This window comes from Marmota flaviventris, chromosome 1, assembly GCF_047511675.1.
Source record: "Marmota flaviventris isolate mMarFla1 chromosome 1, mMarFla1.hap1, whole genome shotgun sequence".
Taxonomy (NCBI): domain Eukaryota; kingdom Metazoa; phylum Chordata; class Mammalia; order Rodentia; family Sciuridae; genus Marmota; species Marmota flaviventris.
The window spans coordinates 66889373-67177730 of record NC_092498.1 but is presented as its reverse complement, the minus strand read 5'-3'; the positions used below and the strand labels follow the sequence as shown (position 1 = coordinate 67177730).

The following is a 288358-nucleotide window of genomic DNA, read 5'->3' as shown; positions in this document are numbered from 1 at the left end:
AATGTGAATGGGGTAGTTTCCTAATTTCTCTTTCTGATGGTTTATCATTGATGTATAGAAATGCATTTGATTTATGGGTGTTGATTTTATATTTTGCTATTTTTCTGAATTCATTTATTAATTCTAGAAATTTTTTTGAAATCTCCAAGTAAAGAATCAAGTCATCAGTGAACAGTGATAGTTTCAGTTCTTCTTTTTATTTTTGTATTCCTTTAATTTCTTTTGTCTATCTAATTTCTCTGGCTAGAGTATCAAGGACTATATTGAATAAGAGTGGTGAGATAGGGCATGCCTCATAGAAATAGAAAAGGTAATTATGAAATTCATTTGGAAAAATTAGAAGAGTGAAATAGGAAGCATCATAATACCAGACCAGAGAAATAGTAACAAAAATGGCATGGTATTGGCACCAAAAATAGACATGTAGGCCAATGGTACAAAATAGAAGACCCAGAGACAAACCCACATAAATAATTACAGTTATCTCATACTAGACAAAGGTGCTGAAAACATACACTGTTGAAAAGATAGCCTCTTCAACAAATGGTGCTGGGAAAATTAGAAATCCATATGCAGCCAAATGAAATTAATCCACTGTCTCTCACCATGTACACAGCTCAACTCAAAGTGAATCAAGGACCTAGGAATTAGACCAGAGACCCTGAATCTAATAAAAGAAAAAGTAGGCCCAAATCTTCATCATCTCAGATTAGGTCCTGACTTCCTTAACCAGACTCCTAAAGCACAAGAAGTAAAATCAAGAATTAATAAATGGGATGGATTCAAACTAAAAAGCTCTTTCTCAGCAAAGGAAACAATCAATAACTGAAGGGAGGGAGAGAAGAAGAGGGAACATGGGGATAGGAAAGATGGTGGAATGAAATGAACAACATTACCCTAGGTACATGTATGACTGCACATGTGGACAACTCTGCATCATGTATAACCAGAGAGAAGAAAAGTTGTGCCCCATTTGTGTAGAATGAATTGATATACATTCTGCATCATGTATAACTAATTAGAACAAATAAAAATTTCAAAATAAAAATATATAAATAAAAATTTTTAAAAAGAAACTTAGATTCAACTTTCATTAAATTCAACTTTCGTGACTCATGTCCTATTTGTAGCCAATCCTCATTAAGACTGTTGCCTCTCTCCTGCATAAACAACTACTTACTGCACTAGGGTAAATACCCTGGACATTGCATTCAGTTTGATGTCTCATACTCACTCACCATCACATCCAGATATCCTGACCCTATTTGTGCTCTAAAACCCAGTGGCAAACTCTTCCTCCACAAGGATGCTCACAGCCTCTGCTTGGACTTTGTGTTTCACACAAGGTCATCCTGTTTATTCCACCAGAATGACTTTCTCATTCTACTTGAGTTCTTAACATCCCTCACCAGGCTGCATGTCCCAGAGAGCATATACCTTGTGTTCTGTGTTCTGTGCCACCTCAAGGCTGTAGAGCTGAATTGTTTAGAGAGAGCAAAAGAGAAGAGGAAGGACTACAAATCCTGAGAACATAGCTTGATCTGTTTTCCACTGAAAAATTAAGACTGGTGATTCTCAAAAAGAAATTACACAGATTTTGTGGTTTTTAAAAGCATAACCAATATAAAATTTTGTATTTGGAAAAGGAAACAAACATTGTTTTCTTGATACAAACCACTCAAAATGAAGCTGAACAAAATCTTCTTGGATAAGTATGTGGATCTTGTGGTGAGAAGAAAAGGACATGACTCTTTTGTATTTATCTAAATGAAACAGGGCATTCAAAATGTTTCCATAGAGGATAGGCATTTAGAAGCTACCTGGTTTGCTGGATTTATTTGACTCAATGATTATAGACATTATAAGACAGTTAGATGATCCTTTTTAGTGAAAGATAACACATCTCCAATTTCTTAAATTATAACATGTAGATTAGAATATCTAGGATGTATTCTAGAAATATATATATATATATATATATATATATATATATATAGAATATTTATAATATTATATATATACTATTTTAGTCTATACAGTAGTATATGTGTATAAGAATAATATATATATATATATATATATATATATATATATGTACTATATAGTGTATATGGTATTATGTATATAAATTAAAATACTTCCTTACATAGATGGCATAAAAATCTATGATTAGCTAGTTAGAAAATTATTTTCTTATTATTATTTTATGATTTTTTTGGAAATGCATTTAAGATAGTCAAACAAATCAGAAATGAATAGAGTGGGAAATTACAATACCTTTAGTACCTAGGCATCCTTGCAAATTATTTTGAGCCTCTTGGATGTATCTCCTTCCACATATAAAAATCTACAGCAAAAAGGTCATATATAAATGATCAGCTTCAGGTAAGAAATAGTTGCCAAAAATCTTTAAAGCTATAATATTTCCTTGGAACCATCAAATTTTTTTTTTATCTTTTTTTTATTTATTTATTTTTATTGTCGGTTGTTCAAAACATTACATAGTTCTTGATATATCATCTTTCACACTTTGCTTCAAGTGGGTTATGAACTCCCATTTTTAGCCCATATACAGATTGCAGAATCACATCAATTACACATCCATTGATTTACATATTGCCATACTAGTGACTGTCATGTTCTGCTACCTTTCCTATCCTCTACTATCCCCCCTCCCCTCCCCTCCCCACCCCTCTTCTCTCTCTACCCCCTCTACTGACCTTCATTTCTCCCCCTTGTATTATTTTTCCCTTTCCCCTCATTTCCTCTTGTATGTTCTTTTGTATAACCCTGAGGGTCTCCTTCCATTTCCATGCAATTTCCCTTTTCTCTCCCTTTCCCTCCCACCTCTCATCTCTGTTTAATGTTAATCTTCTTCTCATGCTCTTCGTCCCTACTCTGTTCTTAGTTACTCTCCTTATATCAAAGAAGACATTTGGCATTTGTTTTTTTAGGGATTGGCTAGCTTCACTTAGCATAATCTGCTCTAGTGCCATCCATTTCCCTGCAAATTCTATGATTTTGTCATTTTTTAATGCAGAGTAATACTCCATTGTGTATAAATGCCACATTTTTTTTAATCCATTCGTCTATTGAAGGACATCTGGGTTGGTTCCACAGTCTTGCTATTGTGAATTGAGCTGCTATGAACATCGATGTAGCAGTGTCCCTGTAGCATGCTCTTTTTAGGTCTTTAGGGAATAGACCAAGAAGGGGAATAGCTGGGTCAAATGGTGGCTCCATTCCCAGCTTTCCAAGAAATCTCCAGACTGCTTTCCAAATTGGCCACACCAATTTGCAGTCCCACCAGCAATGTACAAGAGTACCCTTTTCCCCACATCCTCGCCAGCACTTGTTGTTGTTTGACTTCATAATGGCTGCCAATCTTACTGGAGTGAGATGGTATCTTAGGGTGGTTTTGATTTGCATTTCTCTGACTGCTAGAGATGGTGAGCATTTTTTCATGTACTTGTTGATTGATTGTATGTCCTCCTCTGAGAAGTGTCTGTTCAGGTCCTTGGCCCATTTGTTGATTGGGTTGTTTGTTATCTTATTGTTTAATTTTTTGAGTTCTTTGTATACTCTGGATATTAGGGCTCTATCTGAAGTGTGAGGAGTAAAGATTTGTTCCCAGGATGTAGGCTCTCTATTTACCTCTCTTATTGTTTCTTTAGCTGAGAAAAAACTTTTTAGTTTGAGTAAGTCCCATTTGTTGATTCTAGTTATTAACTTTTGTGCTATGGGTGTCCTATTGAGGAATTTGGAGCCCGACCCCACAGAATGTAGATCGTAGCCAACTTTTTCTTCTATCTGACGCAGAGTCTCTGATTTGATATCAAGCTCCTTGATCCATTTTGAATTAACTTTTGTGCATGGCGAGAGAAAGGGATTCAGTTTCATTTTGTTGCATATGGATTTCCAGTTTTCCCAGCACCATTTGTTGAAGATGCTATCCTTCCTCCATTGCATGCTTTTAGCCCCTTTATCAAATATAAGATAGTTGTAGTTTTGTGGATTGGTTTCTGTGTCCTCTATTCTGTACCATTGGTCCACCCGCCTGTTTTGGTACCAGTACCATGCTGTTTTTGTTACTATTGCTCTGTAGTATAGTTTGAAGTCTGGTATCGCTATACCGCCTGATTCACACTTCCTGCTTAGCATTGTTTTTGCTATTCTAGGTCTTTTATTTTTCCATATGAATTTCATGATTGCTTTCTCTATTTCTACAAGAAATGCCGTTGGGATTTTGATTGGCATTGCATTAAACCTATAGAGAACTTTTGGTAATATCGCCATTTTGATGATGTTAGGAACCATCAATTTTAAGAATTTTTCTTAAGGAAAACTTCCCAGTAAAATTTGAACATAAACTTAGCTACAATATGGCTGGAGTTGAGGCTCAGCTGTGGGGTGCTGGCCTAGCACGTTTGAGGCCCTGGGTTCGTTCCTCAGCACCACATAAAAATAAATAAATAAAATAAAGATATTGTGCTCAACTACAACTAAAAATAAATAAATATATTTTTTAAAAAAACTTAGCTACAATAATAAAACTACTGTTATATAGCTAAAAATTGTCTAATGTCTAACAATACCACACTGAATAATTATATCCATAAAATTGCATATCATATAGTTTTTTAAAATGATTTAAAATACAAATTTATAAGGAATTGATTATATATTTTTGAGTGAAAACCTACTACATGTCAGTATACATAAGCATATTTTTTTTATATTTTAGGAAATTGCACACACACAGAGAAAAAGAGACGAGAGGTGGGGGGGGGGGCTTGTTTAGTATGAATTAAAATATCATTGTATATTGAGGACTACAAGTGATTTTATTTTTTTTATTTTCCTCAAAATCATCTTTTTAAAACTTTTATCCATTCTTTTAACAAATATTCACTAATTCTATGTTTTTCCTGGCTCAGAGAACAAAATTCATTTATTTCCTTTACATAAAAATAGTATATCAAGGCCTTAATAGTCTTGCTAGCTGAGTACACATCTCATCTCTTATATATAATTAACCAAATAGGCAACTGAAAAAAACATTCTGGAATTCTCCACATTCTACCTTGAGTGAGTTAAGCCTTGAAAAACTTCAAAATTAAGTACAAAGCAAATCTTTTTAATTTGATATTTAAAAATAAGAAATTTCAGGGTAAATAATAAAGCAAAAAACTTTTTCTCTGTCCAAAAAATTGTGAGATGTATTAATTTGAGCTTTAGATACATGGTGAACCATTTAGAAAATCAATATCCCCCTTCTGCCATTGTATTGAAAGCAAAGGGATAAAAATACTATATCCTCATTTCTAGCATGAAAAATTCCAATTTGTAGAAAAGTATGATTGTATCTAGCTAGTTCAATTGGAAACACAATAAGTTAGATTTACCACATCTATTTCTATATTTACTTTGTATGATTAAAAAGATTAATTTGAAATATATAGTGATTACTGAATAGGAGGATAATTACTAACTACTGATGTCTTATTTTATTTTATTTTTATTTTTTATTTATTTTTTTTTTTTTTGTGCAGGGGTTACTGGGCATTGAACCCAAGGGTGCTTTACCACTGAGCTAGATTTTTATTTTTTATTTTGAGACAGGATCCCACTTGGGCCTCACTTATTACTGAGGCTGGCCTTGAACTTCCAGTCTTCCCTCCTCAGCCTCCCATGTTGCTGGGATTATTATCTTAATATTTTTTATAATCTCAGACACGTTCAAAACAAGTAGCTTCATTCTATACCACTTCATTCCTTTAAATTGGTTTAAGAGTTTGTGTCATTATGTTAATCAGTTTTATGTCTCTGTGACGAAAATACCCAGCAAGAGCAATTTAAAGGAGGAAAAGTTTATTTGGGGCTTTCTGTCTTAGATGGTTCAGTTCACAGTTGGCAGGCTCTATCACTTTGAACTGGAAGTGAAACAGGACTTCAGGGTTGAATGGTGACTACCTTGGAAAGTTTTCACCTCAAGGTGTCCAGGAAGCAGAGAAACAAAGCAAGGAGAGGGAAGAGCCACCTGCACAAGTATAGCCCAAAGGCACACCCACAGTGACCCAGATCTTCCAGCCATGCCCCACCTGCCTACACTTGTCACCTAGTTAATCCATTTAAACTAGAATGGACTAATTAGGTTACAACTCTCACAACATCATTTCACCGCTGATCATACCTGCATTAAACAGAAGTTTTGAGGGACATCTCATATGCAAACCATATCATGCAAACCATATCAGTCATCAGATAGTTAGAAATTCTGTGTTAACTTGCAATAAGAGAGCCTGACTTCATGAAAAACAACTAAATCCTCCTTATGATAGATCATCTGACCAGAAGAAGACAAATCTAGAAAAGTTCACTTCAAATCTAGAAAAGTTAATAAATATTTATTTTTTCTCTAGTATATGTAAATATTACATTTCTTTGAGTTTTTATTGATCATTCTGTATTTATTATACTTTTGGAATATAATAAAATAAACTTTGAAAACATTTCTCTATTTCATGGACTAGAATAAAAATTTTCTCATAAGACTATGCATCTCTTTAACATAAAATCATGAGGACTCTTTTTGAAGTATTATTTTTTCCCCAACAGTAATGTTAGGATGATATCTTGTCATGCTCCTATCTGTAATATTGCATTTCATGCACACCAAGCTTTTACAGCTCACCCAGCCATTAGTAAAGAGTACAAGAACCTCTTTAAATTGATATTTTCTTTTATATTTACTTGTTCTTTTTATTTTTTTAGTTTTACATGACAGTAGAATCTATTTTAATATATTTATACAAACACAAAATATATCTTATTCTAATTACGATCCCAATCTTATGGATGTACACGGTATTGAGATTCACTGTGGTATATTCATATATGCACATAGGAAAGTTATGTCTTTCCTATTTCTATCTCCCTGCCTTTTCTATTTTCTACAACCATTTGATTGATGCAAATTCTATTGCTACTGATGATTAATCAGCCTGGCCCTGGTGCAACACAGATATGTGGAAATAAACAAAATCTGTCCAGTTCTACCATTTCTATGATGTTAATAAAAAGCATACCCACCATGATGGCCATTCACCCTTTGGGTTGGGGAAACATACAAAATCATGTTCTATATTTATTAGTTACAGGAGTGTTTTTTATTGTATCATAGTTGAAAACATAAATCTATTTACTTCATGAGTCTGTATGAGAACTAGCCTAACTTAACAGTTGTCTGTGGTATACTGCCATGTACGGTTATAATGATAAAGGGTCCATCATATAAGTTTCTAGTTATCAGCAGAAACTAAATATTTTAAATGTAAAATAATGAATTTCATTTCATGCATATTCTCATCATAGCTAAACAAAAGCCAGAGAAACTAGAATTTGTTTAGAAAATGTGTTATAACATTAGAAACCTGTATGAATCCAACGTCTGCTTTGCGTCTAGTAAGAAGTAGTTTTGGAAATGATCCATTCATAGGTGAAGTCAAAACTCAGAACTATTGAATCCCTTTGCTTTTGCAGTCTTGCAGTAGAGATAGCTAATTATCTACTAAAATATGTGATTTTTCCACTTACCATGAAGTGTTGCTATAGGAAATTTCTGTCTAGCCTCATTCCACCTGTAGAGGCTATTTGACTAGTCTGTCTCAATGCAACCCAGTATTTGTGCACTATTTAGAAGATAAAAACTTTTAAGACAGGAATACCCTATCCATTTTTCCTTTTCATTCTATGAGATGGATGTACTGAACTATAAACTTCAGGGGATAAAGGAGACACAGATAGAAACCTGATGTTTTAAATATTCACAAAGAAGAAAGCTGCTGCAAAACCAAGAAGAATAGCATCAAATTGATTATAAGCAATAATTAATTGTATTAAGGCAGAGACATTTTTATATTATTTTTAAGTGATCATGAATATGGTTCTCTATATAATATTCAACTAATGATTTGAGGCAGAGAAAAGGTATAGTATGGGGGGAAAATGAAAGAATAAACATAGGTGTGACTGAGTTTTTGTTAATGTGTGAACAAAGTGCCATACTAAACAATGTTTAGCTAATGCTGAGTGAGTAGCAAAAAACATGCATTTTCTAGTCCACATCTAGCACTATTATTTTAGACAACTTCTCTGTTACTTTAGACAATTGGAAGTGGAGGGAGGTGTGCACTCATTTTCTTACCTGCAAAATAAGAAATTCCATCAAATGAACATCATAATTACTTCAACCATAATATTCTATATGTCCATTAGCACATGACAGGAGGTACTATATGCAAAGAGTCCTAGGTATTGCCCACCAGATTTCCAGGGCTTTCCCTACCTCTAGATGGCTTCAGGTGTTCAGAAAAAAACATTTAAATTCTCTGGACTTCAGTTATCCCATCTATAAAATTGGAAAAAAAAAAAAAAAAAGTAAACTCTAGGTTTTCTTCAAGCTCTAATATTTCAACAATTCTATAAACTAAACTGTTGTTTGTGTGTGCAGTTAATGGAAATGAAAATACCACAGCGTACTTGTAAGTAAAGAACATAGTTTTCTTTATGAAGTGTTATCAAGAAGTGAAGAAAATAAATTTTGATACATAAATAATTTTTAAGAGACCATGACATTTTGGCCAGTCCTTTCCTCACTTATCATCATAGTATAAGGAAACTCTCCCTGAGTAGCAGGCCGACACAGCAGAAGCACAAATTTATAGTCAGCTCCCAGCCCCTTGCCCAGGGTCACATTCTTTGTGGATGACTTACTCCAAGAACAGTATCTGCCCTGGGAGACGGAAGCACAAGGCAATGCCTCCGCTTCTGTGAGGCAGACAGGGAGGGTCACCCACGCCCCATGATGACTAAGCCAAAGGCAAGGAGATGAACATTTTTCTCAAGTTAAGTTGTAAGAAGCCAGTTAATTCTGTCAGTGCTTTTGTAACAGCTCATGTAGTCCATACACAGAAAGGTTAATTCATCTTTAGAAAACATAGTCAGTGGGAAAGAAAACAATATAGGAAATGGCCAACTGTGTTTGTGTGTGTGTGTTTGCACACTGCTATAGTTGTGTATATTAATATATTAATTTGCACTGCATTGGAATGGTGAGTTTTCTATGTTTCACCACACATCCACTTTAGCTAATTTTTCCCATTAAAGTCATTTTAAATTTAAATACAAAATTCCAATTTTATCTCTAGCTACTTAGAGCTTTATTTAAATAAAACATCAAATTACTGTCAAAAGGAAACAAGGAAATGTTCAGATTCTCAGGAGGTGAAAGTGGTAGCAAATTAAATTTCTGAGAGATAAAGATTTTCAGATGTTATTTTAGTTTTAAGAGTGTGTATTCTAGAAATGGGGATGTGTTTAAGATAATTGGACTAGTAATGTACACATCTTGAGAACAGACAGCTAAATTTGATTGGGGATTTCTAAACCTCACTGCAACCTTTAGCAGTTTTATTATCTGTAATGATTATTGTGTTTGCCTGTGTGCCCTTCCTTCAGAAAAGACTTGCTTAATGTCTATTAACCTATGTGTGATGATGAATTTAATTGGTATAAAATAATCTAGGTTGGAATTCTATAATTACAGACTATAGCTGTAATCAAAGCAGAATTTGACATTTTAAGTCAATGCTGCTTCTTCACATTTTTGTGGTGCTCATAGCATTGATTGTTAAGTTTATTTTAATATGGATTTTTCCTCTTTATTCCTAGAGAAGTGCATAACATTATTTAACACTTTGTATAACACATCTTGATTATTTGTACTTATTCATATGTATGTTTCATGTGAATGAACTATGTGATTAAGTTACCACATATTTAGTTATATATTCTATATTTACTTATATTTTGAGAGCATTAAAATCGGTAAAAACTAATACTGGTGCCCATCAACTGAGAACATTTTACAGCTATCTCAGATAGTATGACATAAGCTTCAGGAATACATGGTTTGATGCCAGACGAAACTATATATTCAAATCCTGGCCAATATGCAAACTTTAGCATATGATCTATCCTTTCAAGGATTTTTTTTTTAGCTGTATAGTGATATTTAATCTTAACCTTTAAAAAGACACAATTTCTTTTTCAAGTAATATGCTATTATTAGAATTTCTAGCTTCCTCCACTTTTGCATTTGAGTTTAATTTTAATCATACTCTTTGTTGAGTTGCTTTTATTCCTCCCTCACCATTCCTCTTCCCCATCTATCTATCTAACATGGGCCTCTACTGTCAAAATGATATTGCCTGGTAAATCAATAGATAGTTTGCGTATGGATTCAACATTTTTTGCCCAAGGCTTCAATAGAGTCCATGCTAGCTTTGTCTTTTTCTGTGCTGGGGTCATGACATTGGAGCATATGTCTGTTTGAAAAGATCTGAAGCAAAGGCCCTTTGGAATCTCCTTTCACTTTATACCTGACCCCGACCCTTATTATTATTATTTTTTTAAATTTCCTCTGATGCTTGACTTTTTCATTGCTCTGACACACTTTTCTGTTAAACTCTTTGTCCTGTGGATTGTGCAACATGATTCTCTAGATTTGGGTCTTGGCCTCTGTGACCTGAACCAACTGATTCTACCATGGGTTTAAGTGATCACTCTGGTTGGATCAAAGAAGTAAAGAGAACTCCTTTTATTCTGTCAACACCATTTTGACAGTTGTCTTTCAAATAACACTATCTCTTTTTTAGGCAAGAATAAAATATCAATTTCAAATTTTTAATATTTGTTAGAGTTTATAGAGCCCATATATATTTATTATTTTCAAACAGGTACTTTTATTATACTAATTTCACACACCAGAAAGTTAAATCTAAGGACTTTTAATTACTTAGTTACTCAGTAAACTTGAGACAGAACTAAGATTATAATTTCAAGCTTTTTGAAATCAGAAACCACTATTTTGGTTCTCCCAATAATCATATGACTAATATTAATCATTCATAAAGGATAAATAAAAAATAAGAAAACACAGAATGCCAATAAACACTAATGTTTTTTGTGGGGAGAAGTGTAATGAGAAACAACATATTGATAAATTGAACATGAATTTGTGATTAGAACTTTGTCTAGAGAGAAAAGTAATGGACCCCGAAACACTGCCACCCTTCTGTATTTTTATTGAAATATTTCTAAGCTGATTTGTTGACATAGGGCAAGACACCAGGGTCACTAAAAGAATGAATTGTGTAGGTACTTAGTCACAACACATGGTATCCAGATCTGACTCAGAACATCCAGCATACAATGCCACTTGTTAATGTAAAAAATGATATTTAAAAGATTTGATGAAATAAATTATACTTTCATAATGTTTTTATTACTAGCATTAGAAGCAAGCATATATTCTTTTGGATGGGGGACTTTCCTAACAATTTGTGAATGACATATCAGATAGGATATTTAAGTCTGGTTAATCTGAAATTTTGTATCAGCAAAACTGGAATAGCATGGATGAGAAATTCCTATAAGCCTATTGTGTAGGAGGCCTTAAATGTTTTCCTTAATTCTCTATGAATAATCTGTAATTTAAAGCACTTTGTAATATTTTTATTGATTTTTCTTCCACTGATTTTTGTTTGAGATGATTGAACTATACTGCTAGGTATAACACAAGGTATTTTGCATGTATTATGATAAAACTTTGCAAATCTACTACTAGATATATTTCCCCAATGATATGCATATACTTAGATCATACATAAATGGAGAGACTTCTACAAAGTCTAGAATAGCTCTCCTGTGAGTTAACACATCTATGTAGATGCATATGTTGTGACTCTTTAATACTTCTGTTAGAAATCTTATTTTTAAATTGATATTTTAATCTATTTAATTAACTTTACTTAAATATATTGCATCTGTGAAGTTAAAACCATATATATTTACTGTATGAAAGAAAGTAACCATAGAAATGATAATACATTGCTGAGCAAACTAAAATGTTTTCCATCTTAATGCAAATGGGCTAATAATATGACCTAGGTATGGATAAAGTATTTACAATTCAAATGTATAAAAACTGATCAGTGTTCACTCTGAGCTCTAATTCTAAGCATAGTCAGAAAAGTCAACACAACCAATTCATCTATTTAGTGATGGGAAGCTCTTCATGTCCCCAAAGACACTTAGCTTTCTTTTTCTTCCATTTTTCCTCTGAATTTAGAGAACAATTTATATCTACAGACTCTTTCTCCTAGGGTCCTTCACCACACAAGCTTAGGTGTACAGAGGATGTGGACTTTTAACATGTACACCCCATGTTTGCTACCACCCAAGGTAAGAATGTAGTCCATTTTATATTTAAGAGTTTTACAGTTATGCTTGATTAAGAAGCAAACAGGACACTTTCCAATACATTTTCATAAACATTCCAGAATCTATATTTTCTGCTTTTCAAATTCAAGTGTATGTTAGAATACTTGAATAACATTAAAATGTCTCACTCTATTAAGAAATTATTGAATTGAAATCTAGAATACAATCTAGGAATTCCATATTTTAAACAAGCATTCTGAGTAATAAGTTGCTTTAAAATACACACAATTTGAACAGACCAATATCAATGGATGAAATAGAAGAAGCAATCAAAAGACTACCAACCAAGAAAAGCCCAGGACCAGATGGGTATACAGCAGAGTTTTACAAAACCTTTAAAGAAGAATTAATACCAATACTTTTCAAGTTATTTCAGGAAATAGAAAAAGAGGGAGCTCTTCCAAATTCATTCTATGAGGCCAACATCACCCTGATTCCGAAACCAGACAAAGACACCACAAAGAAAGAAAACTACAGACCAATATCTCTAATGAAAGTAGATGCAAAAATCCTCAATAAAATTCTGGCGAATCGGATACAAAAACACATCAAAAAAAATGTGCACAATAATCAAGTAGGATTCATCCCTGGGATGCAAGGATGTTTCAATATACGGAAATCAATAAATGTTATTCACCACATCAATAGACTTAAAGATATGAACCATATGATCATCTCCATAGACGCAGAAAAAGCATTCGACAAAGTATAGCATCCCTTTATGTTCAAAACATTAGAAAAACTAGGGATAACAGGAACTTATCTCAACATTGTAAAAGCTATCTATGCTAAGCCTCAGGCTAGCATCATTCTGAGTGGAGAAAAATTGAAGGCATTCCCTCTAAAATCTGGAACAAGACAGGGATGCCCTCTCTCACCACTTCTATTCAATATAGTTCTCGAAACACTGGCCAGAGCAATTAGACAGACGAAAGAAATTAAAGGCATAAAAATAGGAAAAGAAGAACTTAAATTATCACTATTTGCGGAAGACATGATTCTATACCTAGAAGACCCAAAAGGGTCTACAAAGAAACTATTAGAGCTAATAAATGAATTCAGCAAAGTGGCAGGATATAAAATCAACATGCATAAATCAAAGGCATTTCTGTATATCAGCGACAAAACTTCTAAAATGGAAATGAGGAAAAATACCCCATTCACAATATCCTCAAAAAAAATAAAATACTTGGGAATCAACCTAACAAAACAGGTGAAAGATTTATACAATGAAAACTACAGAACCCTAAAGAGAGAAATAGAAGAAAATCTTAGAAGATGGAAAAATATACCCTGTTCATGGATAGGCAGAACTAACATCATCAAAATGGCGATATTACCAAAAGTTCTCTATAGGTTTAATGCAATGCCAATCAAAATCCCAATGGCATTTCTTGTAGAAATAGATAAAGTAATCATGAAATTCATATGGAAAAATAAAAGACCCATAATAGCAAAAGCAACTCTAAGCAGGAAGTGTGAATCAGGCGGTATAGTGATACCAGATTTCAAACAGTACCACAGAGCAATAGTAACAAAAACAGCATGGTACTGGTACCAAAACAGGCAGGTGGACCAATGGTACAGAATAGAGGACACAGAGATTAATCCACAAAGTTACAACTATCTTATATTTGATAAAGGGGCTAAAAGCATGCAATGGAGGAAGGACAGCATCTTCAACAAATGGTGCTGGGAAAACTGGAAATCCATATGCAACAAAATGAAACTGAATCCCCTTCTCTCGCCATGCACAAAAGCTAACTCAAAATGAATCAAGGAGCTTGATATCAAATCAGAGACTCTGCATCTGATAGAAGAAAAAGTTGGCTCGGATTTACATATTGTGGGGTCGGGCTCCAAATTCCTTAATAGGACACCCATAGCACAAGAGTTAATAACAAGAATCAACAAATGGGACTTACTTAAACTAAAAAGTTTTTTCTCAGCAAGAGAAACAATAACAGAGGTAAATAGGAAGCCTACATCATGGGAACAAAATTTTACTCCTCACACTTCAGATAGAGCCCTAATATCCAGAGTATACAAAGAACTCAAAAAATTAAACAATAAGATAACAAACAACCCAATCAACAAATGGGCCAATGACCTGAACAGACACTTCTCAGAGGAGGACATACAATCAATCAACAAGTACATGAAAAAATGCTCACCATCTCTAGCAGTCAGAGAAATGCAAATCAAAACCACCCTAAGATACCATCTCACTCCAGTAAGATTGGCAGCCATTATGAAGTCAAACAACAACAAGTGCTGGCGAGGATGTGGGAAAAAGGGTACTCTTGTACATTGCTGGTGGGACTGCAAATTGGTGCGGCCAATTTGGAAAGCAGTATGGAGATTCCTGGGAAAGATGGGAATGGAACCATCATTTGACCCAGCTATTGCCCTTCTCGGACTATTCCCTGAAGACCTTAAAAGAGCGTACTACAGGGATACTGCCACATCGATGTTCATAGCAGCACAATTCACAATAGCTAAACTGTGGAACCAACCCAGATGCCCTTCAATAGATGAATGGATAAAAAAAAATGTGGCATTTATACACCATGGAGTATTATGCAGCACTAAAAAAATGGCAAAATCATGGAATTTGCAGGAAAATGGATGGCGCTAGAGCAGATTATGCTAAGTGAAGCTAGCCAATCCCTAAAAAACAAATGCCAAATGTCTTCTTTGATATAATGAGAGCAACTAAGAACAGAGCAGGGAGGAAGAGCAGGAAGAAAAGATTAACATTAAACAGATACATGAGGTGGGAGGGAAAGGAAGAGAAAAGGGAAATTGCATGGAAATGGAAGGAGACCCTCATTGTTATACAAAATTACATATAAGAGGTTGTGACGGGAATGGGAAAAAAACAAGGAGAGAAATGAATGACAGTAGAGGGGGTAGAGAGAGAAGATGGGAGGGGAGGGGAGGGGGGGATAGTAGAGGATAGGAAAGGTAGCAGAATACAACAGTTACTAATATGGCATTATGTAAAAATGTGGATGTGTAACCGATGTGATTCTGCAATCTGTATTTGGGGTAAAAATGGGAGTTCATAACCCACTTGAATCTAATGTATGAAATATGATATGTCAAGAGTTTTGTAATGTTTTGAACAACCAATAAAAAAAATCTCATATTATAGTCCCTAATTGCAGATGATACATAAAATTTCAGTACATTATTCTCCAAAACAGTTAAACAACCCTGAGTTGCTCATGAGAGGAACACAACATTCCAACTTATATGTATATTAACCTTTATCTAAAAGAAGTGGACAATATAATTAATTATTTTTGTTAACATGGATTGAAGATTATACTATTTATAAACACAAATGGAACACGAAGAAAAGTAAACAGAGGTGACACATTTGCTACATGTAAAAACTCTTTGAGCTGCCCTCTGTAAAGGAAAAATCTATGATAATCTCATCAGATATGGCAAGAAATAATTTAGAAAACAAAAACTGCCCAAGACTAGTTGAAATATTGAGTCACATTAAAGACATTTAATGGTATGTTTTTACTGAAAAATTTAAAAGTACATCAAGATAATGCCTTAAGTAGCTATTTTATTTACATTTTATGAGTGTTTTACAATTAGTACAATTTATTAATACTGTAAAATATATACCTCACTTGCAAATATAGAAACATCTATAGGGTTATGTGTAGATAACTTTTATAATAAGATATGTCCATAGACAATGTATCTGATGATTTTCTGACCTCTTTTCTATTTAGTTAAAGGAAATATTTCTTGACAAAGTTTCCACATTTTTCTGAAACTCAATCAAAGCAAAATAATTGAATTTCTTTTCTCTCCAATAAGCATTTTTTGTTTCCTTAGGACCCCTACCCAGATGGCATTACTCAGACACTCAGCTGCAATCAAGAGGTAACTTCCTCTTGCGTGGACATATCTATGAATAGCAAGATGGTTATTCAACTAATGACTGTTTTTAAAGAATGCAGTGCAGTGAATGCTGCAATTGATTGCTAGAAATGGTAAGGTCATAGAGTAGTAATAACTAATGATACCATAGCAACTTAATGACAATTTTGTGGCAGGCATTTTGCTAAAAGTACATTAAAAGCAGTTACTATTTCAATTTACAAGTCAGGAAATGCCCACTTAAGGAAACTAATTGGTTGGCAGTCAAAAAAGTTTTCCTAAGAGAGAGTATTTTTACTAATCCTTGGTAAACAAATGAATATTTGCTAAACCCACTTTGCAAAGGGTATTACTATACAAAAATATACCACAGCAAAAGGGCCCTTCTGGTTTCTGGGACTTGGAAGGCTACCCTTCTGTCCTCTATTCGACTGGCTAAGTCTCACACATTTTTTATGATACCAACTTTTCTTCACTTATCATTCTTTGTTGCACATTAGATTAAGTACTCAGAACACATATTTTAATTACTCACTTTATTATTTGTCTATGATCACCCATCCCTATTTTTGCTAAACTATAAGATATGTGATAGCAAGAACCATATCTTTCTCACTCTATCTTTTCAGAGCCCAGAAGTATTAATGTAAATATATACTAGGTAATATATATATATATATATATATATATATATATATATATATATATATATATATATATAATGAATTAGTAAGTGATTATATTTGTCTGATTTAGTAACAAGCATATGCAACTATCAACTAATGGTACTCTAGACAGAATAAAAATAAGTGATATTGGAAGGGGGTAAGGTTTTAAGCTTCTAAGTAATTAACACCTGGAGGATAGTAAAGAAATTATGTACAGATTATATAACTTTTTTGAAATACAGTTACATAGTATATGCAATTTTATAAATATATTAAACTTTCTTTTTTTCAAATATAAATTATTTTAATGTAGGATATTAAAAACCTCTCATTGGTTAAATAATCTTGTGGCTATATGTTGAATTAAAAATTGTGAAATTGTTAACATTTATATAAAATGCTTAGGGCTAAACATTACTAAAACTTTAAGTGGATTATCTCATTTAATGACCATGAAATTTAGAGTAAATTCAAGTGTGTTGAAGTCTTAAGCTTGTCTAATTTGGGTGTGGGAATCTTTTTAAATGAAATAATGCAATAGTATGAATATCAAATTATGTTCAAAAACAAATATTTGCTTAGAATGAGAAAAGAAATTCTAATAATTTATAAGTACAGAAAAGAACCAATATCAAAGACATTATAAAGTCCAGGAAAATCGTAAATCTCATTACTTAGCACAATTCCAACTATTTTTGCTCCAACTTTTGTCTGTCTCACTGAATTGATATTAGAACTGATAATGCCAAAGCTCTGATGGGTAAAACTATCAATGCATTAGTATAAATTAAGGCCATGCTAGCAATCACTGTGTTGTGTATCATCATGCACTTACAAAGGGACAATTTAATTTCAGAATGTTCTTGGGGAGTTCATATATATATATATATATATATATATATATATATATATATATAATTTTTGGTAAATTTCAACCTTTAAGTACATGTCTTTTTAATATTTCATGTGATAAAATGGAAAGTATATATAAAATACTACTGCTACCCAACAAATGTTGTTTTTCTCAAGAAAAATACTCTTATTTTACAAGTTAATTAGTATTTTTTTTCATTTTAGAAAACACTTTTACTTGAAAGAACAACTGACAAACTATGCTTTTTCAGAGTAGGATATTTGGCTGATACTTTTTCAAACTGAAGTAAGCTTATTACTTCAATGAAAACACCATATGTTGTCAATGAAAAAATTACAGGTTTCCAGCAAAAATTAAGACTGGAAAAATTGTAATACTGTGAGCTTGACAGTTTTTCTAGTGATATCTGTGGTAATCTGAATGTAATTCAATTGATGCATGTAGTTCTTTGTTATTGAATACTGAAACACATTGGCATTTGGAAATCTTCATCAGTCAATGAACCAATATTTTTCAGATAAAAATGTTATAATAACATGCATTATAAAAATAGTTTCCAATTTCCCATTGCCATCAACATCATTGTACTATTATGTTAAGTTTGCTTGCCATCTCAAAGAAGATTAACCATAATTATTTGACAAGGCTATTAATGTAATTTGCAAAAATGTAAAATAGTCCTACTCTTAGTATTAGATGTTTTATTTATTTTGGAAGTTTTTTTAATTAAAATATCAATTTATATTAACATGTATTCGGTTTCTTATTGCTATTTTCAAATAAATTCATTAATAAATACAATTCTTAATCTTCTCCATTTTACTTTTTTTCTATGGTAAATACAACCCACAAAAACAAGAGTCATGAGGATCTTCAGTAATTTTTTTAGTATAAAGGGGTCCTAAGACTAAGGGTAGGAGAACCATTACAATAAAGAGTAGGGCGGTTGGAATGTTTGCAACGCTTTTGTTCTTTCTTTCTTTGATCCCAGCATTTTAAAGGGTAAAGAAGTAAATAGTTAAGTACAAATGACTTGGAAACAGAATAGATAAACTGTTCCAGAATTCTTGCTGCTTCATATTTCTGGCTTCGTGATAATAGGGGGCAATATACCAATGCTTCTAATTCTATTTTATTTCTAAAACAGGAATAATAATAAAACCTATTTCCTAAGGTCTTTCTAGATTGTATGTAACATGAACACCCTGAAGCCTAATGCTTTAAATATAGGGGAAAAAAATTGGTAGAATTTCCTATACATTCACTGATAATGCTAAATTTTATTTGACCTTAGCTGTGGCAAAATTAAATAGACATAATGACCTTTCCTAAATTATCAAAAACAAAATACAAAATTTAAATAAGCTTGACAGAGGAAAGGTTAATTTTTCCTGTTATTTTTGTAGGATGTGTTAAAATGATTGTCTTATAAAGAAGTAAAATATAATAGGAAAATATATATGCATATACATAGCCTGACTAGTTCTTACAGTTTGATATTGTAGAAATATTTATTTTAAGTTATAAAAATAGGGATTAAACTAAAAGAATTAAGAGAATTTGATAAAGGAACACTCTCTTCATTTCTTCCAAATAAAATTAAATAACATATTATTCTTTATGTGGCATTTGTTTCTTTTCTACCCTAAGAAATGATGTTAGAGATGTCACCCTAAATACAATAAGCAATATAATATAAAACATTTATTAAAATGTGCACAGATCTAAAGAGTGTTTTCTAATGATGTCAGTATTGGAATGTGTAAAAGGTCCTTGGTGCCATCAATTTGCAACATCAAATTAGCGATTTTACTCTGAAAATAGGCACATGTTTGTTAGAGAAAGAAAGTGCCAACTAACCAAAACAATATGTGTATTCTATTCTTTTCCCATTTGATGTTTGACAAAATGAAATGGTACCTACCCAAACCACAATATCAGGTTATGTATCCAAGTGGATTTTGTTTATTTGAATCAATATACAGGATTGTGCACGTTTATGGGTTTATATTACCATAGCCACAGATGGTAGCCACTGAATACATGACATTTTTACATAGATGCACATGTTTTCAATGATGCTAAGTTTAATAATTTATGTATTTTTTATATAGCCCATGAGACTGAAAGGCAGCCAAAGAGACCCACATCTAGAAATGTTGCTGATGTAAACTAAATTAAGTTTAGCATAATACTGTACAAATAAAATGAGAAAATAAAACCCATGTATCAAATGCAATTTTAGTACTAGTCAAATACTGCATGCAGGTCACAAAGGTGAAAGACATCATGCACTTACATTAAGTGATTAAAGAGAGAACAGCTTCTGTTTAATGCCCTAGCATACTGTTCCCTCTTGCCCTCTTAAAAGACTGCATAGCACTGAAGAGGACCCTCTTTACCCATTAGGAAAGAAACACAGACTGTGGCAGATGCAGGATAACAAGTCACACACTGAATAATTAGAAAGCAGCTCCTCGGAGATACATAATGTAAGAGGTGATTACTTAAGAAAACAATGAAATTGTCTATAGTTTTAATAATAATAAAGCCCTTTCCTAAAACTTATTAGAAAGCAGTTTTTCTTGAAATTAATATTTAGCTCACTTAATTTACATAAATGAAGACTATCACTTTAGATTTTAAAAGATTTTGCTTTCAAATTAATGCTGATTATTAAAGCTCAGTATCTGTTTAGAAGCTTTCAGCATTTGTAGAAAGTATCCAAAACCCTAGTAATTCTTTTTTACATGATACTATTACAAATAGAAAAAAAATTAATTCTTTGTATGTGTTTATAAATTAAACACTACCTTCATTAGTAAACTCCCTACTGACAAAGTAGGTTTTAAGAAAATGGCCATAACCCCTATTTTTAAATATATTAATTGCATATTATTTAAAATATGTCAATTGCAGTTTGTACAAGCTAGTGCTGTACATTGCTTAATATCTGGAAAAATTGATTTTGTAATAATACTAGTAACTAAATCTAAGTGCATTTTAATATATTTTGTTCTGCACTGATAATTCATAACTTTTAGAATAAGTCTGCAAGAAAAGGAAGCCATTCTGTTAATATTAGGCAAAAATAAATTTTCTTACAGGCAATATTTTAGCCAAAATTATTATTTGTTTAATGTACTATGTAAAATATTATTACATTAACAGATATATATTACATTTAACAGGAATTTTATTAAAAATTTAGTGACATGATTGTAACTGCTATAAATTGAATATAAAATACTAAAATTAAATAGTTAAGAGTTGTGGTTTGAAAATAATAATATAAATTAATAAATTAGATTTTAAAAGAAAATTTTTTTCATCAGAGCTGAAATTTTAATACCAAATAGTTATACGGTTTATAAATCAAGAAAAGTTCATTGATTTTAATAATATAGAATTCTGATATTGAAAAAATAAATTGTTCTCACATGTCTAATTAAACAAACACACCCAAACATGCATTCACACACATTCACCTGCTTTTTTCTTTTTCTGAACTAAGGTTTTATCAATGCTGAGAAGTAGAAGACATATGTAGGTATCATATTTCTTAGAAGAAGAATGTATCAGCTTTGGTTTTCTGAAAAATGCTTCAGGAAAAGAATTAATTTAACAGGTTCACAACGCTGTTCTGAGGCTGGAGGTTTTTCAGCGATGGGATGTAAGACGTATTACCACAAAATATGGCACCTTAACACCTAGAGAAGCTGCGAAAACAGGTTATAAAACCTGGTAAATTCACGTTCTAAAGTCCACTCATTCTTGTCCCCTGAAACAGATCGCAAAACCCTCATTTGAGAGGCACCCTCCCTATACCCAAAGGAAAGAAACATTCTTACCTCTGAAGACAGACAGACCCAGAAAAATCTGAATGAAGGCCTTACCAAGTGCCACCCCACCCCAATTTATTACCATTGGATCATTTTCATTTGTCCAAGCATAGTTCTTCACATTTCTCCACCTCTATGGAGAATACCACCAAAAAGATTGGCACAGAGTAGAGGAGACATAGAGAAGAAGCGTAATTAACAAATGCTTGGAATTGGGGTCCCTTTATCTATATACTTTATTTCTAAGAACATATTTAGCTTATTGAATTAATTTTTCAGAAATTCCTTAAGCTTTCCTTTGAACCTATTCATCTTTAGGTCACAGAGCATTGATGATTTCTCTGATAGAAACCAAATTGAGCTATAGAGAATCAGGAACCCACTACTTAATCTCCCATAGTACCATGTGCTTATGTTCCGAAATTTATCACAGTTCTATTTTATATTCAGGTGAGAGTTAATTTAATATTTACATACCACTTTTGCCGCAGTCTGGCTGGGCACAAAATCACGAGCCATCACACAGCTTGTAGATTCAAACAGCAACTCTTTATTCCCGAACTCACACCAGCCGTCTACAATCACGTTCTGGGGAAATCCACGTTCTCTGCCCAAATCCACACCCACTGGGCTTCTGTCTCCCCAAAAATACTGTCTGAATCCCGTGAGAACTCAAGGGGAACTCAGGCAGCAGGATACGCCTTATTCCCAGCAGGAATAACCTTAAACCTGGAACCACCCTAAACCTGGATAGTCCTAAACCGGGAATGCCCTAAACCCGGATCATCCTAAACCGGGAACACCCCAAACCCTTGAGCAAGGTCACATACATGCAATGTCACTGCAAAATGTCCTATTTCCACAAGTCCTTCCACTAAGCAACATGGGGTACGCCGGCAAGGAAATTGTCATACCTACTTGGCTAATGGCTCCCAGCACACTTTATCTTCAGCATTTACAACATTGTTTGGCTGAGTATGCACTCAATGTGTATTTAATGAATAAATGCATCAATGAAGTAATGAATTAAAGTAGAGGTGATTATAATAAAACATTTTATCACAATCCTACTGAAAACCCTACTAAGTAATAAGTAATAGCCCACAGATCACGTATATACTTATATCTTACAGTATTGGCAGACCAAGCAAATCAAACAGTGGACTTTGAGTAGATTAACATAGTAACTTTTGACTTATTGCCCCTTGTCTCTCTAGAACAGATAAACCAGTTCCCATTTCTAAATATGATACATTCAATGTAATATTTAATTCCACTGAACATTATAATTTTAATCCTACTGAACATTTTTGTATTCATTGTAAATATGTTAATCAATTATTTTAACTGTTTCTAATTTAAAACAAAATATAGTCTGTGATAGATTTGTATTCATTTCAGACTTACCTAGTTATCTAGAATCCTTCCTATTCCTTTCCTATGGGAAATCTCCTAATGATCCTAAAATATTTGTGCACATATGGGTGGTTTTCAATCAATTTTAGAATATCAAATAGTGATGATTTGAGGAATCCTCTAAAAGCAAGTTAAGAAACTAAAGAAAGCATATTTTAATAGCTATGATAATTTTAAAAGAACACTTCATTTTTAAAATAATTGTGTTATGACCACATAGTAGTTAGCCAATATTTCAATAGAAAAAAAGAAATCAAGAATAATCGATAGATTATTTTCCCAAGTGTAGAGACCCATATTGTGTTATCATAAGGAAGATTTGTGATGATATTATTTAATTAGTATTTGCTGAGAGAGGCTATTAGGCATAATGGAATCTGCAGAAAATAAAGGCTGTTTATAGCCTCCCATTAGCTAATGGGACCTTGGACAAACAATTCTGACCCTCAGGTTTTTCATCAGTAAATGAGGATCTTAGATTAATAAATTTAAAATCCAAAGTTACACAGTTCTCCATGATGGTCCTAGACTCTATCATTCCAATAGTGATAAATTTTTCAATGGCAAATTTGTGGAATTATTACAAATAATTTGCAATAATGTAAATTTTAATAATAACCAAGACAAATTTGAGACTTATAACCCAGGGTAGGTATTTTCTTCTTGACTTAAAGAACATGTGTTTTAATGAAACTTGATAGAAATAAAAATGTAGAATTTGCATGTATAATATTTAGAGCATAAGAGATAAAAGCTTAGTTGATTATTTATAGTTGAACAACTCACAGTATATTGCAGTATATTAAGTAACCTGAATTTTAGAGATTTTACTGGTTGACAGTTTGATATGAAAATATATTTAGGAATAAAGAAATTAATCATTGAGAAATGTCAAAACAAAGGTGGACTAAGGGGGGTAAAAAAGTAGGAAATCAATAAATAATAATTCTTTTAGCTCTTAAAAGCTTTTAAGTAATTGATTGGTAAGAAAGAGCATCTAATCAGCAATGATGCATGATGATGAGTTCCATCTATCCCCAACTGTCTTGTATGCTCCCCCAATCTCTTCTGAGGCTTCAAACTCTACAAAAACAAGTCGTGTTCTATTTACAACAGACACAGTTTACCATCAATCTTATCAAGAGATATTGTCTGAGTTCATTCTATCAAAGAAATGTCATTCTCAAACTATTATATATACTAATTTCAACCAATATATTGTGTTGCTATTGCTTATTAAGTTGAAAAATTGGTTATATGCAATGTAGTAGCTTTAATCTGGGTTTAAATAAGACTAACAAGTATGTAAAAGGTCCACTTGTTCTTACATTTGATAGAGATGTCCAAAGGGTTTATACTTGTCTTCCTTCAACTCTCAAAGTCAGAAACTGAATTACTCTCTTTCAATCAACATACCTAGACTATTTGTAATGATGTATTAATATTTTATTTTGCTATTTTAAGCTTTATTTATTTTTTAAATATTTTTTTAGTTGTTGTTGGACCTTTATTTTATTTATTTGTATATGGTGCTGAGAATCGAACCCAGTGTGTCACGCATGCTAGGCAAGCGCACTACCACTGAACCACAACCCTAGCCCTTAAGCTTTATTTAAATAAACACATGTGAGTAAGAGGATTCAGCTAATAGATCCTTGACTTGCTTACATTTTTTCCACCCTTCTCTTCTCACATTTCACATGTCATTGCAGGGCGAGACCTGATGGAGTAGGTGAACATACTAAAGCTTATCATCTTCTCAAAGCTAACACTGCTGCTTATCCAAACTTGAATTTCCAATTTGGGCATTTTGTATAAAGGGTTTGCTGAATTCATAGTTTGGACCAATGCCAAAGGAGCAAATTTGACCTAACCTGAGGCAAATCCAAATTTTACTATCACAGAATGAAATTTCTGGAAGACAAGGAAAAAATGTGAGCATTATTTAGAATTTTTCTTACTAAAATGTTGAATAGCTAATTTGTAGAAATTTGACATTATAATACATTCACTTTTTGGCACTTTTCATGGCTCTTTTGTTCCAATAGTTACTCTATTGTAAAGCTTCAGTATCGAATGGATGCTCAAATATCATACTTGATGATTGCTATGACAATCTTATACCTTTAAGAATGTTTATTTTTATTCTTAATGCAATGATTAACTAAGGCAGGAAATGTAATGATTTATTTTTACATATGCATATGTGAAATTTTTAATTAAGCTGTATTTTACAACTAGAATAATAAAGGTAAGTGTACTTATGCAAATTAAATGCTTGTGATTTTTTTATAACTAATAAGGAGTTAATGAACTTTCTTTAATAAATTAACAAATGAAAGTTTGAAAATTGAAACAATATTCAGGATTCTCAGCATATTTTATAAACAAATGCAAATGAGATTTTGAAAGGTAGATACTCCTGAACTTCATAGAAGTCAGTGAAAGAAATAAACATGTTTCATCTAATTTTGTCAGTGGGAACTACAGTTATTGGTGCTATAAGAAATCTGTATTTCTTCCTATAGTAAATAACTAAGATAAAAACTTACTTCCATATTAGCTTTAGAATTTGAAGACTAGTAGAGATGATATGTTATTGAACCAATCTATAAATTTTAACAGTTAAAATACTAATAATCCAAAAATGAATGTGATTTCTCTAATTTATCCTTTTATTTATATTTGTATATACCTACTGCTTCAAAAATTACTTGAAATAAAAATGTCTTTAATCATTGGATCCAGATATATGGCAACATAGCAATGGAATTGGCATGCAAGTGTTTAACATTTCTAAGCAGAGACTCAATGTTCTAACACAGTGGCACAGGTAATGACTTCTTTAACAAGATGTATAAAGCTTAAGAAGTAAAACCAAGAATCAATAAGTGAGATGCCATCACATTAAAAAAGCTTCTGCACAGCAAAGGAAACCATAAAGAACTTACAGAATAGGCTATCTTTGCCAGCTACTCCTCCAACAAGGGATTAATATCCAGAATATATAAAGAACTCAAAAAGCTTAACAGGAAAAAGACAAATAATCCAATCAATAAATGGGCAAATTAACTAAACAGAAACTTCTCAAAAGAAGAATCACAAATAGCCAACAAGTATATGAAGAAAAAAAATGTTCACTGTCCCTGGAAATCAGGGAAATGCAAATCAAAATTACACTGAGATTCCATCTCACTTCAGTTAGAATGGTGTTTAAGAATAAAAATAATAATAAATTCTGGAGAGCATGTAGGGGAAAAGGTACACTTATATGTTGTTGGTAGGACTGCAAATTAGTACAACCACATTGGAAAGAAGTATGGATATTTCTTGAAAGACTAGGAATGGAACTACCATATGACCCAGCTATTCCACTCCTCATTATGTATCCAAAAGAACTAAAATCAGCCTACTACAGTGATACAGACACATCAATGTTTACAGCAGTCAAACTCACAATAGCTTTGTTTTGGAATCAGCCCAGATGCCTGTCAACAATTGAATTGGATTAAGAAAATGTGGTGTATATACACCATGTAGTTTTACTCAGCCATAAAGAAGAATGAAATTATGGCACTTGCCAGTAATGGATAGAACTGGAGAACATTATGATAAGTGAATAAGCCAGAATCAGAAAATCAAGAGTCTTTTTTATTTTTCATATGTGGAAGCAAGAGCAAAGTAAGGGATAAGGGAGGTGGGGCTAGATCTCCTGAAGATAGAGGGAAGATCTGTGGAGTAGAAAGATATTGAGGGTGAGGGAGGAGGGACAGGAAAGGGGAGGAAATGCAGAACGAATTTGAGAAAATTATGCTATGTGTATGTATAGATATACCACAAAGAATTCTACCTTTATGTGTATCTATAAAGCAAAAATTAAAAAAATATAAATGAAAGGAAGACCAGTAGAGTATGGAAAGGGAAACAGATTGGAGGAAGGGAGGGAAATAAGAGTCAATGAGAACTTAAATGGAACAAATTAAATTCCGTGATGTATGATTATGTCAACACAAACACCAACTATTATGCATAATTATTATTTCCTAATAAAACGTTATTTAAAAATGACATTTCTCAATTTTGACCTGGATTTTAACATTCATTTAATACACACTTTATTTAATGTCTTTCCTGAAATAAAATGATTAACAGGGTCTTTACATCAGATATCATAAGAAACACTTGTACTCTAAAAGAATACAACTTTTATTCTTTCTACAACTGGTTTCAGCAATCAACTATTTCTCTACAATCAACTGTTAGATGTATTATGTATTTTGTCACTAAAATGTATAGTATTTTGACATCTATTAAAGTAGACTTTTCAACATGAAAACTTTTATTATATCTTGTCAGCAAATCTTGTATAAATAGATGACAAGAAAGTTATAAAACCTATTCTATTTTCTGGAGTTTGGCTAATGGAGATGAAAACTTCCCATTATTTTTCTGTTTATGAGCAATAATTCTGTCACATATCACATTAACCACTTTCTAAACATGTAACTAAAGGATGTGAAAAAATTAAGACTGTGATCTCAAAATTAATACAGCCGTCATCATATTTGTTCTATTGTCTGTGAAAAGTACATAACAATCACAGAATTTTTATTCCATAAATATTTCTTTAAAATAGATTCTATATGGCTACTTTTATATGAGGTCAAGAAATTTGTAGTCAAGAAACTAAAGCAAAGACAGAGTTTATTGAAGATGATGACAATCTATTATTGACACAATCATTGATCATAAAAAAAATTCAGAGCAACACAAATAGTGTAGATCCAGGTATTTAGGAAATAGTGTACTTGAATCAAACATTGGTACTAAAGCCAAACATTAATAACTATACATTATATCCAGTTTTTCCCTCCTCCAGTCCAGCCCAATGTCAAGAGGCACCCACATTCTGTTGAGGAAATGAATCTAGACAACTTTCTGGCCATCTTCTTCCAAGTGGTAAATATCTATGCATTCAAGGATTTCACCTTCATCTGTAGGCCCTTGAGACATTAATACCTACATAGATGAAATAAGAGAAAAATTAAAAAATCTCATCCTGTGCTTACATCCACCTTTCTAATTCATTGGCCTTCTCACTGAATAATCAGTGTTTTGTCCCTGGAACTCTGAAATTTATTTTAGAGATAATTCATAGGAAAGAACAACATTCTACATATGATGTTCAACAATAAAATTTGCAACAGGCAATAGTGTTGTGATGCACAATTTTTCTGGAAGAGAATTCTGTTTTTTCTTTCATCCTTTAACATGTTCAGAATCAAGCTCAATTTGATGAAGAGTTTTTATATAAAGCATGTATTTGGAAACAGGAAGACAATGATTTTCAGCCAATGAAGAGAGAAGGAGAAGAAGGAGTAGAAACAGAGGCACGAGGCAGTCAAATGCACACCACTTGGTCCTGATGAGGGAAAAGTCCATTAGGTAATTGTCCATAGATGGAAGCCCCAACCTCACCCTGTACCAACCTGAGCTCATCACATCCACTTTTTGGTTGCCTGAGGGAGGCCCTGAGATATCATTTTTTATAGAACTTTAGTACTGATGGAACTCAGCTAAAGAGACAGGGCTAGGAGCATGACAAGAAGCTGGTAACTTGGCACCCCAGGACCCTGTCATATCATTTCTGCTGTGAAACTATTCAAGCACCAGATAATCATTGCAGGAAAGAAGCAAAAGGAAGGACAAACTGTCCTAAAATTTGATAATCTTTTATTCCAAAGAGACTAAACACTACTTAAAGAGAAAACTTAAATTAACCTACCTAAGATAAGTCAAGGAAAAGGAAAAAGAAAATAAACAGGCAAAAGAGAATAGGAAATAGGAATGATGGGGAAAAGAGAAAAAATAAAAGGAAACCTTTTTTTTTTTTTTTTTTTTTTTTGGTATTTGGTGGTGCTGGGAATTGAACCAAGTGCCCTGCACATGCTAGCTGAGTACCCTGCCACTGAACCACATCTCCATCCGAGAAAACATTTTTTTTAATTGACAAATCAAAATTATAGACATTTATGGTATATAATAAGATGTTTCAACATATGTATACATTGTAGCATGATTGAATCAAACTAATTGATACAGCTATCACCTGACTCCTTGCATTTTTTGATAGGAACATTTAAAATATACTCTTAATAATTTTGAAATATATAATAAAGATACCCCTAATTTATAATGGGGCTACATCCCAGTTATCCAATAATAAGTTGAAAATATTATAAATAAAAAATCCATTTAATATACCTAAACTACCAAACATCATAGATTAGTCATACAGTGCCTTTTGGTCATTTAACCTGGTGATGATGGTTGATGGAGCTCTGTTCACTACTGCTGTCCAACGCCTCAGGAACATAAGGGACAGTGTACTACTAGTCTAAGAAAAAACCATAATTGATAATTTAAAGTATGGTTCTATTGAATGCATACAGCTTTTTTTTTCACCATTGTAAAGTTGAAAATTTGTAAGATGAAGCATCATTAAGTCAGGAACTGTCTGTACATATATAATTAACTATGATTACCATATTGTAACTAAATGAAGAGACAACCCACAGACCAGGAGAAAGTATATGCAAACCATTCACTGATAAGGGACTAAAATCCCTTATATAACTCTGTTAAAAAATCTGATTAAAAAAAAATAGGTCAGTGACCTGAACAGACATTTCTTAAAAGAAGACAGATGAGGAACAAATGATATGAACAAAATGCTCACCATTTCTAAACATCAAGAAAATGCAAAATAAAAGCATGTTGAAATAATATCTCACACCTGTTAGAATGGCTATTGTCAAAAAGGAAGTTTCTGGGCTGGGGCTGGGGCTCAGTGGTAGAGCGCTTGCCTAGCATGTGTGAGGCACTGAATTTGATACTCAGCACTGCATATAAATAAATAAAATAAAGGCCCATCAACAACTAAAAAATATTTTTAAAAAAGGTAGCTTCTTTGGTTTAATATTTGGCTGCTGCTGTTACATCTTATTAGAATATTTCAAAATGTCTGTGAATTATTTCAAAATCTAGAGAGTGCCAAGGAAAGTTGTAGTGTTGTGTTAAAGTTCTGACTGAATTTAAAAAGAATAAAATCAGGAGGGACATTAGGGAAAGGGGTGTAAGAAGGCCATTTCCCAAGGCTAGAAGGAAAAAAGAATGTCTGATGGAGAAACCCTGGTTCCAATTGTCTCTTTACCTCTAAAATTCTCTATTCAGGACACTTAACTCCCTCCTTAGCCTCAGAGTAAACAAGAATCTTCTCCTTGAGATTGATAATAAGCAACAATGTGGAAGGAAGCACACCACACCCATCCTTGCAGGAGTCCGTCTCTCACTCTCCCTCTTGGGAAAGAACTGAGAATACCCTCTCCACTAAAATGCGATTACCTAGTATCTTTAGGTTGTATTGACTGGCTTTGGTCTGGAGGCCAATACACTAGGTAAAAAATATTTCCAGGAAAAAATATTGTGTAAGTCTAACTAAATCAATAAATGACATTGAAAGGCTATTATTAGGTGGCGCACAGCCTGTTTTTTACCATATTAGATCAATAGCTACAATTTAAAAAATCTATTCATTCAAGTACTTCGGAGTTATGTGTCATAAATTTCAAATGCCTTTGGCAAGTTGGAAAACTCACCACTTTCAGACAATAAAAGTGTAAAAGGTCAATTAAGTAATAATCTATTCTGCTGTGGCAAGATTCTCTTCCCTGACAATGCCAAACTCTGAATTCATTTTTTTCAGAGTTCAAACATTTTCAAAAGTGTCCCTTATTATAAGTACATTACAAAACATAAGTATTTATTCTTAAATTTGTCTTCTCTTTTTAAGTTAGACTACAGAGGACATGTAATTTTTATCTATTTCTCATGATTGATCCTTCCCCTCATTGAGTGGGCCATTACTTGTATTGGATGCTTATTACTCTGCAATAATCTCCAAGAAGGAGTTCTGCTTCCAATTTTTCACACATTTGAAACACAGTATGGGTAGGATAGGCTTCTTAAAATGAGGAGAACTGATACCACTAATCACTACTATATTTGATGTTTTATTTTAATTTTTCCCCAATGTCTTTCTTCTCTTCAATCTATAAAGCCCTAGATTTTTGGCAAGGCATCTGAACACTACCATGCTATTATTCATATCACTTTTTCAGTCTTCTTTCCTATGCTTCAATTTTAGAGATCATTTTTCCAGAAAAAAAATTGGTGATTTTCATATTTTGCATAATATACTACCCTCATCCCCATCAAGACTGCATGTGGCACATGCTTTTCTCATGTAGCAGCCTCACTTTGCAACCTTTCCCACTCACCTGCACACTTTCCAGGGTTTGGATCCTGATTATCCTGCAAGGCTGTACTCAAGGGCCATCTTAACTATATTCTATCCATAACTTAACCATACACTCTCTTCTGCACCATCTCAGCTTATGTCTTTATTCTCTCAATACCATTCAAACTCTATGTTTAATCTTTCCTGAAATACCCCTTTAGTCTCCAAAACAAATAGCAATGCTTCAATTCTAGTTAAACCTGACACTTCTTGCAAACAGCCTATGAAAACAAACAGCTGAATATATAACATATATTATATAAACAAATCCATATTTCCAAATAAATGAGGATGGATAGTACAGTGAAGGGAAGATGACTTGTTGACCACCACACCCACACTCTTCTAGCTATCTATTGCCAACCTCGGCTCACTCCTCATTACACCTTCTCCATATTCACATCAGCTACTGCCATTAATTACACATCACTGAAAAAAGACTAGCAATAGATGACCTTTCACATGCTAAATCTCCTACCCATTTTCTGCTTCTCAGAGCCCATAGTTCTGTCCTCCTTCATTTTACCATAATGAAGTATCCTCACTTGTATTAAGAGTAATTTTTTTTTTTTTTTAATTTTAGGTAGTAGACCTCACCTTCTTTTGCTTATGCAAGGGTATCATCTAGAATTTCTTACTCAATTCTCCAGAATATATCCTTCTTTCTCTAGTATATGTTTTCCATCAGTACAAAAAGAGTATAACTGGTTTATGGGAAAAAGAAAACCCTTCTCAGTTTCTGTAGGTGACAATCACTGACATCATATTCTTTCCATATAGCCTCTAAAAGAAGAACAAGGAGTACACAGGATACCTCTCTTACCTCACACCTAGAACTTCACTAGGAGCCAGAAAGTATCACAATCTGTAAAGTTCATGTAATTGAAGAAATAGATACCCCAAAATGAGTATGGCTAGATCTAGAATCCACACAGGGCTAAGAGTGACAGGAGGCTGAGTGAAAAGGAGAAGGCTGCAATCCTGTTGACTGACAAGGTTAAATAGTTCAAGAGGCATTAAAAGGGACACTACAATGCTAAACACCATAATATACATGAAAATCTATGCTCCAGTAGAACGACTAACTTTAAAAATAGAAACTACTGTGATACAAAAAAAGGTTACTACTAAAAGGAGAGGACTTGAACACATATTCTTGATGCCAGAGACATCAAGTGGACCCCAAAAAATATTGTTAAAGGAGACTTAGTAATAATCTTATGGAAGTACACAGGATAGCAAAAAGTGCCTTAGCCTCAAATGCACAAAACAGTCGTGAAAATTGAATATATATTTGGTCCCTTAAACCCACAAATTTTTCGTAAAATAGAAATATTACAAACAACACTTTCTTCTTTTTTTTCCCCATGCCCTCTTTTTTTCAGAATTTTTTATTGGCAACTTTTTTCTTAATATGACAGTGGAATGCAACACTTTCTTCAGGGATATAATAGATTTATAAACTGATACAACTGAAAACTAACCACAAACAATAAAAATAAGAACAATGTCTCTTTCTCCTGGATTAAGGAAAAAATCCTCTCTATTACTATATAGAAAAAGAGGAATTGAGATTTTTAATGAAATTGTTGAGTTTCTGAAAAATAATGATAATTAAAACTACATATAGGACCCAGAGGCTATATTTAAAGAAATATTCATAATTTAACTTTATGTATTTATATTGTCTCCTTTAATAACATTTGTACTTCCTTCCTTTTAGAATTGTCTACCCCTCTTTCCAGAATTGTAAATTTAAAAATAGTAAAATAGAGATGTTTTTTAAAATATATGAATTATCACAGACTTTTGATGTAGATGTTCTTTTAGCAAAGTCAAGAATAAAATTTTGGAAGCAAAACGTTGTTTGACATAAGAAAGATAATGTTATTAAAGGATCAAGCAAAAAGAATGTGATTTGTTAATGCTCTTATAATATAACAATTCATTATTATTTGATGAATTTAAATTAAATTAAAAATCTTAAACTATTTTATAAATATTATTTGCAAATGATAATTCTAAAGAAAGTGCATCTGTGCTTCAAGGGTCAGAATGTTTGTTGAAACTAAATAAATCTATAAGAAGTTATTCCATGTTACTTTGTAACTTATAAGTGCTGTAGTATTTCCAAACTTTAAATTGGGTGCTCTACATAATTGCATTTATTCTTCTGACTAGTAAAATTTGGTCTATTTCAGCAGTAACTTGTAAAAGTAATGGTACAGATTAGAAGTGCCCTACTGGCCCACAAATGCACAAAGCAAATCTAATTAAATGGTAAACATTTGATTTTTAAGGCACATTAAGATTTTTATAATAACTCTAATAATAACAATAGTTATTATTATAGGGTTCCACTAAAGATTTAGCAACCTAGCCTTATTTGAACCTGTGACATTGACTTAGTTACTAAGTTATTTAAGTTTACATGAAACCTGTTCTTCTGATCAGCAGAGGTTGCATAGTTTGGATCTTGAATGCTTCACAAAGCCCCATGTGTTAAATCGTGGCCCTCAGCCTGTGGCACTATGGTGGAAGATATTTAGATCACTGGGGACCTGACATTCAAGTGACTGTTGGACCCTTGTCTCTTCCTTCCCCTTCTCTCTTCTCACTTGAGGTTTCCTATGAGGTTGGCGGTTTTCCTCTATCAAGTACTCCTGCCATGCTGTGCTTCTTCGTCACAGGCACAAAAGCAGAGGGGGCAATGGCTCATGAACTAGTCTTCAGATCTAAATCTATGAGTCAAAAACAAGCCTTCTCTCTTTGTAAGTTGACTATCTCAGGTAACTTGTTTAACGAAGTGACTTTAAGTGACAGAAAACTAACACAGAAGCCATTTCCCACTAAATCCATCTTGACTTTGTTGTTATAAGAAATCATGGTAGGTTTTTTTTTTTTTTTTTTTTTGCAATACCACAAAATTAATTATATCTGAGAATCATAGAACCTAACACACTTGTTATATTCCTATTTCTGAGTGAACTAGAGGAAAAGAAGACAGGAAAAATATGCATAGAATGAAAATAACCATAGCTACTTTATCTTATATTTTATTTTTAATGGAAAAAAATAGTATCATCTCACAAAGAAATAGTAGACATGCAAATGCAGTAGGAAAGGAAATCATGAATTTTCTCCTGTTTGTGGAAACTTAGGATTTAAGTGTGTCCAAAACAAACCTCACTGTATAAAGAAAGAAATTCTATCTAATGCATTTATGTGGAAGGCATTTTGATAATATCTATATAAATCTGTGGGTTATCTTGGAAAATCTTCCTTGGTTATCAGGGATCCTGATTTCTTTGTGGCTAAGCAGCTGCTGATGACCTTGAAGTAAAGGTCTTGAATGCCTTCCTGCTGTCTTTATGGACCTGTTCCTTGCCAGTCACTACACAAAGGAATAGTTTAATTCCACTTGGAATATAGGTATGTTTGGCTTTCGGGAAATAAGAGTACTGTTGATTAGTTACAAACCAGAACAAATAAGCCACAAGAGGGCATATTTTTCTTCATTTCATCACCCTTATACAAATAAGGCTTGCCTCAATTAGGTGTCATATGAATCCACTCTCTACCCCCCTTTTCCTAGAAGAATACACTCTGTGTAAAATACGCTTTATGGACAGAATTATGGTATGAGATATTAAGAAAAGCAAACTTAAAGATGATTTCTATATACATTCTGTATAGGAAAGATGTTTATTGTTCCCTCAAATTCTTCCTTGGAGATTGTTTATCGATGTAAGTATGTTGTTACAAATAAAAATAAAGAGTCATTTACCTGACTTTAAATTCTCTCCTTTTGCTATAGCTATGTGGACTCTTATGTTGGGCATGGAAATTCTTTCCAGCTTCTAGTGAATGTTCAGTCAAGAAGGTTTTTCTTTTCTGAGGTCTCAGGATTTGGGCCAAAGGGGCTGGGCTGTGTTTTTATTTTTATTTTGAAGTACATTCCTGCTGAATTTAATTATTCACCACACCCCAACCCAGCTAAGTAAATATAACCCTAAGATTCTGGCTTGGAAAGGTTTTGAAAAATAGCTGATTTTTTTTTAAGACTATAACAGGGTGAAGTATTCTAAAGAGAGAGGGCATCAAGGCAGGAGACAGAGGAGCTGGGGGATCATTCTATCTACTGAAGTCCTGGTTTCCTTACTAGAAGTCTCTTCACTGGAAGGGCTCTGTGAAACTCCTGTGAATGTTTATGATTATTTATGATATGTTACTAGAGTTTAAAACTTGAAGACATGAAGTAAAGTTTGGACAGTTTTTCATTTCAATTAACTAACCATAAATTATCTTCTATCTTTATCTGATGATGAGAAGCAGGAAAGCATTTACTTCTGAGAGTTGCATGTGTGTGTAATTAATACTGAAGGAAAAGATAAAAGTCAGGTGTGCTCTTTTCCACCACTAACACATCTAAAGATCTTACAATGTAAATATCTATGATCCAGTTCTGAGCAGATTACCATGATCAAATGAAGCAGATGGAAAAAAATACCTGAAGTTTATAAGGGGAAAATACCTGATAGAAGATTAGGAGATGGGGGAGCTGCTTGAACTCATGTTATCACTTGTTCCACTTAGACACAAAAGAGCATATGTCCCAGTTTTCCATCTTATCTGTCAGTACTGATATGTTAATGTGTGAGAAAACATTCACAAAGTCATATTTATTATAAAACAGGTTTATAATACATACCAGTTGTGACTAGTTTTATAGAAGTAAACACTAAAAGTCTTGTTTTTTCAAACTTCATTTGCTTTATTTGTTTCTGTGCATAAACTACTCAGTCCCTTTTATCAAATTCACCAAATTTCTATTTGGTTTGTTGAATGTAAACCAGAAAGAAATAGAACTGTGGGTTTGTTTGAAAGAGAACCACAGTCTAGTAGCTTCTGCTCTCAGAAAATCCTGAGACCCTGCTAGGTTTAAATTCTGAACCCAGTAATTATCTTCTTCTGTATTTTGGGTACAGGTAGGTATATGTGGAGTCGGAGAAGTCTAGAGTGTGCCTATTGTACCCTTACTCATCCCTGCCAACCTCCCCATGACTCCAAACATAGACTGATGTTTCCTGAAATTCTACAATTAGAACTGTATTCTTTGCATTCTTTTGGTATCAAGATGTAATTGTTTGAGCCAGGAATGGTGGCAAATGCCTATAATTCCAGCAACTCAGAAGGCTGAGGCGGGAGGAGCAAGGCCAGCCTCAGCAAATTAGCAATGCCCTAAGTAACTTAATGAGACCCCACCTCAAAATAAATAATATTATAAAATAAAAAGCACTCAGGATTTAAGTTAGGTATAAAACACCACTGGGCTCAATCCCACTACCAGAAAAAAAAAAAAAAAGGAAATCTTTGAGAAATAGTGTATTTCACATTATCTAACATATACCTATTATTATATCATGAGAATGACTTAGATTCCTTCTGGGCTCCATGTGGAGATGGGAGAAAGGTACTAAGTCACAGAGAAATAGCCAGGATTTTTCTTATATATATAATTACACACACACACACACACACACACACACGTTTATATATGTGTTTATATGAGTGTGTGTGTGTGTGTGTGTGTGTGTGTGTGTGTATACTTGTTGAATCTGAAGAGTCACCCTTGGAAACAAATTACACAGTACACCCTACATTTTAGAAAAGCAATGTAAAACAGAGTTTGTTTCTACTGGATTTTATTGTAAAGATTCAGAGAGCTATTAGCCCTGTAAGTCAGACTACCAAATTGCTTTTGGTGACAGTATATCCCAAACTCTTAAAAAAGATTGCTAAAACCTTCCTTATGAGATACAGTGCAGATATTAGAAATTCAGAAAACAATTCAATGACAATATCATCATAATAGCCACTGTTTTTACTAACTAACTAACCTATAAATACGTGTTCAACATCTAGCATATTCAAGATATTCAAGGAAATGCACTGAGAATCACAAAGCCAGGACACAGCTGAGACCATTCATCCTAACTTTGGGCTCTGTAGTTAATTCTGCCTGCTTCGTGCTCAGAGTAATTAAAAAGAAGGAAAGCACAGAACCCATGTTCCAGATGTTGTCTTATGGTACATTCAGGAGGCCCTAGTAAACTCAGTCTAAATTTGAAATGAGGGCACTTCAAACAAAATCAGTTCAATACAAATTCATGGGCATTGTATTAGGGTCTGGGGAAATACACATGAACAGCCAACACTTTTGCATGGGATGCAGACACATGCATAACTAATTATGATATAACATGAAAAAGGCTTATAATAGTACTAAAGTAAAAGTGCTTTAGGAAAACAGGAGGGAATGATTAATACTGTAGGGGCTCTCTGGAAAGAGTTGAAATGGTAGCAAGGGGGAAATGTCCTTTGATTTGAGTATATTAAACTGTGATTTAGACAAGAGGAGAAAAGGGAAAATCCAAAGTTAACAACAATTCTAATTAAACAAAGTATTCTAGCCAATACACTGAAAAAATGTTAAAAAATTAATAAATAATTTTAAAAATGAAAAACTACTTACATGTGCAAAGCAATGCTGTGGAAGACACAGGTGTTGTGTCCTCATAATGCACTTGTAATTTGGATTGAGGGTCAATGACATAAATAAAACAATAAAAATAGAGAAAAATTCAAAAAATATTTCAAGGGTATGATTAATTAAAAACAAGTAGTATAAAATTGAGTATGAAATTTTCAACACAAAGTTGACATAGGTTGAAATAGTCTGTAAGGACTTCAGTTTTCCTGTAGGCAGAGGAAAATTATGGGGTTGGTTGATTGACAGTCAAAACCAATGTTATAGAGATGGGGGCAGCAAGAGACACAGGAAAGAAGCCTGGTTAGGAAACTTAGGCTGGCTCTGCCACCAGCCATCTGTAACTTAAAATGATTCATTGGCGTCTGTGGCCCTCAGCTCTCTGTTGCAGATGGGAGGTTGAATTGAGACTCCTCCACCCCTCCCAGTTCTTCCGTTGTTGCCTTTGCCTGCTCACCACCCTCAAACCAACATACCCTTGTCATTTACTAAGGCTGCTCTGGGACCTTACACCTCATGCTTCTAAATCAAGCTGACACATGCAGGACCCCGTAGCTGCTTCTTCTCTGTGGATCTACAATCAGCTTTATGTCATGACTCAGGACAAGGTGTGTGACTATAGAACTGGCATTCCAATCACAGAAATATTTATCATGCAACTAATAAGGGAAAACTTTCAGGACTAAATTGCACAGATGCCTTTCCATATTCCTGAGAAGGTCCAGATCAGTTTTTTTCTGTCACGTTTTGCAAAATCTGTAACAGTAAGCTACTTCTGCACTATTATCCTATGAAAGGATCTCACCTCCAAATTGTGTAAGTTCCAGGTTTCACAAAAAGTAAACCTGTTCTCTGTCCCCAAAATACTTGCAAGTTTTGTACTGTATGATCAAGGTGTGAAAAAAATTTACAAAGGAAACTCCAGAAAACAAGATCTTCAGAAACAAGAATACACAGCACACCCTGTAGGCCTCGTGTGAAGAAGGGGTAAGTGGGGAGAAAAGCCTACACATCGCTCTTTTTTTCTCCGCTTCTTCCTTCAGAGATGCCAGCCCATTAAGGGAAGGTTGATTTCTGTCTCTCAACCCATGCCTGCATTTTTAAAACCATTAACTATAGGCTTGGGTTTTACATAGTGGAACCCAGATACTCCAAATAAGACTTAGAATTTTCAGGGTGATGTTTGTGGCAGAACGTTCTCACTGTTTCTTCTGTACGAAGTTTAAAGAAATTTCATGTTATAGAAAAGGGAATATACAGGTCATTAAATCAGCCCAGGCGCAGGCTGAGACGTCAGAGGTTACTTTACTGACAGAGTGCCGAATCCCAAAACATCCCCCAGTGCGTCCGCAATCCACGCAACTAAAAGCCTGAGCGCAGACAGGGATGGACTTGTGCATTCTCTGGAGCACTTGCGCGCGCTAAGGGAAGGGGGGCCAAGGGGTGGGGGTGGAGATCGGAAGGGGAGAGGTAATCCCCAGCGTTTTAAGCATCCCTTTTTTTAGAAAGACTGAGTCTCTCCCAGGACAGCTGCTGCGGTCACACCACAAACTTAAAAGCCGCCCTCCTGCTTGGAGCGTGCCTTTCCTTGCCACCCTCGGGTAGCCAAAACTCCAGCTGGTGCCTCACTCTGCCTGTCCCGGCCAGGCGCTCAGGGGCAGCAGCGCCCCCTGCCTCCCCGCCAGGCCTCTGCGGCCGCTGCCTCAGCGCTCTGCCTGGGCCGCCGGCGGCTCCGCGGCTCAGCCTGGGCTGAGGCTCAGAGGAACTCCAGTTAGTGCCTCAGGTCGCAGCGTGGCTCGTCCTCATTCTGCCACCTTTTTCCCCTCTCCTGAAACAGCATCAGGAAAAGAGAGAAGGTGAGGAGAGTTCACAGCAGGTATGTCTGGTTTCGGGTCACCTGCTACTCTGGTGGGAGGGTGCGCTGTAGACCGCGATGATAAACAGGGAAGGATTTGGGGGTGACTGTGGTTTCAAAGTGAAGGTGCGAAGCGGCTGGGAGATAAAGAACCGTCCTGAAATAGAGAAAGCGCTGGGTAGCGGACAGGGAATGTGCGCGCAGGGTAACTGACTAGGTGAGCAGCCAGCGGACCGACTGCCGGTAAGCACGGAGCCGCCGCCAGCGCTGCCACATCGCCGCAGCCACTGTCGGAGAGGACTCTTTCAGAGCCTTCGCCTAACAGCACTGCACAAAGTTTTCGGCTCGGAGCGCGCCCCGAACTTTGCTCTCACCCTAGGTGCTTAGTCTTTCCCGATCCCCTTCCCAGCCAAAGCAGTGGAGGACCCTTATGAAAGTGTCCTGTTTCGGCAAATGCAGGTTCATCTGAAGACAAGTTGGCGGGGACTGTCGGGGAAGACTTGACCAAAGGTCATCTGAGCTGTAGCTCGCTTCTTTTCCCTTTGTACTGGGAGAAGGGTAGAGGAGTGCATGGTGGTTGTTTTTGTTGTGGCACTTTGGGGGAGGGACGGGCAACGCCTTTTTCCTTGCAAGTGAATCGAGACGCCGGGTCTATTGGAAGTGTGCGTCCTAGTAGCTCCAGAGGGAAAGTTGGAATCAGATACTAGCCACAAAGCTGGCTGGCTGTGAAATGCGGTTATGACAAAATGCTCTTTTGCTGGGGTGAGGGATTCCTTTGTAGCCCTTGGTGTGGCTTGTTCTGCAAAGGCCGAGATTTGACTCCCGCTGGGCGTTTAACCCGGAGTACCCCCACCCCCACTCCCGCTTTGGCTTCCTCACAACGCACCCGGAGCTGAAGCCTTAACTGACTGCACTGGCATCGCACCGTCAGTTTTCAGCACTCGTTCTACTTCTGTCCTGACTTGTGTTCAACCTCGTGGACTAAGTTACTTTGCTCGCGTCACTAGGAGGGGACTTGACAGGAGGAGGAGACACCGCGCTTTAACTGGGCGGTCTGGAATCCCAGGATTGGATGCCAGACACACGCTTGGCAGCTGGGGCCGCTGACCTCAGGGATTCCGCGTTGTGTGCATGGGAGTTAAATGGACCAACTTTTCGTCACTTGACTTCGAGTGAAGCCCTAATAAAAAGCGGTATCCTAAGTGAACACTTCTCTTTTCCCCCAAATTCACTCCCCACCCATTTTGCCAGTGCTATTGGGTTCAGCAAAAGAAAGGGCGGGAGACAGAAAGTCTCAGGTTTTGGCGGAAATGGGGTCTCCTGGATGTGTGCGCAAGTGTTTGGGGGACGGAGGAAGGAGGAGGAGGATTCCCTAACCTGGAAGAAAGGGAGTAGGCAGAGGTAGGGGAGACAGTTTGCGACCCCTCCCGAGTCTCGTGCTGCTGCTATTGTGTAACTATGGCAACCGCCAGGGCAAGGGCGGTCAGAGCCTTCCGGATTCTGCACGTGGAAAGAAAAATGTGTTGGGTGGGGGACAGAGAGAGGCACATGTCATCACTCTAGCGATGCCTTCCCTTTTCCTGCTTCTTCTCTGAGGGCAGATTGCAAAGAGGATGAGCAGGAAGAATCAGGGTTGGAAGTGGTGAGTCGCAACCAGCAGTTGCTTTAACTCCTTCCAGTCTTGGAGTCGCTAGACAGGCCCCAGCAGCTGAAATTGGCTAGGGGAGCCATTGCTGACAAACTACAAAGTGATGGCCCATGTCGGGGAGATGGGAAGAGACCTTGGCCTTTGGAAGGGAAAGGCCAGGAAATACAGGAAGATGATGTGTGATGAGATAAGAATAGGATCAGGAGGTAGCTGAGAGACAATTACATGGTACTGATTTGGATTGCCAACATTTCAAATGGAATTTGCCCACTGATGAAATGGAAAATTGTTGGAGAAAGGAAGGGACATTTATCAAACACCTATTGTGCCCCATGTGCTTTGTACATTATCATGATTAATACTCAACAATATTATGAAAATGCTATTATTCTTGTCTTCCTCATGAAAAAAAAAAGAAGAGAAACCAAGAGCAATAGGTACTGACCTATTTTGGCTTTTATGTTCTTAACAAAGAATTATAATTCTTAAAAATTATATTCATAGGAAAATGGACTAAGTAGCTATCATCCTCATTTTAGAGATGAGAATAATGAAATGCAAAGTTGTTGATGTTGGAACCCAAAAATAAATTGCAAAGGATGGAGCTGATAGAGGAATTCTTTTGCTTGGATGTGTGTCTCCATTCAGGGACATCAGGAAATTTTCCATGGCCCCACTTAAAGCCAGGGCCTTTCTAAGGTCAGTTCTGATGCTATATCTGTGTTGTAATCATTTATATGTGAAAAACACAGAAGAATGTGGTTGGATTTAGGCACAGAGCACATCAAGTGTGTAGAACTAGAATGTCTCTATTTAATCTATATTTATATCCAGGTCTTACTGTATTTTGTAGGAATTATTGATGGTTTTAACAATGTTTGTAAAGGACAAAAGAAAAAAACAAGAACTATAACGTATCCATTTGCAATCCCGTGACTGAGAAAGTTGTCTGAGCTACAGTTCTCAATCTACTCATTGTTCTCATGACCTGCGTATTATAAAAGTTACTTCATATTTTGGCACCACTGGTTCACCTTTGTAAGAGCCTGCTATCCATTAAGAAGAATAGTAAAGATTAGACTCCAGTTACCTTCCTGCTGACTTGCTGAGGGGGAAAGTTAAGGAAAAATGTCTGGCAATGCAAATGTTTTAAAATCATCAGAAAGATATAATCAACGTAAGCAGAAATTGAGGGTAAAAGGTTGAGAAATAAGTGCTGTGGCTTTTCTATTGTCTTTCACACAGAATTGCTTTCATAGGTAATTCTTACCTAATTAATTTGCTTTGTGTTTTGCATAAAGCAAAGATGTGCACACACATACACACACACACACACACACAAAAAAAAAAAACAACACTGAATTTTTGGTCTCTTCTTTATGTGTGGGGAGGGCTGTAAGTATGGGAATGTGAATTATTTTTGATGCCAGCAAATTCAGGAAAATAAACAATTACAAAGGCAAAGGAAGCACATCTACTTTTTGGCAGGCTAATAGATTGAACTAAAGGTTTGAACTTGAGTTGCTGAGCTAAATTACTCTCAAATCTTTTCGTGCCCCAAACTAGGAAGAATATTATTAGAAGCTGAAGTTAAGGTAGGAAGCTTTATGCTACACAATTCTTCTTTATTCTAGGCACTCTTTCGTTTACCTGGGCATATCAAAAAGGATTTTCACAGACCAGGAGGTGCCTCAGAAGATAACATCTGGAATAAACAGGCATCTCTATGGTCTGATTTACTGCATGAATAGAGTTATGGTGCTAAGTTTTATTTTTGTTATTTTATATATACAGATATAAAATATAGAAAATATTATATATATATATATATATATATATGGAATATCAACTATTCAATCTGAAGAAGAAAGTATTCCAGGTGCTACTTTAATGACTAATAGTATGTCTTCAGACTGTTTGCTAAAGCTTCATTGTTTTGGATAAAATAAATGTTGAATCTAAATTTCACTCTTCTGTCTGAGAGGTTTCATGTTTTGATAATGTATGCTCCTTGGGAATATCCTTGTGAATTAATAAATAATCTCATTAATAATCAAGTTTAACATAGCACTATTTTGAAAAGTTCTTCTTATTTTTTTTTCCATAAACACTTCTAACACCAGATAAGATAATAGGTATTTCTAAACTCTATCACATAATCCTTGAGAGAGAAAAAAGAAATATTCACATTTATAGAATAAGTAGCAATAGCAATAATAGCAATGGACTATGGGCAATATTATACATCCCCACCTCAAAATATGGTTTAAAAATTTTTCCTTCCCCCTGGAAACCTGAGCTAAAAATCCCTTGTTATTGTTTATCTGTCATTTCTTTTAAGCTAGTAGTCAAAGCTTTCAATCATTTTTACTTGCTAACAGTTTTGGTGTTTATAATTAGATCATAAGAACCAAGAGGGAAAAAAATTTGTCTTCTCTAACTTTTTATACCTTCAAGTTAGTGTAATGTTAAATATATACTAGATACCATTGAATCTAACTCATTATTTAAATAAATAGTTATTTTGAACCATTTTGTTTGTTCCCTATAAAATAACATACTAAAGATCTTTGGTTCATGGTTTTGGGGTGATTTAACAAGGAAATAGTTTTGTTTGATTTGAATTCTATCTTTTCATTTGAAAAGTGATGAGAAACTGAAGGGTTTATGATAATGCATAACCTATAGGAATGGTGTAATAATCATGAAAGCCAGGATATATAAAAATACTCAGTGAAAATATCACTTGCTATAAAAAAGTTATTAATTTTTCATACTTTTGGAAAGGCTAAAATTAATAAACGGGTATCTACTCCATCTATGGACATGCTAGTTCACCTTAATATTAAGTACTATATACTAATTTTTCAAAAAAACCTAAAGAAAAAGAGAAATTTACTGTAAATGAAAAACACACTGATATACAACTGCAATAATTTTGAAGTTCGCTTTGAGATACACTTTAATTATTGGACACATGTAATATAAATTATTAATCACAGATACATACTTAAGTGCTTTTAAAAAGTTAGTGTAGGAAATGAAATATGTTGCTTATGCTTGAATTTTAATGTTTTTGATGACTGTTAATCTATAATTATCAGCATTGGATCATTTATTTCCATGTTAATAGTAATATTTAATAATCTTTATAGTCATGAATCAGGATATCTTCAACCAGCTTTCTAATCACTCACTAGCAATTTTATTCATTTGCTCCCTCTTTGGTAATGAGCTAAGCTACAATTGGAGGTAATAAATTACAAATTTTAACCTCAAATAGAAATATATAAGTAAAGCCAGTTACATGACCTTCAGAAGAAGCTGTATTTGTGTGAATGTAAATCTATCTACCTTATCATAGTGACAATGTCATCCTTTAAAGATATGGTGTCTTCAGGAATTAGGCATGACTTCCTGTGTATTCCTTATTCATTCTATAGAATATTATGCATAACAACCTTGTCATCTTATATTTTAAAACCAATGATTTGTAGTGAATTCAGTTAGTGAGTTTTCACTAGCAAATCACAAAACAAATGGAAATTTTTGCTGTTTTTCTAATCTGACAGAATTAAGCTACATTAGTCAAGCTTCTTAGTAGAAATATAGCGCTATTATTATATCAAAAAGTGGTGTAGACATATGAAGATGACATTATTAATCTACCACCAAGTGAATGCCTGTTTTTCTATATTAATTTAATTGTGCATTTACAAGGTTTACTCTTTAATCCATCTTTTACATATTTCTAAACTTTTTAAGGATCATGGTGCTATGTTTGTTCCAGAAACTAACTGCTATCTAAGTAAATGCATTAAGCATATATAGTTTCAAATATAATGCAAACAGAAATTAGAATTAAAATTCTTATTAGCAATATTCTCTGAATTTGCCTCAGTATATAGATTGAGAAATACTATAATTCATATATGTATCATCAGCACATATCAACTATTAAAAATATTTTTCAGAAAAGATAGTTTCTCCTTAAGTTGATTTTAAAAAGGCCCATAGATATCTTTCTTCCCACATACATACTTTCGAGTTGGACTCATGCGTATGATGGAATAACCTCAAGTTACATCTAAATAAACTCATTTTCTTTGATGGCATGTATACGATTAGTATTAAGCTTTTACTCCTCTTCTGTTATCATGAAGACCAGTCTATACAAATTAAATTCAGGCATTCTGGACTTTTGATTTTGTTGTTGTTGTTGTTTCCAAATAAATAATTGATCCTCCTCTAAAGTGATTGCTTTATGGAAGAAAGATATGTCTTCTAAGGCAAAAAGTAATCTACTACAAAATGAACACTACTATTTGAAGATACTGTCATTTGCATAATGTCACACTGTATTTCAAGACAATTATTTGGAGCTCAGAATTCTGTTTATTGGTAATACTAAATACTTTGTCAGTAGAAGTCGATACTAATTAGTTTTCTTGTTGAATGGGATATATGTAAATTTTAAAAATACTTTATTTTTTTAAGAGAGAGAGAGAGAATTTTTAATATTTATTTTTTAGTTTTCGGCAGACACAACAACTTTGTTTGTATGTGGTGCTGAGGATCGAACCCGGGCCGCACACATGCCAGGCAAGTGCGCTACCATTTGAGCCACATCCCCATCCCCGATTTAAAAATACGTTATAGTGATAATTTTCATTACAGTAATAGTTCATGACCATTACTGGAAAAACAAAGAATGCTAACATGCATAAAGTGGAGAAGGGTTCATAAACATTTATCCACAAGTCTACTGCACATATAGATGTATGTCAAGTATTTTCAGCCATAAATTTATAACAAATATAGATTTCACATTGACAACTATCACCCAGATCTTGCTTTATAATGCCATTCTCCAATAGAAATAATCAAGCATCTTAGGAGGAATCAACCAATTCTAGGACTGGGACAAGAAACTTATAGGAAGAGCCTGGAGCATCTTGAAATGTCAAAATATAGAAGTACCACACACAGAGAGAGAAGGAGGGAGGGAGGGAGAGAGAGAGAGAGAGAGAGAGAGAGAGAGAGAGAGAGAGAGAGAGAGAGAGAGTATGTGCATATGTGTGTATATATATGTGTGCATAGTATGTGTGTGTATGTATGTTTATGTGTGTGTGTATATACGAATGTATCACTTCACATATTATTTGTATTGTTCTGTTTTCTTAATTTCTACATTTCCACCCCCTCAGCAGAATTGAGTTTTACTGTTCTTCAGATAGGTCCCCTTACAGTTGGAGCAAAAGTCCTTATGTTTTACCTTTGCTATCTAAGCTTTTATACATGGCATTGTCTCACTTTTTATTATTAACTCATATTTACAATCATTCAATAAAGACCTGGCTCTGTGTTTTACATTGAGCTGGAGTTTCTACTGAATTCATGCTTTACTGTGGTATTTGTTGAATGTTTTTTTTTTTTTTCTCTTCTGCTTTTAGTTTGTGTGAGTCATGACATAAAAACACATTTCAAAAACTTATTTGGGAAAAGTCAGAGAACCTGGTTCCAGAATGTGTGACTAATGGGCCTCCTTTTTGGTCAGAGCCCACTGAATTTCCTGAAATAATGAGTGTCTGAAAAAGACTGAGATCAAAATGACTAATATGCTCTGGTCTTTCGTTGGAATCTTAGATTCAGATTTTTATTTTTATTTCACAAAAGAAATTAAAAATTTCTTCTGAAATTTTCTTTAAAAATGCCCATAACATTTAGTTCAATGAAAAAGAGGAATAAAGCAATGTAATATTCAGGCTGACGTTTTTTAAAATACATATTTAATTTGCATAACCAATACATGCAGTTCACATTTTACAAAGATTGTCATGCTTTCTCTCTCTATTTTTATCTCCTGTCATATATTTTCAAGTAATTAATTTCTTATGAATACTTAATTATAACCAGAGTATGGCTTTAAAAAATATTCTTGTAAATGAAAATAATCATTTCAAATCTTGTAAATTTTGAGATGTGACTTTACATATCAAAGGACAAATTCTTTAGATACTAATAAATTTATAGATTTATTAATCTTATCCTTAATGTATTTTCCAATTTAAAATTCATTCTTTTGTCCACATTATCTTCTGTCTTGCCTCCACGCATTTCTATATTTTCCTATCATAATTCAATCAGTGCTTTAAAAATGGCTTTTCAAGCAGGTTAGTATATAATAAAATTAGCTAGACTATTCTGTATACAAAAGTATCCAAATGATTTAAAAAAAAGTGTCAGTAAGATATTTGTAATTTTAAAGTGGGAGTTTAATACAAATCAAGAAATTCTTTTTTTGTTGTTGTTTTGTTTTGGGATTTAACCCAGGGACTCTTTACCACAAAGCCACATTCCCAACCCTATTTTGAGGCTGGGTTAAGTTTCTGAGAGCCTCACTAAGTTGTTAAGGCTGACTTTGTACTAGTAGTGATCCTCCTGCCTCAGCCTCCCTAATCGTTGGGATTACAGGCATGTGCGGCTTCACCCTTCGAAAAAGTTCTTGTATTAACTTTTAAAGTTAAGACCTTTATCACCTGTCAAGTAGCTGGTCAAAGAACTCATATTGAACACACAGATGAGCAAATAGTATATGCCTTTTTTGGGGTTGATTCACATTTTGTAGAGCTGTGGGGATTGTTGTCTTAGACTTCACTGTGATGAGATTTGGCAGAGAGCATTCATTGTTCAGGTTTTTAAAAGGGCAAGTTTTTGGCAGGAATAACTCTCATAGAAAGGGAATGTTGTGCTTACACATGTGTACTCAATAAACCTTCAGAGAATTTGGGCTAAGATATTACAGGATTCCTTACCCGCCCTGCCCCAGTCTCTGGATGTTGATTGCTTTAAAGCCTTCTTTTGTTGTGTCACTATCACATGGGTCTTTTTATATTTCAGGAAACGGTACTTTGATTCATGTTTCAAATGTTATTAGTGTACAGTGAACAGTCATTTCATATCCTGTGCACTTTTACTCTGGGATTATTAAAAATAACAATTGCATTGAAGCCTCTTTCCCCTAGTATTTAGCAGTCATACAACCATCATTGCCCTGACAGCCAACAAGCATCCTTTTGTATAAATGTTATCCTATTATTTCTGATAATCAGAAGTGAAGTCTTGGGATTTCTCTTTTGCCTTTACTTAATATGCACAAGCCAGTTTAAGTGTGTGTACTTTAAATAGATAGTGTATTGAGTAGAGAAAGGATAAGAAGTTTTAAATTCCCAACTCAGTAAACAAAATGAACCAGCGTCAGCCACGAGGGCCTGCAGCTGCCATGCTCTTTCTATGTGATGATTTCTTCTTTTAATTGGAACAATTTTTTGTCTTTCATTGCCAGCATCTCTCCCAGCTCTTAACCAAAGCCCCCACTCATCCCTCACACTTTAACCATTCCCACATACACCCCAGAATCTTATCTGAAAAAGTACTTTTTCACTTGAAGGCTGTTTACCTTTCCATAGATCTTTTCCAGTAGTCTAGTAACTATTACCTTCTTTCCCACTTCTTCTAATACCAGAAAACAAAGTTTCTCAAGGATAAGGACCAAAGGATTGTTATTTGACATCTTTCTCTACATTCCCATAAATATTTTACCTCGTAATGCACATGATAGATGCACAATTTCTAATTCTTGCATTGAAGTCATTCCATTTAGAATCCGCTACCTCTTTCTTTGTCCTCATGACTACTTTGGATATGGAATTCCAAAGTTGAATTTACACATATTTTACTTCATCACAAAACTTATTTCACACATGTATTTTCCATACATTCCTATTATTCTTGAAGACTTTCTCTCTCAAATTCCTCTTTCATTTTTTTAAATTCAAATATTTATTGAGCGAGTGCCTGCCACATGCTGGGTGTAATAAAAGTCACTGATGAAACATGAATAAAAATACAGTTGCTGCTCTGAAATAGACAATTGTAAAATAGTTCATTATCACCATGGGTCAACTCTCATCCCCATGTGGTATTAAATCCAACTGAACAAAAGGTCCTATTAATGGTGTTGGTCTTTTCTCTCTCTAGCCTATTCAGTAGTTACACTATCTTCATTCTCACTTTCTACATTTTTCTATGTAGAGATATGCCCAGAGTATTGCCTCTAACCTGACTTGTCTCTCAGGTCCTAGTTATGTCATCCCAACACTGCACACCCTATATCACCTGAGACTAGTCCTGATTGCTTAACAATTTAGGTACAAAGGCAGTCACTCACTTTGGTAACTGAAAGTTTTAAAGTCTTTAATTAGACTTTGAACTGGGATTTGATGTGTGGGAGGGAATGTGGTACAATGTTAAAACTTTGGGCTATGAAAAAGTTGACAGCCTGGGTTCAAATCCCAGTTCTGTCACCTCTTAGGTATGTCATTCAGACAGGTTATTTGACCTGTCTATATCTCAATTTACCATTGTTTTACTGAGGTTCATGAAAGTGTTAACCTTATAAGGTTTGAGGGATAATTATATTAGTACAGACATACCAAATGCTGGCTGGCCCATTACAGTAACTGTTGTTAGCATCTCTCTTATACAGGCTACGCATGTTCCACACAGGTCAGATTCCCACTCCGTCTGCACACTGTTCTTTCTTCTTGTTCTTTTTCTAGTTAGTTCATTCAGAGAACAATTAGTTGGTGGCCTACTTCAAGTAAATTGTTGTCCAATAGAAGGGTATTTAAGATTGATTATTAATCTCTCTTTCTCTCCTCCCCTGGTCTCTCCCTTTTACTTGCCCAGGGTGTGTTTAAAGAGACAATTTGCCAGGTACAGTGGTGCATGTCTGTAGTCCAAACAGCTCAGGAGGCTGAGGAAAGAGGATCATAAGTTCATAGCTGGCCTCAGCAATTTAATGAGGCCCTTAGCAACTTAGTGAGACCCTGTCTCAAAATTAAAAGGGCTGGGGATGTGGTGCAGTTGTTAAGTGCCTCTGGATTCAATCCCTGGTATCACTCAATAAATAATAAAATTTTGGAGCACACTGAGACTGACCATGTCATAGTCAGGTAAGGGAGAAGCCTGGACAGAGAAACCACTCCATACAAGTTGTCTCAGAAGAAACAGTCACTTTTAGATATTAGAAAGAAAGTAATAAAGTGCTTAGGCTCCCACATCTAAATTCAGAGTCTTATTTCCTGGCCTCCCATTTGTTCTCCTTTGATCTGCTGGGTTTGTCAATATACCTATTTCCTTGTTGCTTTACTCCATCCACAAATAAGCAATGCATATTTGTTCAACAGGCTTTCTTTGAAAAAACTAAACTAAAATCTAATGCAGAAATGTTTCTTTAGTCTTCTAACTGGTTCTACTCTCCTTCCTATTCCTTTGGCCAGAGTTCACTTCCACATTGTGATTACTACCTTGTCGTGTATAACTTCTACCCACATATTGCTCTAGGGACCTTCGCAACAATCTCTCACCATTCTACCTTTTCAGAATACTCTATTTTAGTCTGCTTCATGAGAAAGTGAAGGGAATCAAAATGATCTAATTCACTGCCCACTCACTCAAGGATATGGAAATCAGCCCAGAAACACTGCACAGTACAGTCTCATGCCCAGAGACTAAATCTTTTCTAGACCACACACTAGTGCTGAACTTGCCTCACTGGAGCTATCTAGCTACTAAGAGAGCACCAGATCCTTACTCCCTAAACTTCAGGTACCATGGACCTTTCAGGAATCCTGAATTTGGCAATTATGGAGTCAATTTGCTAAAGCCTTCAGCTTTCAAGGAGGAAGGTTAGGAAGAGCGCAGATATAAATTGTACCTTGTGGTTCTATAAAGACTCTAACAAGGCAAAGTGAACCTTTGTCCCATGCAGCTTCATCTGCTTGGAAGTTCTCTGGAATACAACTAAATAGAAGCAGCAAGTATGTGCATCAATGATATTTTCCAGAAATTGAACTGAAAGGTCACTCTAGCTTCTGAGCAAGTAGAAGTGAAACTGAATAATGTTATGACTTTTTATGGAAAAATATTTCTTGAATACTTTTCTCAGTCTTGTTTCAAACTAGTCTGTTCTCATAGGTATTACTTTTGCTTATGATTATTCACCACTACATGTTACGTTAATAATAATGTATAACACTATCTTATAAAATGTTTTAGAGACAGATTAAATTAGAATTACTTGAAATATTTTCTAAATCTTTGCTAAATAATTACAAAGCTTATTACTGAGTATTCATTGCACTGATATTCAATATTTACCTATGGTTTCTGTGATATATATTTATCTATGGTTCCTGGCTTTTAACTCCCTCCCTAAGGCAACATATAGAAACTCTAATCTTCCTCTACCTTTAGCTGGCCATAGATTCTCTGACCTACCTTGGTCTGATAGCAGTCATAAGATCTTCCTCATTCTAAAGGGGTCCTGCCCCATACCTTGGAGGAAGAAATACTGCACAGAGAGACCAAGAAAAATCTGAAGAGACCAGCTTTGCTGGGTTTCCCTATTGTGTCTATTAGCAATCAGCCAATGCAATGACATCTCCACAGAAACCTAAAATGACAGGGGTTGAAGAACTTTGCATAGCAGAACACAGGGAGGTCTCTGGAGGGAGGTATGTCAGAGAGGACATGGCAGCTCTGTGCTCATATTTCTCTCATAACTGTCTCTATGCATCTCTTCATCTATATGGTTTTTAATATGCTTTATAATACACCAATAGATGTAAGTATTTCCCTGAGTTCCAAGAGAAGCTCAGCAAAATTAATTGAACCTAAGGAGAAAGCTGTGGGAACCTTGATTTAAGACTGGTCAGCCAGAAGCACAGGAAAACAATCTAGGGCTTCCTGTTGTCATCTGAAATGTTTGTGTGGGGTAGATCTTGGGAGGAAGTCTTGGGGACGAGCCCTCAACCTGTGAACTCTGATGCTATGTCCAGAAGATGTCTAAAATGAGCTAAATTAGAGGACATCTAGTTGGTGTTCACTGGGAATTGCTTGCTTGCCTTGCTACTGGGAAGAAATCCCCACACCTTTTGGAGTTACATAAATGATCTGTCTTTTGTGAATGTATAGTAGAGGAAATTGTAAAACTTTGCCTTTTCCCAACGAATCTATATAAAATATTTGCCAATGGATCAGTATAAAATATTTCTTCTATTTTTTCATATGCAAAAAAAGGCTTTTCTACATGTATATATGTCTATCTATAAGTGCTGGGAATTGAATCCAGGGTTGTGGCAGTTGCTAGGCAAGCTCTCTATTCACTGAACCACATCCCCTGCCTTTTTTTTTTTTTAATTTAAAAAATGTGTTATTGCAAGATGAACATATTAGTATCTGTACCCATAAACTAATAAGCTTTGAGAGTTTCCTACTGTGTTTTAGCTCCTTGTTATCAGGTCATTTTTGCTTTAGATTATTTATATTCAAAAGAATGTGAAGAGCAAGAATACTGAGTGAAAGACACAGACAATCTGTTTGTGTCTACAAAACAGTGTGTCCCTAAAGTTCAATTTTATATTCTAAATAAATTGAATTATTGCATATCCACTAAAGAACTTTAGAATTCCTCCAGCAATGCACATTTTGTTAAAACTTGTTTAACATAACTAGTATGGGGGGGTGCTTTCTTTTCCTGTCTCTTTGCTTATTTTGTTTAATTCTAGCATTGGAAATAATTGGTATTTGGCCTGACAAACTGTCAATCTAAGGATACCTATTTGGTAATCCCTCTAATTAAGAAAATAATAATAATAAAATATTTTTGTCTAGTGTATCTCATGGATTCATGGTATTTCAGAATTTAAAAAAAGCAACCAGAGGGAATGCCCAGTCCGATTTCTTAATTTTACAAAGGGACTGGGGGTGAGCTGATATAAATTCTTTCTCCCTTCCCTTTTTACCACTCTCCACTCTTCCTTCCTTCCTCTTTCCTTAAACAGGAAAGGACAACTTTTCTAATTTAAGATCAGTGCCAAGGGTTCCGAGAGGAATAGCCCCAGGCCTGAGCAATTCATAATCCATATCTATAAGACACTAGTTTTAGTGTGCTCAGAAACACACAGAGAAACCACAGAATTGAAATACAGCTGAAGTTTCATCATGCCTGTGAGGGTGAACTTTCTGCTTCTTAACATGTCAACAAGTGTCCGTTTTGATTGTCACCTTAACACTATGGTACTGATAAATATATGGTAGATTCTCAATGGCAAATGTTGAATGATTTTCATAGAGGATGAAAGTCTGTGAAATGTCCTTTGTGATGAGCTCTCTGACCTAAGATACTCAGGAATATTCTTTCAAACAACTGGAAAGTGTGAAGTTTTTGATTTGCTTTCTTTGCCTGTTGTGAGTATACTTTGATTTGCATCATAGCATTTACAGAAACTTCTTCATGCATGATACTTAAACCAGAGATAGGTTAGATTAAAGACAATTTGCAGTCATGCAAGTTTGTAAAGAGAGGCTTGAGAGTTACTCAGCTATTTTAAAATTAAAGCAGAAATATATCATGGTTAAATATTGATTAAAATTTAAGTTGCATTTACTATTTAACACTGCTTGTATGATTTGTTCTGAGTACTCTGCAGAAAGGATGAGGTTCTCTTGAAACTGGTGTCTGACTGCATCAACCCTACACCCAAAAAACAATAAGTAATATATAAATGATATGCAGAAGTGCACCCTTTGCCACATAGTTGTTGTTACTTATTTAATAAGAACCACAGGTGGCTTAATCTACTTCTGCTACTAGACCATAAAAAATGTTAAATGATCTTGAATTGTTTAATTATAACAGACTTTTAATGCAAAATAAATGGCTTCATCAAAAATAATCATGCTAGCAGTATAAGATGTAGCTACTGGCCTTCCGAGCTCTTTTTCTGTGGGAGATATAGACTTCTCTAAAATGTTGCAACTTTCAATTTCTCATCTGGGTGTGAACAAAGTAAAAGATAACATTTTATACTATCATGCTTTCTTGATGTGGTCACATTTAATAATAGAAACAAAAGAAATATTTCCCGATATAATAATCATAATTCTGCCAGGAAGCAGATGTAAGGTCTTATTTTTCTTTTAAATCAATTATTTATTTATTTATTGCATTATATCTTTCAGTTTTGATATTTTCCTGTAGAGGGAAATTCCATCCTTCCTGGAATAATAATCCCCTAAATTTCAAGTATACTTTTTGAACTGGTGAGTTAATAGAAAAACACACTCTTCCTGCTTGTATGCAATGATCTGTTTATTGTTTTCTATATGAGTAGACTTTGAGTGCTTACAATACTTCTTAAGGTTAATTCTACTGTGTCAAAATAATAAATAAATCAAAGGACTTTTAGGGGGGACGTTTCATTCTCATGAATATAGAAACAAATAGATTTCCATCACAGAAAATCATTTCACTCAAAGGTCAAAATGTAAATAACTCAACCACCTAGCTAGCTCTCATTTCTTTTCTTCATTCCCGCTGAAATGCTTCATGTTTCCCTCAGAACATCTGCAAACCTTGACTGTTCTTTGCATTTCCAGAGACACTTGCTTCACTTCATTTCTTCAGCATGGCCTCTGGATCAGGCACTGCAAGCAAAACTTTCAGCTTAGTATAACCTTCTATTTCTTTATGTAGTTTATGTAGCTTCATACAAAATGATGCATAATCTGATTTTGACCTTAGGCCAGCAGATGTGTTTTAGGTCACCAGTGTCTAATGAAGTAACTGCTGGTTCACCAGCTGCCTTTGCCCATTGATATTTCTCTAGTCCAATTCATTTGTGTTGATATTTGGGCGTTTTTGTTTTTGTTTTAATCTAAAGTCTGAAAAAACTTGGAAATTTATGTACACATCCACAATGCCCATATACCAACATTCAGACAATACTTCGGATCACTTGCTTTGGCCATAATCCTTTGTAACCTCCGGTGCAAAACCTTCAACTTCTGTTTCCTTATCAACTTTCATATTCTTCCAGGTCTTCCAAAGCAAAATTTCCAAATTAAAACCCATTTTCCTTATTTATTTATTTATTTATTTTTCTTTTACCTTTTTATTACAACTTAACCTATTTTATTTATTTTTGTGTTCAATTTATAATCACCAATTTGAATTGTACACATCAGTCATTTCTGATGCAATATAGAGCAGGTGCCTAGTCAACTTGGGTTTCTATCTTGGCTCTGTTACCCACCAGCTTATAGAACAACTTGCTTCAACTCTCTGTTTTAATTTAAAGAACAGTAAAATGGAACTACTGACAATATTTAGCTACTAGTTTACTGTGTGGATTAAATGAGTTAACGTGTGTTCACTATTCAAAATAGTGTGTGGTCCTTAGTCATCCCTAAGTAAATGTTAGCTACTATTATTATCACTTTCCTTTGCTCTATTTTCAGTTAGTTCAGCAAATTTTCTTCAAAATTTTTCTCTCCATTATCACTGCCAACACTATGATTCAAATCTTCATGATCTTTTGCCTAAACTATTTTAACTGTCTTCTAACTCATATTCTTGTTCACATTTTGTAACAAGCCCCAACCAATTCAGCACATTGTGTTCCATAATCTGTATCTTGGTTAGGGAAACCTCATTTGGCAAGATCAAGGTCTTATAAAAAGTAATATAATTTAAGCAAAACTATAAATAATATTAAAATATTATGTGTATATACATATGCATGTGTTACCATTTGGATAAGAGGTGTCCCTCGCCAGCTCAAGTGTGAGACAATGTAAGTAAGGTTAGAGGGGAAATTATTGGGTTTTGAAAGCTTTAGCGGGCAGTGAATTAATCCCCTGAGAGGGATTAACTGAGTGGTAACTGAAAACAGGTAGGGTGTGGATGAGGTGGGTCACTGGGGCAAGCCTTTGGGGTATGTATTTTGTCCCTGGTGAGTGGTTTCTCTTTCTCTCTGCTTGTTGGTTGCCATGTCCTGTACCGCTTTCCTCTACCACACTCTTCCACCATCATGTTCTGACCCACATTGGACCCCGAAGAATGGAATTGGCTATTCTCTTTACTGAGACCTTTGAAACTGTGAGCTTCAAAATAAACTTTTTCTCCTCTACAATTGTTTTTGTCAGGTCTTTTAGTTACAGCAGTGAAAAAGCTGACTAAAACAGTATGTGTGTATGAATATGAATATGAATATACATATGTGCGTAGGTATATGTAAACTGACAGAGGAAAATAAAAGTGAAAACTACCTCATTGTAAGCAAATTGGATACTCACAGTTATTAAGCCTGCTCATGCCATTAACCGTCTTCTTGGCACCTTCCTCTGTTGACTAAAACATTTGCTGAAGCCCAAAATATACTAAAGAATATATTAATATAATTGTATGTTAGAAAGATCATATGTTCTTTTAAAGTTTGTGAGCCATTGTGCCTGTTTTCATATTTCTTTTATTTCTATTTTTTAAAATAACATTTTTTCCAAATACTTTTGTTAGAATCTGGCCTTTGCAAAGTTTTCAGTGTTTAAGATATATGAATTTTTTTCTCTACCACATCCTCTCTCCCTGAATTGGGACTGTTTATACCACACATGTGATCCTATTTGTTTTTTTGTTGTTGTTGTTGTTGTTGTTGTTGTTTGTTTGTTTTTATTAGATGGATCAGAATTAGTTGCTGTCCTTCTTTGTTTAAAGGAATGGCCTGAAATGTGCTTAAAGAGATATATCATGCACTCCTAAAAATTGTCTTACATGTCTATCAAGTTATTGAAAAAATCACAGATGAATCCATTGCAGCAAAGCATGACTTCCTCCCACAAATGTGGTTACAAATAAAGTGACTGCCTTGTTTGAACAGTGCTGTCATTTACTCCCTACACAAGTGATGGCAGGATCCAGTGTAAACACCTTGCCTTGTCTTGTTTGGTCTGTAATCTAACTTTGCAGTTTGTCCATGATTATCTTAGCCACATGAAACTATGACATCACTTCTTTTCTCATGCCTTATCTTATGTGTCTCTTGAAACAAGATGTGCTCTCAGACTCCAGCTTAAGTGATCTCTACTATGAAATTTTCTTTGCTTTTACCCGATTCCCTTACCATCTCTGTCAGAGTTTTTATTTGTTCTTTTTAGAATATTTAATATATTCTTGAGTATATCATGACAGTAGAATGTATTTGGACATATCACACATATATGAAGTATAACTTCCCATTTTCATGGTTGTAAATGATGTGGAGTTAACTAGTTGTGTATTCATATAAGAACATAAGAAAGTTATGTCCAGTCCATTCTAATGTCTTTCCTATTCCCATCCCCCTCCCTTCCCTTCATTCCTCCTTGTCAAATCCAGTGAACTTCTGTTCTCCTCTCCCAACCCTTATTGTGTATAAGCATCTGCATATCAGAGGGAGCATTCATTTAGCCTTTGTTTTGGGGGGATTGGCCTATCTCATTTAGTGTGATAGTCTCCAGTTCTCTGCATTTACCAGCAAATGCCATAATTTTATTCTTCTTTAGAATCAAGAATTTTGTATAGTTATTATTTCATTCATATTTTATATCTCTTGTATAGAACTTACATTCTTTCTAAATTTTGGCTTTCTGTATACATATTTTTTCCTAAGTTCAGTATCTCCCCTGTAAAAAGCTACATTTTATTTGCTATCTACAAATACAATGGAGTTGACTCTTAGAAAAGTTCTAAGTTCTAAAGTCAGTATTGAAAGTTTAAATGCCATACTTCTAAAGTTATCCTGAAAAGATACTAAAGCAATATAGAAAATGTATTGTGCATTTATGTACGTACCACGTTAGGAGCTGACATTGAGTTTCTCAATAAAGCACAACACTGAAAGTTTTCCTTCTGTATTGTGTCAAGTCATTTTCTTCACTTCAGCAGGAGATGAAATAACTGGCTTGGATTTAGAGGCTGTGTGCCTGAAAAAATCCATGTGTCTTTAAACTTGAAAATCAAATGCAGCTTGGGAAGATGCTCAGACTATGAGAACTGAGAACAAGTAAGGAAATTTTATTTCTTTTCCAAATAATTATTTTTTTAAAAATAGGTCATCCAGAGGCTGAGGGTATAACTCAGTGGTAGAGCCCTTGCCTAACATACGTAAAGTCCTGGGACCATCCCCAGAATTGCAAAGAAAAAAAAATGGTGATTCCCAAATCCTCTCTACCTTCATGGCTTTCAAGAAATTTCATTATCCCAAGTTTCAAAAGTGTAGATGAATAAATACATACATAGACACATACTAATATAGACGTAGATTTACGTGTTTTTTTTTTTTTAATTAAATAGCATAAATAACTCATTTAAACCCAGGATGATGGGTCATCAAATAATGAAATGAGGTCATGGCTCAGTTCAACTTATTATTCAGTGAATATTTTACCATTGTTAAAAGAGCAGACCTTTGCTCAGTGTTTTATTCAAATCTACACTCTGCTGCTAAATGACTACACAACTTGAAGTACTAGCTTAACTTCTCTGCACATCAATTTTATCCCAAGCTAATGGAGACAAAGTAGAATATCTATGCTCAGGAGTCTGAAATGAGATATGTAGGGTTAACCTCATAGCATTCAAAAAGGTTGGTTATTAATGGTATTATCGATTGTTCCATTTACAAAATAAATATTTATGACTGATAGTGAAAGTTCAAGCCTTCCTTGTTAGGATGGGAGGCTGTGGCTTTAACTCAATTCAGTTTATATTTGGAAGATGGAAGGAATTACTTTACAGTTTTTGAAAGAGCATTGAAACATGAAATGCTTGGTTATTTATTTAATTCAGGACTGAAACACTTGGCTAGTTGAAGGCAATTCTGGGAACGAGAATAAGGGACTCTCTGAATGATTGAAGATGGATTTCTGAATTGGGTCTTTCAGGAATAAGGGGCTTCTTTGCCCATTTTCCATGAATTTTCATTTTTCATAGTAAATTGCTTTGGATCAGATACATTTTCAGTAACATCTCTTCTTTTATTCATCACTTTTTAAAGATGCAGCCTTAAATATTCTAATTCTTTCTCACTCTCCTTTTGTCCTTTCTGATTTAGAAGAAAAAAATTCCTATCATGCTTACCTTTTTTTCTCAAATCCCATTTCTGATCTTTGATGTATTATACATACTCTCACAATTTTGAAAATTTTAGCTTACATTTCATGACCCACTCTCTGACATGCACTGTATTCTTGAATTCCAAGCATTTTCTTACTGAATTTTTTTAAAATTTACCTGTGGTGGGAAACACTATTATCTGTTCACGAGTAAAGAAACTGAGGCATAGAGAGCTTAAATAACTTGCCCAAGTTTCCTCCTATCAAATGGTAATAATTGTTACAGTTTGACTTTAGAGCTTAAGCTATCAACTGCTATACAAGCATCAGCCAATTTTCATGGAGAAGTTTTTAAAGGCTGCCTCTTTTTCCTTTTGTTTGTGTATCTTTCCAGTTTTCTTATGTGTTTAGGTTTCTGTGCATTTTTTAAAGAACATTTTTGCTTATCTCCCCTTTTGCTTAAAAATTGAAGTCAATACTTGAAAATGCACTGCCATTCCCTCTCCTACTGTTCTTCACTACACAACACAGCTTTCTTTTCCCTTGCCACTGGCTTGCTGCTTTGGATGTCCTCAGTCTATAAACCTCTGCTCTCTGACGTTCAGTCTCTGACTCAGTTCCTTTACTGCTGTCTTCCAAGGAGCTTGAACATTTTAAATGCTATTTTCCTTTAAGTCAGTTCCAAGATGATGTTTGCCTCTACTAAGTATTTCCTCTCAGCTACTGGAATCTTCTGTTCTTCAGATTGCTCCTTGATGCATTTTCAAAGATGCTGCCAAATGTCTTTTTGCACATATGCTTGTTTTTTAGCACCTGGAAACTTGACAGAGCTTCCATTCTTTTTTCCACTTTCTTCCTCAGGTTTGGCCCTGCCCTCCTGGTACATCTCTGCCACACTATTTTTCCTATCCTTTGCACCTCCACCCAGCTGCACCTTCAGAGTATCCCCTGGCTTTGAACACTTACATGACCTGAACCTTCCACTCTCTTTTTCCATTGTGGAAGGAGATATATTTTAATCAAACATGATATGTCACTGTGAAAACACAGGCCATTCTCCAAAAACAAATGCTGCATATCTTGGAAACTTAAGCAACAAAGTTTTATTCTTCTTATTTATCTGATCTACTTTACCTGCTTCTTTTATTCTTCTTTAATAATAATTGTGCTTTTAAGGTTCTCAAGAAAGTCATGATGAAGAAGGACAGTTTCACTCTATTAACAGTGTTTTGTTAACTTTAAATGTTGATTGATGCTGGAATTCAGTTCCTGAATCATGTAAGAAACACGGAGCAGTCAGAAGACTGTTCAGCAGTCAGAAGATGCAGGTCTTTGTTCTTGTTGAATCTTCTTACAGACCTGACTTTAGCTTCTCAGTAACTCATCTGATTCTTAACTTAGTTATTTGCAACATGAAGGATGAATAATAACTAACTACAAAGGTGAGTTTCAAATGAAATAAAAAGCACACATATGTTTTACGAATTGGAAACAGCTACACTATAGGCACTGATTATTATTACATTGACTCTCAAAGCTTAGAGATGAAAGTTTGTCAAACAAGTAAAGTTGTAAAATGAATATAATGGAATCTTCAACTAGATCAGTGTAAGCATTTCATTTATGCAGGGGTTTATGTTGTGCATCACGTGTATCTTTAAAATATTAAAAACTAAACATTGGGTTTTAATATTTCTATGTAGTACAATGAATATTTGTGGTTTTAAGAAGGGTGGGTAACATATCTGTGTTTTGATGACCCAAATATAATCCAAAAATAATACCTTTGTGGGTAGTTCAGTTTCTCTCTATGATGGGATGGATATTACAAAATGAGTCATAGAAAAAACATGTATTAGCCTATATGTACACGTAATAGCATGTGTTATGGAAGAAGTCCTACCTGGGAATCCTTTGCTTTCTTCTGTGAAGATCCAGCTCACTCCCACAGGGATGTGATTTCAAGTTTTTATATCTACCCACATGCCTAATTATATAAGTGATTCATTTATATTTTAATATTTTTAAATACCATATTGCAAACCCACATGAAGAATCATTAGAAACTATATTGAAAGGACCTATTTTCTCATTTTATTTAGTTTCCTATTGAAAACTCCTGCACTGATTTACGATTTCATGTCATTAGTTAAAGAAGACCATGGTATGAACAAAACATAGAGGATAAAACTAAAAGTCTCCTTTGGAAATGGAGTTTAAATTGTTAATACGATTTTAGTATTACCTTTATTGTTCCATTGATTGTGTTGTGGTAACCATCTGTGTGGTGACACTGCTTGTATTTTATTCTTGCCACCAGATTAGTGTCCTCTGTTTCCCAGGACAGTGCCTTTTCCCATATCAGGAAAAGAGATTTATCACTTGCATTTTTATACTTCCTTTCCTAATTTTAGCACAGCATTCTTTTCTGTTTTATCGCACATATACTCTATAAACCTCTCCTCCTAGTACCAGGTTAAATAATTATTTTTTCTTCAGAGTATTTATATCTTTGGCTTGTTAATAGATAGATACTTTCCCCATCAACTTGCTGCACAGCCAAGCTGTGCTTATTTGCTGCCTTAATCTTTCATCACAAATCAGCTTTCTGTGCATCTTAATCACTCTTCCATCACGTCTGTGAACTCCTTCCAGCTTCTCTGCACCTTTTGGATAATGAGGTGTCAAGGTCTGAACACCAGATGCAGTCCCACCAGTCCTGTCTAGGAAGGTCCTGTTGCCTCCTGTGCTGCTAGGATGCCTTCTTGTTCCCTGAGGTACTCATTAGAGAGACGATACCTGTCTCTGCAGGCAGAGACAAGTGCTGCTGCATTACCCCATCCACTAGCAGCTGCCTTCTGGCTAATTCCTTTTCCAGAGTGGAAATCTCAATTTCCATTTCTCTCTGTCTCTGTCTTTTGTGTTCTTTATTGCTTCTATTTTATTCATCCTGCCTGATTCAGATATAATTCAGCTGATTATTCCCTTTATTAAATCTTGATCTGGGCCAATATCCTCCCAGTACTTTCATTCCACACTAGTGATAATGATAATCTCTCCCTCTCTGATTGCATATACATATATCTCCTAGCCATATTAACTTCTTTCACATCTTCCTGGTACACATATTCCCTTATGTTTATCTATTGCCTTACCTTTTTCTTCTTTATCAAATAAATACAAAGTTTGACATTGTGCTGTTAAACTTGAAAACTCAATTTTATCAAAGTTACTCAGACAATTGAACAATGAATTATTTTTATATTATTGCTGTTTGTAGTAATGTAGAATAACAGTTCAGTTTTTATTCATAAATTATATAGTTTGTGAACAGATGAGAGAGGCATGACATTCCTGCAATAGGTACAATATAAATAAATCATGGCCTGTGTTTCTTGAACACTAGTTGATCATTCTTTCTTTCTTTCTTCCTTACTCCTTCTTTCCTGTCTTTTACTCCTCCAGGCAGGTAATGGGGACCACAATCCTTCTGCCTTCAGGTTGTAGAAGGGAAAGAATATAGCACCTGTGTCCTCAGCCTACTGTCAAAGTGATTAGCTTTGCAGCTGCAGTGAATTACATACTTTCTGTCACTTGTGACATCATTTCTGACAAGTTGGCTTTATAGTATGATGAGAAAATAAGATAAGACTGTGTTTTATTCTCAAATTATAAAACTAATGAGAAATTAAACCAAAATAAAAGTCATGGAACACATTGAGGAGGACCCTGAAACCTTGGAAAGCTTGTCTCTCAGTTGTGTAAAACAACACACGGCTCCCAGTTGCCTCCCACATTAATTTTATTAAAACATTTTATCAGAGTATGAATGCAATTTGTATCTGACTAGGGGACTAAAGTGAGGGAGGATGGAAAAGAGCTAGGGAAATATTGTAATAGTCAAGGAATTAGGTGGTAAAGACAGATAAGCTTTAGAAGCTGGAGAAAATTTGAGTCTGGCACTAAACACTGGGATCCAACTTAAAAATCTGTGACTGGTCAAAGGGGTTAGATTGAGTTCTACCCCTGGAGTGTTTTCATAGGAAATCCAGATTCCTCATCATCCCTCCGTGACTTTCTGAAATGTGATATTTGGAGATGATGGCCTGGAAACTGCAATTTTAACAGTCCCTTCATTTGATTCATATACTTACATCTGGTTATGAAATTTTTAGCTGAAAGAGCAGTCATTGTCAAAATAAGTGGACATTAGTGTCAAGGATAAATAGGAAAAGAAAGGAATATTGAAGAGGTTCAGGGATCAGAGGGTGGACTCCAGCAAGACAAGATCTGCACCTGAGCTGAGGGTAAGGACAGGAAGGAGGTCACTCCAGAAGTGATGGGGTCAGCACAGTGGGTGAGAAGGTGTGGAAGAATTAACTAAGGGATTGCAATAAAGCTAGAAATTTGGAGCTTCTGATCCTAGCAGAATAGAAAACATTCTAATTTTACAAACCAGGGGGCTGTAGGTTACTAGAGTGCAAAGTAAAGGACTGAGGGTTGTCAGGCAGAGGGGCTACATCTCTGGCCAGCAAAGCCTTGGATAGTTTGTTTTGTTTTCCTCAAAACATTGGCCAGGGAATATACAACATGTTCAGCTGTAAATACTTTTTAAATTCACTTATCATTCATAGAAAATAAAAGTGAAAGACAAAGGGAAGATCACCTTGGAAGACATGCAAAAGGCTCAAATATCAAAATATTAGAGTGAATACCCTTTAGAAAATCTATAGGGTGCACAGGTGAAGGGCAGGTTGTGGACAAAAGGCACACAGAACATTTAAGGGGGAGCTGTTTAGGAATGCCAAATTGGTTATATATTCAAAAGCATCATTTCAAGAACTTAGCTTCATTTGGGACAATGAATTAAAAATTTTTCTGTTAATATTTTGAAGATAAGCAGAATTTTTCATTCAAGTAATGTTCTTTAGATTGTGCCATAAATTTAAAATTAATATTAAAATATTATTAATATTAATACTGTCAACATAATTTGCTTATTTACTGGTGTAACTTTAGTATTGACTTCCTTTATCCATCTGAATAAATGAGCATGAATTTTTAATCTTATGAAAAGAGAAAATAGAGTAAAAGGCATAACTTTTTTTTTTTTAAATCCAACTGAAAATGTAGACTGTGTCAAGGATTATAGTGAGACTTTCTACATTTCAACATGGCATTCATTCCTGGAACACATCAGCCTCTGCACAGTGACCTAGTGTGTTGATCTTCATAAAGAATAAAGTAGACCATTATGTAGACACACTTCCATTTTGGAACCTTAGTGCCAAGTGTTAATGGTGTCATTATTCCAAACAAAGTGTGTTTGGAACCATTGCTTTTTGTAATATGTTTCTTGTGGGAATTTTCATAAAGCAACTATAGTCTCCAAGGTATTCACATGGGATAGAAATATAGAGATTTTCTTCTTACTGTCTGTTATGCTAATGTTTTTGTTAATTGGTAAACTGGTTGGTCCTTTTTATAAAGAAATGTCTACTTTTAAACTTTGCTAGCTGTCTTTAATATATATATATATATATATATATATATATATATATATATACACACACACACACACACACACACACACACAATCCTCTAAGTAAATATAGGTCTTCTATAGGTGGTACCTTTGGAGGGAAGTATAAATAACATACCGGGGATGGAGCTTACTCTTAAATTAATATACATTCTTAAAATACTTCAATATTAAAGTAGGATGTAGTCGAGACCATTGTTCTTTAAGACACTTGTTTTTCTAAGAGAGTTTTTTAAAAACTTTATTCTGTGAAGATACAATTTTTTCTTTTAAATAGCAGAATCAAATCAAACTCTAGAATTTTGTGAAATACATAAAATTTGGAAACTGCATTATTCAGAATCACTTATCTTACAATGTAATGAGATTATATTATAATCTTATTTTGTCTACCTGTAACATTTCTAGGTTTGTATGTGTGTATACATATACATATATACACATGTATGTATATACATTCACTTATACACATAATATTTATGCAAGGAAAAGTTGATAAAACTATTTTCAGAAGAAATTAAAATAATTAAAAAAGTCTTGGTATATTTGTGTTTAAAAATGCATCAAATGTAATAAAGGGAATTGCATAAGTGTGATGTAAGTCATATTGTTCATTCATATTTTCAACAACTCAGCATTTAATTGTTGTTGATTAGGGTACTATAGTTTTTCACAGATAACTCAGGATACTTGTTATTATTTTATAGGTGCAGAGATTACCCTGGTAATATTATTAGATACTTTAATTGCATTCTATTGAAGAGCTAATCCTCATTAGAAATAAATACTTAAAATAAAAGAAAATATTTGTATCTATAAATATCACAATGCCTAGAAGGTAATTAGGCTATGGTTTCTTTATCTTTGTTCAAAAAATTAATTTGTTTCACAATCACCAAATATAAAAATAAATCATTTAAAAAGTATCTTTAGGCACATGCAGTGGCACAGGCCTATAATCTCAGCAGCTCAGGAGGCTGAGGTAGGAGGATCTCAAAAGCCAGCCTCAGCCATGGCAAAGGTGAGGTGCTAAACAACTCAGTGCGATGCTATCTCTAAATAAAATACAAAAAAAGGACTGGGGATGTAGCTCAGTCATTGAGTGCCCCTGAGTTCAATCCCCAGTACTCTTAAAATAAAAAATGTCCTTAATTAACTTCATCAGTTAGGCCTATTCACTGACTCTTTTATAACTAAGGAGTCAGGTACTCTTACATATTACTCCCTTGTTGGAAATGCATTAAGTTTCTGTATGACCAGTTGTTACTAGGGTTTTAATATATACCCACAGAAAAGAAAACAACTAACCAGTCCATCAGGGAGATTAAAACTGAGACTGTATTCTCAGAAGCGCTAAGCTCAGAGGGAGTTAATAAGCTTCCAGGGACTGAGGGCACAGTAAGATAGGAATTTTATTAATCATTGTTATCCTTTAGCAGTATGTATTCAAATTATAAGAAAGAATAAAAGTATGTGTGTGCTGCTTAAGTGTTAGGGTGAAGTATACTGATGTTTTATATTTACAAACCGTTTTTTAATAAGATAGTTTGATGGGGATGTATAGATATGTGATAAAAGAAATATAGAAAAAGGTTGATTGTAGAATCTATAGTGGGTATGTACATGCTTACTGCACACTTTAACTTTTCTGTATATGCAAACATTTTTATGATACAATTTTGGAAAATTATTTTTATCAAAAGAAAGGTTATTACATAATTGTTGAAGGCAGTCAATCTGATAAAGCACAAAGAGAGATGCCAGTAATAACATGGTTCAACTCCTTATAAGTAAAACTACAAGCTATTCTATATTCTAAAATAAGTGCTTTTTAAAATAAGTAAATCTATGCTCTAGCTAAATTCCTTTCAGATTTACACATATATTTTGAAAAGAGATTTTGCTCTCTTCTCTAGATCACATGTTTATACCTAATTATTTTTTATGGTTGTCTATTATTTAAGGCTAACCTAAAGTTATCACCTTGTGCTATATTTTAGTCAATGAGCTTATTCAGTTTTATGGTTCTCTCTGGGCATTTATAGAGTGTACTTTATACTGCATTTCTAGTTCCCTATAACCAAGGAAACAATCTATACTACTGTATTTCAAATCATTGCCATCCTGACCATTACTTCATTTGCAATAAAAATCACAAACTGTGCAAGTGCATTTCATACATGCTCATTTTTTTTCAAGTGTTAATAAGTAAATGTGTATTCAGCCTTGGTGTAGAGAAAGTCACAGACCCCCCACATGGTGGGATTTGTGTGAGGCTTGATGGGATATTAAGGGTGCATTCCCATGAGGCTCCTTTCCATGGGAATTTCCATGCTTTATTCCAACTTTCTTATTTTAATAAAATATGTAAGTATTCTCTTGAAAGGTAAATGTTATCACCTGCCATAAGTTTTTAATTAATATAATGTCCCAAACAGTCCTAAGAAAATTTGCATGGGCAGAGTTCAGAGCTTAGGAATTCTCTGCTGTCTGTAACATCTGAACTTTCTTCAGATCAGCAGGCACAGGAGATTTGGTAGTTTGAAAATTATGTGGTAAGGACCAAGCAATAAGGTATTTTAATGCTGAAAACGGCAGTACAAAAGGGTTTTTTGAAGGTTAACTTTGTGTCAACTTGACTGGGCCATGGTACCCAGGCATTTGGTCAAACATTACTCTGCATGTGTCTGTGAGGACATTCAAAAGGTTGAATGAGATAAACATTTGAATTGGTAGACTGATTAAAGCAGATTCCCCTCCCTAATGTAGGAGGGCACCATCCAAGGAGTCTAAAGAGAACAAAAAGTCTCATCCACCCCCAAGGAGGTGGGAATTTCCTTCTGACTGACCTGAGTTATCTTTTTCTTTTTCTTTTCTTTGCCTTTTGACTTGGACTGAAACATCTAATCTTCCTTGTTTTGGAATCTGCAGGCACTCACAGTGAAACTATACATTGGCTCTCCTGGTTCTCAAGCCTTCAGATTTGAACTGGAACTGCAAGATCTGCTCTCCTGGTTCACAGGCCTTTGCACTAAGACTACACTACTGGCTCTACTGGATCTCCAGCTGGTCAACTGCAGATCTTGGGATTCTCATCAGTTTCCATTGTCATGTGAGCCAATTCTTTGTAATAAATCTCACTCATAGAAAGATAGATAAATAGATAGATAGATATCCTATTGGTTCCATTTCTCTGGAAAACTCTGACCAATACAGACTCTTCTAGATGAGATGATAGAAGGAGAAAATCTCCTTGTCAGTTGGCTAAGAGAAAATTTGGATAATCTATATTCACATATGTATGTAATATTTGTTCTAGATATGATAACCCAAGAAATCTTGAAAAACAAAAGATTATTATGTCTTTGCTACGAAATCACACTTATTCATTTAAGCAATGAATTAATGACATAGTCATTATAATGCTTTTGGTTCTGTTATTGATATACATTAAAATATTGTCATTAGGTTATAAATCACCAGTCAATATCAATATATGTTTAAAAACATTGCTAATACATAATCTTAGGAATTTTCTTTTATTCTTAAATTATTATTGACTATTTTAAACATCAGACTGCATATTCTGTTAGTTTTCTGTTGTTTTACTATTTGCCAGGCATAATAAATAGCTCTCAGTTTCTTTTACTGTAATATTCATATTAATCTTTTATGCACTTACCCACCTAAGTTCATTTTCATCATTCCAAACTTGTCTTCCACAGTCCAGATATGTAGTTGTACTCAGATTATAAACTATTCCTTTTCGGGCAAAAATAATGTTGTCTTTTGATTACTCAGTGATATAATTTGGTGATATGAGATCAAATTATATTTATGTTGCTTTCTCTTGCCTATGGCTGACAATGATCATGTCACTTACAACTTGGGCTTACTCTAATAACCAGGAAAAGGTAATTCAATCATGACTTAAGTACTCACTGTGGTAAAATTTGTCTAATAAGTAGGTGAAATAAGACCCAAGATCAAAGAACACTCACTCTGTGAGCAAACACTATCCTATAAGTAAGTATAGGTGTGGTCATTTTAAAAAATAAAGAAGAGATTAAGGTGGCAACAATTAATAAAGCAAATAAAAAATTGTAAAGTGATCATGAAATCAATAACTATGAAATTATCCAGCCATAGAAACTACAAGACAACTAACCCTTATTAAAATTAGAAAATTAAGAAAACATCTCAGGTTATATGATGCATTTGTAAGAGGTATTGTTTGAAAACAGATTTTGTGAACTTTTTCATTATTTTGATCAAAGTATGGTCAGAAAAATCTCTCATTCTTTTTTAGATACTCTAAAATTTAGAACTTTATAATAGGAATTTAAAGATTTCTTAATATCCTTTGGGCAAAATTCAATATAGAATCTTACACTTGTATGGAATCTTAAGGTCAATATGATGAACTGAATAGGAAAAAATCAATGTAAAAACCTGCATTGGTACAAGATGCTATGATGATATAGAAAGAATAGCATTCAAATAAACAAAAAATCGTGTAGCTATATGGTGACCCTCTCCCTCCTCTCTCCCTCCCTTTCTCTCTCTCTCTCTCTCTCTCTCTCTCTCTCTCTCTCTCACACACACACACACACACACACACACACACACACACAACACATACACTTTCTGTGTGTGTGTTGTGTCTGTGTCTTTGTCTCTCATTAATTTTGCTGTTCAATTTTAACCAATATAGAAATATATTGCTGTGTTACCATTAGCCTCTCTGGTTAAACACTATACACTTCCTGGAAAGGATTTTGAAAATAATCATTACTCTTTCTGATTTTGTTTCTTCCTTTGCTTTGTTTTTGTTTTTATTTTTCTTAGTTTAGGATTAGAAAGAATTTTTACAAACCATTTGTATATGTATAAACTTGGAGAAGTTTACCTGGTTTATGCAAAGATTTCTAAAGTGGAAGAATAAGGTAAGGAAGGAAGACAAACTATACAGTACCCCCCCAAAAAAGAAGAATAAATAAATAAATAAATAAATAGGAAAATATGGAAAGACTAAATGAATGAATAATTGTCTTTAATAACATTGTTTTATTTTCTCTATGCAGTTTTCTATAAGGTTGCAGAAGCAATTTCCTTTTTACTTTAATTTATTTGCCTTTCGTCTCAGTAATCAGATAACCTCTTTGTGCCTGTGTGTGTGTATGTGTGTGTGTATGTGTGTGTTTCTTTGTTGTGGTACCATACTGTTTAAACATGTAAGCTTTAGCATTTGAAGAAAGTTCTATGTTGAAATGAAGCTTTTAAATATTATAACCAAGTTAAACAGTTTTAAATCTTTGAAAACATTCTTTTTTTTATTTTGTTTGTCTCACATTTACAATGAAAAGAATTTAAAAGAAACACTAAAATCACACCATTAGCCACTGAGTAGAGTGCATGTAAGGAAAGTGGGCTCTGGACTCTTTCCAGGAGGGCTTAATTGTGGTTCCACAATCAGGACATTGTTGCACCAGGCTTTACCTACCTGGCAGATTTACACATAAACTCAAAACCATAGTATAGAAAAGCTCCAGTGACTATAAATGTTTGGCCATAAATCTAGCAAAAGCTGGAAAATACAGAAGAATAAAGAAGATATCAAAATTAACAGTAAGAATCAGGTGAGAAATTGATTAGTATGTTGCATAACACAAATTCTCCTTCAGGTTTGATTTGGTGAGTGATCCTAATTACAGGGAAATAGTTTTGTTTTGTTTTCAGAAAAGTACATATAATTCTTAGAATTTTAGCAGCTCAGAAATGGACTAGTTCACTAGGCCAACAAATAAGTACCAAGAATTTTGATTATTAAACAGTTATAGCCAAACAACCTAATAAGTATTTATGTCCTGATAACCTAAATTGAAAAAAAAAATGAAATTAATACTTTAATTCATTCTGAAATTATTTACTAATTACTTATGAATAAGGTGTATGCATATGTTGGGTACTTTACTACTTTTCATACCTTGGAATCAGATTGAGCACTGGGAACCTCATTACCTGTTCCACAAGGATTTTCAGGAGATACTTGATTTTATCACATCACCTGCTGAGACCAACTTCACACAGCTATGATGTCCTAGAAAGGAATGTGCCCTCACTAATGTTGAAACTGTGAAATACCTTGACTACATGACTCATACGATAGATGTTGAGCCTTGTTATATTTACCTTGAAATTTTAAAATAGCCCACAGCCTGCTAGATGAGTCCACTTATCACTGCAAAGTTACCTTAGTGCATAGTCCTGGAATCACAAATTTAGGCTATTAGATACCAATGTCAAGTATAATCCTTGAGTTTTCAAATTGAGAAGTCAAAAAGCCTTTGCTACATGGAAAGTGAGTGGGAAACAACCATCAAAGCTCACAGTCCTACCTCTTAATCTTGGTATTTTTAAATTTTTTTCTCAGTCCAGATATTGCAAATACTTCTTAGTATTCACAGTATAATTGTAATTTTGGAGAGTTTGTTGGCCTACATAGTGATGTAGCATGGGACCATTATCATAGCTTGAGGCAAGTGGTACTTATATATTTTAAATAAAATAATAGAATAAATGCCTAGTAGGGCTTTTTTTTTTCTTTGACACAGTATTTTATGATTTGGACTAAATGTTTTCCAAAGGTTCTAACTATACCTTTTCACTCAGGAGAGCTACTTGTTTTAACAGTCTGTATGAGGTATATTGTACTGAGAAGAGGAATATGCCTTCTCATGTATATATCCAAACTACAAATAAACCTGGAGTGCTTCAAGGGGAGCATTTGAGTGTGTATTCCATTTTATCTCAGTTTTGCATTTGAATAACCCAGTTAACTATATAAATGTTTCCTTTTAAAAACAAATATCATATAGAATCAGCTAAGGCCCTTACTGGATTTTATCTGGATTATAAGAACCCAAGTATGAGAGTGTTAAACTAGATCTGTTGCTTTCTGAATAAACTGTGAGCAATAATGTCCCCATTGACAGTAAAGCAAGGTATGCTAAAATTAATAGTCAAGAGTATAGACTACCTATTAATGAAAAGAAAAAATATGATGGAAGCAATATTTTCTTGCAATATTTTAGACAGGGTTAGATAATATTGATCATTAGCAATGATACTTAATAACTGACATTCTTGTGAGTTCAAATTTTGACTTATTCATTTTCCCACCTATTCATTTTTTTTTTTGAGAGAGAGAGAGAGAGAATTTTAATATTTATTTATTTTTTTTAGTTTTTCAGCAGACACAACATCTTTGTTTGTATGTGGTGCTGAGGAATGAACCCGGGCTGCACGCATGCCAGGCAAGCGCGCTACCGCTTTAGCCACATCCCCAGCCCCCACCTATTCATTTTTAAAATTGCAATTTCTTACAGTCTACTTTGTTATCAAATGTACATACTTTTAAACAGTTGCAGTCATAATCTCTGAATGCGATCATGATTAGCTGGCTTTTATTGGCAGGATACTTTTAATTTTTATTCAGATTAAAATCATTTATCATCTACTAAAAAGTAGGTGTTTGAAGGAATGAAACACAGCACTAGTACTGGGCAGGAAGGTATATCTGGGACATTGTGCTCACTCTCAGTCGAAAGACTTCTATAAATCTGTGGAGAGATGTTGCAGCGAGTTGGTCAATGAATTCAGATGATTTAGAGTGAGTAGGAAGGGCATTTCACCTATACTGTGAGTCCAGGACTGATTCTGATTATTTGACATACAACTGCAAGAAAAGAAAACAATAAATTGGCTGATACCTAGGTAACTTAAACAATATTTAGGTAATTGAGACATTGGGGGAAATAAATTATATGTAAACACAAGGTAATAGAAGAAAAATAATAATTTGATTATTTTTATTTTCATGAAATCTTATTACCTAAATGTAAAAAATATATGCAGACATATATGTATGTATGTGTTTCCATATTTTCCTTCTAAATTGATTAAATTTTCTATTATTGGTACAATTACTTTCCAGCCAGGTAGATAGTTGTTTTAGTTAGCTTTTTCACTGCTGTGTTCAAAAGACTTGACAAAAACACTTTTAGGGGAGGAAAAATTTACTTGGGGGCTCATGGTTTCAGAGGCCTCAGTCCATAGAAAGTGGATTTCATTCCTCAGGGCTCAAGGTGAGGCAGAGCATCATGGTGCAAGAGTGTGGTGGAGGGAAGTGTCTCAAGATATGATGATTAGGAAGAATAGAGAGAGATTCCACTCACCAGATACAAAATATATACCTCAACATGACGCTCCCAATGTCCACCTCCTCCAACCATACTCTACCTGCCTTCAGTTACCACTAAGTTAATACCCATGGCAGGATTAATTCACTGAGTGGTTTAAGGGTCTTATAACCCAATGATTTCACCTCTAAATATTCTTGCATTAACTCATACATGAGCTTTTGGGGGATAGCTCACACCTGAGCCATACAGAGTAGCAAATCTATAGAAATAAATTCACAGGAAGTCAGAAATGGAATGTTTATGAAGAGGGATAGAAAACTGCTTCTGTGATTGGAACTGAAACTGAATAATGTTAATCCTATGGTGCAGTCATATGCCAACTGGACTGTGCTTTCTTTCCCTTTCACTTCCTTGTTCTCATTGCTCTGCCAATATGCTTTCTTTTGGTTTTTCTATTCCTAAGACAACTCTCTTTAATTGTCCTAGTAAATGTGCTACTCCTTTGAGTTTTACCACCGTTTTTCAGCATCCTTGTGTAGCCTGCTCCTATTCACTGGAGTCTGCTGTCTTGTCACCAGAAAGTGTTTGGAGACTTTACTTTGCATATACATGAAAAGACCAGTTCTTGTCCTACTCTTCTGTTTCTTTTACCTGTGATATCTGCTGTCACGCCAGGTCCACTTTTTTTTTTTTTTTTATTTACTTCAAAAATAAGATCATTTATTTTTTAACCAATAAAACTGTTTCTTATCTTTTATCTTAAATGCAGAATTGTTAAGTATTTTACAGTATGATAATTTATACACATGATGTGTATAAATGTATATCACACACAGACATACACAGAGTGAGCAAGCAAGGAGAAAGGGAAAGCTAAGAAACTATAAGGTACTATACAAACATAAGGTAGATTGAATTTCCTATTTGTACCAATTAAATTTCCTTTTATTTTTATGTGTTTTGAATATCTTAGAGTTTTGTATTTGAGTAATAAGTGTTGAAAGTGGCAAATTTCTCAGATTGTTATACAGTATTTATGTATCTTTAGAATTGTAAGTAGTCAACAGCATAGAATAAAAATGTCAATTTTTTTTCCTTATTACATGTTGATTTAAGGATTTCACATTGAACCCTCCCAAAACAATCAAATATTATGGGCGCCTCTTTGATGTTTCTCAGAGCCTCATAGCTGTGTTAAGACCTCACAGTTTATATTTGGCTCCATTCTTTCACTCAGTTTCTTTGATTCTTCACAATAAATGAAACATGTTTTATATACCAACCATTATGCCAGTCTGAAAACAAAATAAATGATACAAAGTAAAAATTCCTGTCATCGTAATTCCTATACTGCAATAGAATAATTCCAAGTTTTAATATTTGGAAGACAGGTTATTGTCCTGCTGCCATTTACACTCAGTAGTTCAGAGCCTTTGAAATAATTCCTGATGAAGTGTCAAGGATAATCCTCCTCCTTGCTTCATAAACAAATGCAATCAAACCAAATGAAATAATAAATGCCAACACTAATAAATGCCAGGCTAGGATTGTGTGTCTTATCAAGTTTCTCTAGAATTTCTGAAACTTATTTATTCTTTTTAATTTAAATACAGAGGCCATTAAAGCCAGATTGCTTGGTAATGGCAATTTCTCCCATCATTGAAAGATTTTTTAATGAATTAATATTAACATTGGAATCTGTAGTAAATTCTAATAAAATCCTAAGGAATAATGATATCTATTTTACAGTAATCAGATGTTTCAAATTAGGAGTGAGGAGCATAGGACAAATGTAGCTTTAAGGTTGACCTAAAGTATTGGATATTGCAGATTAGTTACTTAAAATTAAATCTGTAAGCCAGGCATGGTGGCTTATGCCTGTATCTGCTGCAGCTCAGGAGGCTGAAGCAGGAGGATCCCTAGTTCAAAGCCAGCCTCAGCAACTTAGCAATGCACAGAGCAACTCAGTGAGACCCTGTCTCTAAATAAAATACAAAAAAAAAAAAAAGGGCTGGGGATGTGGCTCAGTGGTTAAGTGCCCCTGAGTTCAATCACTGGTACTCCCCCCCAAAAAAATGTGTGTATAAATGCTTATATCTTCTTAAGTTCCCATATTAGCTTTAAATTCAGTGTTGTTATTTTTAATCTTAAATAATTTAAATTTTAAAGTTAACATTTATTTCAGTTATTAAAAACTTTTAAATTTGTTTGAAACACCTTTAATATGTTCAATTTTTTCCAAATGCAAGTTTTATATTCTTTTTTATATTTTATTTTTTGGTATTAGGGATTGAACTCAGGGGCACTTAACAACTGAGCACATCCTCAGCCCTTTTTATTTTATTTTTATTTTGAGACAGGGCCTTGCTAAGTTGCTTAGAACTTCCATAATTTTCAGAGCCTAGTCTCAAACTCTTAATCCTCTTGCCTCAGCCTTCCAAGATGCTGGGATTAAGGGTGTGTGTCACTGTGCTTGGAACTGCAAATTTTATGAGAACTGAACACAGACCAAGTATTTTTGATTAAATCTTAGCATTCACATAGAGAAACACTGAAAGTGTTTCACCTGTTTTTTTTTTTTTTTTTTTTTTTTTTTACGACTTAGCATGGAAAAAGTAAAATAATTAATAATTTTTATCTGGATTACATGTTAAAAAGGTGATATCTTGGATATGTTGAATAACATAAATTATATTATAAATTTGGTTTCATTGGTTACTTTTCACTGCTCTTACGTGACCACAAGAATTTTTTTAAAATTACATCTCACCTTATATTTTTACTGGAGAGCACTAGAAAGTTTTATACAACCAGATTATATTTTATGTATAATATATTTGTTATTATCTGTAACCACCAGTTATTTCTGCAATAACAAAATTATTAACATTTGCTTTAGAATTTATAGGTCAGGTATTTTCCTCATATGGTCTGATTTTATGTCATATCAATTTCATTCCTAATTGCATGTAGTTTTATGATAGATATGTTTAGGTTACTCATTATCATTTTGGCAAATTGGTCATTTTAAAAAGATCTCATTGGAAATTATTTTGCTGCATGAAGGCATATAGACAAGTTTATTTTTGAAAGGAGAAAAAGTTTAGCTGGGCATGATGGCACACTCTTATAATCCCAGCAACAGGAGACCCGGTCAGGATCATTGAAAATTTGAAGCCAGCCTCATCAACTTAATGATGCCCTAAGCAACTTAGTGAGACCCTTTCTCAAAAGAAAAAAGAAAAAAGATTGGGGATGTAACTCAGTGGCAAGCACCCCTGGGTTCAATCCCCAGTACCTAAAGACAGAGAGAAACAGAAAGGGAAAGAAGAGTAAGTTGTCTTGAGATAGACTAGCTCTTGATGCACCTGATCAATGTGGCATTTATTGTCTGAGCCTTTGGCATCCCCTGAGAAAGTCTTCTCAATTCATGGATATGGTTCAAGAAAGATAAATTCAGGAAAAAAAAAAAAAGTATAAGATGCATATTTATTCTGAGAAACTATCGGCCAGCCAAAAAGAGAAAAGGTTAGTCCATTCACATCATATTGCTTGTCTGGGAATCTTAGAAAAAAGGCAAAAGGAGCCATAAAATTAAAGAAAACATTGACGGGGTTTTTCAGACACTAAAAAATGCCATCCCTCTTTTCTTTCTTATGAAAACTCTCTTTCTGGGATCACTAAAATAAACCAAATATCAAAAGCCCTTCTTGTTCTTTCTAAAACTTGCTTACGTCCTGCTCTTGAGATCCATGTCTAATGCAAATTGAGGAAAATACCTTATTACCATGGAGAATGATTAAATGGAAACAAGACCACCATGAGTTAGATTCCTTATTTCCCTGATGTAATCTGTGTCTTTTATAAATAAATTATGACATATTTAGAAAGTTTTATTATTGAGTTCTAAATAATGTTGTAATTTCATGTCTAGAGAAATAAATTTTGACTTTAAAACAATAAAATTCATATGGAATTAACTTTGGCTGATACTGAAGTTGTAGATAAAACTAACCATTTTCTCAGTGTTTTACTAGGAATTTTATTTTTCAAACTTTTTTTTTTGTATTGGTGAAGACATGACTTCTCAAACTTCAATTAAATGAATGATTGATTAATTTAAAAATTGGGGGTAAAGCACCCAGAAAATTATCTTTTTTAGTGATATTGATAAATAATTGTTTAGAAATTCTAATATACCAAAACCAACTTCTATATAGTTCACAGAAACATATTGGGTCTCTCTTTCCTCCTTCCTTCCTTCCTGTCTTTCTTTCTTTTTTGGTAGCCCTCAAGCTTAAATAGTACATTAATGTATTAAAGCTTTGTTAAATGCATATATTTTTTACTCTTTTCCGATTTTCTTTCTTTGAGTGCAAAGTGCATTGCACACATCATAAATTAATACTGAGAAATCTAAATTTACCCCTTTAGAGTCTCAGTGATGGCTTTATAAATGGGCCCTTGTTTATTCTTTATTCTGTGTGTGGCCACTTCGGTTGTTAGTAGGGGTTACACTGATCGCCTTTCCTCAGATTTATGAGACTTGGCAAAAAAAAAAAAAAAAAACTTTTGAGAAAACAGAGCCCGGTTTCTCTCAATAGAAAACATCATTAGATACTAAATAAACATTAATTTAGGTAAACTGGTACTACGCAGCCCACAAGGAACACGTTCTTGTTTATATTTCACTCTGATGCATGAAGGAGTACATGGGGGAATTGATTTATGGAAATCACAAAGAAGGTATATTTAAGCAATACTTGACACTTTATTCTTAGGATACCTTCCTGCTCTGTCATGAAGGGCTCTGATACTCTGCCAGGAAGAGCATGCATCAGGTCCTTCTCCCAGTGCGGAAAGATCAAGAGAACACTCAATCTTTTAAAAATTAGTACAGAATCCCCAATAGTACAATGATTGATTTCCCCTGGATTCCAACAAATCTTTGATAAATAGGGTATATTGTGAAGTTAGTTAACACAGGGTTTGGAAGTAAATTATTAACTCTTTAACAATGTAGATATTCCTGAAGTGTTTAAAGCACTTAAAAGGGTAACTTTAACTTATCTCTCATCAACAAGTTAGTGTCATTTAAAAGAAAAAGGGGGTGATTGATATGTGTGCTAAGTTAAAGATGACAGGGCTGTAGCTAGTCAATATGCCATGTTTAATTGGATCCTGAGTTGGACATGCCAGCTATAAAGAACAGTTTTGGGACATTCTGGAAAAATTTTAATGTGGACTGGTCATAAAACAAAATTGTGGGCAAAGGAGAAAATTAACTCAAAGTGGTTATAAAATAGAAAGTTCAATATAATTTCATTTTAGTAAAATACATGTACATGTAAAATACATGTACATATATATTGCAGTAAAAATGCATGTAAATGTGGAAGGATAAAGAAGATTTTTAATATTTTTAGTATTTTTCTCTAACTGGGGACAAGATGTGAATATAATGTAGGAATATAATGTTTTTATTTTCTTCTTTTTGCTTATCTGTGACTTTAACCCCATAGAGTACAAGCCTAGCACTTTGGTAATAATCACAATTTATTATTAATAAAATAATTAGCCAGCAGTAAATTGAATTTTATGTTTATACTTAAAATATTATATATTGTTACAGAAATAAAGAAACCTTAGACTTTCCTCAGGGTGGTGGGCAATAGCTTTGTTTTGTGGCTTAGAAATCCATAGGTGTGATTTGCAATGTGTTTTTCTTGATAACAAACCAGTTGGTTTAAAAAAAGCACTCAGACTTTGCTAAAGATTTCAGATCTGTTTTCGTACAATAATAAACTGATTACAGCAGATTTTCTCTTTTATAGTGATACTGAATATTTCTTGAATTGTGCCAGTTTTAGGGCACAAGTTCAAAAACATTGCTCTAAATGAAAGGGTGTTTTAAGCTCCTTTCTGGCATTGCTTATACAGCAATTCATTCAACATTGGGCCATGCCCCCAGGAAAACCAGGAGAAATCTGGGTTAAACAGGTTTGGCTCATAACAAGGACTCCTTGGTAATAACAAGCAGTTAATAATGTGTTCATGTTTTTCAGGTTGTAGAATATATATTAAAGGGGATAAATAATATATGATAGAATGAGGAAATAAATAAACACTCTGCTGAAACATGTTGGGCAAAATTTGTGCTAATGTTTGATGTAAGTATGGTGAAAAACATCTTGATTTTTTTAAAAGTAAGTGTTCATATACAGATTAGAAGCATATCGCAACTTAAGGACCACCTTCACTATTCCCTTCATTTAAAGTTGAGGAAATTGCAATTCAAAAAGGTATAATAATTTGCCAACAGTAACACTGATATTTATTGGCAGAGCTTAAATCAGAACTGACATTATTTTTAATACTGCATTATTTCTAATTTTCATGTTGTCATATTAAAAGTTTTACATATTCAAGAAACAGGAGAAAGTACAGAAGTCTTATTAAATAAATCAATGTGTATTTTATAAAATCATTGAATTTTAAAATGAATGTTTCATGTTAAACTAATTTGTCTTGGAAGACCACATTTCTCCCTATAAAAATTCAAGAAGAGTAATCTTAAACATCTTAGTTCATTTCCATTGGTGCATATGAGTTTATTTGGGTCCAAAATATAGGATAAGTAGCATTATATAATTTCATTAAATTGGATTAATTCTCATATAGAGAAGTCTTATAAGAATTCAAACTCTACATATTCATTTCTTACTCATCTTAAAATTGACTATGAATAGCTTGATATTTTCACTATAATTTGGATTGCAAAAAGATATAACTCTTTGTTACACTACTCAAAAATTTGTTTATATTGCTATTTTCAAATCAACTCAGATATCTTGGTTTGTAGCTATTTCATAAAAATGCATTTGGGCATCTTTAGGATGCCCCTGGTTTATCCAGAAAGAACAAATTCTAGTTCAAAATCAGAGCTCAGGGGCTGTTTATTTCCAGTTTTAAAACAAAAACAAAACAAAACAAACAAACAAAAAACCATTCTCCTTCCGGTAAACATGAAGGAAACAAGGCTTTGTTCTAACATGTCTAATAAGCACAAAGTTCCAAAGGAGAGTTGTCATTGTTTCAGGTGGAGTTCTGTACTTGAAAAAGTAGAAATGCTTTACATGTTCACAGGTGACCTACATGATATAAGTTAAATGAGCTTTCTAAATTAAATTGCAGTTTCTCCATCTCACCTTTTTGATCAATTCCATTTTTTCTCCATAGCACTTAGCACATTCTATATTATATTATTTCCCTTCTGTTTTCTATTTCTAAACTACAAGTTGCTTGAATAGAGATTCTTTTTTCTGTCTTCCCTTCTGTATCTGTAGTTCCTAACAAGGTGCTGGACATTAGAAGGTACACAGTAAGCATTTATTCTCTTGAATGAATAAATCAATGAATTGTCATCCACAGTGGTGGCTCAATTGTTTTAAATTAAATCAAATCAAATATTTTTCTCCTTATTTTAGCAAGCATTAAAAATGATCTTATAAACTTAATTTTATAAATGTTAGTAATTATTTCACGTACATTTTAAAATTTAAAGCATATTTATAAGTAGTGACGTATAACAATAAATTAATTGTTCAATAATTATTTATAGCACACAAATTTATCTAATTTTACTGTTTTATTTGACAATTCCTATATTTTCTGCTATCCTGATATTTTACAGAGTTTTAACCACCACGCAGGGAGGAAAAATCTAATTAAGTATACTGTTTATTGTTTGATGGGAACAGTTTCTTATTCCTCAAAAGCACTATAGATTATAATATTTATCATTTGTTTCATTCTTTATCATGTAAATAGAATGGACATCTTAGTGTAGTTATAAAAAGTTAATACAGTAATATTTCATAAGTCTTAATATGGGCATTTTTTCTTATTTTAAGTTTTCTGAAATCAATGGCATTGTACAATCAATGCCAAGCCGTAGTTTGAATGGCAACATTATTTTCTTACTGAAATTTAAAATAATGATGTAATTCCATTTTATAGTAGATTAGATAAGGTATAATAAATAATTATTCATTTTCTCAGACATGTTTTCACAATGTTTAAGAGCATTATTCTTAAAATAGCATTACCTAAAAATTCTAAGAGAAAGACAGAACTATTGTTTTGATTTCAGGATATTATATGCCTGAAATTAAAAACATTTGCTGATATAAAATAATATTTTCATTGTTAAATAATATAAAATAGATATCTGGATATCTGATGATATTTTTAAATATTGTGCACCTCTTTAGAACCACAGAACCACTTATACCCAGTAGTCAATGCTCACATCTTATTTTTTTAACATGTTAGCAGCATTTAACTCAGTGGCTCATTGATCACTAGTATATCTTCCACCCAAGATCTAATGTGCCTCCAGAACCACTCATGCTTCTGGTTCTCTTCTTCCCTAACAGAGGTCTCCCAATCTCAATCCCTGAATCCTCCTCACCTCCTTGACTTTTGAATAATGCAATGTGTTGGGGTCCAGACCTTGCAATTGCTCTTTCTTCTTCCTGAACTCCTTTCCTTGGCAACCTCCCCTGCCACAATCCACCTTCATGCTGATGATCACCAGGATTACACATCTGTCCCTGGCCACTGCCCTTACCTTCTGGCTTGAACTCATTGGCCTGCTCAGTGTTGCCAGCTAGATGTCCAGTAGACAGAGAGACCCAAAGCCCAAACTGGGCCTTCCAGACACCTTCTCAACTACTCTTTCATAATACCACGTGACCAAACTCTCTATGAATGGTGTTAGCCCCATCTTCAGACACTAGCGGAATCTGACTTTCACTTTTTGCTTCTATAGGTAACATTCTGTGTGTTTCATCTGCTAATTAATAATTTCCTCCAGAACTTTGCTCCAGTGTAAGTTTTTAATAGGTACCCTGTCAGTACTTCTAATTGAAACTCAACTCAAAGGATTCTTGATCCTATTTTCCCGTACAGCATTTTGTCACAATCTTAATATGTGTTTTGACTACTATGTTGTCCTGCACTTATACTTAATAGAAAGGAAGTTCCACAGAGTCAGGAACTTTATGTCTATGTTTTATATTCAACTCCTAAAGTCTCTATAACATTATAAAAGCTCTAAAAATAATAGGTAGATAAACTTAGAACTATCAGCATCACTTCAATGGAAAATATTTCTTTATTCTGCCCACCCTTGCTCTATGTCTTCTTTTCTTTCTTTCTTCTAGTGAAACTTATTAACATGTGGACTATGTTTCAGACCTATGGCTTTATATCACATAATTCATCTGTGTATTCAAAACTTCTGATAATTTTTCACAAAAATGATATTTAGAATACCTTTGCTTATATATAATTCAACAAATTCTCCCAAGTATATTTTACAATATGGAAAGTATAGTGGCAACAAACTAATTCCCTGGTGTATTTCCCTTTATACTATATAGAGTTAGACATAAAATATCATGCTCCCAGATTAAAAAGAAAATTTGTCAGCCATGAAATGAAATTATGCTCTTTACATGACTTTTCTTCCTTTTAAAATATTTTATCAGCTCTGAGTTAGTTATAATTATCAAAATTTCATCCAATTTTATTATCAATAGCTTATTAACTAGTACTTTAGCAGGAACATTATTTTTAAAGTTACCATTGGAAACCATATCTGTCAAATTTCATAGAAAAATTAATAAAGAAAGAGCTACATTTCTATGTTGAAAGTAAGACAGAAAACACAGTAGAGTTGTTGATAAAGTATGTTGAAATATTGTTGATAAAGTAATGTTACCCAAGAACTCTCAAATTTTACAAAGAATAGTCTGCTAGTTTTTATTTGATGATCACATAAAAGACATATAACTCTACTTTCTAATAATTTTAAGGAAATTTAATGTCAGTCAGGTTTCTGGCACTGTCACAAAATATCTGAGAATATTAATTTAAAAAGAGGGAAGATTTCAATCCATGGTTGTTTGGCTTTGTTGTTTGGGGACTTGCGGTAAGACAAAATATCTTGTGGGAGCATGTGGTAAAGAAACACTCCACATTTTATGGTGGCCAGAAAGCAGAGAGAGAAAGAGAGAGCAGAGGCTGGGGATCCTTCAAGGGTATGTTCTCAATGACCTAACTTCCTTTCACTAGGTCTCACCTCCTGATAATTTGCCACGTCCCAATCGCACCACAGTCTGGGGATCAAGTCCTTAATAATTGAGCCTTCAAGAGACACTGTAACCCAAATTTTAGCAACACCATTCTATATTGTTATTGTTCTTAAAAATAGTTTTATGATGAAAAATGTATCATAAGGGAGTCATCAAGTCTATGTATAGTTTAAAGATTTTTAATTAAAAATATATGTTGTTTTCTGTTATAAAATCATTTCAAAATATAGTGGTCAAACAAGATAATAGTGCATTTCCGTTGTGCAAAGAGACTGATGTAGTCAAGGAACCATGGTGGGCAAGTGGCTTTGTTTTGCACTCTCAAGCTTTTTGTCTTGTTGCTAAGTTCCTCAGTGTATTGCCCTCAGCTGGTATGACTATAGCTGGTCTAGGAGCACCTTGTTCACATTATGCCTTATTAGAAAAGGAAAGAAGGCAAGCAATTTATTTTAAATACATGTCAATGCATTACACACATCACTTTGAATTAGTAAAAATTTATTAATTCTTACCAGCTATGACAGAGGATGAAAAATGAAGCTTCTACCATGTGTCTTGCTCACAGTTGGGACTGGTCCATTTCTATTCCTTACATTAAGTAGGGGTGATGATTCTTAGGGACAGTAAGTAGTTTCTAACACAGTCATATGCCCATTCCCATAAGATAGGAGTTTTTAAACAGATATTCTTCTAAAGGAAAACACTGATTGTGATAAAAGCTTGTTTTTATCTTTCATTATGTTTTCATTACAAATTTTCAATCAGTCTACACCTAACTAAAACTCATGGTAACTGTTCACTTGCAAGTTTGTCTTAAAATAAAATGTCCTATTGTTGGCTGAACATCTTAACAAAGTAGTTCACACCAGAACTACTTTGTACCTCAATAAGGAATGGTTCAATTACACCCAGCCATCTTAGAAACAATGTGACACTTTTCCAGTCATTCCTCCATGTTTTTCATCCATAAAGTGGATGCTACCTCAGCAATTCATCCTCAAAATTGTATATTTCATCAGATGATCTATAAGAAATTTAGAAGCAGTTTCCAGATTGTTAAAGAATATCATTTGTTACTCTTAGAAGGTTTACAGATTCTTGTAACCCTCAAATTTATTTAAAGAATCAGAAAAAAAAAATATTTTTATTGCTTCTTTTTTTTATTTGGCTAATTTCTTATCTATGTATCAAATAAGCATTAAAAACACTTTTACATTGAGCCTACTTAGCTTTTGTGGACTATTTGAAACAAGTATAGGAGAGTGAACATTTTATTCAGCTAATCATTTTCTAAACCTCTGGATAGGTAAGAGGTGCATAGAAGTCAGGTAACTCTTTGACTTCCAACAGGGTTAGGGCCCAATGGGCTCAAGGTGAAAGGATTATAAGTTAAATGCACATTTAATACACCTAACCTGCATAGCTTACAAACTATCATAGCCTACAAACTCAGTACACGGTATTATATTGGTTGTTCACTTTCATGATAGTGTGCTTGACCGGGAGCTGTTACGGCATATTGCTAGGCTGGGTAAAGATATACATTCAGGCCAGGTGAGGTGGTGCACACCTGTAATCCAGCAGCTAGGGAGACTGAGGCAGGAGGACTACAAATTCAAAACCAGCCTCAGCAATTTAGCAAGGTCCTAACTGAGCAAGACCCTGTCTCAAAATAAAAAAATAAATAAATAAAAAAGGACTGGTTAAGTCCCCCTGGGTTCAATGCCTGCTACCAAAAAAAAAAAAAAAAAAAAAAAAAGAAAAGAAAAATGTACATTTAGATACGAAGTATGATTCCTATTGAAAACATATTGCTGTTACAGTCATACAGTCAAAAATTGAAAAATCACAAGCCAAACCATTGTAAGTAGGGAACCATCTGTATTGGACATTTGTTGTAGGAAAAATATGTTGTAGTTAGCCTGGTAGTAAATGGATTCTTTGATCTGAAACTTGTCCAGAAATGCTTTGTGGGTGTGATTAGGTCAGGGAGGTCAAAACATCTTCACATTACTACTTAGAAAGGAAAATGAACATGATTTGTATGGCATATGTTGATTGACCATTTTGACCCCAAAATAGAGTACATACTGAGGAACACAGAAAAAAAGGCAATTTATGTAGTTAGAGAAGGAATTTCGATAGAAAGCTAGGGAATGTATATTTCAAGTTAGAGATGACATTATGAAAGCAAACACTAAGGAGACAAATCTGGAAATATTGGACACTCCTAGGATTGCAGTCTATGGGCAGAATCCAGAATACCAATGGTAGTAAACCAGATATTCATTCATTTGCCAAAACTCAGGGCTAGGTTGTTGGCCCTGGAAATGGAGTAGAAAAGATTAATCCTAGAGATACAATAAACTGTCTATTACTAAAGACATCAAGATACTGATGATAATTTTGTGGTAAAGAATAGGTATTCCCTTACCTTTCCCTGGGAAAACAAATTTGAATTAAAAAGTTGATCTCTTAAGAAACAATTAGGTCTATGTATATTGTTGATCATGTTTAAAATATTCATTTGCATTACTAGAGCTACATAATATCCCTGTTAGGTTGATGACATATCTAGATACAAATTTACATAAAACAACCCTGACATGGAAGAGTAATTAAATTGGAAAAGACAAGACATCCTGTGTGAGGCAAAGCGAGGACTTCAGCTTCAGCCAGGTCTTCAGGGCCCTGACTCAGAATCCTTTCACTGTGATGATTGACCCTTGCTCATGTTCTTTCTGCATGTTTTATAAGAACAACTGGAGAGTCTGACATATGCTTAGAACAACATATTTTAACAGGGCCCAGTTATGTGAGAATAAAAATCTGTCAGAAACTTAAAAAAAAAAGATTCTGTTCCCAGTCGATGCGAATTTCATTTTTAACAATAATAAAGCATAATTTACCATTCTCATGGGGATGATTAGACCTTTTCACAGTATTTTAAGTAAAAACATATTATGGATAATTGTATAATTAAATTGTCCTAAATTCATATAATCATAAAATATCACTTATAGATTTAATAATTATTCCTAAAAACTATGACATTACAAATTTACAATATATCAACTGATTGGTGAATTGATAGTTAGATATTATATGCTAGTTTTAAATCAATCAAATAAAATAATTTGAAAAATCTTCGTTGCATGATTCCTTAATACTGGTGTTTATCATAAGTCTGGAAGTCAGACTTTTTTAAAAAAATTGAATAAATAGATAAAATGTATACAAGTTCTCTTTTTAAAAAGGTAAGCTCTTAATTTTATGTGAGTATTGAAATATGATATGTCAAGAGCTTTGTAATGTTTTGAACAACTAATAATAAAAAATTTTTTAAAAAAAGAAATATAATAGTTTTATTGAACAGTTGTCTGAAACTGGTTTGTGGAAATACCAGGGATAGAAAGATATCTTTTTCTCATTGTAATATCTTTACTCATTAAAATCAAGAATTTGCTTCTCTCCTTTCACATTCCAAATGATATATGTATGTGCTGCTACAATTGAACTTCACATTCTTTCTTGCCCAAGACAGCAATAATCTCTACATCTCTTCTTTCCCCCTATAAATTGCTTGCATATTTTGCCACTTAGACACTGTTCTTCCTTCTCCTTTTAAATCTGAATATGTATGTGTTTAGAAAACAATCTGTGCTGTGAATTTTATAGGAGTGGATATTATAGGCAAAGAACAAATACTTAGTGGATAGTTTTAAATGTTTTTAATTTCTGCTTAGGTTAAAAGTTATGCTTTGTCTTCTGGATAAAATTCATCAATGGACAGAGAAAAAGGGGAAATAGCAAGTTAATAGTAAAAAATGAGTCACATTAAATTTAATTTCTTATTGTGAACTTTTTTTTTTTTTTTTTTTTACCAGGTGTATTGGTGCACACCTGTGATCCCAGGGAGGCTAAGGCAGGAGAATTGCCAAGTTTGAGGCAACCCAAGGCAACTTAGTGAGACCCTCAGCAATGAGTGAAACCCTGTCTCAAAATAAAAAAAAATAAAAAGGGCTGGAAGTGTAGTTCAATGGTAAAGTACCCCTGGGTTCAATGCCTAGCACCAATAAATAAATAAATAAATTCCTTCACTCAGACTATGGTGATGGGAATGGGAGAAACTTAACAAAACTTCTCAAGAAGTTAAGTGAGCATTTTCTCACTTTCAAATCACAAGTACCATCAGGATTCACTGGCAAATCACACCTACTTGGGGAAATGGGACTCTCCTAATACATAATAAAGAATAAATCATTGTAAGAACTTTTGCTTATTTTGCTCATACTTTATAAATGAAAATTTTAACGTATAATAATTTAAATTCACCAAGATGGCAAAGTTATCATTACTTACTAAATTTCACAGAAAATCTTTTTCAGTAAGTATGAAAACTGAAATTCATATCCAAAGCTTCCAGACTCTAAATATTAAAATTTTTCTCTTATTTCATGACCTTTCTAGACACAGGGATTTCCTAGACTGTGGGAGGCCAACCTATGGGTGACTGAGTGCCTATGGGTGACTGAGTTACACTAGACACTCTCAAGTAATGTAGGAGGGAAAAAAAAGGTGTGATTCTGAAAAGTTGAAACATACCCCAAATGACCAATGTACCAGTTGGTGGTTCTTCCTATTTTCCTTTGGGTATGAATCTTTGTGGCATCCATAAGTCATTCTACTTTAGTCCCCAAGTTTCCATGTGTTTTTAGGACACTTGGGAGAGAAATTTTTTGAGTTCTTATTATACAAGGGATGACCTAGAGAGATTTTTAGCTATTTTTCACTGTTCATTTTGAAAGTGGGCTGGTGAAAGAAAGAGGAGATTGACTGCGACTGTCATTAACTTATCAAGTGTATGTTCTTCGCTCACCCTTTAGCAAATACCCTGCTAGGCTTTGGGGATGCAATGGTGAACTTGACAGATATCCTGACTTCATGTGGTTTGAAATTACTTTTGTCTACAGGTGAAAATAATGCTTGTTCTTGAAGATAAAAATGTAAGTCTTGTGAAGGATAGAAAATGACCTAAATATCTTTTGGAAAGATTTTTTAAACCAACTTTACTGTGCTAGAACAACTCAATGTTTTGAATACTCTAAAATTGTACAGCAGTTAATTAAAGCTAAAGTTCTTAATGTGTATAAACTTCTTTGGCTAGTACAATGTCCAAATAAGACTTCAGAAGTAACTAGGTTGGCTTACTGCCAAAACCATTTCTAAATATTATGAGCTCTAAGACCTCTCCCTTAGACTTTTCTTTAAACATATTTATAATCCCAAATTGAACATTCTAAAAAGATAACATTTCTTTTTTACTGTTTTATTATTTATTTTTAAACTATTTCTACACTACATCCAATAAAACAATTGTGTGGGTTTTTTGTTAGAATTTTATTTGGGCAGTGCATATGGGCTAAAGAAATGAGAAGTTCAGAAAAAAAATGTCTTATTATTTCTATAAAAAGGGTCTTATCTCATCTTGTATTGAAAAAAAAAAGTACATTGTATAATGAGGGTTAGGAAATTTAATTGCAACTGTGACAAAGGATGATGGGAGTTCCCAGCCTTCCTTTATGTCTTTTATGTTTCTTTAGAAAACTAGTTGTTATTATAGCATGTAAAAATGCAAGTCTTGTGAAGGAGGTTCCTTTAATTCATAATAACTAAGCTATGGAAATAACCTACGTGTTCTTCAATGGATGAATGGATAAAGAAAATGTGGTATGTATACACAATGGAATATTACTGGGCCATAAAGTAGAATGAAATTATGACATTTGCCAGTAAGTACATAGAACTAGAGGCTATCATGCTAAGTGAAATAAGCCAATCCCAAATCACCAAAGGCCAATGTTCTCTCTGATAGGCACATGCTGACTCACAACAGGTGATTGGGGGATATGGAGTAGAGGTTCCCCAAATTAGGATGGAGAGAATGAAGAAGGGAGGGGGCATGGGAATGGGAAAGACAGTATAATGAATTGGACATAACTTTTGTATGTTCATATATGAATACATGACCAGTGTAACTTCACATCATGTACAACTACAAGAATGGGAAGTTATACACCCTGTGTTATGATATGTCAAAATACATTCTACTGTCATGTATAACTAAAAAGGACCAAAAAAAAAAAAAAAAAGAGAGGCTCTTTAACATTTGACAAGAGCCTTACTGTATCTGGAAATGTACAGCTGATCTCCATGCATTATTTCATTTTATTCTTCCAGCTGATCCCATTGGATGAGGACTGATGATCCTGTTTGGAGATGGGATAACTGGACTTAAGAGAAATTGAATGAATTCTCTTAAGGAATAAAGCTGATAAAATGTGAAACAGAGATTACACTCAAATCATCCTATGGCCAGGGCCTCTTAACCAGTTGTCTGAGCCGCCCCTGGAAGATTCAAGAATTTAATTTTAGGGTTGGGGGTGTGGCTCAGCAGTAGAGCGCTCGCCTAGCACACTCGAGGCCCTGGGTTTGATCCTCAGCACCACATAAAAATAAATACATAAAATAAAGATATCATGTCCAACTACAACTAAAAAATAAATATTAAAAAAAGAATTTAATTTTAGCTACTTTAACAAATGGCAAAAAAAGAGTAATTATTAGAAATTTTGAGAGATGATCTAAGTTGAATTCTGTTATTTGAAAATCCAGACCATAATGCTATCTTCACTATAGAGTCGATTTCAGAGGTCTTATAACAAAGGTAACAACTTTCTTAAAGGAAAAAGATTGAAAAACAAAAATGGGAATTAGTGCTCTATCTGATGTGCATATAACAAAGATGTTCTCCCACATGGTTAGCTCTCTCTTCACATTGATTGTTTTCTTTGCTGAGAAGAAGCTATTTAGTTTGAATTCATCCCATTTATTAATTCTTTATTTTATTTCTTGAACTTTAGGAGTCTTGTTAGTCAGGACCTAATCCGACATGATGAAGATTTGAGCCTACCTTTTCTTCTATTAGATGCAGGATCTCTGGTCTAATTCCTAGGTCTTTGATCCACTTTGAAATGAGTTTTGTGCAAGGGTGAGAGATAACCATGAATCAAAATGCATTCTGCTGTCATATTTACATAATTAAAACAAATAAATTTTTAAAAATAAAAAGAGCTTAGGAGAGCTCCATGGTAAAGCACCCCTAGATACAATTTCCAGTACAGAAAGAAAGAAAGAAAGAAAGAAAGAAAGAAAGAAAGAAAGAAAGAAAGAAAGAAAGAAACAACTACAACAACAACAAAAAAATGGGGAAATATCCATCAGAAGCTGCTCAACTCAGGTATCTTCTGATTATCCTACTTGATGCACTTCTTGGAAGCAGAAAGATTTGGGATGACCATTTAAGTCCAATTGTTCAGATGTAGCTAAAGATACAAGGAAATTAAACACAGCTCAGAAACTAATAGTAAATAAAGAACCAGGTAAATAGGTGATGGGTGTAGAAAAGAAATAGCCCACATATTCAGTACCTGGCTTAAATGGAACACCACACACACACACACACACACAAACACACACACACACACACACACACACACACACGAAAAGGTGTTTATGTAGAAAGACCAGAACAGTAGGGTTTTCAGAGAGATATAGGACTGTCTGGTAAAGAAATTGAAATTGTTGGTAATTTATTAGTCTCATTATCATAAGATAGCATCCCAACCCATTCTGCACATAATTATGTATCTGCTGGGCATTTGCAAGTTACTTTTAACATAGAAATATGTTAGTCTAGGAAGTATTCCCTTTATGTAGTTAGAGAGTGTATATAAAAGGAACTAATTTGGCTTAATCCATGAGCTCTTTGATGAGGTACACATTAAGCTTCTATATTGCATGTCAAGTACTTTGAATTGTTTCTAAAAGAAACTGTAATACTTTAAAATTAGATATTTTCACATGGGGATGGATAATATAATTTAAACATGTATTATTTATAAAATAATATTTAATTGTTTTACCATAATGGTACTTTGAATTATATAATACATTGACATTTAATTTTAGTTTTGCAAACTTTTAATTAATATTAACTGAGGTCTACATTTTGAAGACAATAAAGCTCATGCTACAGAAATACATAATACATTTATATAGAGAGACATATATACATTTTATATTGAATATGGAAATATTTTTTAATATATGCTTTTCATTTTCCACCTTAGGGCTTACAGATATATTAAGATGATCTAAGAGGTTCAATAGGGCTTTGAATCTGTAAGAGAGATCATATCAAATATTTGGTGTAAATATATAATACAGTAATTTTGAAAACTGATATAAATAATACTTGGAAAGTTTATAGATCTGAGATGTTTAAAATGTTATTTTTAAAAACTTCTTTTTCTTTTTAATTTACCAAAACTTATTTGAATATTAACATGATATTCAACTCTACTTTTATTTTTTAGTTTGGAGACAGTGCTTTCTTCTTTTCTGGACTATCATAGTCAACAAACTAAAAATAATTGTTTAGCTCACACTATGTTTCATAGTTTTACTGTGCTTAATATATGATAATAGGGTGTTAACAATTAAGTTTTGTTGGTTTGTAAGTGAGTATGGATTTCTGGAAAAGACAACAAAAGAAGCCTAATTACTTTAGTCTTTTTAATACAAATAAAAATGTTAAAATCAAGTATTTTATATCTTTACCAATGTTTATTCTAATTTTGTTTTGAATTTTTACATGAAATTATTATTTTATTGGGTTTTCAGTTATTTTCCCTTTCTTGATATGTTATACAATTTAATTTGAGTGGCATTCGAGGCTCTCCATGTACAATTACATCTTATCCTCCATTAATCAAATGCAAACCATCACTTTCATTCTCCTAGAAATGGAATTTATTTATTGACTTGCTTATTCACTTCTTTGTTTAATTGATCTCCAAAATAAAAACTTATTTTCTTCATTCATCTTCATATTCTTGAAGCAGTATTTTTCTGAAAATTCTATTTTCCAGGCCTGATAAACTACATTAAACTACATACATTCAGGTCATTATAAATTGTCTTTGAATCATAATTTTCTCTTGTGCTTGACTCGAAGTTTAATAGAAAACTAAACATATTGAATATAATAATTTCACAAGACTAATACTAATCACTTACTATGTATGTGAACATAGTGTAGGGCTTTATATAATGGCTCTTTAATCTGACAATGTCAGAAAAGGTGAGTGAGACACAGTGATATTGAATACCTGGCCCATGGATAAACCCAGAGCAAACGGCAGAGGTGGGCTTCATGACTGACAGCTTTACCATCACCCTGCTCTCTTCTGTTACAGAAAACCTAACTAGGAATATCTAGAAATGTAGGTAAAAGAAATTTATCAGTTCAGTCTTAAAAAGTGAAAATGATAGCCAGTGATAGCACTGTTGGCATGCGTGGAATCCCAGCTAATCAGGAGGCTGAGGCAGGAGCATGAAAAAATTCAAGGCCAGCCTCTTCCACTGAGCAAGACCCTGTCTCAAAAACAAACAAACAAACAAAAAACATGGTCTTGGGATGTAGCTCAGTGGTAATATGACCCTGAGTTCAATCCTCAGTACTACAATGGTAGTGGGAGAGAGAAGAAGAAAATTATGTTTGTTTATAAAAGCTTAAGTTTTATTTCAAAATTGTGTTTAGTTTTTGATAGTGAATCTATGCCAGTGCAGGAATATTGACTGGGTCAAGATGTTAGGATCTTTCCAATTTCTGGTAGTAGCTGGAAGATCATCTGTAGCAAAATTCAGATTTCTATTATGAATAATTCTGTTACAGAAACATTTTTGATAATGAACACATACAAATTTACTTTGTAATATCCACTTAAGAAAGATACAATTGGAAATACAAGTCTGTTGGACCAATTGCATTGAATTTTTTCTATTTATTTGTTTGTTTTTGTTGTTTTTGTTTTGTACCACGGATTGAAACCAGAGACATTTAACCACTGAGCCACATCCCCAGTTCCTATTTATATTTTATTTAGAGACAGGGTGTATTGAAGCATTTTAAATCAAGATGAAATCATGAACATATCTCACCATCATTAAAAATATGAACAATGATCATTAAAGAAATATTATATCTAAGTGTGCTGGGATTTTTTTTTTAATTTGTTGAGAAAAGTTACCTTTTGTTTGCATAGTTATCAGTTGTTGAATTCAATATGCTAATTAGTATCCCTGTTGGGTCAAACATCATGAAATTCAAATCTGATATGAGGACTTGTCTTCTGTATATGACTCTAAATTGCTCTCACATCCTGCCTGTTGTTTTGTTTTTTTTAATTGTCAAATAATATTGTGTTTTAACCATGTACACATAATTTTTAAAGTATGTAAACTGTGGGATGGTTAATAACATCTTGCTAATTAACAAGTACATTACCTCATAAAGCTTCATTTGATAATGTGGAGGATACACTATCTATATTTATTCCCATATACTATTAATATTTATGAAGTGAATTGTTCAAATTGTTTTCTCTATGTAAAAGGAATACTTCAGTTGCTAGAAATGCTTATTTTCTTAAAGATATTTCACCAAATAGTGAAGAAACAAATAGTTTTAATGTGTTTGGCACATTATTTTCTTAAAATAAAAGCTATATAGGATTCACTCAACTTACTATGTTTTGATTTCAAAAGTACATGCATTCCCGGTAGACCCACGTGAATACGAAATCCAAGCCCCCCCCCCCTTTTTTTTTTGCTACATTTTGTTTTTGGAATTAAGAAATATGCTGTTGAATATTTTAATTGGTGGTAGATATGAAGCCATTTCATGGTTGGTTTACTTACAAAGTGTTAGGATTTTTACAGATAATCTTTATAACTAATCTATATTGTATGTCCTCAAAACTTTTAATTAGTTCATAATTATTTGCAAATATTGCATCTATTTCAGATTAAGTCTAGTATAAACCCATGTTTTCATTTAGATTTAGTATTGGAACATATTTAAATGCTATTTCCTATGTAAGTGATTTTAGATAAGTAGATTGACATCTTGCAAATTAATAGATAATAACCTCTAGATTTTTCTTTTTAGGATATGATAAAATATTTGTCTAAGATTTATAAAATATGCATTAAATAATAGTAATATTTAAAATTTTTCTCTTCTAACATAAAGAATTATTGTTTCAATAAGTATTTTTATCTGAAAATATTACATGTGAAAATTGTAAGAAACAGGACTAACCCATGTCAGTAAAAAGGAATTATCATCTTTGTACATTATTTTTTATGTAGGTTTCACACTCTTCCCTTATGCATCTCTGCATTATCTTAGGACAAGTGCTGCTGAAAGCAGGCACCATGAAAATTCCTATGCTGTTTTGAAAAACAAATGTCAAAGTGGATGATTATTTCTGCATATAAAGAGACCATGTACCATTAACCTAGTGGTAAATAGAATATTATGTACATTTTATTATGAAGAATCAATTTTAATATTCAAAATTATTTGCTGCCCACATTAACAAAATATTAAATAAATATAAAGTCTGGGGAAATATTTACTGGGAATGTAATTTGACATCTAAATTAAGAATTAAATTTCAGGAAAGATATAAATTACAATTATGGAGATAGCTTAGTTTTCAAAAATAATGGCTTTCCTAAAACATGAAGGGACTCAAGCACGTTAGAGCTAAAGTTTCTCAATAATAAATACAGTAAGAAATGAACAGTATGGTTATAATAAATACTGTGATTTTGCTGTTGGTGTTTTCTATGACCCTGCAAGTTGACAACTGTCAGGTTGCTATGCTGAGTAGCAAATTGATGCATTGTGGAAGTAGCCAATAATATTGTCAACAAGGTCTTTTATTGTAGTGTTTTATTAATTTTGCAAATATGTTAAATATTTTTCCATTTGAACCCTGGAGGCCCATAATTTCAATCGAAACTCTTTTCAATTTAAACAGATTTTGTTACAATTATGTTCAGGGAAAAAAATGTAAACCACAATATTAAATTGAAGTGGTTACTCATGTGTATACTCACTATTATATTATTTTCTATTGAATTCATTAGGGGTAGATCCTAGAGAATTGGGTGTGGTATAAGTACATAGCTGTGGGCTTGCAAAGCCAAGGAATATATAATAGTGGTGCTTTGTTGATCAGTATTTATATAGTAATACACTTTCAGTGTATTTTAGAAATGCAAACATCATGTTTAAAGCACTGAGTAATAGGATGTAACTACTGTGATTTATCTTTACTGATAAATAGTTGAGCTCAGCTCCACAACTGATGATGTTCATACTTAGTTTGGACTGTGGGGTAATGTCACTGACTGTTATCATAAGGATGTTAGCAAGTAGATTAACATTTGTAAGTCTCCTCTTCATGATCTTTGAAAGACTCATATGGTCTTCCAGACTCTACTGGAATACATCAACTGAGGGGAAGTCATGACACTTTGGAGACAATGAAATCTATTAATAGACAATTAAATACTTCAACAAAAAGTTTACTGCCTTGTAAATTCTACTTATTACTCTTAGCAATATATACTCAAGCAATGATTGAATACCACTGACTATACAAAAGTAGGAGGATATATTAGAAAATAAAAAAATTTAGAAAGGATAAGATAAAGATAATTTGAATGAGAGTTCTGGTGTTCCCAGCTCCATTCCAGTGGTTCTTTTGGCATACCACTGGCTTCCTGCTTTGATATTATTGCACGCAACTAATTGGATGTATAATAATCCTCTGCAACCATAAACTTTCCCATTTGTTTGTGTCTATTGCCTCTTTGGCTCTCAAGTTTCTTCTATAATTGCTGTTTGTTTTGTCATCAACAACCATGCCATAAAGTAATGGTGCCAATAATTGATCAGTCTTGTGTACTCTACAGGAAAACCATCTAACCAAACAAAAGCTCCAAATTATGAGCTGCAATTTGGCCAAAGGGAGTTTATACAGATATTGCTTTTAATTTGCAAGTAGTCATATTACCTTATGTCTTTTGAGTTGGGCAGAAAACTTAAGTGACCTTACATGCACCACTTAGGTATGAAGAACAAATAGCCCTTTATAAAATTCAAAGTGTGATGATTCCTTCCTTAGTGTACACACACACACACACACACACACACACACACACACACACACTCACCTGAGAATAAATCCCAAATCTAAGAATTCCAGGTTTTCACGTGTGAAGAAATATATATTTTAATGATTGTCCCAAGGATAGAAGCTGTTTTTCCACATGAATAGTACATCATCTTGTCCTACCGACTTTTGGAATAAATCAATAGAAATAAATTAAGTACATCAATGAAGTTCACATATAAAATTTTATATCTCTTGCTCCTCAAATAAATTTTTGGTGAGTTATTATTCATGTAATAAGTTCTTTTCTCTTTCTGCTCCTTAGGGAAATGGCGCAAGGTCTTCCTGAGTGTTAGATTGTGCATTTGGAGTTCTGATTTAGTGGAACAGTGTGTAAAACTCTCATAATCAGAACACTCCCTATTGGCTCCACATCTGAAGATCCCCAAGAGTGCTGTTTGTCCCAGTGAACATCTGGAATAGATTATATGCAGTTAATTGGCTCCAGGTCGAGCTTGTTACAGACAGTAGCATTCAGTATAACCTATGCAATTCCCTAAATCTACCCACTTTGGGTAAATCACACCTACTTCTCTTCATAATTCTTCCCAGATGTAGGATGCATGCTCCTGTATGTACACACAGAACACATGTGCATGCACACACACACACACACAGAGAGAGAGAGAGAGAGAGAGAGAGAGAGAGAGAGAGAGAGAGAAGATAGCAAAATATCAATACATTAGTACAAAGGTTGTTGGCAAGACATTTAACACATAAATTATCTCAATTAAAAGATTAACTATTGGATTCAAAGGATTGTTGGGAAGAAAAACAAAGAATCAGGGGGAGCAGATTGTAGAAAGTGACTGTTTTATAGCAGAAAAATATTCAAAGTTTTTTAAAAAGTTATTGAACTTTCAAGATTTTTGCTTAGTTTTGTTCCCTCCTCTTCATATGTGTTTCCACATGTGCAGGCACTTATCAGAATGTCAGACTAGTGAAGAAACCAGTGCTTTGATTTTTAACTTATTTAACAATATTAATAAGTTGGGTTATAGTGGACAGTAAGACTACTGTTCATTGCAAACCAAAACATCAATCTTTTTAACTTACGATGTTAGAGGCACAGGGCATGTCTTAGCGATTAATGACTAGTTGGAGGAGTAGATATCTCAATACGTAGCAAAGGGCCATTAACCCAAACTAATCATTAATTTCCAGGAAATGTCCTGTACTGAGGTCATTATTGCTAATAAAATGCACATATGGAAAGTTCTCTTTTTTTGCTTATGCACATAAATGTCTTCACATATACATTGTTAGAAATCATAGAACAAAAGTAATATATTTTGCAGGTCCAATGATCAGAAAAACTACCTAATGAGAAATTGAATATACTCAGTCTCGGGATTCAATTTAACTTTCACTGTTTTCAGAGAGTATGGGTGGGGAGGAGAATGCATGCTTGTATGTCAAAGCTGGGGGTCTGCTGCAGTCCGACATCAGTGTTCTGTTAACATGATGAAATAGGTAAAAGTGAAAGGAACAGGAAAATAAGATTAGAGAAGCCCTGATGAATGTGGAACCAGCACACATGATCAAATAGCGATGGCAGTAAAAAGTAATGTGTTGTTTTGAGTCATAATATTTTGGGTATCCAAAGAGGCATGAGGCAAATTCAAGAGTTAGCTTAAGTTGCTCTTTGGTGTCCTCTTTCTCCCACCCCCCACTGGATTGTGCTTTCCTCTCCCTTCCTTCTCCTTATAGCCTTTCACCAAGTCCATGATGCTGCCTGCCTATCCTTTTCAGAACCCTTAGCCATGTATCACTGTTTCTGGAACTCTCTTTCTGGTTTTCTCTGTCTTCCATGAAATATTCTCATCTTAGTTAAATCTGTGTAATACTCTTTTAAGTTCTCTTTCAGAGTGTCTCATAAATGTCTCAATTTTAGAATTATTTTATCATACTGTAGTTATTTCTATATAATTAATTATTCCCTCAGTAACAATCCTTATCTCTTTTTTTAACCTTAATAAATAGTGGAGGATTACTTATGGTGTTAATGACTGATAAGAATTGTATAATATATACAACCATACATGTATGTATATTCAAATATCATGACCAGTGATGTAAATGTATATATGTTAAGATGCAAATGTATAACATTTGTGATGGCAATTGTCCAAAAGCAGCAAATTTTTAAGAAGAATCTATAAGTCAAGGAATACATCTACTTTTAGTGATGTCAAGTCAAACAAAAGTTTTCAGGATACATTTCTTAAGACATTGAGTAATTCAAAACATGATTCAAGTCTAATCTGATAACTTTTTTCTATAGGAAAAAGATCAATTATAGATCAACTAAAGAGCCCGTTTTTGTGGCAATAGATTAAACATGTTTTCCTACTACTTTTAAAAAATGTTTCAAATGTGTTATTTAAGGATTTTGTTCATGTATTATATTAAAATGCATATAATTCAAGTTTTAAAACTAAAATATTCATAAAGGACGGCTGTGTATAGATCTTTTTGATTGGAAGGAAATTCTTGTTGTCTCTCAAATTACAACTAATTGGGTAAAACCTTCAAGAAATCTCTAGTAAATGTGAATAAAATATTTTTAATTTAATATTTTATATTTAATATTTTAATAAAATATTATTAAATTAATATTAAAATGAACTATCTGTATGCAGAAATCTATAGGAAGAATTAAATAATTATGTTACAAAATAATTTGATACTTTCATAGATACCATTGAAAATAATAAAAATAATTGGGGAAAGCACTCATGCTTAATATTTCATGAAGCAATTTAATGTAAGATTTGTCTATCCTTAAATGCTTGCCATTCATAAACACAAATTAGTACACCTCAAATTTTATCTTTTTTTTACTTGTAAGATGTAACTGGAACCTTGATGTTCAAAGTCTCTGAATCATTATAGTAAAGTGGAGAATTTCTCTTAATGAAAATTCAGCCTTTATGAGATGTCTTAAAATAATACTCATGAAATTCTTATTTTGAATATTAAATATTTAGAAAATTATTTAAAGTCTAATACCTATTTATTATGACTAATGCTATCAGCAAGGAAGGTACAAAAAATATTCAGACCACAGTTAAAGCAGGTACCATATGCAAAATTCTCCCTAGAACTCAATATAGCAAGATCCTTCCCATGGGCTATTTCCTAGGAAGAAAAGCAGTACATTAAGGCAGGAAGAGAGGTTGAAGATTCTATCAGTAATTCAAGGTCAATTGACCCTACCATAATGAAAACACCAGATTTATAGGTCTTAAGAAAAGTTTAATATTTGTTCTAAAGTCCTAATCAAATATTTCCATTGTCTTACTTGCCATGCGAACTTGGAACAAATATTTAGCTCTGTGCGTCAGTTTTCTCAACTGTGAAATGTGGTAAATAACTACTTATTCTATGCCTGTCAATAGCATTATGCCATTTAGTCTGTAAGCTACTTTAAAAAATATCTGGTATGTATATTTCAATAAATATTATTTGTAATTTTTAATAACAGGTTTAGTTTGAAACGTGTCTTTTAATTTTCTCACATTTTTAACAAAGATATCCAAGTCATTTATTTATGGCAGTGTAGTTAATAACCACCTCCTCTCTTTTATTAACCTTTACACTTTATAACTTATTTTTCTATTCAGGACTGCCCTAAACAGAAACTAATAGATGGTATGTTCTAGGCCTACACTCTGTACTGGAGGACCTGACCTGATTTCATCTGATCTCCACCAATTTAAGTAGACTTAATGTCAGAAGTAAGAGAACAACTCTCTCAAAATAATAGCTTGTGTCTGTTTTTGTTTGAAAATCTTTCCTTTTGGGATGATATGGAATACAAGTAGACGTCTGCTAGTGTTTTCATCTGATCAAAGAAATCAAGTTATGTTAAAAAAATACTCAGGTATTTACAATTAAAAAATAACTTTTGTAGAGATTATTAAAAATAATTTGATTTCTAGTAGTGTATTCATTTCTACATTGAAGTAAAGACAATTCTGAATTTATTACACAGTTTTGGATTCATATTCTCTTGAAAAATTCACTAAGAACAAATGAGAAGAGAGAAATTGTTTTTTTTAAAAAAATTCTATGTACATTTAGAAAATTATCATATAGTATATCTAGAAAAATCTGCAAAAGAAAAACTCTCATTTTTTTTTTTTTCTTTTAGAGTCCACTAGTACTGAAAAAGAGCATTGTTTTTCATCATGGATGCCACTAAAGATGAGCGACCAAAGTTGAGAAGCCACAGTTTTCACCTTTTTCATGCTTTCATGATGCTAAGTATGACTGTGCTATTTCTTCCAGTCATTGGAACTTCTAAACAAAATATTCCACGACTCAAGCTAAGCTACAAAGGTAAATATGTAAATATTTTTACATTCTTCATTAATATTTCTGAATGCCCTCTGTAATTATTGTATTTCTTTTATTAAGAAATGCATATTGACTTCTGTTATGGTTCAGATGTGGTGTCCCCCAAAGCTCATGTATTAGACAATGCAAGAAGTTTTGGAGGAGAAATTATTGCATTATAGCCTTAACTTAATCAGTGAATTAATCCCTGATGGCATTAACTGAGTGGTAACTGGGTGCAGGTGGGTTGTGGCTAGAGGAAGTGGTTCATTGGAGGCTTGGCTATGGAGTATTTATTTCGTATCTGGAGAATGGAGTCTCTCCCCTCCCCTCCCCTCCCCTCCCCTCCCCTCCCCTCCTCTTCTCTCTCTCTCTCTCTCTCTCTCTCTCTCTCTCTCTCTCTCCTTCCTGTTCATCATGTGAGCTGCTTCCTTTCGCCACACTCTTCCACCATGTTCAGCCTCACCTCAAACCCTGAAGAATGGAGACTACCTTCAGTGGACTAAGACCTCTGAAACCGTGAGCCTTTAAATACACTTTTCTTCCCTATATCACAGCAGTGAAAAAGCTGACTAAAACAACTTCTATGAAATGTTTATAGTGTTGGCTCAGTTAATAAGAGTATTAATATACACAAAGCCCAATTGTTCATTTTGTGAGGAAAAAGGATACTAAAGTTTTCGCACACTTTTTAGCCCCATTTGTTCTACAAGTTGTAATCAGTTTTGCATTTAAAAAAAGTCTAAAAATAGAAAATGTTAACCAATTTCATGTAACTATTATACAAAACTTTTAAAATAGATTTCTTCAGGAAATTTTTAATACTCTGTGATAAATTTAAGATCTCAAGCATTCATACATATTTTGAAATTAAAAAAGCAGTGACATAGCCATAAAATATAAGGATATAAAAAACCAAGTGAAATCTCAGCTAATTGTTTTTAAACATTTGACATAAACAAATAATTTATAAGTATGATAGTTGGTCACTGTGTGGATATGTATATTTGTATGTAGCTTTTCTCCAAAGTTTCATGTCCATAGATTTTGTTTCCTTGGCTTACTTTTCTATGATATGCACTGAGTTTCATTAATACCTCAAGTAACCAAAGGTATGTAGGAAGAATCCAGCTTCTTTATTTTGAATTCTGGTAAAAATTATGCTGATAATTTTAATGTTTTCTGATCTTTGTGATGACATTTTTCCAGTCCAAATCAAATATATATGATAAAAAGATAATTATATATCAAATATAAGAGAAAATGAAATAAGCACATTCTATCACATTTACTATGTTGCTATTTGCTTTGTAATTTACATCTCCTATATTAAAGAGTTGAACAACTTTTATTTTTTTTGTTTTTAGACTTATATGTTTAAAATTCTTTTAAATTAGGAGTATATTGGCAATTTAGGATGAGATTTTTATCTAAAAACATTGATCTCATTATGAAATATAATTTATTAATATTTTGTTTTATCAGTAGTTGAAAGATACACCTGAGTATTATCCATTTATTATTCATAGATGTATTCAATTCATTCCCCTAAAATTATTTTCTCTTTGTTAACAGTCATGGTAAGATACAGACTACAAATAAAAAACAAGATCAAAGATTTTGAGCATGATAGAGTAACTAGTAATGCATTATATCTTCTGCCATGAGCAATTATACAACTGAACAAATTACATGAAGCAACCAGTTTTAGATATTGAACAATAGGTAGCAGGAATTACCCACCTAAAGGTGAGACTCAGAGATTTAGGGCAAACAGAGTATTAGTGAGCTAATGTAAGATATTAAAGGTCCAAGAGTGCTGGAATACAGAATCTATGACCAACTAGAACAAGAAGACCTCACCAAACACATTGACACTCAGATGGCTGCTGAAAGGTCACATTTTAAGAACTGAGACATTCTTTCTCAAAGTAAAGGATATACTAGGCCAGCCTTAAAACAAAATATTTAAAAATAAGCCTCAAAAAGATCATATTGAGTTGCCATTAAATTAAATGTCTTCAAAACAACTAGATCCCCAACAATTTAATGTCTACCATGTTCAGGTACAATTAAAACATACTAGACATACAAAGAAACAAGAAAATTTAATAATAAGGAAAGGTAATGGAAGGTCACTTGAGATGATACAAATTTTACATTAGCAGAGAAGGACTTTAAAATGGCTGTTATATTTTCAAGAACTTAAAGGAAAATGTTATCAAAACGAGTTAACATGGAATCTCAGCAGAGAACTAAAACTACTAGGAAAAAAAGAAACTAAATGGAAATAATAGGGATGAAAAACATTTCTGAAATTTAAAATTGACTGCACACATTTAAGATTTTAGATTGCAGAACAAAATTTAGTATAACCAGAGATAAATTGAGCTCATCCAGTGTAAAGAACTCTTATGGACATCTTATACATCCATTTATAATATGCTCTTGAATCAAAATCATAACTACAAAACTCTTTGAGAAATGCTCTTCTGTTCCTTGTACTCTCTTCATTACTCTATTGTGACAGTATTTTAAAGATTCTTAGAGGTCCTGTTGGGTAAAAGGAATCTTCAAAACCACATATCTTAGGTTTCTGTTATGTTAGTGCCCCATTCTTAAAATGAAAATAAAATTTGGATATCTATTAATGTATAACAAACCATCATAGAATTCAGTGCTTTAAAAAACAATTATTATTAATTCCCATTTCTGTAGGTCAAGTCTTTGAGAAGGGCTCAACTGGGTGTTCTGCTGTGTACTCTCAAATGTAGGTGTAGTGGGATGATGGTTGGAAATGGGGCTGTAATCGTCTGGTTAGTTGCATCTCATTCTTCAAGTAACCTCAGGATTTCTTGGAAGGATTATCTCTACTTGGGCAGTTTGAACTTCCTTTAAAACAGCCCAGGACTTCAAGTGCATTTGTTTCAACAAACAACAAGGGAGCTGTAGGTTGAGTTTTCAGAGCTACCTTCAGAAGCTGTGTGGCATTTCTTCCAGGATTACTCTATTGATTGAAATTAACATTAGAGTTCAAGAGGAGCCTGTAGTTTTCAAGTCATATATGCGAAGAGCAGTGACCTTTAAGAGATTGTTGTGGATATCTATATGAAATACAATCTGCTACAATTAACCTTTAGATAGCCTTTGACTTTTATGAGAAACACATGTGAATCAGTAAAGAAAGGCAATGGTGCTATAACAACTTCATAGCTATATAGAAAAAACTGAACATCAGTTTTACCCCACAAGATGCACAAAAACTATCTCAAGTTGGATGATCTGCCTAAAAATAAAAGCTAAAATTCTGAAGCATCTAGGATAAAACCTGGAATATCCTTATAACCCTAGAGTAAGCAAAGATTTCATAAGCAGGGCACAGAAGAACTACAACTGTAAAAGTTTTTTAAACTATATGTCAGCAAAATTAAAACAAAATTCTGCTTATCAAAGGCAAGTTATAAAATATTCACAAAATATATCTGAGAAAATGTCTTCTATCCAGAATATATGTATACAGAAACAAATCAATAACAAAATAACAAAAACTGAAACAAATGAATAATAACAAAATTATAAAGTCTAAAAATAACTAAATAGACACCACTCACAAAGAAGATGCACAAGTGGCCAATAAACATTTGAAAAGTGATGGACACCATCAGTCTTTAAGTAAATACCAATAAATATTACAACAAAATAGGACCATATGTAAGTTTTTAAAGAAGTATTGACAATATCATATAGCATCAGTATGTGGAAATATTTTTTGAATTTACAAACATTGTTAATAGGAGTATAAAACTGAAAAGTTTTGTTTCAGTGGTTCCCCTTACAACTAAACATAGACTTGCTATTTAGCTGAAGTTTTAGAACTGATAAAACTAATCAATAGCAAAAGAAAAAAAGGAATCAAAAGGAATCGTGTTGGGGGGATAGCAGAAAAGAATGACCAGCAAAGAGGGGAGCATGAGAAAGAGAAATTTCTGTGATTATGAAAATACTCTATCTTGATAGAGATGTGGATCACTGAAGTACATAGATCTGTCACAACTCATCAATTTTTTCATATGAGAACTGCTTATTTCTATACAAATTTACCTTTTAAAAAATAATCAAAACCACATAGGAGATGCCACATGATAAAAAGTGGTACAGAAAATTTTAATATAAAGATATTAAAAGTAAAAAAGTAAACTACCTGTTTTCTGTAATATAGTGAATATTACAAAAACATTCTACCGATAAATGTGGGCAAATAAAAACAATTAGATTTGCAAATAAAATTTCAAGAATAGATAATATTCACTGAGTATTCATAATGAGCAAAACATTGGTATAATGGCTGTTGGAGAATTATTTCATTGTCACCACCACCCTGTGAGGTGGACATTGTCATCCCATTCCAATCTGAGGATACGAGATACTGAGAGACTGACAATTTGCCAAAGCACTTTCTTTCCAACAAAGTTATTTCATGGCTAAAGTCCTGGGCCAGCTCCTGTCTGACCCCTAACCTGTCTCTTATACTGTAGAAATAAATAATTCACCCATTAGGCTCTTACCTAAAAGATTGAGTAAAGTTACAGAAAATATCATGCTCATATTTAACTAAAACCAATTATGTGATTTTCAGTTGTCAAAATTAAACGGAGTTGAAGAAAACCATGTGCATTCTTTAAGATCACTGGGAGGGGTGAATTAAAAGAGCTTTACTGAGTTTCATAGGATTTTAAGCTCTTTGCTATATTTGTTGGCGAAAAAGAAAGTAAATTGTGACTGTGGTAATTTATCTTTATAATCAAAATTTCATAGAAGAGTGGATTCTAACTATTAACTCAAAGGTAACAAATTAGTAATTTCAAAATAATAATTTGTTTTAATGTATGATTTTGGCCTTCTAATCAATCCCATAAAGACTAAGAATCTCAGCCAGGCGAGATGCTTATGCCTGTAATCCCAGTGGCTCTGGAGGCTGAGAGAGGAGAATCTCTAGTTCAAAGCCAGCCTCAACAACAGCAAGGTGCTAAGCAATTCAGTGAAACTCTGTCTCTAAATAGAATACAAAAGTAAGGCTGGGAATATGGCTCAGTGTTCGAGTGCCCCTGGGTTCAATCCCCCCACACACCCAAAAAAAAAGACTAAGAATCTCATTTTATTCATCTGTCAAAAAATCTTACTTCTTCTATGCACCTTGTACTTCTATAGAAGTAGAACTAATATACTTTTGGTTAGATTAAATGCAATGAAGTCTATGCTTTTATTGCTCCTTATATGTAGTACACATGACAAATTTATATTTTTTCCAATGTTTTAGGTCATCTACATATCAAAGCCTGGTCACTAATACTAGACATTGGATACAAGGCAAGAATTCTAGTAATTTCCCAACCAGTACACACATACGCTTCCCTAAGCTGCTACAAGTCATTCATTTTTTGATTAAATGCTAATAACAACAACAGTCTCTTTATCTAGGAGAATTATTAATAATCCCACCAGCTTTGTGCACTTATCTTTCCAACCACTTTAAAGAACACAGTGTTTTACTTTTGAAAATCACCAGTTGTTCAGCATTGTGAAACCCATCCATTTGTAAGCATTCCAAGTTTCTCTGTTCACCTTTCCTATATCCACACTCTTTAGAAGGAAAATAGCTCAATTCCTGGCATATTACCTTTTAAAAGTGTACTTTTTCTGACTGAAAAAAAAAGTTAGACCATAAAATTCCTGTTAATTTAGTGTTATGATGAGGAAAATTGCTTGTGTAATGCCTTCCCACTTCTGAGACAATAATCACAATTTTCCTTTGGCATTTTCTGCTTTTCTCCTGATTATGACTAATGAATTGAGATCAGCAGGCACTACCCTTTTCTTGGGTAGCATTGAGAGTCTAGAAGTTCATGCTTGGGTATGTAAATGCTAGTGGGATGTGAAGAAACTCAGCCAACACGAAAAATTAATTTGGGATTTAAAATAATTTTTTAAAAGAGAGAGAGAGAGAGAGAGAGAGAGAATTTCAATGTTTATTTTTTAGTTTTCGGCGGACACAACATCTTTGTTTGTATGTGGTGCTGAGGATCGAACCCGGGCCGCACGCATGCCAGGCGAGGGCGCTACCGCTTGAGCCACATCCCCAGCCCAATTTAAAATAATTTTTATAGGTCTAAAAATCTGTATTGTTTTCTTTGGTCTCACCCCTTCTCAGGTGCCATCTACAGAGCAGAATGTAAGATATGAGCAGCCCTAGGTACTTGGAACAGCTGCAAGATAATACTGAGGCTTAATTTCTTAAAGGTCAACAGAGTTGCAGTAACCATTTTATCCAAAGAATGCTCTTTGATTAAAGACTTACCTTTGAATCTCTGAATCCACAGGAGCTCATTTGGTACTATTGTTGTACAAAGAGATTTTCCTTCAGTTCATGTTTTGAATTCTTACATATTTATGCATACTGAGTCTCTTTCCTGAATAATAAGTATGGAATCAGAGGTCAGAATAAACTATATTTTAGATTTTTATATTAGATGATTATTACATATATTTTGCCCTACAAACTAGGATTCTCATAGTGACTTCTACAGAGATACTACAATTGTAAAATAATTTTTGTGAAATGACTTACTTTAGTCTCATAATAATATAAACTTTATGACAATGATTACTAGGGACCTTATATGTGTTAGGGATATTTATATAGATATATATCATTGCCCATGTAAAGTTGCTTATTTGGCTAAATAAATAAATAAATAAATAATGAATAAGTAAAAGGCAACTGCAAGAAAAGGAAAGTAACTTATTTAATGGTTTTATGCTCAACCATTCTACAAATTATAGGGATTCACCACTATATACCAGGCATTGTTCTAAGTTCCAGAAAAGTCACACTGTCCCCTTTGAACTTATTTTATATATATAGACAGTGAAGGAACAGAACAAACCATCAAATATCATTTTTTAACTGTGGTAAGTGTCATGAAGACTGCAAAGCAGGAGAGTGCCTGGATCCACTTACTTTACTCAGACTGTATCAAGTCTGTGGTGTTTCACAACACTTTGAAAACCTGTGTTTTCATACTCTGAGACATGAGAAATATAAGACTCAGATCCTGAATGATTTGCCCAATAGTGAAACTCTCTCAAAGAGCAAAACTATGTGTAGTTCAAGGCCCATGATCCTGTCATCTCATCATGCCCTTGAAGGAAATGTTACATACTGAGGAACATCAATGTCAAGACACACACACACACACAAAAAAAAAAAAAACAGCCAAGATTCTACGATCTTTGGCAGCATGTTCTTTTCAAATAGCTTCCACTAGTAAGTAATGGTGTTTTGTGTTATCACTGGAAGAAAAACTTGAAGACCCCTTTTAAATTTTTATCTGCTACCTTCTAACTAAGCATTAATTCATTTGATAGAATGGTTCTTTATTTTGTCAGAATTTTCCAAGGAATGAAAAGGTAAATCAATATTTTTATAGTTAAAAATTAATTTAACTGTGAAATACAGCATGTGTCTCAGCTAGAGATTTCCTGGCTGTTTGATTCATCAAGTCTTTTTTAGTTTGACTCTCTAATATTGTGTCTGTTATTTCAACTCAATGATATAGCAGTGAAAGTTTCTGAAATCCAACCACCTAGGTCTTAACTGTCCTTTTATTAGTTGTGATATATTTGGATGTTTATTTTCTGTGCTACAGTTTTATTACTTATAACATAGCAAATTGGCAATATGCTAGTTGCATACATTGATTTATTCATTTATAATAAGTTTTTTTATAGACTGAAGTCTTCCCTACACAAAAAAAGTCTGAAAAATATTATGTAATTCCTTCTTGGGAATTTACAGTACACATTACCATTACTCTTGTGTACTCCTAAAGTACTTTCTATCATCTTTAGTTTCCCTCAGTCAAGAACTGCTCATAGATTATGAATTTATTGAGGGTATTTCCCCCTATTTTTACCATTGTGATCATTTAGTAGCCCTTATAATGAGATCATTGTTGTCTTTGATAAAAGTAGTTTTTTGAGTGGTGATAGCCCTCTTTATGGATAAAAATAAATCATAAGTCACTCAGGAATGATGCAATTCAAAGCAGGTATTTTTGTTGTCAAATCAATATGAAATGACAACCTATGCCAAACATCTCTCCATTAGTACATAGTGAAGACACATTATCAATCTTAGTGTAAGAATTTATATATATATACTGCATACAAAGCAATTCATTGATGGATTGATTGAAGGGGGATATGCTATGGTTGAATGGACTCACATGGTTTCCCAGACATGTTTTCACTAAAGTGAAGTTCTTGCAGCTAGTCTTACATAGGCATAAATGTTAAATAATAATTTTATTATGTAGCAATATTCAACTGTCAATAGTTAATAACAATAGTTCATGTACGCCTACTATATTTCTTGTATTATTTTTGTAACTTGTGGATAGGTTAGCAAACAAAGGAAGCAAAAATCCTTGCCACCATGTAGTTTATATTCTGGTAAGGAAAACAGACCATATATAAGTATATTATTTAGTCAGATGGAAGGTGATAGGTACTATGGAGAAAAATAAATCAGGAAGGGGAGTAGTGAAGGTGGAGGAGTCAATATGGTAGTCAGGGAAAGACTCACTGAGAAAGTGGTGCCTTCACAGATACTTAAAGATATGTCTGTTGCCAATCACACAAATATCTGAAAAATTTTTAGCAGAAGCAAAACCAAGTGCATAGGCTCTGAGGTAAGACAGTGTCTGGAAAGTTTAAGGATTTTAAAGAAGATAATATAGAACATAGGGAAAGAAGAAGATTGATTAAACAGGAAGTTGGCACTTGGCCATTGTTAAAACGTTGACATTTAGTGCTATGGGAATTCACTGGAGAATTTTCACAGTCTGACATGATCTGACTGTCATTGCAATAAGATTATTTTGAATTCTGTGTTGATGATGGGAGGACTGAGAAGGAAAGAGCCAAGAAAGGCTTTGAAATAATCTAGGTGAGAAATGATAGTTTTATGTGTCTGAATGGCAACAGTAGAGGTAGAATATGCAGTAGAGCCAATAGAATATGCCAATGGACTGGAAACAAAGAAAAAGAGAGGGAAAGATGTCGAATATGACTCGATGGGGTTTTTTGTTTGTTTATTTGTTTGTGTTTGTTTTTGTTTTATTTAGTTTTGTGTGTGTGTGTATGTGTGTGTGTGTTATGTGTGTGTAGTTTAAAGACAGAGTTACCAGTTAATTGAAATAGGGAAGAATGGGAAAGAAATAGGTTTGGGAGTAGACCAAATGGACATATTTTATTTGATAAGGATTAGATATCTAAGTGAAATACCACAAAGACATTAAATCTGGAATTCATAGAAATGTCAATGGATATATTAATTTTGAAAATTATCATGTAGAAAATTTTAAATCCATGAGATAATCAAAGGATAGATGAGAAGAATTCAGAAGATTAAGTTCTGGGATACTATCAAAGGAGAAAATTGGAGAAAGAAGGAATGAGCAGAGAATTGAATTAAAGAATACTATCCGGGTATGTGGTAAAAAGAAAAGAGGAATCATAGGATAGGAGTTAAATGAAGGAAACAAAAGAAAAGAAATGTCATCATTGCCAAAGTCAGCTGATATGTCAGGAGAGATGACAATTGAAATTTACATTGACTTTAACAACCAAGGGATAATTGTTATCATACAAATGACATTGCAAGAAACTTTGCTGAAGTTAAGAAGATAGATAAAATCTCTGATGTCTATATAGGTCATCATTGTCTTTTGGGCGGAATAAAGGAGAACTAGGTTATGAGATACTTTGGTTGTGTCTTTGTCCATGCAAAATTCTGGTAGGGACTTCAAAATGGGCAGAGGTTAAGTAAAGATAATTTGTACTAAGATCAAACTCAGTCAACTATTATTTAGTTGAAAAGGTTCTTTTCAAATAGATCTTAAATATGGTTGATTTACTATTCTATAAATTTATTTTAATAAGGTATGAGTATCTATGTACAATTTGTTTTATAACTTTACTTGGGTCTTATTAAAGAATTTTCACACTGAGACTCTTTCAGAATGTGTGGCTCTTGGGGCTAGGGTTATGGCTCAGTTGGTAGAGTGCATGCACAAGTCCCTGGGTTCAATCCCCAGCACCAAAAAAAAAAAAAAAAAAAAACAACTCAGAAGGTGTGGTCTAAATTTAAGGAGAGTATAAAATATAATGACATTCAGTCGTCTTTAATAGAAAATTTGACTAATGTCTCTCTGTATTTTTAAAATGAGTAATGTGCAGTTTGCATTTTTGTATGAGTCCTTTAAGCATACTACTTTAACTGTATTAATTCAAAAGAGGCATAAATTAGGACTAAAGTGTGTTTTTACTTATAAAGAGGCTTATTAAAGCCACAGCGACACATTCCAGAAAATACGATACATAATGCAGTGATCCCAAAGGAACAGGGAAGTAGAGGAAGCAGTAGATGTGAATTTACCTTGATATATTCAGTAATAAGTGGAGCTATTTGGGGAAAGAATATTGTTTATCTAAATATTAAAATATACAATATAGCTACAATAGGAGAAGGACACAGAATTAAGAGACCTGTATAAGTTTTAGCTACTTTTGGACATGTACTATCTATGCATCATTAGAACAATCACTCGCCCTCTCTAAGTCTAAATTTTCTCATCTGGATATTAGGTTTACCTGGAAATTAGATTCTCCTTGAGAATCAAATTAGGCAGCATATGGGCAAACCTGTCAGATGTTGTAAAGCACAAAATCAATATAGTGACAGCTAACTCAAAGATAGTTAAATGTAATGTATTATTAAAGTAAGACACATAATAAAATATCCAAAGTCTTTGAAAATATGATTTTAATTATATCTAGGCTTCTTGGTCAGCAATTTTATTGCCACAGATAACAGGAAAAATACTTGAGATAAAAGCCTAAATTCCTCATCTTAGCATCTTCTTTCCAAGGTAATCCATATTAAATAAATGTACTTCCCTTCTTTGTATTAAAAAACTGAAGGGAAACTGTTTAAATATATTGTTGGTTTAAACTAAGCAGCTTGCTTATCACTTTATCAATTTAGGAATAACATCTGTAAGGATGTATAGGTTTGACCTATTTAGCATTGTAAAGGAAAAACATAAATTGCATAGAACACAACAGGAATTAAATGTTTAAAATAATTGTGATGAGGAAGAAGGAACAAATCCCACTCTTGAATTCAAGCAAGTGGAGGAGGAACAGCCAGAGTGTTTTTTTTTTTTTTTTTTTTTTTTTTTTTATCCTTTCTACTCCATGTATGGTTCAAGAATCAGAAGCATCAGCACAATCTAGGACCTTGTTAGAAATACAGAAGCTCAAGCCTGTTCTGTGACTTCTTAACTGACAATTTGTGTTTTTAAAAGACACCCATTTGACTTGAATGTATGTTAAATCCTGACAAGCAATGCTCCAGCACGTTTTGTTTCCCTCCTTCCCCCAAGTATGGAGATGACAAGAATTTTTGGCAATGCAAAGCCTTAGAGCCACAGTTGAGTTTCCACGTGGTACGTTAGTGTCTCTAAATTATTAATAATAACTTTATAATAAATTCTGATTTAGATAGGAGATAGATAAAACAAGCAAACAAAACACTAGTATGAAAAAAAGCATTCGTTAAATCCATTAGACTTCTTATGTGAAAGCAATAGTGCTGAGGTGTAGCAATGATTTTGATGTCCTTATCTACAAGGGCTTCTGATCTTTTTAAGGGATAAAATGAGTTCACAAAATCACAGCAAAAAAGATTAGTGTCATAATGTAAATACAAGGAAATGTTTAAAAGATTTACGAGGGAAATAGGTATGAAACTGACCTTTGCGCATTGGAGGAAACAAAATTTTGAATGAAGTACATGTTGGCATGGGAGGATTTCAATTATGAACTTGACCAAATTGAGCTGAGATTATGGGAAAAATTGAATAGGCAGCATCATGTGATAGGAACCGGTGGGGAGAAGAACAGCAAAATAATTTATGAGTCTGTGACAGTAATTTAGAGAAGTAATTTTCATCTTAGCCTACCTAACAATGAGTAAATACTTGAGGAGGGAGAAGATAAATTTATATGATAGGATGTCTAAGGCTTTAAATTTGGTACAGTGGTGTGAAGGAAATGAATAAAGTTGGAATTACTTGAGGGAAAGAAGAATAAGGGCACAAGGAAAAGGAACTAGCAATGATTCTGAGATGTTGAACCTAATGACCGGGTTGTATCACTGAAGTCATTAAAATCAGCAGGAGTAGATGGTTGAAGGGAGAACAATATCGAACAGGCAACTAGAAATTCTGAACTGAGACTTATGAGAAAGAATGGGATTTTAGGTATCTGTTTTGAAAAATAAACAATTTATGGAAAATAAAATGTAAGTGGGAATCATCATTTTGTTGCTTGTACTTTATAAATACTGCCTAAGGCAGAGAATGACATCTTAGGATGTTATTTTTAAAATCTATCTCTTAGAGGTATATTTGCAAATTTTGGTGCAAATTCTCTGAGCATCTTTATCAGGATTATGCTTCTTGGACCAGTGATTAGAATAAAAATGTTGAAAAAACCCAGAGAAAATATGTACAAATGATTAATATCTTATTCTGAATGAAAAGTCAAACTAATATTTTCCTGAATGTGTGAAAATTAAATTTCAGACCATGTCACAATTTTCCCCAACATGATAAATAACATAGATGCCAAATGTTTTTAAATTGCATAATAATAAGAATGAAGACATGATTTGAACAACTTTTAAGAAAAATAGGAAGCATTTTCAAAGGCTTGGGAAAATAGATTACCTGAGACTTCTCAATCGTGACCAGTCTCACATATGCCTTTGATGGTTATTTTTGTATATATACATTTACCTTTGATTGATGTGAATCGATTTTTTAAATTATACTTGTTCCAAAATGTTATCTTTTGATTTAGTACTCATAACCTTTTGCTCTGTACATTATTTTCCAGTAATCCTACCCTGAGGAATTACCTGTTCTTGTCACATTTGTCTAGCTCTTGCAGTCAATAGTAGATGTTGTGCTAAGCTATGATTTTCTGGGTTTTTAAAATTTTAAATTTGCATACTTGGCTAAAACAAATCCTCATTCACTTGTGGTATGGTGTTTTTATTTTAAACATTTCTGAAATTTGAAAAGGGACAAATTCTAAATACATTGATGGGAGCCAAGAAACTAATTGTCAAATAAAAATCCATTTTCCTCATGACTATCTCTCAATCATTCCTGAGGAGGTTTATTCTATCATGGCATTGCATTTTGGGAAAATTTTCAGTTATTTATAATACTAGTCTTTTTATATAGGTCAAAAGGAAAATTTATCACTCATACCAAAGCTTTTGAAAAAATTAGAAATGACTTATTCTTTCTGAACATATGCATTTAAAAGAATTATATTATAAATTATGAATCTCACATGTGATGAATTATATAAAGCATCCACTTTGAAAGCTAGCCAAATAAGAATAAACCTGTGATTTAAAAAATGAACATGTAAAATTACAACTTCCCTACTTCACATCCTGTCCTGGCAGGAACATAGATCCAATGACATAATAGGCTTTATTTGGTTCTGATTTATGTTTCCCTATGTGATATCATCTGATTTATTATTGACACAATAATGTTCTAGGACCTAATGAATAGAATGATCTCCAACATTCATTGTAGAAGAGTAGAGTTAATTTGATTTTTTTTTTGTTCTCTTTCTGAATGTGAACTTGCATTTACAGGAACAAAACAAAGTTAAAAAATTTGCCTATGAAAGCATAATGATAATATAATACACACTTGTAATATTGAAGTAGTCTTTGTATGTATTGTAGGTTTAACTAATATTATTTTTTGTGATTTGCATTGGTTGATTAGTTACATAGACTAAATATACAAACAGACCTTAATAGATATTTTTGTGTAGGTGGAAGTGAACTATCTTGATAACAAAATCTTTTCACATGACCTCAAGCCTCAGAAAACCTACTGAAGAAGCAAGGCCAATTTAAGATGAATTAATTTCCCCAAAGTAAAATTCAAGGAAGAATCCAAGGCCTTTCCTCAGACCAAAAGCTGAAGAATCAAACACATTAAGAGCCATAAAGACTCAGTGAGAGATATTAGGGGCTAATTTTCATTTTCGAACAAACAAAGTTTATTCTTTACTCAATTCCTGACCCAAAGCCTGAGAGGCTTTTTATTGGGAATGATTTTGTAGCCAAACATTTCTGAAAATTATGAGAAGAAGCTTTGAAGAAACTCAGAAGGACACTAAGTAAGTATGAGAAGTCCTGGAATTCAGAAATAGAGTAGAAAAGCTGAACTCAGGGGGAAGGCAGGAATAGAAAGATTGAAAGAATTAGAGACAATCTACTTGGAAAACTTTGGAGAGAACATACTAAAGAACTAACTGTATTTAAGAGTCCTCAGATAGTCCTACTGATAAAACTGCTATTTCCTTGAGGAAAAAGACAAATGGGTGGGGCAACAATTTCTGTTGAATGTCCTGATATGTCAGAGAAAGGTGACTGAGTTATCATCTGGATCTATTCTTTGTTGTGAACTTTCTCTGCTAAGGAATTCTACTCCTCAGTCTGTAGTAGACTAGAATTTGACATTCTCCAAAGCTGATTCTTTTTTTCTTTAACTTTGTGAATTTGTGCCTTCAACAATCTTGGTTTTCTTTTCTCTGTCTTTCTTTATAATATCTCAAAGTTACATGTTCTTTGAGGATGAGGGAAGCCATTTTTTAGCTGAGAGAAACTGACAGCTCCACCCAGTTCAGGATTTCTGGCAATAAATGCAGGATTTCAAGGGTATGGGATCTTGTTCATTTAGCATTCAAAAACTGAGGAAGTCTGTGTTGCTCAATCCTAAATTTATTAGATTCAATATGACTAACCACTCCCTTCCTTTCTGGGGTGAAGAGGAAGAATGCAGACCATCAGGTCAAATGTTTTTTTCATAATGAATGAACAATTGTATTAAGGAGCACTGAAAAGGAAATACAAAGAATTCTTTTCACAGCAAATGTTTATTTCAAGTATGAACAGGGATTGCCTGGCCCATAGCCAAACCTTCACCTGGAGGAACACCAGGTCATGAGTGAATAAATTCTTGCCACTGGGCTCCACCACTGAGAGAAAATTGATCATGCAAAGGCTTTGGAGCAGTTTTGGAACTCACTGAATTAATAACCTATTTGTTAAACAAGATTATTGATAAGATCTCCCTTTAGCTAGAATTTTTTTTGTACTATATTTCTTTTCTTCCCCAAAGTACAGATTACCTGATTTTAGAAGTAAGAGTATCAATCAGTATTAGATAAACTATAGTTTGTTATTTGATATGTTGATATTTATTATTTGATATTGCCATAGAACTCATTTGGTTTCTTTATCAACACTTAAAAGATCTGAGAAAGCTAAGGTAGCATTAATTAGTTTTGCCCAAGGAAATATAGATAAGAAGTACTATCCATTTTATTACTAAAGATACTTAATAGTCTACTAATTTAAATACTCTTGTTCTTTGTCACAAGAATATTTTCTTTTTTGTTGGGGATGAACATTTCATCTCCACTGAGCTCGAAGTTCCATGAAGGCAGAAATCTGTCAAACTTATTAGGGTCTTTCCCTCAGAGTACTTGGTGTTCTTGGGGGAATTACTTAGTGTCTCAAAAGTCAAATTTTGTGACAGTAGTGACTCACTTTCTTGTGTTAGAAATGAGAAATTATTTAAAATGTTCCTGACTGTACTTGGAAAACAGAAAATTTCTGGTCATTTTTGATAAGATATCAAGAGATGTTGATGAAGATTATGGACATTCCCTTTAGAAAAAAATGCACATATACAATCATGAAAATGTCATGGTGTTTAAAGGCATTTTGATCCTCAGAATTATCCCTGTTCTCTTTAATGGGTTATTGATAATGAATCATGGACATCTTCTGTCATTCTTCCACCAAAATTGATCTTAAACAGTGATTTCCAACTTTAAACAAACAAACAAAAAACCATGTGAACAATTGTATCTTTGATCTTTTTATTTTGGAAGTGATCAGATTGTAGATTTTCTAATAGTGTATTGCTAGAGCAAACATGGGAATTTGGGTACTTGAGTGATGGAGGGAGATTACAAACTGGAACTGAGGTGATAGGAAAATATACTGCTGGAAAGAGTAGTTAGAAGGAATGGTTATGGTGAATTAAAACAATTTTGGGTAGATTTAACAGAGAAATAACTCAGGACCTTAGGAGACCAGAACACACAGAGGTAAGTGCTGCTCACATCTCAAAAGGATGGGAATGGTTAACCAACCACCTAATAGGCCTTTTCTGAAAACAACACCTGTGAAGCAGTGTACTTATCCTCTACCCAAGGGAAAAGAAAAGAGTCCTTGTCCAAAAGTCTTGAAAACTATGAGCAATCTTCAAAATCACATGCGTAAGAATTTTTAATCTGGGAGAAAAAATTAACGCTCTGACATTGGCATCCAGCAGAGCCAGCCTCCATTTCTGATTCCTGGAATCCTAAAACATTTTAGGTGTTACAATATAGCTCTAGAGTTAGCAAAATTTTTACTGGGTTTTGGTTGATGATCCTGTGGAAACAAAAATGACTTTGCTTGGCTTGGCAGAAGTGCAAAAGAGATAAGCTGCATGGGGAAGAGAGAACTTGTTCCAATCCCTGTCCCAAGGTCTTTTCATAATGTGTACGTCAGCCTGAGAATTTTTTATATGTAATGCCTAAGACTAATTATCTAATTTGGCTACAAAGAATTGGCGCAGCATGTTGTAATGGTTTTGATGCAAGCATTGTCACAAGGCCGCATTAAATCATTTGGAAATGATAACAGTCCAGGTTAGTCAATATTTTTGCAGCTGTTTTTCCTTGTCAAGTTTGTTAGAAACTAAGTGAAATAGAATTGGTTATGGTGGAAAAAAATTATTCAAATGTCTATGTCAACTGCGTATTTGTTTTCCTCGTGTATATGTAAAGGGGAAAAGTGAGGTACACATCCCTCTTCCCATTGATATTGCTGTAATTCAGGGACCCACTATGTTTTTGAAATTTCTGGGTAGTCTTCCTGACACTGCCATTCCCCATCCATATCCATCACAAACACTGCAGCCAGACTTATCTTTCCAATAATCAATTATAGTCTTTGTTACTTGCTTACATAAAAAGATATAGTGGCTCCCACTTACACAGAAAATAAGCTCCCCATTTTGATGTCTTAGGCCCTGGTTATCTGCAAGTTGCCTTTATGTCTAGTCTCACTTCTCACCTCCCCCACATATTCTCCATGTTTCAACACACTGAATTTCTTCAGTTCCACAACTATTCATTAAGTGCTTAATTTGTCTGAAATTCTGAGTGAGGTGCTGGGAATTCAAAGATAACAAGACATGGTCTTCGCCTTGTACAAACACTCAAGAGTAGGAGATATGCAATCAACTCCCTTATCCATATGGAATACTTGCCAAAAACCCCAAGTCCCTGAAATTGAGGAAAATAATGAATTATCTATACCTGGTATTTCATTCTAGAGATATACAGCTATGATAAACTTTAATTCATAAAACAGGAACAGTAGGAGATTAACAACAAGTAATAATAGAACAATTATAACAATGCATTGTAATAAAAGTTATGTGACTATGATCTCTTCAAATATCTTTGTACTATACTCCCCTTTCTATTGGTAACAGTGTGAGTTGATGGCCTTTCCCATGTGATGAAATACCATGAAGTGAATGACATAGACATATCTTTGCAGCATTAGGCTGTACTGAATTCTGGTGGTACATCAGGAGCATCTGCTTTGGGTAACCCTAAAGCACTGAAGCCTGACAAGGCCAGATGGGTAGTGTGAACAGCAGGGATATGCTGGATGAAAGGAAGATTCATGAGGAGCATTTGTACTTCTGTTAGAATTTATTTCTCATATGATGTGTTTTATTTTCATAATATCTTTTAACGTTTATGGAACGTTTTGTATACACTGGAAGGAACCCAGAGCTCTATTATAATTAATTTTCTTAAACTAAATACAACTTTAATCATTTCAGACCAAAGACATAATGCTATAATATATTTTAGTGGCTCCAAATGCAATTATCCTATTTGTGAAAGGCTAATATCCAACAAATACTCCATATGGTTGTAAGTAGACCTGAGAAGAAAAGAATGGAACCAAGAGATTTCATACAGTACTTACTCCTGCCCACTGCCTTTTGGTTTGTCAAAACTAAGATGAATCTAGCTTAGAAACTAAAAGGAATAATAGTTATGCATAAAATAGAAGAGAAAATCCTCCAAAATATGAAATAATAATAAATCCTGTAGTTGAGGGATAGAATATATATACCCTATATTTAAGAGATTAAGAGTTCTGCCTATTTTACAGAGGTTGAAATTTCCATACTTTTAAGAAGTATCTTCATGTCTATTTTTGAGATATTATCTCTTTTATATTTATCATCAATTAACATGAATTATTTTAAACCAATGATTTGGTTTTAAACTCATAACATATGATAGAATTTAATAAAGTAATGAGCAATATTATTATCTTGTCAACATTCAATATTCTAGTTGTAGAAAATTAGAGATTATTGTTAAGTATTTGAAGTGAAAAAAAAACCTGTTGAAAAGATTTGGGTTCCTTAGAGTATCTGTTTGTTACAATTAAAAATAAAGAATTTGGACAGACATCAATGAAATGAAAACTAAGAACTCGAATTCACTTATCAGCTTTGACAGCACACCATTATTTTTCTTTAGAGCATATGACTTCAACTCACCAACATTATATATCTTCACTTATAAAATCATTAATTTGTATTAATTGATTTCAAGGTTACTTTCAGCTTAAAACTTCTGATGCCATTGCTAGATCAAGAGTATGTCTCAGACTCCATTTGGTCGGAATCACCTTGTTTACATTTTCTTTCTGCACATTTAAAATAGTGATAGTATAATCCATTAATCACAGAAATCAATCTAAATACTATCAAAAACAGAAAGCAAAAATAATAAGCCATAAACTGCAAGAGAATATTTTCCAAAGACATATATGATAAGGTACTGTGATCCAAAATATGCAAAGACATTAAAACTCACAATAAGAAACAACAACATTTTGAAATGGGTCAAAGACCTTACCAGACACTTCACCAAAGAAGATATAGACAGTAAAAAAAAAAAAAAAAAAAAAAAAAGCATATGAAAAGAAGTCACTCTATACGTTATGTAACCAAGTAAATGCAAATTTGAAACAACAGTAAGTTATCACTATATACTTATTAAAATGGCCAAAATCGAGAACACTGACAACATGGATGCAGATGAAGATATGGAGCAATTAGAACACTCAATCATTGGTGTAAATGAAAATGGTACTGGGATCTTAGAAGCCAGTGGGCAGCTTCTCATAAAACTAAACATGTGATCCATCAATCAGACTTCTTGGTTTTTACCTCCAAAAGTTGAAGACTTGTGTTTACAACTGTCACACATACAGATGTTTATAGCAGCTTTATTCATAATTGCCAAAACTTGAAAGCAATAGAAATGTCCTTCAAAAAGTGAATGGATAATTAAACTGGCTGATCCAGACAAAGGGATATTAGTCCACAGTAAAAGATATTAGATAGTGACCCAAGAAGACACAGAGGAAGCTGAAATGCATATTACTGAGTAAAAGAAGCCAATAGGAAATGGCAGCATACTGTACAATTCCAATTATATGACATTCTGATAAGACAAAACTATGGAGACATGAAAAAGATGAATGATTGGGGGCAGGCGAGAAGGATGAATAGGGAGAGCACAGAAGCACACAAGACTTTCAGGATATACTATGATGATAGATACATGCCATTATACATTTATCCAAACCTATAAGATGTACAATATCAAGATTGAACCCTAAACTATATACCTTGAGTGATAATGATGCTAATGTAGGCTCATTGATTGTAAGAAATGTGCAACTATAGTGGAAGATGTTGATAATGGGGAGGCCATATATGTGTTGGGGCAGGAAATAAATGTAAATCTGTTTCTTTCAATCAATGTCACTGTTAATTTTAAAATGCTCTAATAAATCAGGTCTATTTTAAAATGTAAAAAGGAAAGAAATGTTAAGATTTGTGACATAGTTTGATCCCTGCTTTGTATATATCAATTTTATCAAGTTTCAAATATTCTTATAGGTAGATATTTTAAATTGTAATTCAAGAAAATGAGAATAGTTTTAAACTATTTTGCATTTAATTGTTTTGTGTTTATATATTTGATCTACATTTTAATATGGTGCTGAATATCATATAATTATACATAAAATGGTATTGATAAAATAAAAATATCATACATCTCACTTATTTCTAAATGAGTATATATTAAAAACTGTAATTATTTGTAAGTATTTTAATTGGAACTTTCATGTTATATACATGTATTTGCACACACAGAGACAGAGAGAGAGAGAGAAGTAAATGTTTTGCCTAATAAAATTTTTTTCTTTCATTTTTTCCCATAGATTTGCTGCTGTCAAATAGCTGCATTCCATTTTTGGGTTCATCAGAAGGGCTGGATTTCCAGACTCTTCTGTTAGATGAAGAGAGGGGTAAGCTGCTTCTGGGAGCCAAGGACCACATTTTCCTGCTCAGTCTGGTTGACTTAAACAAAAATTTTAAGAAGGTCAGTTTATTTATATATAGTTGATTAGATTATTTTAATTTTATCTGTGCTCTTCTGCTTTGTATTAAGTGATTTAGTGTCAAATGCAGTAGGTCCTTTATGTATCAAGAAGAACACAATACATTAAAAAAATGACTCAAAATACATTTTGATTTTTTGTGGATTTAAGTTCACATGCATGTTCTTTATTAAGAGTAGATGAGAATAATACCAAAACCATTGAAATTATAAATGAAAGGAATCAAAGTGTGTAAATGTGAACTTATATAATGCAAAATTTTGGATTAAGAAATAGCAAGTGAGCTATTCATCAAGAGTGAACATTTATACTAACAGTAATTATAAACTTGTATTTTTACTAACTTTTAAATAATAAATAAGCATAGCTCCACTTTACAGTGTGGCTGTGGTAGCATTTTAATACCATACTTTCCTCTGCACACTTCATTTTACACCTGTACAAGTTTCTCTTAAGGCCCAGTCACTCCTAGATAATGACGTCTATAATGCCCCAACTCTGCACTGCTTAAGAACAGTCTTACCACTAAATATAAATGCACAAAGACAGAACCAGATGCTTAAGCAATAATCACCTCATTGACATACCAGTTTGGACAGCTATCTGCCCACTACACTATCTTTACAAGAGACAAGAAACACCAATGAGAGTTCATAGTGCCTGGTTTTAGGAAAATAAGAAAAGATACATGGCGGTAGGTAGGAAGGGAAGAGTTGCCAGTGTCACCCTTCCCATATAACTTCAAAAAAGTGTGAAAAGAGACAATACATGCTTGGGAAAAGGGGAAAGAATTAAGTCCAGGCCTTGGACTTGAAAGCCAGTACCAAATCTATTATAGCAAAACCCAGTGCCAAGCAAAGCCCCATGATCCCTATGCCCAGGCCAGTAACAATTGTCATAGGTGATGGAACTGCATTAGCCAGGTGGCTGACTGTTTCCACCACCCCTTGCCCTACCTTGGGCAATAGAAAGAGGATCAAGACTCAAGCTACCAGGAAGCAGGACATCAAAACCACCACAGGATTTCAAGCAGGACATGAAAACTACTACTAGGAAATAGGACATCAAAACCACCACAGCCTCTAGAGGAACCCCAATGTCAGGAGGAGACATGTGGTACCCATCTATTGAACTTCTATTCCAGACAGCATCTTAAAATCCTCATTGAATGAGTTCTATGAGTCTGTCTGGCAGGGAACAGGTGTTCTGGGAGGATTTAAACAGAATTTTTTAAAAATTTAATTCACAAATAATGATGATATGTATTTATATGCTATGGTATGTTATTTCAATGCATGTATACAGTGTGTATCAATCAAACCAGGATTTTATCTTATCTGATTCCACTGCAATGAAACCTAGGGGTAGAATCCAAAGGCCCCATGGCCATGCCACAAGTCAAAGACAGAGCATCTAGACCTGCTCTGACATTAGGAGGAGACCTACATGACAGTAGAATGGGCTGAATTTTTGGCCTATATCAGTTCCAGCCTTGGAATGGGCTTGGGGCATTGGCCTCCTCTAGCTCACCTGACTGCAAAGGTTCCTGTGGCTATGAGATGCAAGTGGAACCTAGGTTAGCATGAACTGTGGCAGTGAAGGAACTATCTTTATTACTTAACTCCCAATTTGGAGCATTATTACCCTATGTATAGGTATGGTTGCACAAATGGTATGACTCTACATCATGTACAACCAGAGAAATGAAAAGTTGTGCTCCATTTGTGTAAAAAAATAAAATAAAATTTTAAAAAAGTTTATTCTAAGACATAATAATAAAAACCATCCTCAGGTCTAGAGAAGGATACAAGTATCCTGGTAAAAGAAGGTCAAATGTCACTATTCTAATTTAGCACAACCAGTTCTGTGCCAAGATGTATTATAATCAGGTTATTAAAGGTGAAAGATGAAGAGAAGATTCTCAAGGCAGCAAATGAAGAAACAAATAACACATAAGAGTGTCCCAGGTTATCCAACAGCAGACTTCTGAACAGAATCTTACAGACCAAGAGTGGCATGAAATTTTCACAGTACTGATAGAAAAAAACAAAACAAACAAACAAAAAAAAAAAACTGCTTACCAAGAATACTATGCCCAGCAAAACTTTTTTTTTTTTTTTTTTTTTTTTTTTTTTTTTAGGAATGAAGAAGAAATAAAGACATTCCTAAGCAAAAGCTGAGATGTCATATCTCAGTCATACTAAAGGGGGTTCTTCTAACTGAAAGAACTAAAATTAAGAGGCAGTAATAAATAAGAAAATATGAGAAGGAACAAATTCACTGCAAGAGTAAATATAAAGACAAATTCAAAATGCTCTGATATCGTAAACATGGTGGGAAAATTCTTTTATATTAATAACTAATCCTAAAAACAAAACAATTAAAAAATACATGAAGAGATAGGCAATATACCAAATGAAAATTAGACATCAAAAAATTCAAAATGTATAGAGGAATGGCATGCAAGTGCAGATTTTGTTTTAGTATATTTTCTATTTCATTTCTTGTTGTATTTCCTCACTTTATGACCATGTTAAGTTGCTATCATTTTAAAACAGCTCATTATAATCAAAGAAGGTTTTTATAAGCCCCATGGTAACCACAAAACAAAAATTATTACAGACAAACCAAAAATAATAAGCAAGAAATCAAAGCACACTGCTAGAGTAAATCACTTAACCACAAAGGAAGACTGTAAAAGAGGAAGGAAAAAAAAAGAGAGAAAGAAACTGCAATAAAACTAGAAATATAATTACCTTAAACATAAATGCATTTAATTCTCCAATATAAAAACGTAGGCCAGGCACAGTGGTGCACCCCTATAATCACAGTGGCTCAGGGAGCAGAGGCAGAAGGATTGCAAGTTTAAAGCCAGCCTCAGCAACTTAGTGAGAGCCTGTCTCAAAATAAAAAATAAAACGGGCTGGGCATGTCACTCAGTGGTTAAGCACCCCTGGGTTTAATCCCTGGTACCAAAAATACATACATACATAAATTACATACCATAACATGACTGAAAGGACCAAAAACAAGACCCAACTGATACTGCTTATAAGGAACTCAGTTCGCCTCTGAGGACACAAATAGACTGAAACTAAAGGGACAGAATAAAATATTCTAATCAAATAGAATTCAAAAAAAGAAGGAATAGCCATATTTATATCAGATATAATAGACTTTAAAATAAAAGTAATTAAGTTAGTCAAGAAAGGTCACTATGTCATGATAAAGGGGTCAATTCAACACAAGAAATAATAATTCTAAATTATTAGAATTGAAATTAATATACATACACCAATATCAGAGTACCCACATAACAAAGCAAATCGAAATAGACCTAAAAGGAGAGATATACTCCAAAACAGTAATAATTGGAAACTTCACTATTCCACTTGCAGCAATAGACAGATCTTCTGGACAGGAAATCAGCAAAGAAACACCAGAGTTAATTGTACCCTAGACCAAATATCTAACAGACATCTACATGACATTTCATCTAACACCTGTAGAATACCTATTCTTCTCATCAGTACATGTAACATTCCTCTGGATAAACCATATGGTAGGCATATGATTTAACTCAACAAATTCTGAGAAATTGAAATCATATAAAGTGTCTTTTCTGACCATGAAAGAACCAAGCTGGAGGCAAAAATGCTACAAACTGTAGTCTTCACAAAAACATGGTATTGGGATAAAAACAGACATATAGCCCAATGAAAGAATAGAGAGCACAGTAGTAAACCCACACATGTACAGACATCTGATTTCCAACAAAGGTGCAAAGAATACCCAATGGATTAATGAAAGTCTTTTCAATGAATGGGGCTAGGGAAATGGATATCCATGCAGAAAAATTAAACTAGACCCTATCTCTCACTAGTCACAAAAATAAACTCAAAAAGGATTGAAGACTTTAATGTAAGACTTGAAACAATGAAACCACTAGAGGAAACCCAGGGGAAATACTTTAGGTCTTTGAAATGGATTGGACCCCAAAAGCACAGGGAACAAAAGCAAACATAGACAAATGGAACTACATAAAATTTTAAAAGTTTATGTACAACAAATGAAATAATTATCAGAGGAGATATACAAAATGGAAGTATTCGCAAACTAAATATCTGATAAGGAACATACCCAAATTATATAAAGAACTTAAAAAACTGAATGACATAAAAAATAGAATAACTTGGTTTAAAAATGGACAATAGACCTAAACAAACATTTCTCAAGAGAAAACATACAAATGACCAGCAAGTTTATGAAAAATATTCAATATCAATTAATCCTCAGGGATTCAGATGTGGGACTCTGGAGACGGTGATCACCTAGAAACTGAAAGTAGAATGGTGGTTACCAAAAGCAGGGAGAGTAGCGCGGAGGAAAGCTGATCATGGGTACTAAGTTACTTTTAGGTAATGGTAAGAAGTTCTGTTGTGCTGTCACATGGTAGGGTAGCTATGGATAACAATCAAAACCACAGTGAGATACCACCTCAGTCTAGTAAGGTAAGACCCCAAGTGATGGTGAGGATGAGGAGTAAGGGGCAAACTTGTATGGTCTTGGTAAGAATGTAAATTAGTACAGCAACTGTGGAAAATAGTATAGAGCTTCCACAAAAGGGGGGGGGAGGAGGAGGAGGGGGAGGGGAGGGGGAGGGGAGGGGAGGGGAGGGGGGGAGGGGAGGGGAGGGAGGGGAGGAGAGGGGAGGGGAGGGGGAGGGGGAGGAGAGGGGAGGGGAGGGGGAGGGGGAGGAGGACGATGACGACTACTGTTTAATCCTGCTTTCCCACCACTGGATATATATTTGAAAAAAATGGAATCAGTATTTTAAAGAGACACAGCACACCCATATAAATTGCAGCACTATTCAAAATAACTAAGAAATGGAAACAACGTGTCAGTCCATCAACTGATGCAAGGATGAAGAAAACCAGTATACATAAGATAATAGAAAATATTCAGCAACAATAGGGATAGAACTGCAGATCATTAGGTTATGTGAAATAGGCCAGACACAGAAAGATACTACCACAAGATCTCATTCAAACATGGAATCTGAAAAAGGTGATCACCTAGAAGTTAAGAATAGAATGGTAATTACCAAAATCTAGGGAGAATAGAAGGGAGGAAGGTATTAGAAAAGTTGATCAATTTATACTAAGTTACATTTAGGTAGTACTAGAAAATTCTGGTGTGCTATTGCAAGATAGGTTTACCATGAATAATAATAATATACTGTATATCTCCAAAAGCTAGAGGAAAGGACTTTAAATGTTTTCAACATGAAGAAAAGATAAATCTTTGAGGATATAAATATGGTTAACATGATTTAAACATTTTACAAAGTATGCATCCATAGATCACATTAACCCATTACTAGGTACAATCATGAAGTTGAATATTCAATAAAAGAAAAGTTAGTTTAGATTTTAAAAATTAAAAAAAAAGAAAATAGCTACTACTTATTCAAAATTCAAAAGGCATTTGCTACCAAATCCTACATTTTCAATTCTCAGTGTGATGTTCAAAGGAAACCATTCCACATTTTAAACCTTATCAATTACATTAGATAATACTCTAGCAGATATCAATATCTATGGAAGTAGATACAGATACCAAAAGTACCAGAACTTGAATGATTGCTAAGACATAATGCTCAACCAGTTCTCCATCAGTGAGGCTTTGTCACTTACCTTCTTTTTAAGAAGCTTTGCAAAAGAAATTCTAGGAGCCATTGCAAGGTTTCACGTCAATAATTCCAAAGATTGAATTACTCTGATTCAAAAAAATGTCATTTACATTTTATCGTAGGACCTTGAATCTTCATATAGCTTTTATCTACAATGACCAGTCCCATTTATCAGTTTTATTTAACCCTCCAATTATGAGATACACTTCATAACTGAATATCAATTGCTCAGTTATTTGAATATTATATGGTCTCACAGCTTTAATCTGCTTAGCAAAATATTTATCTTCATTTATATTAGTATTGCTTAACTAATCCCTCTAGTAGAACAATGGGTTTTGCTTTTTAATCATTTAATTTTTAGGTAGGTCTTTTATATATTTTGGGGTCCACCAAGGGAAAAGGTGCTACTTCTTATGAATTCTCAGACTTGAAAAATAAAGAATCTTTGAATATAAATGTAGGTATTTCATGTAATCTGTACTTCTAGAAGAAAGAGTGCAGGCTAAAGTACTGCCAACAGTTGTTCTCAGCTTCTCTTACTTCAAACACTTAAAAATTTAGAAGATTACCTTGTTTAAAAAAATACAGTTATCCTATAACCTGGATAATCTAAGGTAAAATAAACAGTTGAATATACTCTAGAATTTGAAAAGTTTACCCTGCACTCTGTCATAGCTCCACTCTATTGTTCTTAAGGATGTATTTTTCCTTCAAGATTTTAAAAAATTTTTCATAATCTTAGGAGAGTCAGTTATTGGTATTAAGAATATCTTAATTGTCCATAAATATCTTAAAGGAGTATGACAGTTTTTTTCCAAAAGATATTAGAGAAAATTCTTAGTTAACTTTGCAGTTTTGCTTTAAGAGATACTGCATAACTTAAAATGCATTTTTCCAAATATGTCTGTCTTTTAATATAACAGCAAGAAGTAATACTTTTAAGGGAATTTGATCTTGTTCTCTTCTTTGCCTTCAGGGAGTAGAAGAGAAAGACCATTTATCTGAACTGAGGGTATTAGATCATGGCTTAAAATAACTTCTGATAGCGTAACTTCCCTTCAGTGACTATTTTAAGTAAATCTCTCTTTGGCTGTTTTCCATGCTTGAAATGTGCTAATATTTAATAAAGTAAATGTTTATGAAATTCCAATTTCTCTTATGATGTTATTGAAATAAATGATTATTTAATATATTATACAATTAGAGATTTTCAACATAACTGAAATTTCTTTGTATTTCTATAAAATGTGCAATTCATAATGGGTTATGTATGCATTGGTAACCATTGGTGTTTATGTAGGTATCCACCATTCCAATTTATATAAATCATTCCAGTGCTAAAAGGTACTCCACAGTAGCAAGTGTCAAGATGTAGTACTTTCTCAGTGTTTAGACCTCCTCGGTTTGCCTTGGCTCAATGCCCCTCGGCAAAGATCCAAACTCCTCTGTGGAGGAAACCACACATTTTGGGACTCTAAGGGCTGAAGGGTGTCCTTTGTACTCTTTAGAGTTAAAGCAATCTACAACACATAATTGAGTTATGAGTGACTGGTTGGGAATTTTCCCCCCTGGGAAAATTTTTTTTTTTTTTTTTTTAAGAAATAAAGAAAGAAAAAAAAAAAAGCTTTGGAAAGTACTTAATTGAACTAAATAAAATTTAAGATATAGGTGTACTTATTACAAAGTCCTCATTATCACTCACAATTGCAATGGACATTTAGGGTAGAATTACAGCAAAAAGTGAATTTTTATAAATATTTAATAGTACTTTTCTTGTTATGCTTATTATTGTTTAGACTAGATTTTGAATTTAGTATAGTGAAGGGTGCAGGGATATACTTAATAAATATTTGACTAATAATTGAGTTCAGAGGAAGACAAAATTAGACCTTTTGGAATACACCTAGCTCTTTTTTACCTTTTCAAATTGAGATTAAAGGGATGAGATTCTGGGGTTTGTTGTTGTTTGTTGTTTTTATGTTTTAAGGTGAAGGATTGATCTCTATAGGGCCATAACAGACTTTGGGGCATGCATAAGTGCACATCATATCATGAGGAAGTGATGCCTTATAATTTAACAAGCCTTTTCCAAACTTGAACTATAAGGCCTCTTTTCCATTAGGAATACCCTGTAGATTCCTCTCTGGGACAGATAATGAACACTGATTAGGCCTTCTCCTTCCTTTTTTGTTTCTTCTTCCCATTCTCCTTCCCTTCCGGACTAAAGCAAAATAGACCAGATGTGATCACATTACAGGGAAGGACATGGGTCTGGGGCTGTACTTTTCCAAAACTTGTGTTGTAAGTTGAATTATCCTAGAAACCAACTCTGAGATGATTCTTAGCTTGCATTTGTAAGAGTGTTTGGGATTAGCACCTATGGAGTGTAAGGTAGAAGGGGGGAGGGAACATAAGTTCCAACAAAAGCTTCAGTCCACAAGCCTGACCACTAACGTCACAAAAATTCAATATGTTCCTACAGTGTATGTGATGATATCTCATTCAACCAAGTTTATCTTTTTCTCTTACCTAATCCATTCACAATGACCATGGAAGTTGCTTTAAGTATATAAAAGTCTGATCCTATCTCTTCATTTTTTTACACATCTCTGATGTTTTTTTTTTTTTTTCCTAACAGCTTGAATAAACTTCAGTCTTTTTATCATGACTTCTAGGACTCTTCCTAAACTTTTTGCACCCTATGATGTTTCTGATCTCATTTCCATCCATTCTTTATTGTTCCCTCACTTGCATTACAAAATCTCTCCATTTTCTTTTTCTCTTTCTCTTACTCAAACTACCCTGTTAAGTATTTCCAAAATGAATAATTTACTTTCAAGTTCTTTGCCTTTGTTAAAACTTCCTGGGATGCCACTTTCTTGCACATCTCAATTTCCTTAGATCTTGAAGTCATATATCCCAATTTTCCATATTTTTAATGGGTGCATTATAATTGTACATAATGGTGGTATTTGTTGTTCCATCTTTGTGTAAGCACACAATATAACAATATTCTACTTTACAATACATTTCCTCTATTCTACTGCTCTCCCTTTGATCTTCATGAGATTCCTGCAACCCACTTACCTTTTCCTATTTCGTCTTTAGCTTCTCCATATGAGAGAGAAAATACAGTGTTTGATTTTCTTAGTTTGATTTATTTTTTTAACATGATAGTCTCTAGTTCCATTCATTTTCCTGAAAATGACCTACTTTCATTCTTGATGGCTGAATAAAACTCCATAATTTATATAAACCACAGTTTCTTGATCCATTCATCTATTGATGGACACCTTGGCTGGTTCCATAGCTTTGCTATTGTGAATTGTGGTGCTACAAACATGAGTATGCATGTACCATTATATTATGCTGACTTTAATATTTTAGGATAAATACCAAGGAGTGGTATAGCTGGGTCACATGGTGGTTCCATTCCTAGTCTTTTACGAAATCTTCTCACGGATTTCCGTAGTGGTGGCAGTAACTTACAATTCCACCAGCAATGTGAAAGTTTTCCTCTTTCGCCATAACTTCTCCAGTATTTATTATTGTTTGTATTTTTGATTTTGAACATTTTTTTCATATGTTTGTTGGTCATTTATATTTCTTCTTTTGTGAAAGGTCTGCTTTGTTCATTTGTTTATTTATTAACTGGGCTATTTGTTTTTGTGTGTGTTGAGTTTTTTGAGTTCCTTATATATTCTGGATATGAATCCTGTCAGAAGAGTAGCTACAAAAGATTTTCTTCCATAGGTTGTCTCTTCCTATTCTTACTTTTTTCCTTTTCTGTGCAGAAGGTTTTAGTTTGATGCCATCCCATTTGTTAACTGTTGGCATTATTTCCTGAGCCTTAGGGGTTCTATTGAGAAAGTCGTTGCCTGTGCCTCTATGTTGGAGTTTTGTATAATTTCTGGTATAATTCCCAGGTCTCTGTTCCATTTTGAATTGACTTTTGTGCATGGTAAGAGGTGAGGATCTAGTCTCATTCTTCTATATATGAATAATCAGTTTTCTCAGCACCATTGGTTAAAAACATTGCCTTTTCTCCACTGTACATTTTTGTCAAAAGATGTATGGGTTGTGTCTCTGTGTCTTCTATTCTGTACCTCGGGACTCTGTGTCTGTTTTTATGCCTATATCATGAAGTTTTTGTTACTTTAGCTCTGTGGTATCATTTAAAATCTGATATTGTGATACCTCCAGCATTGCTTTTTTGTCTTAGAATTGCTTTAGCTATTCTGGGTCTTTCATTCTTTCAAATGAATTTTAGGAACTTATTTTCTAGTTTTGTGAAGAATGTCATTGATATTTGAATGGGGATTGCACTGAATCTGTATATTGCTTTTGTAGTATGGGCATTTTGATAATATTAGTTCTGCCTATCCACTAACATGATAGATCTTTTCATCTACTTGTGTTTTCTTCAATTTCTTACTTCAGTGTTCTAAGGTTTTCATTGTAGAAGTTTTTGACCTCCTTGGTTAGATTTACTCCTAGGTATATTATTTTTAGTGAGGCTATATTGTAAATGAGACTTTTTCCCGATTTCTTTCTCAGAATTCATTGGTATAGAGGAAAGCTATTGATTTTTGTATGTTGATTTTATAACCTGCTACCTTACTGAATTTGCCTATTAGCTCCAACAATCTTCTGTAGTGATAATTTGATATCTTCATTCCCTATTTTTATCTCTTTTATTTCATTCTCTTGCCTAATTGCTCTGGATAGAATTTCTAGTATAATATGGAGTAGTGAGAGTGGACATCCTTTTCTTGTTCGGGATTATAAAGGAACCATTTTCAATTTTTCTCCATTCACAATGATGTTGGCTTTGAGATTGCCATACATAGTATTTAACACATCAAGGTAAGTTCCTTCTATTCTTTGATTGTCCAGTGGCTCCTTCCTTCCTTCCTTCCTTCCTTCCTTCCTTTCTTTCTTTCTTTCTTTTTTAATAAACAGAATGTCAAAGACATTCTCTGCATCTGTTGAGAAGACGATGTGATTTTTCTCCATAATATTATTAACTTAGTGAATTATATTTATTGATTTGCATATGTTCAACCATCCTTGCAACATTGGTATTAAAAACAACTTGGTAATGATATACAATCTTCTTAATATGATGTTGAATATGATTTGCTAATATTTAATTTAAAATGTTGGCATTTAAGTTCATCAGTGTTTGTAAGTTTTTTTTTGTTGTTGTTGTTGTTGTTGTTTTTACATTGGTCTATAACTTTCTATCCTTGATGTGTCCTTTTCTTGTTTTAGTATGATAGTGATACTGACTTCATAGAATGAATCTGGAAGTGTTCCATCCCTTTCTGTTTTGTGGAATAATTTGAGGGGCATTGATATTAGTTCTTCTTTTTGAAGGGGGGAGCATGCAAATAAATAACAAACTATATTCCAATGGGTAATTTGATAAGGCATGCAAAATAAACATGTATTATACCAGGTACAGTCAAAAATCACAAAAGTAAAAATTGTTAGATTTAATTACATAAACAAGGAAACTATAAAGAAAATTGTTTTGTTGAACCAGTGAAATTTCTAATAGGAGACTACTTTTTCCCTAAGAAAGGCAATTTAATGTGATGAAAAGAAGAATGTTTATAACAAATATGAGAATGGAATAAAGCTTTTATGTATAAAGAGCTCTTAAAATCCAGTAAGAAAAAGTCAAAACTTTCCAGAAAAAAGAAATTGGACAAAAGACATGAATGGGCAATTCACAAAATGTTTCTGACTTCAAATATTTAAGAAAATATTCAACTTCAAAGATAAATAAACATAGCAATAACTGTGAATAACTCTTCAACTGGCAATGCAGGTATTTTTTAAAGCCTCTATTGGAAATTCTGATAATTTCTAAAAATCCAAGAGAAATAGGAACTCAGTAATTTTTGGTAAGATTTATGATGACTTTAGAATATTTGCTCAAAATGCACATATCTTTTCATCAAGTGGTTTTATTTCTAGTTATTTACCTTAAGTGTATAGTCTAAAATGTATGCATATGCATGAGATTGGTCATTATAAAGTGTTCATGAAAAACCAAAGATTAGATAAGATAAATGACTTATAATTATCAAGTTAAATGTGTAACAGTACCCAGATATCTGGTTAAATATTATTTTGAATGCTTCTATGAGGCTGTTTTTGGATTAAATTTTACTGAAACCAAAGTACTTTGAGTAGGGCAGACTGTGCTTCCCACTGCGGATCAACTTCATCCAGACAGTTGAGGACCTGAATAGAACAAAGACTGACTTCCTCAGGGCCAGAAAGAATTCTGCCAGCAAACATTTACATGTGAAATGCAGAATTAACTCCTCCCCAGCCTCCAGCCTGCTGGTCCACACTGCAGATTTTGGGCTTAAAGCCTTTGTAATAGTGTGAGCTTGTTCCTTAAACTGAATTTCTCTCTATATATGTGATCTGCCCTTTGTATCCCAAAGATGTGTTCAAATTCAGCCTGGAATCCCTCTAGTCCTCAGCTCTTTTGTTGGAAGGCTTTTTATTGCTGCTTCTATTTCATTGTGTTCTGTTTAGGTTTTTTATGTACTCTCAATTCAATTTTGGTAGGTCATGCATATCTAGAAATGTATCTATTTCTTTCAGATTTTCCAATTTTGTTTAAGTTTTCACAATAATCCTTTTCTTTTGGCTAGTTTGGCTAAGGGTTTGTCAATATTGTTTATCTTTTCAAAGAACCAACTCTTTGTTTCATTGATCCTTTGTATTTTGTGTTTAAATTTTCTATTTCATTAATTCATCTCTGATCTTAATTATTTCCTTCCTTCCACTAGTTTTGGAATTGATTTGTTCTTGTTTTTCAAGAGCCTTAAAATGCATTATTAGGTTGTTTATTTGGCATCTCTCTGATTTTCCTGTGTAGGCACTCATAGCTACAAATTTTCCTCTTAGAAGTGACTCCTGTGTTAATGAATTATTGGGATACTTCCATCAAGAAATCTTACTTATTTTGGAGCCAGTTCAAATCTGCATGGGCAGAATGAGTCTCTTAAAAAAGGATGTATGCAATAGCTTACAAAAGGAATGATTCATTCACTAAATATTGTTTTTTATCCATATTATTCAAACATTTGTTTTAGTTTTCTTTCTTTTGTTTCTTTTTCTCCCTTCTTTTTTTTTGTGTTTGTTTCGAGAAGGCTATAGAGGAAGGTGAGTAGACTAATAAAAAAATGAACTTACTCTGAGACAACAATTATTATTTATTTGATCTACTAGTCTAACACTAACTGGCATGCTAACTCATAAACCAGTAAGACAACTTCATTCTGCCTCCTGTAGTTCCTTTCAATCTGCTCTGTGGGCCAAGTTCTTCTCCTGGGTTTGCTGGATAACTTCAACAGGCTCCATGGCTTCTGAATTCACTCTTAGGTAGTACAGACAATTGTTATTTAGAAATGAAAGGTCCCATGTAATGTCATAAAGCTTCATTTATCATTGAACTCCTGTGCTCTTCACCTGTCCCCACTAGTCCTGCCATGTACAGGAGGTCCTTGTCATAGGGAGATGACCAAGGACTTCTCTTTTTCCCTGGCTAGTACTCCTCTTCCTTCATAATCTTGTTGAACACACTGCCTGACCAATGCAGGGTCAAATCAGAGAGAAAAGGGAAAAGAGGTGAGGGGTTCAGAGAAATGTTTCCTTTACTGGCATTGTCAGAAGGAGGTCACTTCCCAGATGTTTTGCCAGACGTTTAAAATTGACTTTTCTTTTGTAGCTACCTTTGTGAGTTTTTGAAATTTCCCTGACATGAATCTTTTTTCCTTGCAGTACTCTGGATAAGGGTGACTGAATTTTTCCTCTGACTAATGTGTTCTCATTCTTTATCCTGAGACAGGTTGCAGTACCACCAGGTGTTTGCTTCCTAAATCAAAACCACTCACTCTTCTTAAACAGCAACTAAGATGACCCCATGACATCCCTCTCATTTTTTTATGAAGGCTCACCTCTGTTCCATGAGAAGCCTTTATATGCTTTTCCCTGGACACAGTCTGGACATGCAGGTTGATACCAATTTAGATACCAAACCTGTCCTCTATTTTCACTTGTCACTTGTCATCTCTCGCCCTTTAGATACTCCACAAAACATGCTCAACAACAAGTGCTTCTTGAGGTTCTATTGATGCCCCTTCCATAGAATCTATACTTCACACCGGGTGGGTGGAAGACTAGTGATAGATATACCTAATAAAAAAATAAAAATTAAAAAAAAAAAACCAAAAACTTTCCTCAAAGTAAAAACTCTGTAATCTCCAGTTTTCAACTATTTTTTAATTTGGACATGGATGAAATCATGTAAATGATCCTTGGTTACTGACTGAATTTTTTTGCATTTTGAGGTCACATCTCATGTTGAATTTTGCCTCAGTTAAAATGTCCTCTTTGATCATCATGCTTTAAGATCTAAGCCATAAAATCAGATCTCAAATGAATGTTTTACCTTCTAAACATTATAGTGGAGATCACTGTACATCATTCTTGAAGTATTCATTTAGAATCACTGGGGTAAGCAAATGTTCATCCTTTCATTAACATTGTTTACCTTTTGGTATAAATAGCATCAATCAAAATGTTTTCCCTTTTGTACCTTGTTCCCCATCATTTTCAGTAGTATTTCTGATAGATTCCTGCAAAAGTAAGTTATGACTGAAAACCTAGATAAAACAAAGTGTAGAGCCTACACTTAACATTTTTAAACATTCTGCAAAATTAATATTGAAATAGTTCATTTTTATTTTCAAATCTTGATTATCTTTATTCTTTTTAATCCAACTAATTTTTAAATCTTGAAGCTGATATATGTGTAAATTAAATGTTGTATATAAAAGTGTTTAAGAATTGTTTTATTGGAGGTAAAAAAAAAAAAGTGAAGATTTTCTTTAACTGGACCCCAAGAAAAACCTATTAGCTAAGCCTCTACTTACACTGTTAATGGAAAAATCCATAATCCACATATCATGTCCTCTCTAAAGCAAGTTACATTTGTTTTGATGTAAAATCACTTTTTGACTTAAAAAAAATTGTCTAATGTAAAAAACAACAACAACAACAAACTACATATGCACTGGCTAAAAAGGAAATTTTTATATGGATTTAAAAGTGAAAAAACAAGGACAGTGATAGGTCAGTAGTAGCACTTACCTAGCATGAGTTTGACCTCCAGTACCATAAAAGAATAAAATAAAAATGAGAAAGCAATGCATTTAAAGAATATGTAGATTTCATAGCCTCCCTAAAACAGCAACATATTTTTGTGGAGTATTCTGAAACAATTTTATTTCACCTTAAATGAAATTTAAACAAATAAGACTTGGTCCCCACATTTATTTCAGAAGTTTACTCTTTTAGTTATTAAAACACAAAAGTAATGTGGATTTTATAAAAGAAAATATTGAATAAAACTTGAAAATAAATATTTAAACTATAATCTGGACACTCGAAGAAAATTGACCTTTTTATTAGAATGTAACAAAATTCAAGGTTGACAAATGTGAGAGGTTGTTTTTTTTTCCCCACATAGCAGTGGTAATACAATTTTATTATTATTTTTGTCTGTATTTGACATGAGAATTTGGTTCATAATTATGAAATTACTCAGATTACTTGAAAGTCATGAAACTATGCACTTACTTTTGAGAGATAATATCATGAAAATAACTAAGTTAAGTAAGTTTGTAACTTTATAATAATTTTCACTGGAACATTTAAACCCCCTTCTTTGTTTAAAATAAAAAGGGCTTTGTTATTTTCCTTTCTTTAAGGAAGTCTAAAACAAGAGGGTTTTCATACATGAGCATTCTGTACTTGCTTGTTTTTTATTGAGAATAAGCAGAAATTCCTTTATAAATCAGAATGACCTTCTGACTCCAGTTTTTTAACTTACTCTATGGCTGAATAAGACATTTCCATCTAATGTAAATTCCAAAAGAACTAGTATGAATATCCTCCTCACTTAAAAATCAAGATATTGACAAAAGAAAATTGCCATCCTTTTAATTCCAATTTAATACTTGAAATTTAGAAAATATGAACACTGGAAATCGTGTGGCTATCCCAATAAATTAACTTTAGTGTAAGGCACCCTGCTTAGTTTCATGGTGATTAATCTGTTCCTATTGCCTGCTGAGCACATGCTGTCTAGTAATCGCAGAGGTACAACAATTGACCCGTTCATGGATGTGCTGGCTCTGTAGCCGGGTGCTGATATGCAGGTCCCATCTGGTAACTGTAATGGACTGTCAGGATGTCAGGCTGCTCAGCTCCTACCAGAACTCTGACCAGAACTCCCTCTATGTTTCCAATTCTAAAGGAAACTCTGAAAGTCATATTGCAATGAATACTTATTGAGTGCTTACTCTGTGTAAAATACAGGTTCTCAGGATGGTAGGAAGAAGTAAATCCCTTGCCCCTGAACCTGAGTGGTCACTAAACTTTAGTGTCTTCTTTAAGAATCTAATGAACACCATGAACAATATTCATTACAGAATTTTGAAATCCATCCACAATAGCAATTGGACCATAAATTCACATTACTTGTGGAATTCTTAGAATTTATTTCATTTGAATGTTCCAATAGTATTTCTCTTTCTTTCATGCAATGCATATTCATGCAGTTCCAATATATTTCCAGCACCCTTCTACATGTGGGGAATATAGTGAATCATAAAACATATTAGGCCTCTGTTCTTATTTTGTCTGAAATTTGAGGAAAGGGAGTTAATGAAGAAGAAAGAAGGAAACAAAAAATATCACTTATTGTTCAAAAACCTGGAGTTATTGCTAGAAAAGTACTCAGATTAGTTACCGGAGAAGGTCTTTTGGGGGAGATAATATTAAACTTGGTGCCTGCTTATAAGAATGGATTATCAAGGGGAGGTCAAATGTGTTTCAGGTAAAATGAGCTCTACTTGGACGATAATAGTGAACAGACAGTGTTAGTTGGCATGGGGTAAGGGATCCCTAAATACTAAGTGTATATTTTTCCAAATAGGTCTTAACTGGGTAGAGATTATAATCTGGGATTTATGGCTGAACTACTGAGACAGCCACCTAAGATCAAAATCCAACAAGTGGCAAAACAGGGAATCAGACCCAGGTCTTCTAATTCTGCTGTTTCATTGATCATTTACACCTAGAATATGGTCCCAAACTAAACTTATATTAGTTAAAAAAAAAAAAAAATGCCAGTGCATGTGATAAGCACAAGTGTTAGCAAGACAGAAATGGTCAAAGATGGCTCAAATGCAAAAGAGTATTTTGAGATGATTCCAGATTCCAGAAAAAGAAAAGGAGAGATAATTGTTACCCACGATTTCATGAAGGAAGCTACTGTGGGCAGATCAGAGCACTGTGGACTGCATACCTGAAACTCTGTCTTCTGTACAGAAGGACATTTTCTTGGAAAACTGGTAGCCTTACTTTTATATGTAAGTCTGAAAACAAAAAGGCAAAAACTTGAACTTCCCATCAGCAATAATTTCTACTCAGTTCCATTATTCAAGGTTTACCTTTGATATTCCTGTCCTTAGTTTTCAGTTTTGTTCTCTGAACTCAGACCTCCTCCCTTTCCCTGTGCTTGGTTGGAGCCGGGTTAGTCATTGCTACATTAGTAATTCAAAACCTTGATCATGTAGCATTTAGAGCAACATTTTCCCAAATTCTTTATAATTGTGCAAACAGTTGTATTCTGTTCTTTGATAGAGATGGCCCTGTTTCTGGAGTTCTGAATTGTTGTCTTTAATTAGGTTTTATGAATAAGTTGCAACTTCCTCTTGGGTGTTCTATTCAGTTGTTGTGGCATCTCTGAATTAGGCCAAATGACATTTGATTGTCCTTGCACTTGCTAACTTGAGTCTGTTAAATTGCTTTTCCAAAGATAAAACAAAGAGTAGATGTAATTAGAATTTTCTTTTGATGTTGTTATAAAGTCTTATCATTATTTGAATGTTTCTGTGACTTGCCTAACAGTAAATGATTAAAATAAATTGTGTGACACTTTTACTTACTAAATGGTAACTGTTAATGAATTACATAAATTGTGAATAAAAACAGTTAATGAATAATATAAATTGTGAATGAAACAACAATTTTTAGGGTCATTGCAGTATTTTATTTGTAAGTTCCTCATATTTTTTCCCCAAAATTAAAATAAAAATGCTTCAAAATACAAACAAAATAATATTGCTTTGGATTTGGATAAAGGTAAGCAAGTAAAATTAAAACTAGTTCACAGATTATATTTTAAATCCATGCAGAAAAATTATTATAAATCTTTTTTAATGGGTTTAAAATATAACTTTATGATATACAAAATGTTTAAAATATAACATTTTGAACATAAGCAAATAGATCTAAGAAGGCACTAAAATTTTTTCCTTTCATTAGAATGATCTTTTTCCATATTATTAATCTATGTTCTATAATTCTAAAATAAAAAATATGTATACACATGAAAAATATGTATGTATATTCTTTTAGAACTTTCTAATACACACACATATACACACACTCTTATATTTTTGCATGTTAATATTTGTGCCTTCTAGTGTATCCTGAAAAAATTCTTTGAAAATTATCAATTGTGAAAAATATAAAGGCTTGCATAAACATACTAAAATGGTTGTTCATAAATTATAAAATATGGGTGATGGTTACACTTTTTTTACAATGTTAACTGTAAATTATTACTTCTAAATATGGAGAACTTTATAAAATTCTGTTATGTTTCCTAGTTTTCTGTTGTCAAATGTATCTATAAGAATTACCATTCAGATTAAAACCAACTTGCACAATTCTAATTGTTTAACATTGGTTTAATTAGTAGTTACACTCTGGATAATTAAGCTGGAAGTGATTCTTGGGCTCCCCAAACTCCACAGAAAAGATCTCTGTTTGATTTTTCTGCCCTGCTTGTGGATGGAGAGAGCAATAATGTGCTTTCTACATATTAGCAATCCTTAATATAAAAGATGTAAGGTCTTAAAGATCACAGCCCACTAAAATGACAGCTTTAAATTTTGTAGGGTACTTCATACAAGGTTAGTTAAGAACTAATATTTCATGAGAATGTTTCAGGACAATTAAAATAGGACAATTACACAAGTGACTGCTTCTGGTATGGCTCTTTGTTACGTGACAGAAAAAAATATCAGTGAATGAATTTCTAGGGAGCCATCATCTTTGAGATGATATGGCATATATGCTGTGTTTTATTTTGCTTAATGCAACTTTTAATATGTTGAGATGTGTTTTTAAGGCACTAAAATGCAAGAGCATACACAATTAGAATAGAAAATGTGGGTAATGGAATGCTCTTTCATGTGTGTTTGTGTGTATAGCACATTAGATGTCTGTTCAAAAATTATTGAAACACAAAACTGTGACCTGAACATATTTTTGCCAACTCTATATAACTACCTATGTAAGTACCTTTTTTTTCCCTTTGGTTTGTATTTAGATTGAATCTAGGATTATTCTGTATCTTTAAAGTCTTTTACTAATTAAGAATCAAAAGAAATATTTTTGCAAAACCTTTATTCTAATGACTAGGTAACAGTAAAAGAAAATCCCACCATATTCATAATTAAAATAATATCTCTTAATCATTGGCACAACTACCATGGTATTTTTTTCTTCTTTCTCAGTTAAGTGTTTAGAGTCTGAAAAATATCATACATATATGTTTATCTGTAGGTGGTTATTATTTAAGTTGATTCTGCTTATGATTTCTAAGTTCTTAATGGTATTATATTAAAATAAGCCAATATGCACTCTCAATCTTCATTTTGAAGACTTCAGTAATTCTTTAATTAGAAAAATTTTCTTTGTACCAGTATCTTAGAATCCTTGTGCCATTACACATATGTTCAAGGACGGTTTACATTTATATCAGGGTTCTAGATATTATAGCATTGAAAGTGAATGACGAAAAATAAAAGAACATTTTGGAGAAAATCTATTATATAAACAGAGATTAGAAGATCTAGAAAAAAATGAGTTCTGGAGTCCCACAAATTGTCAGTGCTTACACATCTCTGTTTAACATTTATGTACTTATCAAAAAGCAAATTCTCTGAAGCTTGTAATTAGTTTATTGCTCCACCAACTAGGATGATATAACTCAGCAAAATGTACAACAGAAACATTAAAACTTCTTTTAGAGATTTGTGTTTCTTTAGAAAGAAGAAAAAATGTGCAATTGGTATTTTAGTGTCAAATCTCTAAGACAAACTAGGGTTGAAACTATTAAACTAAACTAAACTATCACACTAGAGTTGAAACTATTAAAAGCCAGTAATGTGAACAATGATGCGAAAGTGGGGACTGAGAAGGACTGTTTACCACTGAGTGTTCCTGAGTGCTCCCTGGCAATGGCTGCTCCCTGTGTGCTCTCTTCCCTCCCTCCAGCTCCCATGGAAATGGAGCTGCTGTTTATTGAACTGTTTTCCTGACTCACATCTAAGTGCTTCAATCCCACGCTTTGCCTGGCATGGTGGCAATTCTTTAATTAGAAAAATTTTCTTTGTACCAGTATCTTAGAATCCTTGTGCCATTACACACATTAGACACATTACACACACAATCATAACTACGTATCTAATGAACAGTAACTATTCCATGTTAACTTTCAAACAATTTAGATCCCATAAAAGACGTCAAGATTGCCTCCACGCTTTGTCCTTAACTTCTTCCATTTAGAGACAGCAATGAATGTTTTCAAACTCAGTTTTGGAGACAGTATTTATTTCATAATTCACTTTAACTCAATCACCCAGTATGCTTATTTGAAGTAAAAATAGAACACTGTGATGATCTTTATGCTTTTTAAGACCCATTTACCTGGTGAAAAAGAGTTCTGTAATTTCCTTTATTCTATAGTATTAATAACAATAAGATCTGTAGCCCTGAACAAATACATATGTTTTTATATGTATATAACCTATATATAAATTTATGTAAATATGTGTATGTAAATTTAGGATATATATGTGTATACATATCCTAAATTTATTTCTGAAATATGATTGAATCTGACCATGTTTAAATGACTCAGAGATATATTAATCTAGACTAGAAATCAAATGAAATAAGTCAAGGATTAAACCAATTGACAGATCACAGATATGAGTTATGTAAATGATTTTCTGTCCAGTGATATAAAGCTATATTCTGCTAAATAATCTGCTTCTAATATTAATTCATCATTCATTTAAAAATCTTATTAATTTGATTTTATTTGTCTATTATTACATTTTGGGATGCTATTTCCTCTTCCTTCCTCAGGCATAAAAGCCCAAATTTTTATTATAAAGACAATATTATGCAAACATTGGTGATTCCTAAATCCTTTGTTAATTTTAGGTTTAATAAGTCTCTTTCAATGTATTGACAGAGGTGTTTTGTTTTGTTTTTTTCTTCATCCATTAAAACATTTTCTGTTAACTTTGGTGAAAAACATAATAAAAGTCTGTCAGGAACTTGTGGCGTGTACATTATAAGCAACTCAGAACTTGATTTTCTTGTTTCTTCTTGCCTATAGCTTTCAGAACTTTTCTTTCTACAGGCTAAATCACTCTTTGAACCTGACTGAAAAATTTCTAAACTTTTCTTTTTAAAAATGAAGGATAAAAGCTCTTTTTGATAATTCAAGACTGTTAAGCATAATTAAAATCTACCAACCAAGATGGTTGGTGCCTTTGACCTTAATCATTTGCCCAAATAACATTTTGTAAGGACTGAGACTCCCAGTTCAGAAGATAGACAGAATACATGTTGGATTATGGCTATATCACAAAATAGTTTTCTGTCCTTTGACATGTTTTTTAGTGGCTGGGTGACCAAGTTTCTGATTTAAAATTGAGGAGAATAAGTATAAATATTTCATAAGGTCATTTTGAAATTTAAATAAGATAATACTTTTAAAATATTTAGTTTAGTGACAGATGTGTCTGAGCCCCATGCTTATTAAATACTGTCAACAAATTCACACTTGTCCTTGGTTTGGAGTGATAACTTATGCGTGTGACAGAGCTATTTCCAACACCTCATCACATATGTTCATAATGCACCATCATTCATAGTAAACACAGAGACGGGGTAAACAAAGCCTATAATTCCAGTGTGAAACTCTGTTGACATTATTATGAGAACTTTTTCCTCTTGAGCATAATTTATCTATTATTGTGTACATTAAAAGAGAAACAAGAAGATTGATAAATAAAAAAAAATGGGGGCTGGGGATGTGGCTCAAGTGGTAACATGCTCGCCTGGCATGCACGGGGCTGGGTTCGATCCTCAGCATCACATAAAAATAAAATAAAAAGATGTTGTGTCCACTGAAAACTAAAATAAATAAATAAATATTAAAAAATTCTCTCTCTCTCTCTCCTCTCTCTTAAAAAAATTGATTGTTTTACATAATTCTCTTTTAATAACATTTTTGAGGGGGCTTTGAAAAATACTTAAATTTCAAAATTCTCACATTGACTCTGTTAGCATGATTAATATCCATTCTTTAGTATCACACATTTACTTCTTTAATCAAAATTATAGGATAGAGTGCTGTAGTTATTCAGATTCTGACACACCTTGAAATGTTTTACAGATTTATTGGCCAGCCACAAAGGAGAGAGTGGAATTATGTAAATTAGCTGGGAAGGATGCCAATGTAAGTATGAAATTTTATAATTATCTTTGTTAAACTAGTACTGATAGTAAATATTTACACTCACTTTTATTGAAATAATGACATAAGTGTATTATTCATTTATTTACATACTAGAAATTTAACCCAGTAACATTCTACCACTGGGCTACTTCCCCCGTCCTTTTTTTTTTTTTTTTTTAAGAAAGGGTCCCACTAAGTTACTTTGGGCCTTGCTAAATTGCTGAGGCTTGCCTTCAACTTGGAATCTTGCTGCCTCAACCTACAGAGTTCCTGGTATTACAGGTTTGGGCCACCATATTCAATTAAGTGTCTTTGTTTTTTCTTTTTTCTTTTGTACCAGGGATTGAATCCAGGGAAGCTTTACCACTGAGCCACATCCCCAGCACTTTTTATGTTTCTTTGTTGTTGTTGTTGTTGTTTTCGAGACAAGGTTTGCTAAGTTGCTTAGAACCTTGCAAAGTTGCTGAGGCTGGCTTTGAACTTGAGATCCTCCTGCTTCAGCCTTTTGAGCTGCTGGGTTACAGCTGTTCACTACCACACCTGGCTAAGTGTATTATTTTTAAGATAATAAACTAATATTCTCTATAAAGATTGATGTAATGTAAAATATTTCTACCTTACCAAAAGCACTGATGCTGTTTATAAAAATCCAGAAATTTAGGGGTTTGTGACTCAGCAGTAAAGCGCTTGCCTAGCAGGCATGAGGCACTGGGTTCAATCCTCAGCACCACATAAAAACAAATAATTAAAAAAAAGGTATTGTGCTCATCTACAACTTAAAAAACAATTTTAAAAATACAGAAATTTAGAAATGCTATACTTTCTAATGTATCCTCAATATTATTATTTTTATCACAAAAATATTAGAAGCTATTAAAATATTCAAAAACAAATTATCAGCAAACATTGTATTTCAAGGAATGTATTTTTTTAAAAATGTATGTACATGTATTTTGTAAACATACAAGTATCAGACATTTTAGTATCATGAATATACAATTGATTAATTTTATTTGAACTGAAATTAAATTTACAGCATATAGAAGATATTTGTATTGTGACAGAGATAACAAGCAAAATTGGTGGTAGAAAAATGAGTTGAGAATGAATGACACAGGATTCTGGCATAAGAACTAGAAGTAACGTACTCTAAAATTTACTTAATAATTATTACATGGAATAACTCATAAAAGATAATTAGATGTTCTTAATATAAACTTCTAGCTTAAACCACCCTAAGAACAAGAACAAAACCCTGTTCAGGAGTCACCCTGTTCATTGTCAGTGCAGTCCTGCCTAGCTTGCTTTACACTGGGCAGTTGTCCTGTGCGCTCCCACACTGAGTCACCTGTTTTACCTCCACATTGATTGACTCCTCTCCTCATCTTCATGCTCTAGTTCATGCCAGATGCTCTGTGTTTTGCTTTGACTTCTTACACTGTGTGGATGAGGAGAATTATTCTTTTTAGGTAAAATTGATCACAACCTGACTGTAACTCAAGATGGGAAGAGGTTCCAATGTTGGACAGAAACATGGACATCTTGAAGTTTCTTCTGCAACATCCTTTAATGTTACCTTAACCACAATAACACAAGGATCTCAAGTGGAGCTTGGCTTTCATATTTAATAAAAAACAAATTGTTTGTTATATGAAAGCAAAATTAGATTTAAAAATTATCAATGTGATAGACGTACAACAATAGGGTATATGATGTCTTGTGAATTGAGGAGATGCTCGGAAAATTATGATTGTCAGACAACAAGCTGGTTCACCATTTGCTCATTTGTTTAGTCAACAAACAATTTTAAGGAGCCTGAATGTATGTACAACTCTATATCATCTATATATGTATATATATGAAATTGATAAGATAGCTATCCTCAAGAGTCTTTCTACTGGAGGATACAGATAGCACTCAAATGTCTATACATTCATACATAGAAACAGTACTAGAAAACAGAGTGATCAAACCAAAACAAAACTTATGCTTCTACTTGATTTTGTATTAACATGATATGAAATATGATCTATTCAGGCACATTAATGTAAACAGAAATATATCAGGTATTGTTAGCCTCAAATGCAATGGGAGACAGTTTTACTTTCATTTTTACCAGAAAAGAAAGGAATTAAACATTTCAAGACTATATTCTTCTTTATCCCATGACTTCAATGCAGAGACATTGTTCACTCTCATTACATAGCAAGTGCTGGTTCTATAAAAGCATCATTTCTTTATTGAATTTATGAAGGAAAGAATGCTTTGGTTATGAGAGTTTTCAAAATTATTTGTGGAATGAATAGTAGAAGCATGGTGTAACCATTGTGAACAGTTTTATAACTTGTGTTTCACCAATATTGAGTATTTGATAAAAACGCAAGAAGGAAAGGGATGTTTTCAATTTTCCCCAATAAACTAATGTGTATTTTCCCTTCAGTTAGATGAGGAACAAACACCCAAGGTCAAACAACAAGTAAAGTTTTAAACTGTGACAGTGTTCTCATTTCAACATGCACACTAGGTCCAGTTACATAGTAACTGCATGGTCCCTCTTATTAAGTTAAAGCAGAGAGTGATGAGCTTTCCTTGAGTATGTATGACTCAGTACACTGAATGAATTCATCCAATTCAGTTCTGTTTGTGAGCTAGTGCTTACCCTTACCTTTAAGCACTTCTGCTAAAACAGGATTAGAAATCTGGGAAGCTTTCCTCTTTTCACAAATCCTTTAAAATCTGATGTTGATTCATGAAGAAACAAGTCTTTATCTCTTCATTTTTAATTTGTCATTCTATTTTAGAGTTCCTGATAATGGCTAACACTCTCACAGCACTTACCATATTCAAAGTACTGCTTTCAGTACCTTATGCTTCTAATCTCATTTAATCCTTAAAACCACACTATATGCTATGCTTTATTATTATTCCATTTTCTCCAGATGAGAAAACTAAAGCCAGGGAAATGAAATCACTTGCCCAATATCACACAGCTGGTAAATGTAGAGCCAGGAATTGAATCCAGAAGTCTGGCTGCACAGGCTATGCTCCTACTTTACACTATAAATCTACATACAGGATCTGAAACCTCTCTCTCTCAAATCATTTCTCTCTCTAATATCACCATGATACAGGTCCTGATTTCGAACAGTATTACACAGATGTTGACCAACAGAAAACTGAGACAAGGCTGTGGTTTTATGGACATCTTTTATTACTGTTGGCACTACCCTCTGTCCTTCCTCCTCTCTAGTAATTTTTACCTACTTCCCAAGAGTGCGTTTAGGATTAACAAGTGTTTGGAAAGACTGTCCCTTAACACAAAGGTACTATATAACTGCTAAATAGTGAATTATTTACTATAATGAAATTTAGCTAATTGGGATGGGGAGGCAGTGGAAGATGAAAAAAACAAAAGGGAACTATTCCACATTCTTTAACATGGTCCCACAGTTGAATCCAGGGAGAAGAAGGAGAAACTGAAAAATATTTGGCAGAATTTTGCTTCTATTTAGAAGAAGGTTGTTCAAAAGAAATCAATGAAGAAATGTCTTTAGTCCTGACTGTACGGCTTGGGTTAAACAACTCAGTCCAGGCAAAAGAAAGGACAGAGCTAGGAGAGCCTGGCTCTGCTTGTCAGCTCAGCTTCAGAGAAGTGCACAGGCTAGCTGTGGAGAGATGTTACAGAGATGGGTGACCTGCCAGCTGTAATGTTCTGTGGTTATATTTCATTTTTTTGTTTTAGTTTTTCAGAAAATCTGAAAACAAAACACAATATTTATTTTAGAAAGCTTGCAAATTATATACAAAGGGAGGGAAAAGTCACTTGTAAATACTTTCTCCCCCATAAACACTACCCAGAGATAGCTGGTGACATGTTGGTATTTATTCTTCTATCTTATCTATTTACTGTTTTGCAGAATGAAATCATTGTATACATAGTCCCTGAAAACATTTTTTTTCCACTTTGCAGACTGCCATGAGCATTTTCCCATGTCGTTAAATTCCTTTTTATAACACCACTTTTAATAGCTACACTGCATTCCATTATGCACTATTTCATCAATCCCCTATTGTTAGAATTCTGGTGCATATCCAGTTTTTATTATTGCAAATGATACTGCATATGAAAATCCTTAAGTATAAACACTGGGAAGATCTTTGATAATCAAGTGGACTTTTATTAGTTAAAGACATAAAATTTTTACACACATATTGCTAAATTTCCCTCCAGAAAGTTTATGAAATCCTTTTATACTACAAATACTAATTATTTTATATACTTAGAAAAAGTATTTTAAATATCATATCCCTTATGTTTACTTTTCCTTACTGATTATTTAGATTTAAAAAAAAAAAAAATATATATATATATATATATATATATATATATATATATATATATATATACACGTATATGCTAGTGTATGTGTGTTTGTGTGTGTGTATGTGTATGAGTGTGTGTAATAAAGCATATAACTAATAGGTTTTCCACTCATGGAAAAATATTATTTAGCAGTTTTCTTTTATGAGGACTAGACTTTCAATATTTAAAAAGTCTTTTTCTTTTAAATATTTTCCTTTGCTTTTTAAAAAATGACCAATTATTCCTCTGTAAAAATGTTCACTGTTACATCTTCCATTTTTAAGAAAGAAATTGTGATATTTGAACTTTTATATAGTTATTTTAAAATGCTGACAATTTATTAAAATATTTAAACATTCTGAGAACTAACCACCTATCTCTGCATACAGGATCATGTCCGAGAATAGCATCCAATTAATGATCCAACAATGTTCAAGATCACAATATTCTACAAAAATGTTAAAAATAAAAACATATCTTAAGAGATTTTGGTCATGTAACTCAATAGTAAAGTGATTGCCTAGTATGCATTATGCCCTAACACTACGAAATATATATATATATATATATATATATATATATATTACATTTATATTATATATTTTTTAAAGAGAGAGAGATAGAGAGAAAATTTTTAATATTTATTTTTTAAATTTTTGGTGGACACAACATCTTTATTTGTACGTGGTGCTGAGGATTGAACCCGGGCCGCACGCATGCCAGGTGGGCTCGCTACTGCTTGAGCCACATCCCCAGCCCAATTTATATTATATTATATATATTTAAAACATTTATATTTTACATATATATTATATATGTGAGTGCATACATACACATATAAAAAGAGAGAGATTCTTTTTATTTTTAACCACATAAACCTATATTGGATTTAACTAGTCTCCCTGTAAGTCTCGAGAATTGCAGGTACTTCTGTTTGCTAATATCTTTTTGATAACTGAGGAGAAACTAAAATTGCAAATGTTCATGCATTGACCACTTGTTTCTGCAAATATTAATTTAACTTTATATTAATTTTATTAATTTTACATATAAAAATGCATACAACATATTAAATAAAAATGCAACATTAAAACATGCAATGTTACTTCAGAGAATTTAAATATTAATGCATGGTTTTGATCCTCTCTCTTTCTCTCTCTCTCTCTCTCTCTCTCTCTCTCTATCTCTCCTCTTCAACAAATGGGGTGGTATGAGTAGAAAGGAGAGAATAGGTAGGAAGAATAGGAAAGATACAAGTTTAATACTTTTCCAAAGCTGAATATATTACTTTCTAGATTGTTTGGTAACATGCAAGGATTGTGGGCAATAGCTAACAAATTAGCCAGCTTTCAGGGAAAGTTATAAAAGCTGATTCTCAAAAGTTATCTTTCTTCATGCCTCAGAGAATTACCTTACCATTAATAGTCATGCAAGTTGCTAAATGAATTAAATAAAGTTAATTATTGATTAGTCTATTTAAGCAAAACTTCTAAAGTTATGCATGCTCGAAAAAAGGGTATGTAATCTTTGAGTCTAAAAAAAAAAAAAAATGAAGTCATGAATTAAAAGGGAAGTCACTGTAAAGTAATTGCATTTGGCAAGGTTGTTTGGCTAAAATGTCATGCTCCAGGCTGTTAGAACTCAGAGACTTTATCTTTCATGATCCGTAATCATAGGTTTCTTTTCCTCAGGCAACCAATGCCTTCCACTGCCTCCTGGCCAGTTAGGGAACTGCCTTCTGTCAACTTCCCTGAAAAAAAAAAAAAAAAAAAACCCTTTGAACAGGCTTTCTTTTTTTATAAAATGTGTCATATAATTCAAGACTCACCCACACTATATTCTATTCCACTTCAGTCCAATCAGAGAGAGGGAAGGGATTCCAAACACTAATCCTAGGGGATCTCTCACCTTGTGTGGGAACTGGCAAGCTAAGTTACTTTCCAGGGCTGGTTGCATTTTAATAAATAGTCCTAGAAACATTAAAGGTTGAGAAATGTTTTAGGTGTGATTTGTTCTTTTTGTTTTATAGTCACTAAAACATTTCCTATGTGTATACAACTTCATGCCGGGCCTTGTTTCCCTTTTTAACAGTAAGGCTTCTCATAGTCCCTAACTTTTCTGATTTCATTATTTATAATCCGGAAAGAGAGTTGTTTTATTTCTTTATACAAGTATTTCTTTCATAAGTTTCCAAAATTATTATCTAATGACTGTTTGGGTAAAGCTAAACTTCTGTAAAAATGATGAAATAGCTCTCAGTGCATCCATCACATCTCCCTTTAGCCATACATTTTTATTCTTTCCCTTTTTGTGTATTTACTATTCTTTGGGTAGATTTTACCCTTGTGTGCATCTATTAAGGGAGGAAAGACCAAGAAATAAAAGTCCTGTCAGTGAGCATGCCTGAGCAAAATATGATGGCCTTTTTCAGTGCAGTGTGCAACAGAGCAACAGTATGCAGGGTGCTGCTCCAGTTAAAAAGTGCTCCATCTATGTACCTGATTTAAGAAATATCCTTTATCTTTGTGGCTACCAGACGGATCAATACTGGTAATTGTATTTCTTAGTTTTAAGCAACTACTGTTTTTTTGTTTGTTTGTTTGTTTGTTTGTTTGTTTTTTATAAGGAGGCAGAGAGCAAAACTACGCAATGAGTTTAATGGAATATTCTTTGTGATAGAGCCTGTGGATTTTGTTAAGAGCTACAAAATTTTGAGACATAAATTTGCAGACTAGTTGAGTGAAGGAAGGAAGAAACTAGGAACTCTGTTGCACAGATTTGCAGACATAGTTATTCACTCTAAAATCAGAGCAGCCATGGGATATTATGGAATATTAATATTTTGAATTAGGTTTTGTATTAGGTTGAAATCAGAGTAAGGAATGCATAATTATTAAATGTTATTTTTTTCATTTAATCCCGGTTAGCAATCACAACAATCCTATTGGTTAAGTCATTGTCTCTGCCTTTTTAAAATCGTATTTAATTTTAAGAACCATTCTAACAGTTACATCATTGTCTGTTTTTGTGGTTTTTTTCTTTTATCTAATGTAGTCCTCCCAATATTCCTTACAAGAGTGAGCATTATATCAGTGCCTCACTGGTGAGGAATCCATGGCTAATCAGGAAAGATTGAACTTTTTCAAGAAAAAATCAGTGGTTTCATAGGTTTCTAGCTTCCTTAAATACTCAACTGCCTTGTATGTAGAATTATTATCAAGAATAGAAATGTGCTATAGCCTAATATTTTCCTCACGGGTCTTTGGTACTAGAAATCATGCAGTCATGATTAAGAAAATATTTCCAAAACTTATGTAAAGAAAAGAAATCACCTATGTTTAGGTATATTGAAAATTAATACATAAAAAAGAGTGACTACTCCAGAAAAATATAGAAAACTACTATTAATTAGTAAATGGGGGATAGAAATTCTAATGGCTTGGAGATGCAAACCACAATGAATATACAATCTTTTCAATGAAATAATATAAAAAAATTTCCCAAACTTAAAGAATGAAATTGAAAGTCAAATCCAGGAGGTTTACAGGACTCCAAATATACAGAATTACAATAGACTCACACCAAGGCACTTTAAGTTCTAAAAATTATGAGGATATAAATAAATATTTTATATATATATATATATATATATATATATATATATATATATATATATATACATATATATATATATAAGCATATTCCAAACAAGAAGAGATATACAAGTCTTAAAGCATGTCCTTGGGAAAAACAGAAGAGACCATTGAAATCAATAGAAAACAATCTAATTTTTAAAGACTTTGTAGCATTTGAAAATAAATGGAAACAAGTATAGGGCATTTTGATCTATATGAATGAAATACATATCTGTGTCTAGTGTTGTGTTCAGTATAGCTGCGACAGATGGTGTTGCAATTAGAGCCATGTAGGATAGAGTGTTAACACTAGAGCATAATGGATGCTCTTCTCTGTGTACTTGAAAGAAAGTATGGATGTCACATTCACATTCTGTGTATATCCATTCTCCAGGTCTCACTGAATATCACTATAAAGATTTTCATTCTAACATTCTGATTAGTTCAAAAGTTTTATAATTTTAAGGAGTCACTCTATTAAGCCATAATTTCCACACTTGCCCTATCTTTTTTGTTCAGTTAGACATTTAAACCTTGTAATAAATATTTTTATTTTTTAATATTTAATGATTTATCTACTTGAAAAACAGGTGATACGAAGGATAATCTTTCAAAAATTTGAGCCCTGTGCTAATGCTTTAATTTTTACATCCAATAGACAGAATGTGCAAATTTCATCCGAGTTCTTCAACCCTACAACAAGACTCACATTTATGTGTGTGGAACTGGAGCATTTCATCCAGTGTGTGGATATATTGATCTTGGAGCCTACAAGGAGGTAATATAATGCATAGTATGCAAAGCATAATTTATTGCAATATTTTGTTAATTAATAGCTTTAATATAAATGGGATATATTTGAATATAAAGATTAAAAATACACTTTATTAACTGTATAAGGACTCATCTTCCTAACCATTTTATGGACTATCATTTTGATTATACATTTTAGCTACATAATACATTTTTCTATTACAAGTTATTTTCAATAAAAATAAAATTAATAATGTAAAATGCTAAAAGTCTTTTTGTTTTCTATGGGCTTTCTGGATACTTTCATTTTCCCTTGAGTTTTCTTTATAAGTAGATATATGTAGTTTGTTGCTGTTGGTAAGAATCCATTTTCCATAAGATCTTGCAGTGGAATTATATCTTCTATATAATTTCATTTTTCCCATCCAGTAAAGTTGACCTGTTATGAATCCTTATGATAGTGGTCACTAAGTAAAGAGAACTTTAATGAATTTCTTAAATTTATATAGATAGTAATTATCAAACTGAACTTATTGATTTTGTAGCACCTAATTAGCATAGAAGAAATAAAGTATGTGTTAATTAAGATGAATTTATTCCAGATAGCAATGAACACTTTTGCAAATAAGAAATATGTGAATTTCAGAAATTTAACTAATGACTATTTTAAAGTACTGTGAGTTATAGACTATATCATGCACATTATATGGATTATTTTTTTTTTGGAATTTCACAAACTCTTAATGAAGTTAGTACCTTTATAATTTCTAACATATAGGTTAGCAAAAGTTGTCCTATTGGGAAAGAAATTTTATTTTTAAGGTCACCCACCCAATAAATGATCTAGTAATGAGTAGAACCAAGACAGTCTGCGTCTAGAGACAGCATGCTCTGCTGAGCTTTAAAATATGAACTCTAAATTGTTTCTTTGTATGGACTGTTATCCTCATGTTTATGTATATGCTTCTTGTGAATAACCACATATATTTGCAGGATGATTGGCTGTGTCTTTGAAAGTAAAGTCCAGGGTTCTGAAACAGGTTTCCTTACATTGATTTAACTGATTCATGCAGAGATCAAACCCACGAGTGTGGCAGGATAGATTTTTCTCTCTAACCAGCTTGTCTAAGCAGCCCAGACTCCACTGTTTGAAAATAAAGCAACCATGATGGTTAAATCTCTGAACCACTAGGAGACTTGGCAACTGAATCCATCCTTCTTTGTTGCTGGTATAATGTTCTCCCCCCTAGCTTTGATGAAGGGTGATATATAACAGTAGCTCATAGCATAGGGTGTAATTATATGAGATAGCCCCACAGCTTGGGTGTGCTTTGAGACCTGAGGCTAAAGGCCAAACTCACAACCTGCTGAGGGAAGCAAATAGTGTTTCATAGCTCCTTAAAAGTCACACATGCTGAAAGGGAATTTGGATGGAGCTAATTACTTAGCTTGGGACTGTCAAGAAGCCCTGGGGCAGTCAAATTTACAAGTTCTATGAATAAGAAAATTATGAGTGAACAGGAGTATTAAGCCTTGAGAGTTTTCAGCAGGTCAGAAGTACAGGTAATTGTATGGGCAGTATTCCTTCAAGATTGTTAACTTTTTTAAATGAACCATTAATTTCAAGAAATTATTGTACTTCTAGAAAGAGTTTAGAAGCCCTTTTCATTTAAGATAAGATTGCTGGGGAGAAGGAACAGTGATACTCTGTAGGGCTAGAGGAAGGAACTCTCTGGAGACTGCTACTTAATGTGGCTGGGGCAGTGAGAAGAGGAAATAACTATGATGAATCCTAGAGAATTAGCAGCCAGTTGGAGCGTGGTCCTATTTATTGAGGTCAGAGTATTACCAAGTTTGTGGATAGAATAGTGAGTTAGTAATTGCACATTTTGCATTTGAAACCTGTTCAGTAGGTCATGCCAAGAGGGCAGTTGGATCCAGATTCAACAGAGAAGTCAAGACTGCTGTCAACAACTTCTAATAGTAGCTTGGGCACAGACCATCAGAGCTTGACATATGGCTTCAGTCATTTACCAACTCCATGACCTGATGCATACTGCATACATTTCCTAATTTATTGTTTATTCAATAAAATGATAATGATTATGATAGTAACTGCTTCACAGAGTTTTGAGTACAAAATGAGGAAATGATTGGAATAACAATAATTTGGAATAGCACTTGCTCCATTCTAATCACTTTTAATATTCATTAAAATAGGAAACAGGAAGACAGAAAGGTAAAAAGGCATAAGTTTAAAATACATATGCGTGTGTGTGTGTGTGTGTGTGTGTGTGTGTGTGTATATATATATATATATATATATATATATATACTTTATATGAAGTAATATTAATACCCTGCAATACTGGGAGTTGTGATAGCTGCTTAACAATTGGATTAGAAGCAAGTTCTTTTCTCTGAGATCAACACTCTGTTGCTGCACATTTTACCTTTAAGTTGGGATAATATTGGTAGTAACTTTCCTAGTTGTGATGATTGAATATTTTCTTACTATCATTCTTATCTACTTATCTTTTTTCCTTCTCTAACAATATGTCTGTATAAGAAGGTCAGACAGGTGATTTTTGCATAAATAATTAGGTTTAAGGAATTTCAGGAGGCAAATCTCATAAAATTGAAATCTCAAAACTTAGAGTGCCATGTAAGTTTATCTCAGGAAGTGCATTGAATCATCCATTCTTTTACTTTATTTTCCTCTAGGTGCCCTTGACTGGCTCAAGGAAACCTGCTTTCCTGCTGTCTCCAGATATCTTTTAGTTTTTTATTATAATTTGTAGAACAGGATTTAGTTTACTTTTCCCTTTACAGTATCTCATTATAGACTTTTAGAGTCAACAGGCCTTGTGAACCTGTGGAAAGTAATGTGCCTTTAATGATAAGTAAACTTACTTAAGAGCCACTATCACAGTCCCATGCCCCCCTCATCTCTGTCCCCAGCTATGTTTGGAAGTATGCCCTAAATGCATTTTCATTGGATATATATATATATATATACTTTTTTAACCTAGGCTCCTCTATTACTTTTCATTAACTAACCTGATCAAACTAAACACACTTGGACTTATGTTACATGGTCACAGTGAGTCAATAAATTAACATGAACACATCCTTATATAAATGAGTTTAAAATTCTGAGACTATATTATTAACTTTGGAGACAACCATGAGTTCAAGCTCCTGATTTGCCTTTTACTACTACTGTGTGACACTGAACAAAGAATGTGCCCCTTCTATCTTCAATATTATAGTAATTGGCAGAGCTGGAATTGTTGAAGTAGCTACACTGTTAGACTTATGGTGAGGATTCAGTGAGCCAATCTGCATAAACTTCCTAGATCTTGGTTAGTACCTGTTAACTGTTAGGTGCCACTATGGCTAGCATTAAGGTAGGTTTATTTAAAACTACATAATATTAATTGTTAATCAGGTTACTTAAATTGCTATTACTATTTTTTAGTTACTATTGGTCTCATTCAAAAGGGGAAAAAAATCTCAACTGACAACATAATACAATAAGTAATACAATGTCCTCTATCCCTTTTGCTTCAGTGCTTGTAGCATTGAACAGTTCTCTCTTATTCCATGTGAGCTATGGTATAACTTTGCAGATAATCCATCTAGAGAGAATGTCTGAAATGCTGGACTTCTCCAACAAATGCAGAGAGTGAGTCATCTGCCTTTTTGCTGGATGTAGTGTTGTCATTGTTATGAAACATTCAGGCTCATGGGGCTACATTCATTATACATTCATATTTTTCTTGGAAAGATCAACTTACGATGTTATTTTTTTCCTGAATATTAGAAGTCTGCCAATGTCATTCTGTCTGTGGCCACTATTACAAAAATAGATGTTTCAGCCAAAATAACTATGTGGCTTTAATGTGTATAGTGTTTTTATAATAGTGAAAATACTACAACAGTATTTTTTTTTTTTGCCCACATGCATCAATAGCTCTGAAAATTAACTGCCTGCCTCAGAACATTTTTATGTCATTTAACACACACACACACACTCACACATGCACGGCTTAAGTAATTTGACATAGTTGCAGATGCTTAGTAACATAAATCATAATCATTAACATAAAAGCATAAATATTATAATAAATTTATTTCTTAAAAGAGGAGATTGGTTTAAATTAATAATAATAAACCTATTAGTAAGCTTAAAAAATATGTTTGCTTAGTGATTTTGATATTGATAGTAGTTCATTACCACCTTGGGAAAAAGGAGACCAAACATGAGAATTGAGTCTTGCCAAATGTAATATTGGCTAAAGAGTTAAGGATCAGCATTAAGTACATGCTATATATGCTCTATTAGTTTTTATTGAATTAATGAGTTAGAATTTAATTCTTATCTTCTATGTACTTACTAGTTGTAATATCATAAAAAATCTCACTTGCATTAATATTTCTCATAACAGGAAGTCATATTCAAACTGGACCCACATAATTTGGAGTCTGGCAGACTGAAATGTCCTTTTGATCCTCAGCAGCCTTTTGCATCAGTAATGACAGGTAAGATTGATGACACGTAGATCTTGCTCTAAAATGATTTTCTGAAAAGATATGCGTAGACATATATGTGTAGAAAAGCCACATTTTCTTATTGAGTTGAAGATAATTTTGGATTAGTCTTCCACCAGCTATTTGGTTCCAGTATTTTAGTGCCAAATCTTTTTATATTGAACATTCCAATAAAGTGAGGTTTCAGCAATCCTAATGCCTACACAGCTGCTTTTAAAATGAACTTCTGGTTGAATTTTTTAATGCAAATGACATGCTTGTTCTATAATATTATATTTATATGCCTTTTTTTTATACTGAGTTATTTCCCCATTTGGCTCAGTAGGGATGTTAAATTTAAGAATTCTGCATGTGTGTAAATTAATAAACCAAATGAATCAAGCTATCAAATACAGATATATAATGTTACAACATATTTTTCCCCAAATGTTCTATTAATGGAAATGTTTTTTTTTTTTTTTTTTTGCTGCACATTTAGTCTTCTCTCACTTTGTATACATCTTAAATATGAGATGGTTATCTTATTCAAAGGAGGCAGGCAGTACTGTGTGGTCTGAAGTATGCTCTATAGAATGTCAGCAGGATCCTAGAATTTCAACCATTACCAGAATACCTTTTGTCTTGGTTTGGTTCATGACTTTGGTCTCTTTTTATGTAACTTGTCTATCAAATGTTTGAATAAACCATCAGACTGAAGCACCGTGACATTTTAATTTTCATTAGTGAAACCAATGATCTTGCTTTGAAGTGAAAGTGCGCATGTTTCTGTGTGTTTCGAAAATTATGTGGCTAACATTTACTCGTCCTCAGAAAGTGAAATAAATGATTTGGGATCTCAACAAAGACATTGTGAAAAGTTTGATAAGAGGAAGGGAAGCAAACCATTACTTTGAAATATATAATTGTAGATATTTGACAGAAAACATGGTAGGTTTCAAATTAAAATTTGATTCTGCATATCTAGTTTTAAAAACTGTCTTCATTGCATCTAAAGTCATACACAGAATCATAAAAGGAGTCACCAGTGCCCACTGTCCATTGTATTTTATAAAGGGTATTAATCCCACTTGACAGATGAGAATCCCAAATTATCTATTTCACTTTCTGAGGATGAGTAAATGTTAGCCACATAATTTTCAAAACACACAGAAACATGCACAGTTTCACTTCAAAGCAAGATCATTGGTTTCACTATGTTATGTTTTTCTGATTTTAAAAAATTTGCTCTGCAAGAAAATATTTCCATTTAACCTAACATACTTTAGGAAGTACCTTAAGAGGATGAAGTACTACTGTGTCTTTAACAAATTTACACAGCTGAATTTCTCTCACTTGTGTATTGTTTGGTTTCCTTTATAAGCTGCCTACTGTCATTATTTAAGCATGATTTTCCCAAGGGCTTATTTAGATAAATTTAGATTACAGTTCTGAGGAAAGTTGAATTTCAATGATAAACTAATATTTTTATTTTCATACATAGGCATTTAAAAATTTAAATGCTCTGTAGACCAGTTTTACTTTTTTTTTTTTTTTTTTTTTTTTAATATATAACCCACAGTTGTTGACTGTAAAAGGCTCTTGAAATGGCAAAGGCTTGGCTCTCAAAGGGGCAACACTTTTTCCTGCCACCCACTCCGCCCCTTCCCAGCCCTGCCACTAGCAGTAGGGGGGCCCTGTCACTGATCCAGCACCCCCTCTCCACTCCCCCATCCTCATCTCTCCTTTTCAATCCCTGATTCTCTTTCCTTGCTCCCTTTCGTTCTTTTTCTCAGCCCCCTCACCTTCCTGTACCCTCCTCTGCACTTACTTCCTTTCTTCCTCCTCCTTCCTGACATTCTTTCCCTTCTCCTCCTCTCTGTTCTCCCCCATCCCCTTTCCCCTCTCTCTTTTCCTTACCCTTTCTCTCTTCTGTGCCTGATAAAACATGGACATTCACTTTATGTAAATAATAGGACAAAGAAATTTGGTATGCTGTAATGCAACATCTTTCTCTTTTCAAGAACTCCTGTTTATCAGAACTATTAGAGACATGATTAGCTACAAGGAATGTAGCATGTTATAATTACAAAGAATGACTTCAGTGCTGAAAGCTCCCTTTCAGCAGAGGTTAGGCAAAGAAAAGTTGTGGTCCTTGAGGTTGTTCGGTTAAGTAAATACTAATTACACAATCCATTCCTCATTATTGCATTTAATTTTTAATATTTTCTGTGTGTTGTTGCAAAGAAGAATTCCTAACTATAATGTTTTACTGAAATATTTGTGGGGAGAAGGAATAAAGAGTTGGTTCAAAGAGTAGCCAATGCATGTGCAATTATTAATGTGGAAGAATTTAGCCTTTTTAGAGTATCTAGCATTAAATGATGAAAGGTAATTGACTTGGGTCTTCAACTAAGCTTATTTTTCAAAATCTGAAAGTGAAATTTGTGAAACAATATATTCTGATGTGAAGCAATCATGGTCTTTGGTGTCATGCTGTGAAATTTGTATGTTTTCAATAGTATCTGGTCAGTATCTGAAAAGTCCTACATGTGCTTTTCTTTCTCCCAGATGAGTACCTCTATTCTGGAACAGCATCTGATTTCCTTGGCAAAGATACTGCATTCACAAGGTCCCTGGGGCCCACTCATGACCACCATTACATCAGAACTGACATTTCAGAGCACTACTGGCTCAATGGTTAGTGATTATTTTGTCATTGATTTGAGATTGATAAGAAGTTCCTTATTGACCATTCAGTTGTGTTTTGGTAGAGTTGATTAAGTACAACATTATAAAATACATTTGAAACTAATTCACATCAACCTAGACAAATCTCCAGAAATTTTTGTTATGTATAGTAACAGCTGGTATTTACTGAGTGTGAGCTATGTAGTTTCCACTATCTATGCTTTTATAGATACTTTGAAAATTCACAATGACATGTAAGATGTAGTATTATTTTATGTTTTTTTTTTTTTTAAAGATCAGCAAACTGCAGTTGAGAGGAGTTGACTAATTTGGTCAAGGTCTCATAACTTCTTAGCTACAAAGCCAGGATTCAAGCTGGTAATCTGACTCCCACAGTCTGTAGTTTAATGACTAAGCCATCTATTGCCTCTTAGCTCAATAGAAAGGGGTGAGACTGTAATGCTAACTTCTTTTCTAGAACATATTTCTTATTTGTAATTGATACATAATTGTATATTTTCTTTTAAATTAACAATGATTTTCATATTTGGGGATATAGTATGAACTTAATACATACATATGTATGATGTGTAATTATCAAATCAGGTAGGTAATATTTCCCTCTCCTTATCATTTCTTAACATTGATAGTTGTAATGACAACTTCTATTGCTAAAATTTATGTTTGGCGTTACACAGCCCTGCAAAGTTTTAAGAATATTGATAATGATATAGGTTTGTCTGATTACTATTATGTTTAGGGTCATGCCATATTTGGGGTTTAAAAAAGAAAAAAAAATAAACAACAACAACAAAAAAGAAACGTCTAAGTGAATATCCTTAATTATTTTAAGAACTAATACAAAGGTCTAAATTTTTTAACCCATTGCCTTACAACAGGCCAAATTTTATCATGATTTTCTAATGTTTTCTAATTACCATATGCCTTTATTACTCAGGACAGAATAATATAAAACTGTTATTTAAGCAGGCAGAACACATTTACCATTCTCACCATAAATATTGGGCTCTAGTGGAAGAGGCCAAGGTAGAGCATTTCTAGGGGCCATCTCTGTATCTTTCAGTGTGAGTTAAACAGTGACAACATAAACAAAAGAAGAAACACTTTTAAAAAATTTCTTTACTCAAAACCTCCAGATATATTTATTCATGTAAAAATATGATCTCCAAATAAACCACAAAGATAAATAAATAAATAAATAAGAAACAATGCCCAACAGTATATTTTTTGTGGAATTTCTTAATTTGAGAGAAACTCCTATATTTCACCCACAGCCAAGTTTAGATATATCGTTAGATGATAAGATATTCTTATGACTTTAAGACGTAGTATAAGATAGAATGTTTCAGTTTGGGAATGACAAATATTATGACATTGTTACTCTTTTAAAAAAGTATTCTTTGTTGTCCATAAATAAATCTGCAACATATTAAAACAATAAATGTGGAAAATACATATGCAACTATTATTTACCTGGGATGCTGTTGTTATTGCTGTGTGAATAGAATTACAATGTAGGAAGCCTTTGAATTGTTGAACATTTCCATAATCAACAGCCTTTGAGTCCTTATTGCATACTGAGTGCTATTCTACCCATGGTCCCTGCCCTGATAGACAGGGGAAGGTGGCTGACCTCGGGTATCATGAATGAGCTGCTTATTCTGCAGTATAGCAGACACTGGGAGAAGGGGCTAAGAAGTTGTTAATATTATTGTAAAACTAAAAGAGAACCACTGATAGTCAGGTAATCAGTTCTTTATTTTTTAAAAGATGAACTGATAGCATGATGTGAAAACTAAAGGAGAAAAGAGTTCATTGAAAGTATGAGAATGAAAAAGGGACAGAGACAAAGGTGCTGGCTGTGGAGATGTACTTGAGCATATTTGAGGGGCACATTTGTGAAAGGAAGAATCTAAAGACATAAGGTAGAGTTCAAGAAAAGAAGGCAGTAGGAAGTAAAATTCTGAAGGAAGGAGAAAAAGATATATGATAAAATTTTAATGGACCTGAATTTATCATTTAGGGTCATTCAAGGCAGACTTAATGTTTAATAACCACAGTGACCATAGGACCTGGTTTTGCCCAGGATTTCCAGTTTACTTCTGTTACTCTTTTACTCTCAAATTATCCCAGCTTAGACAAAAAGGTTATAGTTGTTTGGAACTTAAGTATCTGCACTTAAATCCTGAATATTACTTATGTGTGATCTTGATCAGAACTTTCTGAGCTTGCAAATCTTTGTCTATTTAAAATGGCATCTATTGATAACTATATCTGTTTAGAATCATAAACATTATATTAAATCATTTAGGGAAGTCTGTTAAAAGGCAAGAGCTGGATTAGTGTCAATATCACCCTCATTGCTATCATTCCTGAATGGAACAGGTCAGATGTGGGACTAAAACTCCGAATGCACCCTGGTTCTCTGACATCTCTTTAGCATGTTAAACTATTGACCACTTTTCCCTTTTCCCTTTATATTTCATCATTCAGTGAGCTCATGTAACCTAGTAGTTTCAACTATTACTGTGTTCCATTGTTTCCCAAAACTATAATTCCATCCTTGTCCTGTAAATCAGTGCTCTTAAAAACTATTTGAATGTCTTATATTTTCATTTCAGACTAAAATAAAAATGATTGCTTTTTGTGGAAATAAAGATATCAGAGCCTTAGCTTCAATTATGCCATGAACTAACTTTGTGATTTCTACAAGTTAATAAATGACCCTTCACTTTAATGGAATCGAAAGTCTAAAAATTTTTTTTAATCTTTTTTTTGCTGCTAACCTGCCCTTCAACATCAGCTTCCTGATTTTGATCTATCTTAGGCTTCTTAACTTCATTTTTCCCATTACCTTGGATTTATCTTTGATTCCTTCCTCTCCTTTATCCCTTTATCTAATCTATCACTAAGGCCTCTACTTCCTTCAACTTGTGTATTGACCTTGTTCTTCTATGGCTGCCATCTTCCCAGAGGCCTTCATGACCTCATCTCTGGTTTATTGCCCCTATTTTAGTATTTACTAACTGATCTCTCCATCTCTTCTCTTTTCCATTTCAAATTTATTTCATATAACATCTTATATAAAGTCACTATTGTATACAACTTTTAAAATGCTGTTTTGTTGACTGGCATAATCTTGAGAGAATAATTAGTTGCACTTTACATTAGGAGACATGTTAAAAGTTAGTAAATAATCCATATTTAAACAGTTAGTATAAGTGAGATTGAAACTGAAATCCGTCTCAGGATCCAATTCTTTCCAGTGTGTGACACAGTCTAGCAACCTAAATTCTATTCTTTTGGTGGCATAACTTCTGCTCATATAGCCTCACCATAGAAAAGGGTCGATGTCTACATGCCATGTTGGGTAATAGCAAACCAAAGATGTTGGTCTGGCAGCAAGGACTAGGACAGTTAGAGAACGTAAGGTTAGGCGAACAATCTGGGTGAAGCCATGACAAGTGCAAGCAAAAAGGCAGGCCAGAGTGAGGAGAGCCTGATGCTCAGGAGATCAGACAATCACAAATTCCTTGGTTCCTGGAAACTAGGGTAGAGCACGGGGAGAAATTATAGAAATTACATGAGATTCTTATTATGAGGAGAGATCTGATGGGCTATGGCAAAATATTGGCTTGCTCAGAGAAATTTTCTGTCCTCCTCTATGAGAAATGGCCATTTTCCAGATATAGTTAGTCCATGGTTCAAAGACCAAAGTCAGGCATTAGGAGTGTGAGAAGAGAGAATACAGATGAACTGTGCTGTGGTTGAGAATGAATTTTATTATATTATTTAACTGCATGTTTTACAACTTGAGATAGAGCATAGGGAAGGGACACCTCCAAGTCTGTCACCATCAAGCCCAGTCTTCCATTGTGATCCTAAACTTCTGCTAAGAGTAACCTGTTGGGTTTGAGTCTAGAAGGTTGACTGCTCTTTTGTGATAATTACAAAAATAAAGGTTCTTGCTGTTTAAAACTTGACCTGTTACAGCACACACTGACATTGGATTGGTCTAATGCTGTCCTGCCCATTATGGTAAACACTAGCCATATGTGGCTATTTATATTTAAATAAACTAAATTTAAATAAAATTAAAATTTCCTTCTTCATTCATTCTAGCTATCTTCAAGTGCTCAATAGCCATCTGGGCTAGGGGTTACTATATTGGACAGCACAAATATGAAAGATTTCCATCAGTGAAGAGATTTCTTTTGGACAGGCTGATTTAAAGTATCCTTACTTATATTATTATGAACACTATCCTACAATCATACAGTACAACACATTTTTGAATATTATTTACTATTTATGTAGCTTATAGATGTGAACGTCACTATTGGGTTTCATAAGATTGCTGCCAGATTGAAAGAAGTAACAGAGAAATTAACATTTCCAATGTTAATCCTCCTGCCTAAGGCTGCCCAATAACTGGAATCACTGGCATGTGCCTGGCTTTTATTCTCTTATCAGGATCATTTGAAGAGTATCAGGTTTTTTTGTCTTTATTAAGTCTGAATGGTTCCATATCAATGTCTTTTTGTTGTTTTTTGTTCTATATTGTGTTATTTATTTCTGGTTAAGAAATTTTCTGTTAAATTTTGCTTTCTGTGCTTTCATTTTCAGTTTATACTCCTACTTTTTATTTGCATGTGACAAACTAAACTCTCATTAACGTAATATTATGTTTAGATTAAGTGAAATGCAAAAGTTTAATTAGTAATTGAGCATTTAACAATTAAAATATAGATTCTATAGAATTATGCTTTTTAGATATTACGATAGATGAAACTTTTATAAGTACCTTTTAGTCACTAAACCATTTAGGTATTTAAAAATTCCTAAGTATGTGAGTGTGTTCCATATTGTGTTCTGTGCCCTATTTTTGCATTAACCAATGGGAGATCAGCTGATCCCTTTACTTAACAGTGGAAGGTCCTGCTCAGAATTTCTTTAGGATTCTCTAATCCTTCTTTTTGGGGGAGGGATACCTGGGATTGAACCCAGGGGCGCTTAACCACTGAGCCAATCCCCAGCCTTTTAAAAATATTTTATTTAGAGACAGGGCCTCACTAACTTGTTTAGGGCCTCACTGAGTTACTATAGCTGGCTTTGAACTTGCAATCCTCTTGCCTCATCCTCCAGAGTCACTGAGATTACAGGCATGCTCCACCACACCCAGCTCTAATCCAGTTTTAAAACTTGAGAAAAATAAATGCTGATTTCTTCCTTGAGATACTAAACCATACTATGGGCAGTTCTAGATGGAGAGCCAGATAATTTCCTATTTTTCTTTATCAAAACTTAATCCTAGAACATATGAAGAAACAGAATATAAACATAAGTTAGAATGATTACTTAACAGAGTTGAACTTTGCAAGAATTTTAGGATGCAACTAAGGAGTATGACCACTTGGAAAATGAAAACAAACAATGGTGCCTATGATGCATATGTTTTTGTTTTCTTTCCTGGAGTAAATGAGAACTTTTGATTTAACTTTTCATTTTTAACATATGGAGGCAGTTTTCATTTGAAGTTTCCTTTGGGTGCTCTATTGTCTGAAAATTCTCCTCTCACATAAAAGAAGTTTTAAAAAATAATAGGAGCAAGATATTATAGCAGAAATAAAGAAATTTAGAAACTCAGTGTGTTAAATCATTGGATAGGGGTGCTCATCTGGATGAAAAGAGCTCATGGGGAGAAGTGGAATTGGTGAGTTCTGCAGGCCACATGCCATTTTCACTTGGCAGAGCTTCGTGGTGTCATGCTAGAACTTCATTTGTGAAAACTCATGGTTTCAAACTCCATCCCTATTAGTGCTTGTGTTTCAAATGCCAAAGAGAGAAAATGTGCTGTAATAAAGCCCAGGTGCCTCCTGGTATGATTTTAAATTGTTTAATTCAACAACTATGCACTAATTAAATGATACCTATTTTTATCCAAATTTGGCAGCAGGTCAGGAAAGACTATCATAAAACCCTAACATGAGTGTAAGACAGAACCTCAGTAAAATTGGCAAGAAACTCTCTATTCTTGAAATTAGTATTTATTTTTAACTCATAAGTATGCTTATATTTAGATCACAGAATGGAATCCTATTTGATACTACCTCTTTTTTCCATAATTAGATTTTATCATATAATGAACATTTACCTCCCAAACAATTTTCATATAAGACTTTTAAAAGAGCTAACATTTAAGACAGAGTTCAATAAAATCAGAAGTGACTGAATAAACACAAAACCATCCATGTTGTATGTTATGTATTAATTGAAAGTTAAAAGAAATAGCACTTGGAAAAATATCTACACTATTTCCCTCCATTGATGTCATAATGAAATTGCTGAAATGTGGAGTGGGCTTATATTCTACTTTTAACCATTTCAAATAGCAGCACTACCTGGCAATACTTGGATAGGAGTTTTCATATTTGAAGGAAGTTGTCCTGTACATTATCTGTAAAATGGCAAAAATTTGCCAAATTCTTTATACTTCTTTTATGTCTTGTACATTCTATTCTGTTTTACAACCCCATTTCCTCTGTAGAACTCTGGAAACAAGTAGAGACCCAGCACCTTATGTAACCACTTCCCCTACCTGAGTGTCTGAGGGAAGCTTTACAAGCCACTTTCTACCCCACATAGGTATTCCTGTTACTTGGGAATGTCAAATCACAGAGTTCTCATTTCTTTCTGTATAGATGGTTGTGTAAATTGTGTGCCACTATTTAAATATTGTACCATTATATTATTTTTAAAATTTAACTCAATTATTATACAGACCTGATGAGATACTAACATTCCAAGAGGCATCGTGCTGCATGGGTAACTTCTACTGAAATTATATTTAAGTTCTGTGAGAAACTCTTACTCAGGTTAATATGCATTTTAAGCTCACATATTTGTCAAGATAAGGTAGTTCTATTGTATTTCTTTAATTTCTGGATAATTTGAGTTTTGTACTTCTAATCTTAAGAATTTATATTTATTATTCAGCTCCCTACTCTCCCATATATCCATATATCTGCATTATTTACCACCATTACTGAATCTGCTCATATCTTTTTCCCCATATGCAGAATAGTAGTCTATTAGTGACTCAAATTTAGATGCTTTTAAGAATCCCCTACTACAGGGTTTTATTTGTTTTTATATTTATATATATTTAAAATATAGCTAGAGGTTTTCAATCAATTGGGTAGCATAGTATTAAGTCATCTGTAAATTCAAAAATTCTGTAGATTACGATCAATTCTTGGTCATGTCTGTGGAAGCCCAAAGTCAGTTGGAAATATGAAGGTCAGGTTTTCTCATTAGCTGTATCTTGATCATATGTCAATATTTCCTTAATCTAAATTAAAATTTAAAAGTCAGTTCTTATTCATTTTTGTTTTCCTAGCAGTTATTAAATATAGAAGAAATTAATTTCTTATTTTAATCAATTATTAAAACCCTAATCCCATATTTATAAGAAAAGTTTTGTCCACAAGGAATTTTACTAAGAAATCATATATAAATAAATCAAAAGTGCTAATTTGTGATTAGGAAAGGATTTTTACTCTGCTCAGAGATCAAAATCAAGCATTTGTGATGTAACAATAACTGGAAAGAAAGACTGAGAAGGGGAAACAAAAAACCTTGAGTGGAATTGTTAACAGACTTTGCTCATTTGACATCAATTAGACAAGGAACATTTAAAAAGTCCTATGTGGTTTTCTAAAATTAAATTTTCATGTAATTTCTTAGGTCCATACCAAAATGAGATTATCAGTAGTGTCAAAGTCCATCAGAGCTTTAAATTCAGAAAAGAAGAGGAGAATAATAAAGAATAAAGTTCATGTACCTATTTCTCTTCTCTGTTTTCTTCTTAAGCCTTCTCATTCAGGGACTGGATGGAGACACAGGGCTGACCCAGAGAGGTTGGGCTGGTAATGACTCAACTGCCCATCATTTGGACTCCAGCATTAATTTTTGTCCACTGAAGAAAGCTGTTGTGAAGCTTTCTTTATTCAACTTTTGACCAATTGCTGTACATTTTCAAGGGAATGATTTTCAGTGCTTGTGGGATAAAAACACTACAGAAGGCAATGTTGATCTTTTTCACCTCCCATCAATTTGTTTTTCTTTAGAAGCTTTTCTTATCTTTTCTTCTGCTTCTACTTCCCAAACACTCAGTGTTCTATGCTTCCTTCCAGGTCCGGGTGCCTCACATTTGCTATGTAATTAAAGTCCTTTCCTGTGTCTAAATAACCATTCTTTCTGTCTTCTTTGCTTTTAATCAAAAGATTATTTCTGAACTAGTATCAGGCAATTTCAGATCTGTTACCTAGTTAATTCATAATATAAAGCCAAAACTTAAAACGCTGAATGCTTTTTTTTTAGCAAAGAGTTAGACAAATAGATTTGTCATTGATGTAGTGCAAAGAATATATATATATATATATATATATATATATATATATATATATATATATTTAATTACTTAGCAAAAAACTTAAAACAAAAAAATATTAATAAATATGCAAATGAACTCTCTCTCTCTCTCTCTCTCTCTCTCTCTCTCTCTCTCTATATATATATATATATATATATATATATATATATTCAAATAGTTTTTCACTTTACATGGACTATGCTCATCTATCCATGTCAATAGATATGGATTTACTCCATTTTAAATAACTATGTTTATTACCCTGTACAAAAATCAACTCAAAATGAATCAAAGATGGGAATTAGACCAGAAACTATGTAACACTTAGACAAAAACATTGGGTCAACACTCTAATACATAGGTGCAGGCAATGATGTTCTCAATAGGACCCTTAAAGTTCAGGAAATAATGCCAAGAGTTAATAAAAGGGAGGGCATCAAATTTAAAAGCTTCTACACAGCAAAGTGAACAATTAGGAATGTAAAGAGGGAGCCTATAGCATAAGAGAATGTTTTCTAGATACTCTCTGACAAAGGATTCATATCCACAATATGTAAAATAACTCAAAAAACTTAAAACCAAAAAATATTAATAAATACGCAAATGAACTAAACAGACATTTCTCAAAAGAAATACAAATGAACAATGAACATATGAAAAAAATATTCAAAATTGTTAGCAAGTAAATAAATGCAAATCAAAACTATACTGAGATTTCATATTACTCCAGTTAGAACAGCAACCATCAAGAATACAAACAATAATAAATGCCAGAGACACGTATAGCTAAAGGAATATTTTACTGTGTTCGTGCAACTGTAAATGAGAAAAACCATATGGAAATCAATATGAAGGTTCCTCAAAAAACTAGAAATGGAACCACCATATTACCCAGCTATACCTTCCTTGGTATTTATCCTAAACAATTAAAATCAGCATACTATAGCAGTACATGCATACCCATGTTGATAGAATCACAATTCATAAAACAAAACTACGTGTCTTTCAATGGAGGAATGCATAAAGAAAATGTTGAGTGTGTGTGTGTGTGTGTGTGTGAAGTTTTATTAAGCCATAAAGAAGAATGAAATTATGTTATTTGCAGGAAAATGGATAGAACTTGATAACTTTATGTTTAGTGAAATAAGCCAAACTCAGAAAGCCTAGGGTCATATGTTTTGTCTCATAGGAGGGAAGCTAGAGAGGAAAAGGAAAAGAAAAGTTGGGGCAGGGGCAGAATCTAATGAAAATCAAAGGGAAATCAGTAGAGCACAGGAAAGGACTAGGGGAGGGAGAAGGGGACAGAAAGGAGAAACACATGGAAATAATATTGGCCAAATTTTATTGTTATTTTGTGTCCATGTACAAATATGTAACAATGAATTGCACTATTATGTACAACTATAGTGCACCAATAAAATATGGAAAAAAACATATTATTATCACAAATATAAGATTAAATTTTCTATTACCCTCTTGATGTTGGTCATTATAATGATAATTATCATCATCACCATCTCAATAATAAATCACATTTATTGAATGGGTATGTCGGGAACTACCCAATGCTAAGGGCTTTATGTATATTAATTCAGTTGGTTATCATGTCATTTATCCCAGTAGGTAGATGACATTGAGATGAGGAAATTGAGACATAAAGAGAAAATAATTGGGGGCTACAGTTGGAACTCAGTGGTAGAGAGAGCACTTGCCTAGCATGTGGTGAGATGCTGGGTTCATTACTCAGCTTTGCATATAAATAAATAAAAATAAATGTTCACAAACAACTATTTTTTTTTAAAGGAGAAGATAATTGATTTGCCTAAGGCTATCTTTACAATAAGTGATAGAAACAAGCAGAAAGAATACCTTCCAGAGCCTGTACTGGAGAGGACCCAAGCAGTATTGGTTGTTTTCATTTTTTCCCCTTGGAAAATTTCACAAAAATATAGCAAAGTACACTTTATGTGCCAACATTTAAGATATATATACTTTTTTCTGAGTTCTTTATAAAATCTAGTGTGGTTTAAAGGTGGCAAATCCAGCATATAGAAGGAAAATATAAAATCATAGAATCTCTAGATTTGACAGTGCTTTAGGTAGAATCATCCACATGACATTTCAGTCAACCATGGGTCACGTATCCATATACAACAGTGTCCATAAGATTATACTACCTATTGACATCATGGCCATCTTGATTCATATAATTATATTCTGTGATGTTTGCCTAATAATGACGAAAGCAGTTACCATTGCATTTCTCAGAACTATCCCTGTCATTAAGTGAATTGTGACTGAAATTTAGTAGAATTTCAGTGATTGTGTCAACTGGTCATGTTCTTACCTGCTCTCTGGAATTCCTAGAGTACTTGTTTAGTACCTTTTCATGCTATCACATGTTTTTACATTATATCATGTTTGTCTACCTGTCTTATTTCCCACATTTGACTCATGGTACATGTTTTTATCCTGCAGCTAATTGTTTTATATACCAAAGACACTGATACTATTATGGCTGGATTGTTTCAGTATTTTAATTTTTATCTTTTCTTTTTCAAACAGGAGCAAAATTTATTGGAACTTTCCCCATACCAGACACCTACAATCCAGATGATGATAAAATATATTTCTTCTTTCGTGAGTCATCACAAGAAAGCAGTACTTCTGATAAGACCATTCTTTCTCGAGTTGGAAGAGTTTGTAAGGCAAGATATATGCATTTGTTTTACTTAAGGCATATGTGCATATGTATAAAAAACCATGTAATGTTGAAATGAAACTTAATGCCCATTATTCATAACTCATAGGATAGATTTATACTGTTACATGTATGTGATTTTTGAGATCCAAAAGTTAAAAAGAAAAAGGATTTAGATTTTTCAAATATTACAGTTGAATTTTCAGTGCTGAAATGTCACCCTGATGTGAGTTACACCTCTTTGGCAGTTCAGTACTTTTTTTTGAAGGGCTGTTCCAGTTATTGCAATTTGCAGTAAGAATGCTGCATTATCCAGACCCTTGAAAGTTAATATGTTATCAAACAATGTTAAATAATCTTATATTAAAATTAAAAGTAACAACATAATCACTAAAGTGCTTTAGACACTAACAATCATATTCTATATTTTTTTCAAAATACACATTGCATATGTAAAATGTTGTATCTTATGTGAATTGATTATATTTAGAATGTGCTTATATTTTTACTATAATAAATATTTTAAGTCAAGTTCTAAGAGAAAATGGAGTAAAGAAGAAAAAAAACCCAAATGAAAAACATTTATTTTGAAAATAAGTTAGAAAATTAAAATTGTCATTAGACTTAAATAGTGTCATTTTATGCAAATGCGAGACCCTAACAGTTTGTGCCATCAAGGCTCTCATTTAATAGCACACAAGCCTTAGACAATAATTACATTTTTGGTTTCAGTAACTTTTTTCCTTGGATTTGCATCTAATAAGAAATAGCATCTCTTAAATAGACATCTTCAGCATAAACTTGGTTATTAAGGGCTGTTAAATTAATAAATACTTTCAGTGGGAAACTTTCTTTGGTCTTATGCAAACTTTTCATTTTCTTCCATTTTAGCCTATCACTTTTTGTTTTAGTCTATACCATCAGGTTCTGAACACTTCCAGAGTTAGAAATACAAACTATCACTGAACGTAAAACTGTTCATGAAAACTCAGCTTTTGAATGAGGCCAACATGTGAGCCCAGATCATTCTTTGCCTAGAATCCTAGCCAATCATGCAGTCTCCCACTGATCCCCTTAACCTCCAGGGGACAGACTCTTGAAAAAGCATCCTCATTCTTTCAGAGTCTGAGTTCACAGTGATTTCTCTTGAAGCCTCGTGCCTAGGGATGAATGGCTGTTGTTCTGTAGACTTAGTGTGTTAGTGTACTGAAGCATGCCTTCTAACAACAGTATCCTGACCCTGAATAGCTATGATGTTGGTTGACATTGTCTGTATAAGTGAACTACGTTAGAGATATTTCAAGTCACTTTCTGATGAACATATATAAGAAGTTAGTGTATTTGGGAGCCATTGAAACTCTTAATTCTTGACAGGTTTAATCATTTAATATAAATTCATTTATAACAAAGTAATATTTTTATCCTAATATAAACATAGTGAGTGTTGACCTTAAAGATGAAGAAATACCTTAAAATTTAATTGTTTCATTTTAAATTTCCATATTAGAAGTTTAACCTAGATCTCATCAACATAAGCATGGAATATTTTATTTAAATTATGAACAAATTTATACTGAACTGGAAAGGCACAGAAGATTGTAAATGAGTCTTTCTAACTCAAAAACCTCAGAGACCACACAGCAAGACTTTGTCATGCTATTGTCCTTAGTTAAAAGCTAACAAATTGTAAGATCAAATAAGGATGTGTGATGGATGAATTTACTTTAAGAAAAACAAAAGAGGTTCTTCACTCATTAGTTTATCTCTTCACTTAATCCTTCTTTTAAGTGAGTATCTTCAAAATTTCTCACTGACTAAACGATCCATTGGTCAAATGTTTATATTTGATTCTAAATGCTTTGTACAAAATTTCTTAATTATAGCAATCTTAGACATGTTTCTAAATTTTACTTAATATTTCATGATAAAATTGTGATGAAAATTGGAAACATCTAGGTGGAAATTTCTCTAAGAACATTAAGAATGACTTAAAATCTTTAAAAATATGATTATATGCCTTACAAAGCAATAACAAGTTTAGTAATGATTTTTAAAAACTCAGCATCACTGTTGGTATTATATAATAGTTTCATGTAAAAATACTTTAATGAAATTATTTTCTCTTTCCATTTTTTTTCTTTTTCATAACCCCCCAAATGACATTATAACATCATAACATTGGTTTTCCACATTTGATAAATAACATGATGCATATCTATATTATGAAACAAAATTTGATAACTATAAGAAAAGGTTTAAGAATGAAGAGAAAACTGTGTGTGATTTACTGAGTTTACCAAGATTTTTCAGTAACACAGAAGTACTTTGTACTGTTCCACCAGCATTTTCCCAAAGTATATATCTGAAAATATTCAGGTTTTATTTTTCCTGTTCCAGTTGCTTGGTTTCATTTTTAACTGAATACTTTGGCACAGTGCAAAACTGCTGACAATTTAAGAGTTCTCTGCCTCTTCAGCTTCTTTCTTTCTGTCTGTCTGTCTATCTATCTATCTTGATTTGTAAAAGATGTTTTTTTTATTTTTTTTGAGTTGCCCAACATATTACTATTGGGCCAAATAGGATATAGTGATTGGTGAAGTGGTCTTGGTGATAGGCAAATATCACACAAAAAAAATGACTAGAAAATTGTTTACAGACGAAGAATAAATCTTTTCAATTTTGTAACCCATTAATTCATATCTAATTTTGTTTATTTCAACTATAGCAACAAAATAAAAATGTTGTGTAAAATACAAGTTGTACTACACGAGACAACTTGTATAACTAAACCACTACCCCTTTTTTTAAAAAATTCATATTATAGTGAGAGTAATAGACATATTAACAGATAACCAAAATATAATGTATTAAAAGTAAGAGATAAGAATTTTTAAGCATTCAGTGAAGCTCAAAAATATTGTATAAAAGAAGTGGTGTTTAAATCAAGTCCTATGGGGGATCAGGATTGCACTAAGGAAGAGAGGGCAGGCATTTCAGATAGTACTGTAAGAGGGTTTATTTTTTTCATGGAACACTGAAATCTTATAACTATGATTCAAAGGGTATGTATGGGGAACACTGTCTTTTGAGATTGGAGTGGCAAGTAGGGTGATAATCTTATTTCTGTGTTAGCAGGTGCGAATTCTATTCTGTTGCGTATGAAGAGTTACAAGATGTTTGAGTCAGAAAAATAGTAAAATAGGTAGATATATTTAGCAAAAATTTAAAAAAAAATATTAGAAATATTTACAAGTAGAAGGCCTATTAGGTCCAAAGACAATAGGAAAAAAGAGGTAAAGTTAAGTTTAGGAGATTTTTCAAATAGAAACTTTTTGCAGATTTCTAAAATCTCCTAAATTATCATTCATTTATTAAGCATTTTGTATAGACTAATGGTGTCCAATAGAACTTTCCATGATGATGGTAATGTTCTTTATCTGCATTATCCAATACAGTAGCCATGTGATGGTTATGATTGAAATATTATTAGCATGACAGAGGAATTAAATTTTTAATGCATTTTAATTCTCCCTTGCTCCTATCTCAGAAAGGATACTCACCTTGTAGACAAGTACTTCTATATTCTTGAAAATTGTTGTTTCTAGAAGATAAGGCATGGATCACAAAAATGTGCAAAGGGGACACATTCTGATACAAGAAAGGAAATACCAAAAAGAGTTTAGGGGCATAGATTTTATATTTGGGCATGTTGAATTTGATATGGCTCTGGGATATGCTGATACATTCGCTACATGAAAATATGAACCCGAGTCTCAGTAGTATCTGAACTCATGAATTTGGAAGTCATCAGTATCTTGAAGTCAAGGAACTGTCTAAAATTGTTCTGAAAGATTTGTGGCATAAGATTAAAGGCAAGGACAGAATCCTGAGGGAAAATGACATTTAAGAAAGCATAGGAGCTCATAACCCACTTGAATCAAATTGTGAAATATGATATATCAAGAACTATGTAATGTTTTGAACAGCCAACAATAAAAAAATTAAAAAAAAAAAAAGAAAGCATAGGAAAGTATCTGCAAAGGCAATTAAGAAGAAACTATTTAATGGCTAAGCAGAGAACTGGAAGGGAGTGTCATTCCCGTCTGAAGGATAAGAAATTCTTTCAATAAGAAAGCAGATGTCAGGGATGTCACACCCCAAAGGTAGTCAGCCAGGTATTAGGTTTGATAGTAAGGCTATCATCAATGACCTTTGCCCAAATGATATTCAACTTGAAATCAGATGTAGATTTACATCTTGCTCTACTTCTTATTACCTTGGTTTCTTAAACTAGGAAATGACTCTTCCATGACTATTTTTATAAGTAAATGTGAGGCTTCCATGAGAGCATACAGATTTGGGTGTGGTAGATACTCAAGAAAGTCTTGAAAACAGGAGTGACTTAGATTTGTGTTTTTGAACATAATTCAATTATAAGACATTTATACACATAAAAAATTATAAACATCTGGTCAAACTTACTGTAGTAAGTTTAATGCCACAAAGCAAAAACATGGACATGCACACACACATGCACACATCATAATACAGCCTTTTGAAGCTGGGTAAATTTAACAAACTTAACAGTGATTACACATGGGAAGAAGGTGGTAGTGGTGGTAGTGGTTTTTGTGTGTGTGTGTGTTAACAGGTTAGGGTTAGGCTAGTTGCCAAATATTATTGAGAAAAACATTTTATTAGTTTTAGTGGTTGAATTTACTCTTAATATGTGTACCTCATTTTTAAGAATATTTATACTTTGAGGATGGATTTTATTTCTAAATAATGTCAAGATCATTTGGAACCATATCCAGTGAAAAATTTTTGAATGATTTGAACAATGTAAATTTTAGTGAAGAGGTATGGATGGGGAGAAACATTGTAAACTAAATAAATTTATTTAGAAGGTAATTTCACAAGGCAATATTGATCATTGACAGTCTGAGAATAAGTACTTTAATCTACACCTCTCCAAACCCAGCATGTGTGTCATTGTACATGGTAGAGAATTATTTTTTGGTAGGGTCACACTTTCCAGTCAAACTACTTGATACTCTTTTCATATTTAAAATAAGGTACTTAGCCTTAAGTCCTTGTCAACCTCTAATAATTCTCCCATGCTTTTAAACAATCAGTACCTTGAAGCACTTAAACAGGAAAACCTCTTCTTATAGGTGGTAAATCACCAGATCTTCCTGGTGAGATATTAAATGCTGACTGAATGAACAGGCACAGCAGCATTAAATAAACGCTAAGAAGATTTGTGTCTATTTAGTTTGCAAGTTATTACTCTCAGATACCACTGTTTATGTCTGTGTGATGTTTATTACTGTGTGTGTGTGTGTGTGTGTGTGTGAGTGTGTGTGTTCCTATAAACTAGAGTGTGGAAATGCCAGTCTCTTTTGCAAGGCTAGCTTGTGACTTTTCACCTCAGGGCTGTTTTGCATTACTTTTGGATTCTATTCATTTTTGGAAGTGTTGTCCATTTGCTTACTTATGCTAGCCCACTCTGGATTCCAGCTGTAGGATATGCCAATTCTCTTTTTCTGTTTTGCAGTATTTCCTTTTGTTCATGCCAGGAATTCAATTTGGATGGCCCTTTCACATAACTTGCCTTGGGGGTCTCATTAATAGCCTTTTGCTTCGATTCTACTTGCATTGTCTACTTGATATATGATCCTATTTGGACAATTACTGTCTTTGAAGATCTGTGTTTTTAGGCCGATGACACTTTCCGTATTTATTGATCTCTACGAGCTGTGGTTTTTGTGTGTCACTTACAACCTAAATGAGAGATTTAGTGCCCATGAGTTACAGATGTGCTTTTGCTTCACTTCCATCTGTTTTCCTGTCTGAGAAATTCTTAGGAAGGGAATTATTCTGTTTGTTGTAGCTTTCTTTTCTTTTTCTGCCTTAATTCATGAACTCTGATCCTACCTGGAATAGACTGCTAAACATTCCTAGATTTACCTAATTTAATATGTTCAATTTTAGGAACTAAGTTCTTTAGCATAGTGTATTATCCAAATCCTGCATTTCTAATAATCTTTATGAGTTTTAAAAGTAGTTAGAAAAACATGTTCTTCATTTCTATTTGCTTTGTCATTCTCTAATGGCAAATCACAAACAGTTGTTTCTAAATACTGAGTGTTTAAGAAAATTTTTTTCCTTCAAAGTCTCTATAGAATTTATCCCTTAAAAACTACTATGTCCAATGCCTGCCATAATTTATTTGCTTTTTTCTTCTCCTCTCCCCTTTGTCTTAGATGTTTTTTATGTTTTTGTTTCCTCACTGCTAAGGTATCTCAAGATTATTAGTAGGTGAAGTAAGGGAGACTCTGGTTTCTGGGCGGTTGAGCTGTCTGGAATTTATTTTGGATTCCTTTTCCTATTAGAAAAGACACTAAAACATTTGACAACAGTGAAGAGTAAGCACTAATTAGATTTTATGCCAGAGAAGAGAAGAAAGATGCCTATAAGTTTCTCGTTTTTTGCAAAAAGAAATGCCTACTATAACTTCAACATCTCAAGAAAATAATAATGAGATACTTATTTTTACACATCACATGTTCCTATATAGTATAGATTTTTTTTCTACAACTTAACTGAGTTGATCACCAGGTGTGATATTTTGTGAAGTTAACTCAAGTCATTCTTCTTAATACTATTATTATAATTTTATCATAGTATTATTATAATTTTATCATTATTTTCACTTTATATTTTATTTCTAGTAGCCAGAATTTTTGTTCATCCCAGTGAACGAGTTACATGAAATATAGAATTTAAGCATATTGTAAATGAAGACTCATGGTCTGAAAAGGAAAGTTTTGTATTTGATTTGCTGTGCATAACTTCAGTATCTTTCATTACTTTTAACATATGAAAATATTTTCATTCACACTCTTCTTTATAGTATAATAATGTATTTTAATACACATGGCATACTATCCAAGAAACTCTGGAGGCCTATTCCAAGTGTACATTTTGTTTCTTGCACATCATGATCATAGTATCAAGCTTCTGAATTAACTACCCCAAGTTTGAATTGAATTATCCTACCATTATTATTTACTTATGGACCAGCAAACTTAAATTTAACCAATATTAAATTTTCTTTCCTTTTTTTTTTCCACTTCCAAAGTCTTATTATTGTTTACCTTATAGTAATAGATGTGTAACAGATTAAAGCCTTATCAAACAAATGTGCTCACAAAGACTACTGTTTTCATCTATCATAACTGGTTGCCTCTTTGCCTGCCTTTTCCTTCTTATGGGGTTTTCTCAATTCTGTGGATTAGTAATCACAGATAAAGACCGTTTTACTGACTACATAGATCTTTAAAGAGAGAGAGAGAGAGAGACTGACTCTGTCAAGAGACAAGAAAGCACCACTTAAATACAATAATATTAGTCAGCAATTCCCACTTCAGTTGCCCAGAGCTTCACACTCCTCCTCCCCTCAACCCTCAGAGTTCTGCACATTGTACAGGAGAGGAGGAAACAATTTCAAAGACAATTCAACCCTATTGGAAACTGACCCAGATGTGCCACACCAGACTACAATGCTGAGAATAGCTTCTTACTCTTTCTCCCTCTGTGGCCACCAAGACCAGTGTTCAGGTCCATTAGAAAAGGGAAGCAGAGGGTTATATGAAATTTTCAGTAAAAATTTTAGAAACATTCTAAAACCTATCCTTAGATACTCCAAAGACTGAGGTGGCACAGAGAAAAGTAAATGGCCCAACTGCTATGAGGTGTCAGGCTGTGATCATGTCTCCAGTGGTTCTTAGTACAGTCACAGTCTTGATGATATTTGATGGCATACTCCAACACAGGGCTATTTAAACTCTGTGAGGTGCATTTTGTTTAAAATGACAAATCAAATAAAGAATGTGGTGATGTATTTAAACATAAGTCATTGAATCAAAAACACAAGAATGTTAAACTTCCCTCCTCTTTTAGGATGAATTTGTGAAAACAGTCTGTGAAAAATGTGTGCTTGCTCCATGAGACTGTTTCAGTGAAGGAGTAGCATTTAAAATACTGTAAAATTTAAAATACTGTAGCATTTATATCACACATAAAAAGAAGGTGAATGATGTAAATTCAAGCTACAATATCTGAGAGTAATTGTTGTTAATGAAAGGAATTGGAAAGAGGGACACACACAAAAGATGCATACATTATGGTTTTTAAATTGTTTCAGAGAGAATTCCATTCTCTTGCCTGCATGAGGCTACAGAAGAGCAGCTTTAGGCAAAAGAATTGAATTTTAAGCAAAGGAAATTTATAACCTTTAACTACAGCATCATTTTTTTTTTTTAAAGTTTTTAAGGTGTATGATTTTCTGGTGTCTGCTGATCTGAAAACTTTGATATACTCCAACTTCAACCAACATCATTAAAATCTCTAAATAAATATAAGATTTTAATAGAATACAATATGATCTCAGATGTCTTGGAGATTTTGTTAACTTTATAAAATTTTCAGGATTTAAGAGCATATAAATTTAAAGCCAATTATCACAATTTCCAACAACTTCTGTTTCCCAGTGTATAATTGAAAATAATGTTAAGTGCTGAGAAAGCCTCAAAAAGGATGGTGTATACAGATAAAGCCATGTTTACCAGATGAACCCAGAATCATGACCTAGAGGTCAAAAGACACACTCAATAAAAGTTCATGTGTGACAGCCTCTAGCTACTCTACATGTCCATGTAAGATTTATAAGAAGTTGTGTGTGCTGGTAGAAGGAAAATGTAGTAACCATTAGCATCATCATGACTACCTGTTAGTAGATGCTACAATTGGAAGATCATAACAATTCATAAGGTGCAGCTAACATCCAATCACATGACTTGGTGGTACTATATTTTCTTTTTTTTTTTTTTTTTTTTTGTCACTTTAAAATTAAGAAACATTGCAAACATAAACATAAAAGCTACAGAGAAAAAGTAAGCAGGCGTTCTTTACTCACCACCCAGATAGAGCACATGGGATCAGGCTTGTTTACATTTCATTTCTTTGTTACTTTCATCTGCATCTTTGTAAAGGATGTCAAGGCTTTTGGCAACCTGGCCACAAAGAGGCTGTGTGATAAATAGAGTGGAGACACATAGAAGTGACTGGTGACTAAAGAGCTCCTCATTCTGACATCTCAATAGTAAATCTATTGTGTTGGTGAGATGGTTGTATTCTTTAGAACTTCACAAAAATAAGCAAGGAGGTGACAATTTAGTACAAAAGTGATTATCCCCTTTCAGTCCCCTTGTGGGCTTAAAGTTCTCAGGGGTAGATTGTGTGGATTTGCTAACAAATCCAGGGACCTAGAGCTGGTCAACAAAGTCAGCCCAACTGACTTCCCTAGGGGAGAAATACAACTGCTTGTGAATTGAACTTTGTCATCCCAGGTAGGGCTTCTGGATGTCTGCAAGAGTTACTATCTGGTCATTAAATGCTTATAACCTATTACTAAAAGCCTTCATGCCAGAAACTATTCTCCTTCCCTCCTGACAGCAGGTGGCTTTCATCTTTGACCTGGATTTTTTTGTTTGTTTGTTTTTATCCTTTTACTTCTTGCGGGGCTGGAAAAGGCTGCTGGATGGTTGGGTAGGCAGGAATGTTTGAAGATGATTTTGTTGAAAGATTGTAATTTTCATTTGTCAGGTTAAAAAAATACAGGTGTAGTATAAATTCCTTTCTTATCCAACAGATTTGGAGGTAGTAGGTTAGAATTTTCTCATGGCTACCATTAAGTATGGGAGAAAATTGTAAATACAAATGGGGGAAATGGGGCTGGGGCTGTGGTTCAGTGGCAAAGCACTTGCCTAGCATGTGTGGGGCAGTGGGTTCAATCCTTAGTGCCACATATAAAAATAAATAAAATTGAGGCATGCTGTCTATCTACAATTACAAAAAAATTTTAAAAATAAAAGAAATGGGGGAAATGTATGAAAATGAGATTTATCATCACTTTTATATACTAGAATGTTTAAAAGAACCTGATGACTCATTTTTATGATGTGTTGCCTGCATCTGTTAAAGAAATGTTGTTGAACAGAATGCTAAGTATATGTTTATTTATTTAAAATATTTTAAGCACCAACTCTCTATTAGGGTGAAGTACTAAATCAAACATAATCCTTTTCATGATCACCATATATATTTTTATGTATATTGAATCAACACTATTTTTAGTATTCACTGCCAACTCTTCCAAAATATACAAATATAGGCAAGGAAATTTAATAATATCATACATATATATGGAAAGTTAATGTATTAAAATAAAAACATTTTATAAAGACTTTGGTTTAGAACAACTTGGGAATTGCCAAAACATAAAAGGCTGGAGATGTGACTTTAAGAGATATAAATCAAGGATTATGAAATGAGGGAGAAATAAGTCACTTTGTATTTTCAAATTCATTTAAAAATCCATTACTTTCTGGTAATGTATGCACACATTTTCTCATGGGACTCCTACTATACATGAGCACATAATCCATTAGTACATTAGGAGGAAGCATCAATATTTTTGCCCATTCATTTTAATATCTAAATTTAATGATAAAATGATCAGAGGATATGAGCCTAAAAATAACCTATATGTAGATAAAATCTGTCTTCACCTCTGTAGATGCCTGAAATCACCCAGTTGTTAGATGGAATAGTATCTGAGAAATGATACCCAAATAATAGAAGCACCATACACAAAATTAAAATTCAAGAGCAATTACATACATACTTGTTACAGGTCATTATATAATATACCATTTAGTTTCCTTGAAAGAAAACTCTTAATTATTTCACTTCTTTGCTAATCATTACATCTTTTAGTAGTTCTTCATCATGTGCTTATTAACATACAGACACTTTGGCCTGATATCAAAGCCTTCCTTGATCTTACTCCAATTTACTTTTATTACATTTTTGTTCACTATTTTAATTGATCCCAGTCTTCATGTGAACCAAATTTGTCTCCCAACGAGTTCTGGATATTAGACCCATTGTTCTTTCCACCTAACTTTAAATAACTGAAGTTTCTTCTGAACCAGTCTCTACACATGTAGTCTGAGCCCCCCTATCATAAAGGCTTAGTATTAAATCTAACTCTTTTGTGAAGCCTTTCTTCATTTTCCTATTTAAAGAAATTTCAGAAAAGGCTCTCCTTGGCTCTCTATTCATTTCAAAACACTTTTGTCGATTTTAACTTGTAGTTTCAGTTATTTATTAAGTGTTTATTAAATTGGTTGGCAGGGTATTAGTGAAATATCTGGAGTAAGCATTGAGTTAAGACAATAAGGAATGCATTTTCTGTTGAGAATTAAAAACTACTGGAACACAACTAGCAGCTATCATGCATTTTATTATCACCACAAGCCAGCAACAGCATTGATACCACCAATTATCAGTGCTGAGGCAAGCATATAAGCAAGTTTATTTAACTTTTTTTTGAGGGGGTAGGGGTTATGCTGGGGCTACAACCTATGGCCTTGTGCATGTAAGGCAAGCATTCTACCAACTGGGCTATATCCCCAGCCCAAGAAGGGTTTATTTTAAAAGGAGTAACATAGACTTCTCCCAAGAGGGAGAAGGAGGCCATAGCTGTTATCCTGGTATCCCCCAAAGTGAGGGTGTTCTGCTTTTTTTTATATGTCCTAAGCTTCCTTTATTCTCCTGCTCTCTTTGCCTTATCTCTCTCCTTTCTGCATATAGACTAGGCCCAGGATATGCTCCATGGGATGGCCAAAAGGTGTGAAGCAGATGGGCTGGAGGAGCCAAGCAGGAAGGGGGCCTAATTAAAAACTCCCTGTAGGGACAATCCCTGAGACTAGTTCCCTTAGCAACAGGTTGGAGCAGGGGCAGGTTATCTTGATTAGGGTGGAGGAAGGGCTCTGAAGGCATTAGCATTTCAATCTCCAACTTCCCAGACCCAAATTGGCCTCCTTGATCTGATCTGACTGGATTTACCTATCTACACTGACACTCTTTTAATTCTGGCTTCAGAATCAGTGACAAAATACTACAACTAGGAAAGTGTTTTGTTGATGCTGGTTCTAAACAATGCTGTTAGTCATTATGTTTATATTATGTGGACATTTATATGTATGGTTAGTCCCCAGCACACATGAACTGAGCTGAACATGTTCCACGTGTAAATTTATCGTGATTTGGAATCATGCAAAATTAACACAGTAAGTGCAAACTGTGAAGTGTGATAAATGTTTGTTAAATGTACATTTTTAGCTCATATAAGACATATTTTACTGAAAACTCATGTCTTTAAATTAAAAAAAATAATTATTGTTTGGTATAAGAAGTACATGTATGACTTGAATTCTCTTGCTTAGAATTATCATTTGGATGCTTTTCTCTAATTTGGTTTATTTTGGAGATAAAGAAGCACAGAGAAGATAGTTCCTAGATATTCAGATGTAAAACATGACAGTTAACTTTTCATTAACTTTATAGAACATCATGTAATGAAGGATAAAAAAAAATTGTATAACATTTAAATACAGATAAGTTAATGGAAAAAGTAGCTCCAAGAGTACCTTTTAAAACTTGAAATTGAATACATTGTATATTTATTCCATGAATCAGTCTTGCTCTTTTATTATAAGAATAGCAGGGTTGGCTGAGTCAGATAAATGAAAAATCATAATAATCAAATGTTCACAGGGACATATTAATTTAAAAATTAATTTAAAAATCTTTTTTTGCTGGATTATTAAATAGCCCAATTGTTCTTATTCTATTTAATCAATTAAAATGTTTGTTTGGCTAAATGCCTAAGGAAACATTTTAAATAAAATATTTCAAAACAAAAGTAAGCTATGGAAAATATAGGCTAATATCTTTTAAAAGATCATTTTCCTGTGTATTCATATTATGTATATATTTATGTCACCTTGATGTTTAATTATAAATGCACAAAATTTGGAAAAAGACTACTTTTAAGTTTATACAGAAGCAGAGTTCTTCTAAAGGCTGGAAATGTTTCTTAATCATAGAAATAATAACAATCAGTGCTAGCATTTATTGCACTCAAGTTGCCTGGCATTATGTTAAGCATTTTATACAATTTTTTTCCATTTGATCTCATTAATCATATTTTATTGATGAGAAAACAAGTAATTGGGTAAATTAATCTTTTGTAGGTCATGGGAGAAAAAATTGGAAGACACAGGATTTGATCCCAAGCCTACCTTGATTGCTAGAGTCTTATAGGCATCTCCTCATTCAGTAGTTATATTGCTTTCATGGCATTCCTTTAACCATTAGAAAATCACCTTTGGTTTAAGGAAAGAACTGACTTTTCCTTTATTTGGAAGTTGAAAGACTCAATATCCAGGCTCTATGATTTTTTAAACAATAGAATTAATAATGTACCACCTGTATTAATAATAATAACTACCAGTTATAGTTGGTGACAGAATCATGTTGGTGAAATTTTATCTTTATTTTTATTTTTTTTCACTTTTCAGAATGATGTAGGAGGACAACGCAGCTTGATAAACAAATGGACAACTTTTCTTAAAGCCAGATTGATTTGTTCCATTCCTGGAAGTGATGGGGCCGATACATATTTTGATGAGCTCCGTAAGTCATATGTTCTTTCTTTCCTGGAAAAGTCTTTCTACCTATTTAAGCAATTCATCATTTGTTATATTTTACTCCAAATACCTGATTATATGTAACTCAGCACAGCTTACAGGAATGGTTCTTACTAAATTTGCAAACTCAAAGCACATGGGGTGCTCTAGGCCTGGAGTTACATGAAGTAACTCCTCTCTTTGTAAGAGTCCTAGAAACTAGTGAAGGAAACAAAATTACAGCAAGTGAAAGGAAGATATAAGTCCCCAGAATACAAAATTTATCCATCCCTTCTGCAGCCTTTCCCTTCCTTGGAAGGCTCTTTCTACACAGAGGAAGAGTTCAGGTTCCTCATTCTGTGAACGCCCTCTGCTGGACAGACTAGGAGACTTTTCTATTCCCCATTTCTCCCAATTCTAGAAGCTAATTCTAGAAAGAACATTTTAGTTTTATATAAATTACACTTCATTAGTTTTTATCTTCTCAAACTTGTTTAGATTTGCCATGCAGTGTAAAATAATTATCTATACCATCTATTGCTTTATCATTATTATGTGTTTGATACTATTAAAGTGTATATTCAATATGCATGGGCCATCTCTCATGTAATATATAAATACACTCACCTCTTAAATACTCTTTTACCAAATATTACTTGCAAATAATCTACCACCAATATTGTGCTATTTACTCAAACAATATTTTAATATTATTATTGAATAAGTAGTTGAATTACTAAGTTGACACAGAGTGTATAACACATTTTTACACTAGAGGGTAAAAAATTCCTTTTTTCTGGCTTTTATTTTATATGAAATTACATCCTGATAATTGAAAACAGTCATAGATTATCAATTGGATCACCTCGTGTATGTGATTGAAGTAAACAACTGAGAGGTTAAATGTTCAACTCAATGTCACATAGTTAGTGAGAAAACTTTTACCCTTAATTTCTCTTTTTAATATAAGCTTTGCATTTCCCCTTAATTTCCTAAGAGACAGTATAGTACTCTGTTATCTTAATTTTGTACACTGTTTAGAGTTTCAGAGATATTTATTATTTTTAAAAGAATATACGTAATATTAAAAATTAAAATATACTGAATAATTATTTTTTTCCATTAATAGAAGATATTTATTTACTCCCCACACGAGATGAAAGAAATCCTGTAGTTTATGGTGTCTTCACCACAACAAGGTATGTAAAAAAATGTTTTTAATCCTTTTAGAAAAGTTATATACGTATGTGAACCCATATAGTTATATGATTTTTGTCTCTTTCTTTATAGCAACATGCTATACGATGTTTTCCATTTTACCTGTTCACTTAGTGTTTTGTAGAAATCTTTCATATCCCTATAAAAACTTGCTTCCTTCTTTTTAAACCAGTATAGCAGCCCCTATGTCACTAAAGTTACTTAAGCAGCCCTCTGTATGTTCCTGGTTTCTAGAACTTTGCTGCCACACATCGTGCACCATAGAACATGCCATTCCACATGCGAACAAGTATATCTCTGAGATGAATTCTCAGCATAAAATTGCTGGGTACAAAGGATGTCTGCATATACTATTCATAATAAATACTTACAAACTTAGGGACATAGAAGTAACACTAAAGAAATGAATGAGAAATGATTAAGTTCACTGGCAAAGCTGTGATTAATTAATCATGAATGGGATTCTCTTGACTTTTAACTTCTCATCACATCACAAGATGTCTTACTTGCATGTCCTGCTACCTAAAATGATGAGAGTGTGGATGTTAGGACCATGTCACTGTTCACTTCTTTAACAATGAAAGTTGGCTTTATCCACCCAAAGAAGAATAACCAGTTAGCAGTAAAAGTAGGACTAGAACAGAAGAGATTTTTCTAATTTTTAATCCCTGTATTCTTGTCTTCTTTCTGTCTTCTAAACATTATCAAGACTTTGTGAATTGCTTAAAAATTGTACTAGCATCTACAAAGCTTTCTCCAAGAAGATGTGATCCTCGCTGTCTTCATTTTATTTCAAGAGTAACCTACATTTGACAATATTCAAAGCATATTTTTGCCCCAGTTACATGTTACTGTTTGTGAATTTGTAAATATTTTTCAATCTTTCCACAACTCAGCTCTCAATGTATGTTGATAGGCATATTGGAAGAACTATGATATTGTTTGGTTTTAGTGTATTCTTTTGAATATGTCCTTAAACTATTTTGTATACATGTTCTAATTTGGTTTCCTCTTTATGAAATATTCCTCATTTCCTTCATAATACCTTCTACACAAACTGAAATTCTCTAATGGTTCAGAATATATCAAAAAACAAAATAGTATTTGATTAATTATAAAATGAAGTTAATATTTGAACATGAGAATAAAGAAAATAGCTTAAGAACTTTTTATTTTGGAATTCATATTTCTGTTACTTTATATATGAATATAAAAATATGCAGACTTCTGAGTATGGTTGCATACAATTATACCTCACACTTTAGGAGGCTGAGGTAGGAGGATCACAAGCTCAAGGCCAGCTTCAGCAACTTAGTAAGACTCTGTCTCAAAATAAGAAATAAAAATAGTCAGGGATGTAGCTCAGTGGTAGACTGTTCCTGGGTTCAATCCCTGGTAGAAGGCAAAAAAAAAAAAAAAAAAAAAAGCAGGAAGAAAAAATGTCTGTAGTTACTCAATTATCTCAGTCCTAGATCTCTTGGCACCTTTCCTTTCACAGAACTTTCTTTGAAGTCAATGTGTGCTTCATATACAAGACACAAATATGTGCCAGGGAAATGCAGCCCCAAGATAGTTTTTTTTTTTTTTTTTTTCCTATCAAGTTTCTGCCCACCCAGAGTGTGAAGTTACAAGTTAGCTCTCTGTTCTTGGTGTTCTTTGTTATTTTATTTTTAGTGGTGCTCTGAAGACTGAGGTAATGTCAGAATGTATGTCATGTCTTTGTCAAGCGAGAAGACATAATTAGCCCGCAATAATGCCAATGCCATTAAACATGATGCATTATTCTTTTAAGAATTCTTTTAAGATTTCATAGTAGATGTGTAATTTTTATGGGAACATCGCCTCTCTTCTTAGCTGCTAGTTTTCTCCTAACTGCCTGTTTACCGTTACCTCCTGATGTTTCCTATTAATGTCATTCCAAGAATATTAATAATTGATTTACTCATGCTAGAGAATTGTTGGCTTGTTTGTGCAATAAACAAAGGTGATAAGTTTCTCAGATCATAAAGGGTGATCTCATTTTAAATAACAGGAATCATTGAAAGAAATCATTCAAAGAAATTTAAAGAAAATATCCTGTAACTTCCAGAACTAAAATAAAAAAGAATTATCTGATGGTGTTAACAGTTTATATCATTAGTGTGCAAAACTTTGTAGAATTCCTATGGAGCTTCTCATAAATGCTGTCTCTGAGATTATGTAATTACAATTAAGTGTTAGATAGGTAACTATAAAATCTCAATTCAAGTAGCAAAATGAAAAAAAAAAGATTAAACATTTAAAAAATCAGTTTAATAAACATCATATGAATAAGTTATTTAACTTATGTGAACTTTATGATGAACACTATTTTTTGCCATATATTTATTGGTGTTTTACCATTGTACATTATGGTGTGATTTGTTGTTACTATTCATATACACATACAACATAAATGATATAATTTGGAGGATATCTTTCCCCAGTATTTCCCCTTTCCTTCCCTCCTTTCTCTCTCTGGCCCCTTTCCTCTAATCTTCTGATCTCCCTTCAGTTTTCATGAGATCCACCTCCTGCTTCCTTTCCTTTTCTTTTCCCTCTCTGGCTTCCACATACATGAGAACATATAGAACCCTGGACGTTCTGAGTTTGGCTTATTTTGCTTACCATTATTGAACATTCACTTCAAAAAGGAAGATAAATGTGAGATGATTGTTATCCAACATCTAAATATTTACTAAAAGTACATAATGTAACTTTGTTTTTTAAGAGAGAGAGAGGGAGAAATTTTTTTTTAATATTTATTTTTCAGTTTTCAGTGGACACAACATCTTTATTTTATTTTTATGTGGTGCTGAGGATCGAACCCAGCGCCCCGTGCATGGCAGGCGAGCACGCTACCACTTGAGCCACATCCCCAGCCCCAACTTTTTATATTTTAAACTCTTTATAAGGCATTATATTATAATAACTTCAAATAAAATTGAAGGATATATAGAAAAACACAGTACCATTTTCTGCATTTTCTTCTCTATCCCCCAGTTTTTCTAGATAATTTTAAATAAAAATTTAGACCTCACTTCCTCCCTGAAAACTTACATGACAGCCATGGCCTGGGTATACATCCATGTGCTTGCTTAACACATTTATTTACAAGAGACTTATCACCTATTTGTCAGGATTGCTTAGCCATAAGCTCTTTGAGGACATAGGCACGCCCCCTTTTTTTTGCATCACCTGTCAATTAGAATTTGCCAAATATATTTGTCCCCACAGCTCCTGTTCCAATATGTGCAAAATAAAAGCCCACTGGATGGTTGTGAATGACTGGATCATGTTGCTTTCTTTCAGCTCCATCTTCAAAGGCTCTGCTGTTTGTGTATATAGCATGGCTGACATCAGAGCAGTTTTTAATGGTCCATATGCTCATAAGGAAAGTGCAGACCATCGATGGGTACAGTATGATGGAAGAATTCCTTATCCCCGACCTGGCACAGTATGTATCCAACTTAATAATTGAATTATTTTTCTAATCCCATATTCAATTCTTAGTCCTATTATAAACTTAACTACTCCCACAACAATGTGGGCTGTTGGTTTTTAAATAGCTATTATTTATTTTCAGTGATGTCTTAACATTTTCATCCTCCACTTGAACATATTTCTTTTAAGTAGAGAATTTTAAATACTATGGGAAATGATGAACTACATTGTAATGAGTAGATTATGGCCCAAGGTATAGTTTATCCTAAGTATGTCTATAGAATCATTAAAATGACTTGTTATCTAGAGTGAAAAATATTCTAAGTTAGATGAAAATGCCAAATACGTATTAGTTCCAAACATACAGTTGCACATAAAGCTAAAAAGTCTTCTAGCTTCTACTTCTACTTTGAAAAGATTTCATCAGTTATGATGGCCCGTTTAAGTTATCCTCCTTCTTGTAATGTATTAATCTTTTTTTTTTATTTTGTTGCACCTTTATTTTGTTGCTTCATTTCTTAGACAAGAGGCGATTTTAAAGAACCCTGAGTTCAAAATTCTTATCAAATAGTATAAATCATGTTTAAAGCACACATGAAGCAAGTAATAATTTATGCATTTGTTTGAAAAGAAAAACAACTGAACTTGTAGTGCTGTTTGTACATTGTAAGCAGAAGATTACTTTTCAATTTGTTGGTAGAATTAAAATAGTTGAAATTATTTAAATAATTCAAGATCAGTTAGTTGAGTTAATATTAAAAGGAAAAATAATTTTATTTAATTTAGGACTTTTTCTCAATATTTCTACCAAGGGGTCTAAAATAATCACCAAAATCTCTGAGAAAAAATGTTGACTTAACCATTCAAATTCTATTTAATATTGCCTTTTCATATGTTCATTCATAAGAAGGAACTAGCTGTTGGTTAGGCTTTCTGAATTGTCTTTCCATCTTCCTGTTATGCAACTTAATTTTGGAACCACACTAAATATTTCTATTCTTCCTTTTATAATTAATTCATATAAATCTGATTCAGGGATGGGTTTTTGTTGGGGGGGGGCTGGTTATGATGAAATAACTGTTTTGTGAAAATATTTTTTCAATTAATATTGTGATTTTCAGAATTCACTTTTGTTTTTTCTCTTTTAAAAGATGATAACAAAAACACAACCTGTCATCTACCCTCTTAAATTTTTTTTTTTTTTTTTATCTATGCTTAATTTTATTTAACCACTATAAAGCATATACATGTATTAAAACATCACATGGTACTTCAAAAATTTCACCATTTTTTTTGTTTTATGAAAAATTTAAAATTTTTAATTTTTAAAATCTTGAGGAAAGTGATGATCCATTCTAAATAGAGCAGAAATATGAAATTTTCCAATGAAAATATTAAAAATATGGATCAAAATATCTAGACAATAAGACATGAAGGTGGATTACATTATGTAAGTTTGGACCACTCACTAGTTGACTATTCCTGCAGGAAAGTCTAGATGATACTCCAGTGATCAAATTAAAGAGATATTGAGAAGTTCCCCAACATTATTTAGAAGTTCAGTGATCAATGTGCAACTGGGTTCATTGCCTATACATTACATTCTGTAAATTACATATTAATATATTTATATCAATACCTCTTTTTTTTTTTTTAATTTTTTATTGTTGGCTGTTCAAAACATTACATAGTTCTTGATATATCATATTTCACAATTTGATTCAAGTGGGTTATGAGCTCCCATTTTTACCCCATATACAGATTGCAGAATCACATCAGTTACACATCCATTGATTTACATATTGCCATACTAGTGTCTGTTGTATTCTGCTGTCTTTCCTATCCTCTACTATCCCCCCTCCCCTCCCCTCCCCTCCCCTCCCCTCCCCTCTTCTCTCTCTGCCCCCTTTACTGACATTTGTTTGTCCCCCTTGTATTATTTTTCCCCTTCCCCTCACTTCCTCTTGTATGTACTTTTGTATACCTCTGAGGGTCTCCTTCCATTTCCATGCATTTTCCCTTCTCTCTCCCTTTCCCTCCCACCTCTCATCCCTGTTTAATGTTAATCTTCTTCTCATGCTCTTCGACCCTACTCTGTTCTTAGCTACTCTCCTTATATCAAAGAAGACATTTGACATTTGTTTTTTAGGGATTGGCTAGCTTCACTTAGCATAATCTGCTCTAATGCCATCCATTTCCCTGTAAATTCTATGATTTTGTCATTTTTTAATGCAGAGTAATACTCCATTGTGTATAAATGCCACATTTTTTTTATCCATTCATCCATTGAAGGGCATCTAGGTTGGTTCCACAGTCTAGCTATTGTGAATTGTGCTGCTATGAACATCGATGTAGCAGTGTCCCTGTAGCATGCTCTTTTTAGGTCTTTAGGGAATAGACCGAGAAGGGGAATAGCTGGGTCAAATGGTGGCTCCATTCCCAGCTTTCCAAGAAATCTCCATACTGCTTTCCAAATTGGCTGCACCAATTTGCAGTCCCACCAGCAATGTACAAGTGTACCCTTTTCCCCACATCCTCGCCAGCACTTGTTGTTGTTTGACTTCATAATGGCTGCCAATCTAACTGGAGTGAGATGGTATCTTAGGGTGGTTTTGATTTGCATTTCTCTGACTGCTAGAGATGGTGAGCATTTTTTCATGTACTTGTTGATTGACTGTATGTCCTCCTCTGAGAAGTGTCTGTTCAGGTCCTTGGCCCATTTGTTGATTGGGTTGTTTGTTCTCTTATTGTCTAATTTTTTGAGCTCTTTGTATACTCTGGATATTAGGGCTCTATCTGAAGTGTGAGGAGTAAAGATTTGTTCCCAGGATGTAGGCTCTCTATTTACCTCTCTTATTGTATCTTTTGCTGAGAAAAAACTTTTTAGTTTGAGTAATTAAATTTTTAAGTGTATGGTACATTAATATTGGCTACAGGTACTATGTTGTATAGCAGATCTCTAAAACACATTCATATTAGTCACCTAGAACTTTGCATCCATGTGATGGTAACTCCCCTCTTTCCCTTTTCCCCAACCCCTGGTAACCACCATTACATACTTTGATTCTATGAATGTGACTTTATCCATACCTTCCATGAGTGGAACTATGTCTTTCTGTAATTGACTATTTCACTTAGCATAATGTTCTCAAGGTTTATTCATGTTGTTGCCTAGCATAAAACCTCTTTTTTCACCTTTTTGTTATTCATCAATTTATTGATGTGCATTTAGTTATTTCCATATGTTAGCCACATTGATTTTAATTTGGGCCATTACAAATGTTTTCCCCAATTATTGGATGTAACAGGAGAAAGAATTTGGTGCTTATATCATCCACATTAATTACAGCAAATTATTTGAATACATAGACAAAGCAATTGAGTCCTGTGATACCCAGAAATGGAAAATAATAATCAAAATAATTACCTATGATTTTTTAAGATTACATTAATTTTGATTATAATGTAAGTTAGAAATGCTAATGTGAATTAGCATTGTTACAAAGGTGGTTGTTGTCACTGTTTACCAGCACTGGCTGAAAGAGATGTGAATATTATACACAGCTTAAGGAAAACTCATATTTTTAAAACTCTCCAAAGTACACAGCCATTTCTCTGAAATGACAATAAGTGTCCCCCCAAATCAGACAGCATAAATATCAATGAGGAGTGTTTTTCATCAGTGGAATTATGTAAAACATGCTGGTCTCTTCTGCTGAACCCTCAAAATAACTATAAACAAATTTGGAAGTACCTAAAATAATTCATAGATGTGTAAACCCTTTATTTCCTTACTTCTTTAGTCACTTTTAAATAATATTTTATTTTATTTGCTTATGCTATTATTCTGCTTCTACATTATATTTTTTAATTGGAATGCTGATGTTGAGGTTAGAAACATCATATATCTGATGTGGAAACCTATTACACAAACATGCTTTGCCTAAACAAACTTTACCATTTTAAATAATTACATTCATAAAATCATTGAAATTGTGTTTCACAGTATATCAAGTGACTACACTTGTAAAATTTGAGAATGTAAGAGCTGGAGTAGATGATAGAGAGCACATAATTCACTCTTGTATTATATAGGAGGAATATGATGCCCAGAATAATTAAATAATTTCCCCAATATCATGTTGCCATAAAAAGCAGAAGGAAAAAGGATATGATTGGAATTTTTTTGTTGTTGTTGTTGTTGAGTATGCTCTCTCTATTCTGTGATATTCTGTGATAAGTCACCTATTTTCTAACATTCACCTGTAGTTATAGTGCTGAATGCCCTACCTAAAATTAATTGCATTTGATTTATATCATCTCTTGCCATTCTCTCTCATCTGCACTTTTTTTAAAGCACCCAAAATGGTGATGCTTTCTACTATTTCCTCTCTTTCAGAAATTTTAGTAATAAATTATAATTGAACATTCCTTATGACTTGGAGTGATAAACACTTCCATGTTATCTCACTACATTCCTAAGAAAATATCATAGCATAGGTACCATTACCTTAAGTTTATGGGTATGAAAAAAAAGTGAGGATAATGCATGTTCATGATCTCATAGTTTGTGAAGTGGTAAGACTAGGATTACATTTGGATCTACCTACCTCCAAATTATAAGTTCTGCTGTTCTACTTTCAAAGGGATGAAAATAATCAAACAGAACCTTTGTTGTATCTCCAGGGATTGAGCTGTTGTCTGTACATGTTTCAGTGTAGTTCTGAAACCTTCTTACATTTGTCATCTTTTATTATGATTTAGAGGAATGTATCTTACTTTAATAAAAGCATTGTTGAATAATTTGTTTTCTCTGTAATTGGTTAGAATGTTTACTAAAGTTATTTTACCCTTAAGTTAAAATTTTAAAATATATTGTTTTTAAAAAAAATCACCTTTACTTTCATATTTTCTGTATCATTGTTGTTACTAAGATTGATGTCTAAGTGGTTCTCCCAGAAGTCACCTCTGCTGACATTGTTACTCAGTTAAACACTGTAGGGATGGTAGCACGCTGCACCTACCTTCATTTTTTTTTTTTTTTTTTTTGGTTTTGACAGAATACTGTATTTCCTGTGACCAAAAGTCAAGCCTAAACTCCTAGCCTTACCTGGATGATCTTCAGTTTTATTAGGCCTGAAAATTCGCAAGGATACATTTACAAAATTCCTTCACTTCAAGTGATTCTTCTGCCCTCTGGTGTCCAAATAGAGTCTGAACATATATTTTGTACAGGTGGATTTTATCAGTCTTTTTGATTTACTGGATTTGGTGATATGAATTTCCAAGTGAAATGAAATATGGAAGAATCCACTATAAAGTGAGAGGTATAATTCAGATATGGACACTAAATTGAAGTCAGGCCAGAACTAATAGACAGCTAGAAAACTCAGAATCTGGGGAGGATTTGTAAAGGCAGATTTCAGTTTTCATTGTTGATTCATTAGAAATAATTTATCAGTTTCAAGATACTAAGTTAGTCTTATTATGTAGTTTTATTCTGTGTTGACAAGTAATTTTTTTAAGATTTATGCATGGATGTAAAATACTAGTCAATATTTACTGAAAAGTGAGTTTCAGTTTAAACCATTCCCTTATCAAAAAAGTAAGAAGAAAGTACTAGTTTTTGAAATTTAAATATTTATGAAACACATTTTACTACTTTTAAAACATTTTTTCCATAGTTACTGATATTTTATAAATGCTTAATTTTGTAAAAATTACAATTCATTTCTTAATTCCATTTCCTTCTATGTGGTTGCTGGTTTAAGTGTGAAGATTTTTTATCTTTTTTATGTGATCCATAAAACACATCATTATCTCAACTAATCCTCCATTTGAGGGCAGGGTATAAAAGAGGTAGTGATTGCTACTATCATTGGTTTCATAACTTTATTATGTGAATACTGGTGATAGATACAATACAACTCCTATGAGTAGCTTAAACATCAGTAAGACCTGTTCTTTCTTTGTATATAGATATTTTTTTAAAAAGTGTTGCAAATAGTGAAGAAACCAAAAAATAGTGAAGAAACCAAAAAACTAACTGAAAGCCTACAATCCTTTAGTATCTTTCAAGATCTCTCCTCTCTCATGCTCTTGTTCTTGCTTGCTCTCTCTCCTCTCTAGTGAGTTTCTTAGTTCAAAAATTTCAAGCCAGGCACAAATGGTACATGCCTGTAATCCCAGCAGCACGGGAGGCCTAGGCAGGAGAATTGTGAGTTCAAAGCCAATCTCAGCAAAACGAGGGGCTAAAGCAACTCATTAAGACCCTCTCTTTAAATAAAATACAAAATAGAGCTGGGGATGTGGCTCAGTGGTCAAGTGCCCCTGAGTTCAATCCCAGTACCGCCCCCCCCCCCACACACCCAAAAAAAAAGATTTTGAAGCAGAGCTATATTTCAGGGACTCCAAGGCATGGTAAAAGCATCCTTGGGGGAGTATGTAAAGACTGGACTTCTCATGCCAACTGCAGCTTCCACATCTGACCCTAAACATGTAAAAGAAATGCTCATTTTTCAGCTCTTTCTAAATCCTCCCTGTACCCCCAGTTTGGCGTAGGGGCTATGGTTGGTTTTCTTTGTCTAATCTTCTTTTCATGGAGAAAGAAACTCTAAGATACAGGGAATATCAAAATTCCTTTTTACTGCTTATTGCCCTTCCATGATTTATTTCTGAATATCATTTGTTCTTTTAGTGGGACAAAAAGAGGAAATAAATATTAAAATGTCCTGTAAAACTTGATTAACAAAACTTATTATCCTTCTTTTCTGCTAGATTAAAACCTCCTGAACTCAGGATGTGAGTAGATGTGTTAAACAGTTCTTATTTATTTTCTCCCAAATTATTAGAAGTGTAAAAGACATTGAGAAATTAGAAGGTTCTTTTGATTTCAGGTCCACTAAAAAATTTGTCTTAGCAAATAAGACATAGACCTACTCAGAGACCTGGCATATTCACCTGGGCTAGAAAGATCTTTTTCACTTTTACATATTGGGGCATCACTGAGTCTTACTTGAGGCAAATTTGTGGTTTTGTCATGCAAAATCAAACCCTTAAGGGGTTCTCATAGGATAAAAATAACACAATGTTGAGAATGATCTACACAGCAGACTGGATATATGTAATGGTGCTTCAACAAGAAATTTTATGGAGAATTTTCAACTTTTACCCTGGTTTATATTCACAACAGCCAGGATTTGAGGTGAACATGGAATCCACAATAGTAAGAGATGCATATGGAACCCACAAGTTCAAAATTCTTTGGCATTCTGTTTTTCTCAGAGTACAGGCTCCATCTAAACTATTCGGCGTAAGCTTTGGCCTAGTCCCATCATACATTCTTTCACTAGAGAGCTGATGGCTCTCAGAATTTTATGTCTTTATTAAATTAATGAAGATCCAAAATTGTCAGAAGATTGATTACAAGTTGTGCTGTTCCCATTAAGAATTGTCCTTTTTACTGTAGTAAAGAGATATCTGACTTCCAAATATAGGTTAATTGGCCAAAGTAAAACATGTAATTCAAGATGTATATAATGAAACCTCCTCTTGATTTCTACAGTTTGGTGAGACTGCGATAGTCTTACCAAAGGAAACTGAGAAATATGGCATATGACGGAAGTATTCCCTCAGTGTCTTGACCTATCCCCTCCTTTGTACATCTGAAGAATATGGTTAACATTGTGTTGTTGTTTGTTTCATTTTGTTTTAAGGCTTTAAGGGCTTTCCTAGTTAACTTAAAAATCTGTAGAAAACTTTGGGGAAATTGCATTTTTATAGATTACTTATGCCTCTTCATCATACTGAATTCAGCTTTATTTCCCCCTTAATATCTGTTCAATTGCACTGCCTTCTATTTTCTTGGATAGCAAACCACTATTTCCTTGTCACTACCTCTCTCAAATTGCTAGAGATAACTCTAAATCCTTTCTTTCCAGGGATTTAGCTCTAGAAGACAGTAGCAGAGACAGAACTAAACTTGGAGCATCCTGAGTCTCAGTTCTTAAAACTGGTTACACTGACAGTGCCTGACAAAACATCCCTGTCAGTCCTCTGTATCTAGATCTAGGCTTCATTTCTCCAAAACGATGAGAGCAAGCCTGGTTTGGGGGCACAAGCCTGTAATCCCAACAACTGGGAAGCACAGGCAGGAGGATTAAAAATTTAAGGTCAGCCTCAGCAATTTAGCAAGGCTTTAAGCAATTTATCAAGACCCTGTCTCAAAATAAATAATAAAAAGAGCTGGGGATGTGGCTCAGTGGTTAAGCACCCTTGCATAAATTGATAAGAACCAACTGGTTTCTTCACATGAATTAACCTTTCCAACTGGATATCAGGTTTTTATTTCCATAGGCCAACTATTGCTTTTAAATAGAAGTTCTTCAAATCATAGTCTACTTATTATGCTTACTAGTGTTTTGCTTTTTCTGGTGTACAAATTCCAGGAAGTGAAAGGAATCTTAAAAACAGAGGGGGAGTGATTTACCTCTGCACTTCTATCTCTGGCCTTTCTATCCCTGACCTTTCTATCTCTGATATTTAAGACAGGATCCTTCCTTTCCCATATCTGTTATAGGCCAACTCTCTGATAATCACAGTGATCAGGTGGCACTTACTGAATTTGCATTTTTACATTATAAATATGAATCAGACTTCCTTTACATACCATTCATTAAATATTCAGTTTAGTTTCCCCAGTTTGCTGAAAATGAAAGCCTGGTTCAGTCTTTCTTTGTGCCATGTCTTCGCTCACATTAGTCATTCCTCTGATCTGTTTAAAGAGAAACTGCAACCTGTTGAGAATAGCCCGAAGCAGCAGGGGGAGAAAACTTTTAACAGCTGTCTGGTGCCTTGCCAAGGGGCAAAGTTCTCTCATTGGATAAAAACCATTTTTCTTCTCTTATCCATTGCTTCCCACTCCACTCCTAAAGGCCCTATACAAACACAAGGATTTGCCAAGCATAACAGGATCACACCTAGCCAGCTGTGGCAGCCAGCCATGGAGATAGGCGCTGAACCAGGCTCATTGCTGTTGTGTTTACCCTTTCATCTCAGGTTTTTCTAGGCAGATTCTTTTTTTCTCAGATCTTGTGATGGTATTAATGTTTCCAGCAAGATACTGGCATCTTTTACATTTAGCTAATCTTCTCCTTTCTTTTTAAATTTTTTTCTCTCCCCTCAAATTTTAAGTTGTCTTACAGTTTTTTTCAAAATAGTAGAGACACAGATAAATTACCTGAGTTATTTCCTCTACACACAAGATCTAAAGTGATGGAAATTAGGTAAAGTTAGAAAACTGTGAGCAGACATGAAAAAGACCCTGTATGGGATATTCAGCTAGACTATGTGAATAGCCAGGAATTAAAAGGACAGACACAGAGAAAAACTTATGAGATTTTCAATACCCAGATGTATAGCTGCAATAGGAAATTTTTCTAGGAATTTTTAAAGGAAGATAAATGACTGAATATGGCATCTGCATTACATGGAGTGTTTCCCTATACTTCATGTTTTTCCTTTATGGAATTTTCATTTCTACTTTATTCTTACCTAAATACATTGCTTGGCATCTCGTTATTTTAAATCTGTGCACTGCACAGCTATATGATATCAAAGCAAAAATTCCACTGGATTGAATGTACTAAAATAACAATGTTTGGTTCATACTGTACTATCTTGAACCTCAGGGAGTAACTCTCTCAAATCACTTTCATTTGTGCAAGCAGAGTGATGCGGACCTGAGAGATCACACATAGCAACGGAGAGGATAAGGATCTCATCCAAACACTGGCAGCAGGCCATGAGGAAAAACTGCCCCAAGAAAATGATATTTCCAAAGATCATTTTATGATAGTGGATAAAAACCAGGTTTTCTTTCCTTTTTTTTAACCCTTATATTTTATTACACATTTATTATATTTTGTCAGAGGCAAGGACTGAGGAAAATTGTCATACATCTTTCTTAACTAAAGGTTTCCATCTTCATTCATCTGTACTTTCTTACCTTAAATTCTAATTATTTAAAATGTGATATCAAAAATTGTGGCTTGTATGTCATGATATTATTTCTTTTCATATTTTGACTACTGAGTAACCATAGCTACAAAGTCAAAAGAGATTTTTTTGCTCTTAAGTTGGAAGGTTCTTTCAAAAATGTAATACAAGCAAAATCTTGCTTTTGCTTTGATTTTAATGATAACCAACCAAATTGAACCACAGGCATTATAAGCTGTAAGTCTACTGTGAGTGGCCTTTGACTAAGCCTCAAACATGCAGCCTGTAATTGGCCAAGAGCTTTGTATTATTTGAGCTTCATATCCACTCTGATTCTCTGCTTAACCTATTTAATACACGGTTCCTTCCATTATCAAGTTGATAGATTCCACTTGGCTGAAGGCTAAGTTTCAGAAAAAAATGACCAAACACACAGACTTTCATTTTTAGACCAACATCCAGTTAAGGATAACTAAATAAGTACCAAATGGCTAATGAACTAGGACATTTCTAATCCTTTTGTTACAGACCTGGGACAAATAAAGAGATGTAAATAAAGGATCAGTTTCTTTAGACATTCAAGATTTGGTGAACCATAGATATTCTTAAATTAATTGAAGAAAATCATTAACACTTATTTTAGTACAACTTAGATATATCTTATAATTTAAAAAGAGACATTATGGTTTTATGCATATGAAGTTTGGGGTCAGGGTCATAAATTATGAAATCTTCAGGATCTACAGCTCCTTAAGAATGAACTTTAGACAAGTGGAATGTTTTTGGAGCCCTGATGGGATTATAGTGAGTACCTAGTAGAAATGGCTGAGATCAATGTTTCAACTCAAAAAGAAAACTAAAAAAGAAAAGGAAAAATTTTCATATAAATTTTCTCTAATGTTTCTCATTTCTTCTATTTACCTGTATCAATTAACTATAATTTCCCTTCCAAAAAATTTGTTAGTTCATTAATAATTCAAATGATTAACACTATTATTCTATAAGATAACTTACTAAATTATAATATTTTTAAATATACATTAGATTTAGGATATAAGTTAGGATACATTTTTTGAAAAACAGTCAAATTGTAAATTGATTTCCTTATTTTTGGATAAAGGTACATGAAATTCATTAAATTTGTACCAAGCTGGACTTTTAAATTTTTACCACCAGGGGGCAGATTATGCTAGCTATTTATTTAGTAGATTCTCAAAGTGACACAAGGGGCAATTTTAGAAGGGGAAAATTCTCCAAGGATTTCTTCACAGATTCTTTAGTGGAAGAACTGTTGAATTTCCCAATATAATTTTCACACCAGTTATAATAAAGCTAGATAATTATGATTCCAAATTATTAAACTGCTTTCTAAAGTATTTTTGTGACCTGTTGATTTGTTCCTTTTGTTGTTAATAGACATGGTTTCAATTGAACTAAAATCTTAACTTTATTCAAGGGACACTGAATATTATGGTTTTCCATATATTCACATGTTTAACAGTTTAACATTTATTTCAACCTAAATTCCAAGTATCTTCATTAGAAACAATAATCTTTATAAGAATCAATAGTGTGTATAAAGAGTTCACTATGGAAAAATTTAGAAAATATAGATATAATTTAGAATATTTTTGAAGTGTAAAATGGGATTTAAATATATTAGGTGTCCACTACACTTATTTACAGGTGTATTTGGATATGATTCCATATCATTCCTTCAATATTATCCATGATATATCTTAAAAGCTTCATTAGAATCAAGTGTAAATTTCTTAAGTACATAAATGGTGTCTCATTTACATTTCTTTTTAGTGCCCAAGTAAAACCTATGACCCACTGGTTAAATCCACCCGAGATTTCCCAGATGATGTCATCAGTTTCATAAAGCGGCACCCTGTGATGTACAAGGCAGTATACCCGGTTGCAGGAGGACCAACCTTCAAGCGAATCAATGTGGATTACAGACTGACTCAGATAGTGGTGGATCATGTCGTTGCAGAAGACGGACAATATGATGTAATGTTTCTTGGAACAGGTGAGTTCAAACTAGACTAAGCTTTCTTTCAAAGGAATTTTTCATTGTCTGATAAAGAAAGCAAAATCTTCAAAATTATTTATTGGTCAAAATAAAAATGAATAATTATTAGACCATACCTTGTCAGTGTTTCTTAAAATTATTTAACACATGCTTTTAATTGATTCTATAAACATCTGCTGTACTATGCAAGATTAAAAAATATATTTGTATCTTGTGGTTGCAATGGGCCTAGTATAGATTAGGTGCTCAAGACATATTTGTTGAATGACCACGGACTAAAATTAAATTAATAGAGCAAAGCAATTTATTTTCCAACTTTACGTTTCCCTCTCTCACCAGGGTATCTGATAAGCTCTACCCCAAGGACTCTCAGTTTGAGAACTACTGGCTTAGTTGACTTAATATGGCTTTTCAAAAACATTAATCATTATTTTGTAAAGATTTTAAGCAGAAATTTCTTAGAGATTATTTTTTCTGTTCTTGAATTTTGTAGATTAAAATAAATTTTGTGGACTCTCATTCTTGAAGATCATCTTATTTATTTATTTTGCTAACTCAGTAATTACAAAATGAGTTAAATGTATTGTTTGCAGGAGACACTACATTTTTGGTGAGTCTCCAAAATAGGAAAAAATATTATCTAATAATACTTTTTTATTGTGAATTCTAATGGCAGTAATGATAGTATGTATCATTAAAGTAAAAATGTTGCATTTTAGACACTATGTTATCTAATATATTGAGCATTTCATAAATAAATAGAGATTAATAGGTTTTTTGACAGACAGACATTTTTATTGGAATAGTTTTTTTTAAGTGTGTAAAACAATTTTAGAATTATTTGGTTTTTAAAACCAAATTGGTTTTGTAGAAGCTAGGTTTCTTAGGAAGCATTTGAGTGATAAATTATTAAAGTGCTGTCTAAGGTATTTTTGTGACCTGTTGATTTGTTCCTTTTTGTTTTTAATAAACATGGTTTCAATTGAACTGAAATCTTAACTTGAAGCACAATTGTCAAACATGATCATGTTACAGATGGCAATTTTAAGATCCATATAAATAAGGAGTGTTCTCAAGACTGCAGAGATGGCTGTTTAAGGGGTCAGAATTTGAAATAATGAGTCTGTTATTACTTCTCATGAGTCTGACATTTAATTTGCTCTGTTCATCTAAAGCTCATTCATAGCTTTTTAACAGTTCAATGTGATAAACGTCATTCAGCCACTAGGTGGTACTACCTAACTTTAACTAAAATTATGGCAATGTTAAAATAGTCAATTTGACACTTAAAGTATATAGTTAATATATTTCAAAGATTGCATAGTCATTGACAAACAATATGAAATATCACAGGCTATTTGTGCATGTAGTAACATTATTACATATGCCCTTATTCTTCAATGCCTGCGCTCAGTTTAATGACATTTGTTTTATATAAATTAATTAAAGTGGTATTTTTTTTCCTTTTTCTAAAGTAGTCTTTTGAATATCTCTCTGAACTAGCATACCACCACATAGAACTGCAATATAAGATGATGTACTTAAGATATGTTTTCTAAACATCAGATTTTGTTTTACATTGTTAGTTTTGTATTGTCTTTTAAGTTGAATTAAAATAATTTAAAATAAAACTTTAGTTTTTGCCATATTAACAATGGTTATAAAGGTAGAATATATTTGAAGAGATGTAGTTTCCTTCATGTAGACTGGATATAATAGGTAGTCAATAAATATTTACTGCATAGAGATCACTATGTAGAAGTAAAACTAGTTTTTTTAATGTACTTTAGAATCTTAAATTAAGATCTAAAATATGTGTTTCATCTCTGTTATCATTTTAAGCAATACTTAAATTAGGCACATATATTTCTTTTGTTAAGAATGTGCACTAAAATGTCAGGTGTGGTGGCTCATGCCTGTAATACCAGTGATTCTGGAGGCTGGAATTATTTGTATATTATTTGTAATTATTTTATATAATTCATTTTAAAAAGTTATGAAACAAACTTTCTTGCATAACATTTTTATTTTATGAATTTTCTTAAATCTTTGACATCTGCTACTATTTGTCAATTAGTAAATACAGACAGGTAATAAATGAATATAGATATTAGATAAACTATTTTTGATGCTTTTTTTTTCATTTGATAGCTTTTATGTTCAAGGAGTGTCACAAATTCAAAGCCAACCTCAGCAATTTAGGGAGGCCCTAAACAACTTAGCAGGATCCCATCTCAAAATATAAAAAGGGCTGGTGATGTGGCTCAGTTCAATCCATAATACCAAAAAAAAAAAAAAAAAAAAAGAAAGAAAGAAAGAAAAATAAACAATATGCACTGATATATATATATAAATTCTGTTTATAAAATTCTGTTCTTTTAGCTAAAAGCTATCATGTTTCTTAAGGGCAAAACAATATACATTAGCCTTCATGTTTAATCTGATTTCTTGAAAAACATTTAAAGAAAAGTGAGACAAGCAATTTGATGGTTTCTAGGAATATACTTAATATTGAAATAGAAACGGCAGGATTATAAATTATGTATTTTTTCAGACATTGGAACTGTCCTAAAAGTTGTCAGCATTTCAAAGGAGAAGTGGAATATGGAAGAGGTGGTACTGGAGGAGTTGCAGATATTTAAGGTAAGGCTTAGTCCAGAGTTGCAGGGGGAAGAGAGGGTGAAACTGCATACTCCTTGCTATAGGGCACTCTTTAATACATCATCACTTTTGCTGGAAAGTCTTTGAAATCAGTTTCCTTCTTTTTCTTTTCCCTAAGCATTGAAAAGAGTTTTATAAGCAACTAAGAATGGGCCTTACCTTCCTCTGTAGAATACCACTGATTGAGAGCTCCTGGGATTGCCTCTCATTACTGCATTCTCTAAGCATATAGTCAGACAAATTGCCACATTAAATGAAAGCCTGGGGTCTCTTTTACTATCCAGATGCTTTTCTACTTTATAAATTTCACGTTGCAATTTTTCCCCAATTGAATTTGAGAAAACTGGAAGAGAATATAAATCATATATCCCTGCTTTTCTGTAAGGAAAATTTTAAAAATATGTTACATGATAGTAAGTCTTCCTGTATGCCAAAGTCCTGACCCCCTCCCCAACCCTGATAATTAGTAGATCTAGAAGAATTCTCCAGGTTATGTGAATGTCTTTGACTTTTAACAATGCAATTGAATTGTGACATTCTTTGTAGAGCCTCAATGAAGTTTAATTTAAAAGTATTTCCTGAAAATGCCATTAGAAATAAAATTGTATTTCTTGGAAATGCTTTTTAAAAATATTCTGGATTTTTAATAACATTTTTGTTCAAAAAAACTTCCTTAAAAACTGTTTCCCTGTAAACATCTATGACTTTAAAGGAGAGAAGAGCCCTCCACTGTGAGGGGCTCAAGTTAATTAACATGCTGGGTTCCACAGATCCTGTTTACATTGTGATGATAATAGTGGTCAAGAAGTTAACAAGAACAAGACCTGCTATCTGGCCTCTACCAAAACAAAATCTTGGGTGGTTCCTAAGGGAAAGGCTGATGTCAAATATAAGGGTGAACCCAGAGGCCTAAATAAAGTCCCTACAATACACAAGCATATCAGAACACATTTATTCACAGAACACAGTGGCTGTAAGACACTAGTCAAGAGGAATTCTTTGGCTTCACTGTGAAGTTAAACAATGCCATGGTTTGTTCTCTCTCTCTCTCTGTTTTCTTTTATTCCCCCTCTTTTTAAAAAAGCATGTTTACTGAGGTATAATTTATGTTAAAAATATATATAATTAATACACATCATTTAATGACTTTGGCCACGTTGTATAAATCATTAAAAAAAAGTTATGAAACAAACTTTCTTGCTTAACATTTTTATTTTATGAATTTTCTTAAATCTTTGACATCTGCTACTATTTGTAAACTAGTAAATACAGACAGGTAATAAATGAAAATAAATAGAATATAGATAATAGATAAACTATTTTTAATCCTTTTTTCATTTGATAGCTTTTATGTTCAAGTTTCTGATTCTACTTTGCATGCATACAACTGTATTCTCTACATATAAAACAGGCTCTAGTTCATATCATGAAATTGTGTGCATTGACATCTTATAGTGTTACATAAAGAATATGGCCATCTACAAGGAGTACTGTAGCTTTTCAGAACTCTGCTACTTGAACAAGTGTTTGAATCACTGATCTAAGTAAGAGCAGAAAGAGGTAATAAATAATTATGGAGATGTTCTTGTCAACACTAGTTTGAATTATATGGAAACAGTTAAGATAAGCAGATTTAAAAGAAGTAGAAAACTTGTGAGTAACTGGGAACAATTTTCAGTATAGAAGGCTTCTTCATAAATTTAGTTTGTTTTTCTTTAAGAAGATACTTTAAAATAATTACTTTCCTCATTTCTGTTAAGGTAGATTCACTACACATTGGAAAAAGATAGCAAACAGAATCCAGACTTTGACTTCAGTAATTATATATATATATAATAAAACAACATATTGACTAATATAAAATCATGTTATGGTTATCTTTATTGATGTTTACTTTCTATTTTCAGCACCCATCAATCATCTTGAGCATGGAGTTATCTTTAAAGCAGGTACTTTCTCTTTTTGGTGTAAAAAATATTTTAAAAAGTAATAAGTTGTGTGAATGAATGTTGATTTGAAGAATACATTGGAATAAGAAGTTAAACTGCAGATAATTTAGAAAGTTTCAGATTATTTGTTTCTCAAACTATTGATTAGAAACCATTGTTCCAACCTTGCCTTGGAAGAATAGAGACAAAGTTCACTTACTGAACTATATTTTATATTCTACATTCTCCCCTTCCTTTTGGCTCTTAAAAATTGAGCTCAGTTTTCTGGTGTCTTTCTGTCAAGTTCATAAAAAATATATGTAAAATGTTAGTTCTAACCATAAAAAAAGATTTTTAATTAGGGAGTGTAGGAGTTAGAATATGGACTGCAGTGGCAAATAGCCCAACAGTCAACTTTCATCACATTACTCAATATCTATCACTCAGATTCAATTTCCTCAACAGCAAAGTTGAAAAACCTTCTATGTTACTTGTGAGTTTAAATAGGATGCTGTAGGCTAATGTTTTAAACAGAGTAGCCCATTGTAAGTGTAGAGTTAATAGTAGCTATATATAATAATGATAATAATATAATGTAATTTCATAGCTCCCTGGTATGATATTTGAAATCCCAATTCATTTACAATTCAGACTTGCATTATCATTTCTATATGTACCCTCAAGATTTAAGAAAATCACATGATTAACATGCTCAACATTAATATGTTGCTAAAATTGTCTTACTATACTCTGCCTAGTATGGCCGAGCAATTATTAGCGCAAAGTATAAATAGGTTTGTTCTTCAGATCTTTTCCATGAATTTGTTCATTCATTCAACCTTTATTTCTTGAAGGCCTACAAATGTGCTATAAGAGTACAGAAATCAATAAATGACATAACATAACTTCCGGAAGTTCATGGTAGAAACAAAGATGCATACTCAGATCACTGAGTAATAATGGAAAAATATACATAGAAGGTAGCCTGAAATGAGCCAGAATGAGCAAGGGAAGATATCAAAAAGACATGTGACCTGAGCCATAAAGGATATTGTAGTAACCAGAAAAAATAAGAAAGGGGATGGGATAAAGGAGAATACCCCAAATAGAAAGGGAGAACATTTGTAAAGATGTGAAAAATAAGAGCCCATAGCTAATTCTAGTAAGTTTATGTACAAGTAGAGCAAGGACATGTGTGTTCAAGGGGGATGGAGGCTAGAAATGAATCTAAGTAAGCCAGGGTAAGATTAGGCACATTCTACATGTCCTCCCAAGATGGTTAACAATTTATCTTAAGGATGTGAAATCCATTAAAGATTTCAAGCAGGAGGGTGTCATGATAAGATTTTCTGTTTTAGAAGGATCAGTCTGGTGTGACAGTGTGAAAGATGGATTGGGTCCTATGATAGAAGTGGGAGTTGCTGGAAAAGAAGGCAGAAGTCAGCAGAATTAGTTAGGACACTTAAAAGTAATCCAGGAGAGAAATGATAAGGACCAATGCAAAGGCAGTGGTAGTGGAAAGGGAGAGGGAGAGAAGGAAGCAGATTAGAGGTTTCTATATGAGGGCATGGAAATGACCTGGTGACAGATGGTGTAAGAACGAAATCTCAGAGACAACTCCCAGGTTTCTGTTTTGCGTGCCTGGATGAGTGATGGTGTCTCTTGCCAAGGAAGGGCAGGTGGGTAGCTTTAGGGGAACTGCTATACTTTTGATTTGGCTGTTTTCAAGATACCTTTGAGTTTCCCATTAAAGGGGACATGAGAACAAAAAAGAAAGAAATCTGACATTTAATTCAAAGGAAGGAATCACAGAGGAGACAAACGTCTTAGGCAGAAATAAAGAGGAAGTATAGGAAAAAGTGCTGAAGAGAGTTTTGAGGAAGGTATGGTCACTGGTCTCAAATACTGAAGAGAATTTAAGTAAAATTGATAGTAAAGCTTGGCTGGTGCATTTAGTAACAAGAAAGGTTTAACTGAGAGCTTAATGGGCAGTAAATATGTAAGACACATTACTGATTGTGTGTGTTACTTATGTTAAGATCTATTTATAAGGGGTTTTCCCCTCTACTTAAAGCCTGGAATGGTCCACTAGAGTTGACCATGAGTTCATTGACTGTATAGAGTCTGTGTGGAATTCCCCTCTTTCCCCTTCCACTACCACCACTGCAGACACTCAAATAAGTATACATGGTGAATGGTGCATCAATTTCAGGACTAATTTTCAAAAATATGAATTTATTTGCTTTTTTGTTTTTTCAGTATCCTACACTTTCATTTGTGATGTGGCATCTCTAAGCCTGCTTAGTGCTTTCTTTATACTGATACTAAATAACTTAGTTGCTCTCAGAGATCAATACTTCATTATCAAATGAAATAATTTAAAAATGGAATGAAGTTTTATTAATCTCTTCAGTGTAAGGAACTGTGACAGAGAAAGGCCATCAGTTTTGCCTATAGCATCTGTGCTTGATATAAACTACCAATTCCTACTATTGAGAATTTGACATCTTAATTCCTTAGTCTAGCAGCTGTTTCTTGAACTTCTTAAATTACTGCCAAGCTTACTCTAGCTTTATAGAACACTGTGCAATACAGTATCAGCATCTTCAAACCACAGTCCTACCACGGATAGAAGTAATTGACTTATTTTACTCTTCATTACATTTCTGCACAAGTGTTTACAATGGTCAGGACACCCGGGGAAACAGATTTAGTGTTATTATGTGGTGTTCAAGAAGAGGAAGTTCATAAGACTCATCTGAAAGATGCTTATAATTCATTTGTTTTGCCTGATTTGCAGCAACAATTGTACATTGGTTCCCGGGATGGATTGGTTCAGCTCTCCTTGCACAGATGTGACACTTATGGGAAAGCCTGTGCAGACTGCTGTCTTGCCAGAGACCCCTACTGTGCCTGGGATGGAAATGCATGCTCTCGATATGCACCCACTTCAAAGAGGTAAGTTATTAGGAAGCTTCCCTTTCTATAAGATTAATATCTCACATAAATGCCTTGTCTTATAGTTTAAAGAGAACAATGGAGAAAACTTAGATTCTGGAAGGAATATTAAAATTATAATATAGTTTCATAGTTTTACATAATACTGAATTATGAAGGAGGATACAACAGATGTTCTGGAATTCTAAAATGTGAAACTATTAAAAAAATCCAATACATTGTTTATATTCTTTTATTTATGTCAAACACCACTAAAAGTTCTTTTATTCACTATTTTCCTTTTTCTGTCTCTCCCATCTTATTTCTAAATTTACAGACACTCATACCTATTATTTTGCAAATAATTTGCACATATTATTATAGCTCACAGTGCATCTAATAACTTGGTATAATTTTATTTTTATTCTAATAACTCTAATTTGGTCAATTTCTTTCATCATATGTACTTGAACTGCAAATTGCTTCCCTGCTGTGTGTAGTTCATTGTTTTATGTATTCTTAGAAATAATGCTACTTTAAGCCAAGTATTCCCAAATAAGAATTTGTACTATTCACTCATGTGCAGAAAGACCACAAAGTTACAAGATATTCATTTCAGCACTGTTGACTTGCAAAATAACTGGGAAAACCCTGAATGCCTATTAATATGCCTGACACTATCTAAATATACTATGATAATTAGTTTTAGATGCAGACTAAATAACATTATTTGCTAAAGTATTGTTAAAAGTGCATTCCGTCTATGTAAAACATCAACACATTGTGGTATTATTTTGTTGCTATTTTTTAGGATTTTTTTTTTTCATGCACACACATGAATCTTACTACCACTTTTTTGCTTTTTGAAATTTGCTTGATTGGTCAAATTCTAAACTCTAGGCAACACAGGTTGAATGTATATTACAATGGCAAATATTGCTTAAAGTTAAGACACATTTTATATTCTCTTCAATTCCTGAAATAAATGTCAGTGGATAGACATGATTATTAAAAGTTAAAAGTGAGTAGTCACCAACATTTTCCTATAGTTTTTGGCAAAGGTTGTACTCATCACAGTGAGTCTTTGGGGAATTCTTTTCTGGAAGCTAAAAAACCAGAATGCTCATTAGCTGGCAGTAAAACTTCAGTTTGATTAATTGACCCTGTTCCTTAAGAAGCCAAGATTTAAAAACATTCTTGACCTTATGTACCTTATACTTCCATAATTTTTTTCTTTTTATATTTCCCAAGACTGTGTCTCTGATCTTAAAGACATGCCACTGTGATGTTTTCCCTTACCTAGTATAATGCCTGTGAGAGTCTAAAAATGTATATGAGGGATGAATCTTACAAGGTTGTCATTGACCAGTACTGCCCTTGAGGAACACCTTAGTTATCCAAGAAAGTTTGTTGTTACTTCTCTACAACAAAGACAGTGGGGAGTGGACCAGAGGGAGGAACAGAGAGAGGTTGATCAATGAGTACTAAGTTACACTCAGACAGGAGCAAGAAGTCCCTGTGGGCTACTGCACAGTAGGATGAATATAGATAATAATAATGGACTTTACATTTCAAAATGCTAAAGGAAAGTATTTTGAATATTTTACCATAAAGAAGTGATAAATATTGCAGGAGATAGATACATTTAAACTGATCTAAACATTATACAGCATATATATATGTCATGTGGCACTCCATTAATTTCTATAATCTTCATGTTTTGTTTCAGTTATATTAAAGTTTATTCAAAGGAAAAACAAATACCCAAAGCAAATTAAAATAGATTGTAAGAGTTTAAGGCATACTTTAGATATAGAATTTTTTTTTTATTTTTATATATGATTAATACTATTTTGTCTTAAGGAAAACATGTGACCTAATGCAAAAGCCATTGTGTCTATATTATTACTAACACTAGAAAAAACATATGATCTACATGTTCCTACATAGAAATAACACATAACAATCCATGCCTCATCAAACATGTACCTGTTTCAGACACCATCTTTCTATATAGTGAATCTATCCATGATAAAGTGCTTTGTATTTGTGTATACACTTCTACATACTAATTAAAACTCTTATATATTACTTTTCCCAGAACTGTCAGAAAAGAGAGTAAGAATAGTTACCACATATCATAAACATGGATTCTATTTATGTTCAACCCATTCTGTCCAATCATTTCTCAAGTCAGAGAAAAAGAATAGTAGTTAAATAAAATTCAGAGCATCCTAATGCAAAACACTATCTATTCTATCAGGCATTTACTCTACTAGTAGTATCAAAATCAATGTTTGGTTGACTGGAATATTGAACTGCATTTAAATTGAGCAGTAAAATAAGTATAGTTCTGCATCCGCTGCTATTAGTGTTAAGTGTAGCCTTTCTATATTCTGATTATAAAGCTTGGAGTTCTCATCACTCCGATCCTGTTTTCATAGGCGAGCTAGACGTCAGGATGTAAAGTATGGGGACCCAATCACCCAGTGCTGGGACATAGAAGAAAGTAAGTATTGGTTTAATATGCTTTTTCTCCCAATTAAAATGATAAGTCCAGGCTTTGTATATCTTTTTAATTACATGACTCCAAACAACTATTATATTAAGATCTCATTTTGTGTAGTGCTTATATTCTGGAAAAGCAACAGGAGATTTTATAAATCAACCCCTGCCTACAAGCCTAAGTGAATAATCTTTTGTTATATCATGATTTGTTTCATATGTCTTTTAAAATTCCTATACTTTAGCTTTTGTTTCTTTTCTTACTCTCTTATCCGTCCTTGTAAAGTTTGAAAACTGCTTTTTAGAGATAAAGCAGAATATAGCCCAAAACAGTTGGACATATAGAGTAAACTCAAAAGAGACCTCTCAGGAAAGTGTGTCAAAGTATAGGCACTTAATTAGAAAGACGTTTTAGGTAGCCTATACTTTATTTGTACTCAGCTATTAATAAATATATTCATGATTGTTCTGAATATACTAGGAGACAAGGAATGCCTTAAAGGGCTTAGGATTCCTTGGGGAAATAAGATGATCAAGGCTCAATGGGAATTTAGCAAAAAAATAAAAGATATCACCAGAGGCTGAATGGTTCAGAAACACAAAAATCATAGAATGGAAGATCTTGAAAGAATGAGTGGGAAAGAAGCAGGATGGGGAATAGAGAGGAAGTCTGGTGAGTGAGTCTAAAAACAGAGGGACCTCTAAAAGTAGATAACCCATAGTTTTACTCTACCTTCAGGTAAGACACAGAAGCATGAACACCCACAAATGCACACATGCAACCAGTGGAAAAAAACAGCAATTTCCTTTATCACATTGTTACTAATCATCCCACTAGTGATGAAAATAACCCCATTTTCATATTTTATAACATGAACCCAGCAATTTTTTCTTGTTTTAAAAGCAAGGCAGTCATTTTTAACTCAGAATTCTGAAAAATAAGTTCAGGACTAGCACAGTGTGTTTGCCTTCTCATTCTAACAATGTAAGAGACTCACTGTCATGTCCAGTGTTGTGTTTAGTAATCACTACTGTGTGACTTCCATATGCACATCAGGGACTGTGGTAGGTGTGGAGGACATACAAATGAGCAAGAAGGAAGCAATCTATGTATTCATAGAATTTATATTCAGGTGCATTAGGGAAGAAAGCAAACAATAAATATAAACAGACAATAAAAATAAAAACAGGTGAAAGTGCTGTGTTATTTGATGATAAATGTTATAAATAAAACAACATAAAGCACACAGTTTTCCCCTGAGGCTCAGAGTTATTGCCTCTACCTTGCCTTATGGCATTCTTGCTCTAACCCATGCTGTTCAGTTTTTTGCATTTATTATCGTCACTTTGCTCAATCCATTCTTGTTAAAGTCACCAGCAATTTCCTTCTTGCCAAATTCAATGGCAAATTTTTACTTCTCATATTTATTTAATCTCTAACTCCCTCTTCCTTGAAACACTTTCTCCCCTTAACTTCCTTGCAGTGGTATGCTGTAGCCTTATGAAACCTGTTGCTTATTACTTTGTTATTTTGTGAGCTGGTTTTAAACCACTGGTAGCTGTAGTCAGCTACAGTGGGGGTATTTACAAGAGAAAAATCAGAAAATACTATCAAGCCTTTCTCTTTTCAGAGAGGAGGTATACTTGCCCACTTATGCTTTTATGGCACTACATCCTTCTGGTTTACCTGTTACCTTGCAGACTGTACCTTCTGTGTACTCTCAACCTTTCTTTTCATTTGCAACAAGTTTTCCAGTGACCCAAACCACTTTTTCAATCTCCATCTGTTCTTTCCCCCAATATCATCACTTCAGTACTATCAGAAGCTATTTGACTCCTAAAATCATAGTCCAGTTTAAGCTCATCCCTGTCTGCCAGTCTGGAATGCTTACATGCCTACTCAATAAATCCTTCTGAATGCATAGTTAACATCTCCAACATATGTCTAAGAATTCTTACTATCTTCTCCAAAGCTGTATTTCTGTACTTTCCTATATTAATAAATAGCACTTCCATTCCCCCCAGCTGCTTAGGTCAAAAAGCAGCTCAGAATCACATCTTTATTCTTTTCTTTTTTTCATATCCTACCACCAACTTCTCAATAAGTCCTCTTCCTCATCTTCACTGATACCTCGATTCCTCTTCTGTAGCCCCTTTTCTGGTCTCTTGCTTCCATGCTTGCTCTGCTGCAGTCTATATCTTACTCAGTAACCAGAGTAGTCTTTTCAAAACTTCAGTCAGATCACATCATTACCTTACTAACTAATATTTCATTAGCTTCTTAGAACAAGTAGTACAAATCCACAGTCTTTACCATGGCACGTGAGAAACTGTTTCACCTGGTCCCAACACCTTCTTGACCCTCTCTCATATACTGTTGCATGGTCCCCTCACTGGCTTTCTCTTTTTCGAGAGCACCAATCTGTTTCCTGCCTCAGAGCTGTTTGTATTTGTTGTCCCCTGTATTTCCCCTCAGAAGTTCACATAGCTCCACTTTCATATCATGCAATTTTATGCCTCAATGTTAATCCCTCAGAGACCTTTCCTGATCTTGCCATCAGAAATACTTTTCTTCTTTCTACTTACTATTGCCTAATCTACTTTTTCTTTTTCTTTTCTTTCTTTCTTGTAGCAGATAATACCACATACTATATACTTTCTTCATTTACTTGGTTATTTTGTCTGTGTCACTAGAATATATGTTTCTTAAGGTCAGTGATTTCGCCTGCCGTGTTTACCCAGGCACTTAAAATAATCCTAGTATGTTGGACACCTAAGACTGTTTGTATAATGGATGGGTAAAGGAAAGCCTACTTAGATGGGTAGCATTTAAAGTATGCTTCAAAGACAAAACTAAATTTTACAAAGTAATAGTAATTAAAACCAGATAAAGCCTGGAATGGTGGTACCTGTCTGTGATCCCAGGATACTGGAGCCTAAGGCAGGAGGATCATAAGTTCAAGGCCAGTCTTGGCTTTTACTGAAACCCTGTCTCAAAATTAAAAATAAAATAAAATTTAAAAAGGGTCTGGGCATGTAGCTCAATGGTAAAGCACAAGTGGATTCAATCCCAGTACTAGAAACATAACAAAACAAAAACAGAAAGACCTCATATAGGTTGGGTTACATTTGTGGCAGTCTCATGTTATTCCATGAAATTTATGTTTACTTTCCAAGTGATGAGCTATTTCATATTTCTCAGAAAAGTTTTTAAATTAAATTAATTATCTCCTTATGGATAATTGATTAGACTTGGAGGAGCTAGAGGCTGAGAGTCAATTTTGGGAGTTAAATAATTTCTCTGAGAATACCTACAACTAAAGGAGTTACAGTCTTAATGTAGAGAAAAGGGCAAATTTAGACACTAACTTGTAGAAAAGAAGAAAGGAGATGATTTGAGTCTAAACCACCATAAATGCTTGTAGTACTTACTAGGTAATCATCTCTCGAATAATTGACAAATAGATGTATTCTTTGTTCCTTCTTTCTTTTCTTTTTTTTAAATTAACTAATTGCTAAATGTTATGATATAATGTGATTACTAATGATATAAAATCAATACATGTAGATTAGCTATGTTTGACAATGGAAACCAGACCGAATCTTGTACCTCAATGCCATATATTTCATATAAAGAAATATTCCAGCCACTTACTGTGAAAAACAATTTTTGACATCAATGTGGAAATTGAAATGCCCCATTCCAAATTATATTACACTTAATAAGGAAGATAGAACATTTTAAAATACTATTCTATATGACTTTTACATGTTTAAAGGTTAGATCATAATAGTATTTTCATATATATATATATATATATATATATATATATAATTACATACACACACACACATATATATGCATTTAAATATACATATACTATTTGAAACTTAAAAACGGGAACTTTAAAAATGAAAAATGAGACAAGCATTATAGGAAGCAGCAATAATTTTTTTTAATTTTTTTTATTATTAGTTCAAAACATTACAAAGCTCTTGACATATCATATTTCATACATTTGAGTCAAGCAGATTATGAACTCCCATTTTTACCCCGTATACATATTGCAGATTCACATTGGTTACACATCCACTTTTTACATACTGCCATACTAGTGTCTGTTATATTCTGCTGCCCTTCCTATCCTCTACTATCCCCCTCCCCTCCCATCTTCTCCCTCTACCCCATCTACTGTCATTCATTTCTCTCTCTTGTTGAAACAAATGCCAAATGTCATCTTTGATATAAGGAGAGCAACTAAGAACAGAATAGGGAGGAAGAACATGAGAAGAAGATCACCATTAAACAGGGAGGAGAGGGGAGGGAGGGAAAGAGAGAGAGAAGGGAAATTGCATGGTAAAGAAAGGAGACCCTCATTGTTATACAAATGAAAAGATAAGAGAAAGTGAGGGGAAAGGGGGGAAAAAAAAGCAATAAATTTATTTTCAGTCAAACAAATGTTTTGGTGACTATGTTATAGGTATGTTTTTTTTCTGATTTGAAAAAAAAGATTTCAGACTATTTGTTTACTATTTCAGTTTTTCAGTATATTTTACTAATTTTTCCTTTACTGAATTGACCAATTCTTTGCTTGAGTCAATCTGAGTTTCTTCTGATTGCTTGCCTCATAACCTGACAGTCAACATGCGGTACTCTCTGCTTTGTTGACAAATTCCCTTTCTCAGGATCTGTTATTATGAAGTGGTCCACGTCTTTCTCTCCCATCATTGGCACTTGTGATCTTCTGTGCATTAGGATTTTATTAACTGTGAAAATTGCAGATATAATCTTCTGAAATGCTGGAGATAGTTGATGAGTTAGAAATTTTAAATAGAATCCAAGCATTGTGAAGGTTAGATAAGGTTAATTCAAAAGTTGTTAATGTGCTTGACTTAATCATTGTACGTAAAATACAAATATATTCAAAAGAAGTTTCTTAAAAACAAGTCATGGGATGGATGTGCATGCATGCCATTGCTGAGAATTTTGTGTGCTTTTCTTTAGGATTACCATTAGTCCCTCAAACCATAGTCCTTGGTTAATGTCTAACTTGCTAAAGTAGGACCATTTGTAGAATGGAGATATTTAAATGTGTGATGAAAAAAATGTCTGTTTGGGCCAAGCGGAGCAGCCATCATTTTTTATTTGATTTAAGCCACAGATCTTCAATTTCACAAGGGACACAGACTTTGGCTATTCTGGATGAAATGTATTTCAGATGGTGCAGTTGATTTACAAAAATAAAAAAATAAGTTGTCTGAGATGCTGCTTCTTAGCATCCCATTAACTATCTCATAGCAAATGCATGTCAGGCTAAAGAATCTCTGAAAAAAATATGGTAGAAAATGCAAATAAGGCCCAGATTGTGAGTCTTAGATTATGTGGAGTATTCTCATCACAGAATTTCATCAAATATCACTGTACTAATTTTTCTGACATCAAAATTTCTAAATGTTATCTGGTCATCTCTGTGGACCCATTCAATTAGAATTTCTCTTAAAAGTACAGTAAATAGCAGAAGTAACCACACAATTATTTATATTTTATATAAAAATGTTAGAACATTAAAATGTGCTAAAGATCATACTTAGAAAAAAAATACATTTAGAATTAAATCTTGTGAATTGTTTTTAAAAACCCAACTAAAACTGCAAATTGTTAATATAGTGATGAAATAGTAAAAATTGCAATACAAATGTAGAGTTTTAAAAAAATCAATCTATTGGATAATATTTGACTTGAAGGCAATAATATTCTAGGATGAATTTCCTTTCTGTTTAGTAATGTGCATGATTCTTTCCTGATGGCATCTGTTCTGAATCATTTTATTTTCCCATTGCTTTTACAATCAGGTCAAGGTTAATCTTTTATTCCATGTTTGCTTTCTAGGCATTAGTCATGAAACTGCTGATGAAAAAGTGATTTTTGGCATTGAATTTAATTCAACCTTTCTGGAATGTATACCTAAATCCCAACAAGCATCTATTAAGTGGTATATCCAGCGGACAGGAGATGAACAACGAGAGGAGGTGAGTTATCATCATCAGAGAATGCTAACCTTCAGGGAAATAGTATAAAGTTTAAATTGAGTTTCGGCTATGAGATATATTCAACTTTTAGTGCCATATGATACTCTAATCGCTATTTGATAAAGGGGAAAATAACAGTTTGTGCTAACACCAAAGGGTGACAATAGCTTTGAGAATCAGTCAATTTAATGCATTATTAAATTGGACAATTTAATACAAATACACTAGTCAAATATATTTAAAAGTAGAGTGAAGTTTTAAAATTAATTTATATTAATTTTAAAAATTGTTATTTCATAAAGATTTGACTACTCCATGAATAAGGCAATCTTTTTTCTCTCTGTAGTAGCATATTAAATTTTAACTCACATTGTATTCAATTTTGATTACAAAATGAATTTTATGTCAAATTTGTATGAAAATACAAATATCTATTTTTATCATATGATAAAATTTATTGGATAAGTATTTGGACATATACTTTTTCACTTTTATGTATTAAAATTAAATCAACAGAGGGAAATGTAATATGGCTACTCTAATTTTTGCCATTCTTTCTGCTAATTTTCCTAACATATAAATGTGATTGAAATATTTCATGGGGATTTTGTAACATAGATAGGTTTTGTGTATTATGGAACTTAATGTTATTACTTTGGGTAACTTAGGAAATCATGAACTGATGTTATTTTATTGACATATAACAATGGTTAATTGGCAGAATTCTTTGTCATTGTTGATTATTACTACAGTGGCAGAAAGAAAGCAGTGATGCTCAGACCAGAATTCTAAAACTCTCAATATTAAACTGAGGCTGCTGTAATGAATAATATATTGAATGCAGGATTCTGGATAGATGTCTTGATTTGCAACATGGACCTGATGTGTTGATATAATTGAGCCTCTGAGGCCAGAATTTTCCTAATGGAACAAAATAACTTTAAAAATTACTGTGAAAAGCAAACAAGATAACACAACAAAGTAGAATTTCAAAGCAGAGTTCTTATAAGTATATAATAATATCACATATACTATCTATCAATAACAATAGGTGGGATAAGAAATAATACTGATCACATGCTTAGATAATTATGACCCTCCCATTGGTTTGACTGCCTAGGATTTCTGAGCAGGCTGTCACTTTCTCAACCTCTTTGTTAAATTTACTAACATTAAGAATTGTAAATTTAAGTAATCAAACATTAGTAGAGGACAGTAGATCTCAATCTCAGGCAATTTTGCTCTGAGAAGACTGATGTTTGGCAGTTTCCTGGGACATTTTTGGTCATTGAAACTAAGTGGGTGGGTGGTAAGTGGGTGTTTCTGGTATGTAGTCTGTAGAGGTCAGAGGTAATACACAGAATTTCAATGCACAATTACCCGCAAGAAAGAATTATCCGACATCAAATGTCAATACTGCTGAGATTGAAAAACTTTGGAGTAGCAGGGTCAAATTTTGTAATAAGAAATTGATTTAATGATATAATTCTTCTGTTACATGAAAAAAAGTATCTTTACCTAAAATCTACAAGGATAATTTTTCTATCAAAATGTTGATTCTATGTACTTAATACCATACCAAGGGAATAACTCCATTCTTTATTATGTCACAGTTATCCAATAAAACTCGATTGTTCATCATTACTGACATTCATAAATTATAAGATTATGCAGAACCATATTTACACTAAACACGTATCTTAAAAATTCTCATTTTTACCAATATATATTGGAACATTATCTGATATAGAATTTAATTATTTAATTTCAAAATAGAAGGTTTTTACTTTTTATCCAAGAAATATTGGAAGAATGTTATCTGTATTTTTAACATGCAGATTGCTTGTAGTTACATTGAAATATCTTAATCTTAAGTTTAATAAGCTAGTAATTTTAATTTTATAGTTCATAAATTTGATGATTTCCTTTTGGTTAAGAATAACTATTCAATCAGTGATTTTTTTTCCTCCATAGCAAATGTAATCTGTTGTGTATAAATGCAGATAACTACATTTGTCTGTGGTTGTTTGCATTCACATCTTTCATTTTCCTGAAAATGCTATGCATTACTTTAATGTACCTTTTAACAGTATATCATATAGTCATGATGGTACCATGCTCCATGAATTTCAATGGAGCAGAAATAGAGTATTTATTGAATGTTACTTAAAAGTATCTTAGCTGTAATGTTTGGACTGTTTTTGTCTGTCTTTTAAATGGCCAGTTTCACATAGTCCAGGATATGCAATTCTGCTTCCTGAGCTAGGAAAAGGACAACATCCAGACTGCATGAAGCACTTTTCCCAGCAGGATACCTTCTGTTCCTTACCCATAAGGTCACAGTTTGGAATCTTTCCTCCACTCAAAAAAGCCTGAGGGACAGACCATGATCTCCTGTGGCACAGAGGCTGTCACCAGGTTATTCTCTGCCAGGAGGAGAACATTTCCTTACTGAGTTGTGTCACAGTTGGGTGCTGTTGGGGAGGTCATGAGTCAGTTATCTGCTGACTTTCTTATAAAGCTGTTCTTGAAATTGATGATGTTTATGCTATAACTATGCAAGTTAATAGGCAGTCCCCAAGCTTCTGTTGAACTTTTGGGATGTTAATGAATAAAGAGGCAATACTTCATGCCATTTACCATACTGCATTTTCTCTGTGGATTTTCCCATTTTTCAAACATCTTCAAATATTTTCATTTCTCTGTTCCCAAGTCTTTATTTTATTTTTGTTCTTTTTATCATAAAAGCAATGTAAATGGCTTTAAAATTGCATAACACATGAAGAACTAGGATGCCACTAAGTGTAGATAAGCAGAGTAATATTTTAGTGTCTGTTTCACTACAGTGTTCATCATTGTGCTGGAAGCATTTTCCATTATCACTCTGACCCATAGTCATAAGTAACCAAACTTTTAAAAAATACTTCATGTTTTCTCTAAGAAAAAAAAAATGAGCTTCCCTTCTGTTCAAAATTTTTCTTGTACTTTTCTATTTTCTTAGGGCACATTCTTAGGAGGAAAAGAAATCAGTTAAAGACATTGATTATCTTTATGTTTTTTGATAACCACATTTTGATAATTTCCCATTGAAATCACCATATTAGTGCATACTCTGAACTGAAGCAACATTGTGTTCCAATTTAAGAAAATTTTTACCAGTTTGATATAAAGAAACATATTATGTACTATCTATTAGTGTATATGAACATACCATTGTTTCTTAGCTGTTGGTTTGAGTGGCATTTGGTGAATTGCTTTGCCTATCATTTGCTTAGTTTTTATTGATAGATAATTTCAAAATGCTTTCATCAAGTCTTTTATATATTATAGATATTAATAACAATGATGCACATATTATAAATAATTTTATTTTGATATAATCTTTATGTTTTATGTCCCTAACAATTCCTGACTTTTCTATAAAATTCTTTATCTGTTATAGGCAAATCTAATAATTTAGTAGCTGTATAATGTCTCAGTCATTACTCTTTGAGACCCGTGTCACATGACAAGCATATATATATATATATATTTTTCCTAGTTATTTACTATTTTATTTCTATATCTATACTTCATATTTTATTATATTAAATTATAATTAATTATTCATTTAGTATAAGCATACTCTGAGACTTAAAATATGTATGCATATTATTCCATTTTAGTTCCTTTTCCTTTTCCCATATGAAATTAGAAACCTTTCATTGCTTTATTTCAAATAGAGATAAATTTTTGCAACATTTTAATAAACATTTGTTTCTTCACACCAGGATCCTTCTCCTTTATTTAATCCTAACATGTCTCTAGTAATATTTTCTGCATTTTAGAGAAAGGAAGTATTCTTGAGGCTCTAGTCTCCTCCAAGACATGTGCAATGGTTTAAGTATGAAAGAACTGACAGGTGAATTATCTGTAAAGGAATTACCATTAGGCACTATTATCAGAGATAAAGGCCCTGACCTTTGTCTGCTGCTTAGTACCTAAATGTCCTTTGTCCTTTTCCTGTTTCTCTTCTTTCATTAAATGAATTGCCCTTCACTGAAGATCTACATTTAATAATGCCAAATATATAATCCTTGTTCTCATAAGGCAAATGGGTAGTCAATCCCAGTTCAAGCATGGTTTTGATTTGTAAGGTAGAACAGTTTCTGCATATCACTTCTAGAGTGAAGAGAATTCCATGAGCTTAAATCAGTGACCAAAGATTACATTATCTCTGTAGAGGAGCTGCATTTCTAAACCGACTGTGCTGACATTTCACTGTGGAGATGCAGGCTGCATAATGCATCCTATTCCAGCACAGAATGAAAGCTTCACAGAAAGCAAGAATGTAAAGTAGGCAAATGTTAATCAATTTCCTAACTCTGGTCACAGTTTTTGCCTCTAAAATGTGAAAATCCTGGAAAAGATATCACTTCAAAATGTTTTATTAAAAATGCCATTTCATTAAAGCCATATTTTTGAAATTTTTAGAAAGGAAACAAAAATTGATTAAATGATCTAATAGGCAGCAGGTAAATATATAAAATTCAAAATCTGCTAAGGCAAGTTTTCCATCTACAGATCAAAAAACAAAGAACAACTTAAGCATTCCATGGATGAAAGAAAATGTGAAGGATCATGACCAAGTAAAGAAAAGCCAGGTGTTTATGAAATTTTGAGTCCTGTGGGGAACAAAGTTAGAGTGGAAAGGAGGAAAGGGAACTAGATCTTATGATAAAACAACATAAACAGGATACAAAAAGAGAATAGCAGAAGTAATGATGAAGTGTTGCACAATATGTGTGAAGTCAAAATCATAATTTCTTCCTGTCAGAGGATTAAAGAGAACAATAAATGAGTACTGAGTCAAAGCTGTGACAATCTCCAAAAGCCACATTAAATGCAGTTTAAATATTAGCGAGAATACAGGTTGTACAAAGGTAATCTAACAATGAACTGGAACTGAAGTCACCCACTTTGTCATGTTAATAGCCTTAGTCCGTTTTCTATTAAGGGAATTACAGAAATAAAAGCTTCAGAATATTATCTCTCAAACAACATGGCAGTAGTCTATAATGTTGCTAATAATACTTCACACTTTAACCTTCAAAGAGCTTTGCTTTTAATCCCCTAAATACACCATATGCTACACACCAATTTGATAGATGGGAGACCAATAGGGAAGATAAGTGAATCATCATAGGAAGCAGAGCCAGTGGAGACCAGAATTCAATGTATAGAGCCAGTATTTTGAGATTTAAGGTTTATTTAAATTTTTAAAAATAATTCTTACAATGAAATTACTTAAATAGAACAAGTGTATGTAGTGTGTTCAATTGCATTTCTCTTTGTTATTGGCCCTTTAGAGCCTTACAAATACAAATTCACATCTACTTTAGGCAGGGATTCCTATGGTGTAGGAAAATGTAAATGGATTCAGTAGTTTGTATTACTGTAGCATTTAAAAATGTCTGGGCCTTCACAATAAATCCATTAGGAAAAGAAAACTATATATCCAACACACTAATTGCACAAAATAAGGGAAACAAACAGACAAAACCTTGATGGTGTGGTTTCAGTGCAGAGTAAAGACAGGCTGGAGACCATTCAGCCTCATTAACCAGGGATCTGAGCTGTGACCTGCCTTTGGCCTCCAATGGTACCCCGCCAGCTGCACTCCACTGGCACAGAGGGTGGTTTGCCATATACTTGTTAGTTAACTGGGCTAGTAGCCAGAGATGTTTCTTTTCCTTTTCTCATATTTCCAGAATTAGAGGGATTTTTCCCTACATATTTTTCACATAAAGATGCAAAGTATAGTCCACCCACTGTGAATAAATTTAATTTAACAATCTTTATGCTTCCTTGATTTTCATCAAGTAAAAGTCTACAATACAGGGGCAGATGTGTAAACTGGGAAATATTCCAGGTTTCTTTGTTGTTCTTCTTCCACTTCATGCCTAGCCATTCAACAATACGCCAAATTGAACAGGGAACTTGTGCTGGTAAACATGCCTCTACTTTTACTGAAGATAGTTCACTATTCACACCAGTCTGTGGGCCAGGCAAGCTTCGTGTTTGAATTGTCTTTCAGCAAAACTGCTACAAAGGATGAAGGGCATCACATTTCAGGGGAGGTTCTTTTTGTTCATGGTGCTTTCTCACACTTGAAATCACATTACCATGTTAGTGAATACCGAGGTAGGGCACATATTTCTACAAATAACATAGTCTAAAGTGTCACATATCTACACAGTATCAAAATTTAGTCCATAGTAAAAAGGGACATTCGGCTTTGAATGTTGCTAACTTTCTAATGTTGCCTGCTCACTTACAGCTCCGACATCCAAAAGCTGCATGCAAGCCTTTATACTTGACTTTTAACAGGTCACCACTTACAGCTTTCATATGCTATTCAGGTCATTTATTTGGTGATATCCAGAAAACAGAGTAAATTTCTTTTGGAGTGTTTGTTCTCTTCTACATTATAGGTAGAAGAATGCACTAAAGTTTCTTTGTATTGTATAAAATGATTGTTAATGTCACATTCTTCCTCTGAAATTGGCATGACAATTTTTTATCTTAGTACACCAATTGCTATCTGAAATCTCTGCAAAGGTCAGTTTTACTTCAGTGCTTTTTGAACTTCTTCATTCCCATCTGTGTATTGAGAGGAAAACTCACTGGGTTCCAAAGGTTCAGTTAGACTGTGTAAGATACCAACGTAAAAAATTCAGGATATGGTTTGGAGGCTACTTTGTTTGCATTTTTTTCACCCTCTTCAGCTCTGGCTGATGATGTTATGCTTGATGACAGAGACACGGGGAATATAATTTTTAGATTCATCCAAGTAAAACTATGTAGCCTGTTTTCATTTGCTCATAGCCCTCTCTGTTTTTAATTTATTACCTGCATTTTTCCAATTCTGTAGTTGAAACCCGATGAAAGGATCATCAAAACGGAATATGGGCTACTGATTCGAAGTTTGCAAAAGAAGGACTCTGGGATGTATTACTGCAAAGCGCAAGAGCACACTTTCATCCACACCATCGTGAAACTGACTCTGAATGTCATTGAGAATGAACAGATGGAAAATACCCAGAGGGCAGAGCATGAGGAGGGGCAGGTCAAGGATCTATTGGCTGAGTCACGGTTGAGATACAAAGACTACATCCAAATCCTTAGCAGCCCGAACTTCAGCCTGGACCAGTACTGCGAACAGATGTGGCACAGGGAGAAGCGGAGGCAGCGAAACAAGGGAGGCCCAAAGTGGAAGCACATGCAGGAAATGAAGAAGAAACGAAATCGGAGGCATCATCGAGAACTGGATGATTCTTAGAGCTGTGGCTACGTAGTTTTCTAATTTTTCTTAATTTAAAAAAGAATTGTTTACCTGCAAAAACACTGTCTTCTGTTTTGTACATCCTTCCTACTAACTCATAAATGCTTTCTATGGAGTTTTGACAAGACACAAGAACAAGCAATCTGTATTCAATAAGACTATATGTGGTGAATATGGAATAATATAAGGGCAAATCATTCATCTGAACCAGTTTTCCAAGAACTAAGCTTGTATCTGCAAAGTGCAAGAAGTATCCCGAAAATAGGAGTTTTACATTTGCAAATGTTTTATTTTGAATTTTTGAATCCATTATGTCTTGTAAATAATTGAGCTAAGCATGCATCAAATTCGATATTGTATTGAGGTGCTGTATTTCCTTGCATGTCCATTAAGCATGGAGTTTGCCATACAGTTGTGCTATGTTCTTATGAAAAGATAAATCATTCCACTGCTAGAACTGGTTATCTTGTGGAGGGAACTGAAAGGAAAGGCACAAATTAAAACAGCTCACATTATTAACAGAAACTTTCCCAGTGAGCCATTCGCTCTTGCAGTGTGGTGTGGGAATTTGGAGAGGTGCACTATTTCTTTCAGGCCACAAGGGTTGCATTTAGTGCACTGCAATGTTGATTTACTGAGGGGCATTAATACACTTCCCAGGATTCCTTATGATTTGTAAGGAGAAATAAGTTCACAGACAGAAATTGGTTCTTAGTTGTGTATTTCTAGAATATATGCTAAGCTCTACAGGGATAGGATGCTTAATACATATTTTAATAAGATATGGGGAATATTTTAATAAAATAAGGGAAACATCATGATGTATACTACACCATACTGGGAAGACATGCAGATGGGATTTGTTTGGAGACAGAAGGAAAGATAGCCATAAATCCTGGCTTTGGGGAAAAACTCATATCCTCACAAAAAGGAAGAATAATCACAAAGTGGACAAAATGCAACAGAGCTCCTTTCACTGGGAGCATAAATAGGTGCCAATTTGTAATTTATCTGTTAAAAAAGTCTGGATTATAACAAACTTCTAGCAAAAGTCTGAGGAAAAGTCAAATTTCTAAAGGATCATGGGAAGGATGAACATATTTTATTTATAACCAATGGTATTTCTGTATGTATTTCTTCTCTTTTTTCAAAGTATTTATCATACTCTGTATATTATATTCATACACTTTCTTTATTCTCTCCTGAATATTGGATTATTGGATTATATTTGAGTGACTAGCAAAGAACAATATATAATACATTAAGAGAGAATTAAGTAAAAGACCATGGTGGGAGTAGGGATATGTATTTGCTAAATAACAAAATTTTGACAACGGAAAGGGTTAAATTAACTCTTTGACACATCTTTTTTCGCACAACCTTCTTGAATTTCTAGGTGATATGTTGTAATTCAAGTAGCATTGTTTTAGTAATTTAACAATAAATAAGCCTACCACATGTAAAGAAAATAAACTCACAGCATTAACATAAACACCTTTCATATTTTGTTATCCTGTTCAAGTGTTTCTAATTTGACTTTCCCTCTAAATACGTATGGTGGTTTTCCTGTCTGTTTGGGCAGGACTCACCTTTCCTTCTTACAACACACAACCCTTAGCCTTCTTCTGTTTTGCCTTTTCACGCCCTTTATAGTGTGAAATGAAAAATTAGTCACTTCCTCACATGGAAGGCAGCTTTTCAGAAACCTAAATAACAGACGTTGCTCGTTTCTCATGCATTCTACATGTCTTGAAAGAAAAGTCTGTGAGAACTAGAGTGATGAGAGGGCCACTTGTTTCCGAGCCTGTGACTGTCTCTGTGTTCAGAACATTATCTGTGTCTTGAGTTTTTTTTTTTTTTTTTTTTTTATGTGCATTGCTTACCTATCTCAAAGTAGTCACACTGATACATGATGTTGAGTGCCCTCTTTTGATATTATATTCATGAATATTTGTAAATGTTGCTATAAGAAAAAAATTAAGGAACAGTTTTAATAGAAGTGAACCAGAATGAATTATTCTGAAAAAGTAATCCATAAAAATAGCTGTGGCAGGGTTAGACTGCTAACTGAATATCATACGTGAATGTTTGTAACTATCAATTTTCTGGGATAAGAATGTCCCAGGAACTCATAGCAGGCTCAAAGTAAGTGAGAACATGCTTTATTTTTAAGATTTCAATATTTGTGCATCAGAAAATAATATGCAAATATGGAAGATTCTGGAAAAATTATCTGAAGCTCAAATGTAACTAGTTAGGATTGACTTGTAAAAATAGATTTTATTTTCATTCAAATATGAATGTCCAAGTAGTTTTTAAGTCTTTCTTAGTGATCAGATAACATTTTAGAAAGCTATTTTATGCTTTCTATCTATAATTCTGACTGCCTTGGATACAGAATTATTAATTCATGATGATTGCATAAAATATATTTGAAACATTATTAGAAAATAAAATTTTATAAACAAAACATGGGAACAAAGATTTATGTGTATTTTTAAACACAGGCTATTGAAAGGACATTTAATTTTTGAACCTCTTAATCATAAATCCAAATCACTTAGAGAAACAGTGTAAATATATTAACTTTACAAACACAGTGTGTACCTCTTTACCACTCAAGATTTTACCAAATTTGGTTTGAAATAATAAAAAAGAAAATTATTGTTAATAGTTTCAAATTTTCTAAGAAATCAGCTCTCTCTGGACAGAATCTTAAAATGGCTACTTATGCTTGATTTCATATTTTTCTCCCTTACCTTCAATACACATGTCTTTGAATTCCTTCTGTTTTTTTTTTTTTTTTTTTTTTTTGCCTGCACTTTATTCTAACTATTTATACTGCTAAGTGGAATACTGCCTGTCTGCATTCATTTACAATTTATTGGGAATTTTCAGAATTTGTTTAGAAATCATAACACTATATTCATATAACTGTATGAACATTTCAAAACTAACCAAATTCAAACTAACCAAATTACTTAAGAAAAGCAAAGAGTCATAGAAAAAAATTTACTAATTTGCAAAAGCCACAACTGTAGTAGAAGTGTAATTCACAATTTTATCATTTTGTTGTTTAAAATAATGCTCATTAACAATATTCTGGCTACAAAATGGTCTTACTTTAAAATTTTCTTTGGTTTTATTTTTGGCTCTTCTTATACATTTTTTTATTCCTGCTGACTCAACTAAAATATAAATTAAGAGTCAGGGTCTGTTTTTTTTCAAATTATCAAAAATGAATTTTTAAGAACAACTTGGTGTCATTCAGATTTCTATCAAATAATAAAAATTAAACAAGATCATTTATTAAACACTAATTTTCTTTTGCTGAAACATGAGATATATTTTATATCTATCATTAAGACAAATGGAATCAAAGCTGAAATACCCTCTTAGAATGTCACCTTTGTCTTAAATAATAAGATTTAATTAATTCACCTTATTGGGAATAGATAGTTTAAAGAAAAAAAATAAGTGAAATGTTTTTATAAAAAGGTATATTTTTCTCAGAGTAAATGATAAAAATACTTAAGTAATTCAGCTTACATGTGAGGTTAAAAGAAATAAAAATCTATAATTTCCAGTTTCTATACATTAAAAGTGCACAAGACTTATACCTCTCATTTAAGCATTTGTAGTATACAGTATTTATAAAAAGTTTGAGATAATTTTTTTTTAAGAAAGGGCAAATATATGTCAAAGGCCATAGTTAATCATGTAATTTAATCCTGGTTTTGTGAGTGTTTAGCAATCAATTTTGAACTTATTATTTTGCTATTTTAAAAGAAATGTAGTCTTGTACTATAAAATAATTGAAAATTGTTAAGTGTATATTTTGGTTGTATTATAATAAAACAAACATTAGTGTTTTATGATCATAAACAGTATTGGTTTGTGTGCAAATTTGTTTTTTTAAAACTGAAAATATGTCAAATAAATTTTATGCATAGCATTGAAGGAAAAAATATATCAAGGAAAATAAGTCCTGAAAAATTTAAATAGATATTTTTGCACTGTAAATACGCAATGATTTATTTTATGAAAGAAAAGAATAAGCATCTCTCCCACTTTGATACAATTACATGGGTAAGCTTTATTGTGAATAATTAAATTTTGGTTTACTGTGATGAACATTATCACCACAGGTCACCACTTCTTTTAAGGTTTCCAATTTTTATCCAATAAGTGAAATTTTAAAATACTCATCTATTATCTGCTTTTAGGGTATATATTTTGTTTATATTTTTGCTTAACAAAAACATTTCTTGAATTACTTTCAGAGAAAATTATATGTCCAACTTGTTATACACACAAATGACACTTGATATCTACAAATAGATATATTATAATGTTCCCACAAATGTGGTACTTAAAGAGCATATAGACACACTGTACTAAGAAACATCCAGTTTTCTAATTAATCAGACAAACTTCAAACATGACTTTAGAGTAATGTAGTCTTTAAAAGTACAAATAATTTTATAAAAGTTACTTGATTTAATCTGTTTGGTCTATTATACTAAAATATCATAAACTGAGTAGCTGGTAAACAACACAAATTTATTTTTTATAGATCTGAAGTCAGAAAAGTCCTTTATAAGGGTACTGATCCCATTCATCAGGGCTTTTGTCCTCATGCCTAATTAGCTCACAGAAGGCCCCCTCTTCCTAATACCCTAAATTTGGGCATTAGAATATCAATACATGAATGGGAATGGGAAGCAAGACATTTAGATGATAGCAGCATACTTAAGTCTCAGATCAGGTTTAAACTATAATTGTAAGTAAAATATAGACAAGTTTGATAATTGAGAAAACTCGAATTATATTTGTTTGAAAACAGAAAGAGACAAGTTAATCTCAAGATAGAACAGTGGAGAACGTGACTTTTAAATTGAGATTGAAAAGCAGCTTTTACTTGCTGCCTGCACTACATGGCTTTATTAATAAAGAAAATCCTTGCCCAGAAAAAGGAAGTCGCAAATAAAGTACCCCTGTCAACTATCTCAGAAGTTCATATACTTCTACTTTGCATATACATTGTTACAAAAAACACATTTCAGAAAATGATTTGGCAGTATTCCATGAAGTTAAAAATTCAAATATCCCAAGAAGAGCTCCCACCCCAATTTGTTATTGTTGTTATTTTGTTTTTTTGCAGTTCTGGAGGTTGAACTCAGGAGCACTCTACAACTAAACTATGTCCCCAGCCCTTACTATTTTTTTTATTTTGAGACAAGGTCTCACTAAATTGTCCAGGTCTCAAATTTATGGTCCTCCTGCCTCAACCTCTCGAGTCACTGGGATTACAGGCATAAACTGCCACAGTCAGCGTTGCACAAGTTGTATGCACTGCAGAGAAACTTCTCCACGTGCACAATGGAGGACATTTTCAGAAATGTATATTGCAAGATTCATTCTAATAGAAAAGAGAGAACAACCTATATGTTCAAGAAAAGGAGAATGCATGAGTTAAAATCAAGTCACTAAATGGATAAAAAAGTTTAAATGAGAAGAAAAAGAACTGCCTTTATCAATATAGAAAAGTTTCAATAACATAACTTAAAAGAAAAAAAAAATCAAAGAGTGTAGGAATGCAAACAGAGTTTTCCTAGATGTATCATGTTTAAAGAAGCAAACGATATTACTTATGGATATATACATTCATATGTAAGAAGTAAACATACAAAAACATTTCTGGAGAACTTAAGCATTGAATCCCAAATAGATTTTCCTCTAATAAACAAAGGAGAGGATGAGGACATAGGGAACTCCAGCTGTTTCAGTAATTTTGTATTTCTTTAAAAAATATATAAGCAATAGAGAAAATACGTTAAAATTTGACAACATTGCATATTAATATACTGATCTCAACACAATTCTGTGTCCTTTAAGTCATTCATAATAAAAAAAAAAAAAGCTTAAGGATATACAGTTCAATAAAAGAACAACTTCCTCCATGGTAAATTCTAAAGAGCAAGAGGGAGAAACAAAGAGACAAAAAGAGGAAAGAATGATATAGAGAAATGTTAAATATTCAGCCATTATGTAGTAGATACAGTCTTCCTATTCTAGTTACTCTTAAAATACAGACTTTTTCTCAGCATTCTGATTATTTTAAAACTGTGTCAGTTAGGACCTTATTTGGCCTCAAGGATTCAGACCCAAGAATTTTGTCTAATCTTCAGATACCCACATACTGTTATGGACAGGACTAAGGCATCTAGGATATGGAACTATGTGCTTACCATGCCAGAAGGTTTAACAGAATTGAGTTGGCCATTTTTGGATTGAACACTGCTCAAGGTTGATGTTTTCAATATAGAGTTTTGGGCTTCCATATCAAATGTATAAACTCACTCATGCTCTTTATATAGCCGGAAGGTTGAAGAGAAATATTTATATCTTGATCAACATAATGGTTCCACAAATCATTATTTTTTTAAGGAAAGGCTCTATATCAATTTCTACTTTTATGTCACTATGAAAATTTTGTTTATGCATAGAGATAGACCAAAACTTAACCCAAGATTTTTGCCTTTCACAGATTCTCAATTCTAATGGGAAAGTATATTTAAACATGTACTTTAGGAGTAAGGATTAGCCTATTTAGAAAGTATTGATTTTAAGTTCATAAACTTGCATAAGGAGAATATAAAACCCAATTTACCAGTTAGGATGTTCTTATTTAGAATTAAGAAAATATTTTTAATGAGCCATATCCCTCTAAGCTTTTAATATGTTGAAACTAATTTATGTTGTGCAATTATCTCTAATTATTTAATTATGTTAGAATTATGGACCTTTTTAGTATTAAAAAAAACAAAGAAAGTGAAACTCTGATTCTCCTGTCATGATTGTGTTATTATAGTTTGGCTTTATAGGATTTGGAAGTACTCTTCCAATTCAGTGGACACAGTTAATTGTGGCCAAAGCATGAGAATTGCCACACATTCTTCATGTGCTGACAAAAAGCCAAGGATCTGATTATTAAGAACTTTTTGATTCATACTAGATAGATTAAATCCTGCAGACAAGAGGCCGACATGTTGGTGTTTTTAAGCAGAAAAATGGCTTAATGAGATTTCATCACTTTCCCATATGAGAAATAAGCAAAAATAAACAGTGGCTCATTGGTGTCAATATTATTCAACTGGGTGAACAGTATTGTCATTTAAAAATGATGGGAGGTATAAGGACACTGATTCAGGTGAGAGATAGATCAAGGTTTCAGCAATGAACTCAAGAGTGTATGCTGGAAGTTGAATTTCAGAGTGTTGGTACTCAGGTGAAACAAAAATTGGGATTAATTTTTGGTTGCTGGCTTTTGATATACAGAAACAATGTAATGGGGAATGAAATGAACATTAGCAAAAAGTTGTGGTAAATCTGGGGCCCATATTTCAGTGTATCTTGATCATTAATTTCTCTGTGCCCCAATGAGATATCTCTAAAATATCGAAGAGCTTAAAATGTATGAAGTTTCCTTATGTCTTACAAATTTCTTGAAGACTAAACCTCTATTCTTAATATCTATTGCAATCTCTAGCAACTAAAAAAGAGCTAAACCTGCAGTGCAAAGGAACAAAAAGTTTTCCTTAACTATTATGATTCTTTATTTAAGAAACTAGTAAGAAAAAGATCCTCTGTTAAAAAAAAAATCCTCCAAATGGAAGCATTTTCTAAAATTCTTATACCATGTGCTTCTTTTTAAAGCAAATTGGTAAATTGATGAAGGTCTATTTTCATTTTGAATGTTCATCTGTTTTAAAGACAAGTACAAACTGGTATTGTTGGTCCTTTCTTCCCTTTGATTCAGGTGCACTCACTGCCATAAACTCCAAGACTACAGTTTCAATTGATAGACGACAGAAGGTCCATATAATTTGTAATGGATTTTTTTTTTTTTTCGTACAGGGACTTTGAAGAAGTCTTTGAAGAAAGCTTTAAATATTTCAGCTTATGGCACAATCAAGTTTAGATAGATTTCTCTACAATTAGTCCTTGGTTAAAATGTTATTTTTGTTTGTTTGTTTCATTTTGCCATAATGCATCCCTCTTTGACTTACCTTAATGTGTAAAAAAGTCTTAAATGAAATCTTCTTGGAAAAAAATATTCTCCTAGACCTTTCAGTTTCAATGCTAAATGAGAGCAAAACAAAATTATAACACTATTTATTCATTCATTAATTTATTCATTCATTCATTCACTTTTCATTGGGTTTATCATCTCAAAAATAGGCATATTGTTTATATATACACATATCTGTTAAATATCAAAAAATAAAGTTAATTTCTATTGTTGACTTAGAACTCTTAAAATTCATTATTTAAGGTAAGTTATGCATTTTAAAAAGTGAAATACTAATAAATGAGAGTTTAGGTTTTAATTTGAACCCATGATATCTGTAATTTGACAGATAATGAGCCAAAATCATCTGTCGAAATCCTCTCCTAAAAAACACATTCCTAGCCATTAGCAAAACATGGATGTCTTTTCTTTCTTGAATTATGTGAAAACAAAAATAACAAAAATCACTTTATGGGCATTTAATATTCATTAAAATTATAGTCATTTACATAACATAATCTTATATATCAAGTATGTAAATTAATTAACAAAATTATTAAAATGAATATATTTTCCTCTGTAGAAAATTATCTCACATTTATCTGATGTTTATATCTGGGAAACCTGAGAGGGGACTCTAAACCAAACATATTTGTACAGTTCATCATTGCTTTCTGTTTATTCTCACCGAGGAAAACTAAATCACACAGAAAAGTGGTTTGTGGTATCTCTGGCCAAGAGAGTAAATTGGATAAAGTTCTAGTTTATCCCTTTTTGTTAGCCCTAAAGAAACTTCAAAAAACAATGTCAGCATGGTGGTAAGTTAGGTGACAGGCAACAAAGCAAACTAAAAGTGCTCAATTCTTATTTTACTGGTGAGGAAATACAGACATCAATAAGTTCAAAAATCAGTAAGAGCGAATACATAGGAATATGTCTTAAGGACATTTTTTAAAGTTTCATTTAGACCAAGAGAAGCAAGTAATTAGTATCCAGGAGACAGCAGGAGGGGAAAAAAGGAGGTGAGGAGCAAAGGGAAATATTATAAGAATCAAATATTATATGGCAGAACATGGTCTAAAATGGCATTTAGAACAAATGAAAGGACTTAACTACATCAATTAAAAGATGAAGACTTCAGATGGGATTTTAAAATTTCTAATACACAAGAAATAAACATAGAACAAAAAGAAACACAAATATTAATGTCAAATTAGTGTGCAAAAATGAATCAAAGGGAAATTAATATGACTATTTTTTCAGGAGAAGAAATATAAATAGCATGATTACTATGATTAAAGAAATACTTTAAAGGGCTGGGGATGTGGCTTAAGCGGTAGCGCGCTCGCTTGGCATGCGTGCTGCCCAGGTTCGATCCTCAGCACCACATACAAACAAAGATGTGGTGTCCATCGAAAACTAAAAAAATAAATATTAAAAATTCTCTCTCTCTCTCAAAAAATACTTTAAAGAATAGATGAAATACATTTGATAACTGTTGAAGCTACATAATGAGTACAGGGAAGCTTACTATGCTATTCTCTCTCTACTTTTGTATATTTTTTTTAAGTTTTCCAAATAAGGATTTTATTAAATGTAACATAAGTAACAAAAAATGTATATTAAAATCTTTTAGCTATCTAATAAAGTTTTTATTTATATTTACTAATATAAATAAAACAATCTTACTGTTTTTCTTATAAAAAATCTTACAGTTTTTATTCATACAAATATAGCATATAGTTGGTACTAATTCTACTGCTCATTTAATCCCTACAAACTTCTGTGAAATCTGTATGAATTAAATTGGATTTTACATATGTAGTCTGAGGCCACATGGGTACAGAGATGGAGTTTGAACCCAAGCTGGGTGACTGTGATATCCACTCTGTCTTGCCTTACAGCTGAAAATGATAAAGCAAGCCTTGTCTCTTAAGTCCAAACTTTAAACTCTGTTCTTACAATATATTAGTCATATTAATACAGTCAAGAAATTATACTTACAATCACTGTTAGATGATAAAAGTTAGCCATACTAGTTTTCTTCTGTAGTAGCATATTTATGTTTAACTTCATTTGTTCTCTTATTCTCACCTTCCAGATTATATTCTTTCCAAAGATTTTCTGAGTCATTATATTACCCTAGATTTAGGAAATGCAATCATAAAGTTTACTAGATAGTTGTTGTGGGATTGATTGAAATATTTCTCTTAATAAATTCAGTTAACAGTATTCTAAACGGTTTTCATTCTCATTTGTGAAGTTAAAACCATCTCTTTCATGAAAATTCAGTTATGATTGTATTTTAACATTAGCCTGTCAGCTAGGATCAATTTTGGTTTCCAGAGTAAATTTCAAATAAATATCAAATGGGGGTCCCCTTCTAAGTCTGAAAGTGTCTGTTGGTGAAAAGTTACTGCTCCTCTGCCTAGAATTAAACAATAAGAATATCTAAAGAAATTAAATAAATTTTGGCTTTTTTTAAAGAGGCAGTTTAGAACACTTCTGTTAGAGGCTTAGAAAACTTAATTCTACATTTAATTTTGGCAGAGACCACTTTCTCTCCATAAAATCAAGTTTGTAATCAGAACTTATGTCTGATAACACTATCAATAATAGGCTGTCCTTTTCTCTGGAACAGCATTTGTATATTCTGTACTAACAGAGGTGTAAGATTGATTACACTCACTTGATTACACAGACACAAGTAGATTGTAAAGAAAGTTTCAGGCAATTAATTTAATGAGCATTTATAAAAATCAAAAAACTCAAGAGGACATTTAGTCCTAAGATTTTAGTTTACTTGGAGGAAAATGGGGAAAAAAGTGATGTACTGATGGAGATTACTAAGTTGTAAATGAGAAATTTCCAGTGGGTGGAACCCTGACATTTTTTTCAATACTTTATGCTTTATTCCAAATTATCTCCTATCAGTTTCTTTAATTTAATAAGAATTTATTATGTAAACACATTGTGAATGAACATGTACTACACAATCATTAAATATTCCAAGACCAAATGAAGCAATATAGACAGATTTATTAAACTGTATCTCTAATTTCCCCTTGGACCTCTGCAGAATGTTCCCACATCACTGTTGAAGTAGAGATACCCCTAGAGCAAAAGGATCAGTCATATTTCTTTTAGGACAGCATTCTGTGTAGAAGCAGAATCCAAACGCTTTAGATTTTTGTTTTTAGTGTGTTTGTGTAGGCAATCTTTACTCATCACTCTGACTGTCAGCTTTAATGTATGAAAGGCAAGATATTAATCTGGCCAGGGGAAAAGAAGCAAAAAGTACAAGGGAAAGCCTATGCTTTTGTATGAGTGTCTGGGCATGACAAGTATTCATGGCTCATTTTCCATGGTTCTTTTTTCTAGTCTAGTCACACTCTAGAATATCCTCCTGGTCCTGTCTCCAAAATTTACCAAGTCACAAATGTTCAACAACTTGTTCATTTGATTTACACACATTGTCTTGCTCAATTTGGACTTCTATGATAAAATACTATAGTCTGGATAGCTTATGAATAACAGGCACCTATTTTTCACAGTTCAGGAGGTTGAGGAGTACAAAATCAATGTACCAGTGAATTTGGTGTCTAGTGAGGGAGTGCATGTGTACTGGTTCATAGACAGCCATCTTGTCACTGAAACCTAACACTTCAGGGGCAAGGGAGCTCTTAAAGACGTCTTTTATAGAGGCTTCAATATAATTCATGAGGACTCTGTTCTCATTCTCTTAATCACCCTACAAAGGCCCACCTCCAAATACTGTTGCATTAGAAATCAGGTTTCAGTGTATGAAGGCTGGAGGAACATAATCATTTCATCTGTATAGCCCATACCCCCCAGGGTAAGCATGATCACGATTCACTGAATAGAAAGTTTCAATTACATGTTTGGTTGTGCATTTACCCCGTAAACCCATACATAGTATGTCCACTCTAATGGGTACTATGAGAGTCTGATATATCAAAGATTTTAGTAAAAATGAAGATAGTGAATACAGTAAGGGGACTGGGATGAGAAGGAAAGTCAAATAGGTAAAACTATAGCAATTGAGATGACAGGGAATTAATACGGAGTAAACCCTGTAAAAGATGCCAAGTCAAAGGCCAGTAAGACGGCAAAGTGAATGAAAGCTGGTACTCAAGTTCTGAGACTTAGGTGGAATGGTCATTATATGATACATCAGAATCTGGTATTTTGGACGCCAAGATAGGGAGAAGCGTATGAACTATGATGAAGTTAAGGTCAATAAAGGATTGTGCTCCAGAAAAAGAAATGGCCATCAGCTAGAAAGGCCCCCATGAAAAGAGAAATGAAAGTCAGTATGTGTGTCAAATGATTTCCTTACATCCTGGTGACAGGCTATAGAGGACGGTGTTGAAGGCAAAAAAGAGAATGGAGGACAGGGTTCCAGCCATGTGGAGAGATGGGGAATTTGATTTTTCTCCCTTTGTCATTGTAAGCTTGGACAGTTGTCTTAATCCCTCAAGGAATTGGTCTACAGCCTCAGTGATGCTCAGGAACAACCTGCGCATCCAATAACGATAACTTAAATTTGTATCTTTATATCAAAGGAAAAGATTTTCAACTAAGATGAAACTCAAAAATTGCTATGTCCTAGATTTACAGCTGTGTGTGTGTTTGGAATGTTTCAATAAAGTGTTCCACAAAGGCTTCAGGAGATTTTCTTTCCTTCTGGGCACACAATTCCATTTTAAGCTTGGAGAAAAGGTGTTAAAAATAGTTCCTATAAATCTCTGAACACCCCTAATCAGGCCAAGTTCTGATTATACAACTCTTTTTAAAAAGTCCTTTCAAGTACCACATCAGATTTTGGCCTAGACAAACAGTAAATATTCCTGACAATACTGAACTTGCTTTTTTCATGTTTTAAACTAGAGTTATACTTATTCCAATTGTGTAGTTTAGTCATCATGTGATACAGTGGAGGGTTAGAAACTCCCCTCTGACCTCAGAGCCAGTCCTCCCATTTACCAGCCCTAATGGTTGACATTTCCATGATTAGAAATGTGAAGTTTTAAAAAAGGACTTGATTTTTAAAAATTCAATTCCTCATTTTTAATTCTTAATTAAAACTGTAAAACACAAAAATGCTTTATTTACCATTTATCAAAGAAAAGATAATCTATCAGTTACAAATTTAGACTTCCCTCTTATCTATATTATATGTACACCTCTTATCTCTAAACTTTATTTTAGAATTTGAGGCTAACTGTGCACTTATCTTGCATTTTGATTATTTAAAGAAATTAGTACTTCAGTTATTTTTCATCACTTCCAACATCATTTCTTCACTGAATAGCCCCGCTGGTAGGATCCTGCTTCCTATCTCAATTTCTTTACAGTCCTACTTCAAGATAAAGATACCACAAATTGCTGCATCCATTTCTTTTCTTTTCTCACAATTCTCAAACCATAGAAGAGGGATGTTTCTATTCTCTTTCTTAATCATTCTATCACCTATACTACAAAAGATTAACAGCATCTTCCCAAACTAATTTTACAGTAAAATTCAATGAAATGTGTCTCTTTGGGTATTTGTTTTTTGTAATTAATTTATTTTTGAATTGACAGATAGGATTGATGTACTTAAAAAATTATTTGTTCTAATTGGTTATACATGACAGTAGAATGCATTTTGACATGAATGGAGTATAATTTCTCATTCTTCTGGTTATACATGGTGTAGAATCATACCGATCCTGTAGTCATACATGTATATAGAGTAATAATGTCAGATTGTTGTAATTTCATGATAATGTTTTGATATATATATAGATTACAGAGTGGCTAAATAAAACTAATTGTCATATTTATAAATGCATACTTATTGTGTGTGTGTGTGTGTGTGTGTGTGTGTGTGTGTATGGTGACAATACTTAAAATCTACTCTCTTGGGGAGTGTGGACATGATCAATGCATGATATATGCATGTATGGAAATATCACAGTGAAACCCATTTACTGGTATAAATTAATACATGATAATGAAAAAAGCCAGATAAAGCTTCAAAAAATAATTTTCTCTTTTAAAAGTTTTCAAGTATACAATGCAATATGTTGTTATTAAGTATGTTTACCGTGTCTCTTGACCTTATTCTTATCCCACTGAAATTTGGTGTCCTTGGACAAATATCTTCCCAATCCCTACCATACCTCAGCCCTTGGTAACAACCATGCTACTCTCTGCTAGAAGTTTGACTATTTTGGATACCATATGTAAGTTACATTGTGTAGTATTTGTCTTTCCCCTTGCTTCTTTCACTTAACATAATGTCTTCTAGATTTATTCATGTTGTCACAAATGACAGGATTTTCTTCTTTTCATGGCTAAATGGTATTCCACTGTGTTTATATGCCATGTTTTTTTTTTTTTTTTTTTTTTTTTGTCTATACATACATGATAGACACTTAGGTTAATTTTATATGTTGGCTATTGTGAATAATGCTGCAATAAACATAGGAGTACAGATATCTCTTTTGCTTAAATAATGTAATACTTGAAGTTTACTATCTCTACCCCCAATATGTTATTCCCTTCATCTAGACTGCCCAGTTCCCAATTTCTGTGTCTATTATACAAATGCACATCTTTAGATTCTTAGATTAAATGCTGTTTATTCTGTGAATTCTACTCTGAGTTTTCCAGTCATTATCCTTAGGAATATTTTTCCCCAAACATTTCTATGTGAATTATAGGAAATCCTTATTATTTGTGGCTATTGTATTTGATAATTTATCTAATTGCTGAAATCTATTTATAACCCCAAAATCAATGCTCATAGCACTTTATCAATTAGTTGTTGACATGAGGGTCAGCTTTGTTTCAGTATTATTTGTAGTACTATTGGTCATGAGTTCAATGTTAATAAGTCCACAACATATGAAAGAATGTATTGTTTAAGAGAAACACACATCAAAAAAAGTTACACATTGCTTGTCAACAACTTTGTGACTAGAAACCCACAGTAATAATCCCATGTTGCCATAGACAGCTTTGTTCATGATTAACTAATTCAATTCTTACAACGACTTTATAGAATATTAATACAGGTAATAATGAGAGCAACTATATATTTATGTGCATGTCCATGTATAATTTTTTGATGGTGGTTACTCTGTTCATTAGTGTTGTCTATCTCCCAAATATGAACAATTCTTGACACATAGTAGATACCAAATATTTTTTTAATTTATTTATTTATTCTAATTTGTTATACAAGACAGCTGAATACATTTCAATTCATACTACACATATAGAGCACAATTTTTCATGTCTCTGCTTGTACACAAAGTAGATTCACAAAATTCATATCTTCAAACATGTACTCAGGGTAATGATGTCCATCTCATTCCACCATCTTTCCTACCCCCATGCCTCCTCCCTTCCCTTCCCTCCCCTTTTTTCTATCTATAGTTCCTCCATTCCTCCCATGCTCCCCCCATCCCCATTATGGATCAGTATCCACATATCTGAGAAAACATTTGGCTTTTGGTTTTTTGGGATTGGCTAACTTTACTTAGCATTATCTTCTCCAACTTCATCCATTTAGCTGAAAATGCCATGATTTTATTCTTTTTTAATACAGAGTAATGTTCCATTGTGTACATATTCCACAGTTTCTTTATCATTTCATCTATTGAAGGGCATATAGGTTGGTTCCACAATTTAGCTTTTGTGAATTGTGCTGCCACAAACATTGATGTGGCTGCATCACTGTAGTATGGTATTTTTAAGTCCTTTGGGTATAAACTGAGGAGTGGGATAGCTGGGTCAAATAGTGGTTTCATTCCAAGTTTTCCAAGGAATCTCCATATTGCTTTCCAGATTGGTTGAATAAATTTTCAGTCCCACCAACAATGTATGAGTGTTCCTTTCCCCCCATTCCCTGGCCAACATATATTGTTGTTTATATTCTTAATAGCTGCCATTCTGACTGGAGGGAGATGAGATCTTAGAGTAGTTTTGATTTGCATTCCTCTAATTGCTAGAGGTGTTGAACATTTTTTTCATCTATTTGTTGATTGGTTACATATCCTCTTCTGAGAAGTGTCTGTTCATTTCCTTGGCCCAATTATTGATTGACTGGGTTCTTTGTTTTTTGTTTTGTTTTTTTCTTCCCTCTCTCTCTCTCTCTTTCTCTTTCTCTCTCTCTTTTGGTGTTAAGTTTTTTGAGTTCTTTATATATCCTAGAGATTAGTGCTCTATCTGACGTGCATGTGGCAAAAATTTGCTCCCATTCTGTAGGCTCTCTCTTCATATCACTGATTGTTTGTTTCACCAAGAAGAAGTTTTCAGTTTGAATCCATCCCATTCATTGATTCCTGATTTTATTTCTTGTGCTATAGGAGTCTTGTTAAGGAAGTTGAGACCTAATCCGACATGATGAAGATTTGTGTCTACTTTTTATTCTATTAGGCCAGGGTCTCTGGTGGTCCTTGATCCACTTTGAGTTGAGTTTTGTGCATGGTGAAAGATAGGAGCTTAATATCATTTTGCTGCATATGGATTTCCAGTTTTCCCAGAACAATTTGTTGAAGAGGCTATCTTTCTTCCAATATTTTTGATGTATAACATGAAAATCAATATACACAGGGAAAAGAATGTATGACAGCATTATTTATTATAGTGTGAGTCTAATCTCTGAAGCAATAGAGTGAGTTTTAATGAACAGAAACAGGGAAAGGATTCTTTAAAGATAGAGCTTGTTAGAACATTGCCATTAGGATTTCAATGTCTTGGAAAGGGACCTAGGGTGAGTAAATGAAGAGAAGTCGTGATATAGGCAGTAGCTTGGGTTAAGAGCTTCAGGGCAAGTGTAGTTTTAATGGATGTGACCAAGAGTTGGAGGGTTCAGAAACCAATCTTATCTTCTTTCAGATCTACTGAAGGTTTCTATTTTCCCTATCCTTGTCTTCTATTTCCTATGTAAAAATAAGTTGACAAATCACCCCAGTGTGCCTAAGACTGTCCTGGTTTTAACTCAAGACTGCTATCTCATAGGAAACTCCTTAATCCTGAAAACTAAATTAGCTAGTCATTCTACTGACAAACCACTATTTATTTAAACATGACACTTTGGTAATTGAGACAGTGGGAACTTACTTTATTGTACACCCACTGTTCAAACTACAATGCCAAACTCTTTAACTCTTTCGTTTTTGAGGACAGGAAGGTGAATTTGACATCTTTTTTCCTTAAAGATCCCTGTATAACACTTCACAATAATATACACTTCAAATAGTTTTTATAAACATGTATAGATTCAGGACAGAAAATCACAGAATGGGTCATTCTGCTGCAGATGCTTCACAGGGCTGAATAACAGACAGATGCCCGAAACAGGGAATGTGAAAAGGCTAGAGCCACTTTTAATCTGTACTTAGCTGGGACAAGAAAAAAAAATCCTGACACTAGAGAGAAGAGAAACATTTTGAGGAATAACATGTTCAGAGAAAGATGGAAGAAAAAATCTGTTTTCCAAGAACCCTGACACCCAGGCCTCTGAATCCTAAAATGAATAAATAAATAGGTTCCTTTCATAGGTGACTGCTCCTCCACCAGAGTTTGATAAGCTTTCTTTTTGTTGAATAAGATTTTGTGATGCTTGAATCAAAAAATCTTTTTTATAATAAACACAAATAAATATATTCTCTTTGAAAGCGTGATAAGAATGCAATTATTTTCAAAGACACTTAAATTTGTCTAAATTTTTGGCATATATTAAAATAGTTTTTAGTAATAAATAATCAGATTTGTGTTATATCTTATTTTCTAATTTATCTCCTGATAAATAAAAATTATACTTAGTGTTCTATTTACTACATAGTTAAAAAAGACCTTCAGGGGAAAATTCCATAAGATTTATGCAATTTCCCTCAGTCTTTAATAGTTACAATTCCAGCCTAGTTTTGTTTACTGAGCTAAGAGATCCTATAATCCTTTTATATCTGGTACTTTCCTTAAAAGAAAAAAATATATATATATATACATATATACACACACACATATATACATACATGTATGTATATATATACATAAATATATATAGTATATTATTGAAAACTTTGACTTGATTAATAGCAAAACTGCTTATTGAGAAGAGAGGCTTCAATCAATACTGTATTCTAAATATGCAGTAGAGACATAAACATTGGATTCAGACTAAATTTGCAGCTGTGGCAATGAAGAGAAACATAAGATTGGCCTACTTGACTGTATTTGTCTGGCTACATTTAAAAATTTAAGTAAAATCATCTAACTTATATTTATTCCTTTCAGTTTTATACTATGTTATTTTAGTCTAAATATACACATATATGTACATATGTTTGAAAAAGGAGCCAAATATGGATCAAAATAAAACATCACAGCTTTTTCAGTCTCGAATAATTTATTTGATTATAAACTCATTAGTCAATGAAACAAACTTTAATACATTCTAAAGTAATAAAGAGAGAACATAACTTTACACAGATATGCATATTTAACAAAGATCCTCTGATATACATACATATTTGAGGTATGTAATGTATAGAAAGAGTTAGCTTGGGAACTATTATTATGGGTGCTGCTCTGGAAACTGATACTAATAGATTATGGGCACATCATTTAGTAGCCAGGTTTCATTAATGAAAGTGAGAATAGATGTGAGTTTCCTAAAAAGTATTTCTTAAAATATTAATATGGAAAATTTCAATAGTCATGAAATTGAAAAAGAGTTGATTGATGCAACAAATTTGGGAAATTCTCTGTTCTATATCCTGTCTTGAAAATTCACAGTACAGATTTTTAAATAATTTATCTACATAAATTAAAGTTGCAAATTAGTTTTGTGAGGACTTTGATTTTAAGAAATTAGCTAAACATGGGACACTTTATTTACACACACTTATAAGTACTTATAGTCAAACTTTTAGGCACATTTATGAGTTTGATAACTTCCAAAGTTTTTCTTATTTAGAAATTCCAGTACTGTGTTTCTGAAATAATGTGACATTTAAAAAGAAACCAGTCCTATCACTCTCATCCAAACTAGTGAGCAATGGCAGAAATAAAAGTGATCTTAAGTTATTTTGCAGGTACTAATGGTTGCAGAAATTATAAAAGTATTCCTTCTAAATAGTATTTTTCTGAGAATATCATTAAAATGCCTATATTCCTTTATAATTCATTAGAGTCAAGAGTGAGAGATTAGGATTTTCTGGGTGAAAAGAGGAAGACAGTCTGAAGTATAACATTAGATTATTTCCTGTTGACAAAATTCTTGCTTAAGAATATGTTGGCAGGGGCTGGGGATGTGATTCAAGCGGTAGCGCGCTCGCCTGGCATGTGCAGGGTGCTGGGTTTGATCCTCAGCACTACATAAAAATAAAATAAAGATGTTGTGTCCACCGAAAAACTGAAAAACAAATATATATAAAAAAGAATATGTTGACAGATGTTGTGAGGGGCCATGTGGTCATCTCTTAGATGCATCTATATTCAAAGTGTTTTGTTATGCAGCAGGGAAGGGACTGGAGGCTTTGCTTGCCTACAGGAACAGAAAACATCCTAGTCCAAATGCTAAAACTGATATCCTTCTCATTTGGAATAGATGAGGTATGGAATCTGTCTTGCTCTTAGAATTTTCAGTTTATCAATGTTTGCAGAAATCATGAATTCCGCATGTAAAACTTTTAAATACTCATCATGGGACATATACCTATATTTGTTTCAGTCTTTAGAAGTTATATATATTTCTCTAGATCAATGGGACTATTGCCCCCTAGAAACTAATTTCCCTTTCTTCCCTACCACTTCCCATGGAAATTACCAAGAGAATACAAAAAAATTTAAAAGGCTATAAACTTTAAACGTCTGTTACTGAATATTTCCAAGATAGTTTGTAGTCTTTTTTTGTTATGTCTAGATTGATGTGATGAATTTAAGGGGTGGCAAAGAAGAAACACTTGGCATTATCCTCACATTTTTGCAGTTTGAAGCTAATTCAGGTAAAAGCCCACTAATATCACTTACACAAGATGGAAACCACAAAGGGGAAAATGAAATGGGTGAGATCATTAATCCAAAAAGAAGATACTTAGGGTGATCATTAAATTGTCTGGCCATGCTAGGCAGAGTACTGACACTGCCAAGGCTCACTTAGGCCCCCAATAGCGTGGCTTTGCAGTAACAGAACTCTCACCTGTGACTTCTTTTCTTTCTCTCTCTCTCTCTCTCTCTCTCTCTCTCTCTCTCTATATATATATATATATATATATATATATATATATCTCCTAATACTTATATAAGACAGTAGAATGCATTTTGGTAAATCATACATAAATGGAATATAACTTCTCATTCTTCTGGTCATACATGATATAGTATTATACCAGTCATGTAATCATACATGCACATAGAGACATAAGGTCCCATTCATGGGGTTGGAATTTTGGCTCAGTGGTAGAGCACTTGCCTAGCATGTGTGAGGCACTGGGTTTGATTCTCAGCACTGCATATAAATAAATGAATAAAATAATGGTCCATCAACATCTAAATGATAATGATAATTATAATGTCTCATTCATTCTGCTATCCTTCTTGCCTTTCTCCCCCCTCCCTTCCCTACACTCCCCTTTTGCAGTACTGCAGGTTGAACTCAGGGGTGAACTAGCACTGACTGGAATGACATTTCCAGCTCTTCCACCCACCCTTTTCTTTACTGAGACAAGGTCTTGATGAGTTTCTGAAATTGGCCTCTAATTTGTGATCCTCCTGCCTCAGCCTCCCGGCCTCAGCCTCTTGAGTCTCTGAGATTACAGGGTGTGCCACCATATCTGGGTTTCTGTAACTTCTTTGAACCTGACGCTGTCTTTATTTTCCAGCCAAGTTCTTTGATATCCAAAGTAAGTTTGCATTAGCTCAATTTTTCTTCTCTCTCTTTTAGACCTAAGTTTTCAGGAAGAAACTCACACCAGTATCTGACAGGATTTCTTCCATATCCTGCTTGATTATAAATCAGTTCTCTCAGCCAGAAAAGCCTCTCTAGGAAGAAGTATGAGTGATCAGAGAAAGGTAACTATGAATTAAAAGATGTTTTCCGAAAAAATGTAGCTGAGAGCTGGTAGTGAGGAGTCCTAATATTTCCAATGAACATAAAAAATGATTGCAGACTTTAAACAATACCAGACCTGGATACTTGGTGACTGTGGTGTACAAAATAGAAAAGGCCATGCTATGACTGTACCTGAGACAGGACAAAGTTAAGAATGCTTTGCATCTACAGAAAGAACCGCTCTTCTTTTTACTAACACAAGGGACTACATTTTTATCAATGTAAATCTAGCTGGGCTTTAATTCTCTTATATCCTAGATTAAAATGACTACCCACCCAGTAACTGAATTGGCAATTATGTTTACCAATAACACTCAATTCAAATAAGCCCCTACTTTCTTAATCCACATAATCTAACCCAAATACTGCAATAAATTCCTCTGTAAGAATTCTTCTCCAGGTAGCCTGAAGAATGGGTCTTCAGCAAGGGTAACAAACACAACAGGTGTGTTCCTAGAAATGGAGACTAGTGGCTTTGACACCACCTTGAAGCATCAAGGATGTGATTCACTATGAATTAGTTTGCAAGAAATTGAATCAAAAGAAAAATAACAATACGAAAGATAAAGGAAAAGAAATGTTTAGATTTCCATTTTCTTTTCCTTTTCAAGTAGATTCAAGAGAATATGGAACCCTGAAAATTGAACAAACAATTGAGTGAAGGGAATATTTGAAAGAAGAAAGAATCCAGGAAGAAAAGACCCATAATTAGTGACTTTAAAAGTATAAGGTGACCACTAGATTGGATATTGCATAAAACCAGTTGAGTGAAAGTTAGACCATAAAATGTAGAGTAGACGTACATCTATGAGAACCCAGTGTCTGAGTGAGCAGGGGTTGAATCCAGCTCACATGCTTCTTGCCAACCCTCAGGTCTCAGATGGGGGCTGCATTTACCTAGAGGAAGGGAAGCCTTTTAACCTGAAAACACCATTTGTTCAAAAGGCACAAAGGTCAGAATAGGCTCTAATTATAACTGAAGAAAAATTAATTTCAAACGCTTTCATAGATGAAGTTAGTGCTTCCCAAGAAATTGGTCACAACATTTGTAGAGTCCCCAGAACACAGTTGCTTCTCCTTTGGGCACAACACTTGGAAAGACTTGGAAAGGCTAGAATTCCAGGAGCCTGTATTCTCGTGCTACAAGGAACCACATCTGTTTGCCCTAGTTAGCCACACATTTCCTGAGTCTTCCATGGAATGAAAAAGCTTTATGAATAGGGCTTAGAGGAATGCATATATTTAGTCAACCATTGTTTGTCAGGTTCCCATGATGTCCCTAGTTCTGGTGAATATCTGAACAGAAGTTCTAAGGTTCTTTATGCATCCTGTATTTCTCTACATTTTCTATCTTTTGCAATATCCTCCACTAATTTTATTGTTTTCCCTTACAATTGTAAAACTCTTCTAAAATTCCTTATCGCATTAATCCATGGAATTGCCAAATAGCAGATGTCTTAATTATTTGTTTGAGATATTGTCAACATCATCACTATTACCAATTGCAGCAGCAGCATCTTAATGTAAGGGTGTGTGTTGGGTAAAAGTTCAGTAATTTTCCAATATTTAAGGATGGGAGTATATGTCTCATAAGTGCAGTTCAAGTCAATTCTATTTGAGAACTGAGAATCTTTAGTAAGTTCATAGTGTTCAGTCAGCCTTAATGTAGTTGAATGTAGTCATGTTGAATGTAGTTCCACGGAAGACCCTACAGAAATCAAGCAGGATTAAACATTGTTTTTTACTAGCTCCCCAAATCCTTTCTTATTATTTTGTTGGTCCTTGCAAAAGGCACAACATTTTCAAATCTCATATTTTTTTGTCATATCTAACTAATTTCATTCTCAAAGTTTACTTCAAATTATTTTACTTTAAATGATTTTACTTTAAATTATTCAGTTTCTCTTATAAGCTCATAATGGAATTAAAGTGTTTTCTATTTGGGTTTTGGGTTCATTTTTTTTTTTTTGTGGTGAGTGAGGAAAGAAAGGAAGACAAATATAAAACAATACATAGCAAAAGCCATTAGCAACTCCTTACCTTTCTGACCATCAGCATTGCCTTCCTCCTGTTCCTCTTTACAAGTTCAGTTTTATAAGTAATTTCTCATTCAAGTTTTTTATATAGGTCCTTCTGTCTACATTACAGCTTTTGGAATATTCTTATTCTTGTTTTCTCATATTAAGCAATTTATCAGCTATTGAACCAAGACTCTTTATTTGGCTGTCTTCATTTTTTATCCTTAAAGGGATTATATGCCTTGAATCAAAATTAAGACACGTAGTTAACAGTAACATGAAATTACTAAAATCAGTTTCAGTTCATGACAACAAATAATAGAAATACTGAGAATAATTTAAGCAAAAAGGGAATGAATGAAATGTCAGGACAATGGAGATCTTGTTGAATTGATAAAACTTATTAAATTGCTTAAAAGTGGAAGTTTGCATGTCCTCTATTTAATTTTCGTACTTAGATAGAGAGCTTTACTATGCTGTGTTTGGAAGTTTTCTAATTTCTATTTTTTTTTTTTTTTTGCAAATCTTATACACAAATTTATTACTTCAATTGTACCTTCTCTTTCTATTCTATTCTCTCTGTTTTTGGCTCCTGTTTGTGGTCTGCTAGTGGGTGGTATTGTTCACTTTTCCTATTTATGATATGCCCCATCATAGTGCTTTAAACATAAGAGCTGTTCAATTAATGTGTTCCATTTTTCTTATATTTTGTTTTTGAGCACATCATTTCCCCAAGGTTTCTTTCTCTTATCTGTTCTATAAAGATTTTTTTTCCCATTCTGAACTTACTTTGGGCTGACACTGTTATTATTCTGGGCTTGTCTGAATTTCTAACTTAAAGGCAATGCCAACTCCAAGTATGCTTTGACAATACTAATGACCCAGTGATTACATTTCAACCAGAATATGTTAGGCATTCTCTTGGGAAAAGCTATTTAAATTGGTAGTCTTTGTTCAGGGTATGTTACTTTTCTAATTTTTGGAGAGCCAACTAACTAGACATGGGCATTATTCTCTCACGCATCTCTCTTACTTATTCATTTCTCCAAACTCTATTTTGGGAAAAAGACAAATGGAAAAGTGTAATATCTTATTTTTATGTTTTCAAACTTTTTTCCCGAGTTCCCTTGAGAATCAGGGCTCAAAATCATGTAAATGCTGTTTCATTTTAAGATAAAAGGAGATACTATTACTCCACATGGTAAATAAATCATAATAAATCTAAAACACGGAACAAGATGGGCATTAGCAAGAGTCCAGAGATCAAGTTTGGAGAATATGAGGATTAGCCAATTGCTCCCTAATGTCAAACCAAAATCCAGTAGAAATAATCATTCTGGCATCTGACAGAAGAAGTCAAAGGTCAGGATTTAATTCCTCCATAGTCTGATTTCCCAACTTCATTGAGCAGGTGCTTAATAAGGCATGATTATTTGTTATGCTTAAAGAGTTCAGAGTAAAGCAAGATGTAAGTCACAAAAGAGAATCATTCCCAGCTCTATTATTCTGGTGAGAACACTGTAACCTTTTTGTTAAAGACAATTATGTTGAGGTCATTACTTTGTCAGAGTTGATTTCTTTGCCTAAGAAAAATATGGAATGCAAATGTATTAGATTACAAGAACTACTAATGTCACTGATGAGTCTTCTGTGATTACAAAGGAGAAAGAGTTTAAGGTCAGCAGAAATAGCCCTGAATGACTAGGTGATTAGATAAAAATATTTCACTTCAGCTTCTAAGTGAAAAGTCTATGTAAAACTGAAAAAAAAAAAAAGTCAGCATTCACCCATAGAAAGAAAGAGAGAATGCAAGAGTGAGGAAAAATGGAAAGTGAGAAAGAGGAAGAAAGAGAAAGAGAGGCCTTTTCACAGCAAATTTAATTAATGTGGACTGTAGGAAGTTTGAATTAATTAGGACTTCTTACAGCATAATAAGCATAACATTAGGGATTTAAAATATTGCTCAGTAGGCCCATTTCCTTCTTTTCATTTTTTTTCTTTTCTTCTTTAGAAAGTTGTTTGAGTCAACAAATTAAACACTTAAGCAATTACCCAAAAAAGAGGGCTCAGTAATCAGAAAGACTGCCTAGTCCTAACTTGCCAACTTACTGAGAGACCCCTGCTTGAATCTGCTATTTAATTTTCCTCTATCTGTTACTTGAGATAACTGTTCTGAGGATTAACAGCCATATAAGCATTATGAATAACTTTTGACTCAATGTAAGTTCTCGTTAAGTTTTTTTTTTACTGTAGTTGATTATGGCAATTTTATTATTATAACTGTTACTATGCTACATTAAAATTTTGTCCTAGAAATATTGGGAAAATAGTACTGAGACATAGTGTAAAAATAAGATTGAAGAAGTAAACATTTGTTGAAAAGTTAACTGACACTCAGGAACACTAATCTGCAAAATTGCCCACAATAAACCATGCCTTCTTATGCCCCCAGCTATTTCACTTTAACCTTGAATCTGTACTGCCTCTGGGACTCACTTTGAACAACAGCAAGCAAAAGCACTAGACACTAAGCTTTAAGAAGGCCTGGCTCTACTTTTGAGCTTTTGGGACCCCTGAAAGACCACATAATAAACCTGACTACCCTGTTGGAGAGACCACATGGAGAGGGCATGTGTAGAGGACAGGAAGGGAGAAGGTGGCTTAGCAATGCCAGCATCTCAGCTCAAAGCAGTCCTGCAGGTCTCCCTGCCCCAGAGCCAGACCTGGGTCATCCTAGACCCAGCAGCTCTCACTTTCCATAGGCATGGGAGAGTTGAAGCATAACCAGAAAAAGGATTACAGAGTCAACTTAAAAAAATGTGAGACATAATGAATTATTGCTATTTTTGAATCACTAATTTAAGGAATACTTTGTTTTACAGAAGTAGATAATTGAAATAAGCATTGCAGAAAACATGTGAAGCTCTGCTGTTCAATGAGGCAGCCATCAGCTACAAGTAGCTATTGAATATGGAAAAGAGGCAATGATGCCAGACAAAATGAAGTTTGAATTCTGTGTAATTTAATTAATTTAAATTTAAAAATTGAAGCAATGTAACTTTTTTTTTCCTGTTAAACACAACTTTGCTTTAAGTAAGATGATATTTTATGTTAACTGTTGTAAATTATCTATGGTGTTTTTATTAGCTTGTAATTCTGTCAGTGTTGTTTCTAATATCATATATAAACATACCACCAAAAAAGATCATAAGACATCTTATTAATAACTTTTTAAATCAATTATATGTTGAAATGATAATGTTTTGGCTACATTGGCCTAAGTGAAATATATGATTGTTGGGAGCCACTCTGGACAGGAGCTATGTACACACCTCTAAGTCCTGAGTAAAGGGATACTGAACTGTATCGCACCCATTGCAATGCAATTGGGCCTTACCTCCTCTGGGATAAGAAAGGTGCAGCTCCAGGAGAGGGCATCACCCGATGGAGTTGGATTATACCCACTCGTTTGTAGTAACCCTACCCTTTGCTCATTTGAATGTCTTCTCCCCAATAAAATCTGGGTTAGAGGCGTGCTCCTTCTCTTTCTTGTCTGCCTTGCCCCCTGTATGGGAGCTGTGGTTGAGGAGCAGTCACTGAACCCAAAGAAAAGGTATTTTCTGTGTCTGTGTCTTTACTTAGCCCAAATTCACTTGGGCTGACTCTGACTCATTTAGTCGTGTGTCATGATATTTTATTAGAACTAATTTCACCCTATGTTACTTTTTAAGCCTTTAAATTTAAGCCTTAGTGAAGCTTAAATTTCAAAAGGTGGTTTGCATCATATTTCTGTTGGGTATCATTGTAACAGAGTTAAGCAGAATTGTTTTTAATTAGAATTTGTTTTCTAAAACAGTTTTAGATCCCATATTCCTCAATGCCCAGGCATATACACAATTTCTCCTGTTTTTAACATTTTGTAGTAATATGGTTAGTTATAATGAAAAAACAAATATTGCCATTTACTTATGTCCATACATTTTCCCCCATATACTTATTGGTGCATGACAGTTTACATAATGGTGAGATTTGTTGTTATATGTTAACACATGCATATAATAGAACAATGTAATTTGGCCAACATTATTCCCCAGTAAAAGTCCATATCTGTTTCACATTCCCTTAGTTGCTACCCAATTTCCTCTGTTTCAGGATCCCACCCAGGCTTTCCTTGGCTGCCACAGTTTCAGATTTTGCATGTTTTTGATGCCTGCAGGAGTTGAATGGTGTCCCTAAAAAGATATTTCCATGTCCTAATCCCTGGAACCTGTGAATGTAACCTTACTTGGAAAAAAGGTTCATTTAAATGTAATGAGGTTTGAGAGTTTTGAGATGAGATCATGTTGTTTTATATGGGTGCGTCCTAACTCCAATGACAGTGTCCTTGTAAGAGATAAACAGGAGACATGCATAGAAGAGGCAGAAGCAATGTGGCAAAGTCAGAGATGGTAATGATGCAGACACAGCTCAGAAATGCTGATAGCTACCAGGCTGGAAGAGCCAAGGAGCAGAATCTCTTAGAACCTCTGGAAGGGCACAGTCCTACCAATATATTGATTTCAGATGACTAGTCTCAATTAATGATGAGAGAAAGAATTTTTGTTATTTTAAATCACTAAGTTTGTAGTAATTTGTTATAATAGACATCAGAAATTAAAACAAAGTTATTGACTATTTTGACAGTACTATTCAGATGCTTTTTCAAGTCCCCTGTTAGAATTTATGTGGGATTTTTCTCCTGTTTTGGTAGGGCCACACATTCTTGGGTACAGGTCCACAGAGTGCCATTTTTATATTGTATTAAGTGTTCATGCTATTGACACAATCTGTCATTATCCATCACTTGCATCAGGTGGTGTTTCTCCACCATACTTTTTCCCTCCTTCTTTTCATATTTTACCCTTGGAAGGGCTTTTAACAAATCAAAATAATATATAATAAAAGGGAAAGGACAAGATAGCTATAAGAGCTGCTGAGAAAGGGGAGTTGATACCAAGTGGCTTCTAGTCAGTCAAAAAGAAATTAATGATGACCACAGTACAACAATTGTGGGGTCACATTTGAAAGTAGAGGAGAATGCTACTCCTCTGAAAGATGAATAAATAAAAGTCAGAAAAAAATAGAAAGGGAGAGATATTTTGAATAGGTGATGCAAAGAAAGGTTAAAGATCTTATATAAAATGTTGTCTTCTCATAATGTAAATTTTAATTCAATTCAATTCAACAAATATTTATTAAAACTTACCATATGCTTCCCATTCAACATGGACATGAAGAATCTAAATTTAGCAAGATTTAATGTCTGTCTTAAAATGTTTATTTTTTTAAAAAGAAAGATATCATATGAGTAAGACATAAAAATAAACATAACGATGTAGGGATATTTCAAAAGGGCTATATGAAAGTAGCATTCACATCCATCTAAAACTCAAGAAAGTTTCCAAGGATCAGATGGTATTTGAGAGAAAAACCACTAACCACAAAAATTGACATGGTAGCATGACCTAATAATAATTGTCAAAATAGCTCTCAATTCTGCAGGTTCTGAAATGTTATTTGTCATTGACCCAGAGTAGATTGGACTTGAGGACAGAAGCCAAGCCAAGAAAAATCATAAAAATATAAACTATAATGAAAAGTATTAATTATACTGAGAATTAAAACTGTCAGGCAAGGTTTATATGAAAAAAGTAGATGGAAAACCAAAGTATCAAAAGATTGTTTGGAAAGCCTTGAATGGAAGAATAGGGATTAGTTATTTATGTGGGTTCAATGTGTAAAGGCATTAACCTAGAAAACTTCAGTGCCATGGTCTTTAAGAAATGAAAAATAAAAGGAACTCCTACATCAAAGGGTCAAATAAAGTTAGGCATGCTTATCACAGGATCTGAAACATAATAACCTCCCTGGAATTATTATTAATACTATGGCCATAATTATTTGTTCATCTATCATTTTCCTTCCCACTAGGGTTTTCTTTTTTTTTCCCCCACCACAGTTTTCTTCAAGGTGGTAGCCATATCACACTCATTGGTGTTCTTCTTGTGCCGAATAAAGCACTTATCATCAAGAAGAAACACAATAAATGAGGTTATTCCAGCTAATTAAAAAGGAATTTATTGTGGCAGAAGCAAGAAGTAGAATCAGTTTAGAAGCTGACAGAAGAAATATGCTTTAAACTAATTTGGTCCTTCAATAAAGGAGAAAAAATACAAATATTTACCTGCTTGAAATTATGTTCTGTTACAAATTCATTTTAATCTTCATGAATATAGACATTAGAAACTATGTACATGAGAAAGCTTTGATTTCCTTTGCAGCATCACTGTGTCCTGTTCTTCATTAAATGGAAAGAATTAAAGATAATCATATGGCAGAGGGGGGTTGGGGTGTCTGTGGTTTGGAGGCTTGGTAGGTATTTATAAATAAACAAATGGAAAAGAAGGTGTCATAAACTTAAACTAGGGAGGTCCAATGCTAAGTCACAAGACTGTCTCTATGGACTGAGTTAAGCCCCTTAACAACTTCTCGGTTTTATTCTCTCCATCTGTTTTACCAGACTATTGGGAGGATTATTTAGTTAATGTTGAAGACTGTATTTATCAATTCCAAGCAAATGTCTGTTATTTAATGATGAGAGAACTCTAAACGATGCAGAGGGAGTATCACAGGGGTTAGCAACAGCATTATTGTCAGTTGAGTCCTTTAGAGACCCACAGGACAAAATATGATATGCAGTTTTTCGAGCATTTGGAATTATGTTTCAATAATTATTTCTCCTTCTAACTCCCCCAATTCAATTGGGTTTTCTACTTTGTGGGCTTGACAAGCAATTTGTTTTTCATAATGGTGGAATTTTTGAGTGGTTTCAACATATGTCTGCAAAATGATTCCTGTAAACAGAAATTACAGTGACACAATGCTCTGTAAGGTGATAACCTCTCTTTCTACATGTCTACATAAGTGAATTCTTCACTTTAACTATTTATCTGAGATCTTTCTCTTTTCCTTCAGTAGAAAAAACAGTGTAATTTTTAGTAACTTGATTCTAAACCAGAGACCGGAAAGCCCCCAGTATATCACATTTAAATACAGTTTTTCCTTCTATAGGATACAGATCACAGAGAAATAAGAATTTGATATAATAACACATTGAATACTTCAATGAGAAAATGATCTCCCTGTAAATCAGTTTTTATAAATAGTCTGCATTTTTAAAATGTCCATAAGAGATATCAAGCTGATTCAGCAAATATGAAAATAGTCCAATATGCTTTAGCATACCTTTGATTTCTAAATCTACAATATTAAGTGAGCCCCTTGTAATCTGAAATTAAATATGATTCTTTCTACTTCAAAAGAAGAACCACAGGGAAGAATAATATTTCAGTATACTCATAACCAGCATACAATATCTCAGTTTCATAATAAAGCCTGGTAAATAAATTCCTCTTGAAAATGAAACCTCTATATGAAGTAAATCAGTTCTTTCAGGTCAGTAGGGTATCATTTGGTAAATTACCCCTGCTCCCCTACCATGAGAGAATGCTATTACCTCACATATAAGGGCTAGTAATACTCTCCAAGCATCAGACTATTCTGAATTGTTCCAAGAATCATGCCCATTTTGAATGAGGCTGAAAATATTACTAATGGGTAATTTAGACTTCAGGCCTGAAGCTGCATTCATTCTGTTACCAGGTCAGGATTTTGGCGCTTTCTCTTTTCTAATGTATGTTTGCACAACACTAACATGAACTAAGTTCAAACATCCTTCCAGAAATCTGGCCCCAGTCCCTCTATATGTGGCTTTAATTTGTATCCTTCTTAGTATTTCTGCATATTATAGTAGTTTTTATACCAGTTTTGAATGGAATTTCAGATGTGATGGAAAGGTGTTCCATTTTTATAATTCAAAATTAATAATGCTCAGAAAAATGAATGTAAGTTTCTGAGTGGTAATCCCAAAGTTAACATTCTCACTTGAAGATGAAAACAATCATTTGTGATCTTTATTAAAGATTACCATATCTATAGACATGTGTCTGGCATGACTTCAGAATGAGATCCTGGGACCTTCTACTGTGCTGCATGCTAATGCAGTAATTCAGGGGCTCAGTTTCATAGATGTAGAATCATAGATGTAGCTGGAGTCTAGGAGGCTTTCCAGTGTGGACGGTGTGGTAAATAAGGTGTCATCAAGAGCCCAAGGGAGACTTCACAGGAGATAAATGTGAAGACAGAGATTCCTTGACCTGGGCTTTATAACAGTTTTTGTCTTTCCCCCTCTGGCTACAAAGCACCAAGAGTAAGTGCCTACTTGATTGAACCAATACTTCTGGCAAAACAGGAAACTTGGCTTATGTACTCAAACATAAATTTCACAATTCAGCACCCTCAGTTTCTGGTCACTATTTTTTTTTTAGTCAAGTCAATTTCATTACTTACCTCCTGTTTCTCTAATAATGCAGATCCTGTCTTGCCTTGCCCACCCAAAAAATCCTGTTATGAGTCTAAGAACAATTCTAGCATGGATCTTCCATCACATATCAGTGATTATTTGAACAGACTACAGAATTAGGTTGGCAAAAATATTAGTAATGGTTTCAATCTGTGTGCATATGTGTATAGCCAGTTTTCTAGGTAATATTTACATTTAAATTGTTCCCATTTAATGATTTTAACTAAAGGCAGTGTTAGGTACTTTTTCATGTGCCAATTTTGTTCAAAGTCTATTATCTAAGTATTATTTATTTTTAAATTTAAAATAAAATTATATGTATTTAGTTTATAGAATTCAATATTTTGAAGTATATATACATAGTAGAATGACCAAATCTGGGTAATTAATGTGTCAGGTCACATAGCTATTATTTTTGTAATGAGAACATTTATATCTGTTATCCTGACATTTTTTTAAGAATATAATGTATGGTTAACTATAGTGATTGTATTGTACAATGGATTTCTTGAACTTATCCCTCCCATTTTACTGTAATTTTAGATCGTTTGAGCAAGAAGACGTTGCTTTCTCTCCCTATTGCCCACAGCTACCACAGTCCCTGGTAACCATCATTCTACCCTCTTCTTCTGTGAGATCAACTTTTTTAGATTCCACTTGAGCATGAGGTCATTCTGTGTTTGTCTTTTGGTGCTTGACTTATTTCGCTTAGCATAATGTCCTCAGGTCCTGGTAAAAATTACAGGATATCCTTCTTTATTATGGCTGAATTATAGTCGTGTGTGTGTGTGTGTGTGTGTGTGTGTGTGTGTGTGTGATTTTTTAAAAAATCTATTCATCCATTGATAGATACTTAGGTTGATTTCGTATCTTGCCTCTTTTGAGTAGGGCTACAATAAACATAAGAGTGAAAATACATCTTTAACATACTGACTTTATTTCCTTTGGCTATATATACCCAGTAGTGGCATTATTGGATCATATAGTATTTCTACTTTGGCATGTTGAGGAACCTCTATACTGTTTTCCATAATACTTATGATAATTTACATTTCCATCAATAGTGTGCAAGGCTTCCCTTTCCTCTGCTTTCTCCCCATTACTTATCTTTAGTCTTTTTAATAATAGCCTTTCTTAATGAGATGAAGTGATATCTCATTGTAGTTTTGATTTCCATTTCCCTGATGATTAAAGATGGTGAGGGTTTTTCATTTCTCTGTTGGTCATTCGTATGTCTTCTCTAAGCAATATCTACTTAGGTCAATTGCTTATTATTTATGTTGTATCATTTGTGGAATTTATTTTTGGTTGTTGTTATAGAGTATAAAATGTATTTTGTGTACTAATCCCTTATTAGGTGTTTAGTTTGTAAACATTTTATGTCATTTTATAGGTGTCTATTTTTTATACAGTCTTTTTAATGTATATATCAACATCATTTATTTATCAACATCATTTATTGGAGAGATTATCCTTTTTGCAATCAACAAAAATCAGTTGACTGTAAATGTATGCATATATTTGTGAGTTCTCTATTCCGTTCCATTGGTCTATGTGGTTGTTTTTATTCCAGTGTGATGATATTTGGGTCATTATAACTTTGTTGGATATTTTGAAGTTAGTATGATGCCACCAGCTCTTTTTCTTTTTGCACAAGATTGTTTGGGTTATTTGGGGTCTTTTGTGGTTCCATACAAATTTTAAAATGTTTTTTTATATTTTTGTGAAGAATTTAATTGGTATTTTGATGGGGATTGTATTGAATCTGTAGATTGCTTTGGGTATTATGGACATTTATCAATATTAATTATTTCAATCTGTAAACAGAGGCTACATTTTCATGTATCTGTGGCTTATTCAAATTTATTTATTGTATTTTATAGTTCTAAAAGATCTTCCATCTCCTTTGCTAAATTTATTCATAATTATATGATTTTATTGTAGATATTGTAAATGGTATTGTATTCTTAATTTCTTTTTCATATATTTCACTGTTAATGTATAGAGAAAATACTTATTTTTGTATGTTGATTTCATATCTTGGAACTTTACTGAATATTTTTCCTAGCTTTAACTTTTTTTTAGTGAAGTCTAACACTTGGTACTTTTACTTTTGCTCTTTCCTATGATAATCTCTCCTTCTCTCTCCATCTGTCCTTACACTTGAATTTCTTCAGATTTATTTTCCTTGAAGTTAAATAATACAGTGAAGTTTTTAAGCACCTTGGTAGGATCACTAGGAAACTAAGTTTATTTAAAAATGAATACTTTGGATTTTCTGGGGCTGGGGTTCTTCAGTGTCCCTCAATCACAACTTTAAGTGTATGGAGGAGAAGTATTTGTGGTAAAGCCTTCTAAAAAAATAGTTATTAAAGTCCCTGCTGGTCTCTTAAAAAAAAAAAAAGTGTGAATTGTTTGCAAAGCTATGACGTATTTTCAGATGTGAGAATAGAAATTGTGAACTCTGAGAAGCCTGGTGTTGTAACTGCTAAATCATTTGTATACTGTTAAATGATATACTGATGGGGATACCAGTTTCTTGAACAATATTCCCTTCATATTTCCAACTCCTCAAACTTTTTACAACTGTTTCTTCTGTAATCATTGAGTAGAAGGGAGGTAAAAATGTATATATGAAATGGAATCTTTCTTTTGGGAAATCATTGAATAGAAAAGATTGTGGGCTCCTTCAGCAGAATAATATAGGACACATGAAATCTCACCTTCTGTGTGGAGGTAGAGTCTCACAGTGGTTATTGTAATGAGACTCAATTATCGCCTATCTAAAAAACAAGAAATTGGCTTAAATACCCTAAAGTTATTACCTTATCTTTACCTAAATTAAGTACTCTATTGGATTATTTTTCCTCCATCATATATTAGTTTTAAAGCATGAATTAACTTCAAAGAAAGTTCATAATGTGACATGTACAAGTTAAGCTATAACAACAAAACTAACTTCAAATATATTTCTGTATCCTTGGTATAAATTTTATTCTTACCTTTTCAGTTAATTTTCTTCTTTTGATTTCCTTCTACACCTTATATTTTTCTGTCCAAGATGCCAGCATAGAGAAAATATAAGTAAAGAGAGTAGTCATCTTGGCTTGTTCTCTTTTTACTGTTTTGTTTTATACCATTACATATAATTTTATCTTTCCTGTTTTTCTTTGATACCCTTTAATAGACTGAGAAATCTCTAATATTTTTAGTTTATTAAAAATTTCTTGGGCTGGGGATGTGGCTCAAGCGGTAGCACACTCACCTGGCATGCACGGGGCGCTGGGTTCGATCCTCAGCCCACATACAAATAAAATAAAAAGATGTTGTGTCCACTGAAAACTAAAAAAAAAAAAAAAAAAAAAAAAAAATTCTCTCTCTCTCTCCCTCTCTCTCTCTCTTTAAAATTTTTTTTTCATGAATGAAACAATTTTTCATATATATATATATATATATATATATATATATATATCACTTAAATGATATTTATGATTACATGATATTAGTTGTTTTCATATATATAATAATTATATAACTTTTGTTAAAATTCTGCATCAAAATGAACTATAAATCCTAACTCCTGATGGAATATTCTCATGGGAGAGAACTGATTGGACTAGTGTCAAGTGTGAACTTGGGTCCAGCCTATTATAAAACAGAGTAGGCTACAGGTCAACATAGGTCATTGCACACAGAAGTAGAGACCATGGTTAAAGACTCTGTGGTCAATTTTACCGTTGTAAACACTGTAGGAGTGTTCTTGAAGCTGGGCATGGTGGCACATGCCTATAATCCCAGTGACCTGGAAGGTTGAGGTAGAAGGATCACAAGTCAAAGGCTAGCCTTAGCAACTTGGCAAGAACTTCAGCAACTTAGTGCTACACTGTCTATAAATAAATAAATAAGGACTGGGGATGTAGTTCAGTGGTAAAGCAACCCTGGGTTTAATCCCCAGTACCTTCCCTACTGCCTCCCCCCGCCAAAAAATAAAGGCCAAGTTTTAAACTAATTTATATTTAATTTAATACACTGAGCATACCTAGGGGATTATCATTAACTGGCAATATCTTATTTCTCATTATATATCTTGGCACAATGCCATGTCTGACATTAAATGACAGTTTTCTGGCTCAAATAAATCAACATTTTAGAGAAGGTTCTCAGTGACAATATAATAAACCTTAATGTACATATGCAAGGATAATGAATATATTATCAATGTAGAATAGAAAAAAAATGAGAAGACATTATGCAGGTTTTGGCAAAGTAGAAGAAGGAATAAAGAAAAGAAGCATGACAAAATTTGAAAGCCAATGATTTGACCTCCCAGGCAGGCATGAATGGTTAGGGAAGTTTTCTATCAATCAAACCTTTACAAAATAAAACCAAGTATTATTAATAAATTAATGCAGCAACTTACTAGGAACTTTGCTTTAACTATAAGTAATGTCTAAATTTTTATTAGCCTTATTACTTTAATTTAGAAGGAAATTTTCTACAAAAGACTATGAAAATGCAGGAGTGGTACTCTCTCTATACCTTGCAATGATTTATTTGTGTACACAATTCATCTACTTAGACAAGGTGTAAGGAAAGTAATATTTTGGCTCCATGTTTCTGAAAAAGCTTCTATTTGTATATTAAGAAATTGAATATACAAATGGACAATGGCCATACCATACATGACAATAAAACTCTAAGCTACAATCTAAGCAACCAGCAGGAAAGCCAAACTGCAAACTCTGCAGCAATCATCCTTGAAAATATAGGATTTGTCAATGAGTGACAGCTGCCCTGATTTCTATTCTTGTTCCCAACTTAGGATCAGCTCGTGAAAAGTCAGATGAACTCCACAAACTAGTAACATAGGCTATCCCCTTCTGGTTAACCTGCCTTCAGATTTATTTACTGTGTCAACAAACTCCATTCAGAACATACTGAAGCCTTCCTTTTTATTTATTATTTTCTTCTTCACTGTAAAGCTTCCCACTGTGGTGACTGCCTTTGGGTCTTTTGCCAAACCCAAGTGATGGTTGCTGATTCCCTTGTGATAGAAAGTTCTGAATAAATAGCCTCTGCTTGTTTTTATTGGCTGGTCTTTATTTCCCCAATATATTTTTGAATGTCAAGGTGTATTAAGTATTCACTTAAAAACTTAACCAGTAACAGCAATTTCTTCTATTTTTAAAGTAATATAAATTGTATGTATGCATATGTAAAAATGATTCCCACCATTATGTGTAATTATAATTCAACAATAAAAATATAGAAAAAATAAAATAATTATTTCATGATATCGGTAGGTATGGTGGTGGCCTGATTATGTGTATTTTCTGCCTTCAAAGACACTTTTCACTTTGAGGCACTTCCTGATTCTGGACCATGGCTAGCAGCAGAGGAAGCTAAGAATCTAAGCTTGGTTAAGACAGAAAACTGCTTCTCAGGTCAGTGCTGTGGACACTCACATTATTGACAAAATAACAGGTTTGAAATGAATAGGTTTCTTTTTAATAAACTTGCAAACAATGAATGTAAGTTGATCAGAAAGCTGAAGTCTAAAATGAAAATTATTTAAGGATAAAACTGAATTTCCTACAGTCTTTCTAGGCTCAATAAATAAACCCTTACAAGGATCTCAACTGAAATCCAAGGAGGATCAAGTCTAGCATCAGGTATAAATTAAAAATAGAACAAATTTACAAAAATTTTCCAACCCTGACCTAGCTCAATTCCAGATTGTATTATAGTGATCAGTATCCTACACTCAGCAAAATAGAAAACAGAGACCCTCCCTGTGGAAGACATATGCAGTGTCTAAAATTCCTTTTACATGAGGTCCAAAATTTGAATAAATAGCCTTGTGAAAAGGCACAGCCACAGATTCAAGATCAAGGAAAAGAAAAAACTTTGAAAAGAAAAAAATTTAACAACAAAATAACCAAATCCAAACAATAACTCCAGATTCATAGAACTGTCCTAAAGGCAGATATTTTAAAATAAACACAATCCCTATAGTCAAGATAAAAAGAAAAAGGATTGAAAAAAATAGAAAAGAGGATAATTTCACCAGAGTATTGAAATCTGTTTTTAAAAATCAAAAGATCATTGTAGAATTGAAAAATACAATATTTGAAATTAATGACTTAGTTAATTAGTATATCATTAGTTAAGAGAATAGTATTTAGGGCTGGGAGTGTAGGTCTGTGGTAGGGTACTTGACTAGAATGCACAAGGCCTGGGGTTCAATTCCTAACACTGCAAAAAAAAACAAAAACTAAAAATACAGCATGGTATTGATTCAATTATAAGTAAACCAACATATAGAATAATGAGAGAAAGCAAGAGTTGACAAATGTAGCCAATGGACATAACTGGGTCTGACATATTTTTGTGTGGCCCATGAACGAAGAATGACTTTATATTTTAAATTGATGGAAGATTTTTTTTGTAAGTAAGACATAATAATTTTGATCCATGTTACCTCTAAACAAGAAAGGAGGTGTTGGGAAGAGGAGGATAATAAAGCATTTCCAATATATAATCTTTGTTAAGCTTTAATTTTGAGCCATAAATATATTATCTAAAATTTTGAACATTATGATCTGAAATACAGATGAAAAATTTAAAAAAAGATAAAAAATTCATAAAGTATAAGTATACTCACACCTTGCATTTGTTGGACACACACATATGCCTGGCATTTTATATACATCACCTCATTTAATCCTTACATGAATTCTAGTTCTCAATACCGGGAAACTGAAGTTCAATGAAATTGTCTTTTTTAAGTTTTGTATAGGTTTAGTCCCTTTGTGAAAGACAGCTAGAATACAAAACATATGCCTTCAATTAATCTAAAGAAATTAGTTGAATATTCAAGAAAGCACTGCTATAGACATTAGCATTAGGATGTCTTCAGGTGTTTCTTTTTCAGGTGTTTCAATTATCGTAGATGAACAGATATGTAGTCTAAAATTTGAAAATAGAAATATTTTAAAATAGAAATATTTTACTGTGTGTTAGGCATCAGAAAGACTGAGCAGTGGATCTGGGAATTTGTTAAAAATTGCAGAGTAGGAATAATTTGTTTCCCCAGCAACCACTCTCCCGACACCAGCTTTCTTATGTAGCCATAAAGCTACTAGCAGAAGTGGATCATGCAGCCTTCAGTGTCTTCCTTCTCTACCACTGTGAATGATCCTCAAGGAGGAAGACTGGATTGTGGTATATTCAGATCCACATGGAAAACATTTTCCTTACTGACTGTGGAGATGGAATGTGATTTTAAGTTAACTTTTAGAAACTCCTTGTATTATACAGTGAGTTATCTAACATCATCATCCGTTGAATAAAGGGTTGACTGTAGAAATCCTGCGTATAATTCTCACATAGTTTGAAGCATACCAACAAACTACATGAGATAAAACTGAACGCTAATTTTCTGGAATCCTGCCGTATACATTTTGTTAAATATCTGAAAGAAGAGCAATGAAGAACCTTCAAAGTCTTTCAATCCTGAAACATCAAAATATGTGATAACCTTCATGCTTATAAATTTCTGAGAACTTAAAATCTTTGAGCTGGATATTAGTTAAGGTTATCCCAATATGGAACACAGATTTAAAGTGAAACTAACCTTATATAGATAAATATTAGAGTTATTTTAATTCCTGGATCCTATAATTTCAGGAAGGATCCTATGATGGTAAATCTTTGTTGTCTACTTGATGGTATTGAAAGATCTCAGAAAATTGGTAAGGTACAATTCTGGGTTTGTCACTGACAGTATTTCCAGAGACTCTTGGCACATAGGGCAGCAAATTGAGGAGCAAACACCCGCCCTGAATGTGGGCGGGGCTGTAGATAGGCTGGGGGGCCTGGATGGAATAAAAGGCTGAAGAAAGGGGAACTCATTGTAGTGCGTAAGCTAATTTCTTTTGAGGAGGCAGTTTTTACAGCTGTCATCGCCCTGTCATCAGAGTCTTCAGCCTTTGAACATGGGCTCACACCAGTGACTCTCCAGAGACCTTCCAGGCCTTCAGCCTTAACAGGGCTGTGCCGTTGATCCCTCCTCTTCCACTGAGCAGCTACTGCTTTCCCGCCTGCCAACACCCATTATGCGACCATCCACCTTCTGATCATGTAAGCCAATCCCCTCTTATATGTACATGTTATTGGTTCTTTTCCTCCGGAGAACATTGACGAATATGGAGCACTTTACTCTAGGCTAATTAGTAATTATTTCAGTAAAACAAGAGGTCTTGTATTGAAACTTTTTTGTGTGTGTGTTCAGCTGTTTGGCCTCAACAATAGGTATTTATTTTAATTTAAAAGATTTATAGTCCCAGGCTTTCCACATAATGGCTATTTTCTAATATAAAGGTCTGTCTTTTTAGTATAAACTTATTAAATTGCTTTTTACTAATTATTTTAGTCACTTATAACGAACTCAAATCAAAATTATATGAATTTCACATGTCAATGATGTTAGTGCAATTCCTATACCATTCTAATATTGGAATTCATCTTCTGCAAGTGATTTTATTTAAAAGAGATTATAATTTTCAAGAACAAACTCAAATGTCTCTGACACAGAATTTTATTTGAAACACTGTATTCTTTGGAATGATGATATAATGTATTTAACAAATCCTCTGTGCTTCTAGAATTTATTTTTTAGGAAGGGAATAATTGACTTCTAAATTTTACTCACAGCCTCTTTCATTACAGTTCCATACCATCTGAAAATAATCGAGCAGAGTGTTATAACTCATCAAGTCTGGTGGAGATGGAAACATTTAAGTATCTCTTAGGAGGGAAGAAATTTCTATCTTTAATGTGCCTTTCTATATACTCTGTCAACCTCATAGTTACATTGCACTGTGGACTCATACCAAGCCCTATTCATGGTCACACCTCTTATCCCTTTATTAACCTTTAGGTTTTTGTGATCTGCTAGGCATAGATACACATCTGTTCAACAGACCATAATTATACCTAGCCACCTGTTAAATATTTCCAAGGCTACTAGGAAAAATACCTTGAGTGTATAAACAGTGTCTACCTTCATTTTAAGGTAAACATGTTAAGAATCACAATCCTTAGGGCCTTGTTTTTAGCAACTCACATAGTTTTCACTGGTGACCAGTTGGTTTTAAAGTTGGATGAGGCATAATATTTCAGGTTTATGTTGCTTCATTTCTGCATAGCAGAAGGGCACAAATTAACTACTGGAATAGGTAATGACAGTTCTTTAAAAAAAGAACTTGTACCTGAGTGTAAATTTTATTTTTATTAAATTTCCTGGGCCCACATGGTATAATAGGTATCTCAAGATTTTTATAAGGCAACTTAAATATTAAAGTACTTAAAAGAGCCATATTTTAGACCCTTTATTTCAAAGTCTGATGTAAAATGAGTTGATGAAACACTACAAGCTTGTGACTATGATTTAAGTATTTTTTTATTATTCTCCATTATTTTTTATTATTTTCTCTTTTCCACTAAACATTTTTAATTCTTGTAAAAAATAAGGAATCTACTCACTATGAATAAATCTTGATCAAATTAAAGATACCAGAGGTAACAGATGCATCTTTAACCAGAGAAAGGATGATTGTAGGTTAAATGCTGCATGGAAGTTAGAAATACAGCTAAAGCTAAGATTGATTATTTTTGTGACATGGTAAGTTACTGGATTTAGGAACAGCAATAAGCAAGAATATAGTATTTATCATATAATTGATGATTTCCTATACTTGTATAATGGAGAGATGCATTTAATACTTAAATCACACAATGAAGCTGAGTTGGATTTTGCATAAAGAAAATGTGGACCCTTAGAAACATACTAAGTTTAAGATTATATTATGTTTTGGGAAAATATAGTCCAGATAGCCTCTGTTAGTTTTCTGGCAACCTTATAAGAGGTATAGATAAAGATATTAGGAATTCCGTTTCATTAGGGGTAAGAAAAATATAGATAGCAGTGGCAATGTTCACTGCTATTATAAAGTTGAGTTTGTTGAAATCTTAATAGGCTATTCTTGAGGGAGTATTTTTTGTGGCCATGAAGTTTAGAAATGAGAAAAAAAATGTTTATAAAATGCCTTAGATTCTAATTACAGAATTTTATGTTATTTTGAATAATAAATTGATAGAAATTTAATTTGAAAATGCAAAGTTATTGAAATGCACATAGACAGCTTTCTATTTTATTTTATTTTTTTTTCATGGAAGAATAATTCCATTAGCAAACCTACTATAGTAGATTTGTTAATGAAAGTTGACTTCATGATAGATGCTTATTTTCTAAGGTTCTGAAGAATCCTAATAGATTTTAATTATGGCTGTGCTTCCCAGCAAAATATTTGTTCAATGAACAAATTACTGTTTTAAATGTCTTTATTTATAGTGCTTTTTTGTAGTTTAACCATTGTCCATGAATTTAAATAAGGCAAGAAGGAATTTTAGAAGTATATTATTGGAGATATATAGTGCGGTGAACAATGTAACAATCATCACATTATGTACATCTAGACTAAAAATAACAGTTAAGATTTGTTGATAAAGACAGTCTACTTATTGCCCCAAAGTGTCCAAAGAATATAGTGATTTCTGTTACATTTTATATCATGTATTGTTGGCAGCTTAGTTTATTTTTATAATGATACTAATGAAATCGGTAGAAAGATAAATAATTTTAAACTAAGAAGTGAAATACATAATTAGCTTCTATACATTCTCATTGGCCACTGCACCTTTTTATTAAAACAAACAAACAACAACAAAAAAAGACAAATACACATACACCCCATGCCCCACACATAGGAAGGACACATGAGTCTTTATGATACTTTATTTTTGGACTGGGTGTTCTCTAGTACTATGATTAAAATAGCAGCCAGTAAGATACAATTATGTCATCAAGGAATCAGCAGCGAGCCTAAGATTTGTAGCTGCTTCATTACCTCTCTTAATTTTTAATGGCTAGCCTTTTAATACAGGTGTTTGCAGTTATCAATCACTGAGAGAGTCTTAGCTTTTCTCCTCTTTCAGCCAACTTTCACTGACTTGTTGATGCAAGGAGGACATTTGTCTCAAGCAATTATTTTAAAAGCAGTTGCAATCCAGAGAGGAATATTTTATGTTGTCTCTGTTAAAATATTAAAATTATTGGATCAAATTTATGGATGGAGAAGGGAACCCAACTTATGAGCTTTTGGTGGAAATTACTGGTGTCATGAGAGATGGAACAGGCAATTTTGCAGTTATCAACACTTGCAGGAAGGATCATTTTCATTCTTGTTTACCCCTGCATTTGAATTTGAAGGGTTTGCATTAGTGATGACAACTGTTATACAAGTTGGAATGTGAACAGCTTGTATAACCAGTATTTCCTCAGAACATACTAAGCTAAAGATTCATTAATGTCACAATTATAATGATAAAAGTTCAACTTCAACTGAAGAAATGTGAGAATTTTAAGTCCCTTCAGACCCTTCCCAGCTATGTTAAACTTTCCTATTAGCAAGGAGTCTCGATTCTAGAGACTATATGTTTAAACTTTCAGTGTACTCCACTTCTGTAGAGACTATATGTTTAAATTTTCAGTGTACTCCACTTCTGTAAATTACTCAGATACAAATCCATGGGAGCTGAATTTAGGAAACATTAGTGGTACTCTCTTCGGGAGTTAATATTTCTTCTCTCCTCCAAACCTTACCAAATGTCTTCTACTCTTTTTCCTCAGGAAAGTGTTCTCTCATGAAACACCATAATTCCACATATGCTAGTGCACATTGTTGGCCATTTAGGTTTGCTGTTGGAGGCCTCTTGGTGTGTGTTTGTGTGTATATACATACATATATACAAGTACTTCATATTTTTATTGTGGTAAAATATACCTAATGTAAAATTTACCATTTAACCATTTTAAAGTGCATGGTTTATTGGCAGTAAGTTAATTTCCATTATTATACAATTGTCCATTTCCAGAACATTTTATCATCTCAAACTGAAACTCTGTACCAACTACACAATGACTCCCATTCCCACCCTCAGCCCTTAAGAAGCACTACTCTATAGTCTGTCTCTATGAATTTGACTATTATAGATTATTTTTGTGATAGCTTTTCATCACAGTGACAGAAATACCTGTCAGTAAAGACTTAGAGGAGGAAAAGTTTATTTTGGCTCATGGTTTCAGAGGTTCAGTTCATGGTTAACAATCTCCATTGCTTTGGGCTTAAGGTGAGGCAGAACATCATGGTAGAAAGGCATGTTAGAAGCAAACTGCTCAACCAGAAAGCAGAGAGAGGGAAGATGAACCTTTCCAGGGCATGCCTCCAGTGACTACTTCATCCAGCCATACCCCACTTGCCTATAGTTACCACCCAGTCAGTCCATTCAAACTAGCCTGGACTAATTAGGCTACAGCTTTCACAGTCTAGTAATTTCATCTCTGAATGGTCTTACATTAACACAGGAATTTTGGGGGCCACGTCATCCAAATCTTAAACAGTCTTACAAGTGGAATAATAAACTATTTGTCCTTTTGTGTCTGGAATATTTCATTTAATACAGGTATGTCTTCCAGCTTCTGTATCATTACATTTATGAAAATTATACTATTTTAATGTTGAATACTATTTCATGATCTCCATGTAAAACATGTTCTTTACTCATCCACTGATTGTTTTTCCACCTTTTGTCTATTGTTATTTCAAATGTTTGTGTACAATTGTTATATTATTTCAAACTTTTGTGTACAAATATCTGCTGAGACCATGCTTCAAAAATCAACATGAAATGGTTGGTTTGGGGTGTCAACTTGATGGGGTTAAGAGAAATTCAAACAGCTGGTATTGTGAATGTTTTCTGTTGACTTCAAAGTGAATTGCAGGATACATATCAGGAAAATACCACCAACTGCTACTGACACAGAATATTCCCCATCTCTGTTCAGAGTGTAAGGAATCCCAGTAGTCCCTTTGTGTGTGTGTGTGTGTGTGTAAAAGATGCAAATAATATTGGTTTCCAGATCAAGCTGAACATCCTTAAGCACCCTCGATTCTCTTCACCCCTGTCTCTTTTATGCTTCCTGGTAGTTTGTTTTCTAAGAACCGTGTTTTTATTTATTTTTTCTCAATAGTCTCCAGACATCTTCATTTGGTCTGTGGATAGAGCTTTAGCTATTTCAACAACAGCTGGAGATTCTTTTTCTAAATTGCACTGTTCTGATCTCTCCTCATATATTTTTTTAATTAGTTGTTCAAAACATTACAAGGTTCTTGATATATTTCATACATTTGATTCAAGCGGATTATGAACTCCCATTTTTACCCTATATACATATTGCAGATTCACATTGGTTACACATCCACTTTTTTACCTACTGCCATAGTAGTGTATGTTGTATTCTGCTGCCTTTCCTACAGTAGTCCCTTTAAGCAGGAAATAATTAGATAGGAAAGCAACCAGGTGACTTACCATGCTATCAGTTACTTTTTTTTTATTTAACTTGTTTTTCTTTTTTCTTTTCATGGTATACAAGACTAGTTAGTTGTGCATTGCAGATTTGGAGATCTGCCTTGACTTGCTGTGGTCCACACTACCTTATGTGAAAATTCTCTCAGAATAAATTTCGATTACTACTTGACAGGGGTGGTCTTCCTGTGAGTTTGGTCTGATCTTGCCCTCTGCTTATGGAAGGTGGCTCTTGGTCCTGACAAGGAGTTTCCCCAATAACCAATAAAGCATTTATTTTTTATTCATTTAGTTAGTATTAAGCCCTCTCTCTCCTGAAGATAGGAAAACCTAAGTGCTTTGTTTTTTACTAGCATTATTGGATGTGTCTGTGAGAAAAATGGTGAAAAATTCAGAGTAAGTGGGGAAGATCCATCTTTAATATGGGAGGGCATCATCCAATCTACTGGAGGCCCCATTCGTAACAAAAAGGCAAAGGTAGGGTGAATTGACTCTCTGTTCTGGAACTGTAATGCCCTTCTCTGTCCTTGGATGTTGGAATTCAGATTCTCTATCCTTTTAACTCTGGGACTCTCACCAGGAGTCCCTAGAGCTCTTGAGCCTTCTGTCTCAAAATGGAAAACACCATCATCTCTCATGGTTCTGAGTTATTTGAACTTGGATTGACACACCTCACTGACTTTTCTGATTCTTCAGCTTGTGGAGAGCCTATCATGGGACTATTCAGCTTCTATAATCAAGTGAGCTAATTTCTCTAATAAGTCTTTTTTCATATACCTCTGTCTATATTCTCTTGGTTCTTGTTAAAACAACAACTTAATATGATGTCACATGTGCTGTTACATATATCAGAATTTAATTTCCTTTTAACTTTACCTTTTATTTGGTCTTCTGATGTTTTGAAATTCTACCACCATATCTAAAGTTAGAGTAGTTCTGTGCTAGAGTATATGGAGATAGTAACAGATTTAGTCATTGAACTGAAGGCCAATATAGATTGTTCCTGATTCTTAAAATTAATTTCTAATGAATTCTGGAGAAATTTTCACATCATGCATTAGTTTTGTAGGACTGCAGTAATAAGTTTCCACGTATGTGGTTTACTCAAAACAACAGAACTTTTCTCTGACAGTTCCGCAAGAGGAAATCAAGACATGGGCAGGACCTCTTGTCCTCTGAAGGCTCTAGGGAAGAATCTTTCTTGCTCCTAGCATGTAGTGGCACCCTCCCTAGATTCTTGGAATTCTTTATCTTATAGCTCTATTACTTCATTTTTTTGCTCTGTTTTTACCTGGGCCTTTTCTGTGCCTGTCTAAATCTCTGCCTTATTTTCTTTTATGAACTTATCTGTCACTGGTTTTAGGACTTACCCTGAATCCAGGATATTTTCATCTATATCTTTAACTAATTACATCTGCACAGGCCCTGTTTTTATATAAGATCACATTTTGGGGGACTAGGTGAACATGAGTTTTTAAGGAATACTGTTTAGCCACTATAAGGCCCTAGGTTTGTTTTGTAGTTCCCTCCTTCCTCTGTCCTTTCACTGACCCATTTCTATTCTGTTGTGAAGTTTACCACATGGTATCTTAGCAACACATGTGTTTGTGTGTCTTCTTATATTATGTACACTTTAAAATCACATTTTATGACTTATCCGTCTTTTTTTGTTCCAGTTCATAGCATAGTGTCTGGTACAGATCAGTGTGTGAATAGTTTTAGCTTATTATACTCCAATATTTTTACAAAGAGCGACTATCTGGCATTTGTACCTCAAATTTTTGCTATCTTTTTTCCACTCCCTTGTTAGTATAATACTAGTCTCAGAAGTAATATGTCTATTATCAACTGAAACATACAAACCAATTTTATTAATGGTTAGTTATAACATGTTACTATTTCATATGTTTCATAATTTTGTAGGTGGATTCTGGTTATCTATAAATGTAAAGGACTTGTGCTATGTTGACATCTTTCTAATATTCCAATCTGTGAAGACTTTCTGTATTGGTAGGTTTGGGGGAAAAAAATGAGATAACTTAGAGTGAGTTGTGGGTCCCTGTGAAGGTGTAGAGGCTCATATAGGAGAATGAGATGGGGAGCAACTTCTCCAATAGAATCAAGAAAAATATAGTTGATTACAAATTAATTTTTGGTTAATATTATTATAACTTTAAAATAATTGTTCAAGGAAAATGTAGTTGATTTCAAATTAGTTTTCAGTTAATATTATTATAACTTTAAAATAATTGTTCTTATTTTTAGCCATTTATGTACTTGTAAACTTGTAGAGGAAGTAGTGCTTGTTGAAGATTGACATGTGTCCTAGAGAGTTAGCTGTTCACCAAAGTTGTGCTGCATTCCCCTGTATTGTATAAGGTTGTTGCTGAGAAGCAGCTGCTCAAGATTGAGGGTGTTTACCAGCCTTAAGCCCTTCAAGATCCAGTGCACCAGATAACTAGTACTTGCCAAGGGAATGTTAGTGGAAGCTATGTTTTATTTCTGGGCCAAGGAAGAAGTATGCCTTTTCCTTTTCTTTTCTTTTTAAAAATTTATATATGACAGTGGAATACTTTGTATACAACCAGAGGTATGAAAAAGTGTGCCTTTTCTACATACCTTTTCCCTAATCTTCCATCTGAAGGCAGAATACTTAGTGGTCCCTGGAAAGAAAGGAATTGAAAATGGGAAAGATCAGTGTGGGAACAAGGAATTTATTTGAGCCAAAATAAAGATGGTCACTCAGGAAGAATGTACAAATTTTAGTTGCCCAGAATAAGTATTCCTGAAAGTCATCTGAGAAGTCTGGGCTTTATAGATTAAAAGACAAATAGGGAGAAGGTTACAGCAAACTGGTTTCTACAGATGCATTGGTCAACAAGAATAGCACAGGATGTCAATTGGTCATTAGTCCTTTATGTACTATGTTCTAGGTAAGAATTGTAATAGGCAAGGAAAGGCTTTTACTGGGGTTATTTATTCTCTTATGACATCAGGGAGTCCATAGAAACTTGCTAGACTAGGTCAGAATGACCTAATAGACTGCAGTCTAAGCCTCATACGTTTTCCCAAGGCTAATCAATTTTGGGCCATCATTTTTGTGACATTTTAAATCCTTTCTCAAATGGAAAGCTTGTCTGCCAACTAGGGACATCTGTGCAAGACATTTTCATGAACAAGAAAGCTACTATTGTGGTAAACAACCAAGATTTTAGAATTTACTGCAACTAATGCTAATCTAACATATACAGAAAATAGTATATTGAAGAAGGTGCAGCCAAAGACCAAAATTAATGTGTGAGCCATAGGCTTAGTGGTCAAGTGGCAAATAGCAAAATAAATAGCTATCATACTTGGGGTAGCTGGATATCCATTATCTACAAAGGCAAAACTTTCATAAAATTATTTTCCATAACAGAGAGGAGTGGAGCCAGCAGCTTTTGAGTCTGTTAAGAATAGCTTCATGGAAACTGTGTTTGAAAAAGAAGTGCCATTGAAACACATCCTCAGAACAAAAGACATCCAGGGTACTGCCAGTAAGACAATGCTTTAGGGCATGGCTCATTCTATAGCTGGCACCTTTGTCAGATCTCCAAGAGGATTAAAGTGGTACCTATGAGATTCTTTGATTTGGACAAAAGGGATTTGATTAAATACACATTTTACAGAAACCTGATATGTCTAAAGTCTAGAGGAAAAGGCATGGCTTAGAAAGATTTGTGGCTTATGAAGTTTACTTGAATCAAAAACACAGGAAAGCAACAAAATGTTTGAGAGAGCACCATTACCCCCCGCCAATCTCCAAAACAAAACATAAAGCACTTTGCTATTCAAGATCTAAAAATATCTCTAAGACCCTAACTTTATATAGTCAAAAAATGGGTGAGGAGGCCACTCAGCCACCAGGAATCCCTTCTTCAATGCCCTTTCCATATGTGAGTAAGGGAGTTGTAAAAGAAGGACATCTAATGTAGTGAAGACAAAATTCTGTAGAAAAATGGACTGAGGAAATACTCCTAGGAGACATATAAGGGGCATGTCCTACATACAAGTTAGGTGAACCTGGTAATATTTGATCTACAGAAATTCAGAATTATTTTTGAATGAATACTTCTGTGTATCTCTCAGTATTCCCCCTTTTTTTGTTGCGGTGTTCAGGGAACAGTAACTTGTCTTTTTGTTTTTGGTCTTCTAAACAAGAGGATCTTCATCTGGATCTGAGTTAGAACATAACATCCAGACTTAAAACTTGATTCTGTGATTGGTTTGAAATTTGGAGATTGGGACATATTAAAGAAATTTGCATTGGATTAGATTCTTTTCTCCTTCTCCCAGTTTATTTTTCTTCTGCAGTGGTATCTTTCAAGTGGCTAGAATGAAAGGATTTATCTCCTCATGCCACTAATATTGGGTTCAGCCACACAAACAATTTGACTAAAAAAGTTTAGTAAAACACGATACAAGCTTGAGTTTTAAAAGTGTTTGTATGACTTTGCTTTGCCCCTTTATTCCACTAATATAAAATGCACTGGGAAGCTGCTGGCCCAAGAAGCATCAGAGGTATGTGTGTTGAATTGAACTCAGCCTGAAGCCTGTACTCAAACTAAGTTGATGCATGTCCACCTATTCAAATTGCAAACCTGTGAGAAAAATTATTTTTTCAGAGCTACAAGCTAAGAGAGGCTGAGATTTGTGCAATGGCTTATTTCACATAATTATGGCAATACTTGCCTAAGAAGGAGATAATTAAATAGATTTTTAATCTATAAGGGATTTTCCCTTTTCAATTTCCTCTCAAAATTATTAATAATGAAAAGCAAATGACCGAGGACAACCTAATTATATTGCTTTTTGGTATCTTGGTTATATTCTTCTTACAAAACATTTTTACACTTCTCCACTCATTCCAGACACCTATTTTAATATATAAAATGATCATTCATGCAATCTTATACATTATTTGTTCTTATAAAACATAAATCCTATTGTATCCATATATTTTCACTTTGCATAATTTACAAATGACCTGTGTTTCTTTTCATTTTCACTGAAAATATTATATTTTCGAGATCCCTAATGTTGACATACATAAATCTGTTCCTTTGACTCTGAATACTGCAGTGGTATTCCAACACATGTATGCAACAGTCTTGACTCACCTCTCATTGGGTGTTGGCACTCAGACTGTCCTTTGCTTCCACAGACTCCATTGGGATTAACATTCTTGGTTATTTCCAAATAGTTCACTATGAAGGTTTTTCTATGCTGTGCACCTAGGCGTGGACATTCTTGGGTGTCCTGAATATTGGACAAGTTTTTCTATAAATGACTTTGAGTGTAAAGTAATACATTTGTATTTCAATTTATACTTATGTGTTTCTTGTGAATGTACACCACAACACACACCCCTCCCTCCCTCTCTCTCATATAATATATTTTCTTTTTTCTGCTCAGGGAAACTTAGGGGATAGATAAAAGGAAATTAAAAAGAACCTGTTTGTGAACCTCTTTGCTGTAAGCTGAAGTTCTTCCCATACTACAACTGCAGCTCTTTTAATCATCACAGTAGTTTTTCCCATGGTTGAGGTGAGTTGGCATGTCACAGATCCAATACACATCTTTCTATGGCATTTTCAGGCTTGGAATTCATGCTGATTTCTTCAAAACTCAAATCTCCACATTTTTTATCTTTCATACCTTGTTATGTTAGTGCTTTCTGATAGTTCAATAACAATTTCTACAGAAAAAGAAAGCACATCTAATAATGTTATTTCAACCTCCTTCTGTAAGAAAGTTTTTATGCATAAAACATATCTAATGGATTCTTTTGACTATTCATCTCCAAAACAGACAACTATTCTACTGTAGGAATATTACTTTTAACTGTTTATAGTAAACCTTTTGAAAATTGCCATATTGATCTCCAATTGGAAGCTTATCAATGGGAAATATCTTCCACTTTCCAGAGTATTTTAGAAGGGCAGATGCAAATATGCCTTGTAGCATTGTATTTGCCATCTTAAGCACAACAAAATAATTGTAAGCTACAATTAATGGTTTCATTTTATTATTAAAATTTAAGAATAGTAATTGTCAATATAGAGTATTGCCATATGAAAAGAAATTTTCAAACCAGTCTTCTTTGACTTTCCAAACAACTTAATTTCATAATTCAATGTGCTTAATTCTAAATTTAAATTTTTGAATTATGTGCTCAGCATATAAACAAAAGAATATATTAAGTTCTAATGAATAAATTATTATTATTTGTTTTTTTACTCAAAAATTCAATTCAGGAAGAAAACAAAAATAACTTTTTGTAAAAGGGGACAATGTATTTTTTCATCTATTTCCTACTTGAAAACTCCAACCAGTGAATGATTCATAACTGTAGAACATGAATGTTGTTAGCAAATCCAAGGGTTAATGGCAAGCTCACATAGCCAGAAAAATAGTGTCAAGACTTTGGTTATCATTCATTTTTTTTTCATCAGCATTCATACAGTGACAATTTGGTTAAGACTTTATTGATAACCATGAGAATAAATCACCTTAGTAATTAGGTAAATACAAATATTCCTAGATTAAGAATAAAACATCTTTCTCATAATATTTGGAGAAAACCTTGTAGATAGTATACTTACAATCTAAGGACCAACAGAATATTTTGATAACAGTACAACTCTATTGATGTATTCCAGTGAGAAAAAGTATAGATTTGATGAAATATCACAGTATAGATTTTTAAATCTTACATACTTTTCAACATACATTAAAACATATTTTGAAGCATCTGCTATCAGAAAATAAAATAATAAATGTCAGACTAGACATTTTTTTTTCTTTTGATGGTAAATTCCCCTGAGTTATTTAGATTTTTATTTCTTCTTACTGTAACTTGGGGCATTAACAGAAACTTTCAGTGACCTTTATTCTAGCTCATGTATCTGATTTAAATCTATTTCAAGAGAAAACTGACAAAAAACCCACAAACTATTTACTCAGTACTAAAATTATTTATAGTGCATATTCTAATTTGTTCATTCCTAATAGGGATACATGGTGATATAAAATCCGAAGAGCTAAAGATAATTTATAATTGGCCCTTCATATCAACATAGAAATTTACATCCACTTGGCCTGAGATGAAAACGTTTGTGCAGAGCACTCTAATGTTACTCAAAGAAAATAAATGACTCTTTTTTCTTTTCCAGTTTCACTCACCCTATCATATGAGTTGTGTGTGTGTATGGGCATAGAATGGGCATTTAGATTAAAAAACAAAACAAAACAAAGTTTAATAGTTAAAACAAGATTTCATGGGCTTTAATTCCCACAGAATTTAGCAAACATGGAATTCAATCTGCATTACAAAAGAGTCTATGTAAATGTTTTAGACACTGACAAAGGAGGGATAAAATTTTATATAAGGTAGAGAGAATCAATTTAGTTGAATACAGTTTGATAAAAACTGGACTTCATTCAAATTAATTTCCTCCAAGCTAAACAAAAAATACCCTTTCTCATATAAACTATTATGCAGAATTCTTTGACTCTGGTATCTATTGTGAGCTATTTTTGACATATAAGTAACCACAGAGAAAACAGTGTCATTTGAATCTATTTAGTGTAACAACAACAAAAAAAGCTATAGAAATTCTTGAAGAAAAAAGTTATTGAAATACAAATTAGTTTGTAAAAAAAAAATCAAAAGAAAGACAATTAATTCATTCTTGTAAGATCCTTGCCTTTAAGTGTCTATATAGTAATTATTAAATTAAACTCCTTTAAAAAAAATTAGAAAGGTAGTCACCTAATTTTTTATTCTGGGGACAGAATGTATAAATGTTTTAGTCAGTCTTTACTTACAATCCCAAATTAATTTTGAAATACAGTCATCTTTTATATCTAATATTCTTGTATAATTATTTAGAGTTGAAAAATCTCTTTATTTTATAATATGTGTAGATACTAGGAGTCAACCATACAGTGAAAATCTTATATTTTCTCTAGAAGTAAGTATTTACTAAGACTCCATATAGCAAGTAATATTTTTTTTTCCTTTTCAGATTTACTTTAGATTGGTCTGAAAAATGTAGCTATGTGGGAGATAAAATAATTAAGGAGTTCAAGACACAATTTTTTTTCTAACATTTAAAAGTCATTCCCTCCTCATTTTGCTCTTTAGACAGGGTACTATATAATTCTAAAGATAAGATGTATATAGGAGAGTATTACTCAGAGATTGAAGACCTTACATAAAACTAACTTCAGGATGATTCAGCCCTGATGAGGCAAGGACAGGGATAGGAGAGGAGAGTTCCTGAATTTGATCCAGATTTTGGTATCTTGGAGGAATCTTCTTGTCTGGTTCTCCGTGGCTGCTATTCATCTTCTAGAATATATATCTTTGCTTCTTGTACTCCATGGGCACAAAGTGCCTTTGGGGAATAAACTTTCTTGGGTAAGACAAAGATTTGTTCCATTACCAACCAGCTTTGATATCTGATTACTTACACTCAGTATCTTCTCAGTTTAATTATCCTTACCCACAGGTGATGCCTGATCCTAGTGGCCTTCCTTCAGCAAGAATCCTGTTAGGTCAGTTTAGTCAGAGTATCTCTTAACCCTGATGTTTCCTCTTAGTGATTTTCTATCATAAAGTATGTACTACTACTTCTCTACAAATTCCTGCTTTTCCTGGTTCTATTTGGAATTAAGATCAGTCTCCCTCCCCTAACTGCAAAACCCCATTGCAGTGGTACCTACACCTTACCACATTTGTTCTGAGTAAAGTCAGCTTTACTCTTTAACAAGTACCATGAGTATCTTCTTTTCCTTAATAAATACTGTAAAAAATTTCCCAGGAGACATCCTTATACTATAAATTTGAGCAACTAATGTTTGTTTTCACTTGCAAATAATCAAGTAACCACTCTTGTCATGAAATCAAAACAATGCAAAACTAGAAATAAATATGCTTTTTTTCATCCATAGAAGCAAATAAAGGAAAAATAAGCAAAAGGAAAATATGGGATTATAAGGTGATTATTTTTATATCTGAAACATTAATGTTCTATAGAACTTTAAGGTCAGAAGCATGCTTCTCATTTAATTTCTAATCAAAGGCAGTTTAAACAAGCAAGCAGTCTCATGTTAGTTACAAAGGAAAAATACTAGATTTCTATGAATAAGGAGAATGTGATGGTTACTTTGATGAAACATAGGCAAAATCTTTCCTTGGATATGATTTGCCACAGTTAAAGAAATTTTGAAGCTTGAGTCTGTACAATAATCACAACTGCATCCTGCTTCATTGGGTGTCCAGGTGCTAAGAATACCTCACAGAATAAAGCAGTTGACAAGTTGAAGATAACCAGGTCTTTTGTAGAACTCAAAAAATGTAGTTTCTGGCCAACACAATAAGAATACTGTCCATGTGAATGACAACCCAGGACACTAGGAATAGATAGCCAAAATGAATAGTCACCATTGTACTTCTTCTACAGTGACAGTTTTTGATGACTGTTGTCTCTGTGTGTGTGTGTGTGTGTGTGTGTGTGCGCGCGCGCGCTTGTAGATGCCTGTGGGTGTGGTGTACTAACGTGTTTAAGGAGAAATCATTTATCTCTAAAGGTTTGATGAGAATCTGACATTTGTGCAAACACATTTTTGTTCCTCACAGTACCTTTGCTATCTTCAGTGTACATTCCACCTATTTATTAGGAAGCCATAAATAGATAAGTTTATATGAAGAATAACACAAAGTTATTTCACTTCAAACATCTTTGAGAAATATTTACTTTGTCTCCCTAAGCTTATTGTGGTGATGAAGGTATTTGAAGATTTCAGTGTTAATACAGAAGAAATTCTGTGCCAGTTATGCCATTAAGACACTCTGTTGTAGAATAATTGCACAGTGGAGAGCCTGGGGAAGTTGGAAAAATCATTTGTGTAACCAAACATTCAGGATTTTACAGTGGAGAAGCTAGCAGTTGTTTAACATCAAGAAATGCAAGACAGAACATCTGAGCAAGATCAGACATATTATTATTGAATTCCACTCCCTAATTCATATTATTAAGCTCTTCAGATCACTTTAATCTTATAAATCATTAAATCACTACCAGCCTGTCCCTGTCTGCTTTTCTCTAAACATTTCTAAACACACTTAATATTTCCTATCTATCATTTGCATGCACATTGAAAACTGTAGTGCCAGTTTGGTTTTTTTTTTTTTTTTGAATCCTGTATGTCCATATTGTTGATATTTAGGAGAAATGATGAAAAGAAAAGTAATTGAAAATATCTGTAACAAATCTTTTGATATTTTGGTAATTTCTTATGGATTAAAAAAATCATCCACTCAGACTACTTACACATTTAATAGCTAAATGTGAAGTGTGACAATAAGTTTTTAACCCTTATAAAATTATGCTACTGTCCCCAATTAAAATAGAATAAAATATTTTGTATACAAAGAAACATATGCTATTACGTTTTTAATGCCTAAGATTTATATACTAGTCCTGCTCGACAGTCTCTGAATTTTTAGTCATGTTTCGCTTACCAATGAGGAGATGTTTTGAGAAATACATCATTAGGCAATTTTGTCATTTTGTAAACATCATAGAGTATACCAAATCTACTTGTTATTATCTAGTATACACCTAAGCTATACGGTATAGCCATTGTCATATATGCAGTCTGTTGTTGACTGAAATGTCTATGTAGCCCATGAATGAATTAAAAAAGCATATAACTGGACTATTTGTGTTATGACTCTTTCAACAAATACTTGCTTTGCTCCAAATAGGTAGTGGTTATAGGTAAGAAAATACATGTTTATATCTGCTTTACTAGTATTGATAATCATGTGAACTGCTTAAAATAAATTTAGTGATCACTTAATGAAAAAATTATAGTAAAATAATTTGAGAGTTATTATTTTATCTGACCACACTTCTTGCCAAAAAATTAGTTAATGTTACTCTGTTTTCCTAAGAAGTTTGTGATAACATAAATCAAAGTGTGTTTTACATATTTATGTACTTTATCAGATATTTCTAAGTTCATGTATTTAAAAATTTTATAATACTTAAAAAATACATTACCCATAGTAACTAAGATATATAAATCTATATAACATATATATTTGCCTTCTAGGAAAGAGAAAAGATAATTGTGGTAGAGTGAGGAGTTTTCCTTTAAATACTGCCTGACTTGATGCAGTGATTTGATTAAAGAATCTAAAACTATTTCTTTAAGGTGGCACCTGTAAATCTGTTAGCAAGGATTGACTGAAATGAGTCTCTTCACATCAGTACGTGTTGGTTCCTTGGAAGTATGAGAATCAAGTATAAGAAATTACTGTAGAGTATACTCAGTTCCATAAACACTTAAGACACAGAAGCTAAGTCATTCTATCTAATGAATGGAAAGATTGGTGAAATCCAAAGCCTTCATTATTTAAAACATTAAAATTGTCATTTTGAACTTCCTTTGAAAGAAAATATTCTGCTTAAAAACCTACTATATGCTAAATTTAAAAGATGTAGTTTTATTATTTGGGAGTATAATTTCTACCCCAAAAGATAACTACATATATATTTTTAAAAGATCAAGAATTGGAGTAAGGATTTGTTATTCATTGGTACTATTGCTTGTTCTTCTTTGTAAAGATTTTATGCAGGTTTAATACCACTAAAGGTAACTTTAGTGGGGGGTGTAATTCTTTTCCAGGACTTAAAGATATTTTCATTATAGGCATGTTGTTTATTAAATTTAAACATTAGCTATTCATAAAAGTATTTAGTGGTATGGTATTGCTGTTTTATTTTTAAGTTTCTCTGATTGCTAGAGAAGATAGACAAGTTTTCAAAGATTTATTATCTATTTGTATATTCTCTTGTGAAATGCTGGGTGAATATTTTGGCTTTTTTTTTCTATTTGGTTGTTATTTCCTTATTGACTTGAGGAATTTCTTCTGCCTGACTATGAAGTCTTTCTTAAGCAATATATAGTTAATATATACGTAAGGATATTTTTGTTGCTTCTAATTTTTTCTTTTTTTTAAAGCACCATACTTTTTAAAATGAATTTTTAACTGATACATAAAAACATAAAAGTTGTACTGGGTAATGCTTTGATACTTGTTTGCATTACATCCAGAAATCAGGTTAAGTATATCTATTTTCTTAAAAACTTATTACTTCTTTATGATGAAAACTTTCAAACTCTTTCTAGCTTTTTGAAATGAACAATACATTATTGTTATCATATGCCGCAGTCTGGCTGCAGCAAAATAACCAGGGGGTGATGAGCAACTTGTGTAGATTGATACAGCAGGAGTGGGAGCCCTTTATTGTAGGACAGGAGGGGTATATATACATTCCACACAGCTTATCTTAATTAACATAAACTAGATACAGCAGTCAACCAGTAAGGAATCTCCACACTTAATGGCTTGCTGGCATTACTTCACAAACCACTCCCTCTGCAAAATGCCAGGCGCCATCTTGACTTGTTTACAGACTCTAACATTTCCCCCTTTTGTTTAATTTAAATAACGACCATAGTGGTTTTTACACAAACACCAAAAATAATCTGCTACAAGCAGAAAGGTAGGATACAAAATGCCACAATACCAAGCCAATTGATGGCTCCATGCAAGAAGCCCTTGGAAAAATTATACCAGCAATGACACCGTTAGCAAAGATATGGAGTTACAATTTGTTGTAGATTACAGTTTGTTGTCTCAGTCCAGGTAAAGCAGTGTCTCAACAGATTAACTCACAGTCCAGGTAAATACAGTCCAGGTAAGTTCTGCAGGCAGCTATCTTAAATCACAGTCCAGGTAAGTTCTGCAGGAAGCTAGCCTAAGCTGTAGCAGCAGAAACAGCAACAGTACCTTATTGTGTAATAGCACCTTGGAAATTCTTGATCCTATCCAACTATAACTCTGTTCCCATTAATCAGTGTTTTCTTATCCCTTTCTACTGCTATTATCCCCAGCCTTTGGTATCATCTTTCTACTTTCAACTTCTATCATATCAAGTTTTTTTTTTTTCTTTTTTCTTTTTGGTACCAGGGAATGAACTCAGGGTCACTTGACCACTGAACCACATCCCCAGCCCTATTTTGTATTTTATTTTGAGACAGGGTCTCACTTAGTGCCTCACTTTTGCTGAGTCTGGCTTTGAACTTGTGATCCTCTTTCCGCAGATTCGCAAGCTGCTGGGATTACAGGTGCATGCCACTGCCCCTGGCTGGTATCAACTTTTATAGATTCCTCATATGTATGAGATCATGGGGTACTTGTCATGCCTTGTGTATTTTGCTTAACATAAGGATCTCCAGTTCCACCTATGTTGCTGCAAATGACAGAATTTCATTCTTTTTATGTCTGAATAGCATTCCATTGTGTATCTATGCCACGTTTCTTTATCCATTCATCAGGTGATAGACACTTAGATTTTTTTTCCATTTTCTGGGTATTATGAATAGTGGTACCATGAACATGGGAATACATATGTCTCTTTGACCTACTGATTTCATTTTCTTTTGATATAAACCTAATACTGGGCTTGCTGGATGATGTAGTAGTTCCACTTTTAATTTTTTGAAGAACTTCCATAGTGTTTGCCCCAATGGCTGTATTTATTTAGATTCTTACTAACATTCCCAAGTGTTCTTTTTCTCCACATTCTTTTCAGCACTTATTATCTTTAGTCTGTTTGATACTTGCCATTCTTACCAAGGAGAGTTGATACATTATAGTGGTTTTGATTTGCATTTCCCTAATCATTAGTGATGTTGAGCTTTTGTCTAACTGTTGGCTGTTTGTATGTCTTCTTTAGAGATATACCTATTTAGGTCTATCACCCATTTTAAAAATCAGGTGGTTTGGTTTTGTTGTTGTGATTTGTTGCTGTTGTTGCTGAGTTTTTGGAGATCGTTACGTATTCTGAATACTAACCTCTAGTCAGATATATACATTTCAAATATTTTCTGGCATTCTGTAGGTTGTCTCTTCATTCTTTTAACTGTTTTCTTTGCTGGGCAAAAGCTTTGTAGTTTGATGTACTTCCGTTTGTCTGTGTTTGCTTTCATTTCCTGTGCTTTTGGGATCTTGTCCAAAAATTTCCTTGCCCATTCCAATGTCCTGAAGACTTTCCCTGTTTCCTTCAAGTATTTTCATAATTTCAAGTCTTACATTTCAGGGTTCAGCCCATTTTAAGTTGAGTTTAATTTATTGTAATTCTCAAACTTGAAGGAATATCTTTATCTAAGAGACAAAAGTCCTTGCCAGGCTCAAAATTAATTATTTTCTTTAATGTTTGAAAATCTTTTCCTCCTTCCCTTACTTAGCAAAGGTTTAAGAATCTAGGGAGTTCAACCAGGTGTGGTGGCACATGCCTGTAACCCCAATTGCTTGGGATGCTAAAGCAGATAGATTGCTAGTTCTCGGGTCAGCCTGGGCAACACAGGAAGACTCTATCAACCGCCCCCCACACCAACTATATATACACACACACACACACATATAAACAAACAGCAGGATATCTGGGGAGTTGAGCAGTTAGGTAAAATTTGGAGGACAAGTGTATATTTTTTTTGCATGTTCACAGTTTTTCAGTATTTTAATTTGCACATATGGGAAATATTTTTTTAGAAAAGATTTTTAGTTATAGATGGATACAATACATTTATTTTATTTATTTATTGTTATGTGTTGTTTAGGATCAAACCCTGTGCCTCACACATCCTAGGCAAGCATTCCACCACTGAGTTACTATCCCAGCCCTGTGGGAAATACTTTTTTTTTTGAATTTTTAAATTATAATTTGTTATATATGACAGCAGAATGCATTAAAATTCATATTACACAAATATACACAAAATTATTACACAATTTTTCACATCTCTGGTTGTATCCAAAGTACTTTTAAGTCAGAAATTAATAATTGGGCTTTTACCCCACTTTAGTCCCCTAAGAGCATATTCTGAAACACTTTTTCAGCTTGAAATCTTACTTTAAGGCAAAAGATGGTGCCAAATCATTATAGCTAAATGGAAAGGTTGTTGGAGACAAACTAAGAGATGCCTACAAATTCATATATATTTAGGGGTATCTGTTCTCCAGACCCTCTGAGAATGTGTTTTTTTCCCCATTTTATTCTTAGGCTGGATACATAAAAATCATACTATTTTACCTGAATTTATTGTACCAATATCCAGAAAGTTGAATGATTAAATATTTGTGCTAGATGTAATTGGACTATAAAAAAAAATAAATAACAAGATATAGGCTTTGTATTGACAGAATTTATGTTCTCCTAGAGGAAAATAATATGTGGTCATGCAACCTGTAACAAAGTGCTGTCAGGTCATAGAGTTAGGAGTAATTCATCCTAATTAGAATTGCAAAAAAACATCTTGGAGAAAATGACATTTAAACTAACCTTGGACTATGAATAGAGTGTGATAAGGGCTGGGGTTGTGGCTTAGTGGTAGAGTGCTTGCCTAGCATGTGTGAAGCACTGAGTTCAATCCTTGGCACCACATAAAAAATAAAGAAATTAATTAAATAAAGGTAGAATGTGATATAGGTGGTGGTGGATAGTAAATGGGAAAATCATTATGATAAGATGAAAAGCTTAAGAAGAAGCCATTAAGTGCAACAATGAAAATGTTCCATTGGCATGAATTTAAAATAATAATACTAGGCCAAAGTCCACCCTATAACAGCCCCCAACAGATTTGGAGATAGCCCATCCCAAAGAAGTGATAATGAAGTCCTTCCTGCCCAGATTACTTGTTTGGCCCACCTGTGTCCCAACCCTTCCCCCTTACATTCCATCACCAAAACTATAAAAAGGGGAGACAACCACACTTCCATGGATTCCACCTCTTGGGTCCCCTTCTTCCTCCAGGAGAAGTCTTTTCTGCTGTCCTTTAATAAACTTCTAATTTCTACTCTGAAAAAAGAATAATAATAAAGTTTTATTATAGAATTTTACTTGTGATACATGCCAAAATTTCTCTTTTTGGAAGAAAACTTTAAATTTGTTTTATTATTTTTTTATTTTCATAAAGTAATACTTCACTCTGAGAAGCTAGATACTTTTGTTTTGAGATAAATTTTATACATTAAGTTTGTTATAGCATATTTATCATCCATTCCTGACTAGACTAAGACAAAATGATATTATTTTCTTTTATATTATCAAGAGAAGCAAATTGATAAATATCTTGGAGTAATGGGTAACAAAGGAGAATAATTTTAGTTATAAAATTAATAGTTTAAATTCTATATGTTGAAAGATGGTAGAGATTTAAGTTGGATTTTGAAAACACAATCATAAAGTAGTTACTTATATATGAAAAGAAATCAGTGTATCTGATGCAATATTATTCCTAGGTCTATGTATTCAGGGAGGTAGGTGATAAACTAGTGATGAAAGCTGTGTAAGACATGCATAAAATGCTGAGACTTACTGGTGTGAAAAACTATAAAAATATATAAGACACATGAAATTTATTAAGAGGCTGAAGATTCAATTTGTGTTGAAATATTACAAAGAAACATGAAGAGATTGACTAAAATCATAACTGCCTATAAAAATAGTAAGAACATAATATTAGAAAAGAAGTGAAATTATTCAGCTAGTCTGAGAGCCAGTTGTTAGAAATGATAAAGCCAACATAATCATATGGAGCATTTTGTTTAAATTTTTAGAAAACCTTATTATACTGAAATTAATATTGTACATTTTCTATGTTTTAGACAATAGAGTTGGATGTGACATGAATATTTGGTCATTTTCAATGCTTAGCTTCTTATTGAGACTACTTTGAGAATGATCACACTAATATTTCTGATGTTTCTGGAGTTACAAATGTTATAATAAATTAGAAGCAGTGAGGATAGTTTAAAATTTAGTACATGTACATGCATTATTTTTCCTTGTCTCTCAAGTACTTTTCTCAAAAGAGTGTCTTTTCTTATGGGCATAAATATTATTGGAGTGCTAACCCTAATTAATATACTTTAATTTCCTATGATTAATTTTATCTTCAAGTGGAAGTTTTCTTAAGAGTAAACTAATGTGGAAACTATTAATTTCAGAATTATTGTCACTTTGTGATGCTTGTATGATTTTGTGAAATTATCCATACTTTGGACATATTTTCTGTTTTCTATGTTATGATAAGCATAGTTTCTATATATACATGGGAAATTGTCCCCAAAACAATGATTTAAAGGCTGTAGGAGATAATTGTTTTTAAAATGATAGTCACAAATTCTACTTTCTTTTTGTCTTTTAAGTTTTGCATTAAATAAATGATAGTGTGGAAAATGCAATTATTACCTACTTACTTTTCAGTGCTTTATTGATTAGGAAATTCCCTGGTGGTTCATCATTCAGAAATGATTAAAAAACTACATCCTATCTCATTTTATATATACTATGTCCTATTCTCATTTTATATCTTCTGTATCCTATCAAGTACAGAAGATAGGATATCCTATCCTATCCAATGAGTTAGGTAGCAGCACAGAGATGAATTTAAAACTGAGGAGTGAATGAATAAAATCATGACCATAGGAAAAATTGAGCTAAGAGGAGACATATAATGAGTCAGTTATTATTTTTCAATCTATTATTCAGACTGTGGTGGTGGGCTTGTAGATTACAACTTTAGTAATATAACATTTTTATACTTTTAAAGCAACTTTTAATCCACTTTCCTAGTTTTAGGTCAGTATAAGAACATAGCGTGAACTTTATCAAATCTCTAATTTCTTGGTTTTAAAATGGGAAGACTAACAAATAATCTTAATAAGGGATCATCAATCCTTTTGGGGTACAATTGTTTAAATTATCACTCCCCTTACATGAAGTTATTCAGTTTGAAGTCCAAATTATAGCGGGGAGGAAATGCTGATGCTGAGAACTCTTAGTCCAGGGCTTTCAGACAACCTAGGAATAATGGGATTCGGGTGAGATGCAATTGACAATTTTGCACTGAGTACAAACTTCACTACCTCCAAAGCCTCTTCTAACTCAAAAACCTGCGACAACTTACAGATTCTTAGTTGAACTCTTTGTATTGGAATTGATAGTAAACTAATAAAAATGAATAGATGGCATTTGCTTGGACCCAAAATGATTTGGGTAAAGCAAAATTGCTTAAAGTGTGTGTGTGTGTGTGTGTGTGTGTGTGTATATATATATATATATATATATATATATATATATATATATATATGAATGATAGGGTTGCTG

At 33.3% G+C, this 288358-nt stretch overlaps 1 protein-coding gene and 1 non-coding gene across 2 annotated transcripts; one reads left to right on the top strand and one right to left on the bottom strand.

The window, feature by feature from the left end:
• The first annotated feature begins 68029 nt into the window (after positions 1–68029).
• On the top strand, positions 68030–225218 carry Sema3d (semaphorin 3D). Its single transcript, XM_071607904.1, has 18 exons — positions 68030–68120; positions 100683–100870; positions 121482–121642; positions 144002–144064; positions 152721–152840; positions 157267–157360; positions 159917–160045; positions 171057–171199; positions 184686–184800; positions 185923–185992; positions 189342–189486; positions 201282–201504; positions 204062–204150; positions 206076–206117; positions 208897–209054; positions 211478–211542; positions 217429–217568; positions 224482–225218. The coding sequence occupies exons 2-18, from the start codon at positions 100720–100722 to the stop codon at positions 224887–224889; spliced, it is 2316 nt and encodes a 771-aa protein (XP_071464005.1). The 5' UTR covers positions 68030–68120; positions 100683–100719; the 3' UTR covers positions 224890–225218.
• LOC139702944 (small nucleolar RNA SNORA61) lies at positions 178717–178842 on the bottom strand. Its single transcript, XR_011705516.1, has one exon. It is a non-coding gene; the product is annotated as a small nucleolar RNA SNORA61 (small nucleolar RNA).
• Positions 225219–288358: the final 63140 nt, after the last annotated feature.

What these genes read in the sequence shown, in the direction of transcription:
- Sema3d (XM_071607904.1), top strand. Translation starts at nt 100,720, where the DNA reads ATGGATGCCACTAAAGATGAGCGACCAAAGTTGAGAAGCCACAGTTTT. An exon ending in TTTTGCATCAGTAATGACAG is followed by an intron (nt 157,361 to 159,916) that starts GTAAGATTGATG and finishes TCTTTCTCCCAG; the next exon opens with ATGAGTACCTCTATTCTGGA. An exon ending in GAGTTGGAAGAGTTTGTAAG is followed by an intron (nt 171,200 to 184,685) that starts GCAAGATATATG and finishes TTCACTTTTCAG; the next exon opens with AATGATGTAGGAGGACAACG.